Genomic DNA, 235,775 nt, shown 5'->3' with positions numbered 1-235,775 from the left:
AATTTGTAAAGCTCTTTCGTTGTCAGCTCTTGGTTGAAAGTAAATGACTCACTTCCATCCATCTTGCAATAGTTCATTGTGGTAGGATTTCTCTCCCATAAGCTTCTTATAATACTCTAAAGCACAGAGTTGCATTTTTTTTTCCTCTTGCAACTTGTATTTTTATGAAGCATCTCTGTTCATACCTACTTAAGGTTTTTAGGAGAGGTATTACTTAATACAAATCTAAAACAGTCCGTGTATTCACAAAATATGGTTACTTAAAGACTTTCAATATTCCACATTTATGCAACAATTGCTCCTATATTACGTACTAAATGATCCCGATGCTCACCGCTAGGAGCGCTGATTTACAGTATTGTCACATTCTAGTATACTAGTATACAGTCACGAAGCTCAATACGTAGTAAATATGCATTCATAGATAGTTGCTAGCCACTAGGATCGCCTCATTACAGACAATGCGAAATAGTAGCTGCACAGTCGATTGTTCCTAGTAACCTCACAACTCAAGCTTCGTGACAATATACTAGACTGTGCTATTGTTACCATTACTTATTGAATGCACTACTACTACTACTACTACTACTACTACTACTACTACTACTACTATTATTATTATTATTATTATTATTATTATTATTATTATTATTATTATTGGCGACCGGGTAGCTCAGTTGGTAGAGCAGCTGGCTACGGACTGGAAGGTCCGGGGTTCGATCCCAGGTGGTGACAGGATTTTTTCTCGTTGCCAAAATTTCAGAACGGCCCCAAGGTTCACTCAGCCTTCTATAAAATTGAGTACCGGGTCTTTCCCGGGGGTAAAAGGCGGTCAGAGCGTGGTGCCGACCACACCACCTCATTCTAGTGCCGAGGTCATGGAAAGCATGGGGCTCTACCTCCATGCCCCCCAAGTGCCTTCATGGCATGTTACGGGGATACCTTTATTATTATTATTATTATTATTATTATTATTATTATTATTATTATTATTATTAGGCCTAAGTTTATTTATTCACGCTTTACAATTTTCGGTTATATCGTATGTGTAGAATTTTTGAGTGTATTAGTAGGCCGTTGTTACTATTGTTGGGAGTTTCTGTTTCTGTTGTCGTGTATTGTAGATGACTTGTATTCATGTAACTGATTTTAGATTATGATTAAGGTTTATGATATTGGTGACTGAGGTATGTAAATTTCCAATCTGGCATTTACCTTTGTGACTGAGGAAAATCATGAAAAACCCCAGTCAGATTGGCCGGCCACGGGGTTTCAACCCAGAACTTCAAACATTACTGTCTGGTCCAACTGCTCAGTTTCATGTCGCGTAAAGAGGGTGCGCTGACGCGAAAAGTAATTTGTAACCTCTCGCCTAACCTGACTACCTATCATCCCTTTTATGCTAGGATGGATTTCTCAACTCCGGTTCCAGGAAATTAGGTAAAATCTACTTCCCTCCTCTTCTATGATAAATATGGAACGAACTTATCAGACCAGTGTTTCTTTGTAAGATAGTTTTATTTCATATTTTAAATACCATTTTTTTTTAAGTTTTTAGGGTTATTTTTGATATTTTTTAATTTTTAGTACCGGTATTTTTATATTTTTATTTTTATTATACAGGGTGTTTCCGGGCTAGTGTTACAAACTTTCAGGGATGATGGGGAAGGACACATGTATCAATTTGAGATAAGGAACCCTGGTTCGGAAATGACTGAGTCGAAAGTTATAAGTAGACTTCGTTGAATTGCCACACGCAGCATGCAATCAGGTTGCCGATGTACGGTAGTATAGAAGAGGAGAGCGACCTCCCGGTCTCGTAGTATAAGCAGTTCATGTTAAGAGTTGTGACCGGTCCAAATAGATAGAGCAGCTACAGCTAATGTATACCTATGTAAGCACTTGTTTTTGCATTACTGTGGTTGGAATAGTCAAAGCTTAACACTTGTTCAGTGCAGACAAGAATTCAAACAAACATACTACAGTGAGAGTGTTGCTGTTCCAAATAATTGCCCCTGGAATACCCTTACCCCCGCAGCCAGTCTTGACCCGTTGGAAAACGTGATTGGATGCAGTTAATTATTATGCAAAATATTACGGCAAAATAATGGAGGTAATTGATGCATTGGATAGCACAGACAGTTGCGCTGTTGCAGCTGTAAAATCTTTGCCTTCTGAACAGCTGTTGGAAGATATTCTGTTCGTTGATTCTAATTTTAAAATCGTGTCCAAAAGCATCACCCTGTTAGAATCGTCTAAACTACAACTCTCAGAAGCCCTTAATATAGTGTATAAAGTATCACAAACCGTTATCCAAAATAACAATTCACTAATACAAAAAAAAGTGAAATGTAAGTTGAGAAACATTATTGCTAAAAATTCTGCCTATTCACAACTTCGTATTATAAATTATGTACTATCAGGTCATGACAAGACGTCTGAAGTTGGTGTACTAAAAAGTAGTGACTTTCCGTTTTTCAAATATGCACCTATTACATCGTGTGATGTTGCCGTACATTTTCCCAATATAAAAACTGTTTGAGTGACCATCGGAGAAGGTTCACTTTGCAGTCGCTCAAAATGTACGTAACTCTTCACTGCAATGCACATATTCAAGGATGATGTGAGTATTTTACATTAAATTTTAAGAGTTAATATATCTCACTACAAAATAATTATGTATTTACATGTTTAGACGTTTCCTATTTCAATGATCATTCATTATATTTCTTGAATGCAGGATATATATTTTATTGTAACCGCAGTATACTGCTCAGTGTTTACTTACTCCATCCGTTGCACGTCCCCTTCTCATACAGTCTATCCCTCGTGCGCAGTAAACCTTACGATTCTCGTGGCAATTCCACGAAGTCTAGTTATAAGCAAAAATAGTTGTGTGGAAATGGAATTGTAATTTGGCAATACGTGCCCTCCTTCCCTTAACCTTTGGAACAGTAGTGGAAAGCTGGTATGGGACGGATGTCTACTACGTGGGTACTAGGCCGGATACAATCTGTGAGCTTGTCTACTGTTCCCATTGGCTCATCCGTATTCGAAAATAATGTCTGTATATTCCGCTCTCGTGTACTCCTCCATTTCACTAGCACTGATCGACTGGACACTGCAACTTGTACACATACACTGCTGTCTACAGACGTGCATATCAGGACCGACCAGGTCCGTTACACATTACGCCATCTGCATTGCTTTAGTGTAGTTTCCTGTCCCCATCCCTCAGACAGCGCACTGAATGGAATACTGTAAGTAGACAACGTAAACAACGTCAGATGAATACAGTATGTGTAAGATGTACAGATAAATATACATAAATAAGGTGTACAGAGGGATAAAATTATTTCATTTCCACACAACTGTTTTTGCTTGTAACTTTCGACTTAGTCATTTCCGGACCAGGGTTCCTTATCTCAAATTGATACATGTGCCCTTCCCCATCATCCCTGAAAGTTTGTAACACTAGCCCGGAATCACCCTGTTTAAAATACTAAAAAGCCGCCTTTTAGGCACAAACGTAGTTTTTATAAATTTATAGGACTTTATGGTTAATTAAGGCGGTTTAGGTCCTATAGAATTTTAACAGGTGGATAGTGTACTGTACATGAAACGTAGATACATCTTAATAACATAGGACGTAGCAAACACAATAGGCCGGAGCTAGAAATCCGTTCCTTAATTATAACATTATCTACTAAGCATTTTTACATTTTAAAATTACGGTAGTATAAAAAATAGTAGGCCTACATATATAACTCAGTGTAGAAAGGCTCATTGCAATCCTCGTGCCATATGCAACCAATGACAGTTGTGCAATGGATGTCTTTCTACACTAGTATTGCAATATACTATTGTGCGTATTTGCTTGGTTTCCGCACAAAACCAATCCGCGGAAAGTCTAAAATTCCACATTCAGTATTCTCAACCTAACACACGTAACAATTTCCTTCTTCTTACCGCTTAAGTGACATATTGATTTTACTGCTTTAGGCTTTTAACATATTATTTTTAGAGACGTTCAATATAGTAATAATTATAAATTGGAAACTTACCACTGCAATTTCACCTAAATTGCACTGTTAATGATTGTTTTTAAATATTTGCAAAAATTAAGTAAACTCTACAACTCCGCTAAAGTTACTGAATTCGTGATGGAAGTAACATTAAGGAAGCCGTGAAAAAATCAACAAGATTCCATAGACTGGGGGAAAAAAAGACAGACGTATATCACGGCCTGCTGGAATATAGTAAACACAGAAAACATTTTAAAGCAACAATGTTGAAGATAGATATTTTTGTTTTGCAAATTTGCCGTCATTGAACAGAAACCAAGATGGAGATTTCATTGCAACTAATTAGAAATTCCTCTTTCAGGTATGTAATAAACGATTTTCGCACAAAATAATGTACGATACACGAGCGGTATGTTTTCTTTCAATTCTCGGAAATTAAAAAAGCTCAACTACGTTTCGCTTTTTCAAACTTTTCCTCGAACATGAAAACTTCAACATACCGCTCTTGTAACGCATATTACTATTTTGCACGCTACTGTACAATAGTCAACTTTTAACGCGCTTGTCTGGTGTAGGCCTACCTTCAGGAATGGCTGTACCTATAAAATCTATTTTTCTCATATTTCCGCGCTTTGTAAAGTGTAGGTACTAGCTGTTGTTTAGTGAAGTGTCCGAAAACAGGTTTGAGCCTCACAAGTGACACCAATAAGGCATCATTCATGAGACAATTAAGTCGGGAAATAATGGGATGGGTGGCTGTTGACATACGAAATTTATGGATCAACTAGCGACCGCCACGCCGCCGTCTCGCTACTTTTGCACAGGAGTGCGGTTTAATCATTCTTTATATCTATTTCTGTTTGCTGTTTAATATCAATAAAGTGCCTTGAGAAATCTTCCCTATGTTTTTTACTAAAAATTTGTGTTCTTAGAACTCATTTTTACTGTAAGAATTCATTTGGCATGAAGTCAGCCCTCAGGGTCCGATGTGTCGCCGTAAGTGTCCTCAAGTAGATAAAATGTGCTTGAGTCGTAGAACTGAAAGGACTGAAGCAATCGTGTAGTTGAACGAACCGACTTAACAGCCAGTGTCACTGAGTACGATTCGGTCAAGTGCAACATCAATGTCAACAACAGCGATTTTCTTTAAATAGCGTGACCTTAGGCAGATAGCCAATCAACAGTCACCAGAGACAAAAAGAACAGTTTCTCTATATTTGTTACCACTGTTCTGTAATATTAATTAAGACGAAGTGCCATAAATAAGGAAATCGTGATTAATTTGTGTCAATTATAAAGATTTAGCCGCACTTAAACTGGAGTGCAACTTTTATTAATTGATTTTGAAGAGCTCATATGCAAATCCTTCTATCCGCTTATACGTTGAAACAAACTGAACATAAACAACCTGAATTAAATTAATATATTTTATATTAGAGGATTAGCTTTATTCTTGTGGATATGGAGAAGAATGGAGCGTGTGAAATGGACAGACAGAATGAGAAATGAAGATGTGCTAGAAAGAATGGGCGAAGAAAGAATAATACTGAAACTGACCAGGAAGAAAAAAAAATTAATCGAGTCACTTGCTGAGAAGAAACTGCCTACTGAAGGATGCACTGGAAGGAATGGTGAACATGAGAAAAGTGCGGGGCAGAAGAATATATCAGATGTTAGACGATATTAAGATATATGGATTATATGCGCATACTAAGAGGAAGGCAGAAAATAAATATTGGAGAATGCTGGGTTTGCAGTGAAAGACCTACCATTGGAGAGGAAACTGTGAATGAATGAGTTTACTTCCAAGTCTGATCCCAATCATTGTTAAAAGGTATCATCAAACGATACGAAACATAATAGCACAGAGTATCTAGGCACGATGCAAGTTTGTTATAAATAATGAAATCGTGATTAATCTACGCTAATTGTAATGATTTCACAGTATTTAAGAAAGAATGCACTTTCTTTGACTTTGGAGCTCATATACAGGCTCTACCATCGCTTATACGCTGAAACAAACTGGAATAGGCAACCTGAATTCAAATGTACTTTGACGTTGAATATTTTTCTGAGTAAAATTGTAACATAAATAATGAGCCATCTTCAGTTACAAGCCGGAGCATGGGTAGGTTTGGCAACGCTGACTGGAGGCGGGCGGAGGCGAAATAAAGGCATGACGTTTGACGTTTTAGTGCTTTGATTTCGTTGTCACATGTACATTTTCGACATTAATTGATACAAAATTAAGTGCATATGATAAAGATTCATTGTATTGATGTACGTAATTTATTACGGAATCCGAAATGGTATTTTATTTGAGTTTCAGAATACCGCTTAAGTACTTGCATACAGCCACTTATAACTTTAAAAAAATTAAAAGCATACGTGTTTTTTATTGATGGTACAAGGGAAAATAAATAAATACTTAAAGAAATGTTACTTGTACCAAAAAGAAGTAAAGTAACGACGTACTTTCGCAGTACCCTATTCCAATCAATTAACCATTATGTGGATAGTAAATGTTTTGCCGCTTTATGTTGTTTCACCTCTGACGTGAAAGGTCTAGAATATCATATACATTTTAATGTCATGTGATTATCTGTCGTGCTTTTCTATAAATATTTCAGATGCCCAGGAAACCAGTTTTAGTTTGAACCTCGCCAGTCACCATAACAACTGTTATCCTAAATTATTTGTTACAAATTTTCTAAAATATAATTTTAAATAGGCCAAGACCAAGTATAAAGAACTATGAAAAAAATGAAGAAACATACCTTCAACACAATACGTAACAAAACACATCATTAATCTATTAAGTATGTGCCAATTAGCGTAAACTCCGTGAACTTTAAATCCTGTAAATACGAAGTGAAAAGAAACATATTTATAACTAATTTATTACAAAAGAAATAATATTAATAAACAAACCTTGAAAACCAACAAAATGGGTGTATACATCTACAAATGTGGACAGTTCTGACGTATAGCAGGCATTCCGAATCTTCAACAAAACAGCTGTGTACAATGAACTTGAAAATCAACGGCGTAACTTTATTGATATAGCAGGCGAGACCCAACAATTTGGCTAGAATTCTGATACACCACAAACCACAAGTAAGACTATAATAATGTAGTTTATACAATATTTAATATTTAGAAGAATTGTTCAATCGTTTTGTCATTAATAATAACCGTAAAAAATTGCCAAAGACTGCAGCCATATTTCCATTTATTGTCTTATTTTTATCGCCAACACGTACTTAGTTTATAATACATCAACAATTAACGTTTGGTACGACCGCGAACATAATTCCATTGACACACACTTATATCATAACATTAATTTACATTGAAAATCGGCATTAGCACAAACACGTGTTCTGGATAGTAGGCCTCCGTTTGACAATTAATTACAGTGTTGCCGACGTATAGCTCCGGCTTGTAACTGAAGAAAGCTCTGATAAAGAGCATTGCCATGGGAGTTGCGTCGATACTACCCGCAATGCATTCGTTAGTTGCGGGCTTATTCATGCATCAGGTTATGCTTCCATTGGAGCATTGATCAAATGGAATGCGTAGCCTTTGGTTATTATGTTCACGGATTCATTCTCATTTGTTTTTATATTTTAAGAGGTTATGTGCATCGCAACATTTCCTGAAAGAAGCCACCCAGCCATCCGGGATGTCGTCTCTTTTGTCAAAGGCAATTTCAACAATAACGATGATGCATTAATTTATAAATGAATAATGTATTTTGTTGCTTCTTTATTCCAGAGACAATGTTGAAAACAGTTTGTTTATCTGTGTGTATGTATGTGTTAGTGTGTAAATGTGAGATTTCGGTATCAGGTAGACTTGAAAAAGATTTACGTGAACGTTTTTCATCGTGTGAGAACTTAAAGAAATATTAAACTTAATTTTAGTTCAGGGCTAATAAAAATTATTGTTCGTACTAAATGAGGGTGATTAATAAATACTGGTAGTACAAAGACAGAAATAGTTAATTTAACATAGTCTAATTCTAACGTACTGTGTGAACTGTGATACTAATTTCCAAATGAATCCAATTCTCTGTAATAACTTTATTATTCATTACAATTTCGAACAACTCATTGACGTCATATTGATGCGGGAATGGTTTCGACTATTAAGTTAGCCTACGTATTGCACCGATTGGAATGAGAAAGTAATATTATTATGAAGTAGTTAACGAGAAGGCTCCGTCTTGTTAAATTTAAATGCGGGGAGTATGAAGACACGAAAGAAAAGAAATACCGATATGAAACTTGTATTTAAAATCCCAAACATCCTCACAATCCCAGTCATGCTGACAAACTTACATATTTGGAGTATTAATAATAAATTGTTATTTAATATAAATAAGTGTATACATATGACCATTTCTAGATTGAAAAATACAATTAAATTTTCACATAAAATAGAGGCAAAAGTTTTACCAGCAGAAAATGAACATAAAGATTTAGGTATATTATTTAGCAGCAATTTTACATTTTATAGTCATATTAATAATATTATAAATTTGTCCTATAAAAGTTTAGGTTTTGTTATGAGAAATTCTTGTAAATTCAAAGTCAAAACTATAATAATTTTGTATAATTCCATTGTTCGATCTAAATTAGAGTATGCTGCTGTTATCTGGAACCCAGTTACTAACAAATATATTCTGTTACTAGAAAAAATTCAAAATAAATTTCTAAAATGGTTATATTACAGACTTTATAATGATTATCCTACCTATGAGAGTTATGCTACAATGCTTCAACATTTCCATTTTACTAGTTTGCAAATTCGACGAAATTGTCAATCTTTAAACTTTCTTTATAAAATTATTAACAATAAGTTGGACTGTGTTGGTTTATTTTATTATATAACATTATATGCACCTAAGCTTAAAACGAAATTTCGAAATTTGTTTTACATACCAAGGACAAATACTGAATCCCACAAAAATTCCCCAGTTTTCCAAATGTTACAGTTATACAATAAATTACATCCTCATCCGAATGTTGATATTTTCAATATGAATTTCTCTAGATACAGAATTATTTGTTATCATATTTTACAGAATATTGTTGTTAGTTAATTTGAAGCTACTTTCACACCTTATTTCAATTTCTCTTTTTTCTTTCCCTTTTTTCTATTATGTTTCAGTTTTTAATAAATGTATGTTTCCTTTTTCTTGTTTATGTTTTATCAATTAATTTGTTAGTCGTGAACATTGTAATTGGGCTTTGCCTGTTATGTTCATCAACAAATGAATAAATAAATAAATAAATAATAACATATTTCACCCAATTACAGGAATTCGAGTCTCTGTTACTTTTATATTAGAAGATTAGTTTTCTTGTACGTGATCCCAATCTAGGGGTTTCCAAAAAAATTTATATGAAGGGCCAGTAATTAGGCTACAAGGATAATCAGTTACGAGCCGTATGTTATACTGAAGATAATTCCTCGAAAAAGAAAAAAATATATATACAATAATTTTCAGCACATAATTCGCAGGAAAGGGCTATTTTCAAGCATTTAATTTTACTTTTGATAGTTATTAATTTGTAAATTTTGATAGAAGAGTGCATGCTTAAATTACAAGTGATGGAACTAGCATTTTTAAGACAACAGATTGCTGATGTCTGATTTCTGTTCAGCCACCTTACTTCTGCATGGTAAATTACATCACCATATATATTAATATGAGCGCTGGCCTTCTGTTGCGGGTTCGATCCCGGCCCAGGTCAGTGGCATTTAAGTGTGCTTAAATGCGACAGGCTCATATCAGTAGATTTACTGGCATGTAAAAGAACTCCTGCGAGAACAAAATTCCGGCACACCAGCGACGCTGATATAACCTCAGCAGTTGCGAGCGTCATTAAATAAACCATAATTTAAAAATGTTTTTTTTTCATAAATATGAAGTAGCCTAATCGTCCTGTGCTCATCCAGGTCAGATTTAGCTGTCAAGACATGCTGAAACAATCGTGTTCGAGAAACATAACTCTAAAATCGCTAGTAATTTAATATAAAATTTTCGCTTTTTACAAGAACAAAGTCAGGACATACAAAAAGCCATGATGTGGCTCTCGGGTCTTAGTTTGGGTGGTCCTGTCCTAATCATTATTAAAGAGTAACTTTATACTATTCAAATCACAATAGCACAAAGTATTTAGGAATTATGCAGGATTTCTCTGGAAAGTAATTATTCATATATGTGTGTTGAAAATAAAACTGAAGAAGTTTTTAGTCGGCTATTTAAAGACACTGTATCATCTATTAGGTTATTTAGCATCGGTGGATTTTGTAACAGCGAGATAGTATTTTTTTTCCGGGAAGATCTTACACCACTACGATAGCTGAGACCTTTATCAACCCCCCCCCTTCTTGGAAAATACGCATGGGAGCCTTGGACCTACTGTACTGTCGAAGTGTGTGTAGTTTGTTTTTATTTTTAAACATTTTGTAGGCTATTTCAACAGATGAAATGAAATTGCTAGGATACGAAAAACAATTGTTTTTAGAACTAGGCTATTCAAGCAAGGGAATAAAGAACACAATGCGCGCTCAAGTAGACAATCCGTGTCGCCACACAAGCAAACAGAAGCACAAGACGTAACATCGTTTGCTAAATATAAGACGCTCAAAGCCGTCATTATTTGTGGAGATAAAACAATTAACACTTGACAAATATTTACAGTTTCAACTTGAAAGACAAAACATTAATGGTTTTGTATGCTGCTTACAGCACTTTCTAGCTTGCCGCAACTTTACAAATATTAGTGTTACTGCGTTAAACAAAAATTGATTTTGGAATCTTGACACATTTACACTTGGTAGCATACACAAGCCCTGAGACTAAAATATTCCGAAGCTCATTATTCATCCGGAACACAAGCTGTATTCTTTACTCTCTTCCTCGGCGAGATTTGTATCGCTACGAATAAAAAACTCTGATCCTCCTTACAACTTGAGCTTACAAGTTGCCACAGGCCAAAGTTGATGTTGCAATATGCAAATATCACGTGTTCACTGTAAGCATGTATACTACAGCGTTTAAATTAACTACAAAGCTCCCTTTATCGTTTTTAAATAAAAGTTTATGGTTAGAAATGGCAAAATCTGTTGTTTAAGCAACATGAAAAAAACTACAAACAGTCAGGTTGCTAATGCAAGGCGTCAAAGTATACAGAATTTAGGTAATGGAGAAACACGGAAGACTACCGGTTTCACCGTTCACATTAATACTCATAACTAGTGAAGATAAAATACGAAATTTCGTATTTAAATCATTCCTATTAGCGGTATGAGTACAAGGATTTTCACGATTCACGATGTGTAAATACTATATTACAATACAAGGTTGGAAGCGTTTTTCATAAAATCGAGGAAAAGCTTGAAAAACGAGCATAACGATAGTATATTTTGAAAATAATATCTTTTTAAATCTTAATATACAGTATATATTACACTATACAGCTGGCTGAAGGTTAGCATTCAGTCTGGCCAACATACAAACTTCACCATCAACTTCAATGTGAAGGCGTAAAAATGATTCAGGTACTTGTAATATTTCATGATCAATTGGAATAATTTTTATTTCTGTTTGTTAAGTGAAGTTTGAATTGTTTAAATAAAGTTCAATACATTTGAAATGCAGTGATTTGATTCATATAAAGTAGGTATATCTAAGACGATAAAAAAAAGGAAGGAGTAATCCAAGTAAATATCCTTAAAATCGGTGCGATGGATATGACGTCAAGCTACACCTTCTATGCCCCATAATCCTCCGCGAAATACCGCCAGTCGCCAAATATTCAATTGCTACTATCGGTTTCGGTCATACGTAAACGGTTTAGAATCGATCTGGAGGTAACAGATTATTATATAAATGTACATTGCACTGTATATTTATTAAAAGTGTTACTGTTGTGACATGAACTGAACATTTCATTTCCACATTCTTTCTTTTATCAAGAAGAATATTGGCATTCATTCATATGTTAAAGCATAGGGGAACATATCAACTAAGGCCCTACATCAGTGGCTGCGCAGACCATACGGGACAGGTCAAATAGAACGTTGCGCACGACGCCATTACTGTGGCAGCTCAAGCTGGCAGGCTATTAAGCTTCTAGCTACAAATATCACAAATATAAGTATCCGGACCCTTAATAATGCATAAAAATATGATAAACTGTGAAATTATTATTTATACTTACTATAACAAAATAATAAGTACACAATACGATTTATAAAACCAATATAACTGGATCACATTCCGTCAATAAAGTTTCATACGAAGGCCTGCCTACTGTACTTGAAGAAATAAAGTACCTACATTATATGCTCTATACTTATATTATTTTTTTTCAAAACTAACAATCCTCTTGATATTTATGTATTAAATACTGTACAAGTGTTATTGTGACGAACAAAGTGACAATAAAAACGGACAGGAATGAAGAAAATGTAGACCTACTATTTATCCTAAAAAAAGTAGAGACTTTATTATGTTGAGTGCTATTAATCAAGCCACTAAATCTTACTTCAAAATGCATTAAATTGGAATCTCAATAATAATAATAATAATAATAATAATAATAATAATAATAATAATAATAATAATAATAATAATAATTTAGGGCTATTATATTAAATTATTATTATTATTATTATTATTATTATTATTATTATTATTATTATTATTATTATTATTATGGGGTATTGTAGCTCTCTTTATTAAATCAAGCGTCAGATCTGAAGAAATTTGCTGCTTACAATGTCATGCAAATTTTCATTAATCAGATTGCTTTTCCTTCAGTTTTTTAGTCAAGCTTCTTATGTTTGATATTATTATAGTTGCATTTCTGTCAAATCCTCTGATTGAGGTTCTGGCTGATATGTAGGCCTACATCTATTATCAGGCAGTACATCTCACTTGACGATATGTGTCAGAGGAAGAACAATTGTTTGTATGCATCTGAAGTCTACTAGTGTAATATGTAGCTAGTCGGCGATGTATGCAATGAAGGGGAAAATGAACTGGCCACCCTACCCCATTATGTCCTGACCTAGCTGCCTTATAAGTGGAGCCGTCTTGATATCACGACCTGTCTTCGGACAGTTTACTAAACAACAATCTGTCACATTTTCTTTTACAAGCCAGATTTCCGGAAGCAATCTTCTGTGGAATGTTCAGAATACAATTTATGTTGTGATAATTTGTTCGAATAAAATTATCTCTTCTGATGGCAGATAAACAATCGCAACAGTAGTTCTGGCTTTTTTTTTAGGGGGAAGCTAGAAATAACACATTTTATAATAATGTTTGTATCATATTAAAAAATAGCAGCAATATGTTTGCCGAAATAGTTTTAGTGTAAGCTAACAGAATAATTCAATCTACATAAAAGTTCTATTTATTGCCTGCATTAATTGCACCTTAAACTATTAAATGCATTTAAATATCGTTATTTACGCAAGAAAAGTGATGCTGTAGCCTTTCCTGAAGCGATTTGTGCAGTCATAAGCCTTACAAAAATGCATCATTATGATTGCACCTTAAACTATTAGATGCATTTAAATATCGTTATTTACGAAAGAAAAGTGATGCTGTAGCCTTTTCTGAAGCGATTTGTGCAGTTATAAGCCTTACAAAAATGCATCATTATGATAAATTCATCAAATGCACACTGCATATACTCGCAGTCACTATCACAACTACCTGTTAAATGCCACACTTGCCACAATGATGTCGATGCGCGAAGGGTTTCAATTTTGTACAGCACAGCAGCGCTCGCTGTGCGTCTAGGTAGGTAACTATAACGTCATTGATATCAACGGACATATTCTGCAGTTGAGCCGAACAGAATTTATTTATAAAAAAAAACACCTGAACCTGACTACACTTTTGAAATATTCACAAAACGAAACAATTTGTAATCGTAATAATATCAACAAAACAGCTGATAAACACGCCGGAAAAAGAGATGAACTATGGGTAATTTGACGGCCATACTAGTACACCTTTTTGGTTCCACCGTTTCAAGCTTATGGCCCAGGGTTGAGGTATATTAATTAATACTGGTTTTGAGTATGAATTTTACAAGCATTGTTGGATTGTAGCATACATAGAAGGCAGTGGTTTTCATTACAACTCTAGAGCAGTTACAGTATTTGTAATATTTCAACATACTTATCTAGGTTGGTAACTCTGAATTCAATAAAATCAACTTTCAATAGTGGCGGCCGTTTGCTGTAACGTCGAGAAAACACACTATCGTGCAAAAATGTAATTAACGCCAAACAATTTTCTATTTCATAATGCTTTTGTAAAATTGCCATATTTAATAAGAATCTTCATATTGTTCCATATTTTATTACCCCCTCCATTAATACAACGAAACCCCGCTAATTCGGAATTCGCGATAAAGGTAATAATTACTCGGAATTATTCGGACAGCTCCTTTTTATTTATTTTCTTTTTACACAAGACAGTTGGGGATTAATATTTTACACATTGAAAATAAAGTGAATGTAAAAAATGTGGCGATAAATTCCAATTATCCAACATAAGATCCATTTAGATACATTAATTGAATTTGTGGACTGTAATCCGAACTACCAGAAATGTTATCTTGCTTTAACAGAATTGCGTCGTGATGTACGTAAAGAACAGCAGCACGAAGAGACGCAGACAACACTTACCCCTTTCTTTAAATCACAGTCTGAAAATTCCAAATCTAGTACTCCTTGTGCAATAATTGACTTGCACTAAAGAACTTTTTAATTAAGCTAATGTTTTATGTTCCACAGTTTTGTAAAAGTTATTTACAGTATGTACTTCTTTTCCAGTAAGTGACTTGAACTAAAGAACTTCAAACCCATTCATTTTTTTAATCGCTTAAGAAGTCAAAAGGGGAATAGCAATGGCAAAGGAAGCTTTTAATAGAAGAAGAAACATCTTCTGCGGACCTCTGGAGAAAGAACTAAGGAAGAGCCTAGTGAAATGATTTGTATGGAGTGTGATTTTGTATGGGGCAGAAACATGGATATTACGACGAAGTGAAGAGAAGCTAATAGAAGCATTTGAAATGTGGATATGGAGAAGAATGGACTGACAGAATAAGAAATGAAGCTATGTTCTTTCGGTAATGTTTTAATATGTTGATTTTTATTATTATTATTTTAGTAGGTTATTTTACGACGCTTTATTAACATCTTCGGTTATTTGGCGTCTGAATGAGAGAAGGTGATAATGCCGGTCAAATGAATCCGGGGTCCAGCACCGAAAGTTACCCAGCATTTGCTCATATTGGGTTGAGGGAAAACCCCGGAAAAAACCTCAACCAGGTAACTTGCCCCGACCGGGAATCGAACCCGGGCCACCTGTTTTCGTGGCCAGACGCCTGACCGTTACTCCACAGGTGTGGACGATTTTTATTATTAAATGAATAAAATAAATGTAGAAAGAACGAAACCTTTTCTATTTCCATAAGCAGCAATGTCATACAAGAAGGGAAGAGGCAAAAGAAACTAAGGAAGGTCACTCAAAAGATGGGTGGACCAGTGAATATTGTAACAGGCAACTACAATCTATTCAGGAATATCAGAAGAAGAAGACCGTAGTAATAATCTCCAGGGGAGCTGATTCTCTGTAAGAAAAATATTCTCTCCGGAAATTTCCTTCAATTCATCCGCACAAAAAATCGGAGACATCAGGCACCCGTAATAAATCCTGAGATTTGATCTGCGTTGTGAGGGTGTGTTGTCATACACTTCGGGCGGCTGTCCGGGGATGTCAGGCGGTAGCCGCGTCTTCCAGACGCTCCACACAACGTATTGGCTTTTCGAGCAGTACACAGAATCCTCCCCCTCGGGTGTTTGGCTCGTTATATAAACTTCACGCATCACGACCAACATAACAAAAGAGCGAAGGCGTTGGTTGTCGCGTCCCCCATGACTGCCGCAGTCTCTTCTATTTATTGTCACTCCGAACCCGAGCTGCGCAGCAGGTAGGCCCATGCTTAGCAACAGCAGGAAGTCACGTGAGCCACACGTAAAATAAATCTTCACAGCCTCCACCACCATCACCTCCTTTTTGGTTTGCCCCCTCCATGTCCAGCACAAACACCACGACCCGAGGTCTCGTATGACACCTCGGCGTTGCCACATCGGGTTTTGTCAACCGATTGGAACGACCGGCGACGTGCGGGAGGAATGATCTGTCGGATTGCGGAATGAATTGAAACATCATAAAAAAAAGGAATGTCGAAAAGCGATCCGCTTTTTTTTCAGCCTTCCTCTGGTTTGGGTTTTCGAAAATTGCTTCTTCACTTTGAAGCGACTGCAGTATGAGTGCTGACTGGTCCCATTAACACCGGAGCGGCATTCCCCAGCAGATCGCTTTTTGCTGCATTCCTTCTTATTACCTCGACCACGTTGTTAATATCAGTTTGTCGCTACTGAATTGCGTTTGTTTTTCTGTTTGTATTATGATGTTTACTGTGACTGAACTGAATTGATTGTTCGTGGAACTGGGGAATCTCAATTATCGCAGCTCCACATTCCTCTTATCAGAGAGACTCATTCATTCGAGTTCATTGGGCCACGCACACACACCAGACATTGTTAAAATGACGCTGAAATGAGCCGCGCTAACGCGCTCGTCTTCCAGCCAGGCCGCCCGGGTTCGATCCTCAGCTAAGTCATGATGGAATTTGTAGTGGACAAAGACGTTGCGGAGGAGTACTCTAGTTCCCCTTTTCCATCCCTCAGCACTCTCTCTTTTCATCTATCACCTGCAATAGACTTTCACTCAGGTGGCCCGGTTTCGATCCCCGACTAGGTCGTGATAGAACTTGTGGTGGACAAAGCAGACATTGCAGAGGAGTTGGCTGGCTTTGTCACCTGGTGGATAGCGTGGGTGGTACCCCGGCCGGGAAACCGATAAGAAAACATAAAAGGTGTTGGTGAGGAGATGTTTGGGCAGTAGAGATTTACATGAAGTTTTAATCGGAGTTTTGTGGAGTAAAGATAGTACAGTGTCATGGCATCAGCTCCAACAAGAGAGGTACCTTGTAAGTAGCTCATTGTACATATGCATTGTGTAGAGATTCATTCACGACTAATTCAGTCTAGAACCTAAGTTCAGTAACCATGTAGTTTTCCTATAATATCCTGAGAGCCTCAGCTCTTCCAGTAAAATCGTTTCTTTTCCATTAGTGAGTGTAATGGTGGTATCAGAAATCCTGATAAGTGTGAACAGGAGTAGAACGCAGTAGTCAACTGTTTAGCAAGTCATCCGACCTAAGTGACGATCGCACAACAAAAATGGCACGCTTTGGCCCATTGTGCACCTTACTATGATCGTCTAAGTCCGACAGGTGGCATTTGTGAACCCGACGCTGACAGGTGAGCTATCCCGCCTCAGCCCCTGATAAATCCACGTCCCCGTTTCATCAGCGCCCCAGGGGCCCGGAGCCCCAAGCCCTTCCTGATAATCCGACGCTGGTAGGTGCGCCATCTTGTCTCAGTCCCTGATAGAGCCAGGTCCTGTTCGCATACTTACGAAGCGAAGCCCAAGATGAGAGTGAGCTAGGACAATTTTGTTTTTCACTTATAAGTTCAGCTCTACTCTAGAAGTAGCAAAATGGCCCAGTGGATTTGACCTATTTATTACCTGTGAGTTGCGAAAATTGTCTGTTTTGAAATGAAAAATTTTTATGCGTATATTTTTCTGGAGAAAAAAAAATCCTCCTGACCAAATTATTGTTTTCTTCGCCTCCTTGCACACAGCCTCAAGAGATTAACATGTATTGCTCAATCAATATGCTCATTAGCCTTCAGCTTATAAAAAGGAAGTTTAATCTTTGATGTCTATGTCAAAACTGACTCTAAAGCAAGCGCCATTGTCACGTTTGTTTTGGCATAGCATTAAAATTGATTAAGAAACAAGCGCTGAGAAATATCATTTTGTTAAAGCTTTAGATTACTGACCTAATCTAAATTGTCACAATCGTATAATGAGAATCATCTTAGAATATTCATAAAAAATAACTTGAACATTTAGTGACTAGTGCAGGGCCGGGCATGAGAGTGGCTCTATTTAGTCGGCCAGAGCTGCTCTCGCTCCGCAAGGCACTTCAATTCCAAGCCAGAGCAGAACGCTCACTCAGTGGCGGACTCGCATTACAGCTCCTTCCCTGCATTAATATAACAAGAGCCACGGTTGTTCTAGTCATTCAGTCTGTCAGTACATAATAGTTTATAAGGATATTACATCAATCCATTGTACATTACAGAATTTATAACACTCTTATTAATTTAATGAAATAAACTTCGCTCTATGTACACACACAAATCATTAGGCTTATTTACATAACCCATACGCACATACTACAATATCCTCACCACGGTTCTACGAGACAGGCGTATGGCTTCCACTTCCCCTACTTGCTGTGGACAGAGTTCATCTGCCAATATAATTAAACATCGCTTGATGAATTCACCTTCGTTGAATGTTTTCAATTCCTTTGCAATTTCGTGGAAAATTTTGTAGCTAATTCTCATAACCGATTCCCTAAGTGCATTATTGTCATTCTGTTAATACATAATATATAATATAATATAATATAATATAATATAATATAATATAATATAATATAATATAATATAATATAATATAATATAATATAGTATAATATAATATAATATAGTATAATATAATATGATATGATATGATATGATATGATATGATATGATATGATATGATATGATATGATATGATATGATATGATATGATATGATATGATATGGCTTCCACTTCCCCTACTTGCTGTGAACAGAGTTCATCTGCCAATATAATTAAACATCGCTTGATGAATTCACCTTCGTTGAATGTTTTCAATTCCTTTGCAATTTCGTGGCAAATTTTGTAGCTAATTCTCATAACCGATTCACTAAGTGCATTATTGTCATCCTGTTAATATATAATATAATATAATATAATATAATATAATATAATATAATATAATATAATATAATATAATATAATATAATATAATATAATACGATACGATACGATACGATACGATACGATACGATACGATACGATACGATACGATACGATACGATACGATACGATACGATACGATACGATACGATACGATACGATACGATACGATACGATACGATACGATACGATACGATACGATACGATACGATACGATACGATACGATACGATACGATACGATACGATACGATACGATACGATACGATACGATACGATATATGATATGATATGATATGATATGATATGATATGATATGATATGATATGATATGATATGATATGATATGATATGATATGATATGATATGATATGATATGATATGATATGATATATGATATGATATATGATATGATATGATATGATATGATATGATATGATATGATATGATATGATATGATATGATATGATATGATATGATATGATATGATATGATATGATATGATATGATATGATATGATATGATATGATATGATATGATATGATATGATATGATATGATATGATATGATATGATATGATATGATATGATATGATATGATATGATATGATATGATATGATATGATATGATATGATATGATATGATATGATATGATATGATATGATATATGATATGATATGATATGATATGATATGATATGATATGATATGATATGATATGATATGATATGATATGGCTTCCACTTCCCCTACTTGCTGTGAACAGAGTTCATCTGCCAATATAATTAAACATCGCTTGATGAATTCACCTTCGTTGAATGTTTTCAATTCCTTTGCAATTTCATAGCAAATTTTGTAGCTAATTCTCATAACCGATTCACTAAGTGCATTATTATCATCCTGTTAATACATAATATATAATATAATATAATATAATATAATATAATATAATATAATATAATATAATATAATATAATAAATGACCATAAATTAATACAACTGAAAGAAAATGTTTCTCAGGTACATTACATTAGAGTATCTATTCGATATTTATATTGCATTATAAGTTATTATAGTACATTTAGTAATATATATATATATATATATATATATATATATATATCATATTATATATCATAAACTGTAATACTATACTATGATATATCATAATATTTGTATAATTTAAAATTATATATTTCTAAATGTATAATAACTTATAATGTATTATAAATATCAAATAGATACTCTAATATAATGTACCTGAGAAACATTTTCTTTAAGTTGTATTAATTTATGATGCTCATTACCAACATATTTGTCATATTCAGTAGCATGTTGTAAAGAATAATGTCGTTTGATATTGAACTTCTTAATCAGTTGGAGTGTTTTATGCCAAATTAAACACTTTGCTAATACACTGCTCTCTACAAAAAGAACACCTCCTCCCATGATACATTAAAAGAATTGGGAGTAGCGGGACGCTTTAGTGTATGAGCGGAAGCTCCGTCTTCAAAGTTCGCCAGAGTCACCACTGCACCGACAGTGAATGACGTACTGTATGCTTACGTCACAGCGCTCACAAGACAGGCTCTTTAAAGCACACAGCACTCATTTCTCAGAATCACGTAATGTGCCCAGCCCTGAACTAGTGTAACCAGTGCAACAAAATTAATGCAACATTCGCTGCTCAAGTCATAGTAATATCTTGAATGTAATAATAGTAATAAATAAACGATGACATTCAAACTTTATTTTCTCAATAATGATATTTTGCGTGTTGCATCGGCCCGCTGTCGCTAAGAGCAATAAATAATATGTATGGGTGGCATCGGCGCGCTTCCCCTAAGGAGAAAGATGCGCATAAAGTATGACAGAAATGATAAAGGAAATGTTTTCGGAATAGATATCCACTTGAATGTTCCGCGTCAGTGGCGCAACAACGAGGGTGAGGTAAGGAGGTAAGATTTTTCTCCCTAGAAATTCAGAGAGTAAATAGTATAGGGTGGTATTCATAGACATTTCGCAGCACGCGCTACGAGCGTACTAAGCTAGCCCCGGCTATCCACTGGTTACTAGTACAGAATTCAAATCATATCCTATCGCTAACACTGGTTTATGAATAAGAAGAACGCTGATAATATCCACCGAAAGCCTGCGCTAAAAATGTCTATGAATACGGCCCATAGTCTTTATCCTCCCCCCCCCCCTTAAATTTTAAAGAGTTATATAGCTTTTTACCTTCCTTTGTGGCTAAACTTATAATTTATTTCAAAGAGATGAAAAAACTTCAAAATCATCTTATTATAAAACAAAAATTTAAAAAATGGAACCGTTACATCAATCACAAGAAACGAATGTTCTTTTAATTTGTCTCTTGTTCAAAACATTACATCAATTAATTCAGACGCAGTTTCAGCATTGTCGTGTTCATAATTTATTTGTTTATTAATATCAGGTTGATGCATACGTTCGTAGAATTTTTATTCGTTACTAGCCGTACCCGTGCGCTCCGCTGCACCCGTTAGAAATAAATATAAAGTAATTACATAATTAAAATAGGACGTTTGATCCAGGGAACATTCGTGTTTGATAGAAGGATAAATCGTTTAATATGTTAATTAATTTAAATTGTATTTAAAATATTAAAATGCGATCATTTTGATCCAGAGACCACTCATTTGGTGCAATGACAATTCCTTTAACATGTTTCTTAATTGTTATTACCAATTATTTTTGGAAAAGCGAAAATTAAAAAAAAAACTTTGGCTACAGATTTATTATTATATTATATTATATTATATTATATTATATTATATTATATTATATTATATTATATTATATTATATTATATTATATTATATTATATTATTATTATATTATATTATATTATATTATATTATATTATATTATATTATATTATATTATATTATATTATGTAAAAAGTGTGTTGATAACGGATGTACTCGAATTAGAAAGTTTTTAATTTGTTGTGGGAGCTCTTGAATCTCAGGAGGAACAGCTTTTACAACAGCGCAACATAAGCTGCTTGGCTCATTACCCAATTTTTTTGCATTGCATTTATTGCATATATATTTTATGTATTTTAACACGATTCAATTGAGCATAGTTAAAGTTTGAATTATAAAATAATGGATTGCTAAGCTAACGTACTATTACTGCATACTAAATCAATACACTCTCGTTGTTCGTTAATTCTCTGAGATAAAAATGAATATGTTCATAAACATTATTTTAAGAAATACAGGAAATGAATATACAGAATAACCTATCAAGTTTTCTGTGCATAAGAAGCTATTTTAATCTTACCTGTCCTCAATTCACTCACAAGTTACTGTAATAACATTATAGCATTATGTCCATCCAGAGAAACTACACTTTCCAATGATGAAATAATAATTAATTATACAAATCGGTTAATTTAGCTTCCTATATTACTTCATACAAACACAGAAACATTGTCTGTAGGCTATGTTTCATAGCTTTCGATTGTTGTGTCCAAGGCCCCTTATAGACGAAGTCATTTGTTTTTTATTTCAATACACCGCCTTAGATGGCAGTTATTTTAATTTTAAAACTCATTTATCTCATTAAATATCAATCCTATCAAAATTTTTCAAAGAATAAAACTTATCAGAAATCATTTTTAAAGAAACTTTTGTTATGTAACATTTTTCACAAAAATCAATAATAAGCGAGATATTTCGATTTATTTAATTCAGGCCCCCTTATAACCCCCCTTTTAAATAACGTATTTTGAATGTCATATAGCCTAAAATCTAAGTTACAACGAACTTAATTTATGTTCCAATTTTCATCGAAATCCGTTCAGCCATTATCGCGTGAAAAGGTAACAAACATACAGACAGACAGACAGAGAGATAGACAGACATACAAACAAAAATTTCAAAAAAGCGATTTTCGGTTTCAGGGTGGTTAATTATACATGTTAACACCAATTATTTTTAGAAAATCGAAAATTACCAGAAAAATTTCGGCTACAGATTTATTATTAGTATAGATAACAGCATTGCTTTGTTAGAGATTGTTTATCGTTTGTCATTTGTCATTTGTTATTTGGAGTGCTGTGCTTGTAAATATGTCCTGAAGAAAGTTTGTGCTGTTTGTGGAATAAAGAAGATGGAGTATCAAATGAAAAAAAAAAAAAAACGAACACCTCCGACATATTCTTCTGTTAAGAGAGGAGCAAAGGCAGTGGAGGCGGCTCGAAATTTTTGTGTAGTGTACGGGACGAATGCTACCTGATAAAGAACAACAAGAAAATGTTTCTGTCATTCCAACACACAACACCTCGTACAAAAGTTAGTGTCCATGCATAGAAGATGATGTTACGCGTCTGGTGGGATGAAGAAGGTATTGTGTACTACGAATTGTTTCCCAGGAATGTAACCATAACTGCTGACATGTATTGCTAACGACTTAGATGCCTTGCGGCCACAACTGAAGAAAAACGACCGGGAAGACTGCATCAAATGCTACTGCAACACGATAATGCACGCCCGCATTCCTCTAACATGACGAAAGCAGCTATCCAGGAGTTTGGTTGGAAGGTGATTCTATATCCCCCATACTCTCCCGATCTTGGGATCTCAGATTTCCACCTTTTCTTTTCTTTATCCAAAATTTTTCAAGGGAACTCCTTTGATAACGAAGCTATTTACAAACTTGGCTTGACAAACTTCAAACCAGCAAATTGCTTCAGATGCGGAATCGAAAAACTACCCCAGGGTTGGCAGAGAGTCATAGGTAATATAATTACCTACTGATTAATTTCTGGCTTCTATTCATCTCAGATAAAAACTTTGTCACAGCGAAAACACACTAGAAAGTTTAACATCAACCCAATAATTTAATTTATTTCTTTATAGTGCAAGGTTTTGGTTTCTTATTTATCGATCAAAATGTTATTAATATGAAACTGTTATTATGAAGAGGTCTGCCACTAATATATATATATATATATATATATATATATATATATATATATATATATATATATACAGTACATACACACAATTATTCACGAAGTTCTCCCGCGGTTTATGGACGTGATTCCTGACGTTATATGGAACAAAAAATGTAAATAAATTAATGGATCACATTCATAATATTATGAAGTTACGGTAATTTGAAAACGACAGAAAAAAATACTTTTATTTCAGGATTTCACTAAAAAAAATGCAAAATATAATTAAAATGCGAACAATTGAATGCTTATGTATCAATTTCTTTCATTTAGAGTGGATTTAAATCACACTTTCGAAAAAGCCTCCCTGAATCTCAAGGTAACGGTCCGCACGGATGTGAACCGCACGTGTAGCATTTCGCAGCTTCACACGTTTGTTCCTTATTGTCGCCGCAGCATCCAGAATGCGTTGAAGCAACTCTTGTATGCTTGTACCTTACACAAGAGATAACAGCTTAAAAATTAAATTATGGTTTGTTTAACGACGCTCGCAACTGCCGAGGTTATATCAGCGTCGCTGGTGTCCAGGAATTTTGTCCCGCAGGTGTTCTCTTAGTGCCGGTAAATCTACTGACATGAGCCTGTCACATTTAAGCGATAACAGCTTAATAAATAGCGACTATCAACAACATGCACGTAGTTATGGTAACAAACATGCCTAGCGCTTCATTCATTATGACGCGTTTCGAAAATTTGTTGTAACTCCTTAATTATGAATGTGATCCCATTAACTTTTTACATTTTTTTTTGTTTCAAATAACCTCAGGAATCACCTCCATAAATCAAGAGAGAACTTTGTGAATCACCCTGTATATATACAGTATAATGTACTCTTCACTTCCTTCTTATCAGAGGTGGACATTTTATAACATATCATAATCACGATTACACGATTACTGCCATGATGACTAAAGCTATTAATAGAAGTGCGAAAAAAAGTTTTAATTTTGTCTATTAATTATCGTTTACAATCAACTTGATAAAAATTAGCATTTATCATAATGTTTAAAAGGTATTTGAAGAGTTCGCGGGAAAAACGATGAATGTCACAGTTTTGTTAAGGTTGATGTCATTATCTAATTCAATGAATCACTACGAAATTTAATGTTGTTCTTATGAAAAATGGTAAAAAGGAGAATTATCATCACAAATACAGTAATCCTTTCCTTTATTTTCTATAGAAACAGCACTACATCTTGCAGTTATAGACTCAATTAGATAATTATCTAATACTTAACAGAAATGTGACATTCATCGTTTTTCCCGCGAACTCTTCATTTATTTCAAATAAACTTAAAAATATGTAATTTTATAATTCAAATTTGCTTATTAATCAGACTATTCACAGTTTTGATCTGATAACCTAGTGACTTTTGGACTATTTGTCATTGTGGTGAATGTAAACAGTTTTAGGAGAATTGATAGTATAGCATAATCCACCCCTCACAATTTATTATAGTAAGACAAACGATTAGGAAAAGTACGGGAATTTTAATTGAAAGCAAGTAAAGAGATAGGTTTGGAAGTAAATCCCGAAAAGACAAAGTATATGAGTATGTCTCGTGACGAGAATATTGTACGAAATGGAACTTTATCCTTTGAAGAGGTGGAAAAATTCAACAACAGTAACAAAATATAAATGATACTCGGGAGGAAATTAAACACAGAATAAATATGAGAAATGCTTGTTATTATTCGGCTGAGAGGCTTTTATCATCCAGTCTGCTGTCAAAAAGTCTGAAAGTTAGAATTTATAAAACAGTTATATTACCGGTTCTTCTTTATGGTTGTGAAACTTGGACTCTCACTTTGAGAGAGGAATATCGGTTAAGGGTGTTTGAGAATAAGGTGCTTAGAAAAATATTTGGAGCTAAGAGAGATGAAGTTACAGGAGAATGGAGAAAGTTACACAACACAGAACTGCACGCATTATATTCTTTATCTGACATAATTAGAAACATTAAATCCAGACGTTTGAGATGGGAAGGGCATGTAGCACGTATGGGTGAATCCAGAAATACATATAGAGTGTTAGTTGGGAGGCCGGAGGGAAAAAGACCTTTGGGGAGGCCGAGACGTAGATGGGAAGATAATATTAAAATGGATTTGAGGGAGGTGGGATATGATGATAGAGACTGGATTAATCTTGCTCAGGATAGGGACCAATGGCGGGCTTATGTGAGGGCGGCAATGAACCTCCGGGTTTCTTAAAAGCCAGTAAGTAAGTAAGTAAGACTTGTCATGCACACAACAAAATTCATACCCTCAAACAAATTACGTTATTGCGCTACTGCTTCAGTATGGGGGAAATTATTACAGTTAACGATATTGCCAACTTGAATTGGAAGTTAAAAATCAACGTGAAACCATGGCAACGTCCACTGGCCATAAATTAGCTCTTGGTTGCAAGTTAAATGTTATTTCTGTGGCACTGCAGTGTGCTGACGTCTCAGAATGTACACACCCTAAATCCAGAAATAATATTTAAATATTTTATTAGTGATTTTATACCAGTATCCAGGATGTAACACTGAATTGGATTTCGTCCAAACTGTCGATTGGAGAATTCGTTCCACCATCCACATCATTGGAGATAAGCCAACCATTGCAGCCAACCGAGGTGGCATGTTCGGTTCAGATCGCACTGTTCCTTTAATGAGGCGTGAATGTGGCGGACCCAGAATAGCACGTGTACAGACCCGGCGCGGCGTAACCATTTGATGACGAACACCGAAAATGTGTCCAACTACAGATTTTGTGAGCAGAAGCACCCCATTGTCTAATTGCCAGTTTCTCCAAGAAATGTTCAATTTGGCTTAACTAGTGTTAAATTAACACCCTGTTTATTTTTAACGTTTTGTTAATGTATTTTCCATTTCTTCAACATCATTTTGTTTAAAACAACCAACACTTAACTATAACAGTCGTTAACACTATTTTAACCACTCAATAGCAGTTGGTAATGATTTTGCAAATGCAAGGCAATTTTTTATTGGCTAACATTATTTTTTAAATTCTGTATTGTGGAGTAAGTCATGAAACATGTATGAAATCATAACCTGATACAGTAGGCCATGAAAATAAAGAAAATAAATTAAAGTTGTAGGTGACTACTATTGAATAATAAGTTATTATTCCTTTCTCGTATAGTTTGCCTACGAAAATATGTTACAAATTATTGAATTATTTACAATAATCTTCCAACAAGAAGTACGGTAAGTAAATAAGTCATTTAGTACGTAGGATCATGTGATATCTGGTAACAGTTGGCAACACTGACAAGGTGGCATTATTAGCTGTTTAGCCCTTAAATTAACAAAATATTCTATAGGATATAATAGGTTATATGCTATAATTTTTAATAGAACAATAAAATACATTGGTAGGAAAATAAAAATTTCACAATACTATAATATTGTACAACATATAAAATATGGACATTGCGATAGTTGTTTTCTCTACGGTCCGGCAAGGTTTAATAAACCAGTGTGAGAAATGAAGCTTTGCCAATTTAAGGGTTAGGAACTGTTCTTATGTGACCCTCACTAAAAAGGAAAATAACAAGTAACTGCGACTCGCTTCCGTCCGGCAGGCAGGTCAGGCTCGCCGGGCCCCAACGAGAAGCATTGTACTCATGACGTTAACTTGGTAACATTTCGTGAATCTTCGTCGATAGCAAACATTGCATACCTCGCACCATGACAGTTCACCGCTTAAGTAATTTAAATTGTGGGGGCCCTTTGACGCCGGCCCAGGCTCACAATAGTTAGTGTCATACAATCTTTGACGTTTTACTGACACACATTGCGCCATATTATGAAATTTACTGAAACAATTATAAATCCAGTACACTGCCCTGAATAAAATTTACGCATTTTAAATGCGAAAAGAAAATTGCTGGGTAACGAAATATTGGTGGGGCACGACCCCAGTGGCCCCCTAAGGACGAGCCGCCCCTGTTATTTACGTATTTCCTAACGTATATAAAACAACACAATTAAAAAAAACATGGTTTATTTAACGGCGCTCGCAACTGCCGAGGTTATACGCCGGTGTGCCGGAATTTTGTCACACGGAGTTGTTTTACATGCCAGTAAATCTACTGACATGAGCCTGTCGCATTTAAACTCATAAATAAAGCAAATAGATCAATAAAATAAATGGAGTAAAAATTAGGAGTTAAATAATAATAATAATAATAATAATAATAATAATAATAATAATAATAATAATAATAATAATAACAATAATAATAATAATAATAATAATAATAATAATACTTACTTACAAATGGCTTTTAAGGAACCCGAAGGTTCATTGCCGCCCTCACATAAGCCCGCCATCGGTCCCTATCCTGTGCAAGATTAATCCAGTCTCTATCATCACACCCCACCTCCCTCAAATCAATTTTAATATTATCCTCCCATCTACGTCTCTGCCTCCCCAAAGGTCTTTTTCCCTCCGGTCTCCCAACTAACACTCTATATGCATTTCTGGATTCGCCCATACGTGCTACATGCCCTGCTCATCTCAAACGTTTGGATTTTAAGTTCCTAATTATGTCAGGTGAAGAATACAATGCGTGCAGTTCTGTGTTGTGTAACTTTCTCAATAATAATAATAATAATAATAATAATAATAATAATAATAATAATAATAATAATAATAATAATAATAACCCAAGAATATATTAGAGAAAATGACTAACATAATAACTAGTAATAAACGAATTAGAACTGATTGGCATCAACAATGATTTGTTTTCTGGTGTTCATATGATCACATAAATAAATAACATTCTATTTGGGAGTGGCGAAGACCATTGACTTCAAGTCAATTACAAAGGAATTCTCTGTATAGAAATTTCGAAAATGTTTGTGTTGAACACCTGATCGATAATAAATAATTCATGTTAATTTATAATGTGCGCCTGTGTTATCTCCATCAACCAAGTAGGCCTACCATTTTTGTGTTGAAATTTTTCTCAAGTTCAAGGCTCATTCTATATTGTCCAATCGTTTGTATTGACTAATCCTTGCTGGACATTATGTTTTTTTATTGTCAAAACACTGACTTCGTTCGAGGCACACTATCGTTCAAAGATATCTGACCTACAATTTTCTGATCGCGTAAGCGAACTTCCTAACCATGGGATTTCTAAACAAAACAAATTGACAAACTTTGAAACAGTTCCGCTAGTTCTCAATAGGTGACACCACTATTGGGACGGTCAAAAAAGTGTGGGAGAAATTGATAATATAAATTAAGCATAAATTATTCTCATAATTAACAATATCAGCGGTCGCGCAAGTCATACGTATAAAATATGTCAACATTTTTGACAACTGGCGCGACTGCACCAGTGTGTATATAGAGTACACTGACGTTCAAAGATATCTGAACCTACTAATCGATAGTAATCGATAATTTGTTGGTGTGGATTCTGTAGTTGTTCCTTCTATGAATAGATGGCGACTATAATTGTCACTGTTGCCAATAGTAGGTAAATATACCTATGTCATATTCCAATTTTTCATCATACGATACTGATTGTAAAACAAACTCTGACTGGAAACCGCTGATATTGTCTATTAGAAGAATAGTTTATGCTTATCTATATAATCATTTTCCCTGACACTTTTTTTGTTGGCTCCCAATAGGGGAGCTGTTTCAAAGTTTGTCAATTTATTATATTTTTAGTTCTGACATCCCGCGGTTGGAAAGTTCGCTTATACGATCATGAAATCGTAGGTCGGATACCTTTGAACGTCACTATACCTGGTTATATTATGAAAATTACGATAATTTTCTTAACAAATTATTGCAGGAACTATTTATTATATAATTTCTTACACATAATCTGTTAACAATATAATTACATAATTTTAGGGAATTTAATTTCACATGTTGGCTAGCATTATTTGTCTATGTTGGCTAGAGTGCAAATATGGCAATATTAACCGTATTAACCGCTAAGAACGGCGAATGGCGACAAAGTGTATTTTAATGGCGTCGTTGTTGTAAAACGTGAAATAAAAATGGAATCTATCGATATGAAATTAATTTGTAGGCTATGTGCCAAAGAAGACAGGTTTTGTATAGAAGTGTTTGGTGACGATGGAAATAAAAATAACATATCGAAGAAAGTGAGGCTTTGTTTACCTATTACAGTAAGTAGGCTAGACCTAAACAAATTAGTTATGAATTTGTAAATACACTAACGTGTCGATATTCTATAACATTCATTGATGTTGTTTTACATTTCCTCGTAATCTATAGATATTCATTTGAGTGGACTGGCGTGAAGACATTAAGGTTAAAAATGACCTATATGTATTATGCTCGTATAGTTGGTTGGTGGAGCACTGAATCCCTGTTGTGATTTGGAGTTGTGCTGTATATCAATATTTTATGAATAATGCAGAATCGTACTTTATATAAAACGCAAAACAGAATAGTAAACCGTTATTTATGTAACGTGAGGATTGTCCGACAACACAGAAAGAATGAGCACGTAATTATAAGTGCACAGCTGCGAGTGTTGCAAGTACACAAAATGTCAACAGTGCTTTAATTAAGGTTACGATGGAGTGTGGATATCACGCTATCACAATGTTGCCAGTTTAGTGCAACGCGCGCTTTACTGGGATACGGGGGAATGTATTTTCATATTGTTACATGATCATCAAAAACACCGCGCTATATAAGTACGAGCATCTGTTCGAAACAGAGCATAACTGATTATTTCAGGTGCAAAAATTGTCAACAAGGCACTAATTAAGGATATGAAAACGTGAGGTCAGAGGTTTCCTGCCATTAAAATAGTGCAGATTTAAAGCAAAGTGCGGTCTTTTACCCTGGAAAATCGCAATAAGCAAACCGTAGAAGCTTCGCCCACCACTTCTTCCACTTTTCCTCTCATAGCTCACCAGACACTCTACGTGATAGGTGAGTGTTGTGTCGAAGTTGGGTGAGGATAACTTCACTTACTGGCGCTATCTTTATTGCGATTTATCCTTTTCCCTCGTTATGCGCCTTCTTCAGAGTTAACATTTGCATAATACGAGTAGCATAGGGTATTAAGCTCATGGTTTTACTTTACGGAGCCCAATACGTACTTTCCACAGAGTGACCTAGAACTATTCACCTATTGTACATAGTAATGAATGGATGTATTGCCGCCATATTGTACACATCATATGCCATGAGCGAACGAACCTTCATTTAAATGTTACAACACAAAATCGGATTGTTAATTATGTCGATAATAATCTCTGTCTCCACTGGCACTAAAATGCTATCTTGCTGGTGCAGTTCAGGCCCTTAAACACCCAGTGTTCAGAAATGTGCACCTCCACTGGCACTAAGATGCTTTCTTGCTGGTGCAGCCCTGACCCCAAACATCCAGTGTCCAGAAATGTGCACCTCCACTGGCACTAAGATGCTTTCTTGCTGATGCAGCCCTGACCCCAAACATCCAGTGTACAGAAATGTGCACCTCCACTGGCACTAAGATGCTTTCTTGCTGGTGCGGTGCAGGCCCCAAACACCAGTGTCCAGAAATGTGCACCTCCACTGACACTAAAAATGCTTCTTGCTGGTGCGGTGCAGGCTCCGAACACTCAGTGTCCAGAAATGTGCACCTCCACTGGCACTAAAAATGCTTCTTGCTGGTGCGGTGCAGGCTCCAAACACTCAGTGTACAGAAATGTGCACCTCCACTGGTAATAAGATGCTTTCTTGCTGGTGCAATCCAGGCCCAAACACCAGTGTCCAGAAATGTGCACCTCCACTGGTACTAAGATGCTTTCTTGCTGGTGCAATCCAGGCCCAAACACCAGTGTCCAGAAATGTGCACCTCCACTGACACTAAAACTGCTTCTTGCTGGTGCGGTGCAGGCTCCAAACACTCAGTGTCCAGAAATGTGCACCTCCACTGACACTAAAGCTGCTTCTTGCTGGTGCGGTACAGGCTCCAAACACTCAGTGTCCAGAAATGTGCACCTCCACTGACACTAAAACTGCTTCTTGCTGGTGCGGTGCAGGCTCCGAACACTCAGTGTCCAGAAATGTGCACCTCCACTGGCACTAAAAATGCTTCTTGCTGGTGCGGTGCAGGCTCCAAACACTCAGTGTACAGAAATGTGCACCTCCACTGGTAATAAGATGCTTTCTTGCTGGTGCAATCCAGGCCCAAACACCAGTGTCCAGAAATGTGCACCTCCACTGGTACTAAGATGCTTTCTTGCTGGTGCAATCCAGGCCCAAACACCAGAGTCCAGAAATGTGCACCTCCACTGACACTAAAACTGCTTCTTGCTGGTGCGGTGCAGGCTCCAAACACTCAGTGTCCAGAATTGTGCACCTCCACTGACACTAAAGCTGCTTCTTGCTGGTGCGGTGCAGGCTCCGAACACTCAGTGTCCAGAAATGTGCACCTCCACTGACACTAAAAATGCTTCTTGCTGGTGCGGTGCAGGCTCCAAACACTAAGTGTACAGAAATGTGCACCTCCACTGGTAATAAGATGCTTTCTTGTTGGTGCAATCCAGGCTCCAAACACTCAGTGTCCAGAAATGTGCACCTCCACTGGCACTAAAAATGCTTCTTGCTGGTGCGGTGCAGGCTCCGAACACTCAGTGTCCAGAAATGTGCACCTCCACTGACACTAAAACTGCTTCTTGCTGGTACGGTGCAGGCTCCAAACACTCAGTGTCCAGAAATGTGCACCTCCACTGACACTAAAGCTGCTTCTTGCTGGTGCGGTGCAGGCCCCAAACACTCAGTGTCCAGAAATGTGCACCTCCACTGACACTAAAACTGCTTCTTGCTGGTGCGGTGCAGGCTCTGAACACTCAGTGTCCAGAAATGTGCACCTTCACTGGCACTAAAACTGCTTCTTGCTGGTGCAATCCAGGCCCCAAACACTCAGTGTCCAGAAATGTGCACCTCCACTGGCACTAAAACTGCTTCTTGCTGGTGCGGTCCAGGCCCCAAACATTCAGTGTCGAGAAATATGCACCTCCACTGGCACTAAAACTGCTTCTTGCTGGTGCGGTCCAGGCCCCAAACACTCAGTGTCCAGAAATGTGCACCTCCACTGGCACTAAAACTGCTTCTTGCTGGTGCAATCCAGGCCCCAAACACTCAGTGTCCAGAAATGTGCACCTCCACTGGCACCAAAACTGCTTCTTGCTGGTGCGGCCCAGGCCCCAAACACTCAGTGTCCAGAAATGTGCACCTCCACTGGCACTAAAACTGCTTCTTGCTGGTGCGGTCCAGGCCCCAAACACTCAGTGTCCAGAAATGTGCACCTCCACTGGCACTAAAACTGCTTCTTGCTGGTGCAATCGAGGCCCCAAACACTCAGTGTCCAGAAATGTGCACCTCCACTGACACTAAAACTGCTTCTTGCTGGTGCGGTCCAGGTTCCAAACACTCAGTGTCCAGAAATGTGCACCTCCACTGGCACTAAAACTGCTTCTTGCTGGTGCGGTCCAGGTTCCAAACACTCAGTGTCCAGAAATGTGCACCTCCACTGGTAATAAGATGCTTTCTTGCTGGTGCAATCCAGGCCCAAACACCAGTGTCCAGAAATGTGCACCTCCACTGGTACTAAGATGCTTTCTTACTGGTGCAATCCAGGCCCCAAACACTCAGTGTCCAGAAATGTGCACCTCCATTGGCACTAAAAATGCTTCTTGCTGGTGCGGTGCAGGCACCAAACACCAGTGTCCAGAAATGTGCACCTCCACTGGCACTAAAAATGCTTCTTGCTGTTGCGGTCCAGGCCCCAAACACTCAGTGTCCAGAAATGTGCACCTCCACTGGCACTATAAATGCTTCTTGCTGGTGTGGTGCAGGCCCCAAACACTCAGTGTCCAGAAATGTGCACCTCCATTGGCACTATAAATGCTTTTTGCTGGTGCTGTGCAGGCCCCAAACACTCAGTGTCCAGAAATGTGCACCTTTGCTGGCACTAAAAATGCTTTCTTGCTGGTGCAGTCCAGGCCCACAAACACCTATTGTACGGAAATTTTCACCTGGACCTCTCAAGTGAACTTTAGTACTTACATTACATGTCTCATTAGCACATGCTGTTATGGTGCTGATAATCCATTCATTGCTTTGTACAACAGGTCAATGTGTGAATAGTTCTAGATTATTCTGTAGAAAGTATTGGGTGCTGGAAAATAAAACAACGTTCTTGGTACTCCATAATATTCATAGCACGTAATTGATAAAAGAGAAAATGATGGGCACCTTCTTTGATCTAGTTATTCTGTAGAATTATCACCTTTTTTTTTTTTTTTTTTTTTTTTTTAATTTCTGCATTATGTGCCATTTCAGAATGGGAAATAACGATTCAAGTATAGGAACATTATCATGGCATTCTGGAGCTCTTCTAAAAAAATTCACAGGGGCAAAAGTTAAGCTTCATATTGAACATAATCTCCTGGATTTGTAATAGGCTTTACTGAATAAACTTCAACACTTACTACTTTCTCGCAATGAAATTGAAGTAATCCCATTTTTGTTAAATGAAATGTTACCTTGTCATTGAAGATAAATGGATTATATTTAGTCCAAAATTGAATTATAGTTTTATAATGAAACATTATTTTGGTATTAGTTCAGTTTCTGGACCTATAAATTCTAATTGCAACATTTATGTAGGGTAGCACTGTTTATGATTTATTTTGAAGTACTATTTCTTCTTTATTTCGTTCTATACAAATATTTCGACGAATGTATGCTTTTAATTGTTACAGGCCTAAAAACACGAAAACTGTCGGATTTTGGGAGTGTTTATTGTTAATGTTTTCACCCTGTGTTTTGTGCCCTGGACATTAATGAATTAGTTGTCATAACTAAAAGAGATGTACCGTATTTTGTTCTGTATGTTTACTTTTCATATGCTGATAGTAATTCTTTTAGCAATAAACAATTTATATTGCTATAATTTGTCTTCTTAGAAGTGGTGCCACAATACTAAACCAGTATGCCACAATACTATTTATGTAGACTATACTTATCTTGTGTTATTATGTTTCTTGTTCCAGATAAAAGAAGATGATGAATACCCCAAACAAGTATGTTTGAGTTGTTTAAACAAATTGGACACGAGCTACGAGTTATATTCAGGATGCATGAATGCGCAAACAACTATAAAGAAACTAGTTGCTCTACAAAAGAATTTATGCCGTACAGATGAGCCAAGAAATGTTGCAGTTGAAGTTGAGACTCCTGTTCAACAAGTAAGAATATGACTGCATTTTACTTCCGCCTTTTTTTTTGTTTTCTATGCTACTCCATTTATGTTCCAAAATTTAATTTAATAACTACTGTGCTCCAACCACGAGAAAGTCTCCAGGGAATGAGAGGGAGCGGGGTGATGCTGTGAATGAATGTTGATGTCTTAAGATGTCATAAGGTTACACACGTGGGTACTCGTATCTCTATTGGCTAAGTCTCACAGCACAAACAATAACACTGATATAAACATTTTTATACTACCCTAGTTACAAAATTAGATCACAGTTAATCTCCTGGTCTTTTGATCCCTCCGTACAGGAAATAACATAATGCAAGAGAGCGCATGATTTTTAAACGGACGTTATAAATCTGATATTATCTATCTACTTTGCTCCATTAGATGACGCAATAGTAAGCACATTCCTTTCACGGTTTATCTCCTGGTTGGAGAACAGTAGTTCAATTTGAAGCATATGAGTACTGTTATCTATGTAGCAAGTAAAACTAAAAATTGTTTAGAATTAGAAAATGTGCTTTGCTTTGACGTACACTTTGAACAGAAGTTCTTGAATGAATAACATATTTGTGAATTATTTTGGTATAGTAATCTTAAATTTAATGGCCATCAATTGCATTATTTCAAAGATGTTGGAGCAGAAGTTTAGAGAAAGTGAAGGACAGATTAACTGCATGAACTAGTTAGTTGTTGTACAACCCTATGTAATTAATTATTGAGTTTTAGGTAAAGCTAAAATTAATTCGCGATAAATTTGAAATAATATCTTGCCCACACAGAATAAACTGATGATTTTCATTAAGAACTGTTCATCAACTTCATGCTGGAATGCATTATTTTATTTTCATTACTGTAATCTCCAAATATGCGTGGATACGCGAAACTGCAGATAAAAGCAAATCTTATAAATATCTACCGGTAATTGATAGGTTGCTACTGTAGCATGTGTCAAGACAGTGAAAGGTAAATAGTGGGGGTAATGCCACTAAGCACAGTATTGGTGAATGCGATTAAATTTTAGATTTTCTATAAAACACTTCATATTAATACACAAGATGCTAAATTATGTAAAAAAAAATAATAGTGTCGCTGTTGTTAACCCTGGATAACTGAAACCGGAATACAGATTCTGCAGATCAGATGGGATTGCTATATTTAAATTTTGGTGATCTGGTTTTTGAAGATCGAGTAGCACGTCTTTTAGACATGTGATTTTTTTAATCTATCTCTTTTACAAAGATGTATGTTGATAAAGATTAATACTACAGGTAGTACTGTACCATTAAAATCTGAATTCCAAAGGTGACTGACTGGCCACTTCTGAATGAAATGATTCCAAAACGAATGCTGTACAATGTGTCATTGCTGAGTTATGGCTATTTATTGGCATGTCATGCAACATTTTTTGCTTCTATACTATCGCCACTCCACCACTTTTACAACAGTGACTCATATCTCTGTTAGTTCTCTCACAGTGTGAGTTTCTAATCTCGTCTAATTTTGTGGCATACTCTGAGTGAATTTGGTTTTCTACAAGCAGCGCAAACAAAGACATATTCATTGTGTGTGGCATGTCATAATGCATTGCATTTAGTTGTTTATAACGTCATTAAATTTGAAAATTTCTGCGTTAATTATTCTTTTGATCCCTGTTATCAATGTTACATCAAATAAAATTATTTTACCTAAACAGTAACTTGTCCTGTTTATAAAATTTCTTTGTCCAGTTACACATTTATGAGCATGTTTTCTGAGAATTTGTTGTTTATTTTCAGACAAACTTCATTGCACAGCAACATTCTTCCCTCAGTAGCAGTAATCCTGTAATGAGAATTGGAAAAACTGTTGTATCGCTGCAGAATTCTTCTAGTGACCTGCAAAATTCAGAATCTGAACAACCAAGAAGAAAAATAAGAAGGTTAGAAAGTGATAGTGATGATGATGATAATGATGGTAATGATGGGTCAAATGCGGCAGATGATGACATTTCCACTAGAAGTCCTTCTCCACTGGAATCTGCTCCATTAGAAGATAAAGAAAATTGTAGTGAAAGTGTAAGGACTAATCAGCAAGTTCCTCAGTTGGAAAATACACGGACTGTAGCAGCTGATGCATTGCCATTAGTGTATGTTGCCGATAATGTAGGTTCAGCCACTCTGTTGAACCAGCAGTTAGGAACTTCGAGTGTATCAGCAGTGTCCGGCTTAAATGTAGGGAACAGTCCTGTCACAAACACATCCTCATTTCTAGGAACAGTGCAGGCTATTACAAATCCTGGGAACCAACTGCAGCCTGTGTCATTATCTTCAGTTTTTGCTTCAGCATTGAGTTCATTTAACGGACAACCTGGCCAGTATGTAATGGCTTCCTCAAGTATTAATCCGTCGGTCCCTCTAGTGATCCAACAGATAACTGCGCCAAGCCAGACAGTACAGTCTGGTTTAATAGTGCCGATAGCACATACGTCACCTACAGTAACGAAGGTGACAACTTCAACAGTTTCAACCTCTGCGAACGTTTTAGAAAAACAGCAAGATTCATTCATGCATTCATTATTGAAAACACAAAAAAACCAGCAACTGCATTTGAAGATTCAGGTGCCTCAGCAAATATCTGCTCAGACACAGACTGGAATGAAACAACAGTTTTCCACTGCTGATGAAGTTTCTGTTCCTTCATTAGTTGCAAAACCCACAGGTCAAGTACGACCCAATACTGTAACTAGCAGTGGAAGACAGAAAGATTCGAGAAATATACTTCCAGTTCCCAGTGTCAGGAAAAATTCAGCTTCATCAGCTATTGTAACAACTAGCATGAATGTTTTAACTTGCAGTCCATCATCTGTAGCAGGTTTGACTGTGCCTCCTCTTGTGGTGTCATCGAGGATTCCTCAGGTGTATGTTAAGAATAATCTTCAGAACAGTGCTGCCGCTGGTGGTTTACAGTTGGCAGGTCAACAGCAGTCATCTGCCAGGTATGACATCTATTTTAGTGTTATATCTGGCCGGTTGCATGAAACTCAAGGTATCTATTCCATAGCTATCTGTTCCATAACTACAGAATGGACAAATCTGTGCTCGTTTATGAAAGCAGATCTATATAGACAATTGCTGTACAGTGTACATTCGATAACACACTTTAAATTTGACTACTAGATGGTGACATGTGTTTCCAACTTGATTTTGAGCAGTCTTGCACACTTAGTGAATTTGAACGTCAATTTAGCTACAAAAATTACTCATTTACTATTTTATATAGAAATTTATCGACTTTTCAACTTTGTAAGGGACAAAAATATATCAGCCATCATCAATGGTACAGGTATTTAACGACTTCAATAGTTTCTTTAAGGCCTTCCATGAATTGGAGTTGCTAACACTTACTGTATGTAATTACTTTCTCTGAAAATTACTACTAAACGTGTAAGAAATTTCGAGATTTTGAAGATAATTTAGTTATTTATAGGAATGTTTTTTGCACAACTTGCACTTTTCTGTTCTTATATTATTTCAAGAATTCTTATTGGGATAATATTATCACCTATTCATGCTAACGAAGTTTATACATATGCACTTACAGGATATAATCTTTACAAGCTATGGCGATGATAAAATAATGTAAGAATAAAGAGAGCTGACGAAAACATATGAACTTAAAAGAGTACAGCAAAAGAAAAGAAGAACAAGGAAAAACAAAAGGATGATTGGCTGGAGCCATTATTACTTGTCTAACACATTATCCAATAGACTGCAGAAGTCTTTGGAATTGTAGGCCCTTATTTTGAAACTTAATAGGCTTGGTGGGAAAAAGGGTTTGGAGATTTTGATTTTAGCTTTTGAATTTTTGCAGTGTGTGTGGGTTTGTAAAAATGTAGATTTGACTCTTGTATATGTGCTTTTTTTTTTAAAGTATGTTATTTTACGACACTGTATCAACATCTTAGGTTATTTAGCATCTGAATGAGATGGTGATAATGCCGGTGAAATGAGTCTGGGGTCCAGCACCGAAAGTTACCCAGCATTTGCTCAAATCGGGTTGAGGAAAAGCCCTGGAAAAAACTTCAACCAGATAACTTGCCCCGAACAAGATTCGAACCCTGGTTTTGCGGCCAGATGCACTAACCATTACTCCACAGATGTGGACTGTATATGTGCTAGAAACAGGAAAATATAGAAGAAACTACAGTTCAAAAGTATTGGAAAGCACGACTGCTAATGGCTTCATTGCCAGATGCAAGGCACTAGACAACAACAACAACATATTTGTATAAAAGAGCGTGGGTTTTACAAGGAAAACAAAAAGAAAAAAAAAATTCATAGGCTTAACATGTATCTTTATCTTATGAAGAAAAAGTATAAAATCGATGTTTATATATATATTCATGAATACTTTACTTTACTTACTTACTTACAAATGGCTTTTAAGGAACCTGAAGGTTCATTGCTGCCCTCACATAAGCCTGCCAGCAGTCCCTATCCTGTGCAAGATTAATCCAGTCTCTATCATCATACCCCACCTCCCTCAAATCCATTTTAATATTATCCTCCCATCTACGTCTCGGCCTCCCTAAAGGTCTTTTTCCCTCCGGTCTCCCAACTAACACTCTATATGCATTTCTGGATTCGCCCATACGTGCTACATGCCCTGCCCATCTCAAACGTCTGGATTTAATGTTCCTAATTATGTCAGGTGAAGAATACAATGCGTGCAGTTCTGTGTTGTGTAACTTTCTCCATTCTCCTGTAACTTCATCCCGCTTAGCCCCAGATATTTTCCTAAGCACCTTATTCTCAAACACCCTTAACCTATGTTCCTCTCTCAGAGTGAGAGTCCAAGTTTCACAACCATACAGAAGAACCGGTAATATAACTGTTTTATAAATTCTAACTTTCAGATTTTTGGACAGCAGACTGGATGATAAGAGCTTTTCAACCGAATAATAACAGGCATTTCCCATATTTATTCTGTGTTTAATTTCCTCCCGAGTGTCATTTATATTTGTTACTGTTGCTCCAAGATATTTGAATTTTTCCACCTCTTCGAAGGATAAATCTCCAATTTTTATATTTCCATTTCGTACAATATTCTGGTCACGAGACATAATCATATACTTTGTCTTTTCAGGATTTACTTCCAAACCGATCGCTTTACTTGCTTCAAGTAAAATTTCCGTGTTTTCCCTAATCATTTGTGTATTTTCTCCTAACATATTCACGTCATCCGCATAGACAAGAAGCTGATGTAAACCGCTCAATTCCAAACCCTGCCTGTTATCCTAAACTTTCCTAATGGCATATTCTAGAGCGAAGTTAAAAAGTAAAGGTGATAGTGCATCTCCCTGCTTTAGCCCGCAGTGAATTGGAAAAGCATCAGATAGAAACTGACCTATACGGACTCTGCTGTATGTTTCACTGAGACACATTTTAATTAATCGAACTAGTTTCTTGGGAATACCAAATTCAATAAGAATATCATATAATACTTCCCTCTTAAACGAGTCATATGCCTTTTTGAAATCTATGAATAACTGATGCACTGTACCCTTATACTCCCATTTCTTCTCCATTATCTGTCGAATACAAAAAATCTGATCAATAGTTGATCTATTACGCCGAAAACCGCACTGATGATCCCCAATAATTTCATCTACGTACGGAGTTAATCTTCTCAAAAGAATATTGGACAGAATTTTGTACGACGTCAACAAAAGTGATATTCCTTGAAAGTTACCACAGTTGGTTTTGTCCCCCTTTTTAAAAATAGGTACAATTATAGACTCCTTCCATTGTTCTGGTACAATTTCTTTTTCCCAAATAGCAAGTACAAGTTTATAAATTTCGCTATATAATGCACTTCCACCCTCTTGTATTAATTCTGCTGGAATTTGATTGATACCTGGAGACTTGTACTTTTTCAGATTTTCTATCGCAATTTCGACTTCTGAAAGCGTGGGTTCGGGTATAAATGGCTCAGCAGTTTGTATTTCAATTTCTTCCCGATCATTTCTATTTGGCCTATGTACATTTAGTAGTTGCACAAAATAGTTTTTCCATCTGTTTAGGATTGATGGAGAGTCTGCAAGCAAGTCACCATTCTCATCCTTGATCACGTTTACCCTTGGCTGATATCCGTTCTTAAATTCCTTTATACCCTTATATAAATCTCGAATGTTTTTATTCTTACTATTTGTTTCTACCTCATTCAGCTTTTCCTTCAAGTAACCTCTCTTTTTATTCCTAAGTGTACGACTTGCTTCCCGTCTTTCATTGAAATAATTCTCTCTCTTCTCCTCAACTAGATCCTGTAAGAATTTCAATTTTGCCTGTTTCCTTCTTTCTACTACCATGCAACAATCTTCATCAAACCACGGTTTCTTTTTCTTCGTTTCATAATAACCTATGCTCTGCTCAGCTGCAATTTTGATACTATCTCTGATATTTTCCCACACGCTATTAACATCTAATTCTTTCTCAACTTCGTCGGAACTTTCTAAAGTTGCAAACCTATTCGAATACTTTGGTTATTATAATTCTGTTATTAAACAACTTTGATATTGTGTACAATAAAATTATTTGTCAGTGTATTAAAATGTTTGACAGATCCTTCTTGCCCATTTGCATTACAAAAACAGCTTGTCCGGAGAAGAGTTAATGCAGAATCATATTGAATGTTTTGTGCACCTACTGTACAGTTTTGTATGGAAGAGTAAGCCAATTATTTTGACCCTGTTATAAATCTTAGTTGTTATTGGGACAGTTGCAGGGGGTGCATGATAGTGTCGCAGTTGAGGCATGTTGTTACGTCAGTAGGTCATGGGTTCGATTTCTGATGGGGCCATGGATTTTTCTCCATTGATCTAATCCTCCTGGCAGCACTATGGCTCTAGGGTTTACTCAGCCTCTTAATAGAAATGAGTACCAGAGGTATTTCTTGTGGTTAAAGGTGACATTCACGTAGGACTGACATCCCTACTGCCATTAATGCCATTTGTCTTTAAAGGTGAGAATCTTAACCTCCCACAACCCTGGACTGATTTGGCGTGTAATGGAGTTGACTTATTGTGGCAGTTGCAGTTAATACTTTCACAGCATGATACTAGTGCCCAAAAACTAATTATTATTGTTATTTATATTTTCAGCGTCCATCCTTCTACATGTGTATGTCACAAATGCCTGCAGTTAAAGATGACATCTCCTGCTACCACAACAACCACCACCAGCAGTGTTTTATACACGACCTTATCTGGTAGTAGAACTATTACGACTTCAACTAATATCAGACCCACCACTATGAACAAAGGAAAGTTCCCAGCTTCTGTCAGTAACATAGTTACATCTTGTGAACCAACTTCAGTTAGTATGACACTATCTAGTAACTCGTCTGTAGATGTTAATTCCATGGGAATGCCAAAAATTGCGAGTGTAAGCAGTATAGGATCAATGAATTCTCTGCCAGACACACTGGGTACATTCATTCCTGTTTCAGTAGCAGATATAAATAATGTAAATTCTGTAGCAACTTTTACAGTTGCTAATTCTTCGTCTGTTAAAACTTCTACAGTGAATACAGTGACTACAATGTCATCATCTGTGAAGACTACAGGAACACTGTCTACAACTACTACTACTAGTCTTCAGCCTTCAGGTTCCAATAATACGTACGAAAATGATCTTGCTTGTACAGAAGCACTTCCAACAGATCTGGAAACAAATGAAGACACCACTACAAGTCTTACATCAGTTTCCACTTCAAATTCCCTTTCTTCCGCTACCACTATCACGCCCTCAGATCGTGCAACTGAAATTCTGGATGTTAATTATCCTGCTAAAAATAGTCAAGGCTATCATCTTTGTCCTTATTGTAATAAATATTTTCCAGAGAGTATCATTGTACATCACAAAACACTTCATTTTAGAGAACGTTTCTTCTGTTGTATATCTTGTGGTAAAAATTTTCGTACAGAAGTTGGCCTAGAGAGTCACAGATGTGATGCAGAATAATTGTGGCTATTGACGTTCAAAATTCTGTTTTATAAAGTAGTATGTCTTCGAAAAGCTACTACCTTTGCCATAATTTAATAATAGACATTATAGTGATCTGAAAATTCAGCATCTTCTTTTATCAAAATTAGCATCTAATTTATCAAAATTACTGCATAATCTCATCGCTGTACCTCATGCTTTTATGAAGTGTTTTGTGATGTACAATGATACTGTCTTTTTTTTTTCCACCCAACTCGGCAATTACAAAACTTGCAAAACACTGTTAGCACATGTGTAGCATACGACCCTTGACTAGCATATTACTGAGCCCTTTCATAAGCATCTATAACCATGTGTCCCATATCAGCAGAATATAATTCAAAGACAAACCTCCAGCAGCTCTTCAACATTGGAGAGTCACAAAATGAGAATTGGCAAACAGCATTAGAAATTAACCCAAGTATAATGCTATAATCCACAGTAAACAATACAAAGTCAGTCATAGAATTTGTATCACTACAGGAATTGATTCCTTTATCAATTATGTCACATGCAGCATGAAATGAAACGAGATACTAGTGTATTAAACAACAATTAAAATCAAACTACGCTTGACTCTCTGACAATATAACAATCTAAGTGGCAACATCATGTATATCAAGTTACATTGGCTGAGGGATGCAGGGTGCAGAGGGAAGTACAAAAATAGATGTTATGAAACTATCAAAAGTTCCTTCTTTGCCTGCAGAGGTAGTGGAGGATGTGAATGACCACTTCTTGCCTGGGTGGTGCACTGCAACTTTTCTAACACTGCAGACATCCAATGTTTCGAAGCTCTGTGTTTCCTCCACTGTAAGATAAGTAAGACCTGATTTTTTGTAATAGACGAAAAGATAGATTCCATTTTTCATGCCTTCTCTGATAATGGAGCAAACATGAAGCTTTGGAAAATTGATAGCTTCTACATGTATTATATGGTGCAGAAATTTCATACAATAGAATAATCGTCAGAAAAATATTAAATATGAAATCTATAAATTTTCATCAGCACAGATAATGAAATGGCAGTTGGATAGCTTAGTTAGTGGAGCAGTTGAGTATGGACTGAAAGGCTCTGGGTTCAATCCAGGCTAGTAGCAGGATTTTTCTTGTTGCTAAAACTTCTAGAATGGCCCCGAGGTTTACTCTGTCTCATATCAAATTGAGTACCTGTTCTTTCCAGGTGTAAAAGGTGATTGGAATGTGGTGCTAACCACACCACCTCATTATTGTGCCGAGCTCCTACCTTTTACCTGATAATGGAATAATGATGTGGCATAAATATATTATTAGATATGAGATAACAGAACTTAAGAAATTAAATTCACTGTGTTGCTGGTTGAAATTTCGGTATTCGGTATTCTGCCGCAAACAATACTGAAGTCTGATTCTCATTAGTTCATGATGAAATGAAACTGAGAAAAGAGAGAGCTGGAATAACTTTATATATATATATATATATATATATATATATATATATATATATATATATACACACATACATACATACATACATACATACATACATACATACATACATACATACATACATACATACATACATACACATACACACACACACACAGGGTTGAAGTGAAATAACCCTGCAGTTTGGAAGGGACAATAGGGTACACTTAAATGAATAGAAAACCTATATTACGTTTTGTGATTAAATGCACGGTTAATTAGAAAATTAAGTTGGAAGTTTCAGCAGTTTGGCAACATCCCTGCTAACACAATGTCTTTCTTCTTGTAAGAGATCAACGAACTAAGATCTGTCTTCCTACTTCCTAGGTAAGGCATATCAAAGTAAACCATAGACGGCCTTTTGCCGTAGCTATGGGGTTTGACTTTTCTACAATGGCCAGATGATTGACAGCTCAGCTGAGAGTTCGATTGCTTGAAAGTTAGTTGCTAGTCTCTTGTCATAGTAAACATACTAAAAGCATAGTCTGCAGTCTGTTTTAGAAGATATGATTTTTTTATTATTTTTTTTTTACTGCTGAGTTTACTTTTTTTTTTTTTTTTTTTTTTAAGTGTATCATTATTGCAGTATTTTAATACAGTTTTCTAGTGGAACCAAGAAGTAAAACATTGTTAATTTGTAAATATCGAAAGTTTTTTTTTTTCAAGTACAATTACATGCTGTACAATACTTATGACCAGGGAAAGGATTTATATGTAAATACATATTTACTTATAAAGCTAATATAATTTATATTTTGCATTATCTTTATGTTTCACAATGTGTAGGGTTGAAAAATCCTACTTTTATTTTCCATATTTTTCCATATTTTAGAGTTTAGTACATATTTTCGTTAATTTCCATATATTTTCCATATTTCATATAAAACAGTCCATATTATATTAGGTTTAACAATAAAACAAAACAAAATTCCATTAACTTTTAAAAATACATTTCAACAATAGAGATTTAAACACATGTTCAGTAATCCCTTTAACATCAGAGTTATTTGAAAATTAGCAGTCCTATCAACAATGGGAAAGTAAGTTACAAAACTGTATTAATTTAATTTAAAATTTTTAACAGACTTCAGTTGTGCAGCTCAACAGTTAAATGCCAGTCAGAGTACACATAGGTTCAGTTTTGTAAATCATACTATAAAGACGGTAAATATGCCAAAAGTACGTCATTCAGTCAATTTAAAATCAAAACTAACAAGTTAAATTTCAGAATTTAAAGAAGATGGTTTATCAACTGACAATAAAATATTATTTTGTAATTTGTGTCAGTGTGCAGTATCATCTACACAAAAGTTCCTGGTGCAACAACACATTACAACTAGTAAACATCAGGCCAACAAACAACTAAATTCCAAGCAGAGACAATTGTTTTTAACACAACCAACAACATCGAATGTAAGATCTGAGTTTAACATCGACCTGTGCCGTTCTCTCATCTCTGCTGATATTCCTCTCTACAAACTAAAGAATAAGGTCTTCAGGGAATTCCTTGAAAAATATACTCAACATACAATCCCGGATGAGTCAACACTTAGGAAGACGTATGCTCCATCCATCTACGATGAGACAATACAGAAGATAAGAGATGAAATTAAAGATAGTTCAATTTGGGTTTCCATTGATGAGACTCCCGACAAAGAAGGTAGACTTGTTGGTAATGTAGTTATCGGTTTGTTAAGTGAACAATATTCTGAACGAATTCTTTTACATTGTGATGTTCTAGAAAAGTGCAATAACAAAACTATAGTTAAACTGTTCAACGAAGCTATGGGTATCCTGTGGCCAAAGGGTATTATGTACGATAATGTGTTATTCTTTATTAGCGATGCTGCCCCTTATATGGTCAAAGCTGGACAAGCATTATCTGTTGTATATCCTAAATTGACTCATTTTACTTGTGTGGCGCATGCATTTCATCGTGTGGCAGAAGTGGTCAGAGACAATTTCCCTAAAGTAGATTTGTTGATTTCATCAGTGAAAAAAGTATTTCTCAAAGCTCCCAGTAGAGTTAATGTGTTGAAAGAAATGTACCCTGAAATTCCATTGCCACCAAAGCCAATTTTAACTAGATGGGGTACATGGCTAGAAGCAGTTGAATATTATGCCGAACATATAGACTCTATTAACAATGTTCTCCTTGCATTGGACTCTGAAGATGCAGTCTCAATTGATACTGCGAAAACAGTTACCTGTGACATAAGTGTGAAGAATGACTTAGCTCACATTCAGCATACATTTTCATGCATCATAAAAACGCTCAAAAGTCTCCAAAATAGGCACCTTTCACTATCTGAAAGTTTTGAAATTATAAATAGTACTGTGGAACAACTGAATCGTGGTAGAGGTAAAGTTGCAGATGCAGTAAGAGCTAAGGTGGACACTGTACTTTCAAAAAACCCTGGATATGAAGAACTACAAAAGGTTGTTGCTGTGATGAGTGGTGAATCAACAGTGAAGATTAACTTGGACTTATCCCCAGCAGACATTGTGAAATTGAATTATGTACCAGTTACTTCTTGTGACGTCGAACGCTCTTTTAGTCAGTATAAATCTATCCTCAGAGACAATAGAAGAAGATTCACTTTTCAGCACTTGAAAGAAATGTTTGTAACCTATTGTTATGGTAACAGACAATAAAAATTGTGTTTTGTTGAAACTACATTGGAAGATAAGGTACGTCCATTATATTTTTTGTTTAGTTTGATTAAAATGTACCAATATTTAACGTACATAGTCATTTTTTTATAATTTTAAGTCCATATTTAATTCCATATTTTGGTAAAAATCCATATTTAATTCCATATTTTGGTAAAAATAACTACATATATATTTACATATTTCATATATTTTTAGTCCATATAAATCCGTTCCCTGCTTATGACCGAAGTAGGTATTTTCTTGTGCAATATTTAAAGTGTGAGGTAATGGAATTTCAGTGATTTTAAAAATCGAATGTTTATGAACCTGTTTTCCGTACATCAAAATATTAAAAATATCAGTAGTTTAGAATGCATTATTCATTATGTAAGGAGGGAGGGGGGGGGAAATAATGTATCATGTAATTAGCTAGTTGGATATTTTGCAATGAGCATGTTTAATATTACAGTTTTGGAGTAAACCACTTGTATGAATCTTTTCAATACGAACATATTGTATACAGAGTTCTGGATTTTATGTGTAGTATCCTAAATCTAACGTAAGAACGTTTTAACATATGAAAATATATCAAGGTTGTAATTCGTAGTAGATTATTTTTTATAGGAGACAGCTGCTACAATTGCCACGCCAGCCACAACCCTCTTGTATACTGACCTTGACAAGACTGTGCTCTGTCTCTATGACTGCAGTGTTGCAATCTGTTTTGCAACATTCAGTGGCTTGAAATTAGTAGGTTTTAAATTAAATTTACACTCAAACTGTCCATGCTATGGAAATATGCCAGAGGAATAAATTATTCTTTATTAGATTTTATATTGATGTGAACAAAAATCATATTGAACATTAAATCCAGACCTTTGAGGTGGGCAGGGCATGTAGCACATATGGGCGAATCCAGAAATGCATATAGAGTGTTTGTTGGGAGACCGGAGAGAAAAAGACCTTTGGGGAGGCCAAGATGTAGATGGGAGGATAATATTAAAATGGATTTGAGGGAGGTGGGATATGATGATAGAGACTGGATTAATCTTGCACAGGATAAGGATTGAGGGTGGCAATGAACCTGCGGGTTCCTTAAAAGTCATTTGTAAGTAAGTAAGTATGGACAAAATCACGATCCTATTCGCAATAGTTACCGAATAAGAGGGTGCTAAATATTTGGGAAAAAATAATTTTTTTTTTCTGAGAAAACTATTAACTTTCCACCAATATGGTATTTCATTTTTTTGTAACATGCAACATGGGCTATTCACTCTCAAAAGCTGCAGGGTTATTTCACTTCCAACCTGTATATACCACGTTTCATACACTACTCAAGAATCATTTCACACAATTGTCCAAGGCATTTTATCAGGTGTGGCTATATATGACAGATGATTCTTGAAATTCCTTTCGCAGTGCTGCTGCAAGTAACTGGAAGGATAAATAGCGAATTTTTGTAAGGTCGAGGATTAGTGTCTGGTTAGGTTTGGTTTGTTCAGGCTTTTGGTATACCTTGTGTATATGGTATCCTTTTTGGTAGATAGAATTACCTTGGGCAATGATGAAGAAAGGAGTGCTTTCGTAATTTATGATTACCAAAGATTTACCCTGAACTATAGCGAAGAAACGAGTGGAACATCATGGTGGTACAATTGAAGTATGTGGTCATTGTGTGTGAAAATATCTGACAGAATAATCGGTTGAAATAAAAAGGAAAGGACAGTATTGTAGGCAGGTTGGATGGGTTTAAAGTTTTCTCAGTGATCACATTGTGTCTGTAGAATGGTTTGCTACAATTATTTAAGTAACTTTATTCTCCCAGGTGTGGTGTGGCAAAGTATCGAAGTTTCACCAAATGTTGATTTATATTAACAATGACTTAGTCTTCCTTAGCAGTGGAATACATGAGTGTGTGTAAATAAAGATTTACAGAAAGAATGTTAAATGGTTAAAGAGAGAAATGGGATGGTAACATACATTTCTCAGTCAATGGAAGATCACTGTTTATGACTCATTTACATGTAACAGTAAACTGGTAATTGTGTTATTGGTGCATGTAGTTCTGTGGGATAAATAATATTCATTTTCTGAGATTTTGTATTTAACTTGTACTTGAACAGAAACTTGTATCGATACTGTGTACACAGTAGCTTCGAATTGAGACGAAACTGTATATCAGAATGTTGCCCAACTTAACATCTAAAAACCAAGTTGACTGAACTTAGTCATTTGGGTGGCTCAGTGTTAGAGTAAGAAAATGCAGTGAAGCAGTTTGTATAATATTCTTGCCATTGTTATGTTTGTACAGCAATAAATATTTTACAGTAGTATGTTTTCTCAATTTCTGCTAATTGCCGTAACAGTAGAGTCAGGATTTCCATGTACTATCAAATCATAAAGTATACATACATTGAGGCATTATTAAATGCCCAAACATGCACAATGAATGAAATAAAATATAAACATATGGACTATCTTCATTAATGTTCCTATTCTAAAAATAGGATTTATTTGGTCAATAGCCATAAAAATGAGGTGAAAGTAAAATTATGTAACTGTATTTCAGATCAAGCCAAAAATGCAGGAAGGACATTTAGCATATTCCATACAAATAAATCGATATATTTTCTGAAATAGAATACAATAAAAATGCTTACCTCATTATTGAAACAATCGCAGAAGTACTATTTTCCCTTATGTTCTAATGTATTATTCCCTTTAATCCACTGCTCTAAGTTTGCTTCTTGCACCTCGAACTGAAGGCGTAACTACACTTCACATAATCACAGTTAATATCGTACATTATTCTGAAAATGTACTGTTTAACCTATAACTACAGATGAGTCAAATTGACTCACTCCATCTCATTTAAATGTTTTTTTTTTTTCTTTCTAGATTCTATTCCACTCCGCTTATTTAGTGTTATTTTTTGCGATTCTATTTCCTCTTATCTCCACCATCTTCTCAGTAGTACCTTCAAACAAAACCTTTGTCAGTTCACGGGAATAATTTCAGCTGTTAACTTCTGTTCATTAGTGGTATAATTGTTACTAAACTTAGCAGTACTCTGCATGGAGTCATATGACGATTTCGAGCATAACCATAAAATATACATTAAAAAACTTAAAGAAGTGGGAATGTGAAGACGAAAAAGAGGGAGAATGCTGGGCTTGTAGTGAAGAACCTGTCCTTGGGTAGAAAACTATGAATTAATGAAGCAAGATTAAACCTGAAACATTCATAATGCTTCACTTTGCCCCCCCCCCCCCAAAAAAGACCAAAACATGCAAACATGTGCCAAAAAATTAAACATATTTGGAATTAGAAACTCTTGAAATGAGTGAATACTAAGTTTGTGGATGCTTCTATAAAAATATAAATTTGCGTAAATATCCTGTCTCTGGTCATAAGCATTAACATTAAATAATATTCAGGTAACGTAAGTTCCAATTTCATTGTTCAGTTTTGACCCAATTTTTAAGAATACTGAAATCCAGACATAAAAGGTGGCATACTTTTTTTTTCTTTTAAAATATAAAAACCTGTTTAATTAATTAAACCTTAATTTAAACCTTGTCACCAGTTGTTCACTTTCTAATTTACAAAGAATTAAGAAAAATGTTGTGATGCAGAAAAGATAGATTTTGAGATTTTCACAAAAATACACGCTTTCAGTACCACTGATAACAAAAAAGTGGTACTATACATGTTGATTACACAACTTTTAACACTGTATCACTTCGGAATATGTATGATGAGACTTTCTAACGTACCTTGTTTACATGTTTCGACCTATTTATATAGGTCGAAACATGTAAACAAGGTACGTTAGAATTTAACACAAGAAAGTCTCAGCATACATATTCCGAAAAAAAGTGGTTTTGGGCCTGTGTGTGCATATTTCTCTTAGACTATTGAAGTTGTTTCATTTGGGAATGATGTACATGAAATATAGTGAAGTTTACTAAAAACTTGAAATGTTAAAGGTAATGGCCCTTAAATGTCAAGAATGCACATGGAGTTGGGGGGGGGGGGGAGTAGGCTCGATGGGGACCATTCTAGAAGTTCCGGCAGCAAGAAAAAATCCCGTCACCACTTGGGATGTAACTTTGGACTTTCCAGTCTATAGCTAGTTCAAAAGTCACGAAAGATTTGAAAACCCTCAAACTGTGGTAAAAAGTAAGTTTATAGGAAAATAATAACATAGTTTTGTTTATAAATGAATGGGATTTATTCAGGTATAAACCATTTTCAAAACATTCAGATATGATCGCAACTTTTCTTCTCTATCATTAATAACCTTTCTTTTAGAGAATGAACAGCATTCAGAAGAAATCTTGCAGAGTATCTTCAAATTTTTTACAAGCTTCCACAATGACAAATTACAGAGTCGTATCTTAACCCATTTAGAGTTCTGGGTCTGTATCTTAACTCATTTACAGTTCTGAATCATCTCAGTGCACTGAAACAATCTAGATTGTATTCATAGTAATGCTGATAAAGGACACTTCGCATTCGTAGAGAAAATTCATTCCTTGAATGCCATTTATTTCATTTGCCATGGCAACAATAGTGAAATAATATTTGTGTGCGTGCGTGTCTCGTTTGGTAGAGGAACTGGCTAAGGACTAGAAAATGCTGGGTTCAATCCTGGGTGATAGCACACTGAACACACCACCCCATTCTAGTGTCAAGGTCAAGAAAGCATGGAGTTCTACTTCCATGCCTTCTAAGCACCTTCATGGTGTATATATATATGATATACCTTTACCTATATATACCCACACACACACTTAAACTGTCCTATTTATAAATCAAATCAAAATTCTTAATTTTGTGTGCAATCCAGAAAATGAAAATTAATAATTTTATTTGGGTGTGTGTTATATGATTTGACTTGGTTGTGTCTTTTAAATAACAGTTAAAGAAAATAATCTATAAGCAGTAATATTATTCACAGTATGATAAAGTAAGAATTGCATGTGCTTCGTAATAGTAATTTTTTAATATCAGAAATGCCGAAACTATGTATTTCCATAAAAACCTCAATATCTTGTTTTCCAGCATCACAATACATTTTCTGTTTATACTTTTATAATAAATAGCAAAAGTTATATTTTATTCTTAAAAATGACAACTTACCGACTTATGCTGTTTTTTTTTCTCAAGCACATTTGACTGGAATGATTTGGTTTGAATTTCTAGCTTAGTTAAATGTGCATGAATTTTCTGAAAATGGGCATAACTCTTGAATGTCTGAGAAATAATAATATATAGTTATTCATTATTATAAGTGCAAGTGTAGACTTAATCTATAATGTTATGAATAATTAAGATATTTAAGCATAATTTTTGTACATATCTGCCTTATGCACAATTTGATTTAAAATATAGTGTGTCTGGCAGGATACTACCGGTAACAAATATCAATATTTCTTATATTATAATGGCAGAATAACCCGATTTTGATTTTTTATTACGAAAACCTACCAAGTTTTAGTAGATCTCATAGGGTCTTGTAGGCTCTAAGTCACAACCTTTTGTGCCAAATATCATGAACGGTAGACTTGGAATATCCAGTTCTGCACTGGCCCATCAAATGGATTTTCACATGCTACATTGAAAAGCTTCCTTAACCTATTCAACTCTAGCTTGAGTCACTGCTTTGTTGCTGCTTCCCTTCTTCTTTCTCAACACCGAATCTGTTTTTTGTTTATGCCATTTTGCTATGGTATGACGCTCTGGAGGATTCTGTCTCCTTTACACAACAATGGAAAACTTTAATTCCAACCTTGAACTTTCTGCTGCACTGTGAACTCCGCCATTTTCTTTCCTATCCGTCATCATGTTCCACACCTGCAAACATGCGTAATTATTTCATTGTTGTTAAAAATTGGAGCATTTCTGTAGGAGAGAACATCCTTGGAACTTAAATGGTTAAGGAAATATTCATATTTGTTATTGGTAGTAATTCTTTCGGCCACAATGTAGATTTTCAAAGATGATTTATCATACAATATTATGCTTGTTTCTTCTATCTTATACACACTGTATATGTTAAATTAAGAAGTGTTTGATCAAATAAGATTGCCAGGACGTGTAATAACACATACACGAGAAATGTGATATACACGGCTGAAATCAGATCTGATATTAAAAAGTAAGAGGATTAGCAAGAAGAAATCATGTAAGAAATCACAGATCGGTGTAAAATCCAGTGCAGTAAATGTATGAATAGATATGAGTAGAAATTAATGAAGTTGGGGTTACTAGATACTCATGCATTTTGTTTGTATCACTGGCAGAGTAAAGGAGGGATGGAAGCTGTAGTAGTTTGACACGCAGGGTCTGAAATCCCCATGCTGGTACTAAATTATCTGCACAACAATGAATATGGATGCTAAATACGGACATTTGGTAATCCTGAAATGGTGTACTTGCATAACAGTATTGAATGAAAACAATAAGAAGAATTGCATTACAGCATATAGAACGTAGAAATTTGCTTCTTGATGGTTGGAAAATAAAATGACAGCAACCCAAAACTTTCAATAGGTGATTTTTTAATTTTTATTATTATTTATTCATTTATTTATTTTTTGTATACATAAAAATCTGAAATGAAGCAATTTGGGATGAAAATGTTGCAAATAGTGTGCCGGAACCTTTGCTTATTTAGCTGTCTTTGACTTTTTCTATTGTGTACAAAGGAGATGGATCTTCGTGATTATGAATAATGTTTATCTAGTAGAATGCTGACAAGGTAAATAAGAGTAGCCTACTCCGTGAAAACCTTCCTCCAGTTACCATCATAATGCACTACGAATCCATTGGATTCAAGAAAATCTGAACCTAAGTCTCTGCCTGAAAAGCTAACACCAACATTTCAGTAAGCAGTTGCTCTTTCAGCACTCACTAAAATCCAATTGATTTCAGTCAGCATGAAAAAAGGGCACATGTTCTCTGAGCAGTAATAAAATTTTGCCTCATCCGACATTGTTTCTTCTTCACTTTGTATAGCATAGATGTTACTTGTTAGATGTGCTGATAATATAAATTGCTATACAGGATGATTAAAAAATTATGTTACAGAAGAATATGGTAGATAGAGAATACTAAAAGAAACATGTTTCATTAAGCAACGTGTGTCCTATCTCGCACCAGTGCGGCGCTGCACTTGCTTCAGTATTGTGGCCTGTAGGCAATTATTCATGTAAGGGCCAATGGCTTGACTCTCTGCTGACTGAGTTTTCAATGAAAAACAACAGACAATGACACTTAACAACTTGTGCATTACAGAAGGGCTTGGAACCGATGCTTCCTTTCTTGTAAACAATACTGACATCGCCGAAACATTAACTGCTGCATCTGTTGAAATATGCCAGATTTAGTAACTTATGTATGGTGTTACAGCCATCGAAAATCCATGGAAGAAAATCATCGATCTGGTGTACAGGTATAGCGTACTAGGATCTTCAGGTGTCCCCACAAGAATAAATCAAGTAGATTAAGATCTGGTGATCTTGCTGGTCATGGGATGGGATCTTGATAACCAATCCATCTGTCACCAAATGTTTCCATCTGCTGTTGCCTTGCCGCAGAACTGAAGTGCGCAGGAGCTCCGTCATGCTGGAACTATATCCTGATGCATACTGCAAGCGATACCTTTTCTAATAAAATGGGCAGTGTTTTAACACTAAGGGATTTTATTACACTTTTCGCTAGTATATACTTTCCAACAAGTAATGATAATAAAATAAGTACTTCCTAAACTATTAATCTTAATTTAACAAAAAAAAAAAAATATATATTTGCTGGTTACAGCCTTGTTCTGGCCAACCATTGAATTAACAAAGAAAAATCTCTCTACACAATCGGCTCTCATATTAAACCTTTTTAAATATCTTTTTTATTTTTATTTTTTTGGAATGCACCACTTTCAGTTAACCAAAAATAGAAAAAATGACACATCACAGTTACATACTGGTGTTTACTACCATATTAAAACATTTTCAGCTATATTGTTAAGTAGTCTGGGGACACAAAATTTCTATCTTGAGTCATCAATATTACATTATATTTGCTGTTAACAGTAAGTTGGTTTCATTCTTGTGTAACTGCATTGTTGACATTATGCAAAAACAATTAATTGAGGAAAGTCATTTTACGAGGCACGTCCATAAAGTAACTTCCCACTCGTCCCACAGCTAGCAAACCATAATTATGTTGCGCGAAGCGACTGCGTATACGTGATAGAGTAATGTCCTGGCATGGCGCATGTGCTAGCGGAATTTCCCGAGTGCTCTCAGTAGCTTCGTTGCATTGGTTGAAGATGGACATTCCTATTCCAGCTCCCACTGCGTGAAGTGTGGCCAGTGATAAAGTTTTTGAATGCACAGGGCATAGCGCCGATTGAAATTGATTGTCAGCTGTGCCAGGTCTATGGGGAAGCAGATGTGCGTTGCTGCTGTAGGCAATTTTCAGCAGGATGCCAAAATGTGCATGACGAGGAGCACAGTGGGAGGCCAACCATCATCACAGACGACCTTGTGAAGCAATGCACCATCTGCTCATGACGTTAGGCTCAGCTGACAGCTGACGATCAATTTCAATCGGCGCTGTGCTCTGCGCATTCAAAAACTTTATCACTGATTGCGCTTCACATGCGGCGGGAGCTGGAATAGGAACATCCATCTTCAACCAATGCAATGAATCTACTGAGAGCACTCGGGAAGTTCCGCTAGCTCATGTGCCATGCCAGGACATTACTCTATCACGTATACGCAGTCGCTTCACGCAACATATGGTTTGTTAGCTGTGGGACGAGTGGGAAGTTACTATATGGACGCATCTCGTATGATTGTAATTGAAAAATATGCATCCTTTGACTTGCACTATCCTCATTATTTAGAGATTATTGGACACCAATCGGCTACGAGATCTACATACACACACGCATTGCTGTGTGTATTAAGACAGAGGAAGGCTGTTTCGAAAATTACACAGAGGTTGGTACGGCAGTTAACTATTTCACACACACACACAGTCATGCCACGCAGCAAGTTCATTTAAGAACTATTAATAGCAATATTCACTCCTCCATTGCAATTCATTAATAGCACATGTTCATCTCCAAGTCCAGTATGAAATGTCAATGAATTTATAATTATTTGGCAACAGATTGACATTTTTCAAGAAAAATGAAGAATATGGTTATGAATATGATAATAACAGCCAAGTTGACGCACTCAGTGCAGTATGGGTCCAAAATATAAAGATTCATTGTAACACATCCAAGTATTGGATCTTCATATTACAAATAAATTCCATGGAAGTGGTTCCCCCCCCCCCCCACATCTCCACTTTTTTAATTAATCTTTATATACGGTAGTATTATTGTAAAACGGTTGTAAATAAAATTATATGTGTGTATATGTGATGAAAATTTCATAAAAATAAAGGAGTAGCATACATTTATACTACATAATATGGAAATAAAAATTGTTGCATAAATTTGTTACAACTTTCAACGTTATATCTGTGAATTTATATTTAGGCTTGTACTCATTACATTAAGGAGTGTTTCGATTTCTGTGTAAATTAATGTGTATGTTGCATATTATGTCATTCAATTGAGACTCTTGTACAAACAATTCAGTAAAATTTAGTAATTTTCTTCTTGTGTTCTGTATATATACGTAGTTACGAGGAAAGTTTCTTATAATGTATTGAATTATAATTGTTGCTTTTTATTTATAAGAGGTATGATCATTAAGTTCTGAGACCTGTCCCATAAATGGAAATAAAATCACCCGATTTAAATTTGGCTGCCATCCCCTTCAAAGTAGTCTCCTTGGAGAGCTGCATCTGCCATTTTCGGAATGCCTCCTGGAAGTCGTGTTCTTGAAACTTGTCAAGCACCTTCTGCTATTCGCATTTGATCTCCTCCACAGTGCCAAAACGGCGACCCTTTAGCTTGAATTTCATCTTTGGAAACAAAAAAAAAAGTCGCATGGGTCCAAATCTGGCGAATACAAGGAATGAGGAATGACAGCCATCTTGTCACAGGTGCAAAACTGGCGTGTTATGAGAGCTATGTGAACTGGCGCATTGTCGTCATGGAGCATCCATTTGGATGTAGACGTGAGGATCATTTGAACCTCTCCACATGACATATTGATGATGTCAGCAATTTCTCTTATGGTGATTTATCGATCATCATGCACAGTTTGTTGAATTTTTTCGGCAGTATTGCATGTATGTGGTCATCCTGGCCTCTCATCGTCCTCCAGCGATGTCTGCCATTTCTGAAACACGAATGCCACTCAAAATACCTTACCTGACTCACTGCTTCATTCCTGTAGGCTTGCTTCAACATTCCATGGGTTTCAGTTGCCGATTTCCCAAAGAATTTGATATTGACTGTCTGCTCCAGTTTCGAGTCTATCGTGGTTTCGCAAATGTGCAGATGCACGTGCTAACAAAACCTTAAGTAACACAGTTCTCAATCAAGAAAGTGCTTTCAAACTTTGTGTCGCATCTCTTCAAGGTCGTCTAACGTCATTGTGCGCAAGTGTCAATCACGTTATCCCTTCGCCCACAACAGACAGTCTCGGAATTTAATGATCACACCTCGTATATTCATTAATGTTCTGTAGAGTGTGGAAGATAAAAATAAAATGTATTTTATAGTCATTTGTATTTTTTTATAAATCCGTACAGTGTTTTTGCATTTTGTCACAACCTGAACAATAAAAAAAAGACAAATTCTTCAATACAAAGGAAAATGAATATCTTAAAGAGTTATGTATTTAGTCAGCAGTCCAAAGACTAGTTGAAACCTCAGAAGTGACACCAGTGAAGCAGCACTCATAAGGCAACTAAGCCAGAGATAATGGGGTAGTGTGGCCAGTTTCTTTCCCCTTCCATTGCATACATCGCTGATTAGTAACATAAGATAGTTCACTAATGATACTTGAGATGTATGCAACGACTGTTCTTCCTCTGATCTATCTCATTAAGTGAGATGTATACTGCCTGATAATAGATCTATCAGCCAGAACCTCAGTCAAAAGTAGATTTAAAGGGAGTAGAAGATTTCAAGTTATAGTAAGAAGGAAGCTAGCAATAGGAAAGGACAACACTGATACTTATTTGTCACTCTTTTGGAATTGGATTTCTGTAGAATAAGAACAGAAGTTTTAAAAATTTTGAAACTAGATAGATATCAAAATGTTAATACATTTGATTTATTATTAAAAAAAGTATAGTAATTATATATGTGATACAACATATAAATGAAATGATTGGAGCACAGAAAATTATGACAACCTTTTAAAAAGTGCTGAAATAATTAATACTGTTTTATTGAAAATGGAAATTGGTAATCCATCAGGAGAAGATAGAATAAATTCTGAATTAAATTCGCAGAAAATGAAGACATCCAATTTATAAACAATATCTACATTTTAAAAACCTCCAGAAACATAGTAGCCATACCAATATATAAGAAAGAAAAAACAAATCCGGAAAATTAGATATCTTTCTTAAATATATGTGGTATATCACTCATTGTTGTACTGTTCAGTGGTTGCCAGTTTGTTGATTTGAATTTTGATTCTGTAGACATATTCTTGAGGAATAAAACCTCCATTTCATAATTGGTTATTTACTACAATTTATTCCTCAAAGAATAAATAGGCCTATCAATAATCATAATCATAAATAATACATTTAGTCAGAGTATAGTTACTAAACCTATGATGGATAAATATTTACGCCCTGAACGATCTGAAGTAGAAAATACGGACTGTGAATCGGAAAAAATGTGGTTGCACTGGAAGCAAACTTTCCAGAACTTCTTAAGCAGCATTAAGAGAAGGCCCTGCGACCTTAACCCTGCCAGTATAAATAAATAAAATAATTAATAGTGATAATAAAATTACTGAGGTAACAGATGAAAATAAACTACAATTACTTATTAATTATGTAGGTTCAAATATTTATCAGTATATCAGTGGAATACAATACATATGGAAGCTATAACTTTACTAGATTCATTGTTCCTAAAGCAGAGGAGTGAAATATTTACGCGACAAGCATTGAAGTTTATGAGTAAGAATAATTGTAATTTTAAGGCTGTTTTTGCTGACCAGTATAAGGACGAATATGTCAGAGATGCCTTCAATCCAATTCAATTCAATTTATTAAACCATTAAACATACAGTGATAGGCTTCGTCACAATACAGAAGGGAGGCAAAAAAAAACATATATCTGAAAATACACATATAATTGAAAACAGTAAAGTTTAATTAGAATGAAAACACAAAACATTTTGAAACTCATTCATGGGTTGAGAAATACTCGCATCTGACAAAGGTAAATGAAGAACACGACGATCTCATTAGAGACAGGCTACAGTCTGCCTCTTATATGGCATCTACAGCAACAGCCACTGCATCTAGTAATTTAAAGGACGAAAGTTAAGAATCTTGAAATGCAGCAGTCTAAATGTGTATAAGAAGGGCTTTTTGTGTGGGTATTCACGACTCCCACGAGTGTTGTGTCCTGCTAAGGAAGTGGCTTGCAGATTGTGTGGGAAGAAAGGTCACTAACAAAGGAGGTGCAAGTCAAAGACCGGGAGAAATCTACAGAATTCGACTGCTATGGTACACATGTTAGCAACAACTACCACACCTCACTGTCTTAAAAGGGTGAGTGACAGCATAGAGCTAAATGTTTTAGTGGATACAGGGAGCTCTCTAAGGTTTATTAATCAGTCATTTGTAAAGAAATGCAGTTTACAGATGATGCCCTATTACGGGAAGGTGATGATGGGTAACTCCTCATTTTCAACTGAAATTGATGGAATCTATACCTACTGTAAACATAGAGGTGAAGAGACATGTCTATCAAGAAATTGAATTGTTAATAATGAGAAATTTATGTGCGGATGTAGTAATAGAACATGATGTATTAGGGAAATACACCTCAGTAGAGGTAATTTTCAATGGCAGGCATTGAATTTGTAGTCTAGCTGTAGCAGGAGTAACTCTGTTGTATTATTCTCGAATTTGGATCTTGATTGTACACTGATCATCATCAAGTCTAGGTGACATTCCACAGAGAATTAAAAGTTCATAGCTTCGGAGGTCGAATGTCTACTTACAGAAGGAGTGAGTGAACACAGAACCTCGCCATGGAAGGCACTAGCTTTCGTGGTTAGAGGGGAACATAAGCCTAGGATGGTCATAGATTACTCTCAGACTGTAAATAAATTCACCTTCTCGATGATTACCTGCTATTGCGAATAGACGATGTAATAACAAAGGTAGTATCTAAATACAATGTATTTAGTGCAATTGCCCTGAAAAGTGCATATCAACTACTAATTCTACCTCCAGAGAAACAGTTCACTGCATTCGAAGTATGTGGCAAATTACATCAATTTTTGCAGTACTTTTCGGAGTAAAAATGGAGTACCCTGTTTCCAGTGAGTGATATACAAGATCATTAGCGAACCTGGTTCTGGGATACGACCAATAAAATAAGGATTTTTTTTTTCTTTGATACGAAAGAAAGGAAAATTTTAGCTCACCAAGAGATATAATTGGGCAACTCCTAAGAGGAGAAGGAAAATCCGAAGTACAATTTGATATACTGGAGTATTTTGGGGTGCTTAATACGATAATGAGATAGATTTGGCTGTTTTCCTCCTGATTTTAACCCCCAAGCAGGGTAAAGGAGTCGAGGGGTTGAAAATCGAAAGTCCTTTAATATAAATTAAATTAATTTTATACTATATATAGAATATGTTTTTGTTTTAGTAGTTATTTTACGATGCTTTGTCAACATCTGAGGTTATTAAGCATCTGAATAAGATGGTAATGCTGTGAAATGAGTCCGGGGTCAAGCACCGATAGTTACCCAGCATTTTTTCTCATATTGAGCTGAGGGAAACCCTGGAAAAACCTCAACAAGGTAACTTGCCCCAACAGGGAATAGAACCCAGACCACCTGGTTTCGCAGCCAGACACGCTATTACTCCACAGGTGTGGACTATATATATATATATATATATATATATATATATAGTGGCTGGGTAGCTCAGTTGGTAGAGCAGCTGGCTACGGACTGGAAGGTCCGGGATTCGATGGTGACAGGATTTTTTCTCGTTGCAAAACTTTCAGAACAGCCCCGAGGTTCACTCAGCCTCCTATAAAATTGAGTATCGGGTCTTCCTGGGGGTAAAAGGCAGTCAGAGCGTGGTGCCGACCACACCACCTCATTCTAGTGCCGAGGTCATGGAAAGCTTGGGTCTCTACCTCCATGCCCCCCAAGTGTCTTCATGGCATGTTACGGGGATATCTTTACCTTTTATATATATATATATACACACACACACAGTAGTGGCAAAAAAAAACCCGACCGACTCTTGTAGCTGATTTCAGAGCCTTGTTCACTCCAGAGCACGATAGACTGGTAACTAAAACTTTCGTGATTCGAATTCTGCCTGGGAATGAAACTTTTTTTTGGTTCTTATTCAAATTTATTCCCAATATTTTTCGATTGCTGGTAAAATTCATGTTCTGGGAATAATAAATTAATTAAGTAGTAAAATATTGCTGCAATCAAAAAGTATTGGGAATAAATTTGAATAAGGAACGAAAAAGGGTTTCCTTCCCAGGCAGGATTAGAACCAGGAAAATCTTAGTTACTAGTCTATCGTGCTCTGGAGTGAACAAGGCTCTGAAATCAGCTACAAGGGTCAGTCCGGTTTTTTTGCCACTACTGTACAAATCACCCCTCCTCTGGTTTCATCCTCCTAACACATAAAAACAGTAGGTAATATTGTTTCTGGGACACAACCAATAAAGATAATTTTTTATATGAAAAAAGAAAGTTTAGTTCGCCAAGACACCCAATGGGGTGATTCCTAAGGGGAAAATCCAAAGTCCTCTAGTCGAGGTACAATTTGATATCCTGGGTTTTTTTATGCTTATGCAGTGAAACCTATCCATAACGGAACCTCTACTAAACAGAAATCTTGCCTTATGGGAAAAATTCCATGGTCCCGTGAAATTTACGTTAAAATGTATATAAAATAACCTGTATTAAGCAGAACTCGTCCAACACGGAAACAGAAACTCATACTGGGTGTCTTTAATGGAATATAAAGTCCCAATTTTACGTGTTTTTATTTTCGTATGTTCCCTGTAACACTCATTGCTTGTTAAATTTTCTGAGCATTGGAAGTAGGATTCGATATTGAGAAGCAATGTAAGTTGCAAGACAATTTTAACAGTATACAGAAGTGAATCAATCTAAGGTGGGAGACAAATACTGTAAAATGTTAACAGTATTGAGAAGTGAATGACCCTGCATTTCATTCAACAAACCCTTTGCCTTGGAATTCTACCTGTACTGGGATTGCCAGAGCTTTGTGGCAGAATGGTACATACTTACGAATGTCTATTTTTACTAATCTCTATAAAAGTGTCTTTTGGTGTACGAAAGCGAAAGTAAGAGGCAGTGAATAGGTACAGTACTGTATCATTGTCAATGAGGGAGAGTCCTCTTTTAAAACTGCAGTTGCTCTCTGTCAGGTTAATGTATTCATAATCAACGATGACTACAAAGAAGAGAGTTGTTCTTGCGAAAGTTAAAGTGATAGAGGCATGTGAAAAAGATAAATTGGGTGTAAAGCAGATTATAGGTGAATTTAGAATAGGAAAAACACAGGTGTACGGAATTCTAAAATCAAAATTGGAAATCAAGAATGAGTGGCTGAGCAGAAATGGTTCTGTAAAGAGGAAACCGAATGACACGAAGAACAAAGACAAATAAAATCGTGTGGGACTGGTTTGTAAGTTCTAGGGCGAAAAGACAAGTGTGTCTGCAACAGAAAACTAGAGAAGTACCCGTAACAGATAAATTAGGAATAACAAATTACGTTCAGAAAACAATCCTCAATTATTTCCACAATTAAATTACGTTCAGAAAACAATCTTTATTCATTTCCACAATTGAGTCCAGTAATTCTTTGCAAATAATGCATTCCCTTGTGAAGACGCAAAACAGCGAAAAGCTAATTGATAACCTTTTCTTCTGTGAAGATTAATAATGTGTTACAGTGTAATATATTTTATTATGCGCATATGGTTCATCAAAACAATAGGAGAACATCACACATTAGGTGCTCTACGGAACTGCAGTACATAATAGGTGCGTAAAATGGGATTTTATCTTAACCTGTACTCAACGGAAACCTGTGCACAATGGAAAAAAATATGGTGCCATGCGATTCCGTTATGGACAGGTTTCACTGTAATAAGATTCTGGGAATGATTTATCTGTTTTATTCCTGATTTCAACCACTAAGCGAGTGTATACGAATCGTGGGGGGGAGGGGAGGTTGAAATTGCAGAGTACTCTAATGTATAGTAAATCAAATTTTATATCCTGTATCTACATACTTTGACCGATATTTACTAAGTGTTGTACACTTAGCCTTCACAACAAGGAAAAAAAAAGGTAGGTTACATTAAAATATAAATAAACCACCTTTTCCCCTGATTTCATCCTTCTATCACATAAAAGCAGTAATAATCTGTTCTGGGATACAAGCGGTAAAGAGGATTTTCACTTAACATTACGTCTATCTGATCGTTCCTTAGCGGTGACATTTTAGAGTTGGATGTAACAAAAATGTATAATGCAGAAACATTGTTGCCACTGAGTCGGACAAAGTGGAAACTGCGAATACCTTAAAAATTTCGACCATAAAAGTTTTGATCGCGCTTTGTGCTCCTAACAGAAGTGATGGCGTGGGGTGGGAAGGGGAAATTGGGGTACCAAAACCATACTCATGTGACCTCGCCACCTCAGTGAACCGATCTCTTCCACGTCTTACTGAGTGATCAACTTCGATCTCTGTCAAATCTTGTATACCATCTTAAGAGCTCAGTAAAATTTGGAAAAGTGATTTCTTAAAAATATTGTTATTTATTTCGAACTCTTTTGTACCAAAACTACTCCATTCTCACAGCATGAACTCTGTTGATATAAGTCTGTACCTGGAACTTCGCGGACTTCTCCATAGGAGTGGGGCGCACTGATTTCTTCCTCTTTCTTTTTTGGTTCTTTGATACGAAAATAAAGGAAAGTTTTTAGCTCACCATGAGTTCTCGAAGGAGATCCGAGATTGTAATTTCACGTTGTTCTCTATTTTATTCTTCTTTTGACCCATCACCTTACGCTTATTATAGTTTAATGCGTTTTCCCCATTTAATAAATTAAATAGGTGATAAGTAAGCTGTCGCTTGAGTTTCGTTATCTGAAAGCCTAATTAGTACCGTAGTCTTTATTAAACACGAATGTGTATAACACTTTTTATTTGTTCTGGAAAGCCTGTTTCGGGATCTCGCAGAGAGAGATTGTGGAGAGCTGGTGGAATAACTATGATAATGGTGAGGGGAACTGGGAGAACCCCGAGAAATACCCTTGTGTGGCTAAGTCAAATGAGGCTGGGCCTCAGTTACTTGCCTACCTTAAACTCAAATGTTGTGTTTTTTTAGTCGTACCATCATTATATTAGTTATTTGAATGAAGCATAGGCCTATTGAGTTGTAGAAGTAGAAAACTTGCAGTAAAATTTGTTCGTGAGATCCGAAATGTTTTGGTCGGGTCTAGTTTCTGTATTTCGTATGTTTCCGCGGGTTTTAAGGTTGCACTCGGAAAGCTGAAACTGAGACACATTTCTTGTGGCCTCGTGGCTTAGCAGGTATTCGCCCATCCATCAGCCTTCACTTCTCCCATTCAGAACTTGATCTTTTGTCAACGCTCGGTCTCTAGGGTGGGATGGAGTGAGAATAACAATGATGAATCGTCGTGTGGTTAGGTGTTTCGGGAAAATAGAAATCAAAAGAGATGCGAGAAATAATTATGATAATTGTGATCACTCATTGTTAGAGTATTCTTTTCGAGAGAAAATAATATTGAAAGGAGGGAAGTTTTACGCCATCATTGACAATTTTTCGGGAAGATAATCTTAAAACGCGAGCTTTCAATGCATCCTGGTGTGAGCAACATAAATGGGTCTTTGGTAATGTGGTGCGAAATAAACTTTTCTATTGGTCGTGCATGTTGCTGTCAAAAGAGAGAGAGAGAGAGAGCAAAGTGCGGCCTACTGACAGATTCAGTAATATGAAAAATATTTCCAGGGGAATTTCAACATGCTTCTTCTGCTGAGCATAATATGCGTTGCTATATTATAAAAGTTACAGTTACTCAAACAAACTCACAGCATAGCAAATTTACTGAATGACATGTTATTATTTTATTGAAGACCACACTCGCAACTTTAGTAGCTCGTAGCATGGAAAATAGCGTACCGGTAACAGCCCATATGTAAACACGGCACGCAAGAAGTAGCGACAGCGATGTGAGATTGTATCATAACTTCCCGCTATTCGCCCGACTCAGAACGTGGTTCACATTTAGCCTATTTATTTTTCCTATGGTTCACATGTCACAAGTACTGAGAAAAGTAGACAACCTATTTCGTTAGCGATGTTCCAGAGTGCACCACACCACAGGCGGTGATGAATTGTTGGCATGTCAAAGGAGAACCTCCTCGGAGGAGATCCCTATGTAGTCTGAACTACGGGCTTGACCAACACAAGTTATAAATTCAGAGTAATACATCGACCGGGATTTGAACCCGGGTCTCCTGGCTTATAAGCCAGTACTCTAGCACTGAGCCATTGTAGCGGTATAATAAATACTAATTTAAAAATATTTTTTAATTTGTAATTTTAAGACTTTTACAATGTCAGAACTATTATTATTATTATTATTATTATTATTATTATTATTATTATTATTATTATTCCGAAATTAAAGGACGAGGAAACTAAGCAACATTATCAGGTCGAAATCAGGTTTGCCGTATTAGCAAGGTCCGACGAAGTTGAGGAAGAGTTAAATGTTAATAGCATGTGGGAAAATATCCGAGATAATATTAAAATTGCAGCTGAACAGAGCTTAGGTTATTATGAAACTAAGAAAAAGAAACCGTGGTTTGATGAAGATTGTTGCATGGTAGTAGAAAGAAGGAAACAGGCAAAATTGAAATTCTTACAGGATCCAGTTGATGCGAATAGAGATAGCTAATTATTTCAATAAAAGACGGGAAGCAAATCGTACGCTTAGGAATAAAAAGAGAGATTACTTGAAGGAAAAACTGAATGAGGTGGAAGCAAATAGTAAAAATAAAAACATTAGAGATTTATATAAGGGCATAAAGGAATTCAAGAATGGATATCAGGCAAAGGTAAACGTGATCAAGGATGAGAATGGTGACTTGCTTGCAGACGCCCATTCAATCCTGAACAGATGGAAAGACTATTTTGAGCAACTACTAAATATACACAGGCCAAATAGAAATGATCGGGACGAAATTGAAATACAAACTGCTGAGCCATTTATACGTGAACCCACACTTTCTGAAGTCGAAATTGCGATTGAAAATCTGAAAAATTATAAGTCTCCAGGTATCGATCAAATTCCAGCAGAATTAATACAAGAGGGTGGAAGCGCCTTATCTAACGAAATTTATAAGCTTATACTTGCTATTTGGGAAAAGGAAATTGTACCAGAACAATGGAAGGAGTCCATAATCGTACCTATCTTTAAGAAGGGGGACAAGATTAACTGTAGTAACTTTCGAGGAATATCACTTTTGTTGACGTCGTACAAAATTTTGTCCAATATTCTTTTGAGAAGATTAACTCCATATGTAGATGAAATTATTGGGGATCATCAGTGTGGTTTTAGGAGTAATTGATCAACTATTGACCAGATATTTTTTATTCGACAGATAATGGAGAAAAATTGGGAGTATAAGGGTAGAGTGCATCAGTTATTCATAGATTTGAAAAAGGCATATGACTCGGTTAAGAGAGAAGTTTTATATGATATTCTTATTGAATTTGGTATTCCCAAGAAACTAGTTCGATTAATTAAAATGTGTCTCAGTGAAATGTACAGCAGAGTTCGTATAGGTCAGTTTCTGTCAGATGCGTTTCCAATTCACTGTGGGTTAAAGCAAGGAGATGCACTATCACCTTTACTTTTTAACTTTGCTCTAGAGTATGCCATTAGGAAAGTCCAGGATAACAGAGGGGGTTTGGAATTGAACGGGTTACATCAACTGTTCGTCTATGCGGATGACGTAAATATGTTAGGAGAAAATCCACAAACGATTAGGGAAAACACGGAAATTTTAATTGAAGCAAGTAAAGAGATAAGTTTGGAAGTAAATCCCGAAAAGACAAAGTATATGATTATGTCTCGTGACGAGAATATTGTACGAAATGGAAATATAAAAATTGGAAATTTATCTTTTGAAGAGGTGGAGAAGTTCAAATATCTTGGAGCAACAGTAACAAATATAAATGATACTCGGGAGGAAATTAAACACAGAATAAATATGGGAAATGCCTGTTATTATTCGGTTGAGAAGCTTTTATCACCCAGTCTGCTGTCAAAAAATATGAAAGTTAGAATTTATAAAACAATTATATTACCGGTTGTTCTTTATAGTTGTGAAACTTGGGCTCTCACTTTGAGAGAGGAACATAGGTTAAGGGTTTTTGAGAATAAGGCGCTTAGGAAAATATTTGAGGCTACGAGGGATGAAGTTACAGGAGAATGGAGAAAGTTACACAACACAGAAGTGCACGCATTGTATTCTTCACCTGACATAATTAGGAACATTAAATCCAGACGTTTGAGATGGGCAGGGCATGTAGCGCGTATGGGCGAATCCAGAAATGCATATAGAGTGTTAGTTGGGAGGCCGGAGGGTAAAAGACCTTTAGGGAGGCCGAGACGTAGATGGGAAGATAATATTAAAATGGATTTGAGGGATGTTGGATATGATGATAGAGAATGGATTAACCTTGCTCAGGATAGGGACCAATGGCGGGCTTATGTGAGGGCGACAATAAACCTCCGGGTTCCTTAAGAGCCAGTAAGTAAGTGTTATTATTATTATTATTATTATTATTATTATTATTATTATTATTATTATTATTATACTATGGATTATAATAGGTCCTACTTCATTTTCCAATGGGGGGTACCTACTTGGGTTGCTTATATCCCTGATCATGATCCCGATGGCGGAGGAAGGGGAAACGGGAGTACTCAGCGAAAACATACTGTACCACTGTCACAACGTCTTTGTCCATCACGCATTCCACTTGGATTGACCGGGACTCCAACCCGGGAAACCAGCGTGGAAAGTCGACATTCTAGTCTTTCCGCAAAAAGGGACATTACAATGTTACAATTGTAAGGATGAAAACAGCACAATTTGCATGAGTTACATAACATTCAATAATTTATTCTTTGTCGTGTTCATCATTTTGTGCAGCTCCGGACCTCCGGTATTATGCGACTCTACTGATGCGATGTTGAACTACCGGGATGATGACCTATGATTGATAATCTTTGATTTTAATATGTTCACTGCCGGAAGACCGATGGTGGTTCTGAATGAGAATTAAGCGCGTTGTGTAAATAGTATTGTATAATAAACTATTTTGTTTTATTAATCAGTTTTATCTTCATTGTATGAATTTGTAGATTATTGTAAAGAAAAGTTGCCAGTATAGGAAAGCGATCATGTACAAAGGGATTGAGAGTTTTATTATTGTCGTTATGGTTTGAACGAAGTGGAAGAGGAGGTTATGGATATGGCGGGTGTATGCCGGTGGTATTTATATTTTTGATCGGTGCAATGTCACCAGGCTCTTCTTGGACGAAAACGAAAGGAATGAAAAGCTCCCACATTAGTTCTGAGCCATCAACAAATACAGAAGATTCAGGAGACGATGCAGTAAGGATGAGTTTTAACAAAATCTTGGCTACCGAGGAGTGTTGACTGCTGTTAACATACAACTTTACATTTAATAGGCCTAATTTGATAAATTATTGTGAGAAACACTTTAGAGTTAGATTTAAGATAATGCATAATTGATGAAACATTCTATTGAGTAGTAGAGAAACAAATTTTTTGAAGAAATTTCTTTTGTCTTCCCGTTTCGATGTAGTGTAATTATAAAGTTTGAAATTCTTTCAGGATGAGACTTCAAGTGTAGGTAGCACTTCTACAACTGACAATACATCACGAAGCGAGACACCCACTAACAAGGCAAGGAAAGGACGTAGGGGAAGAAAGAAAGTTACGAAGAACAACATGAAGCTTCAGTACAAGTTTTCGTACGTATGATATATTTGCTCGGAATTTGGTGAAAATATTGGATTTCTTTATTCTGGATATTACCAGTATAATGTTGAGTGAAATTTCGTTCGACTGAATCTAGATTTGTTGCCAGTCTATGTAAAAAATATCTGATATGCCTAATTTCCAAGGAAAATCGCTTTTCCTCCCTCACCAAACCAAACCTAACTTAAAAAAAAAAATAGATTTGTTGAAGAAAGGAGATCGACAGTGCCTTGAAAATGTTGTCGTAACTTTTGATTGATGCCTTTGATTTAATGCGTTTTCAGTTTTTCTGACGTACGTTTACTGAGCATACAGAAAAATAGCCTAACTTAGGCCTATTTGTTGTTTCGCCTATTAAACATTGGGTTAATTATTAACAATAACTGATGTAAAGAGATAATTACCAGTTAATTGAAAACTATGTCTAAATTAACATTATTTATTAATTACATTGTACCGATTAATTAATTTCCCTATTTGTTTGGAAAGTAAATGGATGTCTTTTGCCGTGAGATACTATTATATTTTGACAACTCTAGATGTCATCTTACATAAAACGCACCTTACTTTTGAAGCGACAGAGAGAGAAAAAAACACTATATAGATCTATCGGGGTTTGCAGTCACGATAACTTTCCTTGTGTTTAAAATTCCAGATATGCTGGCGCCTCACATCTTTTGTTTGAAGTATTGTGTTTCTCAGTTTCTGTTTTTGAAACAGGTTGTTCTTGTTTATTATTTATATTATTTTAATGTACCGAAGTACATATGATATTTCCATGCAGATATTCTGCGTCATCATACGATGTAAGAGCAATGGAACGGAGAAAAATTCTCTCCGGCGCCGGAGAGAATTTTTCTCCGTTCCATTGCTCTTACATCGTATGTTCTTGTTTAGCCTATGTGCTTTTTGTCTGTAATTGTGGTCTTGTTTGTATGGTAATTAGACTATTACATTGTTCACCGTTGTGGCTATGTGGATAATATGTATGCACTTCCCAAGCAATCAGTCCAAGGCACAATACCCGACATGGGCAATGGAAGAAATTTATCCATGTGATTCAGCAATAAATTTGGCTCCCCAATTGCATCATGATGCTGGGTGGGTACCAGTCCTATACACTGGCTGATATTTCAGGAGAAAATTTCTTCGCCCATGAGTACTTGAACCAGTGTGCATTCTGTAACGTGAGTCCTAGGCAGGATGCCTTAGACCACGATGCCATGGTGTGGGACTAGTAGTAGTGTCATTATTACTAGAGGATGGATCTGTGTGCATTGTCCCTCAAGGTTAGTATGCGTGGACTGTGTTGCTACTGCTCACGTTGCTTCTAACCTGTTTCGTTTTCTAATTGCACACAGATCCGGCCTCTGATTATTAGGCCTACTATTAAATCTGCATTCAAGAAAACCTAACTTAAGAGGATTGACTCCATTTTGAATAAGCAAAATTTCAGATAATAAGTGTATAAAAGTTAACAGATTAGAAACTGACTGATAAGTCTGTAAATGAAAGCATAATTTCTTTAAGAAAGAGTTCGAAATTTTCTTTTGAGTCTTTTGTTCTCATGTTTTTCTGATATTAATGTTACACTTCCTTAGTAGTAGGGGTAAATTTAACCAGCTTGGATAAACAGTAGGAACGTGTTGTTGCCCTTGCAAGTATTCCTTTGACCTGCTTAGTGACAACTACTTGTCTTCAGAACTGCTTCTATTTTGCCCGTTATGTGTTGAAATTAAAAATAAATATAATATGAGTGTACTGTACATCATACATAAATTTTATATTTCACAATTTTTGTGAAAAGATTTATTAAATCTACATACTTAGTCTTCAACAAACAAAATTTGATAACACAATCTCAAGGGAAAAAATGGAACTTTCTGGATCATAATCTACAGTCAGTTCCCGATTTACCACGCAAATTGTCTGTAGCTGCATTTAGATTGGCAACAGGCCATGACTGTTTGGCCAAGCACCTGCATAGAATAGGAATATATCAGTCCCCTAACTGCTCATTGTGCAATTCAAATCAAGAAATGGATTCAGAGCACCTCAAAATCTGTGCTTCAGTGGCTGACCATGACAATATCTTTGAAAAATATTGGAGTGCAAGAGGTCAAATGACTTTATTATCAAATGCCTGGCATTAGAAACAACAACATATTTCACAATTACAGTAGGCCTACATACGGTAGTATAACTTCTAAATTTCTTCATGAAAATTCAGTTAATCAACTTACAAGTTTCAGTTAAACCAGTTTTCGGTTGACAGAGATTTGGTTAACGGAGGTTTTACTCTATAATATATAAATTATACTTATTGTATAGGCCTAACACTTCAATAGTGATGAGTGATTTCTGTACAGTCTTATTGTTGTTGTTGTTTAGTTAACTGTCCTAAGACAGGTCTGAACCTCACAAGTGATACCAACAAGCCAACACTTAAGAGGCAACTAAGCCAGGAGATAATGGGATGGGGTGGCTAGTTCCTTTCCCCCTCCATTGCTTACATTGCCGATTAGCTACATATTACACTAATCAGGCGTCAGATGCATACAAACAATTGTTCTTCCTCTAACACATCGTAGATGTACTGCCTGATAATAGATGTACATATCAGCCAGAACCTCAATCAAAGGTAGTACAGTCTTATAATATTAATAAATATGTATTATTTTATTTTTTCTAGGACAAGTGTTAAGGAAGACCATGGCCAGCCCTTATTTGGTGCTCAATTCAATCATCATTTGAAAGAAGGACAACCTTTAATATTTGCAGCAGTAGGAAGCAATCGAGTTTCAATATATGAATGTCCTGAGGGCAGTGGAATTAAGTTGCTGCAATGTTATGCTGACCCAGATGTATCCTTTATGAAAGAAATCTGATATACCTATTATCTTATCTTTCACTATAGATTTATGGACAGAAAAGCTGAACATATTGTATACAGCAGTGTTTCTCAACCTTTTTCAACCTGAGGACCAGTCAGATGTCTGAAATAATTCTACCAGACCACTAATTTATATGGGTCTAATTTTTTACTTATGTGTATATTATTAACATTTGGGACATACTGTACCATTATCTATATTAATAATAAATCTGTAGCCGAAATTTTTCTGGTAATTTTCGATTTTCCAAAAATAATTGGTCCTAACATATATAATTAACCACCCTGAAACCGAAAATCGCTTTTTTGAAATTTTTGTTTGTATGTCTGTCTGTCTGTTTGTCTGTCTGTATGTTTGTTACCTTTTCACGCCATAATGGCTGAACGGATTTCGATGAAAATTGGAATATAAATTAAGTTCGTTGTAACTTAGATTTTAGGCTATATGGCATTCAAAATACATTATTTAAAAGGGGGGTTATAAGGGTGTCTGAAATAAATCGAAATATCTCGCTTATTATTGATTTTTGTGAAAAATGTTACATAACAAAAGTTTCTTTAAAAATAATTTGCGATAAGTTTTATTCCTTGAAAAATTTTGATAGGACTGATATTTAATGAGATAAATTAGTTTTAAAATTAAAATAACTGCCATCTAAGGCCGTGTAATGAATTAAAAAACAAATGACTTCGTCTATAAGGGGCCTTGGACAGCAACAATCGAAAGCTATGAAAGATAGCTTACAGAGAATGTTTCTGTGTTTGTATGAAGTAATATCGGAAGCTAAATTAACTGATTTGTATAATTAATTATTATTTCACCATTGGAAAGTGTAGTTTCTCTAGATGGACATAATGCTATAATGTTATTACAGTAACTTCTGATATAATATAATGTAATATAATATAATATGTAATATTATATAATATAATTTAAGTTATTTGAAGGGTTCAGAACCATAGTGGGCCAAGCACCATTTACTGAATACGTAGAAAACAAGGGTTAAAATTAAGTTATTACCATAATTCAATGGAAACCTATAACAAGTAAAATAAAATATACACATTAAATCTAAATGATGTCAATCTTCATTAAACTATGGTTGCATGTAGTAAAAATTAAGAAACATGTTAAAGGAATTGTCATTGCACCAAATGAGTGTCTCTGGACCAAAATGATCGCATTTTAATTATTTGGATGCAATTTAAATTAAGTAACATATTAAACGATTTATCCTTCTATCAAACACGAATGTTCCCTGGATCAAATGTCCTATTTTAATTATGTAATTACTTTATATTTATTTCTAATGGGTGCAGCGGAGCGCACTGGTACAGCTAGTAACATGATAAATCTAAAAACATGTTTTGAATTCCTACGGAAACACAGTTATTAAAATTGGAAGTGAACTGTTAAAAGTGAATTATATATTAAACAGACTTTTAATATTTATTAATCAAATGAATAATAATATTATGAACCTATGAGAGTAAACTACGGAAAAGAAAGAAAATATAATAATATTATGTTATTGTTCACTGTTAACGAGATGGCTGAGCTTGTCGCTTCTTGCAGAGTTCCTGGATATCTGGTTCAATATTAGTCAAATTCAGTCTAAGATCGGCATGCACATTAAGTCAGTTTCTGTATTTTTTTTTTATTTGAAGGAGCAATGAAAATCCTTTCTCATAAAGGTACTAGATTGTTGAAAACTGCATGACGGTTTTCGATGCTTCTTCAGATAATTTGGGATATTTACTTCTCACTGAAGGCGGGATCCAGAGTTGAGGCAAACCGAGATCACAGAATTGCATTTAAGCTGACGTTATATTGAATAATTTCAGCCCCGGAACAATTTTTCCCTTGAAATTATTCAGGTCTGCTTCATAGGGAGCTTTACCTGAAAGCTAGATTTGCATAGTATATTCGTTACTGTAGATACATTAACAGAAAACCACAATTTCAAGTCCCGCAGAGTTTGTGTGCACTCGATGTGAGCTTCTGGTGTCTTGTTAGTCCACTCGAGGTATGTGGATAAAAAGGAAAAGATTGAGACGGTGCCGGGTGAAGTTCCTGGGTAGCTCAGTTGGTAGTGTTGGTGCTCTAAGCCAAAGGTCCTGGAATTGATACCCAGCCCCGGAACAACGTTTCTCTTTAAATTATTTCAGCAGGTTAATTGTTCAGACTTACAACCAAATGAAATTTTGCAAGAATTGAAAGTAACCCCATTAAAAAAATAATGAATTGGAGTGAACATGTAAACCAAATGTCAGATCAAGATACCCAAAATTAATAATGAAGAAGAAGTCTGGACCAAGAATTAAGTGATAAAATATTTTAGTATCTGAATAATGTTTCATTTAACCCGTCTTTAAAAATATATATTTTTCTCCTATTTGCTTTTCTTTAACATATACCAGCTTGATGAAAATTACTACACTTGTGCATGGTCATTTGATGAGGATTCAGGAAAACCGTTGTTAGCAGTTGCAGGATCTAGAGGAATTATACGAATTTTTAGTCCAGCAACAATGAGCTGTATACGGCATTATATTGGTGAGTATTTTAATTAAGGCTAAATAATAAAATTATAATTAACAATTTCTTATTTTAACAGCAAATTGGTGTGTTGTATTTTAACTTCTGTACACATGGTGGATGATAACAAATTTCTGTACACATGGTGGATGGTAACAAATTTCTGTGTGATATGGTTTCTACTAATTACTGCTTTGTAATTTTGAGATGTTCTGTTTTGAATGCTTTACAGACCATATGAGGAGCATCGTTTCAAAATGTGTTTACTCCATTCTGAAGAAGAAAGTTGAACTTGTAGCATTTTTTTTACATTCTATGAATGCAGAATTCAAATTTGCAACAACAGTAACAGTTTTCTCGAATATTAATATGATATTTAAAAGGAAGTGTTGGTTCAACGTGATTACTGTGTAGAACAGACCGGATCTTAAAAAATACTAAGATGGAGAAAACTCATTTTGAAACGATGCTCGTAATATAATCTGTGGATAAAGATGCTAGAGCACTTACACTGATTATTATTTAAATAAATGGAATGTGTGATTCCTTTAAACCTGATAATTTTGTGTAAATTAGATTGATTTAAATTAACAACTTACCTAATTTGATGGGAATTGTATAATTTTCGTAACCTAATTTGATGGGAATTTAATAATTTTCGTAACCTAAGTTGATGGGAATTGTATAATTTTCGTACAGAAGTAAGAGTTGTTTCCTTCTCTTCTTTATTTATCATTTACATAGCTGTTGTCATATTGGATCTGGAAATCAAGGCATTTAGAATAGTTGTCAGATGTTCGTAATTAATTAGAGCAGTTGAGAGAATGGCCACCAATTACTTTAAGAATGCAGAATTTTTAGTCACTGTTAGTTTTAGCTATTAGTGGAAAAGGAAGTAATGGAGGGTGATAAAAACATACTTTTGTCATTTCACATGTAAGATAGAGTAAAAAATAAGTTACCAGCATTTTTAAGCCATGAAGTTGCTTATTACGTTGGATTTTCCTGGTTAGTTGTCCCTCTGAGCTTGCCGCAGGACACAATGCTTGGGTTTTCCTTGTCAATTGTTTGTACTAAACCAGCTGCACAATTCTGCTGATACTTTTCATTGTCAATTTTTGCTAGTGAGTTGTCTGAACTAGTATTTCCAACCATTGCTAGATATTCAATACGACAACGCATTTTCCTCATTGAAATGTATCTACTGAAGAAGTCATATAAGTTGTGTTTGCTCAAATTTCAGCAATGTGTTTTAGAGGCTACACAACAATTGTTAAATTATTATTAAATAGGTAGCGAGAAACAGGTTATATTCTCAGTAAAAAGAAACTTCTCCAAAGCATAAGCACAATGGGTCATATATCTTAATTACACAACTTTTAACACTATATCACTTAGGAATACAATATATATATATATATATATATATATATATATATATATATATATATATATATATATATATATATATATATATATTACTTTCATGTGTTAATTTGAACTAAGTTTATAAATATCTAATTGACTAGTTTCGATTAGGAGCAGAACACATCACAAATACCAACCACACCTACAGCAACATAGACACAAACATGGATATTCTACAGAAAAACCAGAAACTAAACATACTGGAACAATACGAAATATACAGATACACAAAAAACATCCACAACAAATCCTCAACACACAACTGAATTTCAGAACACATACACACTATTTGACTCCACACTACACAACACAAACACATCCCCACCAGGGATGAAGACACCAGAAGATGCAAGGACCTCGCAGTTCTGAAGATGGCTCCCAAGCCGAAACTAGTCAACTAGATATTTATAAACTTCGTTCTAATTAACACATGGAATTATATATATATATATATTCCTAAATACAATGGGTCATTAATTTGCTTAATAATCGTAAAATTTTGGTGATAGCTATATCATTTGGCTAGTGTGGACATGAGTAATTTTTTGCTTCTGTGCATTGATTGTGGAAACAAACACATAATTCAGTTCCAAACGTTTAACCTTTTTTTTTCTGTTTATAATATTTAACTTTTTTTTAACAGGCCACGGTCATGCTATCAACGAGCTGAAGTTCCATCCCCGTGATCCTAATTTGCTATTATCTGTATCAAAAGATCATGCCTTGCGGCTTTGGAATGTTAAGACAGATGTATGCATAGCAATATTTGGTGGAGTTGAAGGTCATCGTGATGAAGTCCTCAGTGCTGTAAGTGGAATAATGGAAAATATTTATTGTATAGTGATAATTTAATTAAAATACTCTTCATCTATTAATTATACTCATGAGACAGACTAGTACCCTTTGTTGTATTTATGAGTTAGGAACTGAATGGGTTTGGAATCAAGAGTGCATAGAATTACATTTTTTTTTTTTTTTTTTTTTTTTTGTATAACTTTCTAGTGTCACGGAATTTGCATCTTTCAAATATGTGTCGTACAGTTCTCTGTGCTTGGCTCTTTCATAATGTTAAATAATACAGAGAGATTATTCATGCATGAGTCAGCTTTCCCCTCAAAATGAGTTTTCTCCTTGTAGTGCTTTGCTCCAACCAACACTTCCTTTTTAACATCATATTAAGAATTGAAAAAAATTCGATTTGTTATGTTAATGTTGCAGATTTGAGTTCTGCTTTCATAGAATGTAAAAAAGAGTTACATATTAAACTTGTTAAGAATGGAGAAAACACATTTCGAAATGATGCTCCTCACATATCGTATACAATCTTTTAACATTTATATTATCGGTACTTGTAAATGCCGATTTTTATAAACAGAAAAATAAGATAAACGACTGCAATATAATTATGCGAATCCAAATATAGTAAAATCTTTCTTAACCGGACTTCAGTTAACTGAAATCTGGCTTATCCGAAACATGCCAAAGAAACAGTCAATATATTCTGTTTATCCCTACAATATTTTGTTCATTCCCTGTAGCATGGCTACAAATTTAAGTGTCAATGTCCTCACAACAATGTTTTCCATCTCGATCCCCCAAACACTTGTTTTGTATAGTAACCTGATGCAGCCAGTTCCGTTAAGTGAATCATCCTTTTCGCCCCCTTCCTCCTCCCCTCACCTACCCAGGAATTACAGGATTATGGTGTGTGCATTCGAGGTAAGTTTCCAATTTCGCATTCATTTTAGTTGTGTTGCAATTTTCGTATTATTAGTATGTGTTACTTTTTAGTTACGTGAGTGCATGTCGAGTAAAATGATTATTGGTTGTAAAATTGATGTGCAATTACAATATTAAATTCATTGAATTTTTGTTTATAATTTACATGTTTAACGATCTCTTTTCCTTCCCACTTTTACCGAAAATATTTCTCATTATCTGAAAAATCATATTATCCGAAATGGCTCCGCCCCCTTTATTTCGGATAAACGGGGTTCTACTGTATATCTTCTCTCTCTCTCTCTTTGTTTTGGCATATTAAAGAATGCCTTTTGTGTGCAATCCAGAAAACGAAAGATTATTATTTTTTATTTTGATGTGTGATAAATTATTTATATTTGTCTTTCAAGAAAATAAACTAAGGAAAGTAAGCGATAAAACTGAATTATTACAAAACACGTAAAAACATATTCCATAAACAGCATTCTAAAATTTCTCCTGCTGATACTAGAAAAAAAAGAAAATAGTGCAAACACTAGTAATACCCATTTTGATTATTGCGATTTTCTACTGACCGACCTCAATGTCAACCAATCACAAAGATCACGTGTTCATAACTCTTGTGTTCACTTAGTTTGTGATGCCTGTTGTGCTGACCACATTACTCCATTCTTGCAAACTCTAAGCTAGCTTTGACTTAATGAAACAAAATTTTCATCTTTATGTTCTCCTTTTCTGGTCTTCCATACCCCTACACCCTAATTACCTACGTACCTAGCCTCCCGCTTCACTTTTCCATCATATCATAATTTCTACACATGCATACAGCCATGTGCTGGTCACACCTAAACATAAAACATCAACATATTCATCATCATTCACTATCTTGCTATCGTGTTTGTGTATACCCTACCCAATGATATCAGAGATTGTTGGAATTTAACAATATTCAGAAACAAACTTTGCAGTCATTTTCTTACTGAGTAGAGTACAATGCAGTCAGCTTAAAATTGTAACTTTATTGTTAAAGCTTCGAAAATGTTACTGTTCTGTTTCTCTCCAAAACTGTGCAATGTGTCACTTAGCTTTAGATGTTTACCTGCCAACCTAATCACTAAATTATCATATTAGGCAATTAATGTTATACTTTACATTTCATTTATATCTGTGATTTATCTCTGTATAGTAGAACCTTACTATCTGAAGCTTTGTTAAAAAATCTGATCCACCTTCATCACGTGCATGCTTGTTGCTGTAATATGGAGCCCATCTGCCACAGTTCCCGTCTCTCTGTCACACTCTATTGCTCAAATGATGGTTACGCAAAATGATGCAACATCGTGAAACAGTTGTCACTTAGGACTTCTTCAAAAAATAACTTAAATATTGTTGTTTCTTTTTTAGCTAAAACAATCGAGTCATAACACTATAAAAATTACAATAAAATATCCTTAGCTGTAGGTATTATTGGCTTTATTTCGTATCTTACGATTTTTCCTACTACACTGTATAGTCCAAGGTATTCCAAATTCCTAATCCCCCTAATACTTCGGATTACCGAGATTCTACTTTATTTGTATTATTTTCGTTTTTTTATTTGTACTTTTCTTTCTTTTTCTTATTTACTTGTTTTCCCTGCCTTTGTTTTTTGTATTTGTATTTCTAGTGGTGTGGCAAAGGCGGCTTGATGGTCTTAACTAGACCAGATTAAATAAATAAATAACGTGAAAGTATGTGTCATCTTTGTGACATTCCCTCTTCTTCTTCTATTCCCTGTTCTAATGATGAACTTGTATGTTGATCCTTTATTTGTCCCACTAGAGCTTTGATCAGTTGAATACCGGTACTGCTCTTTTTTTTCTAGTTTGATGGTTGGACATTGAAGTGGATGACCGTTTGCCATACTAGTATCAATGTTATGGTGCATGATCCAGTTTGGCGAATCTTTCATATTGGTTTTGCAGAGATGTGCTACTAATCGTGTTTGTATTTAGTCAGAATATGGCTACTCATTTCTGTCTTGGTTTTTATGAATGCTGTTTCCAAGTGTTCTCTCCTTGCATGATATGAAACTTGCATTCCTTTTCATTGCAGGAATGTTCCCTTTCTTGCATGGTAGCCAGTGATGCTATTGCTTACATTGTTGACGGAGACCTGTTCAGATATTTCTCCCAGATCCCTTCTTTCCCATTTACCCCACACGAGACATGGGAGTTGGAGAACTTGGAGCTGGACAGTGATTATTAAAAATGCCTTTTCTGCTGATTTTATGTTTTTCATTAACATTGACAGGACTTCGACCTTCGTGGTGATCGCATTATGTCCTGTGGGATGGATCATTCTTTGAAACTGTGGAGGCTGGACAAAGAAACAATGCGAGAAGCTATTCGTGGATCATATCAGTTCAATGCTGCTAGAAGTCTGAGACCATTTGACTCCCTAAAGGAACATTTTCCGGACTTTTCTACTAGAGACATTCATCGTAATTATGTTGATTGTGTTAGATGGCTTGGTGACTTTGTTTTATCAAAGGTACTTATTCAGTGCAGTATTTTATTAGATCATTATGATTATATATTACACAATACAGAAAATGAGAATTTTTTTTGTGTTTTACAGTCTTGTGAGAACTGCATTGTGTGCTGGAAGCCAGGACGTCTGGAAGACAGGGAACTGCGTTCCAACGAGACAAGTGTTACAATTATTCATCGTTTTGAATATAGAGAGTGTGAAATATGGTTTGTCAGATTTGCGATGGATTTCTGGCAAAAGGTAAAGTAGTTATGTGCTGTATGTTGCGGTATAAATCAAAGTTTACGGTGTTCTGGGATGTTGTATGTGTTTTGTGTCCATTTGTGTTTACTAATACTCCTAGTTACATGCTCAACTATTATAACAGTAATATGCTGTTGTTGCAGATGAGTTTATCTTTACTTCCACATATTGCAGACATAATTATATTTCTGATGTATTAATGACGTTTTGGAAACAAGTATAGAATGTTTTTTAAGTAAGTGGTTATATTAAAGGAACTGTGGAACTTCGATGATTATTATTATTAATTCATACTATTAAACGAGGTTAAATTAATCACTTACACCCATTTATAACAACAGTTCGTTTCAGAAATAAAACTATAAAGCAGTAATCTGGATGTAGGCCCCATGGTCTGTTCCAATCTTAATGCTGTCATTGTAGAAGTCTTGTAAGAGACTGACCTTGAATTCGTCTTCCATTGATGGTATTTCAGGATTAAATGTGGCAATCTGCTTCTGTCCATTCAATGAATGTATTGAATGCAACTACAGTGGTAATTTTGAGTTCTGTCTAAAACTGGGTTTGACTTTGAATTCTTAAAAAATTCCCGATTTTTTATTGTAGTCTTGCCATGTATGTTTTGTTGCTCTTATCCTGGATTTGTTTTGTTCTCTTATTGCCCAAATCTCATATCCATATAAAAGTGTAGGTATAGCTAAAATGTTATATATTTTCAATCTGGTTTGTTCTGAATTTGATTTGGTCTTATAATTTTGTTGAAAATAAAATTGTTTGGAGAAACTTTGCACACATAAATAAGCATTAATATTAAAATACATCAGTATAACTTAACATGTTATAGTACTTCCTTCATTAGCATTCTTAAAGGAAAGAAGAAAGTATCTAACATCAACTGGCGATAATGTTTGTAAGTCACCCAATAAAATGCAGAATTGCCTATTTTCAATAAGGAAGGCGCAGATTAATTTATACCAGAGATATTGTATTTTTACATCTAACCTTGCATTGAAATCTCCTAAAAACAGGTACCGAAATTTCGAGGTCTTGCTATAAAATGCAGGCTTGCATAAAATTGGAAAGGAAAGGCAAGTCAGTAATTAATCTATATTAATCATTGTTCTTAATATTCTAAACTTCTAGTTGCTGTTGGCATAATTACACTATGAAAATACACAAGGCTTTGGGTGTTAGAGGAAAAGAGAAGAGGGATGGGGAGGGAGGGGAATTGAGGGGTAGGGTAGAAGAAACATGAAAAACCAAAAAATATTCTTAATGTTTACTACTGCACACCTCTGTGAGAAATTTTGTCTATAATTAACAAGTTTGAAAATCTTAAGTTCTAAAAATGAGTCTGGACAGACTTTTAGAGTTCATTATGAATGTACTATTTTCAATGCCAAGAACTTACCTATGGAGTCACTGTTTCTCGTCCATTGGTGTCAGCTCCTTGAATATTAATTTTCAAAATAATCTGTTACATGCATATTATCTCATACATGGAGTTCCTGGCTGCTTTATTTCCTCATCTGATGGAAGAATTCTCACGATTTCTTCTATCAGAATGTTCATCACATTTGCTCGAGATTGAATCTACGTACCTCGTTTCCAGTTCATTAGATCACTGGTGTAGATTTCTAAACATAAACTGTCTACTTAAATTTGTGTTAGGTATTGTTATGTTTTAGTGTAAAATTCATTACTAGATTTTACACTCCTTCAGAGTATGTAATGTAGAATTGATGCAATATCATGGTTATTTCTCTTTACAGATTTTAGCTCTTGGCAATCAAGTGGGACGTACATTTGTATGGGACTTGGATGTAACTGATCCAACACAATCTCGGTGTACAACATTAACACATCCACGGTGTGTGGCTGCAATTCGACAAACTAGTCTCAGTCGAGACGGATCAGTGTTGTTATGTGTTTGTGATGATGGAACTATTTGGCGGTGGGACAAAGTAGTATGATTATCCACAGTCTTGTAAGTACTGTACTCATATATTCTTTTTTTATTTACATATATGTACAGTATATACTGAATTTGAATAGAAGAAATTAGTTTACTGTGAATCTAAGTTCCCTAAATACTTCATAATCCAGAAATGCAGCATGGTACTTGTAATTGGCATGCATGGATGCTGACAGAATTTCAGTTGGCTGCAGTTGCAACTATTTTGCTTCTTTATTCAGGGAAAAAAAAGCATTACAAAAACTATTTTTAACAGTTCTAATGCCCTCAATTTCACATAAAATTAAAGAATATACTCTCATCTGCTAAGACATAATATCCATATTATTTTATGAACTCCCAGATACGTAAATTCTAATGTTCATAACAGTGAAGAGGTTACTTCTTTACTTGGCAAAATAGCTGTCATGTCTTTGTGTACATTATTTCCTATAAAAAAACTATACTTATGTAAATTATTTAAATTATTCCATAGAAATAAAACATCTTGTAATCCACTTGTGCCTGTATAGAAAAGTTCATCTCATCCTTTGGAAATACTGTACCTATGTATGATTTGAGGCTTTCTCGGCGTTGGTTCGCTAATATGTTTTCGCGGGATATCAGCCGAGTTAAGATTTTGGAATGCTCCAAGCTTTCGACTGCTATCTCTGCAGCCATCTTCAGGGAAGTGATGTCCGAACATATAACCTTTCGACTTTCTGTTCGGACATCACTTCCCTGAAGATGGCTGCAGAGATAGCAGTCGAAAGCTTGGAGCATTCCAAAATCTTAACTCGGCTGATATCCCGCGAAAACATATTAGGGAAATACTGTACCGTATCGTGATTAAAAATTGCGATTATTAGCTTAGGATTTGAGAGTTGTTTTGTTTGTAATGTTGAGCAGTTCATTATTTATTACTACAGAGTGTACTACTTTACCTCGCACTGATTGAAGGTTTAACATTTGATTATTATATGACACAGGAAATATATGCTTTGCACATTTAATATAACTGTTGCAATTACATTAAATTCTACAACTTTCACATTCAATGTTCCTTATATACATACACTTCAGTACATTGTCGAAATACAGTATTCATTAAATATTTATTCAAACATAACATTCTTGCGCAAAATTTGCTGCAATATATTATTGACATTTCAAGTACTTTTCTTAAAAAGTATCCATTTATATTACATTACAAACTGTATGACAGTCAAATATGTACCGTAGTTCTTAAATCAGCTTCCTGGTGGCACAAGCGAGGATCCATCTCATCCAACAGAAAGACTTACCAGCTACTTTGTGATGATAGCACGCTGCTAAATAAATAAATAAAGCTTTGTCTACTCTTTTTCATATATGGGTACATTAGATTCCTTTATTTTCTTGATGCTGCAATTTTTCCTCTTGAGGCTGTATTAATTTCTGTGTGCTCTGCGTTTCTGAAGCTTCAACCTCTATTTTCTTGGGAATCTTCTTGCCCACTTTTTCAGGAATATGAACTTGAAAAGTCCGGTAATAAAACAGGATCTTTTCTACAAAAGAAAATAAATGAATTTACTCAAAATATAATGAAATCATAGTTTAGACCAGCGGCCATCAGCACAGTGCACTCTCAGGTTAGCGTCTCTTACCCGCGGATATTACAATGCACTGTTTACCCGTTACCCATTCAATGAGTGCTGATGACCACTGGTTTAGACATTCTCGTGAGGATAGTATAATGTAATAATAAAATGAGAATTTTGTGGTCTTTTAGTGGTCCAAAGTTGATTTTGAGTACTAATCTTACATTCAATGACTTTTAACGCACTATTGCATATTAATGCTATTTTAAAAAAGAATCTGAAGTTTACAGTATATACAATAGTGGGAAATGAAGGAAAATTAATAAATGTCTAGTAAATGGCTAATAAACTAAATACATCTTCAGCATTTTTTTCTAGAGATAAAATTTGTTGGAAGTGTTGTAATTATACAATTACCTAGTTTATCTTGATTAATGTTATATTGTTTTGCTATAGCTGCAGCTGTCCAAGTGCTTGGATTTTCCTGATGATCGCTGATGAACTTGATTGCTTGCTTGAGAGTAAATCTACCCTGAGGAACCATTCTTGGCTCCCTGTATCCGTATACAGGTTCTTCAACTGCACTCCGGTCTTGCGGAAGTGGACGAGAACTGTCGATCGGAGATTCTTCTACAATCTGAAACGAACAAAGAACAGTGCTGTGTAAAATGAACATACTTCCAGTACCTGCTTTTAATAACTGAACATTCCAATTTTTATCATAGAGGAATATGAGACATGTAGTTTCCACTTTTTATTTCAGTGAAAAGTTTGTTAAAATATTTACCAAATGGCACTTTATAGCAATTACATTTTACACTACAGGATATATAGAAGAGCATTAGTGAATTGAGTTGGATATAATAAGCCAATTACGTTTTTAATTATTAGAACTTTAAGAAATGAGGCAATCTGCATCTCATTTTAATATATGGAGTTATTCGGAAGTCAGGATCCTTTTGAAATCGTTGAAACTTGGTTTAAATAAAGTTTATATAAAGTTGTTTAGGAACATATGTAGTATAGGTGCGATCAAGGTAATTTTTGTAGTATATCAATTTTTCAGGTTATCAACCAATACTACTGAAATGAAAATAGTGGTGGGTCGCACCTGTAATATATCTGAGGTGGTGTTTATTTACTTAAACGATTAATATAAAATCCATGTTGTATGATCATAATTTTTTCTCCAAATATTAATAGCCTGTAACCTTAAAAATGAAAGATTGCTGGCCTCACATGTCAAAACTAACATTTTAGAGTTCTGAATTTTCTCAGAATGTTGGTAAATTCTCTATGGCATTCAAAATAACATTGAATGGAACCAATTTGTATCTGCGGAGACAAAAATAATCATTTAGAGAAATAAATTTTCTATGAAAGTGGGGGGGGGGGGGTAAAAATTTGCTTCAATAGCTTTGAATTTCGAAATAGAGATTGCCAAAGTAACTGAAATTAAACAAATGAAAAATATCGCAACATTAATCTTTTTGTAAACCACATGTTTTAACAAAGTTTCAGCAACTTCAATTTTTGCAAAAATTTTCTTGTATTACAGAATGAATGTTCATTCACTTCACTCGAAAAAAAAATTGGGAATGATTGAAAAAAAAACTGTGTCCTTTCAATCAGGCTAGAATAGAGAGCTCTACTATACTACAAAATCTAAAGCACAGATGAGAGTCTCTTTGATCCTATGTAATTGATGCGTACTTTGTATAAAAACATAAAACTATGTTTTTAACGTAGAATTCAAGGACAAATGGATTCAAGTGCCTGTTTGTTATAGTTTCATCTTGTATCATAATCTAGTAATTGGTAGTGACACCAAGGATGGCTTTATCGTTTAATTATGAATAAAAGTCTGAATATATGACCTACTACACCAGCTGCAAAGATTTATGATAAACAGTGCTACTTTCATATAATATATTGTATCTTACTGTTACTTGGATTTTCCTCTCGTCCCCCTTACAATAAAACTCGTCCAGTTTGTGTCTGATACTACCCTCTGAAATGCGGCGTTGCTTAAACAGAGCACAAAGATATATAAGGAAAGTTATTTAAGACTTTGCAAATCTTTATAGAATTATGTCTTTCGTGGTTGGTCTTCTTTTTTTAATACGTTCTTGTGTTACATATGAAACCCTCAAAGAAAGGAACAGATTTCTCACTGTATATTGTGTGCCAAATATAAACATAATGCTACTAATTGGGAAAATAATTGTTCTTAGAAAGTTTCCCATGTCTCATATGGTTCAGCCTCTATTCAAATCTTAGTTTTTATAGAATAGGCAATAACTACAATCATTAAAGGCAATAAACAAGATTATCTGCAACAGCAAATTCATACATTTTATAAACATTAAAGAAAATGTTTTGTGAATGACTTTTTACGTGTAGGAGATTTCAGGATTAAATTACATTGCAACGACTAGCATTTTCGCCAGGATGCATCTGTTATTGAATATAGTGAAAGTGAAATTTGTCTGTATATACAGTGTGTGTACAGAATATATCTTCTTTAACTTTCTCAATAAAATGTAACATATTCTTGCTAAGTGCTTCATTATTTTATTTAGGCATTGTTTTATGAAGGAATACGATGAACTGGTCATGCAGATTGTTCTGCCTTAATATTTAGATAACCTTAATTTCATTGTAATGGCTGATCACCTAATTTCTGTTCTTATGGGACACTAAGACAAACCACAAATCGACCCTCCCAAGTACTAACATTGTAACTCATTTTTTTATGGTTTTGAGTTGTCCTAGTTAATATGGTCTTAAATTGTTTCTTTTTCTCCCAGTACTATCATTGTAACTCTAAACCTCCCCAATTGTATGTAAAATCTTATTGGTATCTACATATCTATATACACTAATTTACACGATCATTTTAAAACTTAATTTTCATCTCCTGCAAAATGTAAGAAAGTGAGTTACAATGTTAGTACTTGTGAGGGTCGAAATATTTTAAGTTTTAAAGAGTTATGTTAAAGAAAAAAAAAAATCACAAGATCTTAATCTCTACTGATTGTACAGGTGGACATGTCTGCTTATATGCCACCAAGTGGCATGGAAAATAAGCAGTAGTAATTCAATATATCAATAACAATGTACTACTTTATATACCGTACTCAATAGTCGAAAAATTAATTTGAAGTTAAAGCAACTACAAATAAAAGCCAAGATGAAAAAAAAAAAATGTTTATCTTTAATAATAAAAGTTTTAATATCATGAATTATGTTCATTATATTGTTTTTTAATTAAGTGGTTTAAATACCAAAGTTTCTAGCTTTTATAGGCCTATGTCAAAGTGTGCTAGTCTTGCAGCTTGATATCAAAACTGACTTCAGACTTAATACTTTGTTCTATATATTTAATTAAAATCAAAGTACAAGAAATTAAAGGGCTGACAATATAAATAAATGTTTTGTTTTACGTGTTTACTCAGCAATACTCTGCGGACATCTCCACGTTTTATTCTATGGGTAGACGAAATCAAACTCTAAAAAGAAATGTAATATAAGTACATATTTATTAACCCTTTGAGGAGGGGGAGCTTTTGGGCATTAAGTGAATTTTTTTAATTTGTATTTTTATATTTTTATATCACTTGTTTTAATGAAATATGCATTAATTGCAACTAATTGAATTGTATGTTACAATATTTTAAGACTGCTATTATCTGAATCACAGGTGTAGATATACACAATTATTAGTAACAGTACATCCACGCTCCTTCGAAGGGTTGATATAATTTTATTATATTAAGTAATTGTAAATATGTCAACTTTTTATAATACAATACTTGCGTAATTAGACATTGTACCTTAATTTCCCTACTGGGATGTAGTTGCTGATCTCCAGAACTCAATATCGAAATATTATGTATAGTACATAAAATTAATTTGCCATTAAAACCTTTATTTAAAGTATTATTGTTCTCGAATTTATTTTATACGATCACACTGTACTTCAAACTGCACAAAAATGAAGCTTGACATCAATTACAGAAGAGAATAAGCTTAGCCTACTCTATAATTACTCTTCTCAGAGGAGAGTTTCTGTACTTCAGAATTAAACTAAGTACTCCCTTTGGAGCCTACATATTTACTCCAATTTTGAAAACAGTGTGTAAAGTGCTCCTTTGAAATTGCTTTCAGCTCTCTCATTGCATTTTTCTTAATATTATCCTCGGCCTGCAATCTTTTCCTTATAGCGATTTTAGATTTGGGAAAAAGCCAAAAGTCGTAGGGAGCCAAATCTGAACTGTATGGAGGATAACAGACTGGGTGACAGAATATTTTCCCCAAAAAAATCTGCAAGAGGCATGATGAACCAGCCAGTCACCACTTGCTCATAGCTATGGCCATTTTCTTCTTCCTATATCCCTTAACTGGCAAAGGACTTCGATGTCATAATCTTTATTTAACTCCAAATCCATTAAATCAATAGACAAGCTTTATAAAGACTATGAAAAATTATGGATGATTCAGAATGAATATGTAGTTGAAATACCAGAGGAGACAGAGAACACTAAAAACTCGATATGCAGGAAAGACTTCGCCTCTCGATGATATTGAAATTGTATTTAACATAAATTTAACAGAACATAAGAGCATTAAAAAAAATTATCTGGCTCCAGGTGAACTGACATTACATTTGAAACAATTCATAGTTTACATCCTGAACCAAAATGGCTTCATTCATATCTATATTATATGGGGGGTGAAACTTCGATATCTCCTCACACTACACAGGGGAGAAGAAACTTATTTAAATCGTTGAAAATAACCTCAAAATAGTAACACACCACTTTAGAAGAACATGTGATCACTGCGAAAGTTATTAGCTCACCCAACCCACTCTAAATACCTTCCCAATTCCCTATAATGCATAGCACTCTATAGGGATAATTAGCAAAGCAATATCTTTAGCATGATGTGGTTTGTGGATTATCCCAAACCCCCTCAGGTAAGTCATATACTCGGTCAGTTGAGGCCTACTGCTATAAATAAAAGCCATTGACAATAGATATCTCAGTTATAACAGCCTCACAAAATATACCAAATGAAACTATGACGTAATTAAATAATTAAAATACGATCACTTGGTTGACGGAACATCTAATCTTGTTGGGAAGGTTCGACACACGCAGCAGGGGGTCTACGTCTTCTATAGTTTGTTTGGGTTATTTACAAGAAGTCGTCACTGAACGATTCACATTATTTCCAGGTTAGTTGAATCAACTCATCTAGTGAACGATATAAATCTTTAAAATACCAGGTATCTCTCTCCCTTCTCTTGTTACTTGTGAGCCATCCCTAAACCCCGACCTCCACACCTAAGAGCGCCGGTCCTTATATACCTGTCAGTCAAGGCCTTCTGACAAATAAAAGCAATTGACAATAGATATCTCAGTCATGACAACCTCATAAAATATCCTATCAATTGAATAATCGATCTTGCTACGTACAACATAATTATATTATATTATTACCCATTTCAGCAAGTACTGACTACCACTGCAAAATACGATAATTTGGTCCAGGAAGCATCGTCTTTTGGCACAAGGATGATTTATGTAAAATGTTTCTAAATTATTAGTCTTTTAAATACCGGTATATTCTTTAATAAATCACTGAAAAACAAATGTGAATATAGGAAGTGGAGTGAGTACGAAATTATTATTTTTTGACGCATAATTTTTACGTAAATAACGATAAATAAAAAGGGATTATTAGCAAGTACGTACACTGCGTTTGTCAAATGCGCATCACCATGCTTTCCAAAAGGCACTTTTCAGTGCCCGACACCCTGCTTTTTTTTCATCATGTGCTACATGTCGGATCATCATCGGGGCTTGCAGCCCCGATACCCCGCTTTTTGCATCATGTGCTACACGTCGGATCATCATCGGGGCTTGCAGCCCCGATACCCCGCTTTTTGCATCATGTGCTACACGTCGGATCATCATCGGGGCTTGCACCTCCGATACCCCGCTTTTTTCATCATGTGCTACACATCGGATCATCATCGGGGCTTGCAGCCCCGATACCCCGCTTTTTGCATCATGTGCTACACGTTGGATCATCATCGGGGCTTGCAGCCCCGATACCCCGCTTTTTGCATCATGTGCTACACGTCGGATCATCATCGGGGCTTGCAGCCCCGATACCCCGCTTTTTGCATCATGTGCTACACGTCGGATCATCATCGGGGCTTGCACCTCCGATACCCCGCTTTTTGCATGTGCTACACGTCGGATCATCATCGGGGCTTGCAGCCCCGATACTCCGCTTTAGCCCCGATACCCCGCTTTTTACATCATGTGCTACACATCGGATCATCATCGGGGCTGTCTTACAGCCCCAATACCCCACCTTTTTTCATCATGTGCTACACGTCGGATCATCATTGGGGCTTGCAGCCCTGATACCCCGCTTTTTACATCATGTGCTACACGTCGGATCATCATAAAGCCCCGATACCCCGCTTGCTACGTGCAACACAATTATATTATATTATTACCCATTTCAGCGAGTACTGACGACCACTGCAAAATACGATAATTTGGTCCAGGGAGCATTCTCTTTTGCCACAAGGATGATTTATGTAACATGTTTCTAAATTATTAGTCTTTTAAATACCGGTACATTCTTTAATAAATCACTGAAAAACATACGTGAATACATAGGATGTGGAGTGAGTACGAAATTATTATTATTTTTTATTTTTTGGCGCATCATTTTTACGTAAATAACGACAAATAAAAACTAACATGCCACATAACATTATTTTAAGAAATACAGGAAACAAGCATAAATAATATTTACCATTCTTAATGATCGGGGGATAGGAAAAAAAACGTATGGAATAGAAATTACATAGAAATGTGCGTGTAATAAACAATAAGCAAACCATCTTCGATTAATCATTTCAAAACAACGTGAATATAGCGTGGATTGTGTAGGAAAATAATTTCTTATATGTTGTTCCCAATGTGCATCATTGTTAACTTATGAAAACAAATGAAAATTAACATGGCATATAAACACTATTTGAAGAAAGATGGGAGATATTAATATTCATCGTTCTTAATGATCTTTGGATGGAAAATAACAATGAAATAAGTATAAAATAGAAATTACATACAGGTGAGCATATAAAAAACAGTAAGTAGAATTATTTATTTGATTAATAAGCTTCAATTACTCCAGGTTTAGTGTGTTGTGTAACAATAGAAAATGGAATCGTTCACAGAAGTGAACTATAAATGATGCGAATCGTTCAGTGCATCCATCTTGTTGTGTAACAATAGAAGTGAACTATAAACGATGTGAATCGTTCAGCGACGACTTCTTACAAATAACCTTCGTTTGTTATCTAAAATCTGTTGGATTAACTCCATTCTACACAGAGTGTCTGTGAAGTATGCACTACAAAACTGAATTGCTTTTTCTGGCGCCACCATTTCCATGTAGACTGACAGTGACACTATATATCTCACAGCAAGGGTTACAGAGTTCAGTCGAACAACTTATATTGTGAATAATGGAAAGGATATTTTGTGATAACTTAACTTGATTATAGCTTGATTACCGCTGCTTCTGTAACGAATAATGCACTTAGTGGTAAAAGTAACAGCAGCAGGCCCTAGTAGTAGCAGTAACATTTTCAATTGAAGTTATTCAGCCGTGGGGCTGAAGCTGGATGGTCTATGGCGAGTCCTCGGCATCAACCCCTTTGATTTGATTACCTGGTTGGGTTTTTCCGAGGTTTTCCCCAACCAAAAGGCAAATGCCGGGTAATCTTTTGGCGAATCCTCGGACCTCACCTCATCTCACTACATCTCGCCAAAATATTGTAAAAAATTATAGAAAATTACTAAATTGTAAAACTGTAAAAATTGTAATTGTAATATTGTAAAATATTGACTTAAGCTTCATTGCTCATGTAAGATCTATGGAATAAAATAAATGAATGAATAACCGCAAGACACTGACGACACAACATAACGTACCGGCATGTCATCTCGTATCGCAAAGTCCATACCGTACTTTCCATGCGTTAGGTGTTCATCGACTAAGGAACACAGGGTCATTCTATAGGCTAACTTATATGGCAATAAATTTTTTGCAAGACTTAGGAGTCTACCGAACGTAATAGAAAAGGTGTGCCAAATATATATTACTTACCGCAGGATCTTGTGATCTCACAAATACTTGCTTTAATCTGTCGTCTAATTTAGAATCCTTTTTGTATTGTTGTTCCAGAAACTGTGGGTAATCTAGACAAGGCAAAGGAGTAAGGTTATACACAAAAGCAAGAGCTCTAGATATAAAAATTAATTCCTTTGCAAAATAGGACACAATGTAGTCAGATGTAGATTATTAAATACCTAACCTGCTTTTAGAGTTTCTAATTCCTGTTCTGTAGATGGATATCTGGGTGCCGGTTTTGGTTTTTCCATTGATATAACCTTATGTGCTCTATTTTCTACATTAAATCTATTGGCTTTCCGTTGCATTACAGACAGCACTTTCCCCATGTTATGTTGTAAGATTAACCAGTTTATCCTATATCAAAAAAGTCCTACTCATTGATTAATATTCTAACAGTACAGAAGTTTGCAGTTTTTACTGTACTCACGTAGCTTAATATTAGACTTGATTTCTAGGTTAATGCGGCTATAGCGCAGCGTAACCTTTGCAATTTTTATCTAATAACTACACTTGCAGTACTTTCCAAAGATAGAAATCTTGAGACAAGAGAATGGTTTTACTTTCGGCAAGGATTATACTTTCATCCATATAGTCCACCTTTAAACAATATATCCAGTATAGAAATGAAAGATGTGCAAGTATAATGAATCGTCAAAAGCTCAAAATTTTAATTACATATCAATTTTTTTTGCATTTTTTACTACATAGAGACGTAATTTGTATGTAGAACAAAGTTTGGTAAAATGTTACTCTCGAGCCAACTTTTTATCGTAGCGGGTCATGTAATTTCTTTACAAAATTGAAAATCAAGAGGAAGATCAAATATGAATAATTTCTTACTAATCTTACTATTTACATATTTTTTTTTGCCGAAAGTAGTGGCGATGAATATGTAAAAAAAAAAAAAAAAAGTATCCTGCGCTATTATGTCTGTCACATTCATATTTTCGCATAATTTGGAATATTTTGCGTTCAAGGTCTGGTAGAGAAACATTTAATTATTAGCCACAGTGTATTTTAAGTTAACACACTTAAAAAGTATAGTAATATGATAGAATACGTTATGAAGATGTATTTTTGTAGCCTAAAAGCACATTACACAGTCGTTAATAGATACACGATATAAAATATGTGCAAGTGATTTGCTGATCTGTTACAGATTCTCCTAATAGTTGCATTCCTTTCTCGACATCTCTGTTTTTGCGGAGGCACTTAAGTTAGCGTTGGAAAGTGGACCTATAGTATCTATCAAAAAATGCTTGTGTAATATTCGTTTTAGTTTCATGTACTAAAGAGAACATTATAAAATACGTAACATGAAGGTACATTTCTTTAAAATTACATTGAAGAATACACATCTATTTGACTTCGAAACCTTGTCAGCTTGATATTTCGGAATGTGGCACTTCAAGATGGCGACCATAAGCTTACAAAGTTATGGTTACATCTTTCTTTGTTTTGTTGTGGTATTTTCTATATTATAGCGATCGTTTGTTACGTTTTCCAGCACGTTTTGGGGTCAGTATGTATATTCTATATAATACCATACAGTAGGTGCAGAAACATCTTCTGACAAGCTATTTTTATCATTAATACTTCTGTAGACGCAGTGTGTTGAATGTCTGCTTTTAATTAGTTCATATTAATTCATGAATTCCAATGTACAATATTAAATCGATTAGCTTGCAGAAATATTGTAATTATAAAGTTTTAGCGAGTGTTATTATTAAAAGTATGAACCTTACAATACATTCCTGAAACTGTGAGGTTTGTAATTGGAATGGATCCTAATCCTTACTGTTATTTGATACAGCATAGGTTCTGTTGATAATTCTTATAAACTTCTGTTACATTCTTTCACAGGTTATTGTCAGCATATATTTGTCGAAACTGAGTGTCTTGCAAGCTATGAGGTTGCAGTTATAATGGTGATAATTAGTAAGTAATGCCATTTCACATTGGTTTATTATTTTTGGTAGGCTATCTGACTTACCCATATTTTGTATGAGAGTATTTGATTGAGAGAATAATGTCAATACTTTATGATTATTATATGTATAGTAAGTGTAAGGAAATCTAAGTTAATTTCTTTTCTTAAAAATAGTATAGAATTCTGGATTTGAAAAACGTTTTGGTGCTGTATTCTATGTATAAATACAAATAGGCAATATTCAAAAAGTATAAACATTTGAAGAAAGGAAATGTTTCATTTTTATTCATAATGTTAGTGCCATATGTTATTAAATGTTGACAGTTATCGTTTTAAGACATTGTAAAAGAGATTTGCATACTGAAGGCCTACTCAACATGTAGGCCTAGTGTTGAGTACCATATTATAAAAATCTGCATTTAGTCTATAGTTATTTAGACATTAGGCAAAATGTCAAAAATATACTTTAACGATAAGAGTAATTTAACATTAGCCTAGATTAGTCGATTAGACAGCGACTTTTTGTACAAAAGAAATTAAGTTTTTACCTGAGGTATATTCTAGAAGAAAGAACTTGCCATGGACGAAGTCGGTGACATCTGACAGTAACATATATTTAACGGTTGTCCAACAGTATCTGAAGTTTATCTAAAAGTGGTTTGATACAGATAACTTATTGTGAGTTCAGTGGCCTATACCAGTACCAATCCCATTAAAACTTATATTTATAACTATGTATGGCTGTTACAAATATTGAATAATTTTATCCATTGAGAATGATCGGCAAGTAGTAATACCAGTAGTAGTTGTAAATGTAATTTCGTGTAGACTATTCTAATATTTAACTTGGCGAAGTGTTCATGATGTGGTTCTTTCATTTTTTATTATAATTTTTTTCAGATGTAGCTGATAAGATGTCGAGTGCTGTGAAGTTGTTGCCTTTAAGCCATATTTCAACTATTCAGATGTGACAGAAGAATTTATTTTTGATCGTATAGGCCTAAGTGAAAGGTGGTCAGTAGGACGTGTACTAGTGATAGTGTAATGTGAGTGTTTTACAGTGACAACGTTGGTGAGTGTCATTTCGTGTGATACAGAGTGTGGGTGTATATGCAGGAGGTGCAACAGTGGCCCGCGGGCACTTGACTGTTGCCCGCCCGCTGGGCCTAGTATGGGCCAGCAGTTCATCGTCACTATGAACCCTGCTACGTCAGGCAAGTCCTCAACCCGTTCCTCGGGCTATCGTCAGAAGGCTTTAGCAGAAATTAGGAACTCATTGTTGCCATTTGCCAATATCGGAAGTCTCGGAGAGAACTTGGGTTCGAGTGCTGCAAGTACTATCTCAACTCTCTCGACTACTAGTGGCGTGAGTTCTGCCTCTGGTCATAGTGGAATAAGTGCAACTAGCAACGGTGTTGAAAAGGACTTGACCGCTCTTCGACAGGCGCTCGCCCAGCTTATGAACATGGGGTACTCAGAGGTGAGTTACATTTTAAACATGAAATGGGTGATTGGTTACATGAAAATTGTCTTAGCCTACCTTTTTTATGGCTATCAATTTCATTATCAGGAACTAGCAACGCACACCATATAATATCACAAAATAATAATATTATATGAAAGTTGACTATTTCTATACAATAGCGCTACCAAAGATAGACATGATTTATTTCCCTAATTAGCATTTAGCCGAGTTATACGTACCGACAACAAAAGCAAAATTGAGGGACGATGCCAAGTAGGGACCGAAAATTCACTACTTCGTCTGCCTAAACATTCACACAACCTTATGTGGCATCCTGAGCACGCCATATTTGCAACTAAATGACTCTTGGAATGCATTCCCTTCAATTGTACATTGCAGCATTGCTAATAAGTGAATTCATCCATTGGCTCTCCGAATTCCTCTGCAACTTATATACGTTTATAGGCCTACCAGTAATGGTTCATTAAATTCAAACATTTCCACTGAAAATTTGCCTTCCTCTGGTAGCGCTCTTGTACAGAATTGCCGAAAATATTTGTAGTCGTTAGGTACGTACGTCTAAAGGATTGTGTTTCGCCGTAGTGTTGTGGTCTATGGCATCATGCCTAGGATTTCTGTTACGAAATGTGCGCAGGTTCGAGTTCTAATGGGTAAAAAATTTTCTCATGAAGTTTCGGCATGTGTATGGGCTTGGTGCCCAGCCAGCATTGTGATAAATTTGGAAAGCTACAAATAGTGAATTCCGGTTATGGAAACTAGCTGTAATGATTGGGGAGATCATCATGCTAACCACATGATACCTCTTCTGAGGTGTCTGGACGTGAAGTCAATAGCTGGCTGGCTGACGGTTCTTCCTGGGGGCTGTCGCAATACACATTTAATTTTAGGTTAAGTTTAATACAATTAAGTTTGTCCAGATCTAAGGTTAGTGCATAGCGTCCTTGTATTCGCAAATATAATTTTCGCTTTCTTTCATTGCGATTTGAATGTTTACACGAGTGAATGCAAATATTTTCATACTTTTGCTTCAGTGTCCAATTCATTCGTTATAGAGATTGTCAAATGCGTATAAATGCTTAATATCGTTGCCCAAATATCTGATTCTTTTGCAATGAACTTGCTGGAGCTTATTCTAATAAGATCACGTTTTGTCCAAAATCAACTTAAAACTTAAATACTTAACTGAAGGCATTGGATTTTGTTAAGTACAACAGTTTGAACATTTTTTTTAATGCCATAGGTTGCCTTACCATCAGTGGCAGGTTTCCCCACTACCACCACTGCTTGCATCCACCGACTAAAATTAATATACTAAGTATGTTATTCATATATTTGGCCATAGAATTGTTAAATAAATAAGTTAAATAAACAACGCACAAATGTGCATGGATGGATAAGTCCGAAGAGTCCAGATTCTTTGTGTAGGTCGTTGGTCATTGTTCTTTGCTGTACACCTATTCCAGCAAAGATTTTGATCTCCGAAAGCACTGGCTGAATTGGTATCGTTCATGGAGTCTTTCACAGAGACTGCATACGCATTGAGGTGAGGGGTTGTGGAAACCTTTTTTTGTACATAGCTTGTGGTGGAAACCATGTCATGACCTAGGGTGCTGCGCATGTTATTGTTTGGGCCTGTCCACCTACAGTCCACCTTGGCATCTAGTGAGTCGAAATCTAGGGAATTTTCATTTTTCTTTTTTATCATTTCCTGAGCAGTTTTGTCTCCTGGGGAGTAGATGGCAAGCTTTGTCTTTTTAGCCTAAGGCAGCAGTCGTAGCACAGACCACCCTAGGGCTAGCGTCTCTTACCCGCGCAAAACACAGTGCACCATGATGCACTCGTAGCTGCTAGCGGGTATGCTCTCTAATTCTTCCTGCTGCACGTTGGAGCACACGGGACGGCTCCGCTTACTCTTTGCACATTTCACCAAGTGCTGACGACCACTGGTCTAAAGTCTTCAATCAGGAATGGCTCTGTAGCCAGCTTATATACTAGTTTCGTTGGTGTGTACTTAGAAACTTCGAATATACTTTTTTAGGAATCTTGCTTTGACTCCTTCCGTAGTGGGTAGGTCCGAGATTGTTAGATAATTCCAGAATAGTTCTATGTAGTATGTACTGGTTCGATTTTGGCTTAGAATAGTGCCATGACTTGTTTGCCATAGAATTACTAGTGGAGGTTTTGGCCTGCTCAATCCTCAGATCTAACACCTCGGACTTTTATTTCTGGGAGCACTGAAAAATGAAATGTACCAGTATGCAAATAAATCCTATATGCTGGGGGAACTTAAAGAAAACATTTGAATGGGAGTTCGGTATATTAGTTTAGAAGAACTGATGCTTGTGTATGATAGTGTATTACACGATGTGAATTAGTAGGCTATATGTATCACACAAGATGGGCAACACTTCCAGCAGCTACTGTGAGGAGAGTGAGTCCGAATATTGTTAATTATAACATACCGGTAGTACATAAGTTTTAAACAGAAGAAACGCCCCTAAATTCATGGATGCAAGCAGCAGCAGTAGTGGGAGGGGGACCTGCCGCTGGTCAGCCGACAGAAATACTGAGAACATTCACTTGGACTCACTGTATTTTTATGAACCCAAGTGTAATTGTAAAAGAGTATCTAGCATAGAATATACAAATTTATACAAAGTAGGATTTATTAACTTACTTATCACCGGTACCTAATCTTATTCGTCATGAATTGTACCACGTAGATTACTGCATTTCGTTGCACATCATCTTTCCAAAAATTGCACTTTTTCTTTGCAACTAACTACTTCTTAGGTATCCTGTTACTTTCAGTTATTGAATCTTTTTTCTTATGTTGGCTTTGGACTCCTTTGCCCTTATGAGGAAGCTAATGTCAAGCTTAAAAATACCGACTTCTCATATCAATTCGTATCTTTCTTCCTGATTTTTTCAAATCCTCTTCATTGTATTCGTAATTCAAGTGATTTAAAACTTCCCTAAGTTCGTCATCCAAGTCGCGACAAGCTTGTAATGTTCATTTTCTACCCTCAGTAATTTTTTTAGCGATTTTGAAGTGTTGAATATGTTTTTCCCAATCCGCTTTTATTAATCCTAAACCACGCACATTTCTAGAGAATAAATCATATGATTTAGTCAGTCATGTTTGACTGTTGTTCGAAGAAATTTGTAGATATGTACAGTAGTGGCAAAAAAAAAAACCGGACTGACCCTTGTAGCTGATTTCAGAGCCTTGTTCACTCCAGAGCACGATAGACTGGTAACTGAGACTGTCGTGGTTCGAATTCTGCCTGGGAAGGGAACTTTTTTTTGTTCCTTATTCAAATTTATTCCCAATACTTTTTGATTGCAGCGATATTTTACTACTTAATTGACTTATTATTCCCAGAACATGAATTTTACTAGCAACCGAAAAGTATTGGTTCCACGTATGGGTAGTTAGTGAGTGTATAGATGGGTGATTGTCAAACGATGCTAGTGTTGAATTGTGGGGTATGTGTTTGTCCTTGATGTGGTTGACCAGGTCTGTGTTGTTCTTAACTGCAGTGTGATTGGTGAATTGTATGTTGTTTCTGATGATGTTTTCCATGTATACCGGTTCAGACATGCAGTTATCTAGGGGTCTGATTAGTATATTAGGCTTGTGTATTTTAGGTTGAGCATTCAGTTGTGGAGCTTCTGGTTTCATTTGTTTCAAGTAGACAATATGTTAAACGACAACAACACACCACAACCACAAATAGATGAAAACTCAGCAAATTTGCTACTAAACCTTGAATTTCTAAACCACATATTTTACATTTTTCTTTGGAATCTATGCCAATGTTTGTTGAAAGTTTTACAGGCTCTAGCATCTTTTATCCTCCCTACATTAGACATTGTAGCAAAACAAAACAAAAACTGTACAGATATAAGCATAGTAAATATGAAGAAACTTTGCTGGTTCCTGGTTCAGTTACATGCTCAAACTGCCAGCAGTAACTGACAATGTCCCAACAGTGATCTCTAATCTATTTAAAAATTTAAAAGTTGCAGTGGCATAACATTGACCTCACAGAATGAATTTTTATAAGTTATGTTTAAAATACCAATGTAAAAATTAAAAAAATATTTTAAAAAATCATTTGATTAGAATCATTTTAATTTAAATCACTCCATCCTTGGTTGTGAAATTAAGTAATAAGTAACTTAGTAGGTAGGCCTACTGCATAAATTTTGATAGAATTTAATTCTTACATTACACATCTTTTTCTATGAGACTAATCTGTATTGCTATTCAGTAGGTATAAGTTTCTTTATAAGACTTATGGTTTAGTGTTGATTCATCATCATCATCATCATCATCTTATCGTGTCCTCCTTTCGGAAGGTCGATGCCAAATATGCCTCCATTCATCTTCCCAAGCTTTTTTCCTGTTTGTTTCATCCCACTTGTATCCCCGTTATTGTAAGTTCTTCTGGATTTGATCTATCCATCTTTCGCGTAGTCTTTGCATTGGTCGCCTTGCTTTCACTTTTAAATTTAATATTCTCTTTGGGAGCCTTTCCCTTTCCATTCGGTTAGGGTGCCCAAACCATCTTGATTTTCTGAATATGAAATATTAATTTCCTTATGCCGTTTGTGTTTGCTGCTAGTTGATCCCATAATTTAATAACCGGTAACATAGTTTTTCAATACTTAGTTACTGTGAGCAAACTTGTGATCTGACTGAACTTCAGAAATAGGCCTATGTGCCTATGACTAATACTGGTTGAAAAAAAATCTGTTTTCTGCCTTCAAGTCATGTTTCATTATTTGTTACTATAATACTACGGAGACTTCATTTTCATCAAAATGTTTGAACTGATATAAAACCAAGTTTACTGTACCTAACTTACATAGGCCTACGTAAAATGGCTTTTATATACAAATATTCGAGTTCATGTATAAGAATTGAGTTTTTTAAAATCTCTTCTTGTGGCTTGAATTATTGTCAGTAATTTCTGTAATTTTTCATGGCTGAAATTCATACTTAATACCTCGACATTGCTATAATAATATGACACCGTAGTAACTTAGTATAGGAATTTTTGTATTGCCCAAAATATTGTAAATATATAGGCTATGTGATTTTCTTGCATTTTTGCTATTAAAATACTTTGATATATAGGTATTATTTGTTTGCGAGATTTACTTTTGATTTGAAGGAATAAGGAAAGTGGAATGTTTGCTAAATGTTGTTGTTGTTGCTGTTACAGTTGTTACAGTCATTTTATGTCAGTTGCTTTAGAAATGATATGGGATATATTGTGTTACCGGTAGCTTTAGAATTTAGACGACTGCTTTTTTATATAATACGTCAAATTATGCTCGCGTAGTGTAATTACGTACAGTAGGTAGTCGTCTAAATTTTAAAGCTACCTGTAACACAAATTTATATCCCATATAATTTCTAAAGCAACTGGTATAATATGACTGTAAAGCCACCGGTGTGGCTCAGTCGGTTAAGGCGCTTGCCTGCCGGTCTGAAGTTGCGCTGGGGCGGGGGTTCGACCCCCGCTTGGTCTGATTACCTGGTTGGGTTTTTCCGAGGTTTTCCCCAACCGTAAGGTGAGTGCCAGGTAATCATTGGCGAATCCTCGGCCTCATCTCGCCAAATACCATCTCGCTAAATAACCTCGTAGTTGATGCAGCATCGTTAAATAACCAACTAAAAAAACAGGACTGTAACAACTAAGTTACAACATCAGCAACAACAAGAATAACATTAAGCAAATCCTGTCTTCCTTCAAATCAAAGTGAATCTCGCTGACAAACAACACCTAGGCTATACAGTATATCAATGTTTTTTAGTAAAAAAAATTGTAAGAAAATCACACATGTATTTACAATAGGCCTATATTATTAAATTTACATTTTTCGTGGATAGGCTCACTGTTGAAGATCAATGGAGCCACCCTACTTTGAGTAGGTGACCATTGCCCAGAAGGGATCTCTGGCTATTTTATTTTTAATTTCATTTCATTTATTGCATCCATAGATCTTACATTAGCATTGAAGCTTTAAGATGTTAAAGGAATCACGAGTTATACAATTTCTTGGCGAGATGAGGTGAGGCCGAGGATTGGCCCTAGATTACCTGACATTCATCCGAATTAATAATCCTTAGTAGATAAAGAGCAGCTGGCTACGGACTAGAAGGTCCGGGGTTCGACCCCGAGTGGTGATGGGATTTTTCTCGTTGCCGAACTTTCAGAACGGCCCCGAGGTTCACTCAGCCTCCTATAAAATTGGGTATCGGGTCTTGTCCGGGGGTAAAAGACGGTCAGAGCGTGGTGCCGATCACACTACCTCATTCTAGTGCCGAGGTCATGGAAAGCATGGGGCTCTACCTCCATCCCCCCCCCCCCCCAAGTGCCTTCATGTCATATGACGGGGATACCGTTTCCTTTTTTTTTTTTTTTTACCATTTTTAGTAGATAAAGAATTTGAAAATAAATTTATTGTGAAGTGGAGATTGAAATAACCTTTGTCGTTTACTCGCTGCATAGTTAAATTCAAGCATGTTAAAATGTGCAGAATTTATATTTATAAGTTGGACCAGTTTTGCAAATATACCAAGCGATAATTGAGGCTTTAAATTCAAGCATGTTAAAATGTGCAGAATTTATATTTATAAGTTGGACCAGTTTTGCAAATATACCAAGCGATAATTGAGGCTTATGTGAAATGAATATCATTACAGTTTTGGAATAGTCAGTAGCGTGTATGCAAATATTTAATAGAGAAATTATTTAATGTTATTATTTTTTTTAAATAAACAATTAAGTTTAAGATTTCATTTTTATTGTAAATATCATTTTAACTACGAGGAGTGTGAATCATTGCTATGTACGAAAATATCGAGAGAGAGAAAAAAAAGCCTACCGGTACCGGTAATTTCTTTTTTAACATGACTTGAATTTTATGTTAAATCTTTGGTTGGTTACAGTAAATTGAGTTTTTATCCAGGTTTTCAAGGCTTTATTAACCTGGCATAGTTAATTTGCCTGAATTAGAATAATATTGTCACAACGTAAAATGCTTTGTGGATATACGGACACACACACAGCTTGCTAATTATAGTAATTATGGAGTTGAGTCACTTTCCTTATTGGTATTTTCAATGCCACGATCACTGCATTGTTCTGTACAGTTATGGACTATATAGCAATGTAAAATTTATTTAATGACTTCTGATAATAGTGTGTTCTAAAGAACATACCGGTAACAAATCATGTTTTATGAGATTATAATCGTTTACCGACTGTAGGCCTATATATTGGAAGTCTACTAACTCTACTTTGTACTTTTCTTTCTTGCACAGATTGTAATACGCCTTCAGTATTAATGGATAAAATACGTGTTATTAAAATGTTTTAACAAGTAAAGTAAAATAGTAAATTATTTCGCATCATTTACCTACACTTTTTGTGAAGAGTTGCATTTTGTTACTACGTAATATTCATTGAAATTAAAATTCGCGACGGAGGAATATTTACACAATGGTGGAAGGAAGATGAAGATTAAAAAGAGGGAAAGTGGTTTAAAACTGTATTAGAATTAAACGGTACTTGTATCATTACTTTCAAAGATTTACACCATAAGTTAAAGAAGTTAGGCCTATCAACTTAAAATGACATTAAACAAACATGTCAGAAGTTAGAGCTGTTCATTCATCCGCTTTTGGAGTATTCATTGTATTGCATTGTCGCTATTGTTTTGTCTAACAGGGAATTTCCTTTCTTGGCATTTACATTTAGTATTGTGTTAAGTTTTCCTGCAATCCGATAATTGGACAGAAAAATTATCTCTAAGGTATATAGGCCTGTGCTTTAAGACTTAAATACTGTACTGACAGATAATTGTAATAAAACGGAATTTCATAGAGTAGCTAGGCTTATGTGGAGTTAGTAAGAGCGCTTGTACTTGAGTTACGTTGTGGAAGTTCTTTTTCAATCATTTCGGCTAGTCTTCGATATCTCCCCACACCACACCCCACATCTGACTTGCATTTCGTTATGGGTTAAATGAGGGGATAGCTAAGTGATGTGAGGCTGAGGTAAGTGATCAAGGATAATGAGTTAGTTGAGGGGATAGTTACTTAAATGACGTGAGGCCGAGGAATGTGAAAAGGTTTCAGTGACTTAAGTTTTCTCTCCCCGTGTGTAGTGTGGGGAGATATCGAAGTTTCACCATAATTTCTTCCAATTAGATAATATTTCTCATGAAAACTAAACAATTCCACCCATGATTATGGACCTTACCATCAAGTATCGTGAAATTTGAGATTTAGGCCTATTTAACAGAAGTGACATAAAACTGATTTAAAATATTTATTCGTATAATACCGCTAACTTATTTTTAATGGCCAATTTAAACCGATAACGAATTAAAAATAGTGAAAGTAAACATTTAATTTCGGCGCGTACACAAAGTTATAAATGTGAATGAATGTGATCTAAACAGTAATAGAAACTTACTGTAATCACGCGAAAGACATGGTATTTGTTTACAGTGCTTAATATACGTTCATTATTATTTTAATTATAATATATTCTTGTTTTTAAATTATCAGTATCCGCTCTCGAAACAAATAGATCAAGCTGGTAAACAATAGAGTTTCATACCCTCATTTAATCACATATTTAAAGGAATTAGGCTAATTTTCTTCATAATTATTTTAGGCTACTTCATGATATGGTATGCGCTTGAAAAAAAAATACTTAGATTTTATGCATCATGTTCAGAAATGGAAATAATAGCGGATAATTGTATAATTTTAGAATAGACACTGGGAGAGTTTCGTGTGTCACATGAAACATTAAAGACAGTCTCTGTTGGAAACATGTGATTCATGAAACAGGGATTGCCCATTGTCAGTAACTTCGGAGCAGCATATGTCAGCACTTTAAAACATGCCAGACTAGAAGTCTATATTGGTGTTGATGTTTTGATGGATTCTATTTCATATGGAGGTAATGTACTTTTCTCCTTACCAAACATTTTCAGGAAGCCCACTTACTGTAGGCTCTTATTAAGTGATTGCTGGTATTTTTTTGGATAACAGTTCTGGAAGTTTTGGCAATGAGAAAAGTTTCGTTATCACCTGGGATTGAAAACGTAAAGCCTTGGTTTTTCTGAACCGACGCATGCGACGTGCGAGGCCCGCTTCGCACAAATCCGGACTACACGAGAGATAGTGAGTGGTTTCTATAACTACGAGATGCGAGGTCTGCGCACCTTGCTTTAGAAACCACTCACTATCTTTCGTGTAGTCCAAATTTGTGCGAGGTAGACCTCGCACGTCGCATGCGTCGGTTCAGAAAAACCAAGGCTTTACCTTCCAGTCCGTAGCCAGTTGCTCTACCAACTGAGCTACTCGGCCGCCATAGTAGCTATGCACTCAGACTGTTTAATTTATATTAAGGTATGATTGTAATGTATACTGTAAAGCATAATTATTTAATGTACAGTGGAGTTCCGATTTTATCAACAACTGCCATAGTTTCTACAAACTATCGTTCATTAGAGTAAATTCGAATATCGTCGTGAACTTTGCATTTATCGACTGGAGCACTTGTCTCACAAATCAGCACTAGCAATACATGTATAACGGCTCAGTACACCTACTTCATTGATCAGACTCATCTGGCAATACGGTTGTTCCATATGGAATTATGCTTCTCACTGTCAAATTAAGAGAATACAAACCATTCAAAATCGGTGCCTTGGCTTAACAAACATCGTACCCAAATATGTGCAAAACACCACCCTGCATTCTGATTGACGATTTCCGGAGGCGAACACAGTTCTCTGCAAAAGCTACAGAAGATTACACAATTCTTTCGATCATCATGAAAATCCTCTAATTAACCATTTCGAAGATTGAAAATACATACAGATTTAACATTGTAAGATTGTTGTATGAATTGATTTAATGTCGGGACCATCACAGGATGGGTCCCCGAATACATGTTGCATGTGTTTTTAATATTACTTTACTAAGCTCAACTATAATGTATATACTGGTATATTATACAATAAAGTGTTCTTGGTTTAAAAACATCTACTAATCGTCGTTTTTTGGAGGATCATACACCACTACATTTCTCCTGGATTACTGACATTCTCATAGTCTCAAGCAGCCAGTCACATGATCGAATGCTTCTTAATGTTGTGAGTCATGCGGTCAGGCGTGGACTAAGGAGATTCTGTCTATAACCAACAGTAATTATCCAAGAGTGAATAACAGATTTAAGTGAAGTTCTTTGACTGTTGCAGCTTAGTGATATATACAAAACGTAGAATGCCTCCCAAAAAGTGATACGTAGAAATATGAAAATAGTAGAGATTTAGAGGTGTTACTCTTTTAGAAGTTAACATGTCATTGGTAATTTTTAGGTAAATAAATGAATTGTAATCATAATTGGTGTGTCAAAACTCCTCTGTACAGTTAAAGTAAACATCATGCCATGGAGGGGAAAAGAAACTGGCCACAGTACCCCATTATCTCCTGGCTTAGTTGCCTCATGAGTGATGCCTTATTGATGTCACTTATGAGTAGAGCCCGGAAGTTCAGGCATTTATTTTGACTAAAATAAGCAGGCAAGTAGGCACTTAATATTCAGGAAATAGGCAGTAAAATAATAAAAATAGGCATTTAAAAATTATGAAAATAGATAATAAAGTCAATAAAATAGTAATTTAATATAGGTTACTCAATAAACTTGTGTATCACATTTCAGTACTTTTACTTTTCTTAGTTACATCACAGTCTAGTATATACAGTAACGAAGCTCAACACGTAGGGAATATGCATCCATAGATGGTTGCTAACCACTAGGATCGCTACTATCGCCTCATCACAGACAATGCGAAATAGTACCGGCACAGTCTATTATTCCTAGTACTCTCAACAACTCGGCGGCCGGGTAGCTCAGTTGGTAGAGCAGCTGGCTACGGACTGGAAGGTCCGGGGTTCGATCCCAGGTGGTGACAGGATTTTTTCTCGTTGGCAAACTTTCAGAACGGCCCCGAGGTTCACTCAGCCTCCTATAAAATTGAGTACCGGATCTTTCACGGGGGTAAAAGACGGTCAGAGCGTGGTGCCGACCACACCACCTCATTCTAGTGCCGAGATCATGGAAAGCATGGGGCTCTACCTCCATGCCCCCCAAGTGCCTTCATGGCACGTTACGGGGATATCTTTACCTTTGGTCTTTTCTTTTACTCTCAACAACTCAAACTTCGTGACTATATAATAGACTGTGGTTATATGTCACAACAAAATGTATTTTCAAGTTCTCAACTATCATGGCCTCCTGTCGGAGAGAATGTTTTTTGTCATTGAAAACGATCGTTCTGCTTCCACCGAAGTGATTGGAGAATACTTAAAACATGCTGTTGTGGATGGACTCATATCGGTAATAATAGCACAAACTTAAGTGCCAATCCTACTAATGGCTTTCAATGCGATTCGACCTGCCAGAGAATTTATTCTTTTTCCCTCTCTGAACCGTTTTCTTGGAATCTGTAGAAAATGAATCTCTCAGACAAGACAAACCAACAGCCTCGGGGTGTAAGGTACAGTAGCAGCAACTGGTTCCACCAACCCTCTCGGCCGATTGATCGATCAGCTTAGGGCTGATTTGCAGACATGCCGCCACAAATAATTTAAATGTATTTATATGGAGTTACTCGTAGATTCTCAATAGAGGTTCCCATTATGCAAAAATGTCGTTTAATTTTTGTAACAGGTGCTTGCTTCATTTATAAAATAGGAAATTGTTTGCATTTAAATGTTTAATATTCGGAATTAGTGCAATTTCGGAAGTCTTCTGAATATCTCCGCAATTGGTTTGGAAAAGTTTACACCACAAGATTAATAGGAAGACTGGTGTGACTATATTCCTCGTGTGACTGCGCTGAAGACTTCTCAGTTTTGTCGGCCCTTTCATTCCCTGCGATTCCCACATGGCCTCTGACCAGGATAGACAAATGTGGATCCTGCTGCTCAAGATTGAGTTTCTTAGGGCAGTGGCTATAGTGTAAGCGTTATACTTATCGCCAGTAGCTTTAATGGAGTTACATAATTCGTTTCATTAAACACGAAGTGAGCAAATACATGTGGCTGAAGGAAAATTGTTCGAGTTTTCGAGAAAAATAACCTATCTTGTTACTACTGTTATGGGTTTGGAGGTTATCAGCTATGTTGTAGCGAAAGAATTATTGGTCTCATTAGTGAAGATTGGTAGCCACATGTTAACTTTAAGGCTGATTCACAATAAACCGGGAATGGAAACGAGAACGGAAATAATGTTAAAATAAATGTATTTAAATGTGAGCATTCACAATTAACTATTGTGAATACTCGCATTTAAATAAATTTATTTTAACAATATTTCCGTTCTCGTTCTCGTTTCTGTTCTCGGTTTATTGTGAACCAGCCTTAAAAGCACGAGTTCGTGGCTAATAGAGCGTTCCGAGTTTAGAAAAGATCCATTGGGTTTAATAGACATCCTCTTGGCGGAGATCCCTCCTCTTTGTAATATAGGCCTAATAACTTAAATAAGTTATTTACGTATTTTCTAACGTATATAAAACAACAAATCTGTTCCATTTACTTGGTATTTGGAGATACAAACTAAGTCTGTAGGAAATATAAAGCGTTTATATTTGAAACTATGCTTAGTTACTGTATTTAGATTTGCTTCCGCTATTTTATAGACGTTAGAAAATATGTTATATTACAAAGAGAGAGGGGAATGTCCGCTACGAAGACGCCTACTTACGTACCGAATGGTATTTTCTGAACTCCGAACGTTCTATAGCAATCCAGGATCTTTAATTTGCGAAGTTATACATTGTAACCTGAAAATGAACACTAATTGTAAGAACATTGTTATATTAATAGTAACAATAATGCAATAAACATTTCTAGTAATTTGACAAGAAATTTTGAGGATTGAGATTGCATACGATTACATTCCAATATAGTTGTTTATAGAACTCTGCGCATCGTAGCTTGCCTTAACCGCTATTTTGTACTGCAATCATTGACTGACTGCCTCTTTACAAATTATTCATTGAAGTGATATGAATAGACAGGGCCAGTAATTATCGAGGTTATGAACTATATGACGTGTCGGTACCATGTGACGTGAGAGAAAGGTCAACGCACGCCAACCACTTTGTGGTTGCCCTCAGAAACAACGTGATCTCTAGTGCTATGAACTGGATGGGTTTTTCATCTGTTAGTCAGGAGACAAATCAAATACTGGGAGTTATTTACGTGTTCACTTGAAGACACTGTATTGTGAATAATGGCTCAACGACTTCGTGACCAACCTTTGTTTTCAGTTTTGATTATTTGATTTTGCACGCCTTCCAGTGTGAGAGGTAGTGGTGACGATAGTAACAAGTTATGAAAAAGTGCTGAAGTGGTCGTTTCGAAGAGTTTCCCCGCCCCCACAAGTAACCGAGAGAAACAAATTGTTAAAGAAGCGTATAGGCTACTACATAGTTGTGCACGTTTATTTTCCAGAGTTAATGCTCTTTTTGTATAGGCTAATATGATTACTGATCATGATCACGGTGGTAGTGTACTATTATCGAACTGAAAATACTTAAAAATACCTTACTGTTCTTTCACTAATACATTGTAAGAACTAAGTTATATACATAGTTCTAGGTACGGCGAAAATCGAGGAAAGTACTGGAAAATGGAAAATAACTCCTATGATTGCTGATAAAACGTTCGCTTGTACACCCCGTCCAGGCCTCAAATGGCCGCTCGTTTTGGCAGTACACTTCTCCCCTTCACATGAACATGCGACAAAGGCGAGTACTTTCCCAAGATGAGTATTTCCCCTAGACCAAAAATATAATACAGATGGAGTAAAATTATCATTTTTATCATGTACGTATGGGTTTGTTCCAGCATGGTTCAGATCGACTCTGAACTGCCTGCTCATGCGCAGTAGCTCAATGTGCATTCCAACAAGACTAAAACTGGTTCCGAACTGATACCGAACTCCCAGTTCCCTGTTCCAATGTACTTTAGAACTCATTCGGAACGAGTGAAATTGGTTTTCGATTAAGAGTAGAACTGGGAATTCTGAACTGTTGACACATGCGCAGATGGTTTAATCTGAAGTTATGGTTAAAATGCTTCGAGACTAGCAGGTTAAAATAAAGAATAGTCGATCATGAGTGATTTGGAAGGTGACAGTGATATATTTTATGCCGAATTAAGTTCGGAAGGTGAATATAATTTTAATATGAGAAGAAATTCCGAAGGCCTTGAAGTCAAGAAACGTTCCAACAACGTAAAATCCAGAACTAGTTCTGACAGCGTACACAACTGGCGCATGCGTCGAAAGAAATTCGGTTTAGTTCGGAAAACGTTCTGAATTGCTTGCTAGAACAAACCTATTCACCTCGATTATGATGCACTTCTCATTTCAATCGCATTTTACTACTTTTTATGAAAATTTCACTCCAAAAAATATCCCTACAAAATCCTTTCATATTGAACTTATCTCCACAAGAAAAACCCTTATAAATTCTACGATTTTCACTTCCGAAGTCACCTTAGCTTCCTGTGCTCTAATTTTTCCGTATTTTCCGCTTTCCACAAATTTTAACGTTTTTCACCATATCTAGAGTTACTATTTGCATGGTCTTTGCAATGTTATTTATTAGTAAAATAATTCTTTAACCCTTAAATTCGCAAAGTATCCTATAGGATACAACAGATTAATAGGCTATATGCTATAATTTTAATGTACAATAGAAAAAAAAACTGGTAGGAAAATTACAATTTTACAATACTATAATATTGTACGACATATAAAATGTGGACATTGCGATAGTTGTTTTCTTTACAGTCCTACACGGTTTAATAAACTAGTGTGAGAAATGAAGTTTTGCCAATTTAGGGTTAATGTAGTGGTTCAAGCTATTTCAAGGCGCGACACACTTTAGGGTGAGATTTCAATTCGCGACCCCTCCCCCCTTCCGTATCCGCTCTTGACTCCATTCTAAAAACCCAAATCCCTGTAAAATCGCAAACAACCATGATTTTACTCAAACCAGTGAAATTTTATTCAAAAGCAATATATACAATGCGAAGTGCGATTTTAAACAAGCTTTTTGGATATTTTCCGGAAAAAAATTCAAAACAATTACGACAGTCAATTGATACTGAATCCGCTGAGTTTCACTGGCTGAAATTCCGAAAAAAAATGAAGGAAAAAGTAACTAAAATATGAACCTAAAGTTTTGGTATCTCAAATCGGCCATATTTTGATCTCCATTACCGGTGATCGTCGTTGCACTACTTACTGTATTTGCGTCGACGTTTAAGTATTGCAATTCAACGCGGAAATGCAATGAGCGTTTTGGGTACCCTTCTCGAGGCCAGCCCTTTGGATGAACTCTTTCTCTTGTAAAATTTATTTAGTATAGGCTAGATAGATATTTTTAGAAGTAATTTATTTTTTCATTACAAGATAATATTTTATACAAAAAAATTATATTATAGCCTATTTTATTTTAGTTAGAATTAAATTTATTACTCGTATTTTAAACTGAGGGAATGTTGAAACTAGATTTTTTTTCTGCACAGCATAGGCCAGTTTTCTGTAAAAAGAATACCTCGTGCTTGAGAAAGAAGCTCTTAAATTTTGTATAACATTTGCAACCTCGTATTCATGCAAAAAAAGCTTCTCGTCTATGATTGCCATCAAAACAAAAGCGAGAAATCTCCTTGAACTTGAAAATGATATCTGTGTATGTGTGTCAGATACTTTGTCCAGATTTGAGAGGCTACTTTCTGGGAAAGTAGGCACACTTACCACATTAATTATTTTTTCTTTATACCTATTGAAATATTTGTTTATTTTTATGTTCAGCGTTGTTTTTGTTTGTCTTGCTAGCTGCAAAATAAATGTATGTAAATAAGACGTCTTTGTTTTATTTTGTAATCATCTCACGACCTACCTCAGTTCTTTATACGACCACCTTGGGGGGTCGCGGCCCCCACTTTGGGAACCACTGCTTCAATGGATGGGTGATGGATGAAATTTCTATTTTCTACATGTTGTACACTTCATTCTATTCCTATAAATATTCTTGCATATACATTTCATTATGATCAGACGAATAATTTTTGAGTTATTCAAATGGAATAAATGCATATTTTCAGAATCAATCAATCAATCAATCAATCAATCAATCAATCAATCAATCAATCAATCAATCAATCAATCTCTTACAGAATTTAAATTTTATGTATGATTTTTTTACCACATCTCTGATATGCTCAGGAAAGAACTAAATACCCAGAATTTTAAATCTACATCTATAGTGAGAATCACTGTGACAACAGGGTAACTGAGTATTCCGAGAAAACTAGCCCAACACCGTCTCTGTGCCCCAAAAATGTTGGTTGATTTAGGCGGAATTAAAGCTCAGAGTCTTCGGTCAGGAAAGTCAATGCTGATCTACTGAAGACGTTATTTGTGACAATCCCTTCTCCTTCCACTACATAACAATTCCTTATTAGCAAGAAGGCATTAAAATTTTTCCACTAGTGAATATACTAAATCGCGGGGTACATAACCTATTTAAATTCTCACAATGAGCATGCTGTTGCTGCTCATTGTGAATATGTATAGAAATTTCTTGGAACATTTAAATGAAGGGTTCACGAGAGATATATTTATTCCTAAGAGTGAGGTTGGATTACAATGAGTAGACAAATATTTTTAGAACACACATTGCCAATTAGTGCATATTTTCCGTAATGCTTCCCTCTTCCGGTGTCATATTTTACAACATACCATAACGCAATTGACCATAACAAAAGCAAGTAACTCAATCGTTCCAGACTAGCAAGCTTGTTCACACAGTACGACGCATCTTAGTTATAAAAGCGCTTACTGAACGAAAATCAGGATATTCATAAAACGTATTCTTCATTATTAAACTAATTACGCGATTCATAAACAAGCAGTTTAATTCGCGATCCATTTAAACTGAAGATTCTATTCATAATCGATAAAAGACGGTAAGGCAATGCAGGAATGAAAATGTCGGAAAATGTAGACTTCTCGGAGAAAACTCTATTCACAGTCATATTTTTCATAATCCGCCGGCGATCGAACCCTGAACAGCAAGAGTGTGCTATTTCCATACCAAGATAGGAACCTTTTAATCTTTAATGGAATGAAAGTTATGGGGCCATTATTCTTACTTGAGGGTTCGATCATATCGACGTCTAGTCGAAGTGATTCATTGTATCTGACAGTGAGTTGGATTACGCTGCTACGACAATATGAAATGAATTTTTTGTCCCAAGAAGACAGTAATTTTATTAGAATACACACATTCTGAAAGAGGAGATCAATGATCAAATATAACGACTGGAAATAAAATATCGCTGACAAAATCGAAAGATACAATAATAAATAAACTGGACACGGTTTGAAAGAGAAAACCGCGACAGAGAATTATTTAAGGAAATTCCAATGTTTGCGCGAAACGTGTTTACTCAAAGTGAAGTAATAAAATACAATTTATGTATTTCTTTCACTCTGTACTAGTGTACTTACTTCTTATGTCAGCACCAGGAACCCGTACTACCCCTAAGATTTTACCCTAGTATGATTTACTATTGCGTATGATAGATGAAATGAGGGTGGATTGATACAGAAACGGGAGTTCCCCGAGAAAAATCCTTTGCAACGTCTTTATCTGCCACAAATTCTATCACGACTTGGCTGGGGATCGAACCCGGGCTGCCTGGATGGAATACCAGTGTGTTAGCACTTGAGCCACAGATGCGGCATGTTACACACTCACTGTTACTTCAAACTATAGTGCCGGGCTAACAAAAGCGAAGTAGACCTACTTATGAAATGCAGTAATTGAAGCATGTTTGTGGACTAAAGTGTAAAGAGAAATTAATAGTCTATCGATATAACCAACAATATTGTTGCCTTTGAAGAAAAGGAATATTTGCGCATATGAGAAGGAGGAGGGGAGATTGCTGTTTTTTTAATGGGTTTGCATAGTTGTACATACTTGAGTACAACACGATATTTAATTTTAACGTTGTAAAACCTTAGTTAGACATACTAATACGACTGTATAGTCATCCTCAATAGTGTAGTGGCTATCGTACTAGTTGTTGGATGCAAAATTAGCGGGCGATGCCAATGTATCTTAAAGAGCGAAAAAGCCATAGCATAGCTGACTTCCGGAGGAAAGTGAACTGTGAGACCTGTGTTTGCAGGTATGCTGCACGTACGTAAACCACCCCTAATATAGGATACAGGAAAAGTTTGTCGTTAAATTTTCTACTACTACTACTACTACTACTACTACTACTACTACTACTACTACTACTACTACTACTACTACTACTACTACTACTGGCGTAACTCAGGCGATAGCGTGTTTGATACAGTGCTGCACTCGGGTGTGGGTTCGATTTCCCGTTTGGGTTGATTACCTGGTTGGAATTTTTTCCGAAGATTTCCTCAACTGTAAGGCGAATGTGAGGTAATTCCATGACGAATTCTCAACCTAAGCTTGCCAAATAATCTCCCTTTATTCAGTCCCATTGATGCTAAACAACGTAGTAGTTGATACAGCGTCGATAAATAACATTAAAACTACTACTACTACTACTACTACTACTACTACTACTACTACTACTACTACTACTACTACCGGCGTAACTCAGGCGATAGCGTGTTTGATACGGTGCTGCACTCGGGTGTGGGATTTCCCGCTTGGGTTGATTACCTAGTTGGAATTTTTTCCGAAGATTTCCTCAACTGTAAGGCGAATATGAGGTAATTCCATGACGAATTCTCAATCTAAGCTCGCCAAATAATCTCCCTTCATTCAATCCCATTGATGCTAAATAACGTAGAAGTTGATACAGCGTCGGTAAATAACGGATTAAGAACTAATTATACTACTACTATTACTACTACTACTACTACTACTACTACTACTACTACTACTGCTGCTGCTACTACCGGCGTAACTCGGGCGATAGCGTGTTTGATACGGTGCTGACTCGGGTGTGGGATTTCCCGCTTGGGTTGATTACCTGGTTGGAATTTTTTCCGAAGATTTCCTCAACTGTAAGGCGAATATGAGGTAATTCCATGACGAATTCTCAACATAAGCTCGCCAAATAATCTCCCTGCTAAATAACGTAGAAGTTGATACAACGTCGGTAAATAACAGATTAAAAACTAATTGTACTACTACTACTACTACTACTACTACTACTACTACTACTACTACTACTACTACTACTACTACTACCGGCGTAATTCAGGCGATAGCGTGTTTGATACGGTGCTGACTCGGGTGTGGGTTTTCCCGCTTGAGTTGATTACCTGGTTGGAATTTTTTCCGAAGATTTCCTCAACTGTAAGGCGATTATGAGGTAATTCCATGACGAATTCTCAACATAAGCTCGCCAAATAATCTCCCTGCTAAATAACGTAGAAGTTGATACGTCGGTAAATAACAGATTAAAAACTAATTGTACTACTACTACTACTACTACTACTACTACTACTACTACTACTACTACTACTACTACTACTACTACTACCGGCGTAATTCAGGCGATAGCGTGTTTGATACGGTGCTGACTCGGGTGTGGGTTTTCCCGCTTGAGTTGATTACCTGGTTGGAATTTTTTCCGAAGATTTCCTCAACTGTAAGGCGAATATGAGGTAATTCCATGACGAATTCTCAACATAAGCTCGCCAAATAATCTCCCTGCTAAATAACGTAGAAGTTGATACAACGTCGGTAAATAACAGATTAAAAACTAATTGTACTACTACTACTACTACTACTACTACTACTACTACTACTACTACTACTACTACTACTACTACTACCGGCGTAATTCAGGCGATAGCGTGTTTGATACGGTGCTGACTCGGGTGTGGGTTTTCCCGCTTGAGTTGATTACCTGGTTGGAATTTTTTCCGAAGATTTCCTCAACTGTAAGGCGAATATGAGGTAATTCCATGACGAATTCTCAACCTAAGCTCGCCAAATAATCTCCCTTCATTCAATCCTATTGATGCTAAATAACGTAGTAGTTGATACACCGTTGGTAAATAACATTAAAACCTGCTACTACTAGTTATCTGAGATTTCAACCTAATTTCATATTTTTAAACCTTATTTCGCATAACTACATCGTCTGACAAATTAGGCTTCTTTTTCTGTTCAATAATGTGTGCTCTGCGGGCTAGAAACCTTTGACGGGTCGAAGCTTATTGAGAGTCGCTGTCCAAAACAAAATTCTGGACGTAAGCTGGAAATACCACAACGCGGGGTCAGCAAGGTTGTACTACAAACCTCCTACATGTAGCCATTTTTAAAGAGCTCCAAGCATCCATTCGTCTCTACACAACTCGAGTTGTTATATTGTTGTTAAATAAACATGAACATTCCAAAAGACGGACTTGTTAAGCGTATAATTTGAAATATGCGAGGTAAAGCAAACATCAGATCCACAGTGTTTACGTGCTGTTGTGTTTTAGACATTTTTATACTTCCCTAGATCTGTTCAGACATTGCATTTCTCATTCTACTGAGTTTACACTTCTTATTACGTATACCAGATTTACTTCAACGTTTAAAATTTCATTCTCTCGCTTGTGCTTCACGTTTGATGTTGGAATGCTGCAGCACAATTTTGTTAGTCAGAGCATGCGTGGAGAGCTAATGGTTTCTGAACTATTAGTAGACGTATCTTCTTCGCGAGAGATGTGTTGCAACGGTGGATGCTGGGTAGAAGCTGCGTAACACGGGAGCTGACTGGAATCCCCCTGCATTATTATAACTGCCCAGTAGAATAATAATTGTATTCGCCTGGCGAACCCATGACTTGTTTGACCAGTGTTGCCACAAAACTAGTAATGATAATTGGACCGTAAATTGGGTGGTGGAAATAGTGTAGGAGATTACTAAAACACCCTAGACACGAATTCTCTTACACGATGCACGTTGTGTTCCATCACGGCTAAACGCGTTAGCTTTCTGGGTTAAAGAAAATAAGTGTTCTGTTGTTATATCTGACATTCCATACCTTTTGTGCAATGTGGCAGGATCGAATTTGTTTCGGATCGCATTCCTTATCTGAAACTGTTTAGAAAACTGCTTTTAAGGAGTATTATTATCCCCTGTCTTGATTATACCATTACATGTACACGTATACAAGTTCTGTCAGCCTCTTGGTGTAGTGGTTAGTGACGCTGTCTCATAACCAGGAAGTTTTGGGTTCGATTCCCTCCTCTGTCAAGGATTTTTTCTTTAGTTAGGAATAATTGTTCCTTGGTAGGCCTATGTATGGCCTGGATATTTCTTTTGTCCTTAGATATAGATAGATGTGTTAGGAGGGGACTAGCGCACCCTACAAAAATATGTGGTATATGTACGTGAACGACCACAAATATTATAAGAAAATGCAGGCTCTAAATTTCTAAAATTTTATAAAAAAACGAACTCACAATTGGACAAAAATTACAAGGTACCACAACAAGACTTATTAGAACTTAAATATCTGTTTTATTGTGTATTGGTTATCATTTTATTGTGTATTGTTAATATTGTATATACCACTGCCACCGGGTGCTTGCCCACTTGCAGTGTAAATAAATACATACATACATACATACATACATAAACGTATAAAAGAGGTTACTAATAATATTTTTCAAACCAGTTTTATCAAAGTATGAATAAAAAAAAATTCTGCAGTTACATCATTTGGTAACCATAACATTGTTATGGTCTCTCTGACATCTTTAATATTTTTCCTGCTTGTAACAAACACTTATTTCTGAAAAGTAGACTACTCTCAGATATGTAGAGTTGTTTATTTTAATACACTTAATTTTTATTTGTCTTATATAAAATATATTAAAATTTACATAATATTTTGTGAACTAATTTTTCTATTTTCAAATAAATGGGCATTATTGTAGTCTGCCTTTTGCATAAATGCATGTTAAATCAGTGTACAAAATTTCAGAATTCTATCTCTAATGGTTGTGGAGTTATGAAATAATATGTATGAAAATTTTCAAATTTTGTAAAATTTAATTTAAAGTAAAAAATTAATGTTAAGCAGAGTAGTTACGCTGCATTGCTAAAAATTTTAATTCTCAGAACTTAACGAGGTTTTTCGCTTTTGCCAGGCGTGTGTGCGTGGATGCGTGCGTGTTTGTGTGTGTATGTGTGTCTTACTTACAAATGGATTTTAAGGAACCCATGTATTGTGGGTCCCTATCACCACGGCATGGCGCGTCCACAGGTTGCGGATAAAGGAGACGGCCTCCAGATATGGAAGGTAGCTGCGAATATATTGAATAAGCAGTCGTGGACAGCCGATAAGGGGTGGTCCTCCAGCTTGGGGGTTGGGTGAAGGGCTAACAACCCATCACCGCAAAAAACAGCTTCTCACAAATCCATACAATAAGCCTCGTGTGTGTGTGTGTGTGTCATTAATTTAAATATACAGTTCAACTTTTTAAAACTCATTAGATGGATAGTTTACAGAGGTTGCAACATTGGTAAAATGTTTGTGGTTAGAGTTGCAAAGCTGCAGTAGAAAACCAAGCAACCATAGATACAGTAAGGCTCTGCTAGTTGCATAACTAACAGGCGATGTTGTCTCTCAGCGATATTAAAAATGATGATAGCAGATTTTGTAACATTCGGCTTTGTGGTCTAGCGGTCAGCATTCGTGACTACAAATCATGATATCCCGGGTTTGATTCTCGTCTTGACCATGTAAATGATAATATTTAATATTTTCACTCGTAAAAATCAAGAAGCTAAGTCAGTATACACGTATAAAATATTTCTGTAGGCAGGAGCACCTCAATGTTCAAATCATAGTACTCAGAATGCGTCCTAGGTGGGAACTGTACGATATAAAAATCATAAACAAGAAGTAAGCCAAATGTAAATATTGCATATCGATTGACATAATACAATGGTAAAGGAATACTGAGTTATTAGTTCAAAAATGTAAGTCAACTGGACTGTAAGTTCAAAATTATAATGAAGTTAATTTGAACATTAAATTACATTTTGTAGCTGTTATTGAAAATAAAATAAAACCCACTGTAACAATGAAAATTGCGTAATCGAACACTTTTGTGACTACACAAAGTATAATTTATAACAATTTAATTCTTTACTGTTGATATCTCATTCCTTTTTATATAAAATTGAATATTAATTCGTATAATTTAAACTATAATATGCCTTTTCCTATAGAAACTTTTAATATACCATCACTCAGGTTAACTTCTGGATCTGTACAAGTTCCAGAAACATCGTATTCGAGAAAGATATATTTCTAATAAGGGAACACTTGATAGCAAAATATCAGTGATTGTTTAAGAGAAGTAACACAAATTCTAGCTACATACCTATTTGATATCTTACACATACGCCCAAATTACCAGTCACATCAATTATAGCATCATAACCAGCTTGCAGCTCTATTTAATTATCCTACAAAGGCATTTTGTTGGTTACATTATTTTGTAACTCTTAACTAAAAAAATACTTCGATCCTATACATGCATTCAAGTTTCTTTTCTGACCAATACTTATAATTCTACGACCATTTGTACTGTAGAGTACCCGATTTTCGTATTCTACCAAAACTACCAGAACAGTATTCTACAAGGTTGCAACTCTTTTTGTTGTTCATTTTATTATATTGTTAGAATTTATTTTAAAGAGAATGACTCATTTTTCGTATTGAAGTATAGTTATGACACTTGATTTTATGTACATTGACGAGTTCTTTGACCCTTGTACCTGATCGTTTGAATGAGAAGCCTAAGACTCGACTACTTCCTTTTCCTGTCGAATCAAAAGTGTGTACTATATTTATTCAAATTCCTATCACTGTACGTTTCGCAAGATGGTTAGCAACTGTGTTTTCGTGCGATTATAATATACAGAATGATTCACGAGGATCTACCGTCCCTTACGGAGCTTATTTCCGAAGACATTCTGAGCAAAAAATGTCATATAAGCATTTGTCCTAATCTCAATATTTTGAGATTTACACTAGTTTGAAGTTGTTTGTAAAATACCATTATTCTTGAGTTTTAAGGGTAAAAGAATATTACAGATAAAAAATGAACTATTCAGGAGTATCATTTTTTAATTAGCTAGTATTCTGAAGCTAAAAATGTGTTGTGAATTCCATAGTTGCTTCGTACAGAATTTTTTTTTTTTTTTTCGATTTTTAACTACAAAATTATATTTCCTTACGATTTATCACAACAATTGTTACAAATCACATCACTCTTGTAAATTCTTTAAGACCGTACATTAGGCTGCACAATTAAACTGTAAAGAATCAAGTTCCCAAAGTCGTATGATTTGGTAACAATTTTTGTGATAAGTGCGTAAGAATGATGTCATTTTTAGTTAAAAATTGAAAAATAAAATCTGTATAAAACAATTAATAACAAATGTTTAGCTTCAGAACACTATCCAATTAAAGAAATGACACTTCTGAACTCTATTCTCTGAACACTTATTCTCTATTTGTAATATTTTTTTACCCGTAAAACTAAAGAAAAAAGGTATTTTACTAACAAATTCAAATTAATGTAACTTCGAAAATATTGCGATTAGGACAAATGTTTGTACGGTAAATCCTCGTGAATCACCATATATGCGAGGAAGGAGGGTTTTTGATATAATTCATGCCAAATTGGCTTGTTGAAATAAAAATGTACCGAGTTGTATTAACTAATAACCTTCAGAGCCTTAAATACTGAATATAGTCTGAACCATTTATTTTGTTGTTGTTGTTGGGGAATCCAGTGGCAGATTGTTTGTCCATAATTTTGCATTAGCATATTTGTTCTCGAAGCCTGACATTCCTTTATGTCATCAGTACAGGTATGCATTTCTCTTAGAGAAGTCAGTGGTGGCATTGCGTGTACCGTCAACACATTAGACACTGTTCCAAACATAAATACCGGTACATCTACAATACGCATGCATTCAGTGGCTCACGAGATTACATCATTATGAAAACTTGACTATTTATGTATTGAAAATTGAACTTTTGTATGAAAATATTGCTGTAATCAGGCGTCACGATTGATTGACTGTGTGAAAGCTAGTATTTCATTTTTAATTTTTTTTTTATGTATTTCAAGCATATTGTTTAGTCAACTGTCCGAAGATAGTTTTGAACCTCATATGTGACATCAATAAAGCATCACTCTAGCATATTATTATTATTATTATTATTATTATTATTATTATTATTATTATTATTATTATTATTATTATATCGTTGTCGTTCAAGCGGTAGCATTTGTAGCTACATGCCGAATGGCTCTGGTTCGATTCCTGGCTGATTCTGGGTATGGCGATAATATAATGAAGAACGCTTCATTTTGATGAACCTAGCACTGTCTGTCGTAAGCCCATTGTCAGACGTGTGTAAACTGATGGTAACAAGGAAGTCCAATATACTAATTTTATAAAATTCATACCACTTTTAAATGTCAATTTTCTAAATAGACAAGTAATATTAATTTATAAATAATTACAGTATACATTTAGAGGTTATCTAGTTGACGTAGACTTGTGAAAAATTAAATAAATAAATCATTTAGACATGTATTTTAAATATTAATACAAGAAAATGAACTAAAATGGCAGTATCATTCGCAGTATGAAAAAGGACAACTGTTGCGAAATGAGTAAAGTGTAAGGGAAAGTATGTGTCGGCTGATTTTTAAGCTTGAGTTATGTATCCTCTCTGGATGTGGGATTAGCATGGCGCAGGGCTACCGCAGAGACATCACAAGACAATGGATAACCACCCGGTATTGTAGAAGGAAAATAAATTTCTTTCTTTGTCCAGGCCGAAATGAACTACGGACCATTTGAATGGGCACCTCAGAGCAAATATATATATATATATATATATATATATATATATATATATATATAGGAAGGAATAAATAAAAAGAAAGAAAGGAAAAAAGAAAACCATTAAAGCACTTAAACGGACAGTTAGTACTTTAGATGTCACAATTACAGATTAGGATTGTTTTAGATCCTAACCCCTAAGTGAAGATTTTTTAGGATCTGTAAAATTCTCACGTTTTATCTACTATTGAATGAAACTTGAAGAAAAATGGAAATTTCGATGATAACATTGTAGTAGGAATGAAGTAGGTTCATAGTTAAGAATTCGAGACTTACTCATGAGAATTGCATAGCAGGAATTGTATTAAGACAAAAAATCAAATATCCATTTGTTGTGTTAGTTTGAACTTAACACTTTTCTATAGAAACTGCTGAACAGCATTTATGATAATATCAAAATGACGCTACAGGCTCTGTATGTTCAGTCTTAGCGAATTAGCAGTAGTCATTTGTAAACGAAATGCTAGTACCGAGATGTGAACTGATAATCCTCAGTGCCGAAGCAGAAATATTAGTTATTCATTGTAAAGAAAATTTCGGTACTCCAACTTGTATTATGTGCTTTTCGACTCCGTATTCATAAAGGTCAACACAGCTGTGTACTGGAATGCCATCTGACGGAAGAAATGGATACTACAATCGGTATTTGTTGTACTATTTTCTTTCATTAGGATATTCTCGACTCGGACGCAGTTCGCAATTTCACTGGCGGCTCGTTGGACGATTCTGAAAGCCTCCTGCGGACTATGATCTGAAATATGGAAGGTCATGACATCATATCTCGGCTATTGTCCTATTCAAAATATGGTATGCTGCGTCACTTCTGAATGTAAAATCATTGAGTGTTGTAATTCATTAATAGAAAATAAGGTCAGTACATCCGTTGATTCAAGACTGCGACCTTCTGCTTATGCTAACCTAATTTAAGAAGGTCCACTCATAGTAAAAAACGTTTAGGACGCTTTATGTTTGTTGAGTCCCATAATTACGGTTTGCCATTTTTTGTAAGCCTTATTTTAGGTACATTCAGGACTTATCGTTGAAGTTATCGTATTTGATTCCGAACATTAAAACGAACTCGTAGATTTAAAGCAGTGGTACTCATTAGAAATTGAAGGAGAGGTAAAAGTGAGAAATAGTAATCTGCCGAGATCCGCAATGCATTTCACATTATTGAAGATCAACAAAATGCGCGGATTTTAATTATTAAATTATTATTACTATTATTATTATTATTATCATCATCATCATCATCATCGTCGCTATCTCTGTAATTTTGCAATAACCCTTTTGTGCTATCCTATTATTTGGTTAATCGCTTTGGGATAGCACATTGCAGTATTATGAATAATAAATAAGCTACTACTACTACTACTACTACTACTACTACTACTACTACTACTACTACTACTACTACAATAATAATTATGATGATAATAATCACATCTAATATCTTTGTATCATTATAGCAACCCTTGTGCTAGGTAATCCATTGTTGGCTAATAGCTGTTGGATAGCACATTACAGTAATGTTAATAATACGTACATTATTATTATTATTATTATTATTATTATTATTATTATTATTATTATCACCACCATCATCATCATCATCATCATCATCATCATCATCATCATCATCATCTTTAATATCTTTGTATTGCAGTAACCCTTGTGCTAACCTATTATTGGCTAATCGATGTTGAATAACACTTTGCAGTAATGTAATAAATTATTATTATTATTATTATTATTATTATTATTATCATCATCATCATCATCATTATTAGTATTATTATTATTACTAGTGAGGACTCTGATGTAACTCAGGGATAGGGAGCTGGTCTACTGATCCGAGGCTGCTGTTTGGTTTCGAATCTCACTTGAACTGATTATGGCGTTGAGTTTTAGCTGAAGTTTTTCCGAACTATGAAACGAATGCCAGGTATTCCTTGGCGAATCCTCTGACTCGTTTTGTCACCAATTACCACCTACGCTAGGTAACTACGTAATTGATACAGCGTCGTTAAAATAACATTGAAATCATACGAGGGTTATATAGAAATGCGACAAAGATCCTGACAGTACCTGGTTTAAATAAACAAAGAGCAAACTATTGCTTCTAAATTTATATTTTGTCAGATTCATTGCAATATGCCATTTACTGTAAGTGGCTTGTTTTTAAGATTAGTTATATAACATTGTCTATGGATAAGTGGCTTGTATTTAAGATTAGTTACATATCATTGTGGGTTTTGTATGTATGAGCTGTGATTGGGAGTAAGTCCAGGAAACAGACGAAATTACATGCCTCCCTAAGCGATTTTATCGTTTGAACTCTCAACTCCACATTTGACGTCAAAATGTCTGACGAGAGTCAAAGTTCAATAGATACGTCTTTGTTTCCAGATTTAGATCCCCTTACAGATTGTTTTTATTCAGTGTCTCCGTTCAGTAAAATGAATTTTCAAAAGATAACAAAGGTACTGTAGAGACTCGATAAGAATTCATTTCAAAGAATTTTTTAAATAAAATTAAGCTTCATGCTCAGAAGATGTGCTTAAGCGTGGGTTCGAATCCCTTTTCAGTTGATTACTGGGTTGGATTTTTAAAGCGTTTTTCCCAACTGTATGACGAATGTCACATGATCTCATGGCAAATTCTCGGATTAATCTCGCGGAGTACCAACTCATTATTATGAATTCTATCGACGTTAAGTAACAGCGCAGTTGATACATCATCGTTAAAATATTAAATTATTTGACATTGCGCTGATAATGTAACATTTAATAGAATACTAAAATGTTTAATTAATTAGGTAAGCCTAAACTAGTTATTTACGGTGCAAGTGTTAAAAATGACATTTTATTTAGTGGGTAGGAGTGTTTGCGAAACGAGACAGCAGGGCAGTTGGAACAACCCTTCGAACAAAATAAAATCATTCTTAACATTATGTTCGTGCTGGTACAAAACAGTTTCCTCGATTCCTCCACTGCTGTAATCCTCTCATTGTAATAGTGGAAGTTTACCACATTAGAAGCAAGCTGCAAATCGAGAGGTGCACGTTTCAAACTCTGCTTCCAGAATTACCGGAAAATTTTGTCTGGAGCCCTATCATTCAGGAACATAGTTCTTTTATGTACTCCCATTTCGAAGGAAATTATAATCTTAAAAATTCATTTCCTTCGGCCTACGTCGAAATCACGGATCTTGAATCCTGTGGCAAGCAAAAGGATCACCTCCCAATATACCATTTGGTGGTTCACATCCGCATGTATTCACTTACATGTCATGTATAAATGCTTCCATATTTTGTTATTATAGATACAAAAACAAAGAGGAAAACTATTGTCAACACGATCGTGGATAAGGATAATGATTACAGACATGAGCAAGTAGTGTGTGTTAAGTGGTTCCAAAGGAATGTATCAAACTGTTGAGCTGTCTAGGGAAGACTTATGTCTAAGCATTATCGTAATTATTTTGAACAATTAGGAGGAATAAATAAACATAATGTCTGCTTATTGTAACGGTTCGAGATATCTCCTTCGATATAGCCAAGTAACAGTGTTTATTACGATTTAAACGTACACAGGTTTGATTTTCGACAGGGAAATGACAATCTCTTATTTTTGTCGTTTGTTATGGTCTTGCATCATCTGACCACACGATAGGTGCCTAAAAACTAAACCTTGAAATTGGATTATGATAATTACACACTGCTACTACTACTGCTCCTGCTGCTGCTGCTGCTGCTGCTGCTACTACTACTACAAATTTAGTTGTTTTTTATATCGCAAAATCCAGAATGAATTTGATTTAAAAAATACGCATTTGAGTGGCACAGAAATTTGTTTATGAATGAGTTGTAAATATCAGTGTTTCTCTCTTGGAAACCTTATCGCAGTTGTATTTGTCCCAAATGCATTGTCTTGTCATAATTAAGGGCCTAATAGCATGTACGCTGTAGATGGAAAAGGTAATAAGGGATGCAAAAATTGATATTAAGAGGACAATATTTCACCGGTCAGTCCAAATACTAGCATATGCCGATGACATTGACATTATAGATAGGTAATCGAAAACAGTTAGGGAAACTTTTTTGATACTGGAAAAAGCTGCACAAAACATTGGCATAAAAATTAACGAAAATAAAACAAAATATATGGATATAACAAATAAATTAAACAACGATGATTTTTATGTAGATAAATATAGATTCGAAAAGGTGAAACAATCCAAATATTTAGGCACAATAATTGCAGATGGGAATAAAATGGACAAAGAAATTAATCACAAATTAACACTAGGCAACAGAGGATATTTTGGACTTAAAATAATTAGGTTCCGATACCTTAGCTTTCAAAGATAAAAATAAGTAAAACTCTTCTGAGAAAGCTGGGTTTTAACAAAAACACAAGCGAATAAGCTTAAAATATCTGAAAGACAATTAAGAAACACTTCTGGCCCTGTATGGGAAAATGATAACCGACGCATAGGATATGTTATGAGTAAAGACCGTTTTTTTTTAATCTATCAACATTGGGATGTGTATAAGTATGCACGAGATATACATTACGTCTCGTGTCCTTCAGTAAACACCCTGCTCACAAACATAACGCGCACTATAGGGTCACTCTAAAGAGATTCCTTACTCCTAAACAAGTATAGTATACTTCAGTTTAGCAATGTTTAAGATATTATGCACTACTAGTTGAAATAAAAGTACCTAAAACAAATATGAAAGTACAGAAGTGGGTAGATGAATTCGGAAGACTGTGTAAGTTGCAACATAATTGTGTGTAATTTATGTGAGACTGACACAGTCTGTACTAAAAGATGGTATTTACAGCAGCACTATAATTAAAAAAAAAAAACATATAAAACATTTGAAATTTATAGAAAGAAGTGAGTCTGACGATCTACCTTCAATTAGTAATTCAGTGCCAGCGGGCGAATTTAGCAGAGATCTGCATGAAACAATGGTGCATACCAAAGTTGAGGACAACCACTTTAAACATTTTGTTGGAAAGTACACTTGTATACAAGGGCAGTACTTGTGGTGTTGTAGTAGTACTGGTATTTTAAGTTATATTTTAAAACAAAGATTATTGTAATATAGGCCTAGGCTTAAACATTTCATTCAGGGTAGTACTTGTATTACAGTCGTAACGGGGTTTAAGTTAAAATTTTACAACAAAGACTATCTTAACATGGGCTTAAACATTGTTTTAATAGCGATACCTATGAAACAGCAACATCTTAAGTTAAAATTTTACATAAGAGATTATTGTAATATAGGCTTAAACATGCTAAGAGTAATGCCTCTGATACGGTAACATTTTAAGTTAAAATATTACATCGAAAATTGTTGTAATATAGGCATAAATTTCATTAAGAGTAGTGCCTATGAAATAGTAACATTTTCGCAGCCATGACTATGTTTATTCTTTTGTAATACACACAGCCCTACTCATGAAATCGTTCTTTTATGTGTGTGCTGTGGTTGTTGACCTTGATGCGAGAGTAGTCTCTTTGGATCATATAGCACCACGCACCACTACTATTCGTCAAGTAATTTCGCTCATTACATAAACTCCGTATTCACTTAACTTCAAAGAGTAGTCGCTAAGATTCCGATCTCTAGTTATGAGACTTATGGTGACATCGACGTAACATTTAGAATAATTAAAACCTCAAGGATTAGGTACCTGGGAAACTTTTACAGAGAAAAGGAGATGGATCCATGTCGTAAAGTTACTTTAACAAAAATAGATGGTAAAAGAAAAATTGGACGGTTTAACATTAGATGTTTGGATAGTGCTGGCCAAGATTTCGAAGTATTGGGTGTACAAGGATGGAAAAGGAAGGCAGAAGATACGAACGAATGGAGGCGCATTGTAGGGGCGGCCAAGGCCTGCTACGTGCTGTGGCACCAATAATGTTGATGATTCTTATAATAGAAACATTTAAGGATAAGCCCTAACGAAATAGTGACAATCTAATATGGCGTAATGTTAGGAAAGTCATTGCTGTGCAGTTCTTCACTACCCGTCTTGAACGATTTCTCTGTTGAGGTATATAGCCTATATTTCCTGGTGCATTCCTTCAGGTGTATGTTTCGTTGTTGTGGAATGCGAACGGTATGCATTTGTATTGTTAACGCTTTCTTGAGTCTCCAAAGCGAACAAGACAGCATCCTCTATAGTAGATGTCGATGCATTATTTCTCAGAAATATTTCAGAATCTTCGTGGATAATTTATGTGAAATATGTGTGTTGCGAAAATAATAAGTAACATTTATGAAGTTCATGTTGGTGTCAGCTTTGGTATAGAATATGGATAATTCGTGGTGTAGCACAATCAAGTAAGATACAATTAAAGATTTGGAAAAACTGAAGCATTATGTGCCTGAAGTACACCTAGAATTCTATGAAGAGATTTTTGAAGTGGCATGTATACAATGGCAACCAAGGAGATGAGTGAAGGAGTGTAAATAATGCATCTTTATTACATACTTTTAACACTTTATATCGCTTAGGAATATAGTTATAATAACCTCTATGTTTACCGAAAGCACGCCTCATGTGATGTTATACAAGCTGAACTGTCAACGAAATAAGGCCGGAACTTCACGATGGCCGCAATGAGCGAAATAGTAATGAAAAATTGAGTCATATGGCCCTGGTACCTAGCCGAAGGAGGTTAATGAACCATTCACAAATAATGTGATTTCCTGATCTTGTGGTTAATACGGCACAAGGCCACAGCATAGAATAACATACGGCAAACCCTGGTCAAGGGCATGTATGTGGAGTGAAGGTGAAAGTCCCTTCCTCTGTCGGGAATCGAACACAGCTATATTTAGCTAGAAACGCTTCTGAATGACTGATGAGCAGTGGTATAGGTCATTCGTTATCTCGTGAAATCAAATGCTTGCGGCGTGCGCCGTAGGATATAATAAGAAACTTATGGTGGGGGTAAGTGAGCTCGCTAGCAAAGATTAGAAGCGTATTGAGGGAGGGAAGCCCCTCAGTACACTTTCTTCTTCCCCTGACGCACAAGATAACGAATGATCTATAGTATGTTGAATTGAATTTAACGGAGGGGGGCACTATGGTCCAGCACTGCGGCCTGTTAAGATCAATTGCGCTGACCCTCTGGTGACGCATTCCTTACCGCACCGACTGACCACACTAAGGTTCTCTATGTGCCCAGGTTTCGAGTAGGCAGCCCCACTCGTCCCTAGGCCAGCACCCTCCATGCGTTGCCAGCTGGCGTTCGAGAATAACGAAATAGAGAAATGGTGACGAAATTATGTAAATGGCTAATTTGGGGAAAAACGGGAGAACCCCGGGAAAAACCCCAACTGCGACCTTGTCCGCCACAAGTGTCACTATGGATTTTTTTTTTCAATGTTTTTTGTAGTTTTCATTAATGTGTAGTTCTTTCTGTTTGAAACGATTAAATTATTAAGTCGTCTCATAAATAATGTCAATATTTTAAGGAAAGTTTGGCATTCTATGCTCCTAATGATTTTCCTTAGTTGGGCAATACAATTTACTGGACGTTACGATTATTATTGCGTATCAAGTGCATGTGAAATTAGTTTAAAAAAAGTAATGTAAAATGGTGATAAAGTTTGAGATTAGAGTCCTTCTAAAGCACTGCTGGAAACAAGATTATAAAGCTCCTGCCAATGCTAGAAAAATATGTGAAGTCGAAGGTGAAGGTATCGTTAGTGAACGTGTAGCACAGCGATGGTTCCAGGGTTTCAGTAATGGAGAAGGAGACATTAAAGATTTATAACGTCCTGGAAGAACTAAGGTATAGAATATTGAGAATACGCGCGGAGTTTTGGAAGAAAATCCACAAAAAAGTATTTGCAGGTTGCCAGAAGAACTTGGTGCTTCAAAAGATACAAGATACCTTAAAGACGCTTAGAAACTCATGAGTTGTAAATCTGTCGCTCATGCTTTAACACTTGAACAGACTCAACGCAGAGTGGCTATCTGTCGTCAGCATGTTAGATTTATCAGGAGAATTGTCACATATGATGAAAATTTGGTATTACCGCAAACCTGACACCTCAAAACAGTGGTTCGAGCCCCGTCAGCCTGCCAAATTCGTCGTTAAAGTTTGACTCTAAAGTAATGTGTGTCTAGTGGAATTTTAAAGGTGGTATTCACTGCGAGTTTGTTCCGAACGGACGTACAGTCGACGAAGATCTTTACAGCTAGAACGAATTCACGAAGTTTTGAGAGAGAGGTACCGAGCATTAGTTAATCGAAATAGAATTATCTTACAACAGGGCAATATGGGCCCCCATACCGCTCGAACAACCATGAAAAGAATCCAGGAATTGGAGGAATCGAACTATTATCACACCCTGCATGTAGTCCTTATCTTCTGCCTTCAGATTACCATCTGTTTCGATCCATGTCCCCACTTTCGGCGTGGAAGAAATTTCCAAAACTTGGAAGCGTTGAAATGGGTATCACCAAATTCTTCGCACCAAAAACCAGAAAGTGGGGAAAACAAACCGTGCTGAAAGGTGGTTCCAGACTATAGAAACTTACTTACTTACAAATGGCTTTTAACGAAACCGTACGTTCATTGCCGTTCTCACTTGCCCGCCATCGATCCCTATCCTGTGCAAGATTAATCCAGTTTCTATCATCATATCCCACCTCCCTCAAATCCATTTTAATATTATCCTCCCATCTACGTCTCGGCCTCCCCAAAGGTCTTTTTCCCTCCCTCCTGTCTCCCAACTAACTCTATATGCATTTCTGGATACGCCCATACGTGCCATATGCCCTGCCCATCTCAAACGTCCTATAGAAACTAATGGCCTTTACTTTGAAGATTAGGCTAATTTCTTGTGACAACACACTTCAAATGAAATTTTGCACCAAAACCGATAGCCTATTACTTATGAATGAGACAGTATATATAAGTGCGTAGACTAAACTTCAGTTTTAAAGGGAAATCAATTTTTATAGTTACGTTTAATTCATAGAATGGCTTACGAGATAAAAAAAATTGAATCATTTTACTGAAAATAATTTGTTAGAGACAAGACCAGCCGTGACTTTCAACTTGGAGACTGGAGTTCGATCGATTGATGTTAATTTTGCGATGTTAAAAATTTATAAAATTATTGCGGTATTGCTCCATATGCGATTCATGCAAACATGTCGATGAATGACTTCTTTAGACAGTTTAGATGAGGTGAACAAATGCGACACGTAGACGACATGCCCACGCGAATGCATTCTTGCAGCTCGCGCCGACGCGGAGGACCTGGTTCAAATAGAAGTGTGAGTTATGCGTATTTAATGACAGTCCATTATAACCAACCACTCGCGTAGAAGTGGAAACATCTGAAATATTTATGTACTCCCGTTGAAAGTCATTCCTGATTCATGGCCACGTTCTTATCTACCGTGTCCCGACGAACCTTAGTTATTGGACTCTGTTGACCCTGACTCGGTGGCACGCGCCTCGTAACCCGTGCAGGAGCCAGCCCATCAGCAGACAGCCCTTGCAACGTTGTGTTCCCCCGACTCTTTGTTCGTCTTAACCTTGACTTGAGCAACAGCTGTTCTCCCCTCCCCCCTTGGACATACGGCAACATTGCTTCTGCCCGGGGTCACGTCTTTTACTTAGGCCGGATTCCAATGTCTTCACGTCTTCGGTACCGATGCCTACCTACACTCTGTTTTTCCAAGTTTGTTGTAACTTAATTTTTAAAGTTTTTTTATCAGATATGTGTACTCGTCTCCTAGTTGCGTGAGAATAGAACATTTCTTGCAGGGTCGATGACATAGGTAGATTATATTCGTTTCCGGTAATATGTCGAGACAACGTGCTCTATGTACTTTGTTGCAGCGTTAATTTCCTGTCAGTTTTAATTATATTTCTCCTTGTGGTTTTTTACGTCTCTCCCGTTTGTTTTGCGTACATCAAAGTGACTTTTCTTTGATATTAAGATATATTAGCTAGCGTTAAGTAGACAAACCTATTTTGTTGCTAGACTTATATTAAGTTGTATTAACATGTTTCATGAATGTTATTAGTAATATTGTTAATTTCATAGAGCCTAAAATACTTAATTTGACGTTAGAACCTATTTTAGTCCATTTTATTCTAAAATGTTAACAATAAGCTTACAATGTTTCCTGTTTTATTAAATTTCTTTATAAGATGAAAATCAACCCGTTTCATTTTGATAACGTGGCAGCCATTATTTTTTTCTCTTTGGAAGATGATGGATGCATCTTGCATCTCCTGTACTAAGGATCTTCTTAAGGATGACTCCACATCACATTTTACACAACCAGTAACTTTTCCAAATTTCCATGAGACAGTTTATACTTCTTGTTTATTAGTATAAGCGTAACGTCTACTAATGTCGCGAGAACATACTTCAATTTTGGAATTGTTTGTATTGGAGAATCACATTCCCCTATTTTGTTACACTTTCCCGAGAAAACATTCGCTACTGCATTGAGATCGGTAAGTCCAGGATTCTTCAAGAGAACATTTTCTAGCTTTTCGCTTACTCTTTCTCCAATTGGTTCGGGTGCTGATCTAAGTTTCTCACTATCATGAGCTAAAAAGTGAAGTTGTTCTTAAATTCCTTTCCGTGCAGATTCCAAAGAAGCAATGTCAAATCTGACCTCGATATGAAGTTATCCTTAAGAAGATCGGTAGCAGAGGAGATGCAAGTTGCCACAGTTTTCATACATTGCCACTTCATCAAAATAAAGCGAGACAAACAAAGAAAACAAAAAAATCAACATTTAAACAAATACGCTGAAATAGGTTTTAAACTAAAGTAGACATTTTAAGCTGCATAAAATTAGATTTTAAACTAAAGTAGACATTTTAAGCTGCATAAAATTATAACTAGTACTTGTATCATTTAAAAATCTGGTTTGTACAATTTAATATGACTATCCATATAATTAGTTGTACTGGAAAGTCACGTTTTCCCATTTTGTTACACTTCTACGACAAAACATTCGCTACTGGATTGAGATCAGTAAGTCCAGGATTATTCTGGAGAACATTTTCAAGTTTTCTTGCGTACTTTTTCTCCAACAGGTTCGGGTCTGATCTAACTTAATATGATAAACTAAAAGGTGAAGTCCTCATAAATTCCTTTCCCTGCAGCTTCCAAAGAAGCAATCACAGCACCAAGAATGTAAAATGCGACCTCTTTGGAAATGGAGTCATCTTTAAAAAGATCCTTAACAGAGGAGGTGCAAGTTGTCTCAACTTCCAAAGAGGAAATACTGCCTACCACTTTAGTTGATTTAAGTTCCGATAAATCTCTGGCTCAATATTACAAGGTTCTATGTCTATATCAGAAATATTACTACATATACCCTTGTAACATTTAGCCAGCGAAATGTAAACATTGAATTTATGCTGATACATGTCGCAAACAATTTTGTCATAATAACATAACCCCCCTCCTTTTTAGTGCTTTTTGTAAAAATATCACGAACAGTTAAAATCTTCGATATTACTATACAATGTAAGGAACGTGTACTGATGCTATTTAGGAAACCGCCGTTGTCAAGCGTTCTTCGGTTGTAACTGCAAATCGTAAAAAGTTCGTTCTTTTATAATTCTTATTTGTGTTAAATTTTTGCATCAGACAGTAATTATTTCAACAAAGTGAATTGCTGTGCATAAATGCGTAGAAAACTGTTTCGAAATATGACTGAAATTGGGATCAACTTGACCTATTTTGCTACACTCTCGGGTAATGTTGCTAGTTTCTCGATGGTAGATGTTATTTTTCACTAGAAACCCCACTGAATTGTTTCAGACTCTCTGTCTCTCTATCTGTGTTCCAAAGTAGTAGTAATTTATATTATTAGTTTTGCAGATGCATAAAATATACTGGGATCGTGAATTCATGGCCAATATCTGAACCTTTGAAGTTACATTTATCTTACATCTTTTTTGCAACAAAAAAAAGAGATGATATTTCTAATTGAAATGTTAGCGTAGTTTTCTTTAAATTATAATTTACGTTTGCTCTTGTATCAGTGAAAGTAGAAAAGATCTTTTTGATACATACATTTTTCTTTGTTGATGGCAGTAGATAGTAATTTTTATTTGAAAATATCCTTATCGTATTAATCGTTCATTACACCTAAAGCGTTAGTTTTTCTGAACAGACGCATCGAATTGTTTTTATGAAACTTATATTTGTGTGGGAGTATTTTGAATAAGTTTGTAGAGTAAAAAGGTTAATAGCATTTTAATTACATTTCCTAATATTTGTGCTGGAGCAAATTCACGGAAAATATCCATTCTATAAAAAATATACGTAATTCTGACAATTCTGAGTGTACATAACATAGGCCACCCGCGTAGCTTAGCCGGTAGAACGTTTGCCTGCTGATCCGGCGCTGTACTCGGAAGTGGGTTCGATTCGCTCTTGGGCTGATTACTTGATAAGGTTTCTTCCGAGGTTTTCTCCAACAGTAAGGGGAATGTCAGGTAATTTATGGCGAATTCTCGGCCTCATCACCAAATATATCGCTGTAACTAATTCCATCTACGCTAAATAATCTGGTAATTGATACAGTGCTGTTAAATAACCTACTAAAAGCATAACATAATAAATTATTAGTCATTTTAATAAATTTAAGCATTTCTGTGTTTATAAAAATTAAAGAGTTTTAATAATTTGATAAGAGGTAACTTTAACCGCTTGAAAGGACTTTCCTATAAAATTGTCTCCTATTAAATATTATTCACAAGACATATTATAATATAATGTTTTTTTTAGATTGTTTTAAATATTTAGGTTATATTGTAGGACACAACTGAATTTTTGTCTGATTTTAGAGGTATTATCATTTTGACGCCTAATCATTTTGGCGTTAACTAAAGATTCGAGAAAGAAAGGTCTGTTAATAGTGAATTCACGTAACTTTAAGTTTTACTGTAAAATTCTCCATAATTTATAATGTTACCTTAAATTAAATAAAATTTCATTAAGTATCTTCGAAAATGTTCAAAATTAATGCTGAGCATTCGTATAACAGTATTAATATGCATAGAAGTACACGAGCCGTGATTGTAAGGCTAAGTATTTAGTACAGGCATTTTGTGGACTCACGAAGAGCAAGAAGCAAACTACTAAGTAAGTATCGTTGCTTTAAGTGACATGCGCCCATCATTTTTTGAATGAGCTGTTGGAAGACTTTCCATTTTCGTTGACCAGATCCTTAAGTGGGATTGAATTCCCTTCTTGTTATTATGTGAGACATAATTTGTCTGGCCCTGAAATGAAGACAAAGGTACAAATAAAGACTGTCATTGTTCGTTAAATCGTTGAGTGTGTTACGTGTTTTGTCTCTTACAGACAAGCGCAATCTGTCACATATGGCGGACTAGTTATTAATATGGTGCATGTTTCCATTTGCAAATTGATGTCAGAAGTAGTTGTAGAGGTACTTGAACTTAATCTTCTTATGTCGTATGTGTATGTAAGACCGGTATGGCATAGTTGCATCCCACGGTCAATCAGAAGCTCATTTTATCTTTGCATCTAATCTGACCGCGGCCACAACTATTCCCTTTTCTTTTCTTTTTTTTTATTGGGTTATTTTACGACGCTGTATCAACATCTAGGTCATTTAGCGTCTGAATGAAATGAAGGTGATAATGCCGGTGAGATGAGTCCGGGGTCCAGCACGGAAAGTTACCCAGCATTTGCTCGTATTGGGTTGAGGGAAAACTCCGGAAAAAACCTCAATCAGGTAACTTGTCCCGACCGGGATTCAAACCCGGGCCACCTGGTTTCTCGGCCAGACGCGCTGACCGTTACTCCACAGATGTGGACTTCTCTTTTCTTTAGGACATTATAGGGAAATGATATTTTGGTTAATGAAGCGTACTGATGTATTTTGGTCAGATATGAAAGTGTCGATAGTTGGTTCGTAGCATCTTTAGCGTAACATAAACACGACTGACTGATATGCTGCAAGCACAGTTCACACTGTGGCGCCGCGTACGGATTTTTTTCACCGAGTTAAATTTGCATTTATTTTAAAATTTGAGATTTAAGCATGTGTATTGTAACTATTTCAGTAAAATAATAATATTGATCTTTTAAATCCGCATGACTTCAAAATTTGACCAACACTGCGCTGCCCTTTGGTTTTGGTATTTTCATTTGTCAAACTCGTATTTCGAAACTGATAATATTTCATTCAAGCCTTGGCATTTCACGATTACAGTTGGGCAGCTAATTGTTTATATTTGTCAAGCTGCTGTTGAATTCTATGTGCGAATTTTGAGGGGAGGTTTTGATATGGACTTATTAACATTTCCCTTAGGAGTATAAAGCTGAATAAATTGAACGTGGAAGTATACTCTATACTTCTGCAGCGTACAAAGAATCGGATTCTTGTAATTTGATCGCTCCTCCGTGTATACCTATCTTATTTCTGTATATTCCAGATGTGTTACTCTCTTCACAGAGCAAAACATCTTCAGGTGGTGAGTCAAGTTCTTAGTAATGCACGTCATGACTAATGCATTGGATGTCATAATAAATTAAAAACCACGTGCATGTCTAGGATGTTACGAATCTCATCTAACCTTTCTGCTTTCGTTGTTTGATCAGCGTTGGTTGGCTTGATTCATCGAACAGTTTTGTCATAGTTTGAGCTCTTCTGTTTGAATCTTATCTTAATTTCGTGATAGTTAAACTATCGGGATGATATTATTATGGTGCGTGAACGAGAAATTTATGACACACTCCTTGAAAGGCTACTCGCTAATCAGATCCTTTGCTCCATCTCTTGTATCTTCACTGGTGTTTGTACTATGTAATAATATCCAAATGTAAAATCTCATTATCCTTTGGATTATAAGCAATAGTTTTCCAAGCAGAGGTGTATGAAGTTTTAACCTTTGTCCTTATTATAAGCAGTAGTTTTCCAAGAAGAGGTGTATTAATAATAATAATAATAATAATAATAATAATAATAATAATAATAATAATTAATGTGCCTGTAATCTAAAAAAGAGAGGCGACAGTGGTGGATTGTTCGAAGACCTGTAGATAGGACTCTTTCCATTGCTGATAATGAATTAGAATTCACGACATTCCGAAAATAGGTAAATGGATTTAGCTGTTTTAACGACCACAACGAATCACTTGAAATTGGTCTACATCTCTTTCTATGAGCATTTATTTGAAAACAAAAGCGCACATTGACGCTCAACTTGAATCGTTCAGGCTATTTTTTGTTGTGATTGTTTTATTATGTATAATAAACTGGCAATTAAGACACACAAAAAATGTGTTTTTTTTTTTTCAAGGAAAATTAGTTACATATTTTTAATTTTTAAGTGTTCTTCAAATTTATCGAAGTCCATACTGTTGTTTGGTTTTTTGTATTTTCTTGTTAAGCGGATTACAGTTGGTATTGGTGCTGTTAAAAGCATTTATATTATGTGTGGGTAAATCTCTAAAAGCAAAATATTTAGAAGGTAAGATTCTTTCTAGGGAACCTCATTGTAAACAACTAGTATACACCGCGTTTCAAAATGATAGCAACGCTTTCATATGATGAGAAATTAACATAATACATGTCATTTGATAGTTAGACTTTCAAAATTTCAAGCCCTTAAGTTTCGGAAATCTAGTTTATTATTTCTGTTGTTATGGAAGACTTTTCTGAAAAATGTCAACTTCATAATATAAATAGCTTTGTATTCTACAGCTTGCAAAAACAAATTAACAGTGGTACAAATGTTTCGTAGACGTTTCTGAATTAACCATCTGCTACATAGTTGGGTTAGACACGCTCCCGCTGATAATGGCCCATCCCCACGGCCTCCCAGGTCACCAGGCTTGACAATATGTGACCTTTATTTGGTGGTATAATATAAACAAAAATAACAGTAAAATAGAAAAAAAAAAAGACGTAGGCCTACTCACGCAATCATTGGTATTCTATGAATCCCCCTGTCACTTTTTTCGTTCCCGTGTGTGTTGCCAGTTTAATTCCTGTGGACAGAGTTAATAGGTCTGCTATAAGTGCTTCAGAGCACTTCAGACCGTTCAGAAGAAAAGACTGTTCTCTTATTCCTTGGTGATAGATTTTCCATCTAACCGAAACATGAATGGTGATTATTCGTTGCTAATATGTCGGAAGTACATAGGTTGAAATTCCATTTCAGTTATCCTACACGCAGCGTTAGGAAGTTTCGCAACACATTCCAATTAAACCAGTCAAGTGAACACGTCTTGTACTTTGTTTTATAGGCAGTCTATAAAGGAACACGTGCATGCATAAATGAGGGAATTCAGTTTCGAAACGTTTCCAACATTCATTGCCATAGTCCCCAATCTTTCAACTGCACTGGGACGGTCGGGCTGCTTCTTCCTATTCGGGAAAGTCGAGGTAGGTAAACAGTTGTTGGTAGTCCTGTTTTTTTATTATCGTCGGCAAGCCCCTGTGGAATTGTAAATCTTCAAAATACTTTTCAGTTGACAAATTTTTTGGGACCGATCCTATGCTCCATCCATCAACTAAAGATTCCCGTCAGAGGCAACAGAGATTGGCTCACTGGTACTCCGTACAAGTTTGATAATAAATTTGCTTTGGACGCGTGGAGGTGAGCTGGTGTTACGAGACGTGAAATGGTGTTTTTATCTATCAGAAGTAAATATATTTCCCAGGGCCGCGTCTGTGAGTGGCTCAAATTCTTCACTAGTCTTCCATCCAAGCGGTCTGCGTTCGATCCTCGGCCAGGTGGCGATAGATTTTGTTGTGGACCAAGCAGGCGTTGCAGAGGTTTTTTCTTGGAGCACTTCGTTTCCCTCTATTATTCCATCAACAATCTGCATCTTCCCCTCATTTCGTCTATCATCGCAATAGTGAATATATGTTGAGTGTGAAGTTTTGGGTGTAGTACGGGTTTCCGATGCTGATATAGGAAAGTCTTGGGACTCCGGGTCCCTGGTGCTTATCAGGCTACTCATCTGCGGATGAGACCTGGTTTTATCAGGAGCTGAGGCAGGATGGCTCACCTGTCAACGTCGGTTTCACGATGCTGATTAAGGAAGAGTTTGGGGCTCCGAGCCACTGGGTCTTGCAAGGCTACCCGTCTGCAAATGGGACCTAGTTCTGTCAGAGGCTGAAGGCTGGTCCACAATAAACCGGGAACGGAAACGAGAACGAGAACAGAAATAATATAACAAATGTATTTAAATGTAGGCATTAACAATACTTAAACGTTTCCGTTCCCGGGATCCGGCAAGCTTCTCGTTAATTGTGAATGTTCACATTTAAATACATTTATTTTAACAATATTTCCGTTCTCGTTGTCGTTTCCGTTCCCGGTTTATTGTGGACCAGACTTAACTGTCAACAGTTCAGTTTTCTTTGTAATTCAAAATATATATACAAAGGAAAGCATTTAATATGCATCCACGTAAGATGGGTCTCAGTTTCCTGGATTAACAGTACATTGAGGTGAGATTACAATTTTCTGAACAAATAAAGGTAGAAGTCTTACATTTTGCACAGTTATTCTACTCTTCATAAATAGTGTGTATATCAAATTTAATGTACAGTAATTTGGTTTAAGAATGTGTGAATTATTAACATTTTTGTATATGTAACTTTTTCTTAATCGCTATTATTCCCACAATTTGTTTATGTTTTTGCCTGAAATTTCATTTTTTTAACTGCCAACATCTCAAAACAAAACTTACTATCCAGTGTTTTCACTTATTTTATCCCCCCCCCCCAAAAAAAAAGAATATTTAAACAATGTGAAAGTAAGTTCTGTTACACACGTATTAAAGAAGTTTCACCAAAACAATCATTCGTGTAGTACAAATTTTGTAGGAGAAATGGAATTTTTAGCAAAGTAAAATGTGCAAAAACTAAAAGCGGACAAAATGAGTTTGAAATTTTAAATGCGTATAAACACGTGCCTATGCCTTTTGAAAATGGCCGCCAAAACGTGCAATTGGAGGGGCATAAGTGCATTAAACTTTTCCCAGAGTTTCCTTAGACCATAACAATTTGTAATGCTAAAAACTAAATATAGGTTTTTTTTTTTTTTTTTTACTAAAAATGACTAATTTTCACCTAGCTGTATCCTTAAACACGAAAAAAATATTTATAACCCAACTACAAAACAACTGACTTCATTATGTATGCAATATAATTATATATATTTTTGGAAAGCTATTTCATTCCTGTTCTGTATGGTTGTGAAACTTGGACTCTCACTTTGAAAGAGGAACACATATTAAGGGTGTTTGAGAATAAGGTTCTTAGGAAAATATTTGGGGCTAAGAGGGATGAAGTTCAGGAGAATGGAGAAAGTTACAAAACGCAGAACTGCACGCATTATATTCTTTACCTGACGTAATTAGGAATATTAAATCCAGACATTTGAGATGGGCAGGGCATGTAGCACGTATGGGCGAATCCAGAAATGCATATAGAGTGTTAGTTGGGAGGCCGGAGGGAAAAAGATCTTTGGGGAGGCCGAGACGTAGATGGGAGGATAATATTAAAATGGATTTGTGGGAAGTGGGATATGATGGTAGAGACTGGATTAATCTTGCACAGGATAGGGATCGATGACGGGTTTGTGTGAGGGCGGCGATGAATTTCCGGGTTCCTTGAAAGTCATAAGTAATTCCATTCCTAAAAGAAGACCTTTCAACGCTATGCAAGCGCGTTAAAAACTGTTATAGGAGCGTGCGAAAAATACTTTTAACACTAGGACGAAAAGCATTTTAACACTGACTTTCAACTGTTTGCGTCGATTGTCAATTCTTTCCCATCAGCTGTCACACGGCAGAAATCACAACCGATCAACAAAGCGGTTCAAGTAACGTCAGTTCTACCTTTAAAGATGGCTGTTTTTGGCTAAGAAAAGTACACAAATCAAATAAATTGCTTCAACAAATATATTACTGATAATTATATGAAAAAAAATTAATCAAATGCAATAATAAACAATTAGGGGACACACAGGTTCGAACCGGGGACTTCTCGATCTGCAGTCGAATGCTCTACAACTGAGCTGCTTTAATGTTATCAAATTTCATACAGCAAGTACGCTGAAAACACAATTTAGAATAATCACTAGCATAAAAGCAATAGCCCGGCTCAAATAACCGGATGATGTTTGTACTTGCAAATAACAATGAACGCTAAGGCATGTCGCATAATCTTACGACTTCAAATTACGATACATTTTCCGAGAATGACACGTGTGTACGCGATAATGTCCTGCATTTCGAAGAAAGATGCCTGAATAGAGTATTTATACAAATTTATACCTCTAACCACTGATTTCCAAATGAAGCAGCCAGTTAATTTCTGATCGTTAATGCGTGATGAGTTAAAATTCAAACTCCTACGTGAAACAACTATCACCTACGTCGTCGTCGTCGATTCGCTTTCGTTTTCAAGGTGTCAAGCAACATTCCATTATGGATTTAATAATATCAGTTTGTCATGAACTGGCATTAAAGAGTAATTGAACTCTGTATCTTCGAAGACTCGCATTCATCAGGCGATTTATGATCGCAAGACGTGGGATGCTAGTAGATAAAGCTGCAGACAAATCGCTTCATTTCAATGTACTTGCATTACAGCACAAGAGCAAAAAGCCGAAGGCTAACCAATTAAACTGAGCAGTGGACTTTTTTCCTTCATAGATATGCTTATTTCAGAAAAGGGCGTACAAATTACGAAGCATTTAATCCCTGGCTAATTGGCTGTCTGTATCGAGATTATCTCAAAATATATTTCCTTTAGACTTCAATATGAACTACTAGAACATGTATTCATCAGATCCAAATTTCATTCTTTCCTTTTTGTCATTTCTCATAAATTCTTGCCCAGTCTTCGAATAAATTGTTCACTTAACCCAAGCGTCCTCAACCTGGTACTCTTTTAATGACATCTGATGCTCTCGTCATGCAAGTAAAAATATGCTCGCGCGCACGAAGGCTCCTGAGATCCTTTTTTCAATGCAAACTTTGTTGAACGAATTGGAACATTGTTCCTATCCACCGATTATACTATTTTAGCGACCGAATTGGCCTTCCCTTATAATCCCTTTCAATTTATTCACTGTGGACTTTCACAGAAGAATCAAGATTATTTAAGAGAATAATATGTCTGCTCGTGAGAAACTTCAATTGATAGATCTTCAGTCCTTCTTAGCGTTGAAATGTTTTAAAAGTAGAAATAGCCTTTGGGGAGCAGAAGATACAAAAGGGTCCCAAATACTATGGAATGTTCCTCTTCAATGTGTAGCTATGTTCGGGACGAAAAAAAACTTTCGCATTTATGAAATACTTCACTAACAAAGCACGTTCACGCTTAATTTACTGATTTACATCTAAGCGACTTCTACTTGGACATCACTTAAATTTTGAATATAACATTCGAGTTCAAGGATCATGTTAGGTTACCCTGGTGAGTATCTTAAAAATGTTTATTTTGTTTATTATTTAATTTATTTATGTATTCATATTATTAAATCTGTTCGATTTCATGGTGCTCGTTCACTTAGTATTATATGTGGGCGGTGCTCACAATCTTGAAAAGGTTGAGAACCCCTGACCTAACCCATAGTCGCTGCCTATTATCACAAAACAATAAATGGCATTTGAAGACAAGATAAAATAACTACACTTTACAAATTAAAACATTCCAACAAATGACACTGACACTGCTCAAGCTATGTAGTAGCCTTCAAACAGACCGCTTACCAGAAACGGCTGTGAAACATGGTCACATTAGATCTCGGATTTTTAGACCCTTACAAATAAACTTTTGGGCACCTAAATTAAGATTTTAAATGATCAAAATAAGTACTAAAATAAAGTTTTAGGCTCTTAGAAATACAATTTCAGGCAGCCAAAAATATGATCATGTACAGCTAAAATGTGTTTCTAACAACTCGAACTAAAATAATTATAAATTGCCATTAATAGTGAGCATTACGGTATACAGTGACAAAAAAGTAAAAAATATATATTGTGATCAGAAACTTTATTTTGTTAAGTCTTAAATTGTAAATTTATAATGAATTAATCGGTCCCACTTCTCTATTACTGATACGTGTTAATAGTACAATGAAATTCATTAATTCACCAATTAATTAACAATTCACACATTCATAATAATACATAACAAGGCTTTTCTCTCAATTTTCTGTTGTGAAACTTTGCCTTTTCATAGACAGAACAAATGTATAAACGGAAAAAGATATTTTCAATGATACCGAAGTAATGGCTGTAGATTTAAATCTAGCAACATTTGCCATGTTGATTTCTTTAGAGAGAAAGTAGTCTATTTCCTCCCCATTCATCACATTCCTACTGCCTGCACAAGTACTCAGCACAACCAGTAATTTCCCAGGAATTTCTTAATTTCTACAGCTGAACTATTTACAAGTCTTTAGCTAAATCTACCCCACGATATTCAAAACTTTCTCTTTCACTGCTCACACGAAGAAATTAAAAACACATATTAACAAAATAGAAATAAGCATTTTAAGGTACCAAAACCTTTACAAAATGTAATAATGGGCAAAACAGGCATTTTAGGCGTTATGAAACCCTCTTCCAAACGTTAATATTTTATGTAAAGTGTGAAGATATTTAACAAGTTTCAGTTTATCGCTTTAGTAAAAAAATATAATAATAATATTATTATTATTATTATTATTATTATTATTAACAATAGACATTTAATCTGATGTCCAAGATCTAGACAAATTTAGGTAGTAAAGCGTAGAAAATTGGATTTTTGATTACCTAGACGGATAACAATATTCACCCACATACAGCAGCTGCTGGAAATGCTTACATACAAAATAAGCATAATCGGTACTTTCTTGTGGGATTACAACAGAAATTTCTCTTCTTCTGAAATATCACAGGAAGAACAATTGTTTCTATACATCTAAAGTCTGATTAGTGAAATAGTTACTAGTCAGCGATGTATGCAATGGAGGGGAGAAAGGAACTGGGCACCCTACCCCATTAGCTTCTGGCTTAGTTGTCTCATGAGTGATGCTTCATTGGTATCACTTATGAGGTTCCAGCCTGTCCTCAGGAAGTTAACTGAACAACAACATAGGTACAAATCGTTCGAAGTGAGATCTAACTTCTCCTCCATTACGGGATATCATTTCCGTTTTCTTGTTTAAAACAGATCCGCTATTTTTTTAATTGCAGTCTTTCTATGGTGCTGTGGATTTTGGGGACAAAAATAATAATTTTTACGTTGAATAGCGTTATTGAGGCTGACTAGGATGAGACGGACAGATTTTCGCAACTACGTTGTGGATGCTAGTAACTTAATAGTCTTAATATCTATGAAGTATTTATACACTGGTCAAAAAAAGTTAAGCATAATTAGGCATATAACGGTTTTTATTAATTAAAATAAAATAGATAAATTATAATTGGGTTTCTTGGTTTCACAGAATAAACTTAAAAGTAGAAATACACTATTTGTTAACAATGGACTCAATATGAAATGAAAAATTTGCATTGTTTGGAAACAACGGAAAAGATAAGGGAAGTTGAAATTCGTACATCATCAAAGAAAAAGAAATGGTGCTTTCAGTACCCTGTTTAATAACGTGTTGGTCCTCCACGAACCCTGAGGCACTCTTGTATGCGACGGGGCATACTCAGAACCAACGCATCTAAGCTCTCCTGAGGCAAATTGTCCCATTCTTCCAAGGCAGCATTCCTGAGTTCTTGAATCGTTAATGGGGTGATGTGGACGATTGGAAATGGCTCTATGCAGTTCATATCCGGTGAGCATGCTGGCCAATCCATTCTTCGGATCCCATGTTCTACCAGATACCGCTGCACACTATGAACACGATGAGGCCGAGCATTATCATCCTGTAGAGTGAACCCTTCGCCTACAGTCTCTGCAAAACCACTTACTATGGGTTGGAGGTATGCTGAGAGCATAACGACATAACCTTAATAACTGTAACCGTACGACGTCACGCACAGATAAATAATTATGTCTACGGGAAGCAACGTAAAGATATTTTAATACAACCGCTAATGGTTAACGTTATTCAGCGTTAATCCTGGACCAAGCTTTCCTAATCTTTTTTTTCCCCCCCTCTCAAACTTCCACTCTGCACTATATCACTCTGTTTCGCTGTCATAATGAAAACAGTAGTTATCTGTAAGACTAGAATTCAGCAGTTAGGATTTGTTTTCAGTGGTCTCAATCAGTTCCCTGCGGTGTTCCACTAGGAACTGCTGTTGACGATCTGATAATAAATGTGGAAAAAAATTGAGCATAAATCTCAGTTTTCGTCATATCGTAAATTACTGCCTTATCAACGCACGGATCCTCGGAAATCATTCGGGGTCTTGGGCATCCGTCCTCCGTGACTATTTCCCACACGTTTTTCGTCAACTATAGCGTTCGAATCGTTTGATGGTCAATATCTTCGTTTTCCAATTGTTCCCTTTCGCGACGGAAACGGTTATGCTACTGAAAACATTTATCTCCTTCCCCTTGCTTCAACATTCCAAACATTTACGTGACAATTTTCCGCAGCTGAACACAAAACTCGGAGTTTGGTTCATTTTTTTTCAGTCTTGTTTGAAGACACACATAAAACAGAGGTATAAGCCTAGGTCAGCTCGAATTAGGTTCTTGAATCGTCGTTCGTGTAATAACTACTATGTGTAAATATAAAACTTTTAGTAGGAAGAAGAAACACATTTATTCATTCTATGGCAGTGCTACAAAGGAGATTGTGAATTCTTACATTTTCGAAAGAAAGAAATATAATTACATACAGGAGATTTTATTATTTGAGATATCACTATTTAAGATATTTAGTATAGGAAAAATCTGAAAATCGATAAATATGTCACATAGGAGTTATTGCAGGAACAACGACGGTATGTAAAACATCAGAGCAAGTATGTGTGATCTTAGTGGCACTGTTTTTTTTTTCTTCCAAAGTGGTCTTCGCTTTTGAAAAGTTAGAGAAAGGTAAGATTGTCTAAAATTGTACCTAAAAAGTGTTTGGCTTCTTATTAAACTTCCTCGGCAGAAGTTTACTTGTAGCACATATTCAAGAGAGGTTAAGAAGAAAGCTCATAGAGCTTTATGTGCTTTATGAACGATATTTTTGTATGGATTATGAAATTATGTAATCTAAGTGAGAATGAATAGATGGATATCCTTCACCATAACGCAGGAATGAGAAAGGAATCCCTGCTGGCCCACCCGTCGATAGGGTGCATCTGGTGTGGGTGTCCCTGGAAAGCAGATGCATTGCGTCGTTGCAGCTGTGGTTATGAAGAGACGGGAGTAGGTAGTGAGTAACTACGTAACATTGGAACCCGGCCAATACGCCCCTCGCAGACTCGATAAGACCGGCATCTCAACAACAGAATCAAGGTCCACCCTCCTCTGTTCCTTTGACCCCCTGCGGATTCCTGGGCATAACCGCAATAACAATAAAAATGCCGCATACCAGTTTTTTTCTTGGATGTTAGTATAGACTTTGGTGTCCCTTCATTACTATGTAGTTGGCCTTGGCCTTTAAGACATTTGATCGCTCGAGACGCGTGTAATTTCCATATAAAATGCCTGTATCGGGTTCTTATACGCAAGTCTGTACTTCCTGGCATCCTGCTGAAGGTGGCCAAAATTTTGTTCAATAGTAGCTTTCTTATTCTACGTATGTTTACGGAGCCCTGATGGTCCGCATTTATGTGTAGTTTCTCGTATCTATGGATTCCATGATGCATTCTTTGCGTAACAACATAATTTATCAACTAACAAGAGGAGTTCACAGTGTTCCGGAAACTGATTTTGTTGTAGACTGGCGTCCAGAGATACATGACCCCTAATAATCGATAGTGCTTCATAATTATTGTTCGTGTAAGTGTGGCTTCATTAGTTATTACTTGTACGGATAGCTGGCACAGATAAGTCTGTGTTGCCAACAGTATGTAAAATAAATTTCCTCGGATGATTTCGATAGTGCCAATAACTAGTGTCCATAATGACAGAATTGCATTAGCGACTATACTGCCATCTTGTGTTCGTTTATGGCGGACAGGTGGCGATCCTGACGGTTGTTCTCTTCAAAGTGCAACCGATTTTAACATAGGAATGAGCAATCTATATGTGATATGGATTAAAACCAATGAATAATTAACGGATTGAAAAAAAGTTAGAATAATGGAGCTGTATACGGCATAATTGCACTTCTTGAAACACCCCCAACCCTTCCTTAATCATCTCAACTCCTTACGTCAGTAATCCTATAAACAGGGTGAACCGTAAGTAGTGTCATTAATTTCAGGGGGTCATTCTTTGAGATTTTTCAAACAAAAGGTTTAATACAAATTTTCTCAGTTTTCCTTCGTTTTGTAGATAAAAATTATATTAAACTTATGTGAAAAATTTCATAGTGTGTTTAGGGAAAGCCATTGATTTAATTCCTAATATTCTCACTCAGTTTAAGAGAGCACTGTATTATGATAATAATTCATTGAAATAATTTTAGCATTGTCCTTTAAATGTGTAGAAATTAGATTGGAACAAATGTAACTTTTCGTCCTGCAAAGGAATTTTACAATGTTATATATCTAATACCAATTGAAAACCAATATCCATCCGAAAATCCTGCCAAACTCAAATTTTCGAAATATCAGTGTTTAATTTCCATATAGCGCTTTTAAAACTGAAGTAAGAAGGTATTATTAAGTGCGGTTTCGTAGCTTAGTGTACAAGGTGTTGGACTGATACACGTAAGGTTCATAGCTCTTGTCTACCTGTCATCTTAATGTTTTGATATTAATTTTTAATTATTATTTATATTTATTTTCATGCTTTGGCTGTATTTTTATAGTTTATATATTTTTGTTAGATCCTTTATTCTTGTATTTATTTTATCAACAGTTTTTGATTTTATCTACAGGTTTTGATTTATCTAGGGAAACAAATGACGATCGCAAAACATGTTTTATAGTACCGTAAAGAATTTGCAGTTTGAAATGTTGGAAAAAAAAAGAAACAAATGCTAGGGAAGTGATAAAATAAACATGCTAGGGAAGTGATAAAATTAAACAAATGCTAGGGAAGTGATAAAAACAAACAAATGCTAGGGAAGTGATAAAATTGTAGTAATAAACAGCCACGATTGGTTGAAACACGTCCTTTCATACCGTTTTATTGCTCAAAAGTAATATGACGTAGTAAATGTGTAATAATCATCGTAATATAATGGAAATATATCCTGTGATTAGATACTTCAACATCAGTAGGCTAAAATACAAGGTTACCCTAATAGGAATTTTTACAATTTAAGGAGGCAAAAGTGCAAATTGTGCAGACCACTTTTTCTTAATACACGAAATGAAAATAATATAGTATAGGGAGTAAAAAGTACGTGGCATTGGAGCACATTTTCATGCTGTACGTAATACATATTTATTATTTATCATCCTTTTTATCAGCACAGGTTTCTAATTGCACACCACTTGTCGAGGCTTTATCTTCAATGTGTCCTTCACTTTCTGCCACCACGCTTCTTAACTTACTGTTGCTTTGCTTGTCACAACTGGCAGTCCTTAACATCGCTCCTTTATTTATATACAGAACTTGTTGGAATGGATTGTTGGATTGTTCGGAAAGAATAGTTCTGAAATTCGACTTCTCTACAGTAACGTTGTAATTTAAATAAAAACTTGAAAGTTATACAAATGAGTTTTGAAATAAATGAAAATTAAACTTCGGACTCTTATTAAAAATAATTTTCTACACAAATAAAACATCAAATGCTAGTATTCCCCCCCCCTTTTTTTTTTGCACACCCATTTGTAGAATTTAACTTTTGTATTCACTTGGAGAACAAAACTCCGTTTGCACAAAATATGACTTAAGCCCTTTTGCCGAAACACCATCGAAATAAGAATAAAAAACAATCAAACATAAATTGAAAACTTACTGGTATTAGGTGTACTCGAACCATCGACCTTACTATTGCTAGTCCGACACGTTGTCAACTATGCTGTGGACCGACACAGCTATACCTGCTTACTTTACGGATTGTAAGTGCTAGATCTTTGTACTTCGCAAATTAAAATGTTTAATTTCTGAGAAAGCATTAATTTACATCCATTTCACTCTTTAAAATGTTTAATTTCTGAGAAAGCATTAATTTACATCCATTTCACTCTTATTTTAATTGCAGAGTTTTACGTATTTGGGGCAACATTAAGCATTGTTTTACTCCTATTTCACTCTTATTTTAATTGCGGAATTTTACGTACTTTGGGTCAACATTAAGCATTATTTTACTCCTATTTCACTCTTATTTTAATTGCGGAGTTTTACGTACTGTAATGTTGCCCAAGTTACATTTAGATGGCAGAGGAAAGCAATTAGACATAAGGTATAGGTTGGTAATATTGCGATACAAGTAATATTGTGATAGTTCTTTTTGAGAATTTATTACAATTTTACTGAGCGAGAGAAGGACCGGTTTTGTGCAGCAACTTGTCCATGAACATTCCCTTAATACGTTGACGCAACAAACCGATCTTCCTCTCGCTCAGTAAAATTGTAATAAATTCTCAAAAAGAACTATTACAATATTACTCATCACAATGTTACCAACCTTTACCCTATACAAAATTTAAAAGATACAGATTCGTGTAAGTTTTGTTTGAATAAATAAAAAGTTTTGACTATACCAGTTATATTATCTTACTTGCTATATATCAAAGACAAATATAAAAACTTACCTATTAGAAATATGTTCCATAATTGTAAATATTATGGTGTTAGAAATAATCTAGTCTTGTATTTCCTTATATTAGATTAAGCAAAACACAAAAATTTATTATGGTTATACGGATAAGCTTAAAATTATTTAATAAACTGTCATTAAATACCTATAACAGACTTTACCAGTGAATCAGTTTAAGTATCGGATAAAAAATGGTTAAAAAACAAGACTTTGTATAACAAATGAATCTGAGGAACAAAATGGTTGAATAGTACGTATTCATATATGAGTCCCATAGTTCCAGAACGTGTCTTGTTCACTTTTTATGTTTTTTCACAAATCAAGAAAAACATTTTTTTCCAATTTTTCACCCTCTAAATATTTTATAGTATATAGGTCAATAATAGAAGCTCATTAGATTACTTTGTTCAGTGAAGTTTTTTGTTTAAATTTTAAAATTGGACCTCGTACTTATTTCACCATCATTAATTCACATTGATTGAGGGAAAACCCCAACCAGGTAATTTGTCCCAATCAGGATTTGAACCGGGCCCCGCTCGTTTCACATTCCATACAATAGGGAGAAGATCCATTTTGGAAATGTATGGGGTAGGCAGGTTATGAAACACAATTTTTGAGGATAAGACATTTTGGAGCAACAACCATACTTCTCCTATTAAACTGAGTGGGAGAAGAATTTTTTTGGAACATCATTTTGTGACAGTATATTGTGTATTGATCATAGAGTGCAGTAGTGTACTTACCTGAATTTTCGATTTTTTGGAATAAGACGCGTTTTGGAACTATAGGACTCATATCAGTTTTATACTTTGTGTGTGTCCTATAGGATAAGATATTAATTTCATAATTCAGAATCCATCTCTGCAATATTGGTGAAAGTTTTGCCTAGAATGTATTGTAGTAGTTTTGTCAATGTATTATTTAGAACTTGATAAATATTTATATAATTTAATATTTTAAATTTTCTATTTGTATAGGGACTAACTTACTCTTTATATATATATATATTTTTTTTTCATTTACTGTATACTGTTCTGCCTAAGAACAGGTTTTTCACTGCAAATCGAGCATTCTCCGATCTTTCCTTTTTCCGCCTTCCTCTTTAATGATATGTAACATATTATTATTATTATTATTATTATTATTATTATTAATTTTATTATTTTATTGGTATTTTTATTTGACACTCGGGAGGAAATTAAACATAGAATAAATATGGGAAATGTCTGTTATTATTTGGTTGAGAAGCTTTTGTCATCTAGTCTGCTGTCAAAAAATCTGAAAGTTAGAATTTATAAAACACTTCTATTACCGGTTGTTCTGTATGATTGTGAAACTTGGACTCTCACTTTGAGACAGGAACAGAGATTAAGGATGTTTGAGAATAAGGTTCTTAGAAAAATATTTGGGGCTAAGGGGGATGAAATTACAGGAGAATGGAGAAAGCTAAACAACGCAGAACTGCACGTATTGTATTCTTCACCTGACATAATTAGGAACATTAAATCCAGACGTTTGAGATGGGCAGGGCATGTAGCACGTATGGGTGAATCCAGAAATGCATATAGAGTGTTAGTTGGGAGGCCGGAGGGAATAAGACCTTTGGGGAGGCCGAGACGTAAATGGGAATATAATATTAAAGTGGATTTGAGGGAGGTGGGATATGATGATAGAGAGTGGATTAATCTTGCTCAGAATAGGGACCGATGGCGGGCTTATGTGAAGGCGGCAATGAACCTCCGGGTTCCTTAAAAGCCATAAGTAAGTAAGGTAATTTTATTATTATTATTTTCTAAATATTTGTTTTTATTATCTAATTTTTATTTTTGTCTACATATAATTTATGTAATCTCAACTTTTATTCTATTGGACTGCAACCGAGCACGAGCGTTTGCTCATTCGGGTTACTTGGTTTCTAAAATAACATGAAAACTAACGATTTGAATAAACTTTGAACTTACAGTAGCGTGAAATGTACAATGAGAAAGTTCTTACCATTTCAGAGAGCATTGTATATTTTTATTTTCATCAGGCGGGACGGATAAATCGAAGCTAAGCGAATTAGCTGGTAGTTATAATGCTTTATTTTATCTCTGCTATCGAACTTCCAATCTCATAAATACTAGAAAGACCGTCGAGAAACGTTCGATGAGTACTTTTCCAATAACAACACGAGGTCATTAGTGTGGCTTATACATAGTTGAGAATTCGTCTCTTCGACGAGGAAGGAAGTTTGGGAAAGTGTACATGTGATGAATTTGGGGTCGGGAGAGGGAAATACGGAATCTTATTAGTTATAAAATAATTGAATAGTTGTAGTTGATACCACTCCTTTAACATGAATCGGATCTCGTAACTGTAAATAAATCACTTCGTTTCCGATTTCGTCATTGTTGATTACTAACGTAGGCAATTTTTACGCAATTGTCGCGACTTACGACCTTTAAACGGGTTTTTATGGAATTCACTAATAAGCCAGTACCAAGAAGCAATTAATTCGGGCCATATTGACTTCTTGGAATTCCTTCCCTTTTGTTTTGAAACAGGAATACTTTCATCATTGAGTGTTGCCTGACGAAAATGCGAAACAAACCGCGTTAACACCAGATTCACCACGTCGAGCGAAGCCGTTTGTGCAATTTGGCACACGCAAGAATGAGACCATTATTGAATTTCCTATCTGCCCTTCCTCTTTCATGTAGGTCCGTGGCTTCTTTCCAAACTCTCTTCGAAACCCAGATGATGAGAACCGACCTTACCCTATGTGCTGTACGTTTTGGTAAAAAGGTAAAGTGGTCTGAAGATGGGAGGCATAGGGGTAGAGTTCTTGCTTTCATGACCTCGGCACTAGAATGAGGCGAAATGGTCTGCACCACACTCCGACCGCCTTTTACCTCCGTGAAGGCTCATGCTCACGTGCGTCAACGTCGGTTAGTGTAACCACCAGTTAAAATTGTCACCTAAGCCCTGGTTAAGCATTTTTACGGTGGATCGACCTTGATTAGGACTTAAACAGGAGGTTAACCGGCCATATTTGAGCGGTTGAAGGAGATAACCAGTGATTAGCAAAGCAAGTGAAACAAAATGGCGGCCAGATCCACAGATGATTATTTCGAAGACGATTATTATTGTACAGTACTTGAATTACTTGGATAGAGATGATGGAGAGCGTGAATTTTCTTTAGTGGAAGGAGAGAATTGTTACGAGGAATTAGGAGGGAGGGATTTCGTGTATCAAAATCTAGTTTCATTTCTGCTGCAACAAATGGATTAGGGGAGAGTCGGGTAGTATCGGACATCGGGTAATATCGGACAGTGAGTTTCATTCATCTACCACACGATGATAGTACCTGATTGACATGGTTACGTTTCTGTGATGTCGCATAGAGAAACGTAACCATGTCATTCAGGTACTACCATATGGTGGTAGATGAAAGAAACGCACTGTCCGATACTACCCGATGTTCGATACTACCCGACTCTCCCCTACTTGAAATAACACAAAAACAGTCATATTTCTCCTATGGATCGGCTGCTTATATTACCACAGTCTAGTATATACAGTCACGAAGCTTGAGTTGTGAGGGTGCTAGGAACAATAGACTGTGCCGGTACTATTTCGCATTGTCTGTAATGAGGCGATAGTAGCGATCCTAGTGGTTAGCAATTGTCTATTTATGCATATTTATTATATATTGAGCTTCGTGACTGTATATACTAGACTGTGATATTACGATTCTATGCAACTGTTATTTTCTGTATTTTAAGAGGGAACACTCGAATGTCTCTTTCTCTGTCACTGGCTGAACAAAGAGAGGTTATGGATGGATCTTAGCATAATGCACAGTTCCCTGGTGTACAGTAAATGGGGTCCTGGATCGTACACACATTCCTATTAATCTTCTGGATGCTTTTCCTTTATGTATATTCCATCTTCTTTATATAAAATATTTAAATCTAGTAATTAAGTCTATCGATACTACAACCTCACATTGGGATATAATCATTTTTGCATTCAGTTTCCATTTTGTACGATTTTAACCTAACCACTGAAAAACAAAGAAACATAAGTCCCAAATATAATAGCGCCCAAAGGCAAGCAAATGCAACGCGAAAATGTAGGACACGTTCATTTCGATGTAGAACGGAGTAAGCGCAGTGGTTTTTAGATGTTGGCTATTATCTTTGCAGAGGTACGGGTGGTTTCCTTTATTCATTTTGTAGAAACAGTGTACCGTCATAGACTTTATGCTGGTTAAATGAGATGTCAGCTAACTATGTTTAAGTAATCGGTGATTATCAATGGTGCACAGAAATCACATTTTAACCACGGTTACTGTTTAACCGTCGTTTCGTAATTTATGTTAACTGCGTTTTTAACCGAGGTTGATGCACTTTGCCATCAGTATTGAATTTAACACAAGTTGAGTAGACATCGGACCGTTCTGAAAGTTTTGGAAACGAAAAAAATCCCGTTCCCACTCTGGATTGAGCCCGGGATCTTCCAGTCCGTAGTGAGTTTCTCTACCGATTGGGCCGCCCGGCTGCCGTCGTTTTGAGTATGCTGTTAATATATCACATCATTAGAGACTGGTTTTTATTTGAAATTTTTATTGTACTAGCTTGTTCTTTATTTTGCATACATTTGCATCCCACTTACTATCTCATAATTTAATCCATTAGGAATGTTTGTTATAGGTCTGTACATATATTTTTTAAGTCGGTACTTTTACTTTTTCATTGTACTTATTCTTAGTATAAGCAAAAAGTCAATTGAAATAAAGATTTTCGCGGCATTACACTTTTTCAGCATCCTTGGTACGCTACCGAAAAATATTCTTTGCTGTATCACTGTTACCCCTCTACTTAGAATACGTCACTCTGTTTCAGGAACGAAGCTACAGTTGCGTTTATTTGAAAGTTTCATTTTTGGTTCGGTTTACAAATGGAAAGTATGGATTTGTGATAAGAAAAGTAATCAATAAATGGAATGCGATATATTTTCTCTTCATATGAAGCGGCATTCTGAAATTAATCCCAGTTTACAACTATTTTTCAGTATGGTGTCTATTAATTATCAGTTTAATAGACCTATTGCAAAACTCGCTGTTGCAAGTCTGACGAGTGGTCGCCCAAGTCTGTAGCTTCTGTTGATACCGAGATATTACTGAGAAAGACTACGCGGCACGGATAATTTAATATGCAGCTTCGGCGCCCTCATGTTGAGGGGAGGTGGTGTCAATGGGCGTGGTTACACAAATTATATTGGTTCACTTTCAAACTACTAACAACTTCGACTGTGGCCATAGTGTTGTTAGTAGATTATGAGTAAACCAATGGAGTTTTGAAAAACAATTTTCAAACAAAAGCGAGTTTAATTTTAATAAATGTTTCCTTATTGGGGATCATCAGTGTGGTTTTAGGCGTATTAGATAGACTGTTGATCAGATTTTTTGTATTCGACAGATATTGGAGAAAAAATGGGAGTATAAGGTACAGTGCATCAGTAATTCATAGATTTCAAAAAAGGCATATGATTCGGTTAAGAGAGAAACTTTGTATAATATTCTTATTGAATTTGGTATTCCCAAGAAACTAGTTCGATTAATTAAAATGTGTCTCAGTGAAAATTACAGCAGAGTCCGTATAGGGCAGTTTCTATCTGATGCTTTTCCAATTCACTGCGGGCTAAAGCAAGGAGATGCACTAACACCTTTACTTTTTAACTTCGTTCTAGAATATGCCATTAGGAAAGTTCAGGATAACAGACAGGATTTGGAATTGAACGGGTTACATCAGCTTCTTGTCTATGCGGATGAAGTCAATATGTTAGGAGAACATCCACAAACGATTAGGGAAAACACGGAAATTATACTTGAAGCAAGTAAAGCGATCGGTTTGGAAGTAAATCCCTAAAAGACCAAGACAAAGTATATGATTATGTCTCGTGTTTCCATTGTAGAAAATGGAAACATAAACATTGGATATTTATCTTTCTAAGAGGTGGAAAAATTCAAATATCTTGGATCAACAGTAACAAATATAAATGACACTCGGGAGGATTCGGTTGAGAAGCGTTTCTCATCTAGTCTGCTGTCAAAAAATCTGAAAGTTAGAATCTATATTACCGGTTGTTCTTTATGGTTGTGAAACTTGGACTCTCACTTTGATAGAGGAACAGAGATTAAGAGTGTTTGAAAATAAGGTGCTTAGGAAAATATTTGGGGCTAAGAGGGGTGAAGTTACAGGAGAATGGAGAAAGTTACACAACGCGGAACTGCACGCATTGTATTCTTCACCTGACATAATTAGGAACATTAAATCCAGACGTTTGAGATGGGCAGGGCATGTAGCACGTATGGGTGAATCCAGAAATGCATATAGAGTGTTAGTTGGGAGGCCGGAGGGAATAAGACCTTTGGGGAGGCCGAGACGTAAGTGGAAATATAATATTAAAGTGGATTTGAGGGAGGTGGGATATGATGATAGAGAGTGGATTAAACTTGCTCAGAATATCGACCGATGGCGGGCTTATGTGAAGGCGGCAATGAACCTCCGGGTTCCTTAAAAGCCATTTGTAAGTTGTGAGTATGGTTCACCCAGAGTGTCTATTATGACTTTAATATTGATCGCACAGATCTGTAGCTGCCCTCGATGCCCAGATATTACTGAGAGAGGCCGACCGACACGCCTAATTTAGCACGCAGCTTCGGTATCCTCATGCCCGTAGTGAGGGGAGACGGCGTTGATAGATGGACGTGGTTACACACGTGACATTGGTTTATGCTACAACTGAGTAATGACATTAATATTCGGCTGCAGCTCATAGTGTTGTTACCAGATTATAATAAGTAAACCAGTTTTGAAAAATAAGTTTCCAACGAAAGCATGTTTAATATATTTGGTTTAGATGATCAGAAATGTGAACCTAATAGCGAACTGAACAATGAAAATAAAGTTACAGCAAAGCGGGTAGTAATGATAAACACAGCGTCATCATAACGAAAACAACGATTTTTATACAACACACATTCATCGCAGCTAAATTCTGTAGAGAATCTGTGAAGCATTTTAGACAAAACCGACAGAAATAATATACTGTGAGAAAAATGGTGAAGAAAACTAGAACCGCCAGATGTTAGTGTAATAAATGTCAAGAAGACTGCAAACTGTAATAGATACAAGAGGTATGCGTACAAGGGCTTAAGAAGCTATAGAATGATTAATCTTTACTTTAACTTTGTAATGTGGAAATATCTTTATTGGTCATGTAATTTTTGTGTGTTTGTTTGTTTCTTAGTAAATTCTGTACTTCTCTTTGAACGGTGCTCTTCGCAAACAATATTTACTTTTATTTTGTCTGTTAAAACAATTTTTACTACGTACTTCAGATGTACTAAACGAAATAACAATAAAAATTGTGTGCAAATACTTTTTACCCATTGTAGATCAAATTCCACTTTTGCGAAATCTGAATGTTCTTAACTTCAATATCATTGATGTTCAGTAGTTTTTAATGTAACTGTTGGTGTATTAATTTCATCTATTAGATATAATAATCGTAAAGATGGTACTGCAATAAAAACTAGAATTACTGTAGAAGAAGCATTACAGATTGCCTCAAAGTACTGTCTCAACATTTCGCTAAGAATGAGGAAATTAAGAAATAGTTCAGTTTCGATCTATTTGCGTGTTTCTTCTGTCCGATGAGGGAGTTATTTTTGGATGATGTGTAACTTATCTTTCTTAAAGAACTGGATGTAGCCTACATAAACTGTTATTTATTTCCTAATCTCTTCTGCTGACAAGAATCGTCTCGTACATTAATTACGGTAAATCTTGTAGGAATTATAGATTATAGCAGTCTATGGAACGACATCTTGGGGACAAAGCTACTGTATTATTTATTTATTTATTTATTTATTTATTTATTTATTTATTTATTTATTTATTTATTTTTAATCTGGTGGGAATAAGGCCATGGTACGTTCTCTGTCATATCACCAAAAATACAAATACAAAAAACTATTACATGGGGGAGACGTAAATAAGAGAAAGCAATAAAAATACAAATACATAATAATAATAATAATAAAGAGGGGAGAAAAATTACCTACGAGTACAGAGATAAAATCACAGGTACAAAATGAAACATGTACTGGTGTAAAATATTAATTGCCTAATATATTTAGCGATTAAGTAACTAAACGTCTCATTAATGTTATTATCTTTTATTTTAACGAGGAAATGTTTCAGAATATAGTTAATTTGTTCAGAATTTATGAATAGGTTCTACCTGGAGGATTAGATTGTTCCTTACGTACTATTTGTGAAAGGAAGGGTTATGTCCAAGAAATAGAGCGTTACACATTCACTTGAAATAAACCAAAACTTATTGGGCCATTATTTAGGCTGCATGAAAATAGGGAAATTAATTTGTAAATTCTAGAGTGAAATTAAGGGGCAGTATCTTATGAATGACATATTTTCTCAATAAAAATATACAAGTGTGAGTGTATGTGTGTCTCGAATTCTAACGGTTTAAATCCAAATAAAGCTGCAATTGTTGGAATATTTTAAATACCATATTGACTAAACATATGACTCGGTTAAGAGGGAAGTATTATATGATATTCTTATTGAATTTGGTATTCCCAAGAAACTAGTTCGATTAATTAAAATGTGTCTCAGTGAAACATACAGCAGAGTCCGTATAGGTCAGTTTTTATCTGATGCTTTTCCAATTCACTGCGGGCTAAAGCAGGGAGATGCAATATCACCTTTACTTTTTAACTTCGCTTTAGAATATGCCATTAGGAAAGTTCAGGATAACAGGCAGGGTTTGGAATTGAACGGGTTACATCAGCTTCTTGTCTATGCGGATGACGTGAATATGTTACGAGAAAATCCACAAACGATTAGGGAAAACACGGAAATTTTACTTGAAGCAAGTAAAGCGATCGGTTTGGAAGTAAATCCCGAAAAGACAAAGTATATGATTATGTCTCGTGACCAGAATATTGTACGAAATGGAAATATAAAAATTGGAGATTTATCCTTCGAAGGGGTGGAAAAATTCAAATATCTTGGAGCAACAGTAACAAATATAAATGACACTCGGGAGGAAATTAAACACAGAATAAATATGGGAAATGCGTGTTATTATTCGGTTGAGAAGCTTTTATCATCTAGTCTGCTGTCAAAAAATCTGAAAGATAGAATTTATAAAACAGTTATATTACCGGTTGTTCTTTATGGTTGTGAAACTTGGACTCTCACTCTGAGAGAGGAACATAGGTTAAGGGTGTTTGAGAATAAGATGCTTAGGAAAATATTTGATGCTAAGCGGGATGAAGTTACAGGAGAATGGAGAAAGTTACACAACGCGGAACTGCACGCATTGTATTCTTCACCTGACATAATTAGGAACATTAAATCCAGACGTTTGAGATGGGCAGGGCATGTAGCACGTATGGGCGAATCCAGAAATGCATATAGAGTGTTAGTTGGGAGACCGGAGGGAAAAAGACCTTTGAGGAGGCCGAGACGTAGATGGGAGGATAATATTAAAATGGATTTGAGGGAGGTGGGATATGATGATAGAGACTGGTTTAATCTTGCACAGGATAGGGACCGATGGCGGTCTTATGTGAGGGCGGCAATGAACCTTCGGGTTCCTTAAAAGCCATTTGTAAGTATTGACTAAACATAGGGTACAATAGATATTGCAACTAGTTTTATGACTAAGTAAATGTATTTAATTGGTTCGAATTAATGATAATAATAATAATAATAATAATAATAATAATAATAATAATAATAATAATAATAATAAATATTTACTATTTAAACGAAAATTTTGCAGAATTTAAATTTATGTGACTGAAATTAGGAATAACTGCTAATCTATTACCGTATTTATAACAGTAAACATCTTGTGTAGTTTCCTTGTTCAGTACCACATTCAGGGTACACTACTGCATTCAGAACTTCTGTTCTACTTCATATCTTGGTCACTTCTGCTGAAGTTCGACACATTTTGTGTCCAACTTAGGTTTCACTTTTCACTGTATACTAATGACCTGAGACATTAGCGAGCTGGATTCATGTCTCCGAGGCTAACTTCGGCGTGGGTTCGAATCCCACTTCAAGTGATTACCTGGTTGATTTTTTTCTTCAAATTTTCCCCCAACTTTAAGGCTAATTTTAAGTTCATTCCATGGCAAATCCTCGGACTCATCTCGTCCATACAGTCTCGCTGGGTAACTTCGAGTTGATACTAGGCCTAAATCCTTACGGGAAAGAAGGTAATGAGTGAGGTTTCTGGTTTCTACAGTTTTTAACGTAGAAACTGCATATTTTATATATTTTAATAAGCATTCTTGCATATGTTTCATTATGATCAGATGAGTGGTTTTTGAGCTACTATTACAAAAAAAGAATAGCATATTTTCAAAATGTATCTCCTCTTTACAAAATTTAAGTTTGATGTATTACTTTATTTCTGGTATGGTTAGAAAAGAACTAAGCATCTAGAATTTTAAATATAAATGGAGAGAATTCAAATTTTTAGTGTCAACTAAATACGTTTTATTTTTTAATTTCGAAAGTATTTTGTTCGTGGAAAAAATATTATTGTTTTGTTAATCACAGGTATAGAACGCTCATTCATTTACTTCATTTAGTGGTCTGCCCAAGGGCAGCTCTTTCACTGCAAACTCAGTTTTCTCCAATCTTTCCTATTTTCTGCCTTCCCCTTAGATATAGAACATGGAGTGAAAATTTCGTGTTTCTAGCATAAAAATTCTAAAAATCTTTATACTTTGAACATGACGAAATGTGCTGAAAGAATGTGAGAGAAAATAGCTTGTAAAATTAGCATGGAATTCAAATTAAAGAGTGCAATCATTTAAATGTGACGTAGTTTTTATACTTCAAGCGCTGCAGAGTACTGGAACTTGCTCAACATGAGATTGCTGATTTATTAAAGAAAAAGGATCGATTTTTTTTTATTGAAAATGATCAAACCTTCATACGTCTTCCCCCTTAAATAAGCGATACAGTGCTAGCCGACGCATTGACTTCAATAAATAAGAAGTGAAACCAGTGTTAGCAGTACTTTTGCCGCATTCCGTTTGAAACTAACGATTACCGAAACATTACACTGAAGTAAATGCACGTAGGCACAACTTTCAGATTGAAGTTCGTCGGGGTGGCATCAGGTTTAAAGCTTATTTTCTTACAAACGCCTTACATGAGTCAGTGCAGAACGCCGATCAGTCATTGCCGCTAATGGAATTAGCATCCTTGGAATGTGAAGTGCAGAGTAACATCTGACACAGCGAACTCTACCTGTTTTGCTGACTTTACATTTCTTTCTCTCCTAAAGGCGGGGAGAAAGGAAGAGACATGGGATGGGAAAGGAGGTTTCTGATTATGTAAAAGAGTGAAAAGCAACTGACGGTTTACATCGAGCTGACATAAGCCTAAGGTTAACTGTTAGTAAACAAGCTGTTCATTATGTTGTATCGTAGCTGCCTCTTTTTCGCCTCATTTCGTGTGATAATTCTAGAATATTTATGGAAGATTATATCCATAAAAATCTAAAATTAAACACACTTCCATTTACTAGAGTAACATAACGTAGTCATTAAGATCTACTGCATATATAAAAAGAAACATTAATCATACAGCGCTGCTTAAAGTATTGCGTTTCAGAGTTTATAATTAATGTCTGCGACTTACGACGTTGATTAATTGTCATAGTAATTGAGAATTAATCACACGTGCAATGTAATGTATATGTACTTCATCGTGGGTAAAAAAAAGAACGCATTATCAGTTTTCCATCTTGTTTGTGTGTCATTCGGTCCATTATATATATTTTAAATTTATCATACTCGAGATATGAAAAAAAAAAGATTTATGTGACTACAGATTTAAAAATAAATTATTTTAGGCCTGTGGAGTAATTATCCCGCTAAATTCAAGACTATATGAATTAAAACTTTTTAAAAGCTATATTACCATTTGCCCAAGCGTCCATATCTGTGGGCGACGCACCGAACTGCAATTCTTTTAGCCGCCCGTAGGCGTTGTCTTTTGTGCAGCATGAAACGCGAAGTATGTAGCAGCGTATGATGCTTAATGGAGCAATAGTTGATTTCCGATAGGGGAAACGGGAGTAAACCGCGAAAACCTACCATCAAACACCGTCTTAAAACATTAAAAATAATTAAATTCAAATCGTTCCGGTACTAAAATATGATGAAACAAGATATGAGTCATAGGGAACTCGATGCAAGTTACGTTATTGCTTTGGAACTCGCAAAATCATTGAAGTGCTATAATGAAGGAGAGTTTATTAAAACATGTTTGAATAAGGTTGCTAACATTATTTGTCCCGAATAATCTTATGTTTTAACACTGAAATAATTCACACGGACAATACAAAGGAGAATAATAGTAATATGCGTTACAAGAGCGGTATGTTGAAGTTTTCATGTTCGAGGAAAAGTTTGAAAAAGCGAAACGTAGTTGAGCTTTTTTAATTTCCGAGAATTGCAAGAAAACATACCGCTCGTGTATCGTACATTATTTTGTGCGAAGATCGTTTATTACATACCTGAAAGAGGAATTTCTAATTAGTTGCAATGAAATCTCCATCTTGGTTTCTGTTCAATGACGGCAAATTTGCAAAACAAAAATATCTATCTTCAACATTGTTGCTTTAAAATGTTTTCTGTGTTTACTATACTCCAGCAGGCCGTGATATACGTTTGTCTTTTTTTTCTCCCAGTTTATAATGAGTCTGGAATCTTGTTGATTTTTTCACGGCTTCCTTAATGTTACTTGCATCACGAATGCAGTAACTTTAGTGGAGTTGTAGAGTTTACTTAATTTTTGCAAATATTTAAAAACAATAATTAACAGTGCAATTTAGGTGAAATTGCAGTGGTAAGTTTCCAATTTATAATTATTACTATATTGAACGTCTCTAAAACTAATATGTTAAAAGCCTAAAGCAGTAAAATCAATATGTCACTTAAGCGGTAAGAAGAGGGAAATTGTTATGTGTGTTAGGTTGGGAATATTGAATGTGGAATTTTAGACTTTCCGCGGATTGGTTTTGTGCGGAAACCAAGCAAATACGCACGATCTCGCACAAAGGATATTGAACACTAGCTGAACGAGAAATAAAATGAAAGATGTATCAATGTGTGGTCTGTTCTCTCGCTTCAGCTGGAAACACAGATATTAATATACGGTAGTAGAAATGGTAATGTTCACCCGCGGAATTACGAAGGAGCTCTCTCTATAAGAATATTTTCTCGATGTCATTGCAATTAAAGGCAATACAACAGGAGAAGCGTTACTCCAAGCACGAAGAAAATATATAGAAGAAATGAATCTGAACATAAAGCAACTTGTATCTGTAGTAACAGACGGGACTCGAAATATGACTTTAAAAACTAGGTGGACTAACGTGTTACTTAAGAGAGTTGGAAATAAGTGAGAACATAAAATGTTGCCATTTTATAACACACCAGACTAGCTTAGATTTATTTAAAATGCTCTACATAGAAAAATGTATATAGTTCTATCTTAGGTCGCCTGCCTCTAGCTGCAATGTTTGGCTCTACATTCAGTATATTTCTGAACAATTGTTTTCTGAATGAGAACTTGTAAAATGTAAACAAAAATCGTGACTAATAGACGAAAATTTACGAGTTGTATTAAGAGTGTCAAAATTATTACTATTATTACTATTATTTTTCTAGGTTTTTGTGGCACAGTAAAAATTAAGGTGAAATAAAATATAATTTGTCCATCTATAAATCATTATTGTGTAGTCTACGTCAGATGCTCGAGTTGAGAGTCCACCACTGGGATCCGAACGGAGTGCTCTATACTCCTCGATTGATATTACCTGTTATGTATTGCGGCTTGCGTCCAGTGACATCGTGAATAAAAAAATTTGCCGATGGCTGCTCTAAAGGGTTATTTGAAGATTTCACTTGCCCTTAGGAATCCTGGAATGGTGGCTTGGCTTTTACAAGTGTTCTCTGGAAAGCATCTCTATTGTCTCCTTATAATTTCTGGAAAAGCCGGTTCAGTTGTAGTTAAAGAAATATTAACTGGGGGAGGGGGGGATCGTACAAAGTATGAAATAAATATGAAGATTTTTATTCAGTATCAAAATTTTACCAATGTATTATTATGAAGTTCAAAAACTTTTTGACATTAATTGCATTCTACATATCGTGAAACGTAAAAATCCTTGTTCCCATACCGCTAGTGGGATTGGTTTAGATTATGAAATGTTGTATCTTGCCTGTTTCTCTCCTTTCTAGGGAGAAGGAGACTGATAGAATGTTCGTCCTTGTAACTCCCGATTCACAAACATCCAGGAAAAGAATGTTAACTAATGAACAATAAACATGGATGTGGAGGAATTCTGAGCGAGCAGTGATGTGCTGGTTGGGGTGACCGACCAGGCAGGCACTGGCATGTGATCCGGCAGTACACATTACCGCCTGCTGGCCAGCCGGGACGACCACGAGTTATTTCAGGAGAGCCGGTCAAACGCCATGTAATGTCATACCATTGCTTCGGTTAGCACAGATAGATAGTGCGCTCGCTTTGCCAACTCCGTCCATCGTATAGTCGTATTTAGAAAATTCGGTGAGGTAAGTCCATTGCGTTCCCGCGGTGCTCTTCCGCGTGCATCCGCCCCACAGCCAATCTGAAATACATTTGCTGCTTCAGCTCACTCCGCTCGTCCGTCGTGAAGTGCAGATTGCGCCCTGCGTTGCCACTTATTCCCATTCCCCCCTAAAGTATAACCAACAGTTATCATGAATTGACTCGTTTTGGTCCACTGGCCCGTTCCGGCTTGACAAATTGTAGGTTAGTTTGAAACTTTGTCCCAGCATTTTCTACATCTGTCGACAGCCAGTCTTTCTCCTAGTTTCTAATTTATTGAAGACACCAGTGCAAAAAGGGAGCAGTTTTATTTATTTATTTTTTTTTTTTTAACTTTTCAGGAAAAAAATTAGTAACCGAACGGATATATATTTTGTAGACATTTTTGCACTGATCATGCTGTAGTTCAGCAAAAAACTCCGACCTTGTCACATTTTCCCCTCATTTACGCGTATAGAATTGTGTTATAACAATGAAATCCACCACTTTGGGATAATGGTTAGCATGTCTGACCGTGAAACGAGCAGGCCCGGGTTCTAATCCTGATCGGGACAAGTTACTGGTTTTTTTTCGGAGGGTTTCCCTCAACCCATTAAGAGCAAATGCTGGGTAACTTTGGCGTTGGACCCTGGGCTCATTTCGCTGGCATAATCACTTTCATTTCACTCAGACGCTAGATAACTATCGCAGTTGATAAAGCGTCGTAAAATAAACCAATAAAAATAGCAATGAAACTGAAGGAGCTGCCTCCTTTTTCCAAAGGAAAGTAGGTAGTTCTATTTTCAAGCCTTTGTGTCTGAAAACTTCCATATAAGAGAAATATTAAATATTAGGAAATCAGTTTTCAGAAGTACATAATACTGTATTTTCTTAATACTTTCTTAGGCCTGTATATCTGTGAAGCTGTCATCAGAATGGTAAGAATATTCTGCTCATCGGCATTTCAGATTATAGAACCATAAAGAGTTGGATGGTACGTGCTGTATTGCAAATTATGGTAGGCCTACTTTGGCCGCTGGAGTGGCATAGTCACAGAATAAAGATTAAAGTCTTCATTAAAAGCCGTATCGTTATTGCACCAGCTGAAGCAACATTTTTGTATAAAACAGTACGCAACTATTAGAGGTTTACAACATTTGGAACTTATGGGCAAAAAATCTCCAAATTTTGTTCCTATGTCTAGAAATTCAAATGTGGCAACCCTGGTTCCGAACTGCCCAGATTAAGCTGGATTGTTTTTAATCATTTACTGCTGTATCAGCTTCGTGGTTATCTGGTGTCTGTGGAATTGAAATTGGTGGTAACGAGATGAATTTTGGAATGGCCTAGATTACCTAATATTCGCCTTAGTTCGGGATACGTATACGTTATACCTAGCTTGCTTCGGACTAGATTTTAGAATGTAGTCTGCTTTCAAAGCACAAATCCAGTGAGCATGTTCTGTTCTGGGATGTGTTCTGCTTTCATAGCACAAATCCCGTGAATGTACGGCAACTTATCAGACCCTGCAGTAAGACGGGTATTCACGATACAGGCGAACTTGAGCTTACCCGTCCAATCGGACTAATAAAACCAATCTTTCGGAGACTGTATACACGCATTAAAGTATTTCAGAAGAGGGAAAGTCAATTGCTCTGAAGTTTTTATTATATTCTGAAGTTGTACTCGTATATGTATGTTTCTTTATTTAATAATTTACCATGAGTGTTTACGAGTGAAACATTTCATGTACCGGTATATAAGATTTTAATGTGGAATTGCGTGTAGCCCGTAAGGTTAAAATTTTAGTTATTTCCAAGGATTGGGCCCAATGACCTGTTACGCTGACACTTGCGGCAATAGTGACTCCGGCCACGGCGTAGTTCAGACAGTGGCGCGTTGGCTGCTGGTCCAGAACTGCGCTCGGGCATGGGTTCGATTCCCGCTTGGGCTGATTATCTGGTTGAATTTTTTTTCCGAGATTTTCTGAAGGCGAATATCAGGTAAACTGTGGCGTATGTTAAAAGTCTTTGGCGAATTTCTTGAAATACCAACTTATTATCACCAATTCCATTTACGCTAAATGACAGAGTAGTTGATACTGCATCGTTAAATAACCGACTAAAGAATGCTCTTCAGGTGGTTTCTACCGTTTCACCATTTGCAGATGGTCTTCCAGTACGTTTTTTTCTCCAAGGCTTCCAGTCTCTTTTAAGTGTCTATCCAACGACGAATGTTATTCTCGTGTGGTGTTTTTCGTTAAATACGCGACGAAATTCACGTCGGACACGAGTCACAGTCTTTGGACATTTATTTTATATAATTAATTGTAACAATGTAAATTATTCCATTTGTTCGATTGTTACCGTCTTTTCTTACCTCCAGTGCCTCAAACTTACAGACGAAAAACTTTGAGAGTTTTATTTTCATGTGGCACCAACATAGGCGGAGAGAGAACCGTTTCCTTGAGGGAGAGGGGCAAAGCAAAATCATAGAATCCCGATATAACGAGGTTACGGGGGATATCATTTACTTCCTCCTCCGTTAGGCCTGTAGCTTGATCGTGGTACAGTAGGCCTAAATCGGAATATGATCATTTAATAAAAGTATTTTTGGAGTGCATGTTTCTTACAGTATTACATCCATATCCACGATGTTTCGGACCGAGTTATATAGGGCTTGAACTGTAGGCCTACTACAAATTATAATAGGGCATAACCATAGGCAGAGTTATGGGAAGGTATGTGGGAGCACTGCCCCCCCCCCCAAATTTGTCTGAACTCTTTTTTTCTATTAACATTACAAAATATTGAATTCAAAAGACTTTTCTTGCTTTTGTTTATGAATGGGCTATTATTTGTAAATGCTACCATCGTACCATATTCCTGGAAAATGGCTGTTTTTACAAAAAAATCTTTGGACTATGGTTGTTTTATGAAAACGACTGAAAATTTTCACTTGAACATGGGACTATGTGTTTGTTTGTTTGTTTTTTTTTTTTTCACTAACACCTAATTCAGTAGATGGTCACTTCGGACTTCTAGCACAGGAGTACTGACTGTTACAAAAGAAACATTACAGTGCTTCCATTCCTCAAACGAGATATAGAAATTCTTATACATTCAGAAATTTAAAATAAATATTATGATCTAGACCAGCGGTCGTCAGCACAGAGCACCCTGGGGCTAGCATCTCTTACCCGCGGATAACACAGTTCACCATTGTGCACTCGTAGCTGCTAGCGGGTATGCTCTCTACCTCTTCCTGCTGCACGACGGGGCACACGGGACGGCTCCGCTTACCCTTTGCACATTTCATCGAGTGCTGACGACCACTGGTCTAGACACATGATCTGAAGACATTAATTCGTCAATTTAAACACAAAAACAAAAGCAAGAAAAGTCTTTTGCATTCAATATTTTCTAATGTTAATAGAAAAAAAAAAGAGTTGAGACAAGTTTGGGGGGGGCAGTGCTCCCCCATGCCCTCCCCCATAACTCCACCTATGGGCACCAATATTACATATTTTATACCTCTGTTCATTCAAAAAATATAATTCTCTGAAACCCCACCATGAGTTTTAGGACGTAGTGCATTACCATGTTATGTGTAATGAGATATGAAATAATAATAATAATAATAATAATAATAATAATAATAATAATAATAATACGATGAAAGATTAATGGAACGGAGAAAAATTCTCTCCGGCGCCGGGATTTGAACCCGGGTTTTCAGCTCTACGTGCTGACGCTTTATCCACTAAGCCACACCGGATTCCACCCCGGCGTCGGACAGAATAATAATAATAATAATAATAATAATAATAATAATAATAATAATAATAATAATAAGTGGATTGCTGGCTCTATTTCATTGTTTGCTGTGGTAAATTGAGTCTGTGCTCTTCTCAACCACCTGGATAGAACCTTCAGATAGACTAGCTCTCTCAAGACCTTTCTATTCGCCAAATCATTATTCTATTTCACCAACGCTGAGTAATCACTGTGGTTGGAAGCATCATTTACTAAAATAAAATTACTATGGGGACCTCGAGCATGATTCAGAAGCACTTACAGCCTTCTCGGAGGTATCGGCTGTGCTTTCTCTGGGAGCAAATGAGTCGAAGCGTGAAGTTTACCTCTGTCTTCGTCCGTTTACGGAATATCCTTCATGACTAACCTGTTGTTTGCTTTAAACATTTTCGATTGAACGGAATATTATAGCAAGTCACTGTAAAATTAGGATATAAACACATAGTAAATTCATTTACAAAAATAGCCATTATTTTGTGATTCAAAATATGCGATTCTGGCTATTGTTTCATTAACATCAGAAGACAAGAGAATAAGTCAAATCTTACCAAATTTTTCTACAAAAAAAAAACAGAAATAATTATTTTACAATGAATACCTTCTAATTGTGGATAAAAAGGAAATGAAAATGTAGACATTTGATCTCAAATTCTTTAAGAAGAACAGCATTGGCTATCTCCAGACTAGTAACTGGGCATGACTTTAGCAGAGCATCTCTTCAGAATTGAAATTTATACATAATAAAAATATGATGAGATGATAAAGAAGTGGATTCAACAGTGAACTTGCAGCACACATTTGCAAAACTATCAACATTTCAGATAGAGATGTTAATAACATACAGACATTTACTGGCATAATATAAAACAAATGAAGAAAATCCAATGTTCTGGTCATTTGATTAATTAATTAACTTCTGATACCCGTAAATTTGAAACAGGCGTTGGTAGGATAATAATGCAAGGATTTTCCGAAAATTAATGAACAGATTTTTTTCCCTTGACAATATTACTGAGCCAGGATGTTCAAGTTATGCACCAAGGAAGAAGCGTAAATGAAAAATTTCTTCGCGTACTTTCTGAATTTATTGATAAACTTGTCCCAAAGATGGATAAGGTTATCAATGTCAACATTGAAGAATTCCGTACTCAAACCCATACTGGCTCTGGGTTGTAAGAGAAGTGTGCCAGAGTCCTCCACCGTTTACAGGCGTTGTGATGTTGGTTAATAGTCTTTGACATGAACTTCTTTGATGCCAATTTAGTGGTAAACTGCCAAGACAAGTCAGTTATCCATAAGCACGTTTATTGAGGTGTACAGGAGTTAGGAAGGTAGGACAGCATGTTTATAATCTGGGTGCTTCAAAGGTACCACGCATCGGTCGCCCTTTAGGATCTTACAAGAACCGGTACTGATATAGGAGGCTGAGTGAGTCCGAGCCTTTAAAAACCGTGACAAAATGGACACATCATCGAAACGGGAATTTTCTAGTCCGTAGGTTGTTGCTGTGTCGACGTATCGAACTCGGCCGAGCAAAAATTTGTAAATTATTTGGAGAAGTCGTTCGTGCTCTCTTATTTCTCGGTGTATAATTATTGCTAATTTCTGTTATTAAAAATTCTCGGCTGGGGTGTGGAAGGAAAAGAGAATGTGTTACTTTTACTTTCGACAGTGTCTATGTCGAGGGTAGCAGAGGGCTTTTGTAACTCTGGATCTGCGATGAGACCGATCAGCTTGCTTTGTATGCAGACTCCGTCATACGCCTGCATACACTTTCGCAAGTCCGTGCCATCAACAGGGTGTGGCTAGACTTCTACTGTAAGCACACCTCCCTTGAATATTCACTCAATTCATTAAATTTTAATTAATATTTTTATCGCTTAATACAAGCCTGGAAGCGAAATGTTACGTCATTAAACGTCTCATAGAGATGTAGTTGGCAGCTATTCGGTTTTTAACCGGTTAGTCCTGTTTTATAATTTGTCCGGCATATTTCAGATTCAAAATGTGGACAGGAAGTGTCCGACTTCAGCAACATTAAACAAGAGGGATGTTGAAGTTTGTGAAATTTCAGACTACGTGTGTGAAATCCTTGAACTAATATCTCATTTTCAATCATTATCATCATAATCATCTTTATGGATAAGGTCTCAGGTTTGTTCTGATCCCATACTCAACTCCTACCTCCATTTCATGGCAGTTCTCCTTTGTTTCATTTCATTGTGCCTATTTATTAGATGTGATTATATTTTAGGCTTTCTCTTGTCGCCTAAGAGAAGAAAATAAAGGAATAACATGTAGCGAACTGGGAGAATAAATGCACAGTCCGATGTGAAATATTTTTGTTATTATGAAGCACTAAGTAAACGGGCATTTTATTTTAAATAACTTGAACGCTTTAAGAGAAACCAAATTTTTCTGTGTACTTCATATAACATAGTTCACAAATCAGTTGATATATTATATCATTATCGGTCTGTTGACTCGTCCCTTCTTTCAAGAAATTTCTATTTTCGTGGGTATCCATTATCTTGAAATCCTTTTGCTCTGAAGTGCATTATTCTATTAACAATTTTTTCTGCAAGCATTAATATATTGTTTCCACTCAAATTTTTATGTTTCAGCTTTATTATCTAGTTTTAATATACTTAAAATGTTTCCTGACATCTACATTGGTAACTTGACATCTGTGGGTGTGACCGGAAACATCTAAGGAATATAGTTTATGCTCCTTGTACCATTCTCTTATCTGTTGTCTTCTTTTGCCCAGTTCTCGGATCGGTATATTATGTCAAGAACAGCAATCGTTTTATGAAGGTTATGTATTGTATATTTTATAATCTTTTTACAATCTTTAGGTTCCAATATTTAGCTTTTATGAATATTATTTTAGACTTCTAAGTGAATACGTCTTTTTCGAGGTATAATTGGTGAGGAAATGTCACAGTTTAGCATAACACGAAGTTCAGTAACTCTCCACTAGATACTGCATGTGCCAAAGTGTTCTTCTGCCATCTATTGAGTATTACGTAATTACTAGGAAGTGAATAAACTACGAGCATGATCTAAGGCTCAACTCACATGGACGACAACTTTGCGACTATTTTGCAGTTTTTGTGTGGTTGTGCTGTCGGCGGAACTCACCACACGCGGACTTCTTTTTTGTGATCGCTTGAAGTCCATATCGACCACAGACAACCACACCGCAAGCTTGCTATTTGCCAAGAAAGCGTCTGTCGTTTACAAGGTACGGTATCGCTGGCGTGTGGTCTGCGTGTCGCACTGTGAGAGTTGCGCTCGACCACCGACAGCGACAATTCTGTGGTTATTTTAAGTGGCGTAGCATGAAATTTTGAGCAGGGGAAGCTAATTTAAGTTGTCTTTCATACAATATGAGAAAACGTATTACAAAAATATAATCTTAAAATAAATAGTAGTCAATGTCAAGTCAGCAGTCGAAGATTGGTTGGAACCTCGTAAGTAACACCAATAAGGCATGACCTCAAATGGTACGTAGTAAAATATGATTTCACGGTTTACACATCAAATAGACACGTATAGTATAACACTAGCTCACTCCCTGTCATACTTAGAGAAATCACAATATTAACGGTCAATAGATACAGTATTAGTATCATTACGTAAGTATGAGGCTGTCTTTTGTTTCTGTTCTTCATTGACAGCAAGGGAGTCGGTCATTTGTTTTTTAGATCACACTTTTGTTCGTAAGTCAGTCTTGATAATATAATTGTCCTAAAAAATTCAAGTAAATTGGTGCCAGGAACTGTTATTTCACTCATTATTTATTATATCAGCCACAATGCACACTAATACTTCAACTGAACACAACTGACGAAAAGGGATAACTCGGAAACTACTTATTTTAAATGTCAAAGCTAGCTTCCTGCGAGCCTTGCGACCAGGGTAGTTTAGTTAGAAAGGGATGGAAAATCGGCGGAGTGGGTTACACAGAAGAATGAGTGTAAGAAACCAGTCTGCTTGGAAGCTGGTGTGTGCAGGCTTCTTGTTTACTGCTGCATCACAAATCATCCTGAGCTGCCGCATCACAATATTTAACGCGTAAATATAAATTCTATTAAAATTAATAAATAATTTTGTCCATAGACTGCAGGTTTATTATGAAATTATTAACTGGGGAAGCTGAGCTTTTTAGCTTACATTGACTCTACGCCACTGGTTATTTTATGGGTGGTACCGACCATTCACGACCACAGATGTCGACAATGACTTCAGTTTGTGGTCCGTGTGAGTGACCATCATCTGTTTCCATACTAATTCCTGACCGCACACAAATGAAACACCGTTTTGTGGTTGTGCTGTGGTCCGTTAGTTGAGCCAAATGAGCAACAAGATCATGCAGTGTGCACAGAAAATAAATTACTACATTTACAAATGTTCATGTATTGAGAACATCTTTGATTATGTAAAATAAAGTAATATCTATGTTAATCATTTATATTTTATTTTTAAGAAAAAGAAACTTAGGTCATATTTTAATAACCAAAATTAAAATAAAAATATTAATAAAAATCCTATCCGTGATGATAAAAATAACAATAAAATACAAAACAAAGATGCGTTCAAGAAATCATCAGAATTGTGTGCATTACCTGTCACTTTTTTATAATGGAAATAATCTTCATTAGGTTTTTGAAAAAAAAAATCATGGTGTGTGTGTGTAATAAAAATATTCTTTCATCATCACATTGTATATTTGTTTTGTTTTTGTTTTTTTTTTTCGTTTTGTATGCCGGGACTTTTACATAATATATATATATATATATATATATATATATATATATATATATTTTCCTTTTGTTGGACTTTCTTCAATAGTTTGGTGAACAAAATGTTTAAATATCTCCAATACTTTTCAAGTTATAGCCTAAAACGTGAGACTGTGTCAATTGACGTGTCCATTTAAATATGGACAAAACTTCTCATCTTTGGTAAGTTTGTCACTCATTTCCCGTAACTTACTTTTCTGAATCCGTTTTCCTAATAGCTTCTACATTTTTTTTTTAGATAAATGCCTTTAGTATTGTTTTATCATTTCAGTTTATTTTGTCATCAATAATTATTTATGTAAAACAGTCAAATTTTACAATTCACGACAAAATATCGCAAAAATATGTATTATTATTTTATTTATTCAACTGATAATGATAGGATTTATTAACACTCATTATGGATAAAATATCTCGAAAACATTAAAGAATATTCGAAATTGTAGAAGGTATGAACGAAATCAATTTTCTCTGTACAAATTGTACTCACAATTAAAAATATAATTACTCCCAACATTAAATGTTTTTGGATTCTAAAAATTGTTATTAATCTAGAAGTGTTGTCCAATTACTATAACAAATTTCAGCGCAAAATTAATTCAGCATATTATGTTGAAATTATACTTACTAAATTTATACTAGCGAAAAGAGTACATATCTCCTTAAACAAATCGAGAATATTAATTTTTCATCAATTGATTTACATTTTGTATCACCCAGTATTTTAATCAGACCTACGTGGTTCGAGTGCTGTAACTCTCAGGTTGCTACAGTGTAATCATTTCCTGTCACAGACATAACTGCTTTGTAAAATATATACTTTCCATATTTCTTTAGAAATAGTGTTGCTATGTTAACCACATTTTTAAGCAAATGCATTCATACCATTTGGAGTGGTGCTTCCTAAGAATTTACCATATGGTCAGAAAAGACCATTATAGCCTACCTGCGCCTCGAGAGCCTTGGGCTGTCTTCCTTTCTTAACTGACAATCATGTAAGTGCGAATTAAATGGACTACCTCGACAAAATGTTGGATATGCCTGTGGCAGTAATAGCCTAGGTATTTCAAATAGAACGGATGTCTGTAGTAATACGAACTCCATTTATTGAAGTCCTGAGGTCGAATCCCCTCTCTCCGCCACACATGATAGTTCTTAGTGATTTACCTCGCATTCTGTTGTATGTCATCTTATACAGAATGTCCCAAAACACATGGAGAGGATCGATTATTTAATAGAACAATTTTTAAATAGGAATCCACGTTCGCCAATGCCCAACTGATGCGATGTAAATTGGGACCGTATTTTTTGGTGATAACGGTATGCACGAAATTTTCCACAAATACTTACTTTGTTACATTTAGGTAGGTAGGTGCCTAAAATACCATATTTAAGCAAAAAAAAAAATCGCGAAATAACACGAAATTGGATCATTATGCGAATATGTCAATAACCACGAAATTCACCCCCTCTATCGAAGAACTACGAAATATGCACCAAAATTTTGTATTGTTTCTGACTTTTCAGTTAATTTATCAGTCGCTTGGTAACTCTAATATTTCTGTATTTTCTCTATGTTGACTATATTGTATACATTCACTCTTACTATCTCTATGGCTATCGGAAAAAGATCGATTTCTGTAATCGACCACAGCAAAGATTTAAGAATGTTGTATGTAACATGCATGCTTACCATGTTTAGTTTATATTTTGGTGATGCTGATACAATGATAATTGATAACAATATGTGTAAGCAGAAAAAAAACGAAGTTTTATCACAGTCTACAGTGAAACCTCTCATTTACGGACATTGAAGGGACGTAACAATCTGTGCGCATCTGGGAGGTGTCCTTTATTGGGAGGGAGGCTCCCCAATCTAACAGTAAATTTATAATATGCATTATATATCCCTTCACGCTTTAAATGAAATGTGTTACTGTAGTTCAATTCTAAATACAGTATACAGTACTACAGTAAATTCTTTGCAACTCTGAGCTACAGTATATAAAACTGAAAAAGGAAAATACAATACTGTGCCATGCAATTTTATTCTAGGCCTACAGTTATGCAGTACTTAATTTACAGTTTTTAACTTAACCTTTACGTTCAGGTGCCATGTCTCTCGAAACAGAACAACTGATTGAAGTGAAGAGAATAATCCTACTAATTCTATCATGTGTCGAATACAATTTCACGATCACGGAAACCTTGGACCCATCAGACAGGTTAAATTTTATGACTTTGTTCATCCACCCTCTTCTAGCTAACAAGGGGTAGCTGGCTGGGCTAGTGGTAGCCTACGAGACCCTTGTGTTATGTTTTATGTTAAGGAATTTCTGTACAGTTCTCAAAACTAAATTTTCCATTATTGTAACACATTAGGTCTTGAAATCCAAGTTCTGTCCGCAGTCAGTCGGTAAAGCAAGCTTTAGGACTGTGAAACAGCTGTCCGTGTCTGAGAGTGTCTGTAAACGAGAGTTTAATTTATCATTATTTCTATATTATTTCAGTTGGGACAAAAAAATCTTCCGTATATGAGGAGTGTCCGTATCTTGGGGGTGTCTGTAAGAAGAGGTTTTACTGTATTATGTACAGTCACGAAGCTCAATACGTAGTAAATATGCATCCATAGATAGTTGCTAACCACTAGAATCGCTAATATCGCCTCATTACAGTCAATGCGAAATAGTACCGGCACAGTCTGTTGTTCCTAGCACCCTCACATCTCAAGCTTCGTGACTGTATATACGAGACTTTGGTTTTATATTGAACAGTTGAACAAAACATAATACGTTTAGGCTTATTTGACACTTATTTCACGAAATACCTACCTGATTGACAACTTATTTTACGACATACCGTACCTCCCAAGATATTAGCAGGTTCATCATCGATAACAACCACTTTATTGCACAAAAAATACTGTCTCTAGCTATAGAATTTTAAAAAGTTCTGCTGCTTAAATTTGGCGCCAAGATTTCAAACGGTGTCGTCGTGCGTAAATTTAACGTATTTGCACTGTACATGAGCCTTACAGCAAGATCATGAAATTCAGAAAACCTGTCTGAAGGGACATATTTCCAAAACTGAGTCAAATTGGGAGCAGTGAGTGATCCACAATGCTCTTTAAATTGAGCACATAGTCCTGAGTGGTTTTGGATTTCTATTATTTCAGTCTGAAAGAATGGGGAGTATTTATGAATCTCAGAATCTGAAATACAAAATGGATTTAAGAATGAATCTATGTTACTTTTTTCAGATTTGAAAGAGGAAAATCGACTTTTTATATGCCGGTACCTTAATTGTTACAATAAGAAATTTAAAAAAGGATGACTACGGATGAACGAATGAATTATTTGGGCAGGTATCAAAGTGTCAGAATTCACGTAAGGTGTACATACAGGAATGTTTGTTCTATTCTGTCTCTCCATAACCTTAATCGGATGTCTCGAGGCTGTTCTCGTCTCAACTAGGATCGCCAAGGTCTTCCTAATATTATGTACGCTAATTTATTCCACGTTCCCTGAATTGTGATGCTGAGTGAGTATCTGTGCATCTACAAACTGTTTTGGACTATATTTGATAATAAAAAAAGGAATACAGAAGTCTTTGAAGTCTATTATAGTCTGTAACCTCCTGGTCACGGAAATTCGGATTGATTCTGAATTCTAAAAAATTATAGGCTTCTATTAAAAAAAATAAATCTTTTCTTCCTGTCGTGATTGTTAATAACACTGGAATATTGTTTAGTGCAGGTGTGAAAAATCTGGGTGTTCACATCTAATAGACATAACAGTTTTAAACTGGACCACACAGACTAAACATACATGTAAATAATTATTTTCTGTCCTACTGCACTTTGATGCAACAGATCTTAGTCCAGACACTCGTCATGCCACAGTTCGATTACTGCGACATTCTATTAAGTGATCTAAACCAGTGACCGTCAGCACTCGCTGAAATGTGCAAAGGGTAAGCGGCGCCGTCCCGTGTGCCCCGTCGTGCAGAAGGAAGAGGTAGAGAGCATATTCGTTAGCAGCTACGAGTGCACCATGGTGCACTGTGTTCTCCGCAGGTAAGAGACGCTAGCCCCAGGGTGCTCTGTGCTGACGACCGCTGATCTAAACTATGACCTCTTCCAAAAATTACAGCTTGCCTATAATGCCAGCGTTCGGTTTATAATATGTAATATTCGTATCTGTGAGCACATCTCACCGTCCATCTCTCGGTTGGCTGACAGACGCAGTTTGCATTTTCTTTCTCTTCTGTATCAGATTTTGCATATATCAACCCATGAACACTTGGCCTCTCGATTTCATAATTTGTTCAAACATCACAATCTATATAGCCTGTCACAACACGACACTATTGTCAGTCTCTCTCCACAGAACAGCCGCGTATTCATCTTTTACAATAATGAAGATCCTATCCGTTCTTGGAATTCATTACCTATTGATGTTAGGGTCTGCCCGACCTTAAACGCTTTCAAGTGTAAAGTGAAAAATCTTATTTTATATCGCAATATTCCGTCCAAGGAATATATAATTCATGAGTGTAACTAATTCATCTAGTACGTACTGCCCCCTCAACTTATACAAGGGGCGTGCCTACCCCCCACTTCCCCAGTAAAATTAATAGAGGAACCTCGCCTCTCCAAATAATTCGAAGAGAGATTCCTCATGTTAAAAAGATAATTTGTTTGAAAGATGAACTAGGACATAAGCCAAAAATGGTTATTTAAAATACGTAGAGAGGATCAGCTACCACAATTAACAGTCAGAGACGCAACTCACAATGCCCTCTCTCTTTCTTTCCTCCTGCATTTGAGACCGATGAATCCCCTCACATGATGCAACAGTGACTTCACTTGTTTGCAATTGATCCACGTTTTTTTCAGTTAAGTTCAAATCTATTAACTGTTGTGGTCAAACATAAACGGTAACCATATTATTACGAATGATGTAGACCTATTCATTAAACTATTTAAATAATAACATCGTTGGTTACCAGTACTTATCTTGTGTATAATCCTGTCTGAACAACTGTGTTTTATTTTGTAATTATTTTCCGTTGTTTTCCCGAATAATGTTTAATTAAATTTTATTCTATGACTCAATATACGGTCGGGGCAAGTTACTTGGTTGAGGTTTTTTCCGGGGTTTTCCCTCAACCCAATATGAGCAAATGCTGGGTAACTTTCGGTGCTGGACCCCGGACTCATTTCACCGGCATTATCACCTTCATCTCATTCAGACGCTAAATAACCTAAGATGTTGATAAAGCGTCGTAAAATAACCTACTTAAAAAAGACTCAATATATATTACAATATTATTATATTAATGTGCGACTTCAAATAATTATCCACCATAATATTATATACAATAAAAAGGATCAATCTTAAAATGATTAAAAATAATCACATAATCTCAATTTCTCCATATCCAACTCCATTTAAAAATTGAGCCGTTCAGAGCAAAAGTGGTGTAAGTCAAAATTGGGTAATGAGGTTTAAAGTAAAAATTCTGTAAAATACAGCGCAAAGTACCAATTAATATGTCCTTCGTGCTATCCACTGACTACTAACAGTTTAAATAAATTTAATATCAATTGCTGCTTTGCGCTATATTTTACGGAATGTTTACTTTAACCCTCATTACCCGTTTTTGACTTACACCACTTCTGCTCTCAACGGCTCAATTATCAACTGATTCAACACCTACAATATAACCTCTTGGTACACGAGCTTAACTTTTGGCACCTTATTGTTCAGTTGATAAGTATTTATTTTATTTGTTAATGGTACGTGTATTCCATGCCCCCCAAGTGCCTTCATGGCATGTTACGGGGATACCTTTACCTTTTTTACCTTTTTACCTTTACGTGTATATAATTTATTTGTTGAATTTTCCCATTGTAATTGCCCACATCTAACACCTTCCGAAGTTAAATAGTTAGGAATTATTATAGATCAGCATTTACGTTGGGATAAACAAATTGATTTCATGTGTACAAGTATAAGAAAGACAATTTATAAATTCATAATACTTCGAAATTTTATCACTAAAGAGGCATTGAGAATAGTATTTTTAGCTTTAGTACAATCATTAATACAATATGGTATAATACATTGGAGTATTATCAGCTGTACTTAATCAATTGTATTGACTATTGTATTGAAATAGATCAGTCTAGGATTCTTTTTCTGAAGAACATATTCTAGTTTTTCGCGTACTTTTTCTCCAACTGGTTCGGATGCTGAGCTAAGTTTATTCTTATCATGAGCTAAAAGGATAAGTTGCTCATTAATTGGTTTCCCTGCAGTTTTCAAAGAAGGAATTACACAACCGTGAATGTATAGTAAAATGTGACCTGATGTAAAGTCACCTTGATGTTGAAGATCCTTAACACAGGAGATGCAAGTTGCCTCATAATCTAATTGTCTGCCACTTCATCAAAATGAAACTAAATTGATTTTCATTGTTACAAAGAAAGAAAACAGAAACGTGTATTATTATTATTATTTTAAAGTAAAATAGGTTAAAATTAGACATTTTAGATTTTCTAAATTAGCACTATTACGTAAAACAGTCCACGAATGGAATGTTAATACAACTTAATATGAGGTTATCTCTCAGGAACAAAATAGGTTTTACCTAAAATCCTGTCTACCTTTAGGAAACACTGTCCTTGTGTAAGGTCACTGACGTATTTCTGCATACTCTGTATGATAGAATTTGAGTTTTATAGCCGTGTTGTGTTGTGTTCACGCACTCCAGCCTTCCCATGCATTGGGACCTCATTAAACGTGTAGCGACTGCAGATGAGTGTGAAATAACGCTGTTGTTCCGATTTGCCGGCGGCCACGAGCTGTTGCAACATTGCATGCATGCATGGCATTCCTAGAGGCTTCTCTCAGTTCGGCTGGCAGGCCGCAGGGGGTCTGTGTACTCCTCGTTCGTATCGGTCCAGTCTGGAGACCACGTGCCCATATGCCGCCCGCCGCCAGTGCAGTCTGCTTTCGTACGAAGTGGGGGAGAGGCAGACGATTCTTTTTCAGGGGTTGTTTTGAAGCTGGGAGCGTAGAGAATAGAAGAGGGTCGTTTGAAATGTGGGTCAGCTGTCTCCTATGTGATCACATCTGTCGTTATACCGTCAGTGACAAAATATTGATCAAATGAACCACGTGATTGTGCATTGTCTTTGCGAACGAAATGGTTGAGGGATTCGATCTTTAAACCTGTCCCTTCTTCCTCCAGTGTTTCAGTAAACATTTCTGGATAGATCGCAGCCACTTTGACATCATTTTAAGACTTCAATTTCCCCAGTCAGTTTATTCCACCTCTGTTTCATTGTTTGAATTAGCGTGGCGTAAAGGCTGGTTGACAATAAAACGGGAACGAAAACGACAACGAGAATAAGAACGGAAATGTTTTTAAAATAAATGCATTTAAATGTGAGCATTCACAATTAACGAGAAGCTTGCCGGAGCCCGGGATCGGGAACGGAGAGTTGGCCAAGTTTTAACTTTGCCATTCTCGTTTCAGATCACAGTCTACTAGATTTATTCTATCGTCATGAAAACGCTATTTGGTCGTCGTATATTTTGTAGCAAGGAAGCCGTGGATAATTTCTTGTCAGTTCATTGCTTGTAACTAACGCAGAAGTTAAGTAGATTCACTTTCAATATAATATACAAGTATATGTGACCAGACTACCACGTGAATTGAATTCTTAAATATTCCATGTCTTAAATTTCGAAGTTGGTTAACCTGTGTTCATGTTGGCTGGCTTGTAGCCTACTCATGAGAGAATGTTATTGGTCAAGTATACACAAATAACATCAGAATGCGTAATATCGACTTTACATATCGATATGCATAGCCATTTCCGTTTTCGGTTTATTGTGAATATAAAACCTCCACGTTCACGTTCTTCGTTTCCGTTCTCGTTCTGGCTCTCGTTCCAGGTTTATTGTGGATCAGCCTTAACGAGCCGAGCAGAATAGACGATCCCTCTGTTTTTACCTACCTGCCCTGATTATGGAACCTGTATGTAGTTCCATAACGTTGGAAGTGTCAAGTTCCAGGGCACAATGGAATACTCAAAAGTCTAATCTAATCACAGTCACCGTGAAAGCATAAAAACTCGTACTATTCAAAATGTTTAAGTGTCAGAAAATATCTGCAATCAAGGCCAGCCTAGGAAGCCAAAGAGAATAGAAAAATAGGTTTGTATATTTCCGAGACATTAAAAGTTCTACTCTTAACTGAAAAAATTGTTTTCAACATGTCACCCAACGAAAGCCATCATACTGCCATATGTTAAAGATGATTTAATGAACCCATGTCTTCATACATTTTGTTGAAAATAAGGGTTTGATGAAATTTACCACTTAATAACAGAATTTAAAACATAATTCATTTCGGATGGTAATGATTTTGATGCAAGGGCTGCTTCATGCAAAAAATAAAATCCGACATTGAGACCACTTCAATTTCCCGTCATTGCCTTGGCGTCTAAAATTGCATTTCATAACGCTTTGCTCCGGTAGTTACGGACTGTCGCAAACAAAAGTCTCGCTAAGAAGTTTGGGAACCACTGCATTATGTACATTTTCAGCAGTAATTTTACTTGTAAATACTGTTTTTTCAATAACATTTCTACGAAATGCAATAAGCAGCAGAATGAATTTGTAAATAAGGTGTACGGCTGGCTCTTGTAGGATCTCACTATTGACATTTCTAAAGAAAAAGTAAGAAAATAAAGAACATTTTTATCACCTTGAGACGAGATTTAAAAATGCCTTGACTTCATAAGATTTTACAATTTTTGTGTTGCAGGGAAGTATTATATGATATTCTTATTGAATTTGGTATTCCCAAGAAACTAATTCGATTAATTAAAATGTGTCTCAGTGAAACTTACAGCAGAGTCCGTATAGGTCAGTTTCTATCTGATGCTTTTCCAATTCACTGCGGGCTAAAGCAGGGAGATGCATTGTCACCTCTACTTTTTAACTTCGCTTTAGAATATGCCATTAGGAAAGTTCAGGATAACAGGCAGGGTTTGGAATTGAACGGGTTACATCAGCCTCTTGTCTATGCGGATGACGTGAATATGTTAGGAGAAAATACACAAACGATTAGGGAAAACACGGGAATTTTACTTGAAGCAAGTAAAGCGATCGGTTTGGAAGTAAATCCCGAAAAGACAAAGTATATGATTATGTCTCGTGACCAGAATATTGTACGAAATGGAAATATAAAAATTGGAGATTTATCCTTCGAAGGGGTGGAAAAATTCAAATATCTTGGAACAACAGTAACAAATATAAATGACACTTGGGAGGAAATTAAACGCACAATAAATATGGGAAATGCGTGTTATTATTCGGTTGAGAAGCTTTTATCATCCAGTCTGCTGTCAAAAAATCTGAAAGAATTTATAAAACAGTTATATTACTGGTTCTTCTGTATGGTTGTGAAACTTGGACTCTCACTCTGAGAGAGGAACATAGGTTAAGGGTGTTTGACAAATAAGGTGCTTAGGAAAATATTTGGGGCTAAGCGGGATGAAGTTACAGGAGAATGGAGAAAGTTACACAACGCAGAACTGCACGCATTGTATTCTTCACCTGACATAATTAGGAACATTAAATCCAGACGTTTGAGATGGGCAGGGCATGTAGCACGTATAGGCGAATCCAGAAATGCATATAGAGTGTTAGTTGGGAGGCCGGAGGGAAAAATACCTTTAGGGAGGCCGAGACGTAGATGGGAGGATAATACTAAAATGGATTTGAGGGAGGTGGGAAATGATGATAGAGACTGGATTAATCTTGCACAGGATAGGGACCGTTGGCGGGCTTATGTGAGGGCGGCAATGAACCTTCGGGTTCCTTAAAAGCCATTTGTAAGTAAGTAAGTAAGTACGCTGTAGCTATATAATTTGTGATGTAAAAAGTAATAAAACAACTCCACGTCGGTCCATGCGTAAATACAGCCCTGTTTAAATATCGAATAACAAAATCCTTTGAGTAATATAAGAGAAAGGACTGTTCACAGGCAGGAAGATAGCATAAAATCCTTTTTAATGCCCTTAATCCTAAAAGCATTCAATGCTTGTTACACATTAAAAAAATGAGTTGGTGACTTTAATTCATTCTTGTTATTTGAACATCAGCTTGTGTAAGTTAATATTGTCCACACCTGTGGAGTAGCGTCAGCGCGTCTGGCCGCGAAACCAGGTGGCCCGGGTTCGATTCCTGGTCGGGGCAAGTTACCTGGTTGAGGTTTTTTCCGGGGTTTTCCCCCAACCCAATATGAGCAAATGCTGGGTAACTTTCGGTGTTGGACCCCGGATTCATTTCACCGGCATTATCACCTTCATCTCATTCAGACGCTAAATAACCTAAGCTGTTGATAAAGCGTCGTAAAATAACCTACTAAAATAAAAATAAAAGTTAATATTTTTTTATTTTGATAGTAGATCGAATTCGCAGCTTCCTTGCAGAGGGACTCTTGATGCGTCAGCAGCAAAGAATGCGCCATGTTGCCAAAAGAACAGGCCGACAAAGACAATAACAACATTGCCGAAATTGTGTTTTTGTTTATGAGTGTGCACCGCATAGTTTGAATATTAAAGCACAACAACTTTTACAATGTCTGTATTAGAATAGCATAAAATTCTAATGGTATACTGGAGTTTGTTTTGTGATGTAGGCTACATTGAAAATATTTGTTGGTACCACCACCACCACCACCACCACCACGACCATCACTTAATTCCTGGTAGAACGGGGGAAACCCAAAGAGTTTGTAATATATAACTAGAGACACCAACGGCGCTAGTTTCGCGTACAAAATTGAACCGCTGTTCGGCCGCCATTAAAGGGAGTTGATGCTTCGCCAGGAGTGCGAGCAGTTCATGCTTATTGAGGAGTACGAATAAATATGAGTACACTTGAAGGGAAATAATAACAAAATGGCGAAATACAGCGCCGCAAATAATTGTTCGAACATAGTTACTATTGTAGGATGCCCAGGAAAGCATGCATATCTTAATATTTGGAAGAATGTTCCAAATGCAGTTCCTCCTTTGAATGTGTTTAGCGAATGTCGGAATATTTCTTGGATAAAGTTTTTCCAGTAACACATTAATCAGGTTTATAAGATTGATTTCACTAATGTATGCAAGGGTTAGTTGCCATCACATTACGGTGGATTATAATAGCAGAGTGCATAAGAAAATCCTCAGACTATATCTGTCTAAAACTATCTTGTTTCACAATAAATGAACTAATCATGTAATTTTCGTTTTGTATAGTATGTACTTCTAGGTTTTGGTTGTATTAAATGCAAAGAAATTGGTGAAAATATAGCTGATGACCTAGCTAGGCCTATTATTACCACTACTACTGGGCCTACTATTACCACTACTACTAGGTATATTATTACCACTACTACTAACTAGGTCTCACTACTACTAGGCCTACAAATACCACCAAAACTAGGCCTATTATTACCACTACTATTAGGCCTATTATTACCACTACTATTAGGCCTATTATTACCACTACTATTAGGCCTATTATTACCACTACTAGTAGGCCTACTATTACCATAAAAACTAGGCCTACTACTACCACTAATGCTAGGTCTACTATTACCACTACTACTAGGCCTATTATTACCATTACTACTAGGTCTATTATTACCACTACTACTAGGCCTACTATTACCACAAAAACTAGGCCTACTACTACCACTAATACTATTACCACTACTACTAGGCCTATTATTACCACTACTATTAGGTCTACTATTGCCACTACTAGTAGGCCTACTATTGCCACAAAAACTAGACCTACTACTACCACCACTTCTACTACACCTACTATTACCACTACTACTACTAGGCCTACTATTACCACTACTACTACGCCTACTATTATCACTACTACTACGCCTACTATTACCACTACTGCTAGGCCTATTATTACCACTACTACTAGGCCTACTATTATCACTACTACTAGGCCTACTAATACTACCAAAACTAGGCCTCCTATTACCATTACTACTAGGCCTATTACCACTACTACTAGGTCTATTACCACTAATGCTAGGTCTATTATTACCACTACTACTAGGCCTACCATTACCGCTACTCCTAGGCCTATTATTACCACTACTCCTAGGCCTACTAATACCGCTACTAATTGTATTAAAAAGTCTGTACTGACTTCTAACTTGGTGGTCATCAACTACACAATGAATAGATTGTTTTGTGATAAAATTTATTCTCATTATATTTTAAATCAGTTTCCAGAATTTTTATGATTTCATATTTCACCACTAAATATTTTCTAAGCCCCATATACCTTCCTCTTCCTTTGCATGAAAGAACTGAAATATAGATCATTTTAAATATTACAGTAAATATCCATTATTATGTCCTTAAAACAATACTAGTAATACTGAAAATTAATGTTGGCATTGCCATTATTCAATATTTCACATATTTACCCCGAGTGTATATGGGTGACTTAATTTATTTTTTAGAATATCGCTAAAGATGAATCATTATAATACTTTAATAAATATAGTGCTCCTCTGCCATTCATGTTTATTTCATGACGAGTCATCCTTTGTAATAGATGTTTAAAACAGTGTCTATCACCAGGCTGCATCAATATATTGTGGTACTGTCTTCGAATTTCGCGCCGCAAACACTCCCTTTAATGGCGGATGCTAGCCGATTCAATTTGTGACATTTTTCTTGCCTGCCACTCACGGGTATGTGTCTCTAGTAAGTATTACAAACTCTTTGGGGAAACCTCACCCACTTTTAGTTATAGGTTCTTTCTACATTGTAATGTAAATATTTTTTCAACGGGATGCGCTCGGGGAAGTTCCCCACTTTTTGGCTATAATATTAATCCTGATTACTACTATATCATCCTTAGCTATAATTAGTAATCATTTGTACCCAAGAAATTTTTATTGTAAATGATTTCCTATGTTTTCTTATCATTTATCTTAATGTTTTTTTTTTTTTTTCCTTTCAAATTGTCATTGTTTTTAATCATTGTTCATTGTGAATTGATTAGTAGGCCGATCTATGGAACCCTGATTTAGGGCGGTTTTTTGTTGATATAAATATCTTTAACATGTATTATAACTATGAACTGTTACTATGAACTGTTTTAGTGTTGTTACAATTACTACTTGTCTCGCGCCGTAGCGTCGTGGTCTAAGGCATCATGTCTAGGACTCACATTACGGAATGAGTAGCTGATTCGAGTCTTAATAGGGAAGGAATTTCCCCATGAAATTGCTGCCAGTGTATGGGATCGATGCCCATCCGCCATCGTGATAAATTGTGTAGCTGCATAATCATCAAAATTAAACACTTACTTTTCATGTTGGGATTATTTGAAAGTGTATATCACTCATGGGCTGAAATAGAAAGATACATTATTATTATTATTATTATTATTATTATTATTATTATTATTAACTGAACTCTTATAAAGTCTTTTAGTAACGCTTACTCTTAATTTCATTAAGCTAATTAATTATATATCTGCATTTCGGTGCTAAGGGAAACAAAATTTATTCATCTCAAAACTTTATTTTCGAGTTGTGCCACTATTGGAGTCCATAAGCGAATGTCATGCCGATATGGAACCATTTCTGGACACTACTTAATTACGAAAAAATATATGATTGCGTGCCCCCTTTCACATCGGAAAATTAGGAATAGTTATTCTTAAATATCTAGCAGGAAGGTAAACTCATATCGTTGATCTTAAATTGATAAGAAAGATGTCTGGTCGAGTTTTGATGGTAGTACTCCTATATGTAGGCAAAACGTTTCGCAACAGTGCCCACAAGTAGCATATAATTATACAGACTCTCATGTTTACTGCACGTGCGCAATGCGTTGTATCTGAAACTTAGTAAAATTAGACGGCCTATTTATTTTTTATGGAATTATACCACAGTCTAGTATATACAGTCACGAAGCTTGAGTTTATGAGGGTACTAGGAATAATAGACTGTGCAGGTACTATTTCGCATTGTCTGTAATGAGGCGATAGTAGCGATCCTAGTGGTTAGCAACTATCTCTGGATGCATATTTACTACGTATTGAGCTTCGTGACTGTATATACTAGACTGTAATTATACGTTTAACACGTGAGTTGAATAGAATTGTTCAAGTTGAGAATGACATTGATTCAGTTTTCTTTTAAAGTTGACTCTAACGTTAGAAATGACAGTAGAAATTAATTGTATAACTTAATAATAGAATCCATTTGAAACCTGTGTACTTACGAAGCAATAACTGGAACATGACGGGTGTAAAATAGTTGTAATCTGCTGCTCGAACATGAAACAGGTGATAGCTGGCCTGATTCCCATGATACCCGTCGCTGTTCTTCATCCTTAGCCCTCCCATTTCCTCGCCCCTTAGGCTACGAGCTCTCTTATTGACCCTCTCACCTTGTTGTATATGAGGACCACTTGGTGACCAATAAATATGAAGTGGAGCAGGTTTTCTCAGAATAGTAGACCACATGCCTACCTCACTGTTATTTCATATTAAGGTACCAATTCTTTTATTTACTTGAAGTCTCCTGTAGGTTCAAAATACCTTTCCTTATATAGATCTATCAGTAGTCCGACCATATAATTGAAACGCATCATACGAGTATAGTTAAATGTCTAATATACTTGTGGTGCTAGTTACTTAACATACGACGAAATGTATTTATGTAGTACAGTTCCCGTTCAAAAATAGTATTATTTGTAGTCAGTATACAGAGTGTCCCATTTATCTTGTGCACTTATTATAACTCTTTTGTTTGGATAGGTATTGGAATTTTTGTTTTTGAGAGTTCTGTTAGAACGAGGGGCTAACATAATTGTAGAGATTTGGTGCATGTAACTACATTACGGTACAAGATACACGTGGTAATCAATTTTGCAAATAGCACTATATACTTTAATCATGTTACATTGATTACAGACATTAAGACGAGTTCAAAATGTATCACAATGTCATCGTCCCAATCAATAACAACAAAATGCAAAATGAATGCCATCAGAATGTGCCGTTTGTTATGGTGCCCCATTCATCTTGTTTATTAACTGACACAAAAAGAAAGACGACTGACGTCGTGTGTTGTGTGTTTGCTGTCTTAACATGTAAACAAACGATAACTGTTTACGCCACAATCCACGTGGTGGCCTGCACGCTCTCCGGACCTGTCGCCACTCGATTTCTTTCTGTGAGGAACTGTAAAGGACAGTGTATACCAAAACATTCTGACAACACCAGACGACATGCAGCAACACATTCGACAGGCTTGTGTGTCCATTCAGCCAGCAACATGCCGGGAAGTGTCATACGGTCTTTCGGGGAACGCCTTCGAATGTGCATTAATGTGAATGGTCACCATTTGGAACATCTTCTGTGACTCTCAAAGCATAACATTATCACATTGGAAGTACGTTTTTGTTTCGTTTTGGTATTGATTAGGAAGGTGATATTGAGATACATTTTTGAACTCGTCTTAATGTGTGTAATCAATGTAACATGATTAAAGTATGTAGTGTTATTTGAAAAATTGATGACGTCACGTGTATCCTTTACCATAATGTAGTTACATGCACCAAATCTCCACACTCATGTTAGCCCCTCGTTCTAACATAACGCTCAAAAGCAAAAATTCCGATATCTATCCAAACAAAAAAGTTATAATAGGTGCACAAGATAAATGGGACACCCTATATTGACAAGATATGAGCAAGAATATTATAAAACTCTCAATAATCTGAACTGACATGTTGATGCTTGTAGAAACAGATGGTAGGTGATTGTGGCGTGTACATAGCTTGTGCCAATTGGTTTAATTAGCATACATGTTATCTTCGTGGTATGTAGATACTGTGAAGAAAGGCTCTTAAACTGATGGAACGTGGTCCAGATCTTGTGAAGTTACCAGGAGCAAGTGACGTCTTTCAAGGGACACGCTTTATTTATTTTGGTATTTTTATCCGCGAGTGTATAGTGAACTTTGTAATATGAGAATAATACACCAAATGAGTAGCTTCAAACAAGATTCTGCCGCATTTGTGAACTACTTGGTAAAATAATAAAATTATTGGTTCGTAAAGTAAATTGGTGTATCAATTCTTGGTATTGTTTTTCTAAGTCAGATTATAGTTTTTTTCTAAATGGAGGGAAAGGCAATAGTGAATAGTTTAGAAAAGGTTTAATCAGGACCTTTACTAGTGAAATGCAAAAAGCCACTGCGTTTAGATGATTGAATGTGTCTTCTTCCTTCTGATGAAAGGGATGCGAAAAGTAGGTATCCTACTCTCAATTTCTATGTCTTACTTTCTATTTTCAGATAATGTTTGCCTTGAATCTCTTTATATTTCGTGTTTGTTTACCTGTTCTCAGTCGAGTAGGATATCCTTATTACTGAGGACGACGATAGTTTTAACTTTCAGAACCTTGTAATATTTTCTAGTGAACTGGCAATGAAAAAAGTCCAAGCTAAAGACATTTTAGTAATCTCACAAGCAGAAACTCATAATTTCGTAATATTTTAACCCTAACTCAGTGGTTCCCTTTCGTACCCCTTAACTACGCTTTTACTGAAACTGTACTCTAACTTTCCCTACACCATTTTTTTTTTACCACACCACTTAAATAAAATGTAACAGAACGATTTTGTATATCTAAGTTTTTTAATTTAAAATAATAGAAACAAACTTGGCAAAAGGCAATATTTATTTTACAATTTTCTGAAAGTAATAGGTAAAGGTAGGAATTTATACTACAACATGAGGATATTAGGTTAGTTGTGCTTAGACTGTCGTTACGTCATGAATGACGTGAAGCCTGAGGTATGGCCGGGTTACAACTAAACTGTGTTGTGTATCGCAGCAATTGAATGGAGAAAAGTTTCTCAGACGTAGGGTTCAGCGTTGTGCTCCGGCAATTGGTTTGTTTACATTGCACTGCGATTTTTTTTTTCTACATCCGGCCAGAGGCCATTTTCCGAAATATTTCTGTTTTTCAGGTTTTCAGTGTTCTGTTTACTAACTAACACTAACACAACACCCATGCCCGAGGCGGGACTCGAACCCACAACCCTTCGGACCAAGCCGTAGAGTCATTGCGTGCCTCTACGGCTTGCGCCACCCGGGTCGGCTCGATTGGTTGATTGATTAACCACATAAAGCTACAATCTCACACTGCTTATACCACGGCAGGGTTTCAACAACGAACACTCTATGCATACCTAACCTTGTAGTCCCTGTGAGTAAATTCCTGCGTAATAACTCTGATAATAATTATTCCATTAATATGTGTTTTATAATGTTATACTAGCCTATCAAATACAAAGTTTACAAAATTTTATAGGAACAAAGTAAAACGATTATAAATTACGAAACACATTAAAAATCTTTTTAGATTTATCTTTACTTGTATCATCAGGTATTGCATGGCATGAGGCAACAATATTTAATGTTCGTCATTACATTACCAATTATCTTTGACCTACCCCTGAGTGACCGGACGCATACCCCCAAGGGATACGCGTAACCCAGGTTGGGAACCGCTGCCTTAATCCAGTCTTTTTAGGATATTTTATCAACAACACTTCCTGAAAATGTGCTGCATTTTAAAGGCAATGTACGCACTACATACTTTACTACCTTTAGTGTATTTTCTACATTCACCGGGGGAAAGGATCTGGCCACCCTACCCTATTATCTTCTGGGTTTGTTGCCTCACGAGTAATGTCTTATTGATGTCAGCTATAAGGTTCCAACCAGTCTTTGGACTGTTGATTAAACATACATACTACATTCATTGTTACGCGTTTAAGCTGTTTTCAAAAATAACATGATCCACTAATAACATAGTGTTTCTCAAGCTTTTTCCACCGTGAAACCCCTTTCAACCTAGACTGTAACCGCGGGACCCTTTCAGTTCATTGTCTTTGGTTTGCTATTACAATATATTATTATTATTATTATTATTATTATTATTATTATTATTATTATTATTATTATTAATTAAAGGGGCCGTAACTATAAAATTGAAACTGGGCTATAATTGCACTACATTGGCAAAACCTTGGCATTTTCAATTTTATTGAAATTGCATATTTCGTATAATCAGTACTATGACATTTTATAAGACATAAAGAAAAATAATCATATTTATGATACAAAATGTATTATATTTTATTAGTACTTTATTTAATAATTAACAAATACGTGAAAGCTAGTATCTCAGTAATTCTGTTAAGTGGAATGAATATTTGTTTCTTAAACCTGCAGATACTTTTTATGTCTGGTTTTATGGCGGAAAATTGTAGCCTCTTTTCTGCTTCTGCAATTTAGTCTGTTTCTTTTGGTAAACACATACGCAGAAAATCCAGTAATAAAAGTGATACATGAAAAATATATTCAATTTTTGATGTTTAATAATAATAATAATAATAATAATAATAATAATAATAATAATAATAATAATGATAATGATAATGATAATAATAATAATATATAATATAATTATAATAATCATTACCACTGCCAACAGTGTTCGCTCATTTGCAATGCGAATAAATAATCATCTTCATCAACTGTGATGTTTCATGTTTTTATTGAGTCATTTTTTTTCGTGATTTATATATAAATTTTAATAAACGGAATGAAAAGTTTCCTCTTAAGTATAAAATAAGATTTTAGAACCATATAGTGCTCGTGGAACCCCTAGGATTCGCATTTGGAACCCCTGGGATTCTGCAAAACATATTTTGAGAAATGCTGCTCTCAGACATCTGCAGCTTCTCAAACCACTTTCTATGAGTATATATTCTGTGATGTGCATTACGTAATCTATTTTATCTACCCATATAATATATGGGTAGATAAAATCTACTAATATATAAATATAAATAATATTATTCTATTGAAATTTAAGGGTAGATTTCTTAGGTTATACGTCGAAGATAGAAAACATTATAATTGGTTCTGAATGCAATGTAACATTTGTCATTGACAAGTGTGGAAATATTCTGTTTTCCCTACCTGTTCCATTCCATCGTCATAATTGACTAGAAAATGTTGCACCATCCATATCATACTCAAAGATGACTATAGGATGCTTGCATGAAATAAACCGTGTATTATAGATAACCGGCAGAAATTGCTGTAATTAAGTCAATATGGAGAAATGTGTGTTTCTGTATTGGAATTCCTCATTCTGATATGTAATAAAAATTTATTTTGTTGTAGGAAGCGTCAATACGTGCCTTGAAGATGTCAGGGGGCAGATTTGAAGCTGCCCTTGACTTCCTGCCAAAACAACCACCGCAGCAGGAGCCTGTCAATGGAATGTCTAAAGGACCTTCTTCTGGTAGGCCTTACAGTTACTATACATAGTGTTCTAGGTATTTCACTGCAAACCCAGCATTCTCTAATCTTTCCTATTTTCTGCCTTCTTAGTATTTTAATGTGTTTTGCCTGGGTATCATTTTAACACGCCAGGGCAGTGAATTGAAGTTCTTACTGCTTAGCCTTCAGAGTGAGTTTATTGTATTCCGTGATGAGAGACTGCATTGAAACCAGCCATTTACAACAAAGTTATCAATGCCCAAGCCTTAGTTCATGATAACTGAAAAGTGAGGAATGTGTCATTAAAGATGATGATAATGTTATCAATTGTTTGTTTAAGCATTCCACTGCTGAAGCCATTGATAACTTAAGCAGGAATGTTTGAAATCACCTGCAAACCGACATATGTGTCACAAGTTAGTTTGTTCTGTAGGATTTCCAATTATCAGGTCAACAATTTAAAAACTTCGGGGAGCGCCCTTCTCAGATATCACTGGCAATATCCAAGATAGGGGAGGCGCAGGAATGTACGCATGATATTTTATAGGTGTACACACTCATTTTTCATTATCATATACGGTTTTTAAACAGTAACAAAGAAGGGGATTTTATAACTGAACTGTTCTATTTTATATGTGTTATCAGGCAGTACATCTCACTTGACGATATGTGTCAGAGGAAGAACAATATGGGTCATTCCATACAAAATTTTAAGAATATGCCAGCGATGTCATGAATTTTTTTGGGCTCTTAATATAATAATGTTATTATGAAAATAAATTAAACTGCCAACTATGACTGCCATGTCATTAATATTTTAGTCATACAGATGACTGAAAAATGGGTGGCAGTTACATGTTATCCATCATTTAAAATATTCTAGACACTCTATATGAAGTGCCATCGAAACTAAACAGACGCCATTGTAAACCTGAAAAACCTATTTTAATACCTTAAAGACTAATCCGAATAATATTAAGGCATGCTCATAAAAACACCTCATTGAAAAAAAGAAATAGTTTTATATTCGAATGCAACAAATTAAATTAATGCGAATTTCATTTGTATTAAAGAAAATCTTATTCCTAATCCATCTCCCAAGTTTTATGACTTTATCTAAAAAAAACCTGTGAATAATGAAATTAATAAAATTATTAATTTTTGTTCTGACGGTTGAAAATCGCTTGCTATTGTGGCGGTCGCAGCGTTCGCGAGACTTCGTAACGATGAGTAATCTCAAACGTCCGCCTCCCTGACCTTGATCGCGCAACATTCTGTACGACGGGAGAGCCTACCTGCTGAGCTCCTTTGTTCCGGTGAGTTATTTTTATTAAAAACTGACATGATATTTAAGTCAACATTCTGAAATTTTCACAGTGGAATCAATATAACCTAAAGAATTAAACACATGTTTTTTCGTCTGTAAAAATGAATTGCATTTTGTGTTCTGTATTTTTTTTTAATTATTTTACGGTGGGTAACTATTTAAAAAATTGTATATTTTTTTCATTTTAAAGGCATTTATAAACGAGGCTCTCCTTTTTCGAATTGTCCACACCTGTGGAGTAACGGTCAGCGCGTCTGATTGCGAAACCAGGTGGCCTGGGTTCGAATCCCGGTCGGGACAAGTTATCTGGTTGAGGTTTTTTCCAGAGTTTTTCCTCAACACAATATGAGCAAATGCTGGGTAACTATTGGTACTGGACCCCGGATTCATTTCACGGCATTATCACCTTCATTTCATTCAGACGCTAAATAACCTGAAATGTTGATACAGCGTCGTAAAATAACCCACTAATAAATAATAAATTTTTCGAATTCCATTGAAATCATTTTTCCATCTTCCTTTACATAGTAAGTAAACTTCAATGAATGAAGCCATGTTCTTTGTTAAACCAGTATTTTAAATTCTGATTGCTGCTAAATTATGAAGAATAGAAATATAATATTGCGTGAAATTCATATTTAGAATATACAAAATAACCTACTACAATATTTTTAACTTTTGAGACATCATGGTTCAAAAACATACTTTTTTTTGCATGGAATGACCTTAATTGTTTGTATACATCAGAAGTCTGATTAGTGTAATATGTAACTAGTCAACGATGTATGCAATGGAGGGGGAAAGGAACTGAACATCCTACTCCATTATCTCCTGGTCTAATTATCTCATGAGTGATGCCTTGTTGATGTCACTTTTGGGGTCCAGATCCGTCTTTGGATAGTTGACTAAACAACAATATATATTGTGAATACTAAATGCCGTCTTTGATGACCGGAGTGTGATAGAGGATGTTGTTGCAAAGAAATTCGAAGTAGAAATCGTCATGGTATGATGATTAGTTACGGAGATGTTAGAGGCAATACCCAGAAGTCAAATGGGGTAATAATTACTTTTGATACATAGCGCGTAGTAATTGGAGTTAAATGTCAAGAACACGACAACGATGTGATGTGTGCGACATGTACCTGTCCATGAAATGGTCGGACTTCTTGGTTTCAGCGGAAGAACTACGAAGAAAATAACTGTAGTTGGTTTATTTTCAAGTACTGCACTGTGAGTTCTCTGTGCAGTGTCTCTGTTCAAACTGATGTTACAATACCTTTCTGTTTCGCATTGTGAAATAATGTAAGCACGTGAGGTTTACATTGCGTAGGTCAAGCTGGCGCCGGTTTTCAAAGCATACTGAGCGACCCACCCGTTGTCCAGCATTGAACTAAGTCCTAGCAAACCTCTGTGCACTATGCATGGAATGACAAAAGTGCAATTTGGAAGTGCGGAATTTTCGACGAGGATCTGTGGGATTTCCAGTCTGAGTTTAAACCCTGCATATAGAAGCCTTTTCCACGGAAATGATACTTGCCCCGTTAGTCATTTGGAAAAAAAAATTGCAAGATAGAATATTGGTTCTTATCCTATTTATGCATGTTTTGATGTGGTCTATTACGCCCTGATCTTCGAAGACAGCATTTAGTATTCACTCGTGTGTATATATGTATGATATATACAGTATATGGAATGCTTTAATGAAAATATTGAGAGTACCTGATTTCATTTGTGCTATAAAAGGGGAGAAAGAAGAAAATTGTGTAAGGTTGCCACTTATGACATGATAATGCGTAAGACATATTTGAAATCATGCAAGGATACCTGCAACTTATGTGAAGAGAAAATAATTTATGTGTGTAGCTAATTAACTCAGTTTTAAAGTACGAGTATATTGACTTTTATCAGTCATAAATGTTAAGGTTCCTTTTTTAAATAAATAACTACGGAATATTAGCGACTCTTGAGGTTTCAGGCCATGGAGGGGCTCAGTTATGAAAATTAAAATGCGAAACAAAGAAGTTGGAATTTAGAATGGAAAATCATGCACTGAATATATCACAAGTCAAAACTGAAACTCGCCTGACAAATAATATAATGAAATATTTGTTGTAAATTGTTCCTCAGATCCATCCTTTTTCAGCAGCCACCACTGATAATGTGACAGGCCAGCTATTTTTTTTAATTTTTTGTTCATATTATTATTAAAAAAATTGCTGTTAGTACGAAAATTAAATTAGAATAAAAGCTATGATTTTGTATAAATTCCCCTCTCTTCTTCCCAAAAAATCAAATTTGAGATTGTGCGGAAATCGTTATGCATATCATCTCTTGGTTGTAAATTGTGCCAATAAAAATAATTTATTGCATTGCATTGCTTGTTTTTTTTAATTTTAATTTCGTGTGTTATTTTTCTTACACAAGTCAAGAATTCTGGGAGAGGTGGAAACTATATTTCAGAGAGTAGAATGTTATTTTAGTACTCTGAATTTTCTCCTATCTGAAAGTAATTGTGATAAAAATAATTTGCGTGTTTCAAAAGGAGTGTACATTAATGCTTCCTGTATGTCACATATGTGTATGTGTGTGTAAATGTGTGCATGCATGTCAAAATAAAAATGAAGCAGTAAGAAGTGAGTTGAAACACATTTTAAATGTTTGTAACTATTTATATCTGGTGAAAGAAAATAATAAGACACTTTGTAATGTGTTTAAACACTATTTCAAGCTTATCGAAATTTATTCTGAATCTTGAAGTCTACATAATAATAATATTTATTACGGTCATTTTTTGAAGAACTGGAAATAATGACAATGTATACCTGCACACGCCAACATTTTGGTTGGTAGTACTTTACAAGTCATACATATTTGATCAATTATTTGCTCCAAGATCTGTTTCAGCACCTGACAGAAATATTAATCCCAACAAAGACCTGTCTAAGCTTTTATATTTGTTTGTGTTTTATCAGTCCTACTAATGTATTTCAATATTTTTAACTATGATTCGTTACGTAACTGAATGTTATTTAATAAATTTTCATTACTGCATACCATAATTCTGATAATTAACATATTTCATTGCATACCTTGTCATATTTCAATATTGTAAAGTCTTAGATTGCCTTATTTGGTGCTCAAATTCAGTTCCAGTGTAACTTTGAAACACGGTGGTCGTCATACTAAGTTGTTTTGTGTTTCACAGGATTGCCAGCTCTGGGTACAAAACTAATGCGTAAGCCAAGCCTTGAACGGGAGTTGAGTTTGCATCGTGGCAGTCCAGCGCTGGATAGTGGTGCTGGTAGTTCACGGTCCGACAGTCCTCGCCTGGCAGACCTCGTGTCACACCCTCAACTTAGTCGGCAGTACTCCCCGAGCAGCTTTGCAGAGCCTCCACCCCCACCGCCACCTCGATGTAGTTCTACCCCTCCTCCCCCACCACCTCCTCACGCCTCCTACTCAACAGTCACCACCAACATGCAGCAGTTGCTAAAGCGCATGTCTCCTGCTCCAGTAGTTCCATCCCGACCCCCAGCTGCTCTCCCAGGAGGTGCAGGGACCAACCAAAGTTGTCCACAACCTGCCCAGCGTGGTACTAGCCCGGTAGCTTCCTCTGGAACGAGTATAGGGAACTCTTCGTCTGGACGACAGCCAATGATAGTTCAGAACGGTCCCCAGGTCCAGCAGCAGCTGACGCAGCAGATGCAGGCTCTGAACATGTACCAGAGCAATAATGTAGCTAATTCCACGTCATCTGAACCTCCGCCTCCTTATCCATTAGGTCCTTCATCACCAACAGTTCCACCACCTCCGCCGTCATATACAGCCTCTATCCAGAGTCGCCAAAGCCCCACGCAATCCCAACAGGATTATAGGAAAAGCCCTTCATCAGGAATATACTCTGGTCCAACTTCGGCCGGTTCACCGAGTCCGATTACAGTGTCTGTTTCAAGCCCCACACCCACTTCTGTTGCCCGCCCAACACCCCTTCAAGCCTGGGGAGCCCGTCAAGCAAAAACTCAGCCACCCATCATTATGCAGTCTGTTAAAAGTACGCAGGTTCAGAAACCTGTTCTACAGACAGCCATCGCACCCACTGCCCCTCAACCCATACCACCACCAGTCACAGTTTCCAGTCAGTCAACCCCTCAGCCTCCACCGCCATCCTATGCGTCCTCTATTCAGCAGAAGCAACAAGCGCAAGCACCCCCGTATCAGAAACAAGCACCGCCACCTGTGTTGCCGCAGCAGACTTCAGTGCCTCCAGTGACAACGTCAAGTCCAGTGACTGTACCTACAACCGATCCCCCAAGCTACGCTAGTACCATGCAAGCGTTGGCTGTACAGAGGGGCATAGTCACACCGGCTGTACATTTACATCATCCGCTACCTCCACCACCATATGGACCAACAGGCGAAGATGGAATTCCTCAAATTTTAAGTAGTGCTCAGGTGGCCACTGTAGAAAGCGCAGTTGCACCTAGACCGACCCCTGTTGTTCAGGCGGCACCATCCTCCCACCTTCACCCTCCACTGCAGAGGAAGTACTCTCCTGTCGTCATGGTGGATGCTGTGACCTCCCGTTCTGAGAGTCCAGTTTCGACGTCATCTGCCGATAGCAGGACAGTTCCCCAGCCACCCGTGTCTGGTGTGTATGCAGCAGCATCAGAAAATACGACTGGTGTGCCTCAACAGACCCCTCCACTGCCCCCTACTGCCTCGTCTTCTGTAGCGAATAAAAATAAAAACAATCAGGTTCCAACACAGAATGGTGGTGATAGAAGGCCGAGTCATCCAGGGCCTACTCCACCATCATATAAAATCAATCATCAGTCTCCGATTCCAGAAAGGAAACGTATGAGTAAAGAAAAGGAGGAAGAAAGAAGCGATTGTAAAGTACGTAATTATTCACCTCAAGCATTCAAGTTTTTTATGGAACAACATGTAGAAAACGTTATAAAATCGCATAGGCAGCGTGTGTTCAGGCGTCTGCAGCTTGAAACAGAAATGGCAAAAATAGGTCTTAGTGCAGAAGCCCAGTGCCAAATGCGAAAGATGCTTTCTCAAAAGGAATCGAATTATATTCGTCTCAAACGAGCCAAAATGGACAAATCTATGTTCACTAAAATCAAGCCAATTGGTGTGGGTGCTTTTGGAGAAGTTGCTCTTGTGCGGAAGATCGATACAAATCATCTTTATGCAATGAAAACTCTACGAAAAGTTGATGTTCTCAAGAGGAATCAAGTGGCACATGTGAAGGCAGAGAGAGACATTCTTGCAGAGGCTGATAATGAATGGGTTGTCAAACTCTACTACTCTTTCCAAGACAAAGACAATTTGTACTTTGTTATGGACTATATCCCTGGAGGAGATCTTATGTCACTTCTCATCAAGTTAGGTGTCTTTGAAGAACGCCTTGCAAGGTATGTATGTTTCTCTCATTTAGTGCAGAATGTTTTTCATTAGTACCTGGACATGTGTAACAGTTGTAATTTTCATGTTTGACGATTTCATTTTTTTTTTTTTTAAGAGACTTTCTTTGTTTCACTTGCAAAGTATTTTTGGACAAATTAAAAGAAGAATGTGAGGTGCTGCCTTTGATCCTAGTTGTCTTCTCGTTGTAGGAGTTTATTTCGTTTCCATTTTTTAAATACTTGTTAGATTTTTATGATTTCATGACCAAAATGAATATCATAAATTAATATACGATCTTCCAGAAAGATTTCTTTTTAATGAACAGTTTATTGCTAAGAAGTGTTTCCTTATTTTAAGGTGACTGTTGCACTTTTACTACGTCATACTACTTTTGACCAATAAAATTATACAAAAGGACGTCTTTCAACCAATCATGGCCGCTTATCACACAATTTTATCACTTCCCTAGCATTTGTTTCTTTGTTTGCCAACATTTCAAACTGCAAATTCTTTACGGTACTATAAAACATGCTTTGCGATCGTCATTTATTTCCCCAAATAGATAGTCAACTGAAAATGGCGGCTGCGTTCAAACGTTTTGGTGAAGGGAACATTAATGAAATAGAATTTTAATAAGTCAGTTAATATTTTATTGTATTAGAGTCATCATCATCATCATCCATAGCGCTACAGCCCGGATCGGGCCTCGGCTTCCTTAAGAATTCTTCTCCATCGGTCTCGATCTTTAGCCACCGTCCACCAGATTGTATTAGAGTAGTCTACTTTATTTCTTCTAATCTTTATATACTTTCTTCTGTTTTTATCACCTCCCTATCTTTTGCTTCTTTGTTTGCCAACATTTCAAACTGAAAATTCTTTATGGCACTATAAAATATGGTTTTGCGATGGGCATTTGTTTACTGAATAGACAGTCAACTGAAAATGGTGGCTCTGTTGAAATGTTTTGGTGGATCTAACATAAGTGAAATAGAATTTTAGTAAGTCAATTAATATTTTATTGTATTAGAGTAGCCTACTTTATTTCCTATAATCTTTATATACTCTCTTCTAATCGTGTAATAGTCAATTAAAACCCAGTCGAGTTTTGATTTTCTCTAGATAAATCAAAACCTCTAGTGAGATTACTGTTATAAAAGAAAATCTCCTCACTTCCTTTGATTTCAGATTTACGTACATTCTGAGCCATTCCAGAATAACTTATATAATTACTTTAAAAGCCTAAAAGACTGAACATATTAAATATAATGAATTTGATTACATCGAAACATAGAATGAGATTAAAACAATGAAGTATGTAGCTAGGAATGTTATGCCGTGAAAAGACATAAATTACATAAAATTTCATCCTTTTGGATCCCAGATTAAAAAGTAAAAGAGCATATCAGTTAAAAAGTGGAGACACTTTCATTTCGTGTAAATGTGTGAGAAAATCTTACTGTACTTAATAGAACTTCAATATTTTACATCCCTTTATGTGCTCTGTTAAGTGTAACAGTGTACTTGCGAATCATTTAGCAATTGTCATGCATCTATTTGTCTGACTTATCACAGCGTCAGCTGCTTCACTGCTAAGAGCATAGTACATGAATGGAATGATCACATTTACCAATTGCAATGATTCAGGTCTACAAACACAAGGAAAATAGAGAGACAAAATATCAATAATAATGTATTCTGGAAACATTATATGACCCTGCTGCCGCTTCTACTATTACTGTCATAATATTCACTATTAGTAGTATTGCTATTTCAGCTGTCTAAAAGCTTCAAGATTTTAACTGTGATTTGTGTCATGCAGGTTCTACATAGCAGAGTTGACGTGTGCTGTGGAGAGTGTTCATAAGATGGGATTTATTCATCGGGATATTAAGCCAGACAACATTCTGATAGACCGTGATGGACACATCAAACTTACGGATTTTGGCCTCTGCACGGGGTTTCGCTGGACGCACAATTCCAAATATTACCAACGAAATGGTAAAGAAAACAATTACTATTAATTACTTATCAGTAGTTGGGTAAACTGCAGAGTTATCTGCATACACACATTTTAACTTTGTCCTATATTTCATCCAGTTTTATAATAATTTTATATACAGTATTTTCATTTTATGTGTTGTAAAAGATGGGACAGTACCTGATACAGGCACTATTATCTGTGCATTTAGAACTGGTGGATCAAGGTCACGCACAAACGTACAAAAGTACAAACCACGCACGAGTCACTGAACTGAAAACTGTGAACTGAAGCAACGGTAATTCCGGCTGTCCCAGCTGACTTGTCGAGAAGAATGGTCCAGGATTGGGGTAATCCACACATGGCAATTGCAGTCCATTGCTTGATCTTTAGTCACCAGTTCGAAATGCACAGATAATAGTATGTCGTCGTTGTTCCTGCAATAACTCCTATGTGACAAATTTATCGATTTTCTGTTTTTTTCTCTATTAAATAACTTAAGTAGTGATATAAATAAATAATAAAATCTCCTATATGTAATTATATTTCTTTGTTTCGAAAATGTAAGAATTCACAGTCTCCTATGTGCGGCTGCCATAGGATGAATAAATGTATTTTTTCTTCCTACTGGAAACTTTTATATTTTGCACATAGGAGTTATTGCAGGAACAACGATGATATACTATTTCCCAAAATTCTCCATTAAAAAACAGATGTGTATAACGTGTGGTGTTTCTCATCCATACTTTGTATTTGTTGTCTAGTTCTTCCACGGTGCTGTCTTTAATGCTTCTACTACTGTATACGATTCTTTTATTATTTTTCAGAGCTTTGTTTCTCATCATTCCATCATCCTGCTGTTATCATGAAGCTGCTTAGTAACCACCCTGGAAGATCAAAGTTTTGATTTTGGAGTGTCCTTCTCCAGTGCAGATTTTTAACATTTCAAAACACAGTATTTGGCCCTATTCAAAGTCATGTTTTATGTTTGTCATTGTAGGTGAACATGGACGTCAAGATTCAATGGATCCAACAGAAGACTGGAGTAACGAATGCCGTTGCCATCAATTAAAGCCCTTAGAACGAAGGCGAAGAAGGGAGCACCAACGTTGCCTTGCACACTCACTTGTTGGCACCCCTAACTACATAGCACCAGAAGTGTTGCTGCGTACAGGATACACGCAGTTGTGTGACTGGTGGAGTGTTGGAGTCATTTTGTATGAAATGCTTGTTGGTTCACCTCCGTTTCTTGCCAACACTCCTGCAGAAACACAGTTCAAAGTAAGTGAATATTTGCTTTAAAATTTTTTTTTCTCCTGATGTATTGGCTTAGTTGTTCATTGTTGGATTGGATTTTGTATTTTTGTGAACCATGTCTTAATACCTTCCTAACAGATAAAAATATCTTAACTTTTTTTTTGGAGCTACATAATGACTCTGCCATTAGAGAAGGCAAGGAAAGGAGAATCTGTTTGTTGGACTCTTTACTAGTCCGTCCTGGAGAATAGTTCTTTAAAAAAATCTAGTTCCCTTCTGAAGTAGTAGTTGCAAAATGATCAGGTATTTCTGCATCTGTGACAGTGTGTAAAGGCACAAAATTCTCGCACTACTGATTGTGTTTTCTAATGTTTCGTATTGTATGTTGTTGTTAGAATTAATTAAAAGAACTATATTAAGAATAAAAATGCTATTAGAATTCTGAATTACAAACATTGTATTTTAGGTCATCAATTGGGAGACAACACTTCGCATACCTGAGGCAGCTAACCTGTCCCCAGAAGGTATGGACCTCATCCTCAAGCTTTGTACAGGTGCAGACAGAAGGTTAGGGAAGAATGCTTCAGAAGTGAAGTCTCATCCATTTTTCAACTCTGTAGACTTTGAAAAAGGGTTTCGTCGTCAAGTGGCACCCCACATACCTCAGATTCAGTATCCGACAGATACATCTAATTTTGACCCAGTTGATCCTGAGAGGCTTAGAAATTCAGGTTCATCTGGATCAGACAAATCAGATGAATTATTGGACAATGGAAATCCTTTTCACGGGTTTTTCGAATTTACTTTTCGAAGGTTCTTTGATGACGGAGGTGGCCCTGCTTATCCTAGTAGGATCAGTTTAGATGACAATGATAACCAGGGACCTGTTTATGTATGACATGAGATGGCAGGAGCAAAATCCTGGTGAAGATCTGTAAATGCTGTGTTAACATTTCAAGATATGCCTGTATCTGTAAGTCAGGACTCAACTCAGCTCATTGATAAGATCATCTTGGTGCAATCGACTTAATTAAAAGTGTTCTCCCTGTTATGTCAAGGGCAATGTGAAGCATTGGTGTAAAAGTTGAGGAATATGTGATACTCGTTTTCTGGTTTTGTTGTAATATTCTCTTAAGAATGTGCAAAATATGATAAGCAACTGCGACTGTAACTGTGCAACCCTTACTAGCCATATTTTTGTAGTACATGCTAGCAACTTTAAAGACATCCATCCATGGCTCTGTTTTGAGTTCGACATGTGTAAGTATTATGCAAGGATCGGTGACTTTACCGTTTGGTTTGTATTCAACAAATGTCACAGGGTTTTCTTGAGAAATTGTTTTTGTTTGCCATCCCAAATACACAAGCAACGTGAATGAACGAATTATGTGATGGTGCTGTTACTCATAGTCCAGTCTGTTTCTTAATGTTTTACTGCCATCCACTAGTAAAAGAAAAAAATAGCATTGCATTTAGCCTGATGTCTTGTTGCTTATTTAACATTCACTGTTGCCAGTGTTTCGTGTACAGATATATTTACTGCTGTCATACAATGATAAGCTTGTGAATTACTATACCAGTGCTGAATTCAGTTACATCTCTAAACAGAAAACAGGAGAAGCTATCAAATTAATTGACTTAATTTCCTGTGAGGAATTATAGTCCTCTGGATCGCCTCCTGAATTCAGCACTGTGCTGTACTGAAGTAGTATCCCTAATTGAGGAATATTTATTGAATTTGTGGAATATTAGTCACAAAGTGGCGCATTAAAATCGTAAGTAAACGTTTCTAAATTATATTTCTCTCTGACTGTAAAACTTGCTGGAAGACACATACTGGTTGATTCACATTGAATATTAATGTAACATAGCATCGCAATAGTTGTATTCATAATGAATAAGCTATTTGTTTGTTTGTTTGTTTTTTTTTCGCAGTAGCAATCTTCCCTACTAGTAGTGAACAAATATGCAACCATAAAATTACGTTCAGTTGTAAGGTCTAATTTATTTATGAGTAGAAATAAACTGAAGTTACAGAAACACATCCCGGTGAAAAACAACTAGTTTTTATGTAAATGATATGTATATGTAACTTAATTCTGATTTCTTTTTAGTAAAATAGATTTTTATTCATTATTTAATTTGATCAGCGATTCATTTCTTTGTTGGAAATGTATTAAAATACATTAAAAGAGCAGCCATTGTACAATGAATTTTTTGAGGATTTAAATTGTCTTATTCTAAAAAAACAGGATCTTAAAATCCATTCACTGTTCCATGTTATGTTGAATGTGAATCCACTTGTTAACACTGTTTTGCTGGTCAGAGTAGCAATAATGATAAACATTGTTTTGCTGGTCAGAGTAGCAATAATGATAATGGTGTGACGATCTTTGTTTTCCTGTTCATTTCCAAATATTTAAAGTAATGTCTCTCTGTATTTATAGAACTGTGTTAAGAGTATGGATGATTAAAGCCAAGGAGAAGACTGTGCTCTTTGTTCAAAAAGAGTACAGGAAAGTAGTGATAAATCACACAATTTCTTGTTAAGAAGCAATACATTTTGTGACTGCAGAAGAGTTGTTGCCAGTCAGTGCTTTATTTCTTCTGAAACTGTGCCTTATGTGTTTGTTTTTAATATTATACAAAGTGTAATTGATTTATCAATATTTATGATTGAGAATGTAAATTGTGGATGTGTCCAAGAGGGTTGTAAAATACTTGCTTCAATTCCGTTTAGTTGTAATTGATCCATTTACAGAAAGTAGTAGTAATGGATTTATAGATGAACGTGAATCTTTACGTACGTCCGTGATAACCCACATTTAACAGCAGTGACATTGGTGATGATGACCTCCATTTAACAGCAGTGACATTGGTGATATTAAAAGATTATTAGCATTAAGTGATGTTGGCAACCTCAGCATCTTTTCAGGGGCTTTATTTAATCTCATTGGCGATAGACAATAATGTCTGATTTCATGTGTAAGCTAAGTTATAAATACAAAATTGCGAGTGGCATATCCTAACAGCTGTTGGTTCGAGTGTCTCATATTGTGAGGGTCGCTTCATCTCTTACTATTTCCCAGCACTTCACTTAATATCTGTACTGTAATAATACTAATATACTTTATTTTGCTGCTCTTGTGATAGAAATTTGAATTAGACTTCCCATTTCGTTCGTGTTACTTCAGCAGTTTTCTTATGACAAACACTTCGTTACAGACAGTATTCCCCACGACCCAGACATTGTTTCTGTTATATCTGCAACCAAAACAGCATTTGAAATAACTTAGATTTTGTAAAAATCTAAAGAGCACCACAGAAAATCCTACATGTTTAATAAGGAGTAGGCTACAGATTCTTCACTATTATCCATCCAGCTCAAGTGGTTCATGATTTGTTCATGGTGTCTCTCTCCTCAGATGTATCCCACGCATTCTTATCTTAATAACACATGTGTTCTGAGTACTGCGTATTGTTAGAAAAAGACAATATTCTTAATCAAAGTATGTTGTTTTAGGTAACTCGCAGAAGCTAGCACTTAAGGTGACATGTTACTGAGTTTCTGTAATTTATTATTCAATTTTAACGTATCTTCTTGAATTTTACATCAGTTAGATATTGTTAAAATAGACGTGCAATTTTTTTTTCTTTAAATTTTTGTGTTGGAAAATGTGTCAAGAAAAAAATTTTAATATAAACTTTTTATTTAAAAATAATTTGAGCCTCACAAGTTTAATCAAATGAAGCAAAGACTCTCTACAATGAAATTGTGCAATGCTTTTTTACTGATCATTATACTTCATTAGTAAATAAATGTAAGCTTGAACATTTTGAAGATGGAGCTGGAGCTGGAATTTACTCAAAATTATGTAGCTTCTATGTCGCAGTTGGGAAAAACTCCACCCACTTTGATGGTGAAATTCAGGCAATAGAGATGGCACTAATACATCTTTTCTACAGAATAAATTCAGTTATTTTAAGTGATTAAACTTCGGCTATACAAGCAATAGCAACTAATAATTCTCCAGTTTCCAGTAGAGTGTTAGAAATAAAAAAGATTATCATATTATTGTTTATTCCATCTTCAATGGATACTCTCTCATTAGGGGATCCATGGTAATGATATTGCTTTTTTTTTTTTTTTTTTTTTTTTTTGGCAAAGAAAGGCACCAAAATTTTACAGAAACTAAATCAAACTTTGCCTTATCTTTTGCAAAAATTATAATTAAAAGAAGCTTCCAGAAAGAACTGTTGGAGCACTTCAAAATTCAAAGTAGTGACAAATCATGGGCAGCTATATTGCAAAATAAATACTTAATTCCCGAACACCCAAGACTTGATGCTGTAATAACATTTAGATTTTTAACAGATCACGACTATTTAGCTGAACACTCCTTTATAAAATTGGAATCTTCAACTCTCCAAATTGTATCCTGTGTCGTGAAGACAATTCTACAATGAATAAGAATCACCTTTCGAGTTCTTTAGCTCTCAAGACGTCACTTACAAGAATGCTGACTGGACATTATTGGGAAGCAAGAAAGCAAATGGAACATATCCAAGCATTTGGGCATTAGATTACTACTACTACTACATTTGATTTTCGACATAAAAAGTAAAAAGTCACAGCTTCCTTAATAATAATCATATGTGTACCTGAATGCAGTATTTCAGTGAATGTGTGTGCAGAGTTTCATTAGTCTAAATATAGTCATCTAGGAGATATCTTATTTCTAGCAAGTTAAAATATAAAATCTATGATTTGAAGTAAAATCACTTTAAAGTTTATAATATGCATTCTGAATATAGTAACCATTTATATGTAAACTGAAGGTATCACCATGAAATCTTCACTACAGTACTCGCTAAGAAACCGTATATTTTTGGCACGATATTTAAAAAATGAAGGAAATTGTCAAATTTTGCCAAACCACAGTAGCGCCTTACCCTTAAGAACAATATTGAAAGCATTCAAAACAATAGTTTTCTCTTCACTCCATCTTTGATTGCAACACTTTGATGTGCATCACACTCTGCCATAATGTCACAACATACTGTTGAGCAGGCTGTGATGTCTTATTACATGCTTTCATTTCAAACAACTTCATCCTAGAGATGACTGTTGAATTGAGTGAATCAGTTTCTGAGTGGTGGCATACAAATAATATAATCTTACAACAAATATATTTGCAGTTAAAATATAATTAATAATTATTTATTTAACATAGACTTCATTTCAAAATAATAAAAAAGTGACAAAGAGTTAATCAAATCCTTATAATTGCGTGAAACGTTTATACTGTTCTTGATTTTCTTGTCAGCATAGTTATCCCAACTAAGGATGTTTACTTACTTACAAATGGCTTTTAAGGAACCCAAAGGTTCATTGCCACCCTCACATAAGCCCGCTATCGGTTTGTATCCTGTGCAAGATTAATCCAGTCTCTATCATTATATTCCACCTCCCTCAAATCTGTTTTAATATTATCCTCCCATCTACGTCTCGGCCTCCCCAAAGGTCTTTTTCCCTTCCGGCCTCCCAATTAACACTCTATATGCATTTCTGGATTCCCCCATACATGCTACATGTCCTGTTTTCGTAACAAGCTGTTTTTTTACGGTGATGGGTTGTTGTTAGCTCTTTGCCCAACCCACAAGCTGGAGGACCATCCCTCATTGTCTGTCCATGACTGCTTATTCAATATATTCGCAGCTACCCTCCATATCTGGAGGCCATCTCCTCTATCTGCAACCTGAGGACTTGCCATGCCGTGATTGTAAGGATGTTTGGAATTTGAAATGAAAGTTTGATATTTTTTTTATCATTTCTGTCTTCATACTCCACACATTTTAATTTAACAAGGCGGAGCCTTCTCTTTACCTACTTTATAATTGCTTCCTCATTCTATGAAGCCTAGTTTCAATACACCAATACAATTGATAGTCGGAACGATTTTCACATCAGTGTGATGCCAGTGAGTAGTGCGAAATTGATATGTCATTACAGAGAATTGGATTCATTTGGAAATTAATGCCACAGTTAAATACTTTTAGACTATATTAAATCAACTATTTCTGTGTTTATATTCCGTGCATTTATTAATCTACCCCATTTATGTATAATAATAATTTTTGATTATGAACTATCAACGGAAGTAAAATATAAAGGCCGCAAGGAAGCTGTAGCAAAATTTAGGTTGATGTCAGGACATGACTGCCTGGCTCACCATCTACACAGGATAGGCATATACCAGTCTAACAGATGTGCTTTGTGCAACAACCCTGACCAAATCATGGACAAACAACACCTTCTGTTCTGCCCAGCCTTAAACCCAACTGCACAACAGACTGAGGACCTTGCTAGCCTGTACTGGGAAGCTAGAGAGAAAATGACTTGATCGTCAATTCTAGCCATTGGAAAATAAATAAATAATTTTTTATTAAATTAAGCAAGTCCACCTGATACCGAAATCACAGATCTAGAGCAAATTTTTTTTAACATTGATTCCCTTGCCTAAAGATATAAAGCATTGAAATAAATAAGCATCAAAATACATTATTAATTTATTATATTTAATCGTAATTGTTGGAATTGCTTATAAAAAGGGACAACATTCCAGATGGCTGGATGGTTTCTTTCGGGAAATGCTCTGATGCACATAACCTTTTGAAATATAAAACAAATGATGGATTCGACTGCCTTTGTGATCTGGTGATCAGCATGTTGTCTTCTAGATCTGAAGGTCCTGGGCTGGGTTGTTAGGGAATTTTTCTTGAAGAAGAAAAGTTCCCTAGGTGTTTGGAGCCTGAAAATTTGTATGAATGCAATTAGCGTTAAAAAAAAAACCTGGGCTATAAATAAATAAATAAATGAAGCCCCTTAACCAACGAATACATTGCAGATGGCATTGTCGCAACATCCATAAGAGGCAGTGCTGTAATTCGTGTTACAGTTTTTCCCAAGTGGTACACAGAAAAATGTTCCACATTAAAATAAATTGTAGAACATATAATATGATATCAGACTATATTCCTTTACACTGAGAGGTATACTGTGATAGACAGCCAGTCATGAGACATCACAACACGTGTATTTGTTGACATCAGATTTCACTCTTGATCTGGATGGATAATAGACCTTGTATTAAGAATTTGTTTATTTTCTGCTAAATTCTAGGTAAAGGGAAAATGATAACGAAATATAGGAATTGAAAATGAAGATTAGGATGGGCATGTCTTGCTGTATGGTTTCTTCAATTACTAAGCATAAAATGAAAGCCATGTGTTTTCATTTTTAGGTCACATCAGTCTTTTTCTTTTGCTTCATTTCGGACAGAATACGCAGACCAACATTAAGGTTTCATGAAATCGTTCAACATTGCTATGGATTGTGTTACTGATTAAGTTTCATTTCTCAAACTGAATACAAATATGGCGGAACAAGTTGTAAATGAACTCAGTTTCTTCCTAACAGATATTTATAGGTTACATTCTTAAGCAAGTTGTGTTTGCTTTCCCATTATACAATTTAGATAATAATTTTATGACGTTTTCAGGAACTAGTCTGTTCATCAAATGTCACTGCACCTCCAAAATCTGCTATGTTTTTTAAAAAGATTTTGCAGGAGAAAGAAAAAAACATTGTTACTTTTAATTTCATTCATTTTCAAGGCTATTTTCGGTATAATTTCATAATTTTTCTTGTAATGATGAAAATTATATGGAAAATAGCTTTGAAAATCAAGGTAATTAAAAGTGACAATGCGTTTTTCTTTTTCCTGCAAAATCTTTTTAAAAATACATAGCAGATTTTAGAGGTGCGGCGATGGTATAACTTTTCCTCAAGAAATCAGTTGGCAGCTGCATTTGCAGTCATAAATCAGGACATAATAGCTAACGTTGACTTACTTTCTGTTCTTTTTGGGCTGAATGAGGGATTCAAAAAGTGAGATATTGAAAAGGCCATTTCTTTCTACGTGTTTTTTTTTTTTTTTTTTTTAGACTGAATGAGGGATTTAAAAAGTGAGATATTGAAAAGGCCATTTCACTTTTCTTTTGTGTACTTTTTAGACTGAATGAGGGATTTAAAAAGCGAGATAATGAAAAAGCCATTTCATTTTTATTTCTGTTCTTTTTAGACTGAATGAGGGATTTAAAAAGCGAGATAATGAAAAAGCCATTTCATTTTTCTTTCTGTTCTTTTTAGACTGAATAAGGGATTTAAAAAGCGAAATAATAAAAAAGCCATTTCATTTTTCTTCCTGTTCTTTATAGGTTGAATGAGGGATTTAAAAAGTGAGATATTGAAAAGGCCGTTTCATTTTTCTTTCTGTTCTTTTTAGGCTAAATGAGGAATTTAAAAAGTGAGATATTGAAAAGGCCATTTCATTTTTCTTTCTCTTCTTTTTAGACTGAATGAGGGATTTAAAAAGTGAAGTAATGAAAAACCATTTCATTTTTCTTTCTGTTCTTAGGTTGAATGAGGGATTTAAAAAGTGAGATATTGAAAAGGTTATTTCATTTTTCTTTCTGTTCTTTTTAGGTGAATGGGGGGATTTAAAAGGTGAGATATTGGAAAGGCTATTTCATTTTTCTGCGTGTGTGTATGCATAATGTATTTTCTTTACTACCATAACAAAAAGAAGGGGGTTTTCTAGACAGCTTATCGCATATATGTGGTAAAGTAGCTTCATAACACATTTCATGGCCTGCTCTATATTATATTACTTGTGACCATAGGAACGAAATGCTATAATGATTAATATAAAAAGTTGATGCATGACCTACCAGTAATCTACGAGAGATTCTGTTCTCTTTATACAGCATAGAACATGTTTTTAGTATGAAAGTAAAATTAACTATTATATAAAATGACACCGAGTATGAATTGGCTAAACATTTCATTTTTTGAAGGAGAGTGTTATGAGTAGCAAAGATAGTAGATTTGTGCTGAAGCTCGAGTCTGTTATGCATTATGTTCTACAAGGAACAGCAGAATAGGCTAGAAAGTGAAATATGAAAGAAGCATTCATAAACATAGACATTAATATTTTTGGGTATTATACAAATATAGAAATTGATCTTCTGATATTTTTGGCTTTTGATGTACAGTGTTTGTTTTATATTGTTTTGTGACTGTATATACAGACAAATATTATACAGAATGCGCGAAAAGTTCGTATATTCCGTCATCAGTACAGATTTAAAATGATTTGACTTGACTATTATGGATCCAAAACATCCATATGTACTCCTTCATGATCTCTGCACAGATGAATGCATCTCCAGGTCCGTTTGCTCAGTTTCCATAGCATTTGTGGTGTCACAGTCTCGAAGACATTGTGCACAGCATTTGAAACGTAGTGTCTTTTGCGAATATACTGCTTTATAATTCCCCAAAGAGAATTGTCTGGCATGGTGAGATCTGGAATTCTTGGTGGCCATGGCAAAGATGAAGGAAAGTTCTCGGATCCCTGACCAATCTACCTGTTTGGGGAAAGTTCATTAAGGCACAATTGCCTTTTCTCTGAAGTTCAGAAAGCAACCATTCAGTAATATTATACCTGGTGACACATCACTAAGTTTTCGTAATTTCTGAAATTTTCATTGTAGCCTATCTGCTTGAAAATTTTACATCAGTTAAATATTGCTAAAATACCTGTGCACATTTTTATGTGTTGAAAAATATGCCTAGAAAAGAAAAACATTTATTTAAAATAATTTCTATTTCTAGTTAACATTTATCTGGGCCTCACATAAAGATAAACAGTTTTAAGTTTAAACTTAAGCTAACACTTCCTATAATGGAATGGTGGATTGGCTTTTCCTACTGAATATAGGGCTATTTTTTTTAACATTTGAAATTTTTTTTGAGTGGGAGTTTTCAACTTTACTGCCTGACATCAAAAATCACATCTTTCTTAATAATAATCATATGTGTACATGAATGCAGCATTTCATGGACAGACTTATTGTGAATAAGTGTGCGGAGTTTCATTACTCTAGGTGTAGCCATTCAGGACATATCTTATTTCTAGTCAGTTAAAATGTAAGAACTAGGCTAACATCAGTTTACTTACTTACAAATGACTTTTAAGGAATCCTGAGGTTCATTGCTGCCCTCACATAAGCCTGCCATCGGTTCCTACCCTGAGCAAGATTAATTCAGTCTCTACCATCATATTCCACCTCTCTCAAATCCATTTTTATATTATCCTCCATCTACGTCTCGACTTCCCCAAAGGTTTTTTTTTCTTCACCCTTCCAACTAAACTGTGGTAAAATCAGTTTAAAGTTTATAATATGCAGTCTTAATATATTAACTATTAATTTGGAACAAACTGAATTTCTAACTTAGAATATAGATATGGTGATGAATAAAATTCTTCACTACAATATTGCTCAAGAAACTGTAGATTTGTTTGGCACCATATTTAAAAAAATGAAGAAGATGACCAAAATTAACCAAAACTCAGTAGCGCGTTCTATTAAGTCATTCAATTCACAGGGCCATTAAAAATACAGTCAAGGTGATGATCTTCAGTTACCCCTTTCCAAATCATAACTAGATGAGAATTTTGTTCTGTTTCTTGAAAGAAATGTGGATTCTCCTTTGATTAAATATAAACATTTCAATCTTCATAACTTCGATAAATAGAACATTCTTAAGTGAAAATAACTCTTTTATTGGAAGTTATATGCTTTTTCGCATCACATTTAATCCACATCTTATAGCTCATTCACTGGCAGAGGGTGGTAGGATTTCCTTTCGCATGTAGTCTGTTATGGTTGAACTGAGAAAATCCAATTTGGCAGCATTCTTATGAGTTGATTTAATTGGAGAGCATGTTGTTGAATTTTAAACAGCAGCACAAATTTCCAAACATGTTGACAATCTCTCAGTCTGATGTACATCCTTTTCGGATCTTGTCATGAAAGTCTTTTGTTTTTAGGATGTTCTCTTGAATGGTGGCATCTTCCGAAAACGCAGCTGAAAGTTAGTCATAATTTGTGCAGTTGTTTTCCCAATCTGGGTTCATTTGTAAATCCACACTTCAGTCATTAAACACTCTTCAATTGAGAAAGTTGTTAAATTCGCCATATTTTCATTTGCTGATCATTTGTTTGATAATTGTCACTGTTCGATTGTGTGACTTGCTTCCACAGATCGAAATACATACACAGGGATATATGGACTTTTCACCTATCTGTACATTCTCTTCTTCATAGTACACTTATCTATTATTGTTGTGGCTTGTTAATTACGATTATGGAAGACATGTAACAAACGTTAAATTATAGTTTCCATATAAAGTATGGTTGATTGTTAGTGCACTGTTGAAGTTTGTAAGTTTGCTCAGAGAAGGCAAGCTGAAAAATGTGGCTCTTTTACTGGAGCATGAAGTGATAGATCAAATTAACAGTTATTATACTGAATGGGGGAAGTGGGCGAATGTGATTTAATTTATGAAAAAGGACCTTTTTTACATTTCTTCATTTTCAGTATATTTAATATTACATGATCTACTGAATGGTCTAGTCATGGGATATGTGCTGATTTATTATTCTGAAGGTTCGTTGTTCAATTCATATTCAAGTTAGTTTCCTCTTCCTCTCAGGAAAATCCGATAATAATTAGTGTGAATAAAGCAGCAGTGGTTATTTTAAATCCAATACTGTTCACGAATTCATAATATGCAGTTTCACCATTGCTTGATAACACAAAATAATAGAAACAAGACATTTACAATGCTTCAAACCTAAATAATTTCTTCAGGGGAAAGAGCAATTGAACAGAAATGAAGAAGAAAAGGAGAAAGCTCAAGTATAGATTCACGTGTTTACAATTCTCTGTCATGGTTGAACCTAGAAATTCCAATTTGAGAGCACAGAAATTACAATATTGATTGATTCTCTGGTATTTGAAGTACTAGTATTGATATTTATTCGAACTACTGAAATGATCATATTAGCATAACAAATTTTCTTTATACATTATTTGTTGTTCATATAGTCAGAGAGTTTGTGCTATTACTAAGATAAATTGTGTTTTAAAAGAGAGATGAACAGGTTTCATAGATGTTATTATTTCATTATCTATATCAGAACAATTGAAAAACAATCAAAATTTAAGGTAAGACAGTCAGACTTGAGGATCAAAATGTGGACCTCTTTAAAACACTTAAACTTGTAAATAAAATTTACATTTATTTTAATATGTATTGAGTTTTTTTTTTAATTAGCTATGGTCTTTCTATCATGTACAGCCCTCAAATGCATTTTCATAACCTTAGAAGAAGGGTTTTCTTTCCTTCCTTTTTTTCTTTGTTTATTTTTCTTTCTTTTTCCTTTCTTTCTTTCGTCCTTTCTTTCCTTTAGAAGAGATAGAGAGAAGGAACTCTGTTTAACATGTAAGCCAGTATTTTGCTTATTGAATCCATTGCTTGATGAACATAGGTACTTGAGTTGTGGAGAATTATCTAAAAGTTGAATTCTCACTTATCTAGTCATTTCCAGGAGTTCTTATCATGATATATTTAAAATAACTGTAATATTGCTTCATTGCTGCTATGATTACGTTAGGTCTAATAATTTCAGAGTTTTTCACTTTAATTCATTACAGAATATATTGCATAAATATGTACAATCACTATGACAATAAGCAATAATTCTTTCATTTTCTTCTCAGGTATTTTGTTTTTCTTTCCGACATGTTGCAGAAATATTACTTATTTCGTATCATCCATTAATTTAAGATACTAATACGTAATTTGAATAAATTTTACAGTTGTGGATATACCTTTAAGAATTACATCTTTTCATAACATTAGTTGCTTGAAATTAGAGTAATATGCTTTGAGGCAATATTTAAAATTATTTATCTAAAGTAAATGTACAATATTAATGTTCCTATTTTAAGAGGACCGAACTAAAAATCTATCTTTACTTGAGATAGATGACATACTATTTCAAGCACTGTTAGTTGGATCATAAGTAGTGTTGATAATGCTACTGTTCTTGACTTTGCAACTCTTAAAGGGCTTAGAACCCCAAAACTACTGATAGTAACATTTCCGAATTTATTCAGAATGTGACCAATGGCATTATTATCATTATTGTTTCTTAAAAATCACGACTATATATTCCGAACTTTTGATTGGTTGGTTTCCCAGTACTCTAGGTACAATCATCTATGGAAATTCTGGTTTTGTTAGTCCAGCAATGCGTAATTGAATTTCGACATGGGTGAGAAATTGCAAATTTTGTATGAAGCCCTGTCATTTGTTGTGATTCTTCTAGTGCCTTAAATACAGTATATAGCATGCGACCCCATGTTTTTACTTCACTTCTGATGTAAATAAACCATTGTAAGAATTTCTGTCCGTTAACCTGGACTATGTTTGAACCCACGAAACTTGACTCGACCATTAAGGATGACTGTTCTGAAACATTGTGTGAAGAAATTTTGAATGTTGTTTCAAAAAGAGTAACATATTAAGTTAAAAACCATAAACAATCTTATTTCGCCTAATTATCTAATTTACATTATTAGAAGCAATGTTGCATTGTGTCTCCATCCCTGTGTGTGATCAGCTCTTGTCCTTTGATAAAGTGGGCTGAACATCATACATTATTGTAAGAAGTTCTCTAACCATGAATTGCATCAACAGAGGGTTGAGTATGTGTGATGTTAATTGTGGCAAGATAAACTGAAGCCATATGTTGACTGCTGACCATGATTAAAGAAAGAGGTATATATAATAGGGTCAGGGGGGAAGGAATTGGCCAACCTATCCCATAATCGTCTGGCTTAGTTGCCTCATGAGTGATGCCTTACTGGTGTCACTTGTGAGGTTCAAACCTGTCTTCGGACAGTTGACTAAACAACAACAATAGGATATTGCTTGTAGTAATACAAGTTGTCTGCAATGTTATTTTTTATCTACAGTAAGTAAAACGAGCCTTTTTCGTAGTGTTATCCAAAATACCATAATTGGTCTGTATTTAATATGAAATTGAGACTCTGAGAATAATAATAATAATAATAATAATAATAATAATAATAATAATAATAATAATAATAATAATGTTTTATTGCGAATATTCCATTGTAGTCAACTCAAATCAATCTGCTGTTGCCAAATGTCCCTGTTCATAGTATCATCATCACTTAGTCCTTTTCTCTGCATGCTCTGTCAAACCCCTTCCAACCAACATTCTCGTGGTCTACCCCTTCCTCTTGTCCCTTCCGCCATTCAATTCAGTATCTTCCAGTTCTCAGTCATCCATTTTAAATGTCATACCAACTCAAACATTTTCCTTCTGTTGTTTCTAAAATATTTCTGTCCACCTCCATAATTTCTCTGATTATATTATTTCGGATTTAATAATAATAATAATAATAATAATAATAATAATAATAATAATAATAATAATAATAATAATAATAATAATAATAATAATAATAATCATCATCATCATCATCATCATCATAATCATACAATGGCTGAATGCCATTTGCCTGTGTCTATATTGTTCTTTCTCAATAGATTCCCCATGGAAAAGAAGTTATAGAGGATACACCTTAATATAAATGTTAAAATACAAAAATAATTCCTTCAGTTAGGTCTATTACTATTTTATAATTTTCCTCCTTAGTTTTTACAGTTTTATACACATTCGTCAGGTATTTAATGATGCTGCGAAAATCAACAGTGATATATGTGATTCACATGTTATCACATTAATATTAACTTAATATATGTGAGTCACATGTTAATCACATTAATCTTAACCTGATAATGTGATTCACATGTTAATCACAATAATCTTAACTTGATATATGTGATTCACATGTTAACCACATTAATCTTAACTTGATAATGTGATTCACATGTTAATCACAATAATCTTAACTTGATATATGTGATTCACATGTTAATCACATTAATCTTAACTTGATAATGTGATTCACATGTTAATCACAATAATCTTAACTTGATATATGTGATTCACATGTTAATCACATTAATCTTAACTTCAGTCTTACTTTCGAATGCTATTCTGTAATTATAATGTGAGACCCTCATAATATGTGTTCATTAAAAGATATAAAACCAACACTGATGCATGTTAAAACAGTACCTTTCAACAAGACATGCAAGAGTTAATGTAGTGTTGAATTATTCAATATCTTCATTGTATAATAAAGTTGTAAAATTATGTCACATTTAAATAATGTAACCAGTTGAATATTGTTTGTAATTACTAAATACAGACGTGGACAAATTATTAGCAAAACTGACGATTTGTATGATATAATTTTACAAAATTTGACTTTTCAATTTTGACTGCAGTTGACATTTTTACATATTTCTAAGTACTATAATCATAAAAATGTCAAGAGTAGCCTAAATTGAAAAGTCGAATTATGTAAAAAGATGTTACAAAAATCCTACATTTTGCTAATAATTCGTCCACGTCTGTATGCCTTTCCAAATTGATACAAGATAATGTGCAAAATATAATATGAAGACAGTGTGATATATTCCAAAATGTGCCTCTCTTAATAAAGTGCCCAGTAAGAGTATTATAATCTCCCTAGATTTTATCATCATTCTACAGAAGTGGTTCCCAATTTAACTTAATTACGTGAGGCTATATTCATCAGTTTAGACCTAATAACAGTTTTTATTTCGTCTGTACCTGAGTTACAAAATGAGTCAATCTATAGTATACCGGCCTTCATTTAAAAGCTTCCCAGTCTAAATAATTATTTCAATTAACTTTAATTTAAACAAAACAGCACGTAAATTTAGATATTGAGGGGGAAGTTTAAAACCAGTGTTACTTGCCGTTTAGGTTTCACTCCATCATTCCCAGCCCCCTTTGAAATTTAACACGGCACACTTATATCACAGTCTAGTATACACGTACAGTCACGAAGCTCAATTCGTAGTAAATATGCATCCATAGATAGTTGCTAACCACTAGGATCGCTAATATCGCCTCATTACAGACAATGGGAAATAGTACCAGCACAGTCTTGTTCCTAGCACCCTCACAACTCAAGCTTCGTGACTATATATACTAGACTGTGCCTATATTATGATACATTTAAAAGTGTATTCCATGTTTATACATCTGATTCATTTATTCTCACATCTTTTGTTTCTGTCGTCGCCAGGCAACCTGGTTTATTGTTATTGTCAGTTGGTTGTAGAATGAAAACACAGTTTATTGTGGGTAATTTCCTAAATTTAATTAATTGAATTTACTAAATTATGTGTTAAAAATGTGCTGCATTGTTGGCCAGGCAGTAATACAGCCTATTTCGGAACTCCTCTACAAAGAATTGCCATAGTATCAAAAACCATACATACTGTAAATAATGTAAATCCGAACTTCGGCTTTTATTATTTTCTATCTCTGCTCTGTTTAAATTTTTAAAGAATAGGTGTATAATATACAACCATAATATTTCTTAATATTTTTTTTACCAATGCCACCACGTTGTCATTTGACATTTCTGGTCTCTCCTGGTAATGACTTATTTGTAACCCACTTCTGAGGTTGGGGCGTCTGGAAGGCGGAGTTACGCTGCCCCGATGTTATTATGATTATGAAGTGCGAGGAGAGGTGTTAAACCTAAGCCTAACCTAATTACCAGGCATGGACGAACACAGGAACATTCCTCTTTAAGGGAAAATTCCTGTGTTCTAACTGGGAATGGAACCAGGGACCTCATGAACTGTAGTCAGAAGCTGTGACCACTAACCACTAGCCCATGGGGCTGGTCCTATTCCTTAATATTAATTTGTGAGTTTGTGTTACTACCCGAAATAACCTGCAACGAACAATAGTCTTGTAGTTTTAGTGTCTTCAGCTCTAATCAACAATAACAACAATCCAGATTGCTAGGTGACGATAGAAAACAGAATATATCAGAACAAATGAATGAGATGTTTAAACAATTGAATACCTTTAAAATTTAAGTATCATAATATAGGGATGCCATTGAAATTTCAAAGCTGATTGGAGAATGAGGGGGTGAAACCTAAAATGCAAGTAACACTGGTTGTAAATTTCCCCCTCAATATCTGAATTGACATGTTTTTTGTTTAAATTAAATTTCTTCTTTTTCTTCCTATCACATATTAAGCCTGGTGGCATGTTACGGCAGGGACGTCGCTAGGGGGATGCGAAAGGGTGCGCAAGCACCCCATAAAAAATCGGAGCACCCCTTTCCGCACCCCAAAGGGCAATTTATTAACAAAATACTAGGCATAAATCATTTTGAAGAACAAAAACAAACAAACAATTTCTTGGATGTGAAAAAACATCTACGTCCCATAGTGTACCGTAATGGATGTGATGAGCAATAATAATAATAATAATAATAATAATAATAATAATATTAATATTTATATTAATAAACAGATGTATAGTATGCGCGCAAGTGCATGAAAGAACATTTTGGATTTTTTATGTACCACATTTTTACAGCTCGCACCCCATCCGCACCCCCTTGCTCTGATCCTGGCGACATCACTGTGTTACGGTCTCACTCCATTGTTTCAGCGGACAGCCCAAAGATCTTGTTCCTAATAAGCAGTAATTTAGTGCTTGGCATGGTATCTTTGTTCTAGGCATCCTGAGTATATGAGATTTCCATTTTGTCTATAATTTTGAATTTTGTCTAAAATTGGGTCAATATTTAATTCTTTCTTCTTGTCTAATCTAGTATAGCCAGCAGTTCTTAAAAATTAAATTAAATTTAATTGAAATAAATAGTTATTGAGACTATGGAGCTCTGAAATGAAAGTCCTCTGTCTAAGAAAACTAGGGAATGGAATTTTAATAAAGCATAAATTTACTGATAATGCAATGTTTGGGAACCACTGGTGTATGCATAGATTGAAGAAACCAAAATCAAAGTATGTATGATCTGTGTTTGGTGCATTATTTTAATGAAGACCCAAAACTTAGTAGTGCTAAAAAATCCTTGCAGTGCACTCCATTAACCCTCACTTTCTTAGCAACACTCCTGACGTTGAACATTATGTCTGAGGTTCCACTGTTTCCTAACAGTGAACAACCACTGTCAATATGTTGAGGCAATCCAGGTATTTTCTTGGTTATGTGTTACAGATACTTAGCCAAGAAGCTTTTCGAGCATGATCCCTGAATTTAGTTACTTTGGTTTATTGGAATCATTCACAAGGTTTGCTCCTTGAGAAAGCAGAATACTTGGTTTAGTACTTCATTTTGAGAAGTGTTAATTTATTAGACGTTATATCAGTGTTACAGTTGTTACAAATCTTGTGCAGTTTTATTGATATGGTACTTGCCTTATATGAATGATTTTGAAACAGATTTGTTGTCAATGTTCTATTTGTTACTTCGATCTAGAGCAGTGATTTTTAATTCGCGTGCCATGAGATTTGAAAAATCTCCAATCAAGTGGAAATTAAAGAGGATAATTTGTGTTGTAAAGTTTATTATTTTGTAAGTGTTCTGTTTAATAGTCATACTCTTAATCTACAGAGTTGGGAATCACTGATCTAGATTGTAAAGAAATATCATATATTGAAGGTGAACTGAACTTTATGATGTTAATAGAATTATCTAATTACTCTTTCCTATTTTCTCCAGTGCAGGTGACCTGATGGAGTAGTATTTTTCTAAAACAGTTGGCAAACAAAATAAATATGGACTGTCTTCCATTTGGATAGAAAAACTGGAAGAAACTTAGTCAAAGATTATGTTTCCCATGGAGAGAGCATAATGCCAATAGCTTACAAAGATTGCAGTCATGTTACTGGTATCGTCAATACTGTTTGGAGAACTGTTGCACATTCATGGGGAAAAAACCAAAGAGGCTGCTATTACAGTTTGATGCCCGTTGTATAGGCTACCTAAGAGGCTATGTGTTCTCGAAATGTTCATGACAATCAAAAATTAAATTTACCTGGTTTTTTCTCTTCAAGTATATTAAGTGTTGATTTTTCATGTTAAAATGAATATTTAATATGACATTAAGGAATTGAGACTTTATTTAAAATAATAACAATAAAAAATAAGCATCACAATTCTCTAGTGAAATACAGCTTGTGCAACTCTTGTGATCAACTTGCAGACTTCGAAGCTTGTCTGAAAGCTGCAATTGCTACTAATGTGGTTCCAATACGTATTGGCTTATATAAGTTGGTAATTTTCATTATCGGGAGTAAAGCCAGCCAAAGTATGTTTGTATTATAGGAGATCAGGTTTTAACTTGTATATATTGTAATATCTTCCAGCTTTTGTAATTATACTAAATCCAACTAACCGTACTGTAGCTTGACATAATGTGAACATTTTGTGTACATATTTTGGAGTGTGTTTGAATAGGAAATGTGTGAATGTCAGCTCCTCCTCCTTGCTTTTTAATGTTGTAAACAAATTGTATCATTTGCCATTTCTATTACAACCTTCAGCTATGACTGTACCAGGAACTTGCCTTAATTGGATTTATAAGCAATTGGTATCGAATTCAGACATCTCAGGGGTAGGGAAATCTGAATTGCAAAGATAGGGTGAGGACCTACACTCACTTTGGAGTCTCAGGAAGGGAAGAAAGGTTATACTTTTCTTCTTAGAATTTGTGAGTTAAAATGGAGAGAAAGTATTTTTGTGAAATTGCTAAAAGGAATTGAATAGCCATATCCATCTTTTGAGGAACAACCCACACTCCTGCTCAGTAACCAGTTTTATACCATTTTTCACAGAGTGAAATATTGCAATAATGAAATGTAATCTTGCTCCACCTACCTAATACTTTACATGCAGAGGACCCGAAATACAAGTTCTGAGAAGTAATACTGAGAGTTTTCAATATTAAAGAACCGTCCATAAAATCCTAATATCACAAACTACAATACTGTTCAGAAGATTCTGATACTCTTACATATTATTCCCAATTTTCCTTGGCGGAATATTAATTGTATTCAACTACGTGATAATTAAGTGATAATTATGTATGTAAGGATTATTAAGTTTTTGGTCCTACAGAATTGTCTGTTATCTGCCGGAGCGAATTTTTCTCCGTCATTAACAGATAATTATGTGTTAATCATAATTAAATTTTTGGTAGAAAATCTAAGAATGATGGGCTTCTTGAGCATATTTTGCACGAAGACTTTCAAATACAAAAATTATTTTGTCTAATCTTTATTTCCACTAAATCTTGATACTAGAAGATATCGTGATTGTCTGTTTCAGAACTTCATAAGTTTTGTTAAAATGTTCATGAAGTAAGAATCAATGTAGCTGTTGACATATCCTATTTTTATTGTCAAGAAAATAAATATTATTACACTTAAAAGTTGTATGTGTACATGTATTCACAGTTGAAGTGAATCAATTTGTTTCTTTATGAAGTGTTATTGACATGAAAAATTAATCTCTGGTTATTATAGACCTTCTATAAGAATTACTCCAGCTAGGAGTGCATCTAAAATACATATAAACAAGCTTAGTAAAATTGAAAATTTTGTGTTAAGAGCTGGTGCTGGCTGTCCAGAAATATAAAACCCATACATGCCATGGAGATGAAACTCATTGTCATTCCACTGGAGCTACATTTCTGTTAATTTACTCAGAAAGTGGGACATGAGGTAGCATCATGGTTAAGGTGTTGCATTACAAGATGGAAAGTCACGGGTTCAATTTCTAATCAGGTCATGGGTTTTTCCCATTGATATAATCCTTCTGGCTACATTGTTGCCCTGGGGCTCACTTACTCTTAACAAAAATGAATATTAGTATATACATATATATTCATATATGAGGTCTTGCCGTCTTCATTGAATACAATGACTATAAGTAGCCATACTGTAGATGTATCTATTAAATTGAGAAAAATTCGTTCCGGCAACGGGAATGAAATCCGGGACCTCTCAGCTCTGCGCACTGAGCACTGAGCGCTCTTTCCAATTGAACTATGCCGGGACACAATCCGGTGCCAGAACGAATTTTTCTCAATTTAATAGATATATCTACAGTATGGCTACTTATGGTCATTGTATTCAAGAGGATGGTGAGACCTCATTATATGAATATATACGTATATGTCAAACGTTAACAGTATTTATAAACTGTTGTCGGAAATGGCCAGAAAGTCATTTAAATATGCGCTCCTGCATACGTGACTTGTACGTCTTAAAAATGCAGGTTGTAGGCTATTGATGATATGAATGAGAAGAGTTTCGCTGGCACCGTGGATCGTGTCCCGGTATAGCTCAGTTGGAAAGAGCGCTCAGCATGCAGAGCTGAGAGGTCCTGGGTTCGATTCCTGGTGCCGGAACGAATTTTTCTCAATTTAATAGATGAATATTAGTGTTTTTCTTCAGGGAAGAGACGGCCAGCACGCAACACTGAAATCTCCTCTGTTGTTGGACTGGACAATTGAGCTCCTCCCACTACAGTTTCATCGGAATTAAGTCCAGTGACTGCAATAGCCACTACATATTTTTAAACTCCCCTGCACCTTCCTTTTTCTTCAGAATTTTGATACATTTTTAGGATCATTATCCTGTTGCATAATCAATTCCAGTCCAATTAGACGTCTTCAATCCTTCTTAAAAAATTAAATTATGGTTTATTTAACGATGCTCGCAACTGCTGAGGTTAAATATCAGCATTGCTGGTGTCAAAATTATTTCTTAGAAATGTAATCGTTCTTGCAATGGTGAAAATCATCTTCTTGGCTTTCAGAAAATGTAGAGACTTTTTCTGTAGTGCTATGTTTACTGTCTCGATATGATCAAATAGTTTTACCAAACCTGACAATATAAAACCTGTTTGCTTTAGCAAAAGCATCTGTAATGTCACTTTTCGACGTGTTTAGAACAAATTCTTGAAGTTTTGTATAGTTGGACAAAACTGTAAAAAATTGCCAAGTACCTAACTACCCATTGTGTAGGACAGAATGGTCTCAGATTTGTGGAGTCATCTGCCTTTAAGTGAACAAAATTCAGTCAAATCTTTAACAAAATGTATTAAATCCTTCATAACAGTCAATACATTTCGACATTCTAGGATTGTTTTCACAGTGTATGCAGTGCTAAGTTTAAAGAGTGTGCAAGGCAGTGCACATACAATGTTTTCTTTTCTATTTCAGTCAACTGTTTCTGAACGCCATTATATACATATCACAAATATTTGGAAACATTTCCAGTGATTTCTGCAGTTATATTCCACGTCGACACTTAAGGATTTTTTGAGGGGGAAGAATGGTGTATATTACATCGTAATATAATTAATATTTATAAAATTTACAACTATATGGACTTAACGATTTTAATAATTAGATTAAATAAACCCATAAAAAGAAAAAGAAGGAAATGTTTTCAAACTTTTTGTGATATGTGTATAATCCGGCCATGTTAGCTAAACAGTAACACAGCATCTTAGAAAAAGACGGAATAGAAGGCTTCATGTCCAAACTCGTGATTGGCGATGAGACTTGACTCCATTACCATGAGCCAGAGACCAAACCCCAAAGAATTTACTTGTACTTGTAAATGACCTGAATTTCGTTAACACAAAATACTGGCCTTCTGAGACTGATATCACTGAATTTGATAAAATTGTGTGCAGATTCTGCGACATTTTTCCTTTGCTAGAAGAGTGACTCTTCATAACTGCTTTCCATGAGTTTATTGACTGTGAAACTGAAACACATGAACTGAAAATTTTAAAATAAACAATCAACGCACTGCAATTTCAACATCAGAGTACAAAAGATCATTCAGTACAATGAATGAAGTAATATCAAAGAAGAGGAATGATCTAGTCTCACAGGCAAGTGGTTGTTGATATTCATAAGCAGTGTTGACCCTCCACTTCAAGAGTTCAATCCACATGTTTATGTACAACCATGGTTGAGATATGGGAGATGAAACAGCATGTAGAAAACGACAGCCAGTGAAAGAAGTTATGTTATGAGGCAATCTAGGGTCCTCTGAAATAGATTGTAAGGTGAGTTCCATTTAAAATTTTTTTCCAATTACTTCACTAGATATAGTCTGACAATTTTCTGAGAACACTTTTCAAGGGGGAGGTTTTAGGAGATAAAAACTTTTAGAGGAAAGATAAATTTTAGTGGTTGTTTTTAGAGTTTTTTTTCTAAACCACGTCATTAGGATTTATTTTTAAATTAAATTATATTGAAACTACACTATGTTGTGTAATTGAACAATGAATATCAAGAATCCTCTCTTCGAGCAGTATCCAGTATGTCATCTTTCAAGCATGTTAGCCACCAGCATGGCTGAGTCGGTTAAGGCGCATGCCTGCCAGTCTGAAGTGTTCGGGCATGGGTTCGATCCCCGCTTGGGCTGATTACCTGGTTGGGTTTTTTCCGAGGTTTCCCCCAACTGTAATGTGAATGCAACGTAATCCCTGGCGAATTCTCGGCCTCATCTTGCCAAATATCATCTCGCTATCACCAATTTCATCGACGCTAAATAACCTAGAAGTTGATACAGCGTCGTTAAATAACCAACTAAAACAAAAATAAAAAATTCAAGCATGTTTTCTCAATTGTTGTCTTTCTACTCGTATCATATTATGACACATTAGACCTAGAGCTCAATATAAAGCTCTAACTCGACTGCCCCATTGGCACGTTGCACCCATGTTCTCCTTCTTGTCTTGCTTAGTTCACGACCTACCCAACAGTAGTGTCTGCAGTGAAATTAGTTAAACAATTCTCCCAATCTAAATTTATGCTTTTTATATAACCGACTTTCATTTGTTTCATATTCCACGTTATGTTTTCTTAATTAGATTTGATTTTATATTAATGTTATGTGGTATTGTAACATGTTATTAATTATAGTTATCAAAATTTGATTTTTAAGTTTTTGCGGTTACATTAGTTGCACACTGTGTTCAAATATGGCATCCGAAGAAAATGGAAAATATGTTTAAAAATATTCAAAGCTTTGGGAGACAGATTGATTGTTGAAAGGTAAGTTAAAATTCTGTATGTACTTATGTTACAGAGTTAATATTTATACATGGCAGAAAAAAAAATATATTTAATTTCTTATGTGCAAGAATTTTTAATTGCTAAAATAAGCTACTTATTTATTCCAAAGATTTGGGTGTACTTCTTGCTTTAACAAACGTTTCCTACAGAATATAGTTATTGTAGGCCCTACTATTATTTTGCTGGATGACCTGCTGGCCTATTGTGCACTCTATAAATTTGTCCGGTAATAATATAAGGATCTTCTACTGGTCGTGCACCAATTCATGTCAGTAAGATTACAGTTCTTCTTGTTGATCAGAATATAATTGATTAATTGGATAAAATTGTATACCTCGGAAGTTTGATTTATATACGGGTATAACAAATAGAATTGCAATAGATATTAAAAGGGCAATTACTATGCGATGATTGTTCCAGCCCGACAGGAGACCTGGCTGGTATTCGTGAATCCAATGCCGACAGGTGAGCTATCCTGCTTCAGCACTGACGGAGCCAGGTTAATCCCCAAACGAGTATCTGATAAGCCTCAGGGCCTGGAGCCCTAAGTTGTTCTTATATCAGCATTGAAAACCCTTGCTAGCGTACCCACAAGACTTTATCCCATCCTATTTTTAATTATTGCAGATGATAGATGAAATGAGGAGAAGCGTAGAGTGTTAGTGGAATTATAGAGGAGACTGAATAGATCAAATGATCTAACCCGTCGTGTAACATGAGATGCTATCCTCTATGCAGTTTTGAAACATTGGAAAAGTATGATATGGAGTATGAAATAAAACTGGATTTTATTAGTCCAAAAATTAATAAAAGTGAATTGTATTGGTACACAGTCAGACATATTAACTGTTACTTCACATCGGTGAATAATAATAACAATAATAATAGAGATAACAAAAAGTTATAGCTGCCCTTTCTAAGGATTACCATGAAGATACAGCCTACTGATCAACCCAAACAAGAAAATATTTTTTTTTATTTATGCTAATAATTTCAATACAGTCCGCCGAGTTAGCTCTGTATTAGCACGTCTGCCTCGGGACTAGGAGAGATGGCAGTGTACAACTTCTAATCACCAAATTGTGCATCCATATGCTTGAGTTAAATACCAAGTCTCTCCGCAGTGCATATGAAGTGAAGGCATTATGTCACTGTTGATGGTTATTAGTCCATTCGATGGAGACGTTAAGCCTGGCAGCCCCCTTGATGTTACGTGCCGGCACCAGGTTTCCCCTTCTCCCTTCACCATCATCCATCATCCTCACCTGTTCCCTACAAAACACTTATACGAACACTTACACATACACTCACCCTAGAACACAACATAACTCTTCACAGATACACATCATGCATAACGTGGTCTGCCGAAGTGGTGTGCAACTTGAAAATGGGTCACTCCTGCTATCTATCCACAGTATGCGGAACCCGAATCTCGCAAGTGAAGTGGATACGCACACGCATAATTTTAATGCATTAGTATAATAACTGTTTTTGTTTTGTTTATGTAACTTTGAGCGGGCAGCTATCACTTTCAAGAAGTTATTACATTTTATTTAGGAATATAAATGATTGTGTACTATCTCTTAAGATTTGTAGATAATAAATTATTTCAATGATATAACAAATTTAAGAGTTAAAATTAATAAAAGTGGAGATTGCCATCTCGTCATCATCAATTCCACTGACACTAAATAACCTATAACTGCATTCCATAATGTCTGACTGGCGACGTAAACATTACCGGCAGGGGAAGGGAGAAGGATAATACTGCTATTCAACCAATGGCAGAGGTCACATTCCAGGCTTTTCTTGAAATTGGGCGGAGGTAGAACGCTTCAGATTGCCCAATTCAAGATAACCCTGAATAGCAATATGGAACGCAATATTATAGTTTATACAATGCCATTAAATAGCCGACTAAAAATATTTCAACTTTTTACAGTATAATTGGATGCATCTATATAGTCATTCAATTGGAATCCTACTTAGAAAGCAGAAAATACTAGGGAGAATAAAATAATTTGATTCAAGAACTTCCTTACTTTTTCTGTGTACAGACTATGCACACATATTCATATGAAATAGACTTAATGCTTCCAAACTCGGAAACCACTTCGTACGGTATGAAATTTGGTCTAGTAAACATGCTTAATTTCGTACCATAGTTGTGAAAATAATAGATACTGTAGCAAAAACATAACTCTATTTTATAGGCCCTACTTATTATATAATTCGTTAAAATACCACGCGAATTTTTACTGTTTTGTTTATCATTTAGTTCTGACTATTGGGTAATACAAAAAGTATACAAACTAATATAATGTTCTTTTTAGCATGCTAAATAGCTAAACCACTCATTGTGTAAACTAACACAACACACACACATATTTACTGTTTCTGCACAAGCGTTCGTAACGTCTTGATCAGTGTTCAATAAGACACGAATTAATCTTAGCGCTTCTTTCCTTTCTTCTTCTTCTTTTGAGCGTCGGGCCATGGGAATCCTCTACATTTCAGCACATCTTGAATGTTGTGGCAGGTGTAGTAGGCATTATCCATAGCGTGCTCGTTAAATATGTCAATATTGCAACGAGTTTTTGACCGACCTTCCGACTTTTTTGTAGCTGCTTGTTTAACCTTTTCACCAGACTTCTTCTTTTTACCTTTACCAGCCATGTCTTCTGATTTGTTGTTACAATGCGATTTTTTGGGGCCGTACTTCCACACACTGACGCATACTTGTTTCAGAAAGTTTGTTGTTGCTATGGAAGCGTTGCTAAGGTATATTCTCGTGCGAAATCGAATCGTGCTGTTATTTCCAATGAGTCATTGCGCATGTGGATAATATATTCAAATTAATCCCTGCCACGAAGATTCACATACTTTACTAGACTATATTTTCACGATTTTCGAAATAATTTGTGTTGCGAACGATATTCCCGCTTTGTATATTTTTTGTGTAAATGTTGACCGAGTGGGTCAGAAAATACAATACTAATACCACAGTCTAGTAGCTATATACAGTTACGAAGCTCAATACGTAGGGGATATGCATCCATAGATAGTTGCTAACTACTAGGATCGCTACTATTGCCTCATCACAGACGATGCGAAATAGTACCGGCACAGTCTATTGCTCCTAGTACCCTCAACAACTAAAGCTTCGTGATTGTATATACTAGACTGTGCTAATACCACACTACCCTTTAAATGATTCAGCTCTGAATAATATGCAAGTATTTATTAATCGCTGCTTAAGCAAGATATGTAAAATCTACTGACCAAATTTAATTATTATTGGAATAATTGTATTTATCATCTGAACAAACATTCTTGTACGAAGAGCCCTGAAGAAAAGAAAATGGACGTTAATAGGGAACAAGTTAAGAAAAATCAGTAGTTACATAGTGTATTATTATTATTATTATTATTGAAGTGAAAATTACAAGTTACCGGTATGAGAAAGAAGGAAAACAAGAATAAATTCAGGAAAGTCGACTTTATCGACTCTAAATGGAGTTTTATGGGGTAAACATCATGCAAAGAAAACAAAAAGTAAAGTTATTAAGCATTCTTTCTGACAATAGGCTTTTGAAAATAGTAAATGTCTCACATCCTAGACACTATGCACACTAAAATACGCTATTTTCACTATTACACTATCATAAAGAATGAAGGCTCACATGACCAAACATTATTAAATTTACACTATTGTACACAATTTACAAAAAAAGTCTGTAGTATTGTGAAATAAAATACTTGCATTACAACACTGTGTTTGATCAATGTAGGCCTACATTCTTTTCGGAATATGTATGATTAGAACTTTCTTGTGTTAAATTTTAACGTACCTTGTTAACATGTTTCGACCTATTTTCGGTCATCTTCGGAACTGGTCGTTGTTGGTCGAAACATGTTAACAAGGTACGTTAAAATTTAACACAAGAAAGTTCTAATCATACATATTCCGAAGTGATACAGTGTTAAAAGTTGTTAAATCAAGATGTATATATATATATATATATATATATATATATATATATATATACATGTATATATACTTATACTACATACTTTATTGTAGTGTAAATAGTAAACATAGCGTATTCTAGTGTACATAGGTTAAATAATTTAAATTTTGAATATTATTCGTAGTGTAATTGTTAAAGTGGCTCATGATTTATTCTGTCCCACTTTACGAGTATTGTGAGCCGCCAGTCAAGACGGCTAGACACACGAACGGCATTCACTAAAAAACGCCAGTAATACGTCTTAATCTTGTAGTTTATTGGGACAAAATATGGTCCCTACTCATAACAAGTAGGCTAATATTGATTTGGAGCAAAGTTTTGATTGGAGTGTTCTGACAACAAATTAATCTAATCTTCAAAATAAAGGCCATTACACAGCCTTTCAGCGAGGTTTGTTATTCCGCAACGGTACCAGTTTCTGACTTAGCTGAGAAGAATTCGGTGATATTCATTTCAACGGGTTCAAATGTTTGGAAATTTCTTTCACGCAGGAAGTGAGCCTTGGATCGAAACAGCAATCCAAAGACGCAAAACCAAGCCTATATGCCAGATATGGTAGCAGTTCCATTCCTCCCAATTCCTGGATTTTTCCATGGCAGTTCGAGCGGTATATGGTCTCACATTATCCTGTCGTAAGAGAATTATCTTTCGATTAACTCAAAACTTAGTGAACCCGTTTTGTCCGTTGAGAATAAAGATCCTCATCGACTGTACGTCCGCTTGGAACAAACTCCCAGTGAATAACACTTTCAAACTTCCACCAGCACAACATTATTTTAGGACCGAACCGATTTTGTGTAATGACAACTTTGACAGACTGATGAGAATCTAGTCACTGTTTTGAGATGTAATATATCCATTTTTCATCACATGTAACAATTCCCCTTATAAATATATCACCCATGGGATTAGTAATACGCTGACGACAGAGATCCACTCTGCGTTGAGCCTGTTCAGGTGTCAATTCATTAGGTACAGATTTACAACTTCTGTATGATTTTCTAAGCATCTTAATATGGCGATTTATTGGTATATTTTGAAGTACCAAGTTCATTTGACAATCTACGAGTGTTTTTTTTTTTTTGTAGATTTTCTTCCAAAACTTTGCGTTTATTCTCAAAATTCCATACATTAGGTCTTCCAGGACGTTGTATATTTTAATGCCTTCTCTATTATTGAAATTCTTGAAGCATTGTTTTACTCTCTTTCAGGGGAGTGTTAGATTTTTGTAAGTTTACAATTTCCTTGTAAGCCTGTTGTATTTTTCTGGCAATAAACAAAATAAATATACAAAACAAATTGTTGTGCGACACATTCACTAACGACACCTCCACTCTCGACTTCTTCTGCGAGCCGCGGCAGCATCTTGACAATCTTGTTTCCAGTATATCTGTAGAAAGACTCTAATCTCATACTTTATCACCTCCATTTTACTTTCTTTGTATTAACAATTGACGACTGTCACATGCTACAGTTCGCAGTAATAATAGTCATAGCGTCCTGTAAATTGCATTGCCCAACTAAAGCAAGTCATTAAAATCTTACAAAACATCAAACTTAAAAAACCGAAATTACTATGAGACGATCTAATATGTAATGCAAATAATTCCCGGATAAATTTACTCATACGAACGTAGATGCTGACTATGAAACAAATCCTGCAATAGGTTAGGAGAAATCACTGTGGGCCTAGATATACAGACAGCATGTTCAAAATCTCATTTTCGTTATCTAAGTTGCTGAAAGTGTCCACTTCCTAAGGTGATGAAAATGTGCACTTCCATAAAAATTCCGACCTTCATTCTGCAACTGACATCAGCTGTATAATTATTAGCCTCTACAGTTGCTTATTTGAAGGTGAAATTATCGAGATTATAGAGAACCTCTCAAACTTGGATTTGACAGCCGATTAAAATGGTAAACTGCCAGTACTCATATATACGTGTAAATGTATATTTCTTTCAAACGACGACACTTAGTACAAAGAGAAATAAAATTCTGCATGCGTCTTATAGGATGGAATTAGAGGTGTTTCTTTCAGAACGTGCTCAATCACTGATTTAATTATCAACAAAGCTAAGAATTTCGTAGTCAGAGTCTCACTTCGCGTTATTCAGCTCTCCTTGTATAGAAACTTGCTTCGATAGAAGAGTAGCACGTCACATAAAGTTTTCCATGACCTACAATTGTATTTATGTATTTAGCGTATCTGCCTTTTACTTCTGTGTGGTTTTATTTCTGAAACAGAAGCATTTCACGAATTAAATAAGATTATTCTTACTGGTTCTGGTAAGCCATAGATAGAACCGAGATTTGATATAATCGTGTGCCTTTTTGTATTGTATGGGTGCCTGTAACGTAGTGTGTAATGGGCAAAAGAAACAAAGAGACGTGTTAAAAATGTATCAGCGGAAGGCAGAACTAAAATAGTACCCATATCATTGTATTACAAATTACAGGATTGGCGACATAGAGCTGAGGCCGACATGAAGAATGAATTAGAAATGAGAAGTAGGCCTACACACGATGAGGCTCGATCAATTTACGTAACAATGACAGTGTTGGACCCGAGGACAAGAAAGAATAGACCTGTACAGTGCAGACCACGCGTCGCTAATTACTACCATAAACAATTCATCCCATGTAATTTTATTTGCAGATGATACAAGTGTAATTATTTCAAGCAAACAATACGATCATTTTATAAACACTTCTAATACAGTGCTGAATCTAATGCATGAATGGTTCCATGCAAATAAACTAGCACTTAATGTTGATAAAACCAGTGCAGTCAAATTTAGTACACACAATAGTGCTCAGGTTTCCTACAGTATTCGATTAAATGGAACTCATCTCAAAGAATCTATAAGCACAAAGTTTCTTGGTTTAGAATTGGATAATCACTTGAACTGGAAAACGCATATAGAATGTATTACTCGTAAATTGAGCTCTGCCTGTTATGCATTAAGATCCTTATCTACTATTGGTGATATAAACTTACTTAAAATGTCATACTTTGCATATTTTCACTCTGTAATGAAATATGGATTAATATTTTGGGGTAACTCGTCTGAAGCTAAACACGTTTTTGTTTTACAAAAGAAAGCTATAAGAATAATGGCCGGTGTGCATAAAAGGACCTCATGTAAAAATATTTTCCGAAACTTAGAAATCTTGACTTTACCTTGTGAATACATTCTTTCCCTAATGATGCTGTGTATTAAGAACCAAGATAAATTCAGTACTAATCAAGACATTCATCATATTAATACAAGACATAAATCAGATCTTCATCTACCCTCTGTTAGTCTAAGCTGTTTTAAAAAAGGAGTTCACTATTCATGTATAACAGTCTTCAATGCACTGCCTAATTATCTTAAAGATTTGAAGAACAACGAGAAAAGATTCAGAAAAGAATTAACCAAATTTCTACATACTCATACCTTCTACACAATTGATGAATTGTTTATGCTTGTGAATTGAATTATTCTACTTAAATGACATGTACAATTTTATATAGCTCAACTAAAATATGTTTTTATATTGACTTAATCTGTTTACTATGTATTGTATTTTTTGTTTAGCATAACTGATGAATTGTATGTACTGTAAATTGAATAGTATACTGTATAGGTCAACTGATGAATTGTTTAAGCTTATAAATTGAATTAATCTACTTCATATGAATTGTATAGCTTAACGAAAATAAGTTTGTAAATTGAACCAATTTGATTGTATATGTTTGTATAGTTTGGCTGATGAATTGTATATGTTCTTAAAATGATTACTAGTCTGTGTAGCTCTACTGAGGAATTGTATATAGACCTACTGTAAATTGAATGGTAATATGTATAGCTCAACTGATGAATTGTTTATGATTATAAATTGAATTAATCTACTTGATATTAATTGCACAAATTTGTATAGCTTAATGAAAGTATGCTACTTTGTATTGTATATATTTGTATAGTTTTGGCCGATGAATTGTATATGCTTTAAATTGAATAGTAATCTATATAGCTCTACTGATAAATTGTTTGTGTTTGTAATTTGAAGTAGTTTGCATGATATGTATTATCAATTTCAGTATATCACAACTGGTTGAATTGTTTATGCCTTAAATTTAATTAAATTGTTTTGTATTATAATATAGCTCAACTTATGAATGATCGTTTGCGTTTGTAAATTTAATAATCTGATTGGCTATGTATTGTATACTTTTAGTAGAGCCATCGATGTTGGTCAGTCGACAGACTCGCTGGGCTGCTGATCCGGAGCTGCGTTCGGGCTTGGGTTGGATCCCCCTTTGGACTTTGGTTTCTTCGGAGGTTTTCCCCAGCCGTGGGACTGAAGCCGGATGGGCTATGGCGAGTCCTGGGCATCAACCCCTTTGATTTGATTACCCCATTTGATTTGATTACCTGGTTGGGTTTTTCCGAGGTTTCCCCCACCGAAAAGGCAAATGCCGGGTAATATTTTGGCGAATCCTCGGACCTCATCTCATCTCACTACATCTCGCCAAAATGTAAAAAAATGTAAAAAAAATGTAAAAAAATTGTACAAAATTGTAAAAATTGTAGAAAATTACTAAATTGTAAAACTATAAAAATTTGTAAAAATTGTAATTGTAATATTGTAAAATGTTGACATGTTCCACATCTTAAAGCTTCATTGCTCATGTAAGATCTATGGAATAAAATAAATGAATGAATGAATGAATGAATGAATGAATGAATGAATGAATGAATGAATGAATGAATGAATGAATGA

The 235,775-nt window shown here is 35.5% G+C and overlaps 4 protein-coding genes across 7 annotated transcripts; 3 read left to right on the top strand and 1 right to left on the bottom strand.

Moving 5' to 3' along the window:
* The first annotated feature begins 30,012 nt into the window (after positions 1 to 30,012).
* Positions 30,013 to 43,457, top strand: LOC138712231 (serine-rich adhesin for platelets-like). The gene is made up of 4 exons (XM_069843785.1): positions 30,013 to 30,228; positions 35,122 to 35,316; positions 37,106 to 38,304; positions 42,469 to 43,457. Exons 1-4 carry the CDS (start codon positions 30,097 to 30,099, stop codon positions 43,328 to 43,330), a joined length of 2,388 nt encoding a protein of 795 aa, XP_069699886.1. The 5' UTR covers positions 30,013 to 30,096; the 3' UTR covers positions 43,331 to 43,457.
* Positions 43,458 to 69,022: 25,565 nt separating this feature from the next.
* escl lies at positions 69,023 to 88,601 on the top strand. Of its 2 annotated transcripts, XM_069843783.1 has the most exons (9): positions 69,023 to 69,381; positions 69,625 to 69,764; positions 72,464 to 72,635; positions 75,086 to 75,221; positions 77,275 to 77,438; positions 80,643 to 80,882; positions 80,970 to 81,122; positions 82,898 to 83,112; positions 85,116 to 88,601. In XM_069843783.1, exons 1-8 carry the CDS (start codon positions 69,250 to 69,252, stop codon positions 83,096 to 83,098), a joined length of 1,338 nt encoding a protein of 445 aa, XP_069699884.1. In that variant the 5' UTR covers positions 69,023 to 69,249; the 3' UTR covers positions 83,099 to 83,112; positions 85,116 to 88,601. The 2 variants fall into 2 exon arrangements, with proteins under 2 accessions (XP_069699884.1, XP_069699883.1); XM_069843782.1 differs by having other exon boundaries at positions 80,643 to 81,122.
* Positions 84,075 to 93,399, bottom strand: LOC138712230 (protein NDUFAF4 homolog). The gene is made up of 4 exons (XM_069843784.1): positions 93,073 to 93,399; positions 92,865 to 92,956; positions 85,077 to 85,296; positions 84,075 to 84,626 (listed from the first exon to the last, which is right to left on the bottom strand). Exons 1-4 carry the CDS (start codon positions 93,215 to 93,217, stop codon positions 84,460 to 84,462), a joined length of 624 nt encoding a protein of 207 aa, XP_069699885.1. The 5' UTR covers positions 93,218 to 93,399; the 3' UTR covers positions 84,075 to 84,459.
* Positions 93,400 to 93,819: 420 nt separating this feature from the next.
* On the top strand, positions 93,820 to 223,302 carry wts (serine/threonine-protein kinase warts). Of its 3 annotated transcripts, XR_011335671.1 has the most exons (9): positions 93,820 to 94,409; positions 94,755 to 94,829; positions 95,722 to 96,301; positions 192,853 to 192,973; positions 197,487 to 199,704; positions 201,516 to 201,694; positions 202,675 to 202,955; positions 203,398 to 220,489; positions 220,731 to 223,302. XR_011335671.1 is itself a non-coding variant. In XM_069843781.1 (8 exons), exons 3-8 carry the CDS (start codon positions 95,993 to 95,995, stop codon positions 203,827 to 203,829), a joined length of 3,540 nt encoding a protein of 1,179 aa, XP_069699882.1. In that variant the 5' UTR covers positions 93,820 to 94,213; positions 94,755 to 94,829; positions 95,722 to 95,992; the 3' UTR covers positions 203,830 to 223,302. The 3 variants fall into 3 exon arrangements, 2 of the variants coding, with proteins under 2 accessions (XP_069699882.1, XP_069699881.1); XM_069843781.1 differs by having other exon boundaries at positions 93,820 to 94,213; positions 203,398 to 223,302; XM_069843780.1 differs by having other exon boundaries at positions 203,398 to 223,302.
* Positions 223,303 to 235,775: the final 12,473 nt, after the last annotated feature.

The sequence above is a fragment of the Periplaneta americana genome, chromosome 13 (genome assembly GCF_040183065.1).
Source record: "Periplaneta americana isolate PAMFEO1 chromosome 13, P.americana_PAMFEO1_priV1, whole genome shotgun sequence".
Classification (NCBI taxonomy): Eukaryota; Metazoa; Arthropoda; class Insecta; order Blattodea; family Blattidae; genus Periplaneta; species Periplaneta americana.
This window is presented reverse-complemented; position numbering and strand designations above follow the sequence as displayed.

Excerpts from the sequence above, each read along its gene's own strand:
- LOC138712231 (XM_069843785.1), top strand. The coding sequence starts at position 30,097 with ATGGAATCTATCGATATGAAATTAATTTGTAGGCTATGTGCCAAAGAA. Across the intron at positions 35,317-37,105 it reads TTGAGACTCCTGTTCAACAA|ACAAACTTCATTGCACAGCA; the intron begins GTAAGAATATGA and ends GTTTATTTTCAG. Across the intron at positions 38,305-42,468 it reads CAACAGCAGTCATCTGCCAG|CGTCCATCCTTCTACATGTG; the intron begins GTATGACATCTA and ends TTATATTTTCAG.
- escl (XM_069843782.1), top strand. The coding sequence starts at position 69,250 with ATGCCGGTGGTATTTATATTTTTGATCGGTGCAATGTCACCAGGCTCT. Across the intron at positions 72,636-75,085 it reads AATGTTATGCTGACCCAGAT|CTTGATGAAAATTACTACAC; the intron begins GTATCCTTTATG and ends AACATATACCAG. Across the intron at positions 81,123-82,897 it reads CGATGGATTTCTGGCAAAAG|ATTTTAGCTCTTGGCAATCA; the intron begins GTAAAGTAGTTA and ends TTCTCTTTACAG.
- LOC138712230 (XM_069843784.1), bottom strand. The coding sequence starts at position 93,217 with ATGGGGAAAGTGCTGTCTGTAATGCAACGGAAAGCCAATAGATTTAAT. Across the intron at positions 92,957-93,072 it reads ATTAGAAACTCTAAAAGCAG|ATTACCCACAGTTTCTGGAA; the intron begins GTTAGGTATTTA and ends TGCCTTGTCTAG. Across the intron at positions 84,627-85,076 it reads CATTAATCAAGATAAACTAG|AAAAGATCCTGTTTTATTAC; the intron begins GTAATTGTATAA and ends TTTCTTTTGTAG.
- wts (XM_069843781.1), top strand. The coding sequence starts at position 95,993 with ATGGGCCAGCAGTTCATCGTCACTATGAACCCTGCTACGTCAGGCAAG. Across the intron at positions 96,302-192,852 it reads TGAACATGGGGTACTCAGAG|GAAGCGTCAATACGTGCCTT; the intron begins GTGAGTTACATT and ends ATTTTGTTGTAG. Across the intron at positions 199,705-201,515 it reads TTTGAAGAACGCCTTGCAAG|GTTCTACATAGCAGAGTTGA; the intron begins GTATGTATGTTT and ends TGTGTCATGCAG.